The sequence below is a fragment of the Zeugodacus cucurbitae genome, chromosome 6 (genome assembly GCF_028554725.1).
Source record: "Zeugodacus cucurbitae isolate PBARC_wt_2022May chromosome 6, idZeuCucr1.2, whole genome shotgun sequence".
Taxonomy (NCBI): Eukaryota; Metazoa; Arthropoda; class Insecta; order Diptera; family Tephritidae; genus Zeugodacus; species Zeugodacus cucurbitae.
The window spans coordinates 15,749,369-15,982,550 of NC_071671.1; the positions used below are offsets into that span (position 1 = coordinate 15,749,369).

A 233,182-nucleotide genomic window follows, 5' to 3' on the forward strand; every position below is an offset into this window, starting at 1 on the left:
AAAAATATGAATTTAGTTACCGAAATACGAATATACAAATGTATTTATAACTGTAGAAACTGCAGTACTTGTTGAAAGATATACATATATGTAAGTATATCCTAGTCGAGAACGTGCCGCCGCAAAGTAAATGCAGAATAAATCATGACGCGTGCAGAAACAGAAAATGCTCGAGATCTCACTAGAAGCCAAAATCAAAAACAAACAAGTAAGGAAAGGCTAAGTTCGGATGCAACCAAACATTTTATACTCTCGCAATTTATTGATTTATTTTTATTAAGATAATACACAATTTGACCCAATTTGAAAATCCTATAATTAAGTATATGAGCTAGAGGAAGTTATGACCCGATTTTAACCCTTTCTTGTACAGAGACACACTATAAGAAGAAAAATATTTCCTCTGAATGAAATTAAGATATCTGAGAGATTTACCGAAATTTTCGCTGAAAAATTACCATGGGGCACTAAATTCTTCATATTCGATATTCGGGGCTTTGAAAAGTTATGGTCCGATTTCGCCAAGTTTTTCACAATATCATACACAGTATCATATACAGTATTTGTATAAAGTTTTATTTCGCTATATTCATAGGTTCCTTTGAAGTGAAGGAATAAGGAGTTCAAAATTGAGTTACATGAGAAGTTGTCGTGGTTGTGAACCGATTCTATCCATTTTCCACACATGTCATAAAGGTGTCAAGAAAATATTATATACCGAATTTCATTCGAAACGGCCTTGTAGTTCCTGAGATATGGTTTTTGACCCATAGGTGGGCGATGCCACGCCCATTTTCCATTTTGTAAAAAAATCTCAGCGCAGCTTCCTTCTGCAATTTCTTCTGTAAAATTTAGTGTTTCTGACGTTTTTCGTTAGAGAGATAACCCACTTTTAGTAATATTTCAAACTAACCTTTGTATGGGAGATGGGCGTGGTTATTATCCGATTTCAACTATGTTCATGGTGTGTGGTGGGGTACGTAAGAGAACCGATGGCAGAAAGTTTTGTTTATATAGCTTCATTAGTTTGCGAGATATATACAAATAACCGATTCCCCAAAAAAGTTAGATCCAAATATACCCCTTCCTAGTGCGATCCTTTGTTCCAAATTTTACTTTTCAAACTTTATTTATGGCTTAGTTATGGCTTAGTTATGGCACTTTATGTGTATTCGGTTTTCGCCATTTTGTGGGCGTGGCAGTGATCCGATTTTGCCCACAACCCTCAACGGTGGAACATGTGTTCCAAGTTTCATTAAAATATCTCAATTTTTACTGAAGTTATCCGTTGCACGGGCAGACGGACGGACGGGCAGACAGACAGACATTTGGATTTTGACTCGTCTCGTCACCCTGAACATTTTGATATACATATATAACCCTATATCTAACTCGTTTAGTTTTGGGTGTTACAAACAACCGTTGTGTGAACAAAACTATAATACTCTCTTAGCAACTTTTGTTGCTAAAGTATAAAAAATAAAAGAAAACACATGCTAAATTTGAGGTGGAAAAATAGTTTGAAATAGCATGAAAATTAAATTTTGACTGAAACAAATAGCATTAAGGCAAAACGCTATGCTCTAGCCCCGCAGCAATGCAGATCCGCATGTTGCACGTGTCTGCTGCCGCTGTTGCACTGCAACATATCCGCGCTTTTGGCTTGGCGTTGCATTGCGCGCGTTGTAACTGTAGCCTTCATAGCAACTGCTAACGGTTGGCCGTTACTTTAGCACAGCAGCCGTGATTGCCACATTTAAGTTAACTTTCTAAGTTAATAAATTTAAATACATGTAATTAAAGAAACAACAAATCTGCGCTAATGTTGTTGCAAAGCAATAAAGGATGTATATAAATTGTTTGTTGTGGGCAGTTGCTGAGCTATATTTGTATGTGAACAGAAAAGTAACTCTAGTTTTTCGTTAAGACATGTGGCTAGTTAAAAATAACGGCATATGTGAAGAATATTAGAAAAAGAACCAGTAACATTTTCGAAAACAAATCATTACAGTTAGTTACATGCTTGCCTTTCAAGGTTGACTAACCGATTGCCATTCAGTTGGAATGTAAATGAAATGTATGCATACAATATGATGTGTGTTCAAAAAATAACGGGAATTTTCGTCTTTTGAAAAAGTATTTATTTTTCATCTACATTAGTGTTATAGCCTTTAAAATAATTTCGATTCGATCTAATGTACTTATTCCAGCGCTTCTTCTCCTAAAATATACTTCTCAAACACGAATTTTGGGATAGATTTTGACTCTTTCAGCGATTTGTTGTATGCTTGTAACTTAATATAAGTATAATATACAAGAAAAAACGTTAACTTCGGCTGTACCGAAACTAATATACCCTTAACAGGTGCATTTCTTTTAGTAACTATGTGTTTAACCAAATCTAAAGACGTAAGAAAAAGTAAGTAAAAAAAGAAAACATTTTACTAATTCTTTTTGGCCGGGTTGTTTGCTAGAAACATTAAGGTTATATAGTTAACCGATCTGAACAATTTCTTTGGAGATTATATTACTACCCTTAAGCAGTAATCCATGTCAAATTTCGTGAAGGTACCACGTCAAATGCGAAAATTTTCCATACAAGCCATTGATTCCGATCGTTCGGTTTGTATGGCAGCTATATGCTATAGTGAACCGATCTGAACAATTTTTTCGGAGATTAAATTACTTCTATGAACAATAACTCACACCAAAATTTTGTGAAGATATGTAATAAAATGCGGAAGTTTTCCATACAAGCCCTTGATTCCGATCGTTCAGTTTGTATGGCAGCTAAATGATATATTGGTCCGATATCGGCAGTTCCGACAAATGAGCAGCTTCTTCAAATTTCAAAACAATCTCTTAAAAACTGAAGGACTAGTTGGTATATATACAGACAGACAGACAGGACGAACAGACAGACGGACATGGCTAAATCGACTCAGTTCAACATACTGATCATTTATATATACACTTTATAGGGCCTCCGACGCTTCCTTCTGGGTGTTACAAACTTCGTGACAAAACTTAATATACCCTGTTCAGGGTATAAATATAATGTCAGCCCTTTAAAGGGGCAATGAATACAGCAGAAAATTTTATTGTACTGGAATATTCAACGGCCATTCATATCCACATAACAAAAATTTGATAATTGGACTCTTCAAGCCCGGAAACAAGAAGGTCGCATAGAACTCAGTAACATTGCTAATATTTTACAAAAAAAAAAACTGGAGATTCAATGGCCAGGCAACTTCAAAGATGGAATATTCACAGGAAATACTCTATCCGATTACTCCATGAAACCACTTTTGAGTGATGTATCTCAGATATACTGACACAAACCCCATTTTTTCCTGAAATTTGTCTCCTGTTATTTTAAGGAGGCCAATTATTCAGAAATTTCAACGACATGTATATATATGAATACATATATCTGAGAATACTAGTATCAAGCGAAGCATTCCACTAACACAAAGAGCTATATGCTAAAACTTGCCTAGTGAACAGAACGAAAGCTTTTTAGAATCACCTAGTAGAGGTTTAACCTAGTCGTTAATTAATGAAAACTTCGAAAAATTTAGTGTCACGATGATGTGTTTGTGAAGAAATTCATAGAATCTATTTACGGTAAGACATTATAAAGAATCTTTATAATTACTTCATTGAACAGCATAACATCATAACTGCGAAACAAACTTATCTTTTTCTTGACTCAAGAATAAAAAAAAGTTTTCTACTTTGTATACTATGCTATATATATTTCTGGCCTAATAATGAAAATAGGAATATTTTTCAGCGAAAATGGTTTTATTGTTTTTCAAAATATTCTCCACAAGATTTATACACTTTTGCATGCGCTCAAATCAATTTTCGAAGCACTTTTTTTGAGCCTTTTTTTGAGCGATTGTCAAATTGTGCGGGATCCAACGAGAACAAACCAGGTGTTCATGCAATATCGAATGTATGTTGGTGGGAGAAATGCATAGGCATGCGTCTATCTGAAGGTATGTTACATGACGGTCTTGCATTGTCAGTTCACGTACGGCATCGATGTTTTCTGGCACAACGGCTGTTTTTGGACGACCTTCACGGAATTCGTCTTTTAGCGAGCATCGGCCACGATTGAATTCGTTGTACCAGTTTTTCACAGTGCTATAGGATGGTGCTTCATAGCCATACAAAGATTTTAGTTCATCGATGCACTTTTGTCGCGATAATCCACGTCGAAAGTTGTGAAAAATGATCGCACGAAAATGTTCACGAGTTAATTCCATTTTTTGGCCGAAATGAATTTTTTAATTCCCTGTAAATAAAACAATTCACGATCAAATGACAAAACGTTTTGAGTTATGTTATGCTAAAAAATGTCAAACTTTCCAATGGAAATGCCAGATTGCACCTGGCAACACTTAGTGAGTTATATATATATATATATTTGGCGTAGGAACCGCTTTAAGCGATTATAGCCGAATCCACCAGAGCGCGCCACTCATTCCTCCTTTTTGCTTTTTGGCGCCAACTGGAAACACCAAGTGAAGCCAGGTCACTTTGCACTTGGTCTTTCCACCGTAGTGGAGGTCGCGGCTTCCTCCAGCGGGTACTGCATCGAATACTTTCAGAGCTGGAGTGTTTTCTTCCATCCGTACAACATGACCTAGTCAGCGTAGCCGCTGTCTTTTTATTCGCTGAACTATGTCAATGTCGTCGTATAAATCGTACAGCTCATCGTTCCATCGTCTGCGGTATTCGCCGTTGCCAATGTTTAGAGGACCATAAATCTTGCGCAAAACCTTTCTCTCGAAAACCCCAAGAGTCGTCTCATCGGATGTTGTCATCGTCCACGCTTCAGCGCCATACATCAGGACGGGAATAATGAGCGACTTATAGAGTTTGATTTTGGTTCGTCGAGAGAGGACTTTACTTTTCAATTGCCTACTCAGTTCAAAGTAGCACCTGTTGGCAAGAGTGATTCTGCGTTGGATTTCAAGGCTGACATTGTTGGTGTTGTTAATGCTGGTTCCCAGATAAACGAAATTATCTACAACTTCAAAGTTATGACTGTCAACAGTGACATGGGAGCCAAGACGCGAGTGCGCTGACTGTTTGTTTGATGACAGGAGATATTTCGTCTTGTCCTCATTCACCACCAGACCCATACGCTTCGCTTCTTTATTTAGTCTGGAAAACGCAGAACAAACGGCGCGGTTGTTGCTTCCGATGATATCAATATCATCGGCATACGCCAGGAGCTGTATACTCTTGTAGAAGATTGTACCCTCTCTATTTAGTTCTGCAGCTCGTATTATTTTTTCCAGCAATAGATTGAAGAAGTCGCACTATAGTGAGTCACCCTGTCTGAAGCCTCGTTTGGTATCGAACGGCTCGGAGAGGTCCTTCCCGATCCTGACGGAGCTTTTGGTGTTGCTCAACGTCAGCTTACATAGCCGTATTAGTTTTGCAGGGATACCAAATTCAGACATCGCGGCATAAAGGCAGCTCCTTTTCGTGCTATCGAAGGCAGCTTTAAAATCGATAAAAAGATGGTGAGTATCGATTCTTCTCTCTCGGGTCTTTTCCAAGATATGGCGCATGGTGAATATCTGGTCCATTGTGGATTTTCCAGGTCTAAAGCCACACTGATAAGGTCCAATCAGTTCGTTGACGGTGGGCTTTAGTCTTTCACACAATACGCTCGACAAAACCTTATATGCGATATTGAGGAGACTTATACCACGGTAGTTGGCGCAGATTGTGGGGTCTCCCTTCTTATGGATTGGGCAGAGCACACTAAGATTCCAATCGTCAGGCATGCTTTCAAGCTTTTCATACTCACGCATTTCGGCCTCTTTCTTTTTACGTCTGCAAATGCGTCTCGCTTCCCTCTTCAGTTCTCGATATCTATCCCACCCCGAACGTGTTGTGGTCGATCGCAACGTTGCGAGGTAGGCAGTCTGTTTTCTCTCCACTGCGGAACGACAATTCTCATCGTACCAACTGGTTTTTTGGCGTTGCCGGAGACCAATTGTTTCGGCTGCAGCGGTATGCAATGAGTTTGAGATGCCGTTCCACAGCTCCCTTATATCGAGATGCTGATGAGTGTTCTCAGAGAGCAGGAGTGCAAGTCGAGTAGAAAATCGTTCGGCTGTCGGTTGTGATTGCAGCATTTCGACGTCGAACCTTCCTTGTGTTTGTTGACGGGCGTTCTTTGCTGCACAGAGGCGAGTGCGTATCTTTGCTGCTACTAGATAATGGTCCGAGTCAATGTTTGGTCCTCGGAGCGTACGCACGTCTAAAACACTGGAGACATGTCTTCCGTCTATCACAACGTGATCGATTTGATTGCGCGTGTTTCGATCAGGGGACAGCCACGTTGCTTGATGAATTTTTTTATGCTGGAATCTGGTACTACAGACAACCATATTTCGGGCCCCAGCGAAGTCGATCAGCCTCAGGCCGTTTGGCGATGTTTCGTCATGGAGGCTGAATTTTCCGACTGTTGTGCCAAAGACACCTTCTTTACCCACCCTGGCGTTAAAATCGCCAAGCACGATTTTGACATCGATCGGGGGCAGCGCTCATAGGTACGTTCTAGGCGCTCATAGAAAGCATCTTTGGTCACATCGTCCTTCTCTTCCGTTGGGGCGTGGGCGCAAATCAGCAATATGTTGAAGAACCTCGCTTTGATGCGGATTGTGGCAAGACGTTCATTCACCGGGGTGAATGCCAGGACTCGGCGACGTAGTCTCTCTCCCACCACAAATCCAACACCGAATTTGCGCTCCTTTATATGGCCGCTGTAGTAGATGTCACAAGGACCCACCTTCTTCCGTCCTTGTCCCGTCCATCGCACTTCTTGGACGGCGGTGATGTCAGCCTTTAGTTGTATGAGGACCTCAACCAGCTGGGCAGAGGCACCTTCCCAATTAAGAGTCCGGACATTCCAGGTGCATGCCCTCAAATCATGATCCTTTGTACGTTTGCAGGGGTCGTCATCAAAAGGGGTGTTTCTCATCCGAGGCTCGGTGTTTGTTTTCATTGGAGAGATTTTTTTATGTGGTGGGTCCCAAGCCCTACGCACAACCGCACAAGCGGGCTTCGCCTTCTCACTTTAGCTCGCCTCCAAACGGATGTCTGTTAGCTACCCAGGGGATACTTGGTCTAAAACCGGAAGTCGTGAGCTGCTTGAGTCATATGCAAAAGAATCGTTCCTGGCCACTCCCAAGTGAATGGCAATCAGAAACTTTCCTCACTTGCGTGAACTTCTACATATGACCCCATTAGTTAGAGAAATATATATAGCAGCCCTCGTAATAACTAAATGGTTAAAGAAAAATCAAGCTCGATAAAAATTTGTATTTCGATTCGCTTTCTGAACTGCAGTCTAATATTCTCTTTTAAACTAAATTATGTTCAACTAAAGCTCGTCTTCCTTCCACAGAGAGCAAAAGCAGTTATACTAAATCTTGCTTAAGGGCTTCTGTTCTAAAAAATCCTTTAAAAATCTTACCAGATAATTTAAGATTCGTATTGTTTTCCTCTCTGCAAAAAACTTTAAAAAGCCCGTACCCTGTATAACATTTAAATATTGTAAATCTTTTTTGCATAATAATCTTTCTCCCACCTGTTGCTTGTCGCTTGAAACTGTCAAAACAACTAAACATCAAACTCAGAGTAAACAAAATCATTAGAAGAGCGGTATAATGGGGGGAAACAGGTGTGCTGAATAATAATAAATAAAAATAACGCATGCGCATCATAGTGACCAATTAAACGTAAAATCGTCAAAATAGAGTAAATTTCTCTAAGCAAACAGTAGAACAGAACGCTAAACTTACACGCTGGCCACTCTCGCGATTTCACGCTCTCTATCCACGCGACATCGTAGGGCCAAAGTTCGACGTCAATCACAATCACAAACATTTGCGATAATTTGCAAACAGATTTCATTTGCGACTGTCGGTATCGCTTTCTAGTGCTTCTTAAACGCTGAAGAACGCAGTAAAGAAACGTAAAAAAGAATTAAATAATATTTTTTGTTGTATTAAACGCCGGTAAATAAATTTTTTTGATATACAAAATGAACAAAGCACTTTTGCGTTTTCGTGGTTGGTGTCTTGTGGGTCTGCTGCTGTCCGTCTACGCCACATATGTGGAGTTGCGAGCGGAAAAAGATGCGGACTACGTGGCGATGTGCGATTTGAGTCCGAAAGTCAGTTGCACCGCAGTCTTTACATCAAAGTGAGTTGAAAAAGTTAATAAATAATTTTTTTTTAATCTAAATATGGTTTAATCTTCAGCTACGGCAAGGGATTCGGGCTCACACAATACTTTACCAGCTGGAATCCGCCAAATGGTGCGCTCGGTATTGGTTTCTATATGCTGTTGCTGTTACTGAGTAAGTTTATTATTGGTAGTATATTTTACAGTTTTAATAAAATTTCTTTTATAAAATCTTTCATCATGATTTCCGCGCAGCACCACCACGTCATCGTCCACTCGCTTGGTTGCAGCTTCTTCTGTGCTTTGTCTCCAATTTACTCTCTGTTTACTTGGCATATTTGTTGTATTTCGTGCTGGAAGATTTGTGTGTGGTTTGTGTTTCGATTTATGTCGTCAACTTCTTCTGTTTGTGGGAGTCGTGGCAAATGTATAAGCAAAATTGGCGGAACGACACGAAAGCATTTTCGAAAGTACCAAATGTCTTTGATAAAAATAAATAAGTTAATAAAATAGTACTGAATTGTATTAGGTTCCAGTATTTAAATATTGGTGTTCATTAGTTTAATTTGATTTGTTATAAACTATGTATACAGTTATATTCGTAAATATATTTATTTTAGATTTTATTGGTACATCTCACTTAAAAAAATTAAAATTTTCTTAAATTTGGTCTGAGAATATGTTTAACATATTAGTTAAGGATCACAACATTACATAAGTTGTCACTAAGGAATCTCACTTACTGGAAATTCTGTTCATTGTGTTGCCAAGATATCTATATTCTTGAGTCGGAGCAGTATAGAGTCTCAAATACAAGAGCCAAGATTTCTATGAAAGATTTCTAAAAATGCATTTTTTCAAATCGGAGTCAAAAATAAGTGTTTCGACGATTGGATGAAGTGCTGGCATAAGGGCTATTTATTGCTGAGTAACTCTCAAGTTTTGAGAAGGGTGTGTTGCACTTTTGGAGAAAAGAAAAAAATATTCACAAAAGAACACTCCAATTTGACACAGGCCTAGTACAGAGCAGAATAAATTCAGTATTTATGTAAGAAATGAAAATAGCTATAACTCCTTAATAAAGCTGTAAAGTAACACAGTAGCAGAGGATCTTAGTAGAGAGGGGCATACATACCAAACTTTCCCTTTAGTATCCCATTATACATTATGAAATTGGCTGATATCGGATAATTACCACACCCACTTCTTATACAAAGGTTTTGATTGTTCCATATTGGTATAATAAATGGAAAAAGGGGGTGGCGTCACCGATTTTAGGGTCAAAATCCAAATCTCAGGAACTACTCAAACGATTTCAAAGAGATTTGATTCGTAATATAATATTTTCTTGGCATCCTGATATGGTAGTAGAAAGTGGGCTAAATCGATTCACAACCACGCCTACACCCCAAAAAACAAAATTTTTCATTTCATCTGATTAGTTCATTTTACAATATATAAATCAAGAAGCAAGATATCGGAATAAAACTTTTTACAAATACAGCATTTGAGATGTGGCATCAATCATTTAAATATTGTCGAAATCTTTTCACCCCCCAGATATCGAACGGGAAGACCTTTACCAAAATATCAATAAATCTCTCAGGTATTTTAAAGAAATTCAGAGAGAATAGTTCTCTTTTAAAATGCGTCTCTATATCAAAAATTGTTGAAATCTGGTCATAACTTTCCCCAGCTCCCATATACTCAATATTAGGGTTTTGAAACATCCGGTTTGCTTTATACCGTATATTTCTGTTGACGGGAGTTAATCACCAAACCATTTTAAACCATCTGCAAAAGGCTGGATAAAACCTTCTGGACCAAATCAACGCCTGCGACATGCTGCTGAAACGGAACGAACTCGACCCATTTTTGAAGCGAATGGTGACTGGCGTTGAAAAATAGATCACATACGACAATATCAAACGAAAACGGTCGTGATCGTCCCAGACAATGGGCAAGTCGGGATAGACGGCCAGGAAGGTTTTGCTGTGTGTTTGGTGGGATTGGAAGGAAATCATCCACTATGAGCTGCTCCCATATGGCCAGACGCTTAATTCTACCATCTACTGCGAACAACTGGACCGCTTGAAGCAGACGATCGACCAGAAGCGTCCAGAATGGGCCAACAGGAAGGGTGAAGTGTTCCACCAAGACAACGCCAGACCGCACACTTCGTTAATGACTCGGATAGGAGGTTTTATCGCATCCACCATATAGCACGGACATAGCACCAAATGATTATCACCTGTTCCTGTCCTTGGTGGTGTAAAATTGAACTCAAAAGAGGCTTGTCCGAGTTCTTCGCAAATGAGAAGGGAGCTTCTACGAGGGGGATATTTTGAAGTTGCCGTCTAGATGGAAACAGATTATCGAACGCAACGGCGCTAAATCCGTTACCTGTAACACTTTTTATAAAGCATTGAATAAAAAGCAAAAACGCGGAAGGGAGATATTTGCCAACCAATATGTGAGATATCTTATCGGTTTAGGAATTATCTCAACCTTCATCTACTATATATAATGATTATCGTTATTTTTGTGGGCTTTTTGCCGAATAAGTGGATTTATTATTTTGATAAAATTACAAAAACAATTTGCGACAGTATAAAAAATCAGTTTAACCCGAATTTAGTCCTTCCTTAATTGTTTTTTTTCAGTTAGAATTAGTTTTGCCGTTACCTTTCGACTACAGTTAAAAAGTAATTTTTATATTAATCGGAAGCCTAGATTGCAAGGAACAGTTTTCTTACACCGAAGACATAATTCCGGAAGACGTAATTTATTTCGATTAAACATTAATTAGATAAGATTTGCTTTCACTCACAATGGTTACGACAACCGAAGATATTAGCAACCATAACTTAAAATTCATTTCGAAATGCATTTAGTATTTATTGTCTCTACTCAACTATCAGTTTGCTCATCTTTCCTGACCCAACACATCCGTTAACCCACTGACCGGCATTACTGTCAAATCACAAAATAATAGAAAGTAACAGCACTAAGCTTAACGCCTCTGCTACACCATAGGATATCATCCGCGCCATATCGATATATATCGGCTGATACTTTGGTATGTTCGCTTAGCGCGTACAAACAATAAACTCCGTTTAAGTGAAACATATTAACTGCCATTGTGCACATGACGTTAATCCCCGGCTGGCGGAGGGTCAAAATGGCAAAGCCACCGACGAACGAGTCGATACGATGCCACCTACCACAACGTGCGGCGAACAGCCGAGTGTAAGTGTATGTACGTGGTAAGAGTGTTGACAAATTAACGAAATCGCTAGCGACCCTTTGGCCCCCAGCGAACAATCACTAAAACTCCATTAAAACGAAAATCAAGTAAATAAATAAAATTAACCGAAGAAAAACTATATTACGCGCATACTCAGTGCAAAATTTATATCCGTTTAAGTGCGGCGACGAGTGCAACTCGTACTAGCACCGTTATGCGGTGTACGATGAACTGAATTTCGAATCCGCAATCACGCATTCTGGGTACTTACACGCTCGTACCTGGGCACCTATGCACATACACCCCACTCGGCGACGTACACCCCACATAGCTGTAAATTGCATGAAAAATATTATGCAATTAATTTTATAGCACGTTTCGGGTTTTTTATTTTCTTGCTTGCGTTGAGCATGCGCACAGACGCGCTGCGACGGTTGCAGCATGACGGCTGAGGAGGATCTGACTGTGCTGGCGCGATACTAACTCGAGTTGGTGGTCGTGCGTGCAACAATTTTCATTGTTTATTTTGTGATTGTTGTTGTGGAGGTTGATGTCGTCAACGCCAAACACGTGTGTGGTTCTAGTATTGTTGTCTCTGCTGCTGTTGTTGTTGTAACTATGTCTTCCAGTTCACTTACAATTCTTGTGGTGCGTTGATATTTTAATCACGCTTCAGCACAATTGCAAATCTTTTTCGTTATTTGCCGTTCTATGGTGTAGTTGAATGTTGCTATAGGTGGTGGTTGGGGGCGTAGTGGAGACAGGAGGCGATTGCACTAAAAATTAATTGTTTTTGTACTTATGTGTAGTATACACATAGTTCTGCTAACTGCTTGTGACTGCATTGTCTGTTGCTATGAAAATGTTGCATATCCAAGCAGTTAAATTAAGCACTACAAGTGAAGAACGGCGGGACTTACAGTACACCAATGAAGCTCATGTTATCATTGATTGCATGCTTGGATATATATGCAAAATACTACTAAGTATATTGACGATCCAAAGTAAGAAAGTCAATGTAATAATCCCAAACATGTTGGATGGGCGCCTCAAGCAACAAAATTATTATAATCTGAATTCTTCTCAGTTCACTATCTTCAACATTCAAGTATTCCAGGAATTATTGGAAACCCTTTCAAGTGTTCTACAACACAGATAGTATCTAAGCCATATTAATGGATTGTATGCTTAAATTTGTCTAATCTGCGTCACGGTCTCCGTCAATTTTAAAATGATATTTTCAGAATTTTCGTGAAAGTCACCAAGAACTCTTTTCCACATTCTACTGTTTTCAAAGATACTTCAGCATAGGTTTCAATTTATTTGTTTAAAAAGTCAGCACGACACGACGAATTGGTAATTCATATAAAATCTATGAAATGTAAAAAAGGTCAGTCCAGTCGAAGAGTACACTTTTTTATTATAATGGCGATACTTCGGCTATGACACTTCGAAAAAGATCTGAAAATATTCTACAATACCATGCTGGGAACGAGTCGAGGCTCCGTTGTATTCTTGTGTTCTTGCACTGGATCAATGGACTTCTCACGAGCATGGCCGGCAATGGGCCAAAAATCAAGAAATTCATCTCACGATTTTTTGTCAAAATCTATACACCTGAATTTTTTTAAAGCGCATCATAATATTGTTGAAAAATTTCGCAGCAACAACGCACTTCAATTTGTTCCGGTAATTGTTCAGGATAACGAATCAAGATTATTTTTAATGGATTTTGAAGTTAAAGGTATTTATTTTAACTTGTGAAATTAATTAAGTCTAACGTGATTTGTGTTTAGTGAAATAAGTGTTTTATATCACCTATTTTTTGTACCTTTTTTGTGAGTCTTCAATTTATTTACATAAAGTTTTAATTGTTTTCCCCCGCGATTCCCATTTAATTATATTTTATGTAGTATTTAGCAGAGTCTTAAGGTAATAAAAGTGTTAAAGTTAGGTGCGGAAAGTTGCGGATGTATTTGCAATCGTCAAAGTACTAATGACCTATGAATTCACTATTTTCACGTTCAAACTGGGCTAAGAAAGCTTTGAAAGAAGGATATTTGAACTTTATTTCAATCTGTGTACTGTTTACTAAAAAGATAATTTGCTTTTTTCCTACATGATTTTTTATATGATACTATTCTTATATGTTGAATGTGTGGGGTTGGATGGCGGAAACTATAACGACAAATCATGTTCAGTTGTTTATCGCTTTCTTAATTTTTTTTTACAAAGACTTACTGAAAGTTTTGACGCTCCAACTATGACCATGAGAAGTATTTTTGTTCTATGTGAGCTACAGGTCCTAGTAGTCAGATGGGGCTAATTTTTATACTCTCGCAACAAAGCAACTAAAGTTGCTTCACATAACTGTTGTTTGTAACACCCAAAACTAAACGAGTTAGATATTGGGTTATATATACCAAAGTGATCAGGGCGACGAAGCGATTCAAAATCCGAATGTCTGTCTCTCCGTCCGTCCGTCCGTCTGTGCAAGCTGTAACTTGAGAAAAATTAAGATATCTTGATGAAGGTGGGCAAAATCGGACCACTGCGACGCCCACAAAATGATGAAAACCGAAAACACATAAAGTGCCATAACTAAATAATGCTATGGAAATAAAATTTGGTACAAAGACCTATTAAGTTTTTTGTACATATCTCGTAAACTACTTAAGCTATAGCAACGAAACTCTCAGCCCACCTCCCATACAAAGGTTGAAAACTACTAAAAATGCCTTAATTCAGTAAGGGAAAACACCAGAAACGTTAAATTTCATTATAAAAAAGGTACAGAAAGGCTCCACCCAGATTGGTATACAAAATTTACCGAAACTACTCGACCAATATCAATGAAATTTGGTTTGTAATATTTTCCTTGCATCCCAATGATATGTTGTGATAATAGGGCAAATCGATTCACAACCACGCCTACTTCCCATATACCAAAACGTTGAAGTCGACCTGAATAGTATACTTTACAATATATAAAGTAAGCACTAGTGAAGATTTCGGAACAGAACTTTGCATAAATACTGCATTTATATTGTGTCAGCCCCTTTCTAAAAATCGCCGAAATCGAACCATAAATTTTCAAGGCCCCGTATATCGAACATGAGGACCTCGGTGTTTCTTAACTAATATTAGGGTCTCCAACTTTCAATGGACTTTATGAGGACCATATATACGCCGAAAATGTGGGTCAAATTGTGTATTATATAATCTTAATAAAATTAAATAAATAAATTGCGAGAGTATAAAATGTTCCGCCGAAACCGAACTTAGCTCTTCCTAACTTGTTTCACTATATATTTAAAATATTTTTCAAGATTTTTGGTGAAAATTTCAAAGCGATATCGCAAAGGCATATATTTATGACCTCGCCTTTATACAAGCCGAACCACTGTGCAATAGTAGAGTAGAGTAGGGAGTACTCACTGGATACTGCGGAATAAGCATACATGCGATGAAGCTAGGAATTCTGCCGGGCGCAAAGTGCCTCAGTTGTTTAGAGGAAGGCGAGGTGGAAACACCAAGTCTTTTCCTCCTACACTGTCCAGCGTTCGTAAGACTGGGGTTGGAACATCTCGGAAGCTGTACTTTTGGCGTACCATGCAAACTTGTCACTAGACATTAGGCGCCTTATAAAAATTGTGATAGACTCAAAGCGCTTCGACGATACGTAAGGGTATTTTATGTGATCCCTACTTAGGAGTCTTTTGGCATCATAATGGATCGGCACCTTCAGCTGTCCTAGTGGGATCCATCTCGACACCTGTAAGGTGTCTTGAACCTTATCTAACTGCATTTAATACTTGTCTAACCCAGAACGATTCCTTAACCAAAATACACTCTCAAATAGTCCAAATAAGTATAGTGAATTTCATCTGCATGAAGCAGATGCTTAGAAGTGTTGTCAATTTAAAGTAAATGTAGTATTTCAACGGAGTCAGGGATAAAGAGATGTCCAACTTATTCCAGCGTGAGAGCGCCTCAAAATTAGCATTTTTTATAACAATTTGAATTATTATACTCTGCTCCTGATCTCTGACAAATAGAGTTAAAAATTCATACCTGGAATTATACGGATCGACTCGATTGTCATGATTTTCAGCGAATACTAAAATTGAGATTTTAGAACGTTACTTACTTCGTGATATCACTTCATTTATGAGACTGATAAGTTTACAAGGAAAAACACCTCAAGCTAAACCAACTTTGATTTCATTCCTTCCGTAGCATATTTATGTTGGATTCAAGACGCTTCCTCGATATATGAGATCTAGCTAAAGGGGTTTTCTGGCTCCACAAAGAACTGTATTTAACAGTCTAAGTGTATTCGACGAAGAACCTAACCTAACTTAATTTTTCAAAATTGTCAAACCTTTGGTCTCTCGTTCTTTTCGACAATTTCCTGTGTATCATAATGCCGCACGACTTCTTCAGCCTCCGTCTAAGAATAATTTGGTGAGCGTAAGCATTTATGCCAACAAATAACTGGCCAACTTGGAAGTTGTCAAAAATATGAAATATCTCATACATAAGCACGTGCCGTTAGTTTGCATAACATACATACATATGTGAGCAGACGTCACAAAGTGAAAGATAGTCTAGAAGTCAGCGCGCATTATGCACACATCACACATCACACTCACCTACAAGCAGATAATGATGAGGTCGTTGATGATGATCACAAGTTGGACCCCGCTTAATGTTTGAGCAACACGAGCAGCAGCAACCCATATGGGCGCTAACAAATGGCGATGGCATTGGTGTAGGACGTCGCAGCAGAAGCTGTCTGTTGTCGCGGAAAGAAGAAGAGATGCGCGCACGCGCTATCAAACCATTCACTAGACGCGCATGCGCATTGTTTTTGCACCCACATGAGCAAAATAGCATCAATTTATAGATTTCTCAACACTTTTGTTGCTCTCCGTTTTCTTTTAGTTTCTGAAGCACAGTTACTAACTATATTAATATTTTATAAAGAAAAACTGTTTTTTTTCCGCTGCGGCGTCGCTGTTTTGTCGCCTTTGCGCCACATTTTGCACTTATTATGCCATTTGGGGGCGCACAGCGTTCACTGGTCGCTTACTTTTGATTTCGTTTACTCATCCAACGTACGATTGGCGCTTTGAAGAGAATCTTTGCGCCGAGTGACGCTGACGCGAGCCCACAGCTGCCGCAGGAGAACGAAATGAAGATGAACGCCGCCGGCTGCGATTGCCGATCGCTACTACTTACAAAGTTCGTGGTTGAATGACGAGTGGCAGCAACGTCAACGGCTACACACAACTAATGCAGTGACTTAGAGGCCGCCGCTTTGTCTTAGGAGGCTGCCGCGTGTGGCGCATCTCACATCAATTGTAAACAAAAACAATCAGTGCAACCAAATCATAACTGCAAAGCGCTGTGGAAATCCTCTCGCTTTTCGAATGGCTCTTCAGAGCTTTATTATATGTATGTATTTCATTTTTGTATGTATGTGTATGCATATTTTTGGAGGCCTCCTCAACAGCCGCCTTCAAAAAGAAGTCTTCGCTTTGTGGCATATAAATATGGCAACATTTGGTACTTTGAAATCAGTCAGAATTTGGGTTTTAATCATTCGATTTGAATTTCGATAGTCAAGTCGTCCGAGTGTTACCAAAATAAAGCGTCTTATAGCAAAGCGCAGTATACGGCAGAGTGTAAGCGTGCAACAGGGACACTGGCGCACAGTAAGGACTCTTGGTCCTAACATAAATAGAACTGGTGTTTGAGATTTTCGGCGCTAATTTAAGTATTTCACTGATACTCAACTCGGCTAAAGCATACCAAAAACAAATCTAAACGAAATACGTCATAATGTCGAGAATTTGGTGTTTTGTGAGTTTTTTGTTGGTGACGACAGCAGTGTTGGCGCGGCCCGAGCCGCCAGTAAACTCTTATCTGCCACCTTCAGCTAATGGTAATGGGAATGGTGGTGGACGTCCTTCATCGCAATATGGTGCGCCCGGTCTAGGTAGTAACGGTAACGGTAATGGTAACGGCGGTGGACGTCCCTCATCACAGTACGGTGTGCCTGGACTGGGTGGTAACGGTAACGGTAATGGTAACGGAGGCGGACGTCCCTCGAGCTCATATGGAGCACCTGGTTTAGGCGGTAATGGAAATGGTAACGGAAACGGCGGTGGACGTCCCTCATCACAATATGGTGTGCCTGGACTGGGTGGTAACGGTAACGGCAACGGCAATGGTAATGGCGGAGGACGTCCTTCCAGCACATATGGCGCTCCCGGTTTAAGAGGTAATGGTAACGGCAATGGCAACGGCAACGGACGTCCCTCAAGTACATACGGCGCTCCTGGTTTAGGTGGAAATGGTAACGGTAATGGCAATGGCAACGGACGTCCCTCAAGTACATATGGCGCTCCAGGCTTAGGTGGTAATGGTAACGGTAATGGCAATGGCAACGGACGCCCCTCAAGCACTTATGGCGCACCAGGTCTTAATGGAAACGGTTTGGGTGGTGGACAGAAACCCTCCGATAGTTATGGTCCTCCAGCTTCGGGCAATGGCAATGGTTATTCGAATGGTGGTAACGGTAATGGTAATGGCGGTGGACGTCCAGGACAAGAATACTTGCCACCCGGTCGCAATGGTAACGGTAATGGAAATGGCGGCAGAGGCAATGGAAACGGTGGCGGCGCAAATGGCTATGATTACTCGCAGGGTGGCAGTGATAGCGGAGAGAGCGGCGTAAGTTGAAAGCGTTTTTACTTTACTTTGAGCTTCTTTTAAAGATTGTAAGCAACAATGGGGCACACAAGGTTGTTGGAACATGAAAACCACGCGTTGTTAAGCACAGTTAGCATTATTACCGAGAGAAGTTGAAGTACAATGAGTTACACCATGGTTTTTGGTATACAATGCAATGAAAACCATAAATTAATAACAGTTGTTACACTCGCCTAAAACACACTGCCACTTTTTGCCTACAGTTTTGCTCGGCAATTCGCGCTGAGTGTCTTTTAACGCTTACACATATTCTTACTTGTCTCCTTCCAATGCTACAAAATAACTTTGGCAATTTTACTTAGCGCTTATTTCTCACACAAACCCTTGCTTTTTCTCATGAACCGTGCAGTTATTTCAAAATTTTCCCTGCTTACCGTTATATTCTTTAGGAACCAGCACAATACGAATTTAGTTACGAAGTAGAAGATGCGCCGAGTGGTTTGTCCTTCGGACACTCAGAGATGCGCGATGGCGACTATACAACGGGTCAATACAATGTGTTGTTGCCTGATGGAAGGAAGCAAGTAAGGATAAATTATTATTTATGATATTTTTGAAGCGTGAGAAAGTTTAATCCTATGTCAAGTTGTTAGAAACAGCAAACGCAATCTAAAGCTGTACAAGGTTTGAACCTTAGTTGAACTTTTGGAACGCAAAGCTGAAAGTATATATTTAGGTGCTGATCTAATACATATTAGTTGCTAGTATTTAGTTTTTAAATTAATTTCGTTGAAGAATTTACACAACTAATTCTGCTCGTTTACATTTTTTTACGTTCTCTCTTCTCCCACACAACAAATTACTTTCTTTGAATACACTAACAACCAAATAGATCGTTGACTACGAAGCCGATCAGGGTGGCTACCGTCCACAGATACGTTATGAAGGTGAAGCTAACAATGGTGCCGGTGGACTTGGTGGCGGTGCTGGTGGCGCTAATGGCTATGATTACGAACAGAATGGTAATGGACTCGGCGGCGGCAATGGTTATTCGAATGGACAAGATTTAGGCAGCAATGGTTACTCGAGTGGACGTCCCAATGGCAATGGTAATGGTAATGGAAACGGTAATGGCAATGGCTATAGTGGACGTAACGGTAAAGGACGCAATGGCAATGGTGGCGGACAAGGACTCGGTCGCAATGGTTACTCCGATGGACGTCCGAGTGGACAAGACTTAGGCGATAATGGTTACGCAAGTGGACGTCCAGGTGGTAATGGTAATGGCAATGGCGGTAATGGTAATGGTTACTCGAACGGTAATGGCTATTCTAACGGTAATGGCAACGGTACCGGCAATGGTGGTGGTCAGTACAATGGCAATGGCAATGGTTACTCCGATGGCAGACCAGGTGGTCAAGATAATCTCGATGGACAGGGTTACTCCAGTGGACGTCCGAATGGTTTCGGACCTGGTGGCCAGAATGGTGACAATGATGGCAACGGTTATCGATATTAATTAGCTGACAATGGCAACGATTACGTGACGACCCATAGCGGACAACGAGCCCACGGATACAAACGGCGGGCGTGGAAAAATGAAACGCTCCTCATCATGCATAACTTAACATATTACATACATACAACCACATTACCCATAATCGTATTCAATCATCATAACACTAGACTATTATACAATAATGTATTTGCATATTATCTAGTTAGCATTTAGTGCGTGTATATGAAATGCATGTGGCATATAAATAAGAACTGTTGGTAAACTCAAAGTTTAATGTGAAACTACAAACCCTGAACATCCAACAACCTATCATTCTCTGCTTAAAGCTTCATGTTCTTCAACTCCATTTGGAAGTAGTCGTTCAACTTGACTGTATTTAAACTACTTATAACTCATTTCATTAAAGTCTATGCTAAGTTGTACTCCTTACGTTCTAACTACTTATTATTTGTTTATAAATATAAATACCTATATATATATACATATATATACAAGCCAAGACATGTAAATCTTAGTTTAATATTATAGCAATGAAACGGACAAGCAAATGTTACAATAAAACACAAAAATATTTGACGATTTTTATAACAAAATATTGGGATTTTTATTATAATTTCAAGTGCTTTCTTTAAAAGCTCATTTAAGCTCTCCAGCAAGCTCGCTATCCACAATGTCACCAAAGTTGGTCCAAACATAGTTGTGCAAACGAGGATCACCTCGAGGATCGTCTGGCTTGTTAGAGGCAGGTACAGCAGTCTCATTAAAGTGCTTCAGTTGATCCATGAGCGTTCTGAGTATATTTGGGTATCTGAAAGTTGCGAATAAGAAATGATATATATTTGACAATAATAATATGTGCCATCCGAGAATTTCTTAAAAATTTTACCCAAGATTGGAAGAAGAACAAAATTAAAAATAAATTTTAGGTTAAAGTGTAGATCCGACTTGGACAGCTAAAGTCAATCCTTTGTGATGCCGTAAACTCATAACAATGGATGCCCGAGACACTCTACGACAAAGCGCCTTGAGCCTATTAGGAATTTGTACAGGGACAGTTCAACTGGCTCTTGGAAGTTCATCCTCCGAAAATGTTTCAGCCACAATCTAGCAAAAGATGTACCATCAATCTTAAAATAAGCCTTTAAGGCAGTCGAAATCCAAGAGGTCTTATTTGTGAAGTTTTTTCACATTTGCGTATATGTATTTATGAAGCACGACCAAAGAGTCTATCAAATCACGACTCTGCTTTCATTAGATTGTGTTAGATCATTTTGACGAACCCAATTAAAACTATCATGCAATCGTTTCCAAAAAAGATATGAACGATATCAATGTTCGAAGAGACAACTCTGCATGAGATTGGGAATGTCATCAGTTTGGATTCTATTATAACATTAGCCTCTATTATCGAAACCCTGACTCTAAATTAGTTGGGACGGGTCAGCCAAATGAATGCAACCCCAATATCCAGTAATGATAGTACTCAACGCTAAACATAGCTTCTTTTTTCCTCGTCGAGGTAAGGAAATTTTTCTTATTGTCATAGACTCTACCAAAAATACTCAGACTATTAGAGTGTAAACCAAACATAAGAAGTCCGCATAAAGCTCATAAAATGTGGGGTTGCTCATAACTGAGACCTTAAGACATATTTTTAAGCGGATATTTGAAATATTTATATTTATGCTATTAAACTATCTCACAGTTAAGGTTTAATGATTTTAACTATCTAGTTGGGTTTAAGATTGAGGTCTTAGAAACTTACTTTTCAGCTTGATTATAATATTCACATGGATCATCTTTGACATTATATAAGCATGGCTTTTTCTCCTTATACGCGCAGATGTTTGGCGGTGTCTCCATCACACACTTAACGGTTGCTGCCGTACGCATTCGTGTCACCTCCGCCACGCTGGGTGTCATATTCAAGCTGGCTAAAGCATGACCGACCGGACAACGTTGTAGCAACTTCAAATCATACGCGCGAGCATCGCGTTCGCCCGGCGGCCCGTACCAACCATTCCACATAGTCGGATAATTAGTGCCAAGTACCAATTTCCAATCACCCACAGTGAGTCCTGCACTGCCCCAGATATCATCGATGTTATGCAGAATGGTGCGACGCGGCGATGGTTCATCACGTGTAAGCGCATTCCAAAGGTTAATGCCATCCAGCGCTGCAGTAGCGTTGCTAAGAGAATGTTGAATGAATAATCTTCAAAAGCGTCGCTCAAATGCGTGTGATTGCTACTTACTGCAACTCCACAGCTTGCCCACCAGTTGCTGCGCTCAGTAATGTCGGCAACCAATCGACGATATGCATACGCTGTTCGGCTACTCGTGGACGTTTCTGCAGTCTGGGGGACCAAAGCAATGCTGCGCCACGCACACCACCCTCCCACACTGAGTTCTTGACACCGCGCAACGGCCAATTGGAGGCGTGATTAAGATTGAATCCCTGCGGTGGACCGCCATTATCTGTGCTAAAGACAATTATGGAATCCTCCAACATTTTGCGTTTTTGCAGTTCCTGTACGATCAGTCCGACTGAGTGATCCAACTGCGTAAGCATGGCTGTGTGGCATGAAAATGGAACAATGTTAGATAATAAATAAGAAATAAAATGGTCTTTGTATTATTTCTTTTCCAACCTTACCTGCAAATCGACGTCTTCCCATATCCTCAATGTGATTCAGCTTAGCGACTGTTTCATCCGGAGCCGGCAGTGGATTATACGGATTGGCTGAATGCACCGCCGCATGTGCAACATAGAGGAAGAGCGGTTGCGCCGTCGCATTGTGCGTGGCAATCACACGTACCGCCTCATCCGTTACTATATCGGTGCTATATTTACCGTGGAATTCGTAACCAATATCCATGCCGTTCCGCAAGTCCAAGCCCCACATGCCATGCTCCACCCCGGTATGATCAAAATAGTCGTGATGTCCCGCCCAGAAGCCTACGTGTGTCTTAAAGCCCCGCTGTAGAGGCGTATAAACACTTTTGTAATGGCCCAAATGCCACTTGCCGGCAATGTGAGAGGAGTAGCTGGAATATATAATTTTCTATGAGTTCAACATTATTACAAATAAAAATAATTCGGAAAGATTAGCGTACCCTAGTTCATTAAGATATTGTGGTAAAATTTTCTCAGTCAAAGGTAGACCACGTGGTTCCGCAGCGTATAGCACCGTATGCTGCATGCCTGAAGAGAGTGAAAGAAATCCAAATCATATATAATATATATGCGATATTTTACCGTACACCTCATTTATACAAAAACAGAGTTAAAGTTCCATAGGGATGAAGAATAATCTTGTAAAAATAAGTTTATAGTAAAGTAGGGATCCCCTGGTAATTCTCACCCGTATGTATTGGATATTTTCCCGTCATTAACGCCGATCTGGAGGGTGTACATATAGGATTCACATAGTAATTATTCAATATGAGTCCGGAAAATGCTAAGGCATCAATGTTCGGTGTCGGAATTTGTGCCGACCCATGGAAGCCAACATCGTTGAAGCCCTAAAAAGTTATTTAAAAGTAATTTGAATATAATTTAGAGGAATATATAAATGATTAAAGAATATGAAAAAATAATAACTATTGTTAATGAAATAATAATTGAATTTTAAGGAAAATTATAATAGTTTACATATAATTTATAATTGAAATATACTTACCAGGTCATCAGCCAAAATAAATATAATATGTGGTCGCTTCTCTTCGAGATTCTCCGCGCTGATTTGTGACTTGCAGGCGGGTATAGTTAATAAAAATATAACGTACAATATTTGTGTAAATTTCATTTTATTTTGCTGAAAATAATATTTTTAATTTTTTATTTTTTATTGAAATTAGAAAAAAGTCACGCCCACCTCCCATACAAAGGTTACGTTGAAGAAATTGCAGAAGAATGCTGCAGTTAGATATATTTAGGAAATGGAAAATGGGCGTGGCGTCTTCCACTTATGATCAAAAACAATACCTCAGAAACTACGCAACCGATTTCAATGAAATTTGGTGCATAATATTTTCTTGATGACGCGGATGAAAAATGGGCGGTTCATAAACCCGTCTACTTCACATATAATTAAATTTTGAATTACATCTGATTCCTTCACTTTATAATATATGCATTAGGAACCAATGGAAATAGCGCAATAAAACTTTGCACAAATGCAGCATTAATCTTAAATTAATTAAAATCGAGTCAAAACTACCCCTATCTCCCATATACCTAATTATAGGTTTTTAAAAAATACGGTGGGCTTTACTCCGCATATATCGGTTAATATGTGAATTATCTGAGCCAAAATTAAGTGAGCATATAATCTTGGATATAATGTATGTTGGTGGCGGAAATGAGAGAAATCGGTTCGGAAATTACCTCAGCCCTCATATACTATATATGTATGTATTATGATTTTCGTTATTCTATTGGACTTTATGCCGAATATATGGCGCAAATTGTGTGTTATCTTAAGGGGCTACACAAGTGTGACATTTTCAAAAAATCCTTTTTTTTTGCTTATTCGTTAGTTTATACTTTCAAATATATCCTATGAAAGCGGTAAGGTCGTATCTTGAATAATTTTTAAATAGCAGCGTTCTCAAAACGACTTTTCTCAAAATTGCAGTCACCATAATCGAGAAATTGACCGATAGACTTCAAATTTAAACTGAGTATTCTTGAAAATATTTACTAAACAATGACCTAGGATATTATTGATTTGTTGAAAATTGTCAATTTGGTATTAAAAGAAACTACCTTTTTCAGAACTACAACATTTTGTTAATTTTTGATATTTTACAATAATCGTAGGTCATTGTATACGAAATACCTTCGACTTTAATAACATTTTTGATTTTTTTTCTTTCAGCTACTTATTAGGCCGGAATAATGTCAGCAGTTGGGGAAACTTTTTTTTTGACTCCGTTATTTTTCAATATTATTGTAAAAAAAATTTCAAATATAGTGAAAGATACCTTATTATGTCCAAAAGACTTCGAAACATTGGATCGAGTACTTTCTTTAAAAAAAATTCACGAAAATCCCCTAATTTTTCATAGGTTCAACTGGTATAGCCCCTTAATAAAACTATATCAATAAATTGCGAGAGTATAAAATGTTCGATGGCACCCGAATTTAACCTTTCCTTACTTGTTATATCTATAGACGTTCTAATTGACTCTACATTTTACACAATTATTCGAATTTATATGTACATATGTACATTAGGGTGGCCCTTAGTTGTATGGAGGATAAAAAAAGTTTCTGGATTCTCGATCGCACCCCCTAGAAATATGCGAATAGCCCAAAAACTAGTATATACAAAGTTTTGGGTCAATCAAAAAAGGTTTAGAGGTTGCGCAAGGAGCTTGAAATCCTGACAAATTAAGAATTTTTGCCATTTTTATGTCTCAGAGTTCCATATTTCAAAGCCACGCTATCTGGTTTCCATACCGTAATAAGATCTGCATTTCACCTTTCCAAAATTACCACAATCTTAAAAATCGGTCGATTGATGATAGAGTTATAACGGTTCTAATGTTATTCTTATTATCTTATTACGGTATGGAGAACCAGTAAGGGATAGTGTGGCTTTGAAATATGGAAGTCTGAGACATAAAAATGGCAAAAATTCTTAATTTCTCAGGATTTCAAGCTCCTTGCGCAACCTCTAAATCTTTTTTGATTGACCTAAAACTTCGTATATACTAGTTTTTTGGCTATTCTCATATTTCTAGGGGGTACGATCGAGAATAGGAATACTTTGGGAAATAAGGGCCACCCTAATGTACATATTATTTGAAATCTTCTGAATGTATCGACCTTCACTTAGCGAATGCAACTGTCTATGCTTTGACAATGACTCGTTTATCACTTGTTTATAACTGTATTTGCATACGATCTAATATCCATTATCGAAGTGATCTTCAATTTCGATATGTTTCCGGAAATGTAAATAAGTACATATCTATCTACATAGTAACAATTAGTTGAAGTGCAAATAAAATTGTTTATGATTAGTATGTGTGAAAGTTTTCTCTAGGGAAGTGTTTTTGGCAATGAAAACAATCAAGTAACCAAATATAATAGGATCTGTTGTTATAGTATAAAGCAGTGACATCAAAGAGTTTACAAATAGCTTTGGATATAGTATTTGGTTAAATAAAAATTCGGATGCATTTCATTTATTGATCAGACTATCTCCTAATCGGTAGAAGAAACTGTCTTGTACTCGGCTTGGAAATAGAGGTCTTGTTCAAGTCAATAAATTTTTAGAATCTTTGCATTAAGCTTGAAAACATTTTCACAATATATTCCATTTGATAAATCTCGGCTAAGTCTTTCCAATGCGAACTTTTCGACCCGAAAGATCACTACAAAATATGAAAGGTTATCTCTTAATAGTTGATGTAGTTCCCATATAAAACGTTTGGTTTGTATAACGCAATATTGCCTCATTAATCTATTTCAAAACAGTTATATATATTATGAATGACGCCACATTGTTAACACCTAGCCAATAAGACCCACTTTGCCTTACTACTTTGCAAGTACAAAAATCTTAAGCATTTTCCATATTTAAACAAGCAATAGACAAAATTGTTTACTTAAATAAAACGAAAGCATTGTACTTGACTGTTGACATTGATAGTGACAACTACTGTTATAAGTTAGTAATATTGCAAAAATTCTGTAAACTTTCAATATGAAATCAGCCTTCTAAATTACAATAGAGAACAATTATTATATACATAGGTATGCTGACGACTGATATGTATGTACATAATTTTATTAATTTATGGTTAATAGAGTTGAAATTTGGCTTCAATAAATTTCGTCACTTCTTTAGCAGCCCTATCCAATCCATTAGCTGTGTATAAGTGGTACAAGAACTTGACATTTTGACTTTCATTACACTGATACTACTTACTGCACGATTTTTTATTAGTGCTGTCATTTCAAACATCACGTATTTGCTTAATTAAATACAGCACGATTGCAAAACCTAATTTGTAAGGAATAGATTTATATATTTCTATTAGAAATTATGAAATTAGGAATCATTATTACATTAATTATTTAAGTGAATTTGTAGTTCATTTGTAGTTTTTTTTTTTGCTTGAATTTCTTTATAGTTTATTCATGATGTATGTACCTACAATTTTTACTTAACAGTTGTTAATTGTTTCATCTAATTAAGTGATAAGCCCACTTTTCGTATCATTACTTTATTTACTATGTAAAAATAAAAAAATAATAGAATAACTAATCAAGTATGTACAGGTTTTTCAGACAACACGCTAATTTATTCAATATATAAATATATATATATATATATATATATATATACATATCGTATATTATATGTATGTATGGAATTTTTTTATTCGATAGATTTCTCAATCGGATGCTTCTAAAGTGATTTGACAATCATATCGTTAATTAACTTTTTTTTTACTTCGGTGGACTAAATTATATTTATTCCTACGATATAGTATATTCATACCAAGTGTATTTTATAAACGATTTGAAAGTACCCTCGCACATTTCAAATTTTGTATCACGAATGAGAACAGGCATTTTCAATTGCATTTCTTCTACCAGAACCAGTTCACATCAGTTACTAATTAAAACGCTTTGCTTGAAATAAAAACTAACGAAATAAAGCACACTAAAGAGACACATCAGAGGACAATATATAGGAAACAATTTAATATTATATTGTAGTTTACACATAATTGCCTAATATCCGTTTCTAAATTAAGTCAATTAGCAACTATTCTCAATAAACTTTTTCCATAGGAGTAAATTGATCAATTAATCGGCCATTGCTCGTTTAAAGCGCTGATTTAGTTCAATTAACAATACAAAATAAAATATTATTTCACTACATTAATTCTTAATCGAATACAAAACGAGTTGAAACTGGAATACAACCGTACGGGTAGTTGTCCAAGCTGGGAATTTAGCTGTGATTATTGCTGAAATAGCAATCAGCTGAAGAAACTTACCAACTTCTTATGAACAGAAAAAAATGTTAAAAGCTAATCGTTAATCGAGTTGCTGGCTGTGCGAAACGCAAAAACTGCTTTCTCAATTATAATCTTACGGTATTAATTTAATTTAGCTGTGTGAAAATGATAACAGCTATATAAAAATGCTTTTGTTTATTGACAAAATTAAGCTATTCACTCCCGCGCCCATGTTTTTGAAGAGCATATAGTATTGAGTAATCGTTGAATAAACTCCTTTATTTCTAAATATTTATTAAAAATAAAAACCTTAATAAAACCACCAATTATGGCGAACGAAGAAAGATAATTTCAGTTACCAGAGTATTCTCAAAACTTAGCCACTATTTATCAATTATAACAGCAGAAACTAAATCAACTGTGGGTGAAGGGATATTTGGAGTGTGAGCAACTCTGTAAAACACAATTCCTTAGGGCCGGTCGGATTGTAATTTTATCTACAAGACTGACCTGACCACTCGGAGATTTAACTCGAAATAATTTGGATAATATTTTTTGTCTCTACAAATATTCTTTTCAAAATAATTTCTTTATATTTATTGAAGAATAGATAACTAAACAAAAGAATGAGAGAAGGTGAGACTTATAAGTCGTTAATCAACACATCAGTCCATCCATCAGCAATTTTAGTCAAAGTTAGGCATGGCAACGATAGGTATTCTGTGAGAGAATATTCCTTTGGACTGAAATGTGCTCTCAATGAAGAAGAGCAATAGTATAGTGGTAGAATTATTGATGTATGTTTGCTTAAAATTTTGGAAAAAATCCTTTACAATTGTCAATTGTCTTAAGTCCCTTACTTAAGCATAAAGAAGCGGGGTCTTTAAGAGCTTGGATTAATCAAGTCCAAGTGTTCGATATTTACAATTATCAACTTAATGGTTAGTATTCAATAGATAAATGTAAGCGTCTCCGTAATCCAAGGTCAAATAATATGTAACTGAACTAAGGAGATACCGGTCTCGCACTCAACTATAACTCGAAAGCGAACATATGACTCCCAGATGAATAGAAAACGGCTGAACTGAGGACTTACATATTTATTATGCATTCAATTTCATTGATTAAACATTGTTTTTGCTAATTTCTTCGCTTTTATTGATTCAATAAATTTTACTCCCTTGCTTGATAAGTCATACAGCAATTATCAAAACAAAAATGATTTCTTGTTTCTTTTTTTCACCGTTTAATACAGTATTACTTGTTTATTTACATTCGTTTAGTGCATTTCTATATTGTAGTTGTTGTTTACTTCACTAAAATTTCTTCACGTTTCGCACACCAACTTTCGACCGAAACATATACATACATACATATGTATATCTGGATGTACATCCATACAAATGTACATATGTATGTATACGCGCTTATCAGGCGAGAACGAGGCGCTACACTGCAACTAAAAAAAGGTCTCCCGTAAATACGCTTTTGACAGCGGCTCTACCTTTTAAGTACAACAAATCGTTAAATTAATTTATTTCGTTGCTCGTTTCTTGTGTTGTTGTACACTTATTGACTTGATTGTCTTTCGGAGCCACTTACTGCCGTTGGCGCGCAGCGCTAAATTCAAACTGAATTGAACGCCGACCATCGGCTAGCTTAATCCAGCACTTGCGAGCATAATGTGCTAATAGCTGCGCCGTAGACACACGCGTGACAGGTGTGGGCCGCAATTCTCGCTTCGTGTTCATTTTTGTTGACTTTTAAGTAGATTTTTTGCTTTTAATTAATATATTTGAATAGCTATTAAGGAAACTACTCTACAATCGAGCTGTTAGTACTGCTTTTTCCAGACTAGATAAGAAGTAGAAGTGAAAAGGTCCGGTGATGAATGAGGACAGGACGAAAGATCTCCTGTCATCAAGCAAATGGGATCACGTCTTGGATCCTACATCACTGTTGACAGTCATAACTTTGAAGTCGTAGATAGTTCGTCTACTTAGGAATCAACGTTAACAACACCAACAATGTCAACCTCAAAATCCAACGAAGAATCTCGCTTGCCAACAGGTGCTACTTTGGACTGAGTAGGCAATTGAAAAGTAAAGTTCTGTCTCGACAATCCAAAACTAAACTCTACAAGTCCCTCATTATTCCCGTCCTACTTTATGGTGCAGAAGCGTGGACGATGTCAACAACCGATGAGATGACACTAGGAGTTTTCGAGAGAAAGGTTTTGCGAAAGATTTATGAACCTTTGCACATTCGCAACGGCGAATATCGCAGACGATGGAACGATGAGCTGTATGTAATGTTACAATAAAAAATAGATTGGAATGCTGGAATGGAAGAAAAGTCTTTGTTAAATACAGTTTGGACTCACTAGAAAAATTAACAACCCTATTAAGTACATCTACAGCCGTTCCTTTAGACTTCTCACTTCAATTAATCAAGCGAAGTTGACTATAAATTTAGATATAATCTCACTTTTGTCACCACGAGTAAGTCCCTTATACCATCTTATTTGACGGTGTGGTATGTCATAGTATTATAATATCAAGTAGTATTTGGACACTATAGAATAAATATCATCAAAGTACAGCTGAAAGAGGTGTTTTCTTGATGAAACTGCCAAGAAATTAAGAAAGTTTCAGCTACTTTTTTTTTCTTTTAATTAATATTAAAGCTCCATTCGTTGGTTTCGTTGACACTACAGACTCACTTATCTAGATAAAAGAATTTTTTTAGTAACTCAAGGATACAGTTTCTTAAAATTTGAACGACTTGACTTCCGATAGTCTATGCCTAAGGATGCAGCGTAAAAGAAACCATATTAAAACAGAGAAATATTACTGTCAGTAATACTTCTTCTTTCAACTAGTCTCAGTCAACAATGTCAACATAATTACAAGTTCATATGTTGAGCGTTTCACATCAAACGCTTCAGACTAGAAACTGCTATAAAACCGTAGGTTAGTCTTTATTAAAAGTTGAAGGTAATATGTGTATTTTTCCGGACTTATAATATGGATTTTAATCTCAAAGGCTCCCTAATGAGAATTATGAGGGAGCACTTCAGCGCAAATCCCAAATATACCACAAAGAAACTTGAAACCAGTCAAAATGTGGTGGCCTTACTTTTCAAGCAATCCAGAAATATTAAACTCTCTTCGCTTGCTATGGAACTCAGGCTAACGAGAGGCCTTCCAATTAACAACTGTTGCAGACGATTAGCTAAGAAATTTGCATGATAAAATGCCGGCTTTTGAATCGTTCAATGGCTTAGGATATGTGTAAAGATATACAGTAAAACCTCTCTTGGACGGACATTCACCGTCGAGCGATTTTTGTCAGCCCAAGAAAGGTGTCCGCCTAAGAAAGGTGTGTAAAAAATGCTCGTTAAGAGAACTGCCCGTTAGGAGGGTTCCTCTGTCATATTTATACAGTTGAACTTCCATAACTGTCCGTTAGGAGGATTTGTCTTCCATAAATCGAACTTTTCGACCAGAGTATAATAAAAAAATTTATTTTTTATTTTTGGAAAAATGTTATGTTTTAATGAAAACTTCTATAACTCGAGTCTCTCTAACTGGAAGTTTTTTTTTTTTTATAGAATGTGATGATTCTTCGTTGGTGGCAGTGCTCGTATTAAAATCTTGTGTGTGACGTTTTGTTCGAGAAAATTGAAAATTTGGCGGAAGGGCCGCTTTAGGGAAGTTCAACTGTATTTATATGAGTAGGTGTATATATGTATGTATGTAAGTTCATGCAATTAAAAATGTAAACAAAAGCTAGCGAGAGAATAATTGTTTATATTTACAATTTAAACAAGCGCGACGGAAGCGGTGGGCGTGGCTATGCAAATTGACACGTTGGAAAGTAAAAGTGAAAAACAAAAGTGACAGCATCTCAAGCAGTTTGCAAGCAAATGCGTTTATATATTTATTATATAATATGCGCATGGGTATGTACATATGTAGTATTATTTACTTTCACACAAATAAAATGTGTCTTCATCACAGTTCATAGTAATAAAGGTGCGCGAATGAAATCGGTAGCACTAAACTCATTTGAACTCGAATGCTTTGCCAAATGAAATTGAAATGTCAAATTATGGCATTTAAAAACTGCTAACGGTTTTAATAAATGAAATATAACAACATCAATATAATTTTTTTTTTGGGTTCAAATCACCAGTGGTTTACTTTATGCGGTTCAAGAATGTCCATGTCAGGTTATATGGTCTCTAAGGCATTCACAATACGCTGATTTAGCTACAAAAACCACACAAACTGCAAAAACAAATATTTTAAAGAATGTTGTCCAGGAATCTCACTCAAATAATCCGACCATCTAGCTGATATTGAGCTAATTGGATTTAGATTAGACAGTTTATCGTCTAAATAACAGTCTCCCATGGCTTTTAACATAAACGTAATTGCAATTTTATTTTCATTATTTCTTTTCTTCCTGTATATAATAATATTGAATGAATTCGCTTTAGTTTTTAGACCAAAATAAATTAAGTTACTGCTTTATGTTAAGTATAACAGTGAAAATAATTAATAATTCAAGCATAAATAGTTAAAATTATTGTGGTTTCACAGCATGAAACTTCGATTATGTTTCTAGCGTCCAAATTGCGCGTCCATATCCATAAAAATTAGCACTCTTCGCTTATAAACAACGAAACGGTACCACAAGAACAACAACAACACATACAATTTAAACATGCATACATCTGTATGGTAGGTTTGAAATTGTCGTGTTGACGAGCCGCCATGCGTTTGCTCTCTTTACACACTAAATTTAAGTTAAATACAAGATTTATTCAGCAGTTTACAAAATCTCTAGATCACAATGTCGTATTTCGGGGAATTTTTTCTGCAAAGAAATGCGTTAATACCGTTAATAAAAATAATAAAAGGGAAATATTTGAAAATTAAACATACCCTTAGCTTCATTTCTATTCGATCGATCTCGCCGCCCATGAGGTCAACTATATTCTCGCCGTGCTTCAACAGAAACTCCTCCAGTTCTTCAACTTTTTGGAATGATTGTACTGTCTGTAGGAGTATATATTAAAGGAAAGATATTGGTATAAATAGATTAGCAAGATTTTGAGTTAAATTTAATATGAAACTAAATTGTCAACGGGTTAATAATGGAACACTCATAGAGACCAACTCCCACAGCAGCCGGTTCTACGCACCGGAGTTGACCCGGATTTTATCCGGTCAAGGGCTGCCCTTTTGGAGATCTAACCATGTTTGGATCGATTAGTTTTAAGTTTAGTTGTACGTCATTGGAGCAACGCCTTGCAGCAGGTTTGCTCCATATCCTCTTACTCCGGGCTGGCATCGAGTCCAACCCAGGGCCTGAGGTATTTTTCTGCTGCGTATGCGCTAAAAGGCTCCATCCAAATTCCACCTCGGTTAGGTGCAACACATGCAATGGATGGAGCCATCTTAAGACCTGTTCAGGCCTTAAGACCCATAGGGAGTGAACCACACGTTATGTGGCCCCTTGCTGTCAACGCAATACTACGACTGTTGCCTCTACGGCAGTGCAACCTGCACCCAGTTCGCGCAACGCGCCGCCACCCTCAGGGAGTGGCCAACTTAGGGCCCCTACGTAAAAAAAAAGGTTTTTCATTAGGGACGCTAAAAAAGTAGACCGTGCGGGACAGCAAACGACGCCATATTTTGTACAGCTCTTTTGACATTTCTCTTCAGTAAGGTTTGTCATTTCACCATGGAAAAATTTTCATCATCGAAATTATTAAAATATACTATCAAAACTCAAAGTTAATGGTCTCAACTTTAACAGCGCTACGTCCTTCGTAGCGATGAGGCTCATTCATGGATTCGTCAATAAGCATATTTTGCGTTATTGGTCAAGCAGCAATCCACACGTATTCCATCCCGAAAAAATTACGGTTTGGTGCGGTTTATGGGCCGGCGGCGTCATTCAGCCGTACTTCTTCCGTGATGATCAAGACCGGCACGTTATTGTGAATGGGAATCGCCACCGCTCAATGATAACCAAATATTTTTGGGCCCAATTGGATGATATAGACTTCGACAATATGTGGTTCAAACAGGACGGCGCCACAAGCCGGCGAATGTCACAATCGATTTATTGCAAACCAAGTTTGGTGAACGTTTTATCTCACGAAATATCCCTGTCAATTGGCCGTCTCAGTCGTTCCTGTGAGACTACGTCAAGTCTATGGTCAGCCAGCGACGATTGATTAAGGTTAGGTTAGTCTGGTAGGCCAATAAGCCACACATGGACCAGTTTTGGTCCTTTGCGATACCAGCTGGAGTGCCGTCACGTAGTCAATGAGGAGTAGTTATCCTTTATGATGCGTGCGCTTGTCACGAATTTTAGAAGGTTCTGTTAACGATACCTCTTCCAGATTCTCGTACTATGAGGACGCAAAATGCTGAAGTCTTTGCTTTGACAATGCAGGACAAGCTCACAAGAGGCGCTCCATTTTTACTCTTCTACCTTACTCGTGACATTTCCTGCAGTCATCGATCGATCCGTCAGTACTATCTTGTAGGCGTGTGCCGCCACCAGACAGTGACCGGTGAGAATTCCAGCCAAGCTCCTAAAGTTCCTTCCATTGAGCGACACTAGGAATTTTTTGTATTTCTGGACTACCGCTTTAAACAGTGCAAAGGATGGACCAATGTTGGTCTGAATGTTTTCGTATGAGAGTTGTACACCACATTTGGCCTTTCCGTCTACAATATCGTTGCTTTTAATGCCTATGTGGCCTGACACCCAGTAGAAGTGTAGCCACCTCTTTACCACTACAACAAAAACAACAAATATTCAAAGTATGTATATTTTGTACCTTCAAGAGTTCATTTAGCTCCTGTTTATCCAAATATGAGCGCGTCAGCTCACGTCCATCAAAATCCATTTCGGCCTACAGTAAAAATACAAAAACAAAAACACTTTTTAAACAAATTTTCAATAATTAAAGGGGACATTACACACACCTTGTAACGCACTAGTGAGTTGCCCATATCAATGCCTTTGACATCGTGTATGGCGCGTATCATTACATCGCTCTCCAGCTCAGCGTTTATCTTATTCAACAAATCTTCGGATATTGATCTAAAAGTAATAATGAAGCAACGTTATAACTGTACATTAAAACTATATTTTCAACAGCAACACTTACTTGCCCACCAGCGCCGTGGCATTTGTGTAGATAATAAAGGAGGCGACGGCGCCTAAAATGCCACCCACTAACAGCGAGCCTACAGCGTCGAACACTGGCAAGCCGGTTATTGAAGTGAGACCCATGCAAGTAGCTGCCACAGCGACGCTAGTCACAGCAGCAGCGTCTTCGGTTAGCACAACATTGACACAGGGATCCTTGCCACTCAAAACTTAATAAAATAAAAAATTTAAATAAAAAATATTTCATGTAATTTTATAACCCACCATAATCCTTAAAGGAGACACCACTGCACTTAGCCGCGCGCTGTAATTCGTTTAGCGCCACAATGAGTGTGGCACCCTCAGACACCAGCGAACCGCCCAGTATGAAGAAGGCCCAGAAGAAATTCTCTACCGGCTCTGGATGCATGAGACCCGTTATGCCGTGATAAACCGATAAGCCAGCGCCCACACAGAATATACCAACACCCGAGATGAGCGAAGACACATACTTCATATTGCTATAACCATATGGATGATCCGAGTCCGCCATTTGTGTGGATTTGTGTATGCCATAGGCTAAGATGAGTTGATTTATGGTGTCGGCCAGCGAGTGTATGCTCTCCGCGAACATGCTGTGCGATCCAGAGTACACCCAACCGCAGGCTTTGAAAAGGAAATTGAGGCCGTTACTGTGGTGGAAGAATTTGAGATTTATTGCCTGAAGTCTGAAAATTTATTACTACGCTACACTTACATGCCAATCGCGATCAGCACTACTTTGCCCGATTTGCCCGTCAAACCGGGCTCCGAGTCAACCACCACGGTACGTGCGCCAATTTCACGTCGATAGTCGCGCAAACGGCGCTTCACTGTGAAGAGATCTGTAAAATAAATAAAAAATATATAAAAATAAATAGATAAAAAATATATAAAACAAAATAAAAAATATATAAAAAATATATAAAAATAAATAAAAAATTTATAAAAATAAAAATAATAAAAAATATATAAAAATAAATAAATAAAAAAAAAATAAAAAATATATAAAATTAAATAAATAGAAAAAATAAAATATAAAATAATTAAAAAATCAATATTAAAAAAAAAATAATAAAAAAATAAACAAAAAAAAAATAAAAATAAAATTAATTAAAAAAATAATAATAAAAATATAAAAAAATATAAAATAATAAATATGTATAAATATAGTATAACGTTAAATGAATTTACTTTGCTGATGCTTCTTGCGTTCAACTTCGCGCTTCAGCTGCTCTTTCAACAAATTCTCACGTGAGCCCCACACACCGATCGCCTTCGCCTCGACATCTTTACGCCAATACACCGTTATGGGTGGCTCCTGTTCGTATGGCGAGCGGCGTTTTATCTTCGATAAAGATTCCAAATCGGAAGCTTTCAGCAGAAAATCGCTCATAGCACGTGCCGGCGTTATGAAATTACGCTCCAAGGAGGAGCGATTGAAATCGACCAATACGCGCTTCTTTAATTTCAAAATAATATTAAATTAGGGAGAGGAGGTCGGGATTGTTTATTGACATATTACCGGCTTCTGCACAACAACCTCGACAGTTGGCGCTTTGGCTGTCTGCGTTTGTTGCGTCTCCGCTGTTGTTGCTGTCGCTGTTGCGGTGGCAGTATCCGTAGTTGCGGACGCAATGACTTTTGGTTGTGTTGCTTTTGCTATGGCCGCCTTCGCATTGGCCGTGGCCGCTGCCATTGTCGCTGCAGTCGCTGCTGCATCGATTGTGGCTGATGTCTGCAATTGTGCAGCGGCAGCTTGCGCAGTCTCTTTTAGCACATCACTCACTGGTAATTTGGCTGGTGGTATGGTTGCGTCTGGCGCAACAGGTGGTTTGGTTTTCTCGAAAACGATATCATTGATTTTCGAGCCTTCTATGGTGGCAGTAATAGAGAGTATGCCTTTGGTTGTTTTAACTTCCAACTTTTTGGTTTCGCTGGTTTGCAAGGAGGCGGCGGCCGCCGTCGTTGCGCTGGTTGGTGTGGTTGACTTCATAATTTGCTTAGGTTCTGTAGCGGATTTTTGTGTAGTTTTAACTTTTGATGTGGCCTCATTACCAATACTGGCTGGCGAACTGGATGCACTGGTGACAGCAGCAGCTTCCACCTAAATAGAGATTTAGACACTAATATTTGATATAAGACATTAATACTACCTTCTTTGATGAGTACGTGCAACGCAGCAGCTGCGCATTTGCGTATTTCTTTGAGATTCGGCTATATGTAAAGCTAAATGCATCATTGGACATGTGTTGATTAAGCTGTAATAAACAGAATATTAAACATTTTACGAATTTTAATTTTAAAATACTAAACTCACCCTTCCAATTGACACTATATTGCTTAAACTGTTCAAGCTTCGTCGCCCAAAGAAATGCTGCCGTACGCGCAACACACGCACAATTTCAGCGGTACGGGGCAGCATTATTATATTTTGGCCGTTACAGCAGTGAGTTGTTGTAGTTAAACGCGTGCAGCACTCAAAACACTTTTTTGCACTTTTCAAGTTTCTTAGTTATAATTCAGCACGCAATTAGATGTTTATACTGCAGCGGTATGTAAATATTAAAATATAAGCAATGAATCACTACAGCGTAGCTAAAAACAAGGAATAACAAAATTTTGTAATCTGTAAAATTGCCGGTAATACTTACAAACCTGTTTTTTATTAAAGAAAAAATCAAATGTGGCCTTTGTACTAATCGGTTAATTTGTTTGCTATCGAAGTGTGTTTGTATAAAACATTCCTATGCGTTTGCTCTTCCTTTTCTGTTGTCTTCACCAGCCGCTCTTCCCAGGTGAACTACGTCATCAGCAAACAAGGTGAAGATGTTTATACAACTTGGTAGCAATAAAATTTTAGATTGTTTAAGCAGATATTTAACGTTGCAACTCTATATGTTGTACAACATTTCTATACACAAAATGTATTAATCTTCCAATTATTATTGTTTTTGATTGTTGCAAAATGCCGCAGAGATTTGTACTAACTTTTAGTTGCCTGCAGCTGTTTCTTTAAAATTATTCTTAAAATGTCATTTTTATTTTGACAACAACAGACGGTTAATTGTTTTTATACGCTTTTTGTTTTTGTCTAGCTAGAGCACAAACCAGCTGATAACATTGAAGCGTTCACAATAGAAAAATGTTTCGAAATTTTAAAGAACAATAACAATATTAATTGCTTTTATGATCATATGAAACAAATTAAAATATTATGACTCATATTCTAAATACATATAAACGTATATACAACGTTGATCAATCAAAATAAATATTTTTATTGCTTTAGTTTGCATTCGTCACCCTGTAGTGTTTACGCAATTTCCACTTCTACACTTCCAATCAGCTGATTTCATTATTTGTTTTGCTTTCATTATTCTTATATTTTAACCGGCCATTGACAGCAGCGTGTTTGTCATTGTTTTATAATCACTTTTTATAAAACTTATTAATAACATAAAACTAACAAAACTATTTATTAGACATGCTGCGCATCTTTACACGACTTGCCTCACCAACATTATTCCAAACACTCCGTATACGCGGTTTTGCCACAGCGGAGACTGGCAAGGAGATATTAGTGGAGCGACTGGATGGCGAACGTAAAGGCATCACGGTAATTAGTCTCAACAGACCGCAGGCGAAGAACTCATTCAGCCGTAGCTTGGTGGAAACCTTCGAAAACGTCATCGATGAATTGGAGCATGACAACGGTTCTAGATGTGTGATTTTACGCAGCTCGTCGCCCGGCATATTCTGTGCTGGTGCTGATCTGAAAGAACGAAAAACTATGACTCAAGATGAAGCAGCCGCATTTGTCACAAGTCTGCGTGAATTGTTAATCGCACTGGAACAGTTGCCCATGCCATCAATTGCTGCACTCGATGGTCATGCACTCGGTGGTGGCCTTGAAATGGCATTGGCTTGTGACATGCGCACAGCAGCCGATAATACAAAAATGGGTTTGGTAGAAACACGGTTGGCAATCATACCCGGTGCTGGTGGCACCCAACGTCTACCACGCATACTTTCTCCCGCATTAGCCAAAGAACTCATTTTCACATCACGTGTACTCGATGGTAAAGAGGCCAAAGATTTTGGTATTGTCAATCATGTAGTGCCACAAAATGAAGCCGGAGATGCTGCTTATCAGAAAGCTTTGAAAATTGCTGAAGAAATATTGCCAAATGGTCCAGTGGGTGTGCGTATGGCGAAATTGGCAATTGATAAGGGCATACAAGTTGACTTAAGTACTGGCTATTCCATTGAGGAAATTTGCTACTCTCAGGTAATACCAACCAAAGACCGCTTAGAGGGCTTGCAAGCGTTCGCGGAGAAACGTAAACCAGTCTATAAGGGCGAATAGAGCAAATGATGAACTGAAAATGAAAAATGATCTGCAATACATACTGTTAAAATATTTTTTGGTTGCGCGCTTTATAATTGTCAAACAAATAAAAAAAGTGATTTAAAAATAAAAAAACACCTTTGTATTGAATGATTTATTTTCACACTTTACCATCACATCAATTTGATTTGCTATTATCTTGTTGACCTATTTATGTAATGAATGTGTATTGTAAATTAGCTTAATGCGTTAAGCTTACCTAATAAACGATTTATTCGAAATGCATTTATTTTTATCTTCCTAATAACTCATGTAATTTTTTCGAAAACTTGTTAAGTATAAAGAATATATTTTAATAAATTGTTGAACTTATGCAATGAAGTTGTATTTTTTTTTTTAATTTTAACTTTACTAATATTTGCTTTAAAATGCCTTGAAGTTTAATTTCCCACCTGTAGGATTACATTGAAAGTTCAAGCGCAGTACTGTATGTACTTAATGTCTATGACACGTGAAAATCGCTGCAAAAAAGTTGTTAATCGCATAAAACACTAAAAAGACATCAGATGCCGTTAATCAATGAAGTATACATAAATAAAAATTTGCGCGCATTTCGTATAATTTAATTAACACATGTCGGAATGTTTGCACAAATAATATAGTAATTTCGTTGCAAAGTTCCTTTAAACAATGTCTCGTATTATTTTACTTAACAAGAGGAGATGTAAAAACATACTCATATATGTATGTATGAATGTGTATATCAATATAAATTTCTAAATAAATATTCAAAACGATAACTAGAACACGAAGAAAACAATCAATATTACAATCATTGACAAAAAAGTTCACACAATTCTACAAGATGTACTCAAAGAGAAACTTAAGGGCTTTCAAAGGCTAAAAAAAGGAAATTTTTAAATTTGTTAAATATATGCTCTACAGGCATGTTCTGTAAATCGTTTTCGGCCAAAATTTTTTGATTTTCCGTTTTCAAATCGTAAAACATGTTCTGAACATTTTTCCGTTTATCATTTTTCGAAAATAAACAAACCGTTTTGTAAACATGTTCAGTAAATCGAAATCGTTAAAATATTTCTGTTTTGAATTCGGGGACAAAAATGATAGGGGTATTTAATTTTTAAAGAAGTTTTATTTTTTAATAAATGCACCTTTCAACGGTTCAGCTTCTTGGGAAACAGAATAACTTAATGGTCATCTAAACATTGTCGTAATCACACTATAACTCATATAAAGAAAATGAGGAACTCAGAGACTGTAGTTAATGTCTTCGAAAATATCTTTAAATCTTTCATATTTTCTATGGAAATAACGGTTGCTTCTAAGTCGTAAAACTAAACGAGTTAGATATAGTGTTATATATATCAAAATGATCAGGGTGACGAGACGTCAATATCCAAAAAAAGTCTGTCTGTCCGTCCGTCCGTGCAACGGATAACTTGAGTAAAAATTGAGATATCTTGACGAAACTTGGTACACATGTTCCTCGGGTTGCTTTCGAAAAAATTACTTTGGGCAAAATCGGATCGAAAACATATAAAGTGTCATAACTAAGTCATAAATAAAGTTATAAAAGTAAAATTTGGTACAAAGGATCGTCCTAGTAAGGGCCAAATTTGGATGTAATTTTTTGGGGAAGTGGCCCCGCCCCCAAATAGGTTTTTTGTATATACCTCGCAAACAGATAAAGCTATATATACGTACCCTACCTCACACCACGATAGTCGAATAGTTGAAATCGGATAACAACCACGCCCACCTCCCATACAAAGGTTAGGTTGAAAATTACTGAAAGTGCGTTAACTCACTAACGAAAAACGTCAGAAACACTAAATTATACACAAGAAATAGCAGAAAGAAGCTGCACTCAGATTGTTTTACAAAATAGAAAATGGGCGTGGCATCGCCCACTTATGGGTCAAAAACCATATCTTAGGAACTACTCGACAGATTTCAATGATATTCGGTATACAATATTTTCTTGACACCGTGATGACACGTGTAGATGTAATCGGTTCGCAACCCCGACAACTTCCCATATAACTCAATTTTGTAATCCATCTTATTCCTTCACTTTATAATATATACATTAGTAACCAATAAAGATAGCGAAATAAAACTTTACACAAATCATGTTGCATCACTTGTGGAAAAATTGTCGAAATCGATCTAAAACTTTTCAAACCCCAGATATCAAATATGCAGAACTGAGTGCCTTTGGGTAATTTTTCACCGAAAATATCGGTAAATTGCTCAGATATCTTAATTTAATTCAGAGGAAATCTTTTTCTTCTAATAGTGTGTCTGTGTATCAGAAATGGTTAAAATCTGGTCATAACTTGCCCTAGCTCTCATATAGCTAATTATAGGATTTTCAAAAATACTATGGGCTTAATAGCTTATAAATGGTGCAATATATGAAATATCTTAGCAAAATTAGGTGAGCATATAATCTTGGATATAATGTATGTTGGTGGCGGAAATGAGAGAAATCGGTTCGGGAATTACCTCAGCCCTCATATACTATATATAATGATTTTCGTTATTCTATTGGAATTTATGTCGAATATATGGGTTAAATTGGGTGTAATCTTAATAAAAATACAACATTAAATTGCGAGAGTATAAAATTTTCGGGTGCACCCGAACTTAGCCTTTCCTTACTTGTTTCTACTAATAATGCCAAAATTCGGCAAAATCGGGTAATTTCTTCTCCTAGCTGCCTATACCTAATATTATGATTTTCAAACAAACGGTAAAGCCTACCATACCGCATATATTGGTTAATATGTGAGATCTTAGTAAAATTAAGGGAACGTATAACATCGGATATAGCGTAGTTTGGTGGCAAAAATAGTCGAAATCGATCCAAGTCCAGCTTCCATATAACAGATATAACAATTTTCGCTATTCTAGTGGGCCCACTCGTATATGAGTAAAATTGTGTAGTATGAAAAATATGTATACTATTGAATTAAATAAATGGATTGCGAGATAATAAGATTTTCGATTACACCTGAAATTACCCCATCTGTACTTCTAATTATTTCGTAATGTCATAAAAATGAACTAACTACATATATTTTTTTAAAATATAAGGAATAATTAATTTATCTAGTTAATCGCCAAGACAACCAGCGTTACAAATTAAATGTGATTTTACACGAGTTCTTTTGAAAATAAAAGCATCATGACTTGAGCCATGGCCGGCATGTTTTGCTCATATTACCTTTTATATCAATGTGCGCTTTGTCAAAAGATATATAGTAGTATACATCATATAAGATAGTATATGACTTCCATACATGCAACATGTAACCTGCCACAATTTTTTTAAAAATCAAATTTTCAAACTTTCATTCGAATTTAATAGAAAACGAACGAATTTACGAACACTTGAAATAAAATCGTACGAATTCTCATTTCGGAACTGAATTCAAATCGTATGAATTTCAGAACATGCCTGATAATCATATATTTTATTTAAACAATTCAGCATATCAAAGATACATATTTAAACAGTATTTTGTGAAATTTTTAAACCATCGGTATCTCATCTCCCAAGACTTGTCCAAGAAAAAGCTCTTGTCGTGGACAGCATAATTCATTATACGTTCATCTAAAATTTATAAACCAAAAATATTACGATAGTAACATATTAAAATTTGTATTTTTGTTAGACTTTTAACAAAAAAAGCACATTTTTGGTAAAATTAATGGCATATATTGGCTTGAAAAAAAAAAATAATTGTAATAAAAATATAAAAAAATCATTCGTTCATTAATAATAATAATGAATATGTTATTCCAAAGATGTGTGCAAAATTTTAACAAAATCGCTTCATAACTTTTTGAGTTATCGTGTCTACCGACTTTAAAAATTGAGTTTTGCGATAAACGCTTTTAAAGCTTAATATCCAAACTGATGTGGTCTGATGGACAGAATTCCAAAGCGAATATCTCTAAGGATTTTACTCGGATTGGTTTCATATTTTTGTATAATATTTTTAACATTTTGAACTATTTAATAAGCAAATTTTTTTTCGTATTATTTTTCTGAAAAATATAAGATTTTAAAATTTTCTCGTATATAATACATTAGAAGATGTGTATACATATGTGAGGATAAATATATAGGAATAGTATTTCAAAAAAAAGTGAATTTATTTTTAAAATGATCGGAGACCCTCCAAAAGATCGAAGAAATCAAGACAAATTCTCCAAATTATAGTCGGATGGCCGTAGAACGAAGTTGATCGAGGTAACTAAAGATCGTTATTTGTATGTATAAGAAAATCGTATTTCGAAAAAAAGATGGCTTTCTTTAAAACGATACGAAATTTTCAGCCGGCTTTGTAGGTTATAGCCTCAGCTTCAACCTAACGTCGAAAAAAATGGATTTATAAAATAGTTATACTCTCGAAGGACAATAACAAAGCCTTCAAGTATATTTCTACCAATAATTCATTAATCAAGTGTTCAGAAGATAGTGTCCGACCGATTTCTAATTTTTGGCCGATGATGTATAAACCAACAATATTGTAAAGTGTTTGAATACCGGTTGAATATAGAGATCAAAAACTTCGGTCCAAGCGGGATCGGGATTAAATATTCAGCCTCACAACCCTACTTTCTATGCTGTCTCAATTGTGTGGAGTGAATTGACAACCTGAATAACCTCGCATATTACACTTATCCGACACAGTGACTTAAGTTCGGCAATTTATTACTATTCGTTTTCAGAATATCTGTACGTCTCTACCATAAAATTATATAAGAAAAGTCCCGACGAGCGCGTAAATAAGTTCGTTTACAGCATATTAATTCGCCGCAATTGCCTTAGCATTCAAAACAACAATAAAATAAGTTTATATGGCTTACATATATGTACATATATACATAAATATTTATTAGTTCTGGCCAAAAAAAAAAACGCCGGGCAGGTCGTGAATTTGCGCTTGCGCCAGCTGTCTTCCGAGAAATATAATATTTACATTGACTAATCGGAAATTAAAATAAATTGCCGACTAAACAGAGCACGTAAACGTTTTTAGCGAGAATAAAATTAGCAAACCGAACAGACAAACAAAAACAACAGTAAAAATAAATGAAATAAAAACAAGAGAGAATTGCAAATGCGGAAATCATATTCATATTGCTTAATTATAAACGCGGTAATATATTGCAGTGGGGGTTAGATTGTTGTTGTTAATTTTTTTAGTTGCTATTTGCATAAAATAAAATTTTTATCACAGCTAATTTGAATGCGCGCGCATTTCATTGATCGTTCGCATTCGTATTCGTCTTCGCCTTCTGGCACTTGAGCCAGAGCGGCGTCGCATCTGTGTGAATTTCGCATGGATTTTGGTGATTTTGCCGCCTCGCCATCTACGCTGTCTGCATTGGAAATGAAGATTTCGGCATATTATTGCATTGAACTTTAAAATTGTGAACACTTTATTACGCATTAAAGTCGATTTTTCGGCGGTTTGTAGACACCATTTTTTTGTTCTCATTACAGAGCATGTTTATCAGCAGTTACCGGTGATTTATGATGCGCTTGCGGTGTACATTTTAAATGAGCTGGCTGAGATGAGGCTGGTTGGAAATTTAGCAGTGATGCAGATCATTAAAGTTATTAAAATTTTTGGAACAAAAAAAAAAACGTCTCTCACTTTTATGAGTATATCAAAAAAGGGGCCCGAGTTATAGCTTCGCTATCCTCATGCGGTCCATCACTAGATGAATGGTTCCGACGTCAGTTGTTCTCAGCATGGTTCAACTCTCCATAGTTATTAGATAATGTCTCCGTCCACAATTAAATAGATAAATAGGTGGAATACTATCGATAATCTCTCTTCAAGAGTTCAGCTTCCATTAGACTGAGGTTGAACTATCGTGAATTGGTGAAAATGGAGCATGAATTAGACCTGATTTTTTGTTCTTTGAATATATTTCGATTTTGACGAGTCATGACCTAAGACCCATTAATACAACGGAATATGGTGGCCTAAACGAAAAGAGAAAAGTCTAAGTGAGGAATTAAAATATCTTTTCGACTCCTTAAGATCAGAAATATACAAGTTTCCTACTAACACTGCTTACTGCTCACAGCCTAGTAGCGGCACACGCCTATAAGATGGGGCTGTCAGATCGAGAAGAATGCATGAAGTGTCAAGAGCAGGGCTCCATGGAAGGAGTGGAGCATCTCTTGTGCATTTGTCCTGCTCTAGCAAGACAACGCTTCAGGTATGTAGGGGCCCCACAGCACGATAAGTTGTTATCTGGTATCGCGAAGGACCATAACTTCTCTATGCTGTCTCACCAAACTAACCTTCGACTTCTTAAAATCCGTTTTAAACAAATTAATATATAATGATTTTCGCTTTTGTGTAGCCATTGGAGAGCTTAATTTAGAAGGATACAATTCATTTTTTGGGTATAAGGGGGATCGGCATAAATAGAGATCTATAAAAATCCTTACATAGGAACTACCATCTGCGCTACAAAGGGGCTAATGTCAAATATCCTTTTAGGAGATATGCTCCATGTCAAAGGCTTTATTGGTGGTCAGTTTTATTCCGATATTTTCATTATCTATTACAAAGGTCCTTTCCAAATTGTCAATACTCTTCAAACCGATCAGGTAGTTTGTGAGTATGATTTTTTTTTTTAATTGGGTAGTGCTAAGTCCACAAGTTTTTTTATAACCGTTGAACGGCTAGGAGGCGAAATGCGTGGTGCAGTTTTAAGGGTTACAAATCAAAAGGAGTAGGTTAATCAAAATTCTCATTCCAGTATATTTTATTTATCAGACTCAATATTTAACATTAAAGAAACTATTCTGTCTTATTTATAAACATAGACTAAATTATTTTCTATAATAAATTCTAAGTTCATTAAATCTTCTAATTTTGCCAACCGGATATTTTGCGCATTTTCCGAATGCATAGTCAAAATACATAAGTGACGCATAATTTATACAGCAAGTTGCTATAAAACAATCGCTAAACATTTAAATTTGCTAACCGCATTGTTTTCCGGTTTATGTATGTACACATGTATGTGTGTATGCGCGTGTACTATCACGTATGGGCCTATGCGATGTTAAAAACCAACTACAAACATTTAAAACAAACTCAACTAAAATGGTGACGTATTAATTACGCATCGAAAAGTTGAATGATAACGCGTTCGATGAACTTAATTGCAGGTGTTGTCATTGTTGTTATTGTTATTTTTGTTTTTGACCTATACTGTTTCACGTCACAATTAATAGCCACTTAATCGACCTTGAGAGAGTTTTGTGATGATTTAGAGTTTTGTAGCTAGTTTCAATATGAAATATTCAATATCAAGCTGAAACATGTTATTTTAATGGCAATAATTAATCAGTATTTTTTGGATTGATAGCCACTAAAACTAAGGAATATATCATATGTACTCTTATGATTAATATTATTAGCATTAAACATTCTGTTATATTTATAAAGCTAAACGTTTTTCAAATAAAAACCTATTATTCACTTTTTTTTTAAATAAAAGATACATATGTATGTCAGAGGTACATGCTTTTCACCAATTCTTCTTCTTCTTTGACACTATAACCAGGGTCAGTCTGGGCCGAGAACACAAAACTTCGCCTGCAGCCACTTTCCATTGCAAAGTCACGCCAGTTGTACATCCCAAGTGCAGAAAGGATTGGTCCTTCCATTGGGTGCGTAGGCGCCCTTACTTCCGCTGTCCACCCATGGATCTCGAATCGTAGGAACTTTTCACTGGAGCACCGTCTTCTATACCATGGACTTGACCTAACCACAGCATTCGTTAGGTTTTTAGGCGCTTAACTAAAGGGTTTTTCAAAAGTAGAGCGGCGCCACAAGCCGAAAAACGAGTATCACAAACGATTTATTGTTATCTCACGAAATGGCCCAGTCAATTGACCGCTTCTGTCGTGCGATTTGACGAGTTAGACTATTTCCTGTGGGACTATGTCAAATCTATGTTCACTGCCAACAAACCAGCGACGATTGATGAACTTCATACGAATATCGAATGGGAAATTGCAATTGTAAAGGCCGATTTAAGCTTGAAATCTGTCGAAAAGTGGGTTCAGCATGTGGACTTCTGCAAGCGTGCTCTTATTGAAAATCCCTTTATATCCATGTCGTCGTAGATCTCATACAATTCAGGGGCGAACGCAGGGGAGGGGGGGGGTTTTGGGGTGTTAAAACCCCCCCAAAGTAATTGAATTTTTAAATAATAGAATTTAATTCTACATAGTCATTTGAAAAATTGTAATTTGTTGTTTTCAAAGCAATCTTTCTGCCGACGATGTATGAATATGTAAAATAAATGAATACATTAGTCACCAACAGCATTGCCGTTTTGATACAATTGTATCTTTTTTCTAAATTTTGTGATTTGAATAGAATTTAATTTTTTGAAATTATGAAAATGTTAAACTAAAAACAAACCAATTGTATCTGGATAGTATTAAAAAGTTGTGGGAATGTAGGCCAATTAAAAAACCCAGAAAAATATAAACTGGACAGAGACATTTTTTTTAATTTGCTTCAAAGTAATGAGTTTGCCTTATAACTCTGTGGCTGCTGAACTGGATTTTTTTAGATTAAAGGGGAATTGTGAGTCGAAAATGGACTTAAAACATCGAGAGCTGCTTTCCAAAAGTGAAAACATTTTGCCAAATAAATGCATAAATCTTGACGTTATTGAGATGCAGGAGACTGTTCGTGTTTTAGAAAAGCAGTGGTCCGCTGATGTATAAGATGCCGATGATTTCGTTGCTGGATTTAGAATGTGGAAAAGGTTAAAAATCTTTTCTTCAGATTATATTTTCTAACTAAAATTTTGAATATATTTTCAGGGACTGGTTAAATCAAACAAAGAGATCCAAAACTTTTTTAGACGCGTTAAATTGTTGCGATGCAAAAATTTTCAAAACAGTGCATCGTTTTTCAAAGATTGGAGCAACAATCCCTATATCTGTCGCTTCAAGTGAACGCTCGTTTTCCTCACTACGCAGGCTTAAAACATATTTAAGAAATAAAACTGGAGAAGCACGCCTGAACGTAATGGCTCTCTTGAATATCCATAGAGATATAGACGTGACGGAGGAACAGATTTTAAATGTTATGGTCCAAAATAAAAGAAGATTAGACTTAAATTTGTGAATAAAAAAATGAAACATTGTCTTTTTACCTAAACCCCCGCCCCCCCCATTTTTTTTCCTGCGTTCGCCACTGATACAATTCCATCTTTTGCGGTATTCCTCGTACACTCGGACGGCTGCAAAGATCCTACAGAGAACCGTTCTCTCGAATACTTTACGCACCTTCTCATCTCGGGTTGTCCATGTTTCTGTGCCGTATAATAGGACGGGAATGATGAAAGACTTATAGAGCGTAATTTTTGTTCATCGATAGAGATCTGCTTCTTAATTGCCTACCAATCCCAAAGTAGCACTTGTTGGCAAGAGTTTTCTGTGCTTGATACCCAGGCTTCGAATATTGGTGGCATTTATGCTGGTTTCGAGATAAACAAAGTTCTTAACCTTTTCAAACGTTTAGCATCCAACAACTAAATCTATTTTCTTTGAAGTCTGAGTACATCAATATGTATCTGGGGGTAGAGCCAGAGAGCAACGTGGTTCCAGAAGAAATTCGAAGTTAATTAAATTTTACTATCATTTTCATTGATTTATGATACAGTCTATGTCTTCTTCTACAAATAAAGCCTATATACCTAAGTTGTGATGAAACGTCATTCGAATATCCAACAATGCAGTATAACATTTACTATCGACATAATAAGTTGACAACAACAGCTCACTTAAAGAACTTACAAAAAACGATATTTGCTCACCTTACTTTTATTGAGCTTCATAATATAATTTCTCCATTAGCCTCCAGACAAGCAGTTAAATTCATAAACAAATTACAATGATTCGCATATAAATAAAAACAAAGTATATATACCATTACATTTACTTACATAAAAATTATTTATAATTTAAGCATGTAAGCATGTGTAGTGATTGGGTGTAATAACCGCTAAAATACAAAAAAAAAGTGTAATATGTACATATGCGACCTATTTTTGGCGATTATTGTGCAAAATAATAAAGTTCAATAAAACGTAAATAAAGCGAATTTAATATTTACAGATATTTTATTGTTGTTTTTTTTTTTGTTTCTTTTGGAGAAAAGTAAACGCCGAATTACGTAATTTCGTTTTACATGCATTTTACATTATACAATAAAGAATTGCGAAAAAGAAAAAATCAAAGCATTAACTAAAATAAAAAAAAAACAGAATTTTATTTTTCGTAACTTTTATTATGAGACATTCGGGCTTAATTTTAATGGTAAACATTCAAAATGACTGGTAATGGCTTTTGTAGCCATACATTTCTTTGTAATAATTACTAAAAAGTATTGCGAGGTAGCAACTTCACGTTCGATATTCGTACAAAGTTCATCAGTGGTCGCTGGCTTGTTGACATAGATAATAGACTTAACGTAGGCCCACAGGAAATAGTCTAAAGGCTTCAAATCGCACGACCGAGGCGGCCAATTGACTGGGACATTTCGTGAGATAACACGTTCAACAAACTTGAATTTCAATAAAACGATTGTGACATTCGTGTGTGGCTTGAGGCGCCGTCCTGTTGGAAGCCCATATTGTCCAAGTCCATATCATTGAATTCGGGCCAAAAATATTTGTTTATCATTGAACGGTAGCGATTCCCAGTCGGTGCCGGTCTTGATCTTCACGGAAGAAGTATGGCCCAATGACGCCGCCGCGCCGGCCCATAAACCGCACCAAACTGTATTTTTTGCGGGATGCAATAGTGACTCATGAAGTACGTGTAGATTGCTGCCTGACCAATAACGCTTATTTTGCTTATTGACGAAGCCAGAAATGAGCCTCATCATAAATTAGACGTGGCGCTTTTAAAATTGAGGCCACTGAGGAAATGAAACTTTACTGAAGAAAAATGTCAATAGAGCGGGAAAAAAATAATATAAGATAAGAGATAAGGTATTTATAGACAGTTATTTTTATTTGTAAAGAAATTACTTCTAAATTGCGTAATCAGTACAGAATGTCACTCGTTGGAGAATTAATCTACGGCAGGTTTTTTTGGTCTTTAAGTAACCATTTGAGCATCTATTTAGCGAGAAGCGCGTTTTCGTGATTATAAAACAAAATTACTTGGGTTTTATTGATTTAAATTGAAACGAATGGCTGATGGTTCAGATATACTATTCGATGGTTGACATTGCCTACTGAAGGCCAACCGATATTAATATGTTCCTGTAATGGTAGTTACGCGATTTAATCCAAAGTCATTGATAGAGCCAATTTATCATAAAGAAATGGATATTAGAGGGATCTCTACAATTTCTTTGTGGCAGTGTGGCTAGCCCAAACAGCTGATACCTTCGGATGAAATTGAACTCAGTCTTGTAGTCTTAGTCTAAGCTACAGAAACTAATTGATGTTCATATTACCTTCCGCCGTTGATGTATTACCTTATTCCAATGTAAAAGAAAACAGATCTGCTATGTGAATTAATCTATAGTCTTGTTGAACAGTGCTTACTTGGAAAGCAGAATAAGTTAAGATTTAGACATTTTTTCGACCCCCCCTTTCAAGTAACCAAACAAAATCTTACATAATCATCTGTCAACTTTTAATATGGACTCTTTGATTTTAATGCGATGGCGCCACTTGATTAATTCGGAAGCTTCAATTGATCTCATTTGTGAAATTGCGCTTGAGAATTATTTAAGGAACAGCTGTTGTCTGACTTGCCAGCTTCCGGTTTTGCGGGAACAGCGTTTTTTTTTACATTCTGAGAATTAACACATTTCCGCAATATTTGTGTCAAAAATTTAAAAGCAAATATTTATAAATATTGATTAATTACTTTCAAAAAACTGACAACGGAAGACATTAAAATTTTATTAACTTGTTATTTGAAGCTTGAGGCTTAAAAATTTGTAACTGGCCAAAGCAAATAAAAAAGTCTGAGTAAACAGTAAAAAAATACAAAAAAAAAGCAAAATATAAAAATAAAAATTAAAACAAAAATAAAAAAAGCAACAGCAACTTAAACCGGTTTTGTTTTTACAGATTAGCAAATGTTGAATGAATTTGGCAACCTCGACACACCCCCAACTCGAAATGGTGGAGTTGCACTTCAAAATCTACATACATACATACAAATCTATACATTTATTTGTAGTTATGTATTTACTTAGTATTTTTTTAGTATTTACAATAAAAACAACAACTTGTTTGACACTGAAATGCCAGCATAAAACCATAACAAATTGTCAAAGCAAATAATGCGATTTGACTGTGAAAAAAGTAATAAAAAAGTATGTGGCATGGCAAATATAATAATTCATAAAATCCATAAAGTGTGAAGGACAGCGGTTAGCAGCAGCGTCAGACTTTTGTGAATTAATAAATGTTGTGTGAAAATTTGTGAAAAAATCACTGTGACAACCAAACAACTTTCCATTCTATTCACTTACATACTCGTATAAAGCGCGTGTAGTATTTCGGTAATGATGTTTTCCGGTATTGCAATTAACAGTGACTCACTATGTGTTAGAAAATGCATAATTCTCTTTATGCATTATACAGTTTACTGATTTGTAACATATCAGTTTATAATAAATCACGTGCAGTATGTGTAATGTTGTTGTAAAATTGTATTTGCTCTATTATCAACGTTTTTTCTTCATTTTTATGGCACTATAAATCTTTATTTAATTAATAAATACTATATATTAGACAAGTAAAACAGTGTACTAGTTTTTATATTGACACATCGCCATAAATTGACTTCCGCTCGCGACCATAATTGTTAGTTCACACGCTTTGCAGCCGCGCAACGGTCGGTGTGGCCTTTGAACTGTCAACTCTGCGTTGATAGATTGTTATTTGACAGCTCGTAGCGCCTACAATGCGTTAGTAACGTAAATGCTAAACGTTATTATTAAGTATTACTAACATAAGTCTGTGTAAATATGTTTTGATTTAGACTTTTTTCATTATATATTTCTTTTATCATGAAAAAAGGTAAACACGCCACTAATTTCACAATAAAATTTTTATTTTTTGTTAGTAAATATGTGGATGTGAACATGTTTTTAGCTTTGATGGGAATTTAAAAGCCAATAATGAGCACAATTAAGTGAAAGAATGAAAAAAAAGTAAATGAAATTGACGACAATAATTGAATTAGAAATGAAAAAGTTCAAAATAGATAAATAGTAAAAGTGAGTGAAATTGTGATTGTGTCGAATTGCAATGGAATTTATATGAAGCTTTAGTAAAAAAGTCTAAATAAACTATATGTGTATACCATTCACGGAACGATTTTTAGGTGTAATTTAGTAGACTAATTTTTGCACCGTAAAGGTTTATTCACATAAAAAAGTTTATCGTTTCTGAATCAAACGAACTGTACAAAATATCTATCCGTGAAAACTCTAAAGCACTGCATTAATGCCATAAAATACTATATAGAAATTAGATATTACACAATCTTGGAGGGCAAAAGAAATGTAAATAAATACATATGTTCGTGCGTGGTAATATATATAATCAAAATACGGCAATGGAGAGCATTATCTTACGAATTTAAGTAAAATTCAGTTCGAGGAAGATCTGTTATTCACACATTATGGTTTTTGTGAAAAAGTGTTTTTTTCTTTACCTGAACCATTCAACTGCATTAGTTACATTTCAATGTGGATGAGAGTCCATACTTAGAAGTCTTCTGGTATCACAACGGACTAGCACCGCTTACATATGAATGCAACTCAATAAAAACTGCACTGGTGAGAGTAGTTCCAGAAGATCGAATCCAACTATTCAAGTATGCGCCAAAGATCGGTTGTTATAAAAGTTGCAAAGAGAGTGTTATAATTTTGTTTACATAACGGTTGTTTGTAAGTCATAAAACTAAACGAGTAAGATATAGAATTATTTATATCAAAATGGTCAGGATGACGAAACTTGGTACACCTGTTCCTTAGAACTGTGGTTTCTATTGAAAATTGCGAAAACCGAAAATCTATAAAGTGTAATAACTAAGCCGTAAATAAAGCTATGCAAGTATTATTTGGTACAGAGGATCGCAATATGGAGAGGCATAGTTGGACGTAATTTTGAAAAAATAACTTGATTGTCTGCTGGACTCTCACACCTCTCTCTTTCTCTCCAACAAAACAAGTTACCCCAATACACACCATAAAAAGTGGTGTAATCGGATAATAAACACGTCCACCTCCAATACAAAGGTTATGTTGAAAATTAAAATTAACTATGTATATCAGAAACACTAAATTTTACAAAATAAATGCCAAAAGAAAGCTGCTCTCAGATATTTTTACAAACTAGAAAATGGGCGTGGCAGCGCCAACTTATGGGTCAAAACCATATCTCAGAAACCGATTTCAATGAAAATCTGTACTTAATATTCTATTGACATTCTAATGGCACGAATGGAAAATGGAGAAATCGGTTCACAACCACGCCTACTTCCCATTTAACTCAATTTTGAATTCCATCTGATTTCTTCACTTTATAATATGATTTTGATAATATGTATTTACATTATGAACCAATGAACATAGCGGAATGAAACTTTACACAAATACTGTATTTGAAAATATCGGTAAATTTCTCAGATATTTTAATTTGATTCAGAGGGAATCTTTTTCTTCTAATTGTGTTTCTTTATACCAAAAATGGTTAAAATTGGGTCATAAATTCCCTTATCTCCCATATACTTATTTATAGGTTTTTCAAAATTACGGTGGGCTTTATCGGATAATATGTGAGATATTTTAGCAAAATTTACTGAACTTATGGTCTTAGAAATAGTGTACCTTGGTGGTGAAAATGAGTGAAATCGATTCAGTAATTACATCATCCCTCTTATAGTTAGTTATGATGATTTTCGTTATTCTAGTGGAGTTTATGCCGAATGCATGGTCAAATTGTTTATTTTAATAAAACTACATACATCAATAAATTGCGAGAGCATAAAATATTTGGTTACGCCCGAACTTAGTTCTTCCTTATTATTAGATGATTTGATACGAAGCAATAAAAGAAAATATCACGCTGCCTAAATGAAATTTCGAGAACACCAAATTAATAATAATGCGAAGAAAATAGTATAATAATAATATTAGACAATCAGGTATTCATGAAGCTTGCGATACTATCTTAGCATTACGAAAATATTTGTTGAAAGCTTTGTGAGCAAAGAGCTTAAATTGCTCCGATCATAGCCCTTAACGAAAAAAATATCACAACTGTGTGTCTATAACACTTTTAGACGACTTAAAATGTCTAACTAAATTTCATAAAAATTAGTAATTCATTATTTCAAAGAAAATATAGTAAAAAATAATAATGTGATGTATATATTAACATTAATTCTTCTCGTTCAAGCCCGCTCATTAGACTAATCTTAATATTTTCCTGCAACAGCTAATTGCATACAGGGTATAATTAGTGTGAATGTGAAAATTAAATTTAATTGAGGCTTTAAATTACTTAAAATATAACACTTTTTGCATAGATATCCATTCAGTGAGTGAGTATACAGTTAATTGCCGGCCTCATTATTTACCACACAAAGGCATCGCCAATAAGTGGTAGGTGTGGACATTCACTCCCAGTGTGTGACGCTCACACTGAGAGCTCAGCGGTAAGTCAATGCCACCTGTCGAACATTTTTGATGAGCAGCTTAGTGTAAGTAAATATTGTAAGTATTTAGGTAATTTGTGATTCGTAACCCGTAATTTCATGCCTCACCGCACAGGTAACTTCACTGCGTAATTCTTTTTAGCAAAATTTTTTCTCAATAAAAAGGTAGTACACAAAGTAAATAAACGTGTTGAGTGAAAAGTGGAAATTGTAGCGTAGCAAATTATACACCAGCTTTTCGTTACAACAATGTATATCATTATAGATTTGCACTGTGAACTCTGGGTTATATAAAGTAAATTCATACGTACTTACGTATATCGCTATATAGATATGTAATTGCAACCAGCTGTAATTGTCTGAGAGTTCGCATAAAAATCATCCAATAATTACCAACATTTTCATTATGAATTTTTGCTTTGTTTTATTTTTTTTGTGCGTTTCAAATAAAGCTGACTTAGCATCTTAATAGTTAGCCTATTCATTCACGTTCATGATCACGAACGTGATTGCATAATAAATGCATGTAAATTTTGAAATCAAGGTTATGTAAGTAAAAACTGTTGAGAAATACGAAGTCACTGTTATATACGATATAACGGTATTTCAATTTCCGACCGCCTTCTTCTCCATTAATATGCATACTCATGCGTCATATGTAGTAAGTAAAGTTAATATTGTCAATAGGTATTTTCATTATAGAATATCTAGCAACCGCTCACCAGTAGCATTTTCTCGATGAAATATTAATTAGCCAGTCACGAGGTTAAAATTTTCTATTTATTCCCTAAAATTTTCAGAAATACTATTATTAGAGAAATTTAGACACATCCCATTTTCAATTCGCCACTTCGCTGATCACAAAATTTGAGCTTTACTCTCTTATCAAAAAAATTGGAACAACAAAATTGTCCAGATGCAGATAAAAAACAGAAGGAATATGTCTCATTAAAGTTACATATATGATATATATCTATTCTACTTCAATATACCAACTACTTTCTTTATACCAGTTGCGTGTTCGATTCGTCATTCCTCAAATACTTATTTATGTACATAAATTACCACATTTTCTCAGTACGCAACTAAAAACATCCTCACACATAATTTATTTTTCAGTTAATTCATGCTGTGGTTTATTATTCTGTGGTGGTGGGAATCCCCAATCGTCAATAATTGAAATCAAAATCGAAATGAATGCGCGTTAAAGCTATTACTTTATGACAAAACATACATATATATGTATGATATTTTATATGCTTAGGGAACCACAGAACCACTTCTGCATACAGAATAATTTCGCAAAATTATACGCTTACGAAGTACGAGTTTGAAATTAAATGACACATAATGGTTTTATTGACCATGTGGTTGACTACAAGTATTGCCACTGAATTTGTTTTCATTCATTGAAATATCCATAAAGTGTAAATATTGAATTTATCAAGAATTCGATAAATAGTTCACAACTCATTCATCGAAATAACGGAAATTGCATGTAATCAACATTGTTTATTATAAAATATATATAAATAAATTATATTAATCGCTTATGACGTCTTTTCATATGTGTGTACGTATAAATTTTTATGCAATTAAATGTATTAGTAATATGTATGGAAATATAAACATAATTAAAAGTGAATGAATATGAGTCATTGAATATCTATGTATGTAGTTTCAACAACTTTTCGTATTACATCGTGCTTAATACTGATGATTGACAATTAATTAAACTCAATATTTTAAAAAATAAAATATATAAACAAATTATGAATTCATTTTTTTTTAACTTTTGGCAGAAAAATTGCTTTTTGACATATTTAAATATAATAAAATTCTTTATAACTAGTCCGTCCATAAATCATATATTTTTAGAAATATTTTTTTTCCTCTCCAAATAATTCGTGGTCATCATTATCTCTCCCTATTTCACATTTTAATCTCAGTGCCAATTGGTAATTTTTTACCGAAAATACCGATAAATCTCTCAGATATTTAAGAGAACTTCAGTGGGAATCTTTTTCTTCTAAAAAAATGGCGAAAATTTCCAAGATCCCATACAACTAATATTAAGGCTTTCAGGTATCAGGTATATCGGCGTATATAGCGGTTAATTTGAAAACGAGAGCAAAATTGCCTAAATTGGAATTGGTATATTTCTGCATCAACCGTATTCTCCGAATATGGCACCAGCGACTTTTTCTTGTCCGCAGACTTCAACAGAATGATCTCTGGCAAATAATTTGACGTCATTAAGGGGCTATACCAGTGACACCCATGAAAAATTAGGCGATTTTCGTGAATTTTTTGAAAAGGAAGCACTCGGTTGATTGTTTCGAAGTTTTTTGCACATCAGCTCCCTTTCAAAATTTTTTCTTTACAAAACTATTGAAAAACAACGGAATTATATGCTGTCTTCGGAATTGCCAAAAAAAAGTTCCCTAACTGCTGACATGATTCCGGCCGAATGAGTTGCTGAAACAAAAAACTTCAAAAATACGATTTTTGAAAAAATTCAAAAATTGACAAAATGTAATAGTTCTGAAAAAAAAATTGTTTTTTTAGGTAAAAAAATGGTATTTCTTTTAATGCCAAATTGACATTTTTCAACCAATCCTAAAGTCATTGTATAGTAAATATATTCAAGAATAATTAGTTTAAATTTGAAGTCGATCGGTCAATGTATCATTGAGTTATGTCAGCAAAGTGAGAAATATCGTTTCGAGAAAAACGCGTTTAAAGTTTCGACTATAGCTGCATACACCAGCGACCGGTCGCTCTTTAGAACGCTGCCATTCAAAACCTATTCAAAATACGATCTTACTGCTTTCACACGATATTTTTGAAAGTATAAACTATCGAATAAGCAAAAAAATGATTTTTTGAAAATGTCACACCGGCATAGCCCTTTAAAGAGGTAAACGCCGCGATTGAGATCTCTTCTAAAGCAAAAGACCAATTGTACACCAAAAATAGCATCGGAAAGTTGCAAAATCACTTTCATCTGTTTGACGCTGTCGATGACAACGAAGCATTTTCTACAATATACATATGTATTTTTAACAATTTGTGCACTTTTCAACTGTCTATTTACACTTTACATTTATTTCATTAGTATTAGTACATACCAAACTGCAAAATTTTCCATTGCCGCGAACTGCACAAGCCCCCAAACGACTTTACATCACCAAATTTTAACATTTTGTTACAAAATGCCGATTTTTTTGGAGTTTACATCTTGTACGAAGCTAAATGCTATTAAATTTACGGTATAACTTAGCAGAGAGGAGAAAAATACCAAGCAATGTTAACAAAAAAATGAAATGCTAAAAAAACACGCTGAAGCAAAAACAAAGCAAATAGAATAACGTAAGCAGCATTGGAAAAACGTGTTAAAAAAGAATCGATCACATGTTCGCTAAGACACCTTAATTGTTCGACACATTTTTCATTTTATTTCGTTTCGATTTTTTTATTATTTTGTTTAGTGTTCATTTAATTTTTTTTTATATTTTTATTTCTTATTTTTTTCATTTTAAATTTTTTGTTTTTTTTTTTGTATTTTTTTTTTGTTTTGTGAAAAGTTTCAATAATGACCAATCGTTTATTGCCGCTACCACCGCCGGCTACTGTACGTATGCATTGTGGCGCTTCCAGAGGCAACTTATTGCTGTTGTTGCAACTTTTGAATGATTCGGTTTCATTCAAAAAATTTTCCATTGCACACCAGCGCAATACAAGTCAAATAAAATCAACAACAACAACGAAAAAACGTTTCACGTGCAGTTTAACCTGATCTGGCGGCGTATTGCCTTAAACGTTATATGCAACAAACGGACAAGTGAGGCAGCAAAGGCAGCAACAAGCAATAGCAGTGAGTGCAACTCAAACTCAAGGCACTTGAAAGTATGTATGTATGTATCAGCAACTTACATATCTGTTCGCACATCAATAATTGCCCCCTCTCTAAGTAAGTGCATGTCAATCGAATGCTGATTTCAACAATCGCGCGCTGAAACGATCAATCTTACGCTTGATTGAGGAGGCTTAAACGGTCAAACCTTTGGAACGCAGAGAAGGCTAAGTAGCGGAATAACTAAAAAAAAAATGTATTTAAAAATACAAAAATAATTTAATATACATATAAGTATATATGTACATACTTATACATATATATAAAGCTTGAAAGAAGAAACAGAAGACAAAAAACAACGCTGCTCATTAAAGGTGTTTAGCCAAAACTATTAAATTTTATGTATGAAAATACAAACAAATAAACATAAATACAGGTAAACGTTGAGATATACATACATACCAACAACAATACATACATTCATAAACACAACCATTTGTACTTAGACCCCGAAAGACGCGAATCAAGCCAGCAAAACAAAACCAATAGCTATGCAAGCGTCACCTGAACAAAAGATGTGAGTACAGCGAAAGCAAAAAAAAAAAAAACAGTAAAAACAACAACAACAAACTATTGTAATACGCAATACACTAACAACAGGTGGCAATTTTACGCTATACGAGTAAGTAAGCTTCAATGGAAAGAAGCAGCAAATTACAACAAACTCTCGTTGATAGTAAGTAGATAAATGCTAGGCAAGTAAGTAAAAGGTGAAACAACAACAATAGCAACAACACAGCTATATAGCTACCATATATGTCTGCTGTTCATATCGCTAGTCTGCGTTGCGCCAAAATGAATTTGTTTTTCTCTATTTTGAATTTCTTCTTTTGCGCGAGAAATGACAACGACCTAGTAAGACATGCCGGGATTGTGCTCTTCTTATTTTATTGTTGCTTTTTTACACTTTTGCAGGTGTTGTATATGTATGCATATGTAAAAGTGAATATATCTGTATGTATGTATAATATGTATATAAAAGCATATGTAAAAGGTAATGAGATGATGTATGCTGGTGGAGCACAGTGTTTAATATCGCAAAACATATAAAAAAATAAAAATAAAAAAATTGTAAATTAGTATATTATTTAATTTTTTTAAATAGTTTACAATCTGGAAAAAAAACAATGATAATAATATATATGCAATACAATATCTTGATTTTAAAAATCAACTATATTCCATAAACCTTTTTTATATTCGGGTGCTACCGAACATTTTATTCTCTCGCAATTTATTGATGTAATTTTATAAAGATAACACAATTTGACTCATATATTCGGCATAAAGTTTAATAGAATAACGAAAATCGTCATAAATAGTATATGGGGACTGAGGTAATTCCTGAACCGATTTCACTCATTTTCACCACCAAGATACAATATATCAAATCACTCACTTAATTTTTCTAAGATATATCGCATATTAACTGATTTATAAAGCCCATCGTATTTTTGAAAAACCTATAATTAGGTATATGGGAACTAGGAGAAGTTATGACCCAATCTCATGATACTCAAGATATTTTAACACAACTTAAGTTATCCGTTGCAACTCGTCTCGTCATCCTGATCATTTTGATATATAGAACCCTTTTTTTTGCGAAAGTATAAAAATGCAAATATTTCTCTTCAATTAATGACTTTTTGTTACAAAATTCAAAGACAACTACATATTAGCTACCATTTAAAGTATTTAATACTACACTTAATGACATATATCAATTGGTAAACTTTTTTTTTCTTAATACTCCATAAGCATACAAGTGTATGTACATATATATACTTACATCTGACATTACACTGTGCACCGGTGCGTATGAGTGACAATGAGTACGCTGATTCATAACAGTTTGGTTAATATGCTTCTCACTAATTTATGTGCGTACTTTTAAGAAACTAAGTTCTGAATATCAATGAAACATAAAATAACATAGTAGCAATAATAATAGCAACAATTTTATAGAAGCACCATTGAGTAATGTCTAATTAGAAACAGGCACAATTATTTACCTCGAAATAAAGCAAATGTACAATTCATTGATATTATGAATGACTAAAACAATTTATAGCACAGAATATGATTTTTAAAATCACGATGGAGTTAACATGAAACAGCGATTTTTCATCTCCTTAAAATACTGTGCAAGAAAACGAAAACTAAATAAAGCTTCCCAAAACGCTACACAACAACAATAACAAGCTAATAATGTAGATATGTATGCATTAAGTGACTGCTGCTGTGTCTGCCCAATACAACACTCAATCAATCTGCCGTCATCAATTCGAATACATCATACTCACTCATAAGCTACTGCAGCAGCTCACCGCACAATAAACACCATTTTCGGCCGCCTGCCGGAGTAAGTGTTTAAAGCGAATGTGCCGTAGCGCTGGCGGCACCTTTGGTGGCAGCATAAACTCACCGCCGCTTGACGCTTACAGCTGAACGCTTGAAGCTTAGCCGTTTCGCAGTCAGCTTAGAGAGCGGTAGTCATAATTTTCGCCAACACCGTTGTTGTGATATCAGTCGGAAAACGATCGCGCTACCAGAAACAACACGTCACGATAAAGCGCGCACGACCGTCGCATGCATACCATATCCAATAAGCAAACTACATAAATAACAACAAATACGAAACTGGCCAGTAAGACAAGCGCGAGTGCTCGTCGTCGTATAACAGACAGACATTACTCTACTGCTGGTAACAATAACAGCAAGAGGACGAACTCTTGTAGCAGGAGTGGCAACAACAACAAATAACCAACCTTTATTTGGTAGTGAATTGTGAATTTGTGGCAGTAAAAGACGTGTGTGCGCGAGTGTGTTAGTGAGTGCGCGATTTAAACGCATTTTAAAAAGGTAAAAAAAAAAGAAAATATTAAAAAAAATTTTAATTCATTTATAAAATTAAAAATAAATATTGAATTTATATTTAAATAATTTTATATTTATTAAAAAAAAAATATAAAAAATAATTCAAATATAAACGATTTTTGTAAAAAACTCATAATTAATTTTAAACAATTAAGGAGTAATTTTTAACAAATAAATAATAAGTGACAATATTGCAAAAAATGTATATAAGAATTTTTTATAAAATATAAAAAAGTGACAAAAATATCCATATCCGATTCTAATTATTTATTACTTTTTTCGGGTTGTTGCACCAAATAGCAACTATGATGACACTAAAAATATCAAAAACATACAAAAAATATAAAATATATCACCAGTTGCTCTATAACGTACAACAACGAAAAAAAATTACAACAAATATATACAGTTTTATGAAAGCAACAACAAATTTGCAGTGTCATTCTACAGTTCTAAGCGTTAACCGCACCCCGCGCTTAGTGTTATAGTGAAAATGTTAGATCTGTTTTTACATCATTATTAGCATTTCATAAAACGTTTTTATTGTTGTCCTTTCCGGCTTTACTGTTTGTTTAAATAAATTTGTTGTTTTGTATGCAAATCATCTACAAACATTGTAATTTAGTACAGTAATTAAGTGTGACAGCGACAATAAGAAATACCGTTACAATACAGTTAGTTTTAAAAGTTTAGAAATATATGTAAGTCCATAAAATGCTGCAAACAAAAGTTAAAACCGTTTATATAATACATATTAGCTAGCGTAACTGTTACTAAATTGTTAAAATCGCTTAAAAGGCGCAACAGAGAGCCGCTTAATTTAGTCAATTAGTGAAATGTGGACACATACACCACATTAGTGGAGAACTTATTGATAATTTGGTTGCGGAAGTCTTAATGAATCCTTTTCTATCCAATGACTTAAGTATAAATCTGAGCATTAATAATATATTTTATCCTAAACTTTAATGTCAATATGTTTGAAAAAATTAAATTTAAACTAATTGTAAAGCTATATTACTAAATTAAAACAAATTGCATCGCCTGAGATATTTCACTCTCTACTAAAATTAATTACGAAATAGTAATTTAAAAGTACTTAATTGTTTTAATAAACCTAGTTATTGCCCTAATGGCGCACACACTCATAAATAATAATCGCAAAACCATTAATAGCTAATTACGACTAGTCAATTGGTGATTAGAAAGCATTAACGAACTACTAATTATGATTATAATGATATTTTTTGAAAATAAAACTGTATTGATAAACTTTCGTTAAACTGTGTACTTCAAATGTATCGATTATTGGGTATAATTAAACAAGATAAGCGCAAATAACACTGTTGGACTATACTCAAGTTTCAAACTGGTTCAATTTAGACGCAATTTGCAACATTTCTGTGACTTCTCTCTGAAAAATAGTTGAACTTACTATTGGGACAAGCTACGAAGTGTTTGTTGTGTTACCTTCGTGTCGAAATATTATGTAGGGATTTACGAAGTGGTTCACGAAGCGTATATTGGGAACATCGACAAAACTTTTTATCACACAAATATTCCTTATTATTATATTATTTAATTATTTAAAACTGATACCAATTGCAAAATTCTATGGAAATTATTTACTACTTTGTTCATTTCTCCCTAACGTATAAATATTTCAAGCTATTATCTTGGTCACGATATAACAACCGTTATCCAATTTCTTAAAACTAATTGTGTTTCAGAAAATAGAAAGTTATTCGTGTTTTAAACTAAATCCAACGGTAAAAATACTTTGTGACAACTTTTTCCTTGCTTTGAGGTGTTAATGCCACAGTTCTGAAATAAACCATTTTTGAGATTAATTCAATATTGAAATCGAACGCAGAAGTGACTGAGTGAACTCTTCCCACGACACAACGGCACTCTTTTTTGTTTCTAATCGAATTTTATAAAGTCAGTACCCAGTCAGTGCACCAGATTACCTTGTCTGTTGTATGATATCTTCAAACGAAATCCGTCTAACTGAGGGAGGACAAAGAACACTATCACATTTATTTTAAAAGTACTATAAGCCTGCAAAATTATTAACTAAGCTCAGCGCTAGTTTTGCGATAACACCGACCTAAATACCGCTTAGAACAACGCTTATGATAATGAAATAGTTTCAGTAATTACACCCCTTCGTTATGACATACTTGATAATTTTTTAAGGTGAATACGGTAATAACAGTATTTATACAAGGGTCGCAAGGTTGATTCGATGAGGACTATGGGATTAATGCCCATTTGTATCCAAAATTCATCGAACTAAACATTCATATTTATTTCTTCTAAATATCTTTAGTACTACACAAAATGCAATCATTTTTAGGGAAAATCATCCAGGAATTCTTATTGCAGAAGAATATTTGTAATATGACGTTCTCCTACACTATTCTCATTCCATATTACGTCTGTTAAAACCGTAGAATTAAAGTGATAAGTGATAAGTGAACACGCTTCGTTTAACTTTTTTGTTTTTGTCAAACACTCATTATTTAAAGAACTGTTATAAATATTTAATAGTATGCATTTCATGGCGTAATAATATACCAAATGCACTTAGAAACATTTGCACGTGCGATAGGTAGGAAAACCCCTCGTAGATGAGAGTATCTTCGTAGACTAGACAAACAAGCATGCCTGTGCTTTTATTATATTTATCATTTTTATGGCAGTAATATTTCAAAAACTCGACATATTAAGTAAAATTCTGTGTAATTATTTGGTCATCATAAAAAGTAAACTAATAAATCAGAGAAAAAGTGACGATTATGATATTTAAGAGCGTGCAATCAACTACAATATGAGCAGTGTGATATTGTATAGCGCAGTTGCCTCGATCTGTTATTTATATGTCCATATATAACTAGAAATATTTATGTTTCTGTAATTGACGCTTAAACCTTTGTTAGATGTTTGATCGGGGATTCTAATATAGTAGAAAGTATGCGCTCCTATATTCTATACTTTAATTTTTGGTATGCGTGTTAATTTTATTACATAATAGCCTTTTCGCACAGCAAAATTAATTTAATACATTAAGATTATAATTGAGAAACCAGTTTTTGTCTTTTGCACAGCCGTCTACTCGATTAACGATTTGCTATAAATTTTTGTTTTTGCTATTCATAAGAAGTTAGTAAGTTTCATAAGCTGATTTCTATTTTATCAATAGCCTCCACAAAAATTTACAGCGTAGACAACAACCCGCATTCCAGTTCAACTCGATTTGTATGCGATTAAAAATTAATCTACTAAAATAAGATTTTTTTGTAGGGTAAATCGATATAAATCAGCGCTTTAATCGAGCAAAGTTCGGTTAATTGATCAATTAACTCCTGTGCGAAAAGGTTATAAATTGAAGTCAATTTATATATAAATTTACTAGTTGAAGGAATTAGTATTTGAAAGCTGTAGTAAAAGTGTTTTTTATTAAATATTTGTTATAAAACTGAAAACAATTCCATTAGTTTAAATAAAATATTGAAATTTTCTAATCAAGACAATCGAGTTTTGAATGTGCTTTGAGGAGGAAGCAGCTTTTGCTCTACTGTTGAACATACTAGATTATTATTGTTGGTGTCATTTACCATTCAATACACTTAATAGGGTTTCATAAGCATTATTTCATTAATTTAATATTAATGGTACAATTAGTAAATTGTTCTTTTGTATAGGAAATTTAGAACAATTAGGCGTTAATTAAAAAATACTGAAGTTCTCTTAACTCCCCAATAGGTGAACTTTTTAAACAAGCTAAGTACTTATATAAGGCAAACAGAGTCTTCCTATCTATTCAAACATTTGCAGGGAATTAGACAGAGACGAATTAGACAATTGAAATAGAATTGTAAGAGATTACATTATTTGCACAGTTAATTAACTGTCAAACATCCTATTGGAAAATTACGTGAAATGATACGCTAATTTCTATATATCGTCGCTTAATAAATAACTTTCATCTAATTAAAAAAATTGTACTCAGGTACTCCCAAAATACTCAAAGTAACATCTGCTTATTTCTATTTTTTTCTGTTATTCTATACTTATTTGTATTAATATATTCTAGAACACGTTTTATTTAAAGCAATAATAACCTTCAAATAGAGTAGACGTCGTAAGTGTTTGCATATACATATAAATATTGAGATTAATTTAAGTGAATTCATTACAGAATAGTTGAATTACATGCTGAATACACTTTGTTTAATGTTTATCACATAATTTTGTTACTATTACCAGAATTATTTGCTGAAATACGATGAAGTCTAACGTAACCAGCCAAAAACGTATTCTTGAATGACGTCATTTTACAACTTTCAAATATTTCAACGATTAAGTTTTGTTCTTAATGCAATAATTACGTGGAAATAATGAATCGATTTCGTGTTTTACGTAGTGAGGTCGTTTATATAAAAGTTTAGTTTAGTTTCTAGTTTTATATTTTAAATTTGAGCAAATTTAATTTTCGTGTAATAACTGGACTATGGCGCCACCTGTCGGACTATTTTGTTACCAAAATCGGAAGCAATACGACAAAAATTCGACTCTATCGCCACGTAGCGATCTTGTTAATATAGGGTAATACGAGTCGAATCGGTCTATAAAGATAATTTCGGCAACATTTTGAAAAAAACGAAATTAAACCGAAAATGTTTAATTGAATTATTGAATGAAGGTTCAATGGATATTTTATGACATACCCAAATCCATACATACATACATACAATATATAACGTAAATTTTTCACTTTCCTGCCATGCGATCGCGTAATTTTTACGAAACGCCCATTAGACATCGCTATGACATCGCTGCAACTGTCAACCAGTATTGACACACGATTGTCAACGCAGTGACAGCTAAAGCAATTTTCTCATATTTTATTTAACGCAAAAAATGTGCATATATAAATTGAAAAATATTTCGCAATTTTTTTTTTTTTTGTAATTCAATAAAAAATGCCGGTAAAATTTTGATTGATTGCCGCCAACTAGGTACATTCCCCAAAGAAAATGCATATTGCACGTTTGTATGTATGTATGTGTATATGCACATTATTGTACATATTCGCCTTATGCGACACTATTAACCAATTGTGCGTGCGGTGAAATTTTACTGGCATTTAGCGGTGGCTCAGCTAGTTTTACGCATGCGTAGCAATGATTTCATGCGCAAGTGAATATACATATTAAAATATATATAATATAGATGCAGAAAATCATACGATGTGCTCGAGAAGCTGTAGCAGAGACATTGTTTGACGGTAGCAGTTTTGAATGTGTTTGAAGGGTATTTAAGGGGGGGGTAAGGTTTGACAACTTTTTTTCTTCATTATTTTTTTTTATTTTTTTCCTGAACCATCAACATCTCAAGAATATTGTGTTAAAATTTTAGGTCATTAGGAGAAAAACTAACGAAGTTACAGCAGGTTGAATAACGGTACCTCCAGCTACCTGCGCTGAGTGTACAAAACTTTGAATCGATTTTCCCAAATATGTCATTTTGAAAGTCGGTGACCAGCCTACAGAAAAAACTACTGCATCAATCGTTTCGAAACTTTGAACAAATATTCTACAATTATATAGCTCTCGAATAACGTCGAGGTTTTCCAAAAATATTAATTACTAACAATTTTACAATAACAAATAGGTCGATTTTTTCGTCTAAAATCGTCATTTTGGCTTGAAAATGGTACCAAAAATTGAAAAATTGAAAGATTAAAAAAAACTCGACGTCAATTGAAAAATAAACTAATAAACTAAAGAAAGCATTTTGATTTTTTGGTTTCGGATGATCCAGTGATGCTGTAGGCTGGTCACCGCACAAACACTTTTTTCGAGGTGCCTGCAGAGATCGACGATAACTACGTTATTCCTCGCTATTTTTAGATAAAACGTTTTTTAAGTATCCTTCAAATGTTGTAATTTCATATAATAATAAGTAAAATAAACCTACAGCAATAATTTTTTCTAAAAAAATTCATGAAAAAATGTCTTTTTTCGACGAAACAAACCTTACCCCCCCTTAATTGAAAGCAGTAAATTTTGTTATTTAGCGCTTTCATAACCAAAAATTATTATTCGAATATTTGAAATTTTTGAAGCTAATTTTCAGCCTGTGAAAAATATTTTTGTTTTTGACAGAAGACGAGACCAAAAAAGGATAATTGGGATAAACCAATTTTAAGTGATATAATTTATATTATTTAAATTATTTAAACTCTAAGTGGAGTGAAACAGATCTAAAACATTTCTTTCTCACTTATTTTCAATGGCAAACAAAAAAAACATGCCAAACTTGTATTACAGCGCCATCTATTGTAAGTTCCTTCTTTGAAAAAGCAAGCACTAAAATTTTGTTTCAATCCTGTGACACCAATTAATTATTACAATACTTCGCAAAGTTAGAAATCATAGACGCCTTATCATTCTCAAAAAGAGTTCACTACAATACAGATAGATTTGTGATTGTGATTTGATACTGGCGGCATCTAGCGGGAGAATACGAATATATTCTAGAGAACATATTTTTCGAATATGAGCCAGGAACAGACATGTCCAAATCATTCAACTCATTATTGTAATCAAAGACCTCAGATATATGTACCCTTAACTAAAATATTTCTGAAAAGTAAAATATTCTGTGTACTCTTTTTCATTTTTTGCGGTATTTTCAGTAGTCTTTAAGAGTACAGAGCTCCGGAACTTCACCGACTCCATGTACTTCCTTGAAACACTTACCTCTTACCTATAAAACAACGGATATCTTACCGTTAGAACAAGTTAGGGTGAATTTTTTGATGTTTCAAACACTTTCTGCCTCTTCATTTGGTTTGAGGCGCTACATAAGACATGTTGAGCATTCACGAAATTGTTTATATAAAACTTTAATCAAGTTAACACCATACCAAAAGCACTAATAGCCTTTTCAGACAGGAGTTAATTGCTCAATTAACCGTCCTTTACTCTGCCTAAAGCGCTGATTTAGATTGATTTACCATACAAAATAAAAACTCTTATTTTACTACATTAATTCTTAATCACATACAATTCGAGTTGAAAGAGGAATGCAACTCTGTGTAATTTATGCTTTAAGCTTAATTATTAGAAGAATATTGGCAAATATGTATGTGCTATATGGGTTTTGGTCTGACGCACATTACACATTGTAATTAACTTTTATTGTGTCCATTAAAAATCAATAGCACTTATGTAGTATTACTCATGAACAAGAATATATACAAACACAAACTATACATGTATACCGCGATCACATGCCTCTTTTATGAGCCTTTAAAATAACAAATACCTTAAATTTACAACAAATTGTTGAAGATAATAAATAGCACATATTATGCTCTAAATTCTTTCGCCTGTTATTATCGTCATTATATACCCACTTAATGGTAATTACATTTTTATAAACATAATTGTGTACTTTTTTCTACTTTTCACCTGTCTATACTTGTTTATTAAAGTTAACAACTTGACATATTTAGAATCTGAAGTGCCCAAATTGCCATCGGCAAATATTAACTTAGCTACTCACAGTTGCTATATGCTCGTCACAATCTTTACGATGGCTTCGCTAAGTGTACATAGCATCTATCTATTTTAATATTTTTATACTCTCGCAACAAAAGTTGCTAAAGAGAGTATTATAGTTTTGTTCACATAACGGTTGTTTGTAACACCCAAAACTAAACGAGTTAGATATAGGGTTATATATACCAAAGTGATCAGGGTGAAGAGTGGAGTCCGTCTGTGGAAGCTGTAACTTGAGTAAAAATTAAGATATCTTGATGAAACTTGGCACACTTATTTCTTGGCACCATAGGAAGGTTGCTTTCGAAAATGAGCAAAATCGGACCTCTTCCACGCCCACAAAATGGCGAAAACCGAAAACACATAAAGCGCCATAACTAAGATATAAATCAAGCTATGGAAATAAAATTTGATATGAAGGATCACACTATGAAGGGGCATATTTGGATGTAATTTTTTTGGGAAAGTGGGCGTGGCCCCGCCCCCTACTAAGTTTTTTGTATATATCTCGCAAACCAATAGAGCTATATAAACCAAACTTTCTGCAGTCGTTTTTTAGCCACTTCCTAATACAGTCCAAAAATGAAAGAAATCGGATCATAACCACCCATACAAAAGTTAGGTTGAAAATGACTAAAAGTGGGTTAACTCACTAACGAAAAACGTCGGAAACACTAAATTTAACATAAGAAATGGCAGATGAAAGCTGCACTCAGATTTTTTTTACAAAATGGAAAATGGGCGTGGCGTCGCCCACTTATGGGTCAAAAACCATATCTCAGGAACTACTCTACCGAAACTTGGTTTGTAATAGTTTCCTTACATCCTAATGCTAAGTTGTGAAAATAGGCCAAATCGCTTCACAACCACGCCTACTTCCTATATACGAGAACTTTGAAGACGATCTGAATCGTTTACTTTACAATATATAAAGTAAGCACTAGTGAAGATATCGGTGCGGAACTTTTCATAAATACTATGTTAATAGTGTGGCAGCCCCATTCTAAAAATCGCCGAAATCGGACCATAGGTTTTTAAGGCCCCATATATCGAACACGAGGACCTCGGTGCTTCTAACCTAATATTAGGGTTTCAAACTTTCAATGGACTTAATACAATATATATGACAAATATATGTGGGTCAAATTGTGTATTATATAATATAAATAAAGTTAAATAAATAAATTGCGAGAGTATAAAATGTTCGGTTATACCCGAACTTAGCCCTTCCTTACTTGTTCGTTTTTAGTAATTACGCAAGTGTCTGACAATCAAATTTAATTTAAATTTAACCATAATAATTTTAGATATTTTTAGATTGCTATAGTTTCAGTAAGCATTAGTTTATAACTACAAAAACAGTTATATTAATTTGACAAAAATAATTCTCATTGTCATTGCCAATTCATTTAAGCATATTAAAAGTGAAAACTTATTAAAATATTAGACAAACCGGCAGAGTTTTGCTTATATATATTTACTAAGTTGTTTATATATAACAATAACAACTGCGACGATAGCAACAAAATAATACAATAAATAATTTTAAGCACCGCCAACATTATCTGTTGTAGTACTTATGGGCAAATGCAATGCTGCTATCTTTGGTGCTTATAAAATGACACAATACCACAGATAGCCAATCGAGGCCAAATCCAGCCAATCGATCAAACCTCTAGTAAAGGCTTTGTCTTTAAGTGGCTACACTTTGCAGCTTTCAATAAGTGTATTAATGCAAACACTGAGATTTCTTAATATGCGTTTAAAATATGTGGGTTAATTAGCTGTTAATTTACAGCGTATCAAGTAGGTACGAGTATGCCAACCATACGAGCGGAAGTGCACAGTAGATACTTATGTTATTGAAATTTGAAGAATACATATTAATTGTTTCAAAAGGTTTGTCCGTGATATAAGGTTGTCTGTTAATCATTTTTAATTTTTTTTGATTAAGAATTCTGAAAAATAAACAGTTATTTCGCAATATTAAAACAATACAAACAATTATAAAGCACTACATTGGAGCTCGATTTGCAGACTAATCGGTCGGATAAATATTCAAGTTCGAGAATTATTTTAGTAGTTGTTTGACTTTGGTTGATGAACTAACCGAATATAAATAATCAATAGTTCTTGAAAAAGTTTGTCCCGTTTTTTTGACCAAAATATTTCTCCTTTATTTTTTAAATCATTCTCTAATATGACCTATGGCTCCGCGAGGGAGCAAAGAGCAACAATGAGAATCCTCCATTTATTATGATTATGTGCTAGCCTCTTGATTTGACACTAACTTTTTCGGACCTTAGATATTTCGATGTCCAAATTTCTTCTCGAGGTTAGAGCTTTCTTCGGCTACCTTGTGGATTCCAGTCGATCGCATTCCGGGTTATAGTATCTCGTCTCGGAACATGTCCGAGCCAACCCCATTTTCCTTTGGAGGATTTCGGACAATAGAGGTGGTTTGTTTGTGCGTGACCGTAAGTCGGTGTTAGAGGTAGTGACGGGCCAGAAATGCGGAAAATTGGTCCGAAAGCATCGATTTGTGAAAATTTCCAGCTTTTCGATGTAGTAGGATGCGAGATTATCATGTTTCGCAACCATATAGGAGGGTAAACTGACCATTGGAATGGAATATTTATATTTTAGTACCTCGCGTAATGATGTAGGAGCTCCAGATCATATTAAGGCGCCAAAAGCTTGCGTAGTCTGGGGGATCAGGAATGAAAAAGCGAATATATAGGCTCTGCTGTCAGAATGTGCCCCCTGTTTGGTAAGCAAACGAGGCTGTGGCGACCGAGTAAATGCGGTTGCAAAAACCAAGCCGATTATTCGTCAGCAGGTCAGATAGGTAGGCTGATAACCTGTAAATCCTAAATCCATCTTAACAGCAAAACCACAATGAGGAAGTCTGTAATATATGATAAAATCACTCTCAACGGGATTAGATCAACATTTCTCGGTCAAGAACGTTGCGCAAGTAACTTTTCAGAAACGAAATGTAAAAAATGATCCTTCAATAGAAATGCCAATTTTGATTAAAATGTAATTAAAAAGAAAGCTCATATCACACAGATTTAACGCCTTTTTGAAATTCTCAAGTACTATTTCTACTGATATACTCAGTTAATGAAACAGATTTTGAACTTATGGACAATGTCACTTATCCTTGATATCTTTGTCAACAAGTGTTTCTCTAGTCATGAATTTTCTAACTTTGTAAATCAAAACTATTTACTAATTAAACCGAATCACAATTCACTTAGTGAAAATCACTCAATTCCTGTCGATATTTCTGTGGAAGACTTGACCTGTCTGACCTCATTAAAAATTATATAAGATGTACCTTCAAACAATGTAAGAATTGTCTGGATTTTCTAAAAATAGTTAAATTCTCATAATTTATGAGCTGTTATGGTATTACAGATGAAAATCCATGACCTGTATTCTTCATACTTTATAACCCCTACTTTCAAGATAACAAACTGCTTATTCTAAATAAGGAGTAGGATTGTTCATGACGCTTGATGGGTTGTTTTGAGACATAATAAACCAGTTTTCATTGCAGTTATAAAATAAAATAATCTCTGTAAAAGTGTTAAGAAAGAAAGTTAAACTAACAAAGTACTAAGCACGCATATTGTAAATTTTGTTTATGTTAAAATTGTGTACTTTGGCTGAAGAACTAGGCAAGATCACGGCCAAAAATGTGGACGACAATTTCTTGAGACCATAAACAAATAGTTGGCAATCAGCGCAATCTTATCAGGAAATGTCGGCATTAACCGGTTTTTACTAATTCTTTTTTCAAAGCTTTCACAAATTGTTATGATTTTTTGTATGTGGTTTCTGTTTCAGCAGAAGCAGTAAACGGCAATCGACTCTCTTTTTATGAAACCGTTGTAGATATGGCTATATATAGCTATGATATGGCGACGGACATTATAAATCAAGGGAATATATATATCCAGTATAATTTTTGAGTTTAATGACTATTTATTGATTATAATTTGAAGAACTGGTAATAATGAGTCAATTTGATACAGGACATTGTTAAAACGCTGTGCTTGATAAGCACAAAAATAATTCCAAATTAGTATAAGTATTGAAATCTTATGTATATAACCATCAGGTTCCCTTGAACTTTTCGTATATATTAATAGAAAGCGAGGAAGCTAACGGTTATCACGAAAATTAGAAATAACGGAAATACCAGAAAGTCTTCAATACACTACATAGAAAAAAAGCATTAATGTTTTGTTATTATTTCTAACCGAGCACCTCATCTATCAACACAAATACTCAATTATTACAGAAACATCTCCCATTCACTTTCTATGACCTTTAGCCTGATTGAGGTATAGTACCTTCGGCTTCAACATCATCAATATCAAGCTGTCGGTCGAATGTTGTATGTAATTGTTTCCGATGGAAAAATAATTGCGATGGAATCTAATACTTTGCCTACGCAGACCCTTTTCTGGAAATTATTCATGGCATCCATGTGTTCGTAAATGCGCATGTGCCCATGAAGAGAGAGCAAAAGACTGTTAAACCACGAAACGTCAGTAAATCAAGGACCTGATAAGAAAATGCACAATCTTTATTACTGATACATGCCCAAATACATGCGTACTACTTGGGAGGGATTTTGACGATTTTAAGTAGCAATTTCCAAAAAAACGCCAATTAAAATTTATGACATATATGTATTACGTATTTATTGCAAAATATATAGACGACGTGCAGACAAGCTCGCTAAGATGTGTGTGCTATAAGTTGATACGTGTTTAATGTGAACTGTAAATTAATCCAATATTTGATATACGATTACCCAAATCCAAATGGTTTAAAAATGTCAAGCGACCTTCTAATGATTTGATAAAAATATGTGCAATGAAACTTTTATTGTTTTCCAGGAAATTTAGAAATTTATTGACGAAATCAGTCTGATCAGCTTGAGCAAGAACTCTACGCCTTATGGTTTTTGAAAGGCGCACAGAATAGCCATGTGTAGCTTAATTTGATGGAGCTTCTAATGTAGGGGTTATCTTTAGGAGACCAATATTTGAGTAATATTCCATGAAAAATATTGAACCAAATTTTCTGAAGGTTCCAGGGGCCCTTTGTAGAAAAAACTTAACTATATTGCTTTGAAGTTTAGACACGCTAGATGGTACTTGAGTTATTACGATCGGAACTTGTTCATATTTGAAAAATATTTCCCGAAGATATATTCGTAATAAATTGTCCAGCTAGATGCCGCCAGTGTCGAATCACAGCTAAAAAGCGATCTGTATTATATTGAACTCTTATTAAAAATGATAGGAAGTCTATGCTTTACGAAAAATTTTAAACATTAATTAGTGTCAGTGAATTAAAACCAAAATCCGAAGCTTTGTACTAGAACAAGGAGCATAACTGAGAATCTTGGGTATAACTTGTTAGATTGGCATTTTAAAAGCAAGAAATGCTGATACCAATTATGCGTGAATTCTTCGCGCCGAGAAGTTCCGAATCTCACCGAAATTATTGATTAATAAGCTTGAAAGAATTATTATTTTTACTCATTGATTACTACAAAAATAGCACTGATAATGCAAAAAAAAAACGTTTGTAAATATGTATGGAGATAATCAAAATATTTACTTACAAGGTTGTAAACTAATGGCTTTTAAAAGAATAAAGTTAATATACTCACTTAATGAATGGTAAATATACTACATACAGTACATGTTTATTCAACACATTCTTTAAAGAACGTTGACGGAGTTGATAAAATTCCAACACTCATTGATTGGTTAGGATTGCGAAAGAATGGAGTACCGTGATAAAAGTGTTTTCGTTTTCATTTTCATTAATGTAAATAAACATAGTACTATTATTGGTTTTATTAGAATAATCTAAAGGTGGAAAGGAGTTGATAAACATAATTCACCTTGGTAATTCCATGCAGTTGCGTTTGATATCATAAGTTCTATTAAAATTCCGTTGACCCTGAAATCTAAGGCACAGTGGGAACTCTTTTCATGATCGATTATCCTCATTAGAACAATGTCTCGTATATCGCTTCAAATATTAACAATTTTTATCTGCGACAAATATCGTTATAGTGCATATCCATTTTCAGAGCATGTTCTTCAAAAGATCGATGCCTCGATAAGGTAGCTGTATATATTTTTCCTGGATATATTTAATAAATCCTGAGTTCTTATCCTGTCATACTTAAGCCATATCTGTTTTGTTATTTTGCATTTACTTATCGATTTTCATCTGTTCTAAGCTATTTGTTTAAACTGCGTGGGAATCACTCTCTTAATATTATTGATTTTGACGAGCTTCGGATTCATCTACAGAGGCTCCTTCCTGTATTTGCCTTCTGCTTTTTCGTTTTCAAAAATGATCCTGCGGGAATCCAATTTAAGGATAGAAGGAGTTTTTCTATCAGTGAGCTTAGGGCTTTCCTGCAGTTATTGACTACGCTCGAATTAATCTTTGCCGACGCCAAAGCTACCAATGCCGCTTGACTATCTGTGTATATATTTATTTTCTGTATCCTCCCATAGTTGTTCACCACAGGCCTTCTCTAGTCCCAGTACTTCCGCTTGGAATACGCTAGTTGAATTTGTCAGACGGATATAGAAAAATATCTAGATCCCTGGAGTATACCCCCACTGACCACCACATGTAAAGTATGGTCTAATGACTGCCGTGTATATACACAAGACTATATGCGATTTAAAGTCTTGGAGGTATAATAAGCCCTATAAACTTTTTTTTATTATTTTTTCAATATTAAATTTCAAGTTCAGTTTACTATCGATCTTTACCCTTAGCTATCACTTCTGTTTTACCCAAAATTACACCTAGTCCGTTGCTCGTGGCCCATAGGTGTAACCTTTGTAGATCCTGGCTTCACAAAGAACTATCTCCCATAGTCTAAGTGTGTTTCATTCTGAGGAACAGCCATACAACCGAATCTAAACTAACATAAATCTACTACTTAGACCAAGACCCTCAAGGTCATTAGGTTTTCATTCTTAATGTATCATTCTTCTTTCTTGTATGTATTTTTACGTCACAAAATATTTCATATTCTTGTACAGTATCTGGATTAAGTGGCGCCCTAACCACTACTCTATCATAACCATCAATTGATAAATTCATTGTATATAAAAGAGCGAAATAATCGAAGCAAATGTGTGAGGAATGGAAATCTCCATTAAGCTTTTGCTTGAAATATGTACTATGCACATAAGGGTATATGGCATGAGTGAGAGCCGAAATTTAGTAGCAACATATATACGATTATATGTATATATCTTTGACTTAGTATTAGTTTATTCATAAATAATATTTTTTGTTGTTGCATATATAAAATTTTACATATGTACACACTCACTCATGATATATATGAGTTTCTTACTCCTTTACCTTGCTTTATCAAAATTTATTTAGTCGCAAGCTAGTTGATAATGATAAGTTAAATTGACTACGGTAATTGATTTTAAGGGGTTTTAATTATGTTTTTGTTACTGTTGTCAATATATATACTTAACTTGTTGACTTGTTACCTAATGTACTAATTTATAATTGTTATTGTTATTTGATTATGTTGTTGTTGTTAAAATTACTTTTTTTTACAAGCGTGTGGCCGCCTTGCTAATTCATTAAACGGTTAGTTCTTGTTTTTGCTTTTAATGCTGCAAATCGTACTCATATTACGATTAATTTACGGCGAAGCAATCAGTTGGCACTGGGCAATCCGAGAGTGCGGTTTAATTTTTTTGGCAAACGCAGTGAAGGGACAGAAAGTAGTTTCTTCGAAAAAAAATTAAGAAATTCATTGCATATATTGTTAAAGGTAAAAAATTAAAAAAAATTTAATATTTTAAAAAGTTTGTGTTTTTTATTTTTAGAAATTTTTTTGTTTTATTCAACTAAAATACATATGAAAGTTTTTCGGAAATAATAACAAAATAATTTAATACAACATAAACATATTTATAAAAATACAAAAAAACAAACACAACATATTTGTGTTGTTTAATAAGTATTTAATTTTACGCGCTATAATTAAGAAAATTCGCAAAAACTACATTTCATTGATATTGCTATTTGATCAGTTCAAATAATTTGCATAGTTCAGCGTGCGCCGGCACGTGTGAAATATATTATTATCAATTTACAATTAAGAATGCATTGCGCTAAGCAATACTTGAAGAACTAGATACCATAAAGAATGTATCCACTTGCAAGCAAATATTGCTTCTTGAATTACGTGAATTCGAATATGTCTAGACTAGCATATATAATAAAAAGTGGCGCAAAAAATACGTTTTATGTGTAAAAAAAAAATAAATAAATACAAATGACGTAAATTATAACAGACGGACTACGTTCTCGAACTAAAATTGAATAAAAATCAGTTAAACAGTTATTCAGTGCTTTATTGAATAATATCTGCCTCAAGAACGAAAAAATTTTGAGCATTATATTTCTTCAAGCAGTGAGCTTAAAATATTTTGTGAAGTAGTGTCATTGGTCTTTGTAGTGTAAGCGAAACTGATCGGCAAAACCAACCGAATATTTTCTGCGTATTGGACCAAACAATATTTTTCCGATAGATTGACTCATAAGTACAAAAAGTGTATTCTCAAATTTCCGAAGATAACCTCGAAATATTTGGTTTCGAAGTTCGAAAAAACGCTTTTTTTTAATAATCATTATTAATTACAGGATATAGTTATTAAAAAATCGAAAATATGGATATAATTCACATTTTTCTCATAATTCTTAATGAAATGTTCAGCAGATGCTTGCCGAGTGCTGTACAGTGTTTCTGAAGCCCTTTATTAATATTATTCTTATTTATCCGGAATTATCCGGATTTGGCGACAATCAACGTGAGCTCACAAAGACATTAATATTCACTGATCTTACACAAAACTCATCTGAAGACAAAACATCCAAGTATTAACTACTACGGAAATCGGGGTCTAGCTTATCCATACAAACAGGACACGACGGCAAATGATCTTGAGAGCATAGTTAATACAAAGTTTTAGTTCTTCCTTTTCTACTTCACTTTGAAACAGAAGTCTAATTAGAAGGTAAAAGTCATTGTTGAAATGTCCGAAGCTCTCCACCTCTTCGGCGAGGGTATTACATTCATTTTGAATACATTCTGATGATCAAGTGGATCAAAACATAATTAAAAAGAAGATCCAGTTTTATCTAATTAAACTCATTAGAAGAGCGACCGTGAAACTCTCAGTATGTCGCTTGTTGTTATAACTTTACTGAATTATGCCAGTTTAAATGATTTATATATTTTAATTGTACGATTCCTTCGCTATATTCCAAATTTTGACTAATTGAAAAATTGTTTGTTCCCAAGAGCTTTTAACCCTAGGCAATCTAAATCAATCCGGCAGCTAAAGACTACCTAAACCATTCCTTTTTTAAATTGAATGGATGTTAATTTAGCACTAATAATGATATCTAGAAAGCCTAGAGATATCTATTGAAGCTGATATCCTGAAATTCTCCTAGTAACATTTTTACCTTTCCAATCTTGCAATCTTGCACATATTTATGACAGTTATCCTTACAAAATTGACGCAAGCAATATTTTAATCAAAATCAATGTGGCCACTGAACGATCATAAAACATTTGAAGATATGGTGTGATCTTGCTGCGTTATGAAATCATAAAACAATCTTGCCAAAAACCCAAAAAACAAACGGAACTCAGAATAATCGATATAATAAACATATAATTCAATTACGAGTGTGACTTTTTTATGAAATCATAAATAATCTGTACACGCTTTTTGCAGTCCATACTACTCGCTCAAGCCGAACATTCAGCAAGTGTTTATTCAAGTACCGTTTACTAGTTTACTGTGGAAATTTTAAATTCGACATTCGTCACTTTATTAGCCGGCATAAAATTTTACCGGTTGGCGTCTCTGCAGCTACTCAAATTCGTTTGGCGCGCTGATAACCGGCTGCTGCCGAAACCAACAATCAGAAGTGTCCAAAAGCATTGTTAAGGCATGATAAGATAAGGCTTTGTTAACAGCTTGTTAACAGTATGCTTAAATTAGTTGGTAGATTTAACGGTGATTGCAAGAAGTAAGAGTATGGATGAACATATTTATCAAAAACAAATTCAATGCCATGCAGTTATGCAGGTGGACAATGGAAACTTATTTAATGTCGAATTTATTGGTATTGACTTGGCATTTATGGTGCCGATAAAAATCTAACCGATTATGATTTGATTAGTGGATTATGTTCGCACTTAATAACAGGTTTCACAGTTGCTTTGTCATTCAGCATTTTATTCAGCTGCCATTATCTTAAATTGAATGGGCGATGAAAGCTTAAAAAAATGGTTCAAGGCTCAAATAACGGGAAATCCACTATTTTAAGGAGATTTAGTTTAAAGCGTTTTTTCAGCTATCAACTCTTCTCTAATGCTAACTAAGGCAAAAAAAAACAAAGAAAATCCACGATTGTGAGACGATTAACATTCAGTATATTAATCAGCAAACATTATCTTAAGCTGAATAATCACTTAAACAGAAAACACCGGAAAATATTCAATTTGAACATTTCATTCAACTATCTTTATCTTAAGCTGAATAAGCGCTGAAAATCAGAAAAGTTAATTACTCAATCACAAATCATAAATCTTTTCAGAAAATCCATTATTTTGAGGCTATTTGTATTCAGTAATTTATTCAGCTGACATTATCTTAAGCTGAATAATCATTGGAATCGAAAACACCGGAAAATACTAAATTTTCAGGCACTTGGTCATTGAACTTTTTATTCAACTATCTTTGTCATAAGCTGACTAAGCACTGAAAGCTAGAAAAGTCAATTACTCAATCGCAAATCATAAAACTTTTCGAAAAATTCAGTAATTTATTCAGCTGAGATTATCTTAAGCTGAATAAGCATTGGAATCGAAAACACCGGAAAATACTAAATTTTCAGGCGCTTGGATATTGAATATTTTATTCAGCTATATTTAACTTGAGCTGAATAAACACTGAAAACCAGAAAAGTCAAATATTGTATCTCAAATCATAAATATTTAAATTAAACTTATTATTTTCAGTCAAAGAGTTTGGATAATATTCATCCTTTCACCCTTTTTGTCATGATTTCGAATTAAAAAGTAATGATTATGGACTAACCAGTATTGACTCACAAAAATTGATTCCAACTCCGTTGCTTATTTGCTAATCTGCATTCTAGCTCAAAAGGCTGGGTTTTCCTTGAGTTTATACGGAACGTTTTCCAATATTTTGCTCAATTTGTGTGTTATTGGCGTTCAACTTCTCTTTCCTTCGCAGTACGGCGCCAGTTGGAGATTCCAAGTGTAACCAGGTCGCTCTCCACCTGGTCCCTCCAACGGAGCGGAGGCCTTCCCCTTCAACACTTTCAGGGCTGGAGTGTTTTCGTCCATTCGGACAACATGACCTAGCCAGCGTAGCCGCTGTCTTTTTATTCGCTGAACTATGTCAATGTCGTCGTATAACTCAATTTAGTTCCAGTTTATTGTCGTTTAATGCCTACCCAACAAAAAATCGTGTTATAAGTAAATCAATAGATGTTTCTAAATCCGAATAAAATATCAAAGAGCTCTTTGCTACCGCATCTCCAAGGAACAGTGATTGGGTTATATACCGGACCATGAGTCGTTCCACTACCCTCGAGCACACAAATAGTAATTTAATGAGAGCTTTTTGAAAAACTAAAAACTATAAAATTGTATGATAATTGATTGACAATTATGGATTGCAGGATTCAGTTTAGTAATCTTTATTCTTTTGAATTACTTAATAGTTATTACCCAACGAGCAAATCAATGGAATCAAAGCTCAAATAATTTCTTATACAAAATATACGCGCTTGTTATCAAATAATACTAATATTAAAATATCAAGAAGGTCTAACAGTTATTTGATTAAGTATTTTCTATTTGCTTACATATACCGACACATTATATCGATTATAATGAATTGGAGCGTGTGAATATCATTGCAAATGAAAGTATGTGGTTACTAAGTTTTAAAATTATCTTAAAGAGTTTCCTTCCTACCCACCCCCCACCAACAACCACGTGACCTTCATTAATAACATTCATTCAGTATCTGAAATGCCTAATATTTTAAAACCGCGTATTTAAATGTATTGTAAGTATGTAAATACTAGCATTACTTTTGATTTATAATGAATTTAACAGTGAGACTTTCATTTTGGCAAGAATGTGTAAATATTTATAATTGATTTGTTTGGCATTATTTTGTGTTAGTGCACATTATTGTACAAAATAATTAATTCAGGGAATTTGTTAAAATAGCCATTCATTAGACTAAAATACTGCTAATTCAGACTGAATGGAATGAAAAAAGAAAGTAGATTTACTGCATTATTGTCTTCGTTTGATTGTCTACGGCGTATTTTCTTTTAGAAAAACAAAAACGAATGCAGTGCTACTTGCAGTCGATTAATCTAACGGGGGTTTAATTACAATCCATAATTATTTGTATTTGAATAGCATAACTAAATGATACATTCCGTTCAAACCCACGCATTGTATATTAATAAGTGTGAAAAATAGTTGTTTGAAACTTTTTTTATTAAAAAAAATCTGAAATATTGTCTAGATTCATTACTCTCACATAATCTTCACAATAAATAAAAAAAAAAACAGTTACTATATGGACATGCTTAAATTAACATTTTTTTAGTGTGTTGAGGTCCTCTTTGTCTGAACAAATTTCATTTTAGATGTGCTAGAAACTATATTATAAAATTTTTAAACTGAACCTACTATATTGAAATTTTATTCATACAAATATAAATTCCAACTAATTTTAAAATTGAATATCGTCTCCTTCTTTTCTAGATGGCGGATTCCACCACTTCAATACCAACTTCCAAAGAGAAGTCAGCTTCAGTATTCACGCTGAATGATTTCAACTCACGGTAAGTTTATAAAAATAAGTGAAAAATATCGGGTACTCAAAAATTGAGAGCGCAATGCGAGAGAGTTACTAATTTCCCTTAGATTAACCTTTTTGTAAACTTCTCTATCTTTGTGTGAGAATTTTCGTTTGTTGACAAGCTTTTTTCACAAAATAATTCTTTCAAATAATATTATACTCTAATCAAGTAAAATTCTTTAATTTTCCAGCACCAACCTAACCGAAAAGGCACAGCTTAGCGATGTATACAACCCAGCGGACTATCGTGACCAGGAGAAGGGTCAAACGACAGGTGGCGCATTGGCACATTTGTTGAAAAGTTCATTAGGTACCGGTATTCTCGCCATGCCAATGGCTTTCTACAACGGCGGTTTAGTATTCAGTATGGTTGCCACGGTGATTGTGGGCATCCTTTGTACGCATTGTGTGCAAATATTGGTAAGAATTTTATTTAAATATTGCTTTCATTTTATTATTCAACCTAAAGCTTTAAGAGACCTACAAACATTAATCAAATTGAAACTGTCAAGTGTGGTCAAGTATGCTTTATGACACTAGTCAAGCATGATAGATATTCGGACTAAGATAGTTTTGTCCCGTTACTTGAGTGCGTTTGACAGAAAAAAATATTATGTCGTGACGTCACAAACGAAAGAGGGAGTAGACTGTCACTGCTAGTATCATGTAACTTTGACAATTTTCTTAATGTTGACTCTTTATATTTTTTCGAAGATGAAACAGTGAGTCCCAATCTTCAAAATTTATTTTCAGTGAATAATAAGAATATTAAAAGTTTCCTTATCACATCTATTCACGCTATTGACCTAATCAACATCATATTATATCCAATATATTGTGCAATAAAAACTTGTACAAATGCATAACATTTATTAAGCCAATGAACCAGCAATGTTCATATAAACAACAATATTTATATCGGTCATTTTGATTTGGTACGAACATTTATTGACTCTCGTTTAGTTGTTTCATCGCAGATATGTGATTGTACTATGAAATACTGGACACAGGAATTAATAAACTTTTTATTGATAGCGAAGCAATATTTATGGTTGCAGTGTTGATTTGCCCCCCTCAAGGAATTTTCACCATTATGAAATTTTTATCAACGCTTTATGATTTGTGGGAAAGATAATATGAAATGAGGCATTTCTTAAAAACAAAATTCAATCATAAATGCATAAAATATTTTTTAATATACAAAATATTTTTTTTGAAATTCAGCACACTTTGGTTACTAAGCAAATTTTATTGCTCTCATGTGACTCTAATTAGCTAGATATGCCAAACACACGTGATTCATTCCGTTTTAATTCAGTAACTCTGAAATAAATGTGAATATTTGGGATTTATATAATGGATTAGTTGAGAAAACCAACATACTAATTGTTTTGCTGAAGTTAAAATTTGTTTAATCCATTGTTTTGGGACAATAAGCTTTATGGAAGCTTTCACTTTTCCTTTCCTTTCTCATTCTAATGTACCAATTAAGTATGTGAAAGCTCCAGTAGTGAAAGCTTCAATAACGAATTACTTACTTTCATTAAAAAAAAACTTTCAGAAATAAAATTTTATTCTCGAGGGGGAACCTAGGCATGAAAAATAACATGCTGATTATTTTGTTGCAGGAAAAAAAATCGTTTTGGATACAATTAAACTTAATTGAAGCTTTCTACATATTCTTTAATTCCAATTCCAACTATTTGAAGGTCCTAGTTAGGGTTGATTGTTTCAAAAGCCAAATCAAAAATTCTTCTCAACCTATCGTCATATTTGAGCTGGTGAAAGTGAAAGCTCTAACAAAGCGATACTGCACGAGCTTTCAGAGTTAAACTTCGCTACTCGAGATGCCTTTATCAACCTTTACTCGTACATATATATTCACAAACAAGTCAATTTTCGAAGATTTTACGAAAAATAGCTCAACATTAGTTTTATATATTTTTCTTATGGTACTTCCCCTAATAATTTTCTTTATATTTTAATATTCCAACAATAAACATAATTATAGAATTGTGTACCATTTGCGTTCAGAATGCTTATTTTTACAACAAATTTTCATTTACATTTACAGGTTAAAACATCACAAGATATTTGCAAAGAAATCAGAGTACCTGCCTTGTCATTTGCCGAAACCGCTGAGAAGGTTTTCGAAAATGGACCAAAACCTTTGCGACCATGGTCGAATTTTGCGAAGTAAGAATTTGCTTTTATTATTTTATAACGGTATACTTTAATATCAAACAATATTCAACTCACACTCTCCCTCTCTCTCTCCGTCTCTCTAATAGGCAATTCGTTGATTACGGTCTGATGGCCACCTATTTCGCTGCCGCTTGCGTTTACATGGTGTTCATTGCTACATCATTTCACGATGTAATCAACTATGACACCGGTCTGAAATGGGATGTGCGTATTTATATTGCGATGACTGTAATACCTTGCCTATTAATCGGACAAATAAGAAATCTGAAATGGCTAGTACCATTTTCGGCTATGGCCAACGTATTTATTGTGGTCACATTCGGTATAGTGTTGTACTACTTGTTTAGCGGTTCAATGGTGTTCTCAGACAAACCATTGATTGCGAAAGCCTCACAAATACCACTCTACTTTGCGACTGTCATCTTCGCCATGGAGGGTATTGGTGTAGTTATGCCAGTTGAGAATACCATGAAGCAACCACAACAATTTCTGGGCTGCCCGGGAGTGCTTAATACCGCTATGATTGTCGTAGTGTCATTGTATGCGATCATCGGTTTCTTAGGTTATGCACGTTATGGCAGTGAGGTGCTTGGCAGCATTACGTTGAATTTAACGGAAGGCACACCGTAAGTATACATACATACCTTTATAAATATAAATATTGACAAATAAAATGTCATAACTTTCTTATTTAGTTTGGCTGATACGGCGAAATTGTTGATGGCTGTTGCTATACTCTTCACCTACGGTCTGCAGTTCTACATTCCCAATGAGATACTGTGGAAAAAAATTAGTCACAAATTCAACGAACAATATCACAATCGGACACAAATACTTTTACGTACCGGTATTATATTGATTAGTGGTGGTGTTGCTGCAGCTATACCCAATCTGGAACCATTCATCAGTCTTGTGGGCGCCATCTTCTTCTCACTGTTGGGTAAGTTGTTGGCGCATCTTTCATAAATTTTATTTACCAAATATTATTTCACATAAAATATTCATATATTTTTCATTGATCAACAGGCATCTTTGTGCCCAGCGTGTGCGAGACAGTTTACTTGTGGCCCGATCGTTTGGGCTGGTGCAAATGGAAACTGTGGAAGAACATCTTTTTGGGTGCCTTTGCGATATGCGCACTGGTGGCTGGCTCTGCAGCGAGTGTACGTGAAATCATTAAAATTTACACGGAATAAGCTTGTAGATATTTGTAATGTTAGCATAAGTTTTAAAGTTGTAGTTTTATGTGCCAAACTAAGGTCCTTTAAGCATACATTTTAAATAGGAATTTTAATGTTTGTACATACAATAATCCATTGTTTAGTACCTGTGATTTAAATGTGTGAACGTGATTCGCTTTTTAAGCAAATTTAGTGCTAAACCACAGTATTTAATTATTAACAGCTTAAATTATACTTAGCCTTGCCAAAGACTGTATTTTTTCTATATTTACTTCAATGCTGGCAGTGTGACTCGGATGTCAATAATATTAAACGCTAACAGAGTGACACACACTTATCAATTGTTAGAGTGAGTTAAAAGTTGAAAATTAAACGGAATGGTAATCGTAGGCGTAATACAGTTGGCAGTTAGAGTATGGCGAAGGCTAGAGTCGAACAGAAATTTATTTACTTATTTTTGTGAAGAATTAACTATAATTTATTAATAAACTTTGTTATATCATAATTTTAGTTTAGAATTTCGTTAACTGCTTTAAATAAAGCAATTGCGATATTAATTTTTATAAATATATTAATTCAAAATTAAATTAATAAATTATAGGTTTTGTTGACATTTATAAACGGTTTAAAAACTGAACTGTGTAAACAATAAACTAATAAACAAAATAATATAATTTGTACGCAAAAAAAAATGTTAAAAAACTTTATCATATTTCACACGATAAAATCTTAAACAACACAAAATAAAAAAAATATATAAATTAAATATAATTTGTAAAGAAATAATATAAATATTTTTTTATATATATAATTGTAAAAAAATAAATGCAACAAAATATATATATTTTTAAGTAAACATCTATATATATATATTTGTATATAATATATATGCATGAGTTATAGTAAATCTAAACCTTTCGAAAAAATATACTTCTAATACCGTCCCTGCTACAGCTGTTCAAAGTTGCTTCAGAATAACTCACCATCCAAATTTTGAAATCAAAACTCGACAAAACATCTGTTAAGGTTTAAACGCCATATTATTTTTACTGTTAATATAATTACTGTTAAATAAATATGTCTAAAATAAGAAATTTTCTATACAAACGAAAAATAATGGCAATGTTATAGCTTTAAATTTAAAAAACACAGTTGCTTGTAAGAAATAAAAATGACACTATTTACTAAATAAATAAAAATAAAAATATTAAAAAAATTGCACTTCAAACTTTTAAATATGACGCATTGCGAAAGCTACCATTGAGTTTTTGCATTTTTTACCATCGATGTCAACTATTTGAAGACCCGATTCGTTCTCACGACAGAGTCAGCCTATAGCGAAAGGGTTGTTATAGGAGTTACTTTTAGTGGTGGTTAGTAATAAAAATGAGCGGAGTTCAGTGCCTACGGAAGTGGCTGCTATTAAGGCAGCGACGGATATATTGCTTCGAAGCGCACCGACCTTTAGGGAGCTGACTATCTACTCGGATAGTAGAGCGGCGATACTAGCCATGAGTTCACTGACTATACGACTACTGACTATCTTCACTGTGGGTGGCATCGTTATACTTTTCAATTAGATTAGTCTGGGTTCCTGGGAACAGCGGAATCGCGGGAAATTGTAAGGCTGATGAGCTTAGAAGGTCAAGAACGTCAGACTCACTATTAGTAGCATGGAAACATGTAGGAGCACCGTTGTCCTATTACGGTTTGCTAATGAACAGATGGGCCTCTGCTGAGCTGGACAGGCGCTGGTAAGTCAGTAGCACTTGCGCAGTGGCAAGATCCTTCAGGTCTAAGTTAAACCGCGGGAGGTCTACCGAGCTCTTCGCCATTAGTAAAGCTTACCTCTCCTTAGTCGTAGGGGTTCTTACTGGCCATTGTCCAATCGGGTTGTAAGGTTAAAAATCTTACAGGACGTTAGCTGTAGAAGCGGCATGGAGGAGGGTTAGGTGGAATCATCTCATCACTTTCTTCTGGAATGACCCGTCTTTGCGAGATCAAGAATAATATTTCTTGGATCTTACTTTTTCAAACAAGCTCGCGAAATAGCGAATATAGAAGTTAAAAATCTCGGCAGATTTGTAGCATTCGGGGCGCTTTATCGACTCCTAATTGCTTATCTAGGGGAGATCCAGGCTTCACTATGGACTGTATTTTTAAGTCTACGTGTGTTTCCCCTTGGGAAAGAGCCTTTCAACTTAACCTAACCTAATACCTCGAGGAAGAATTTTGCATATTCCCACATAAGACTGATATACATACATATGGATATGAAATCAAGCCAACCAAGACTGTAAATTACAAAGTTGTTAGTTGATGATACATATATATAACATTTAATTGTATGAACTTCGTACAATTACAATTGCTAACAATTTAAAAGTAATACAGTAATTTTTTTTTTTAACATTAAATACAACAGAGTTATCATCGTTATCCATGATGATTCCGCAAACTTGTAACGATTGGCCTTAAAAGGGATCAGAACATCCTCTCCTTTATATTTTCCCTTGTTTATATTGGCTTCGATGACGTTATTCATCAGCTTCTTCACAAGCGTTCTATTACAAAGGCGAGGTTGAGCTACGTTGTGGCGATTCAGGCAATTGCAGTGGATTTAAAAATTCTGTGTTGTCTACGTCATCCTGGTTTGTATATGTGTTAACTGATTTGTAAGTAAACAACTCTCCTGGAAGGAAATTCGGCATTATCGCATTGAGATCATCGACATCTATGTATTTTGTCGCCAATATTGCTCGTTCACTCAGCCAATTATAGTTAATATATTGTTGTTATATGTCCAGCAAGACACGCTGAATAAGCTCCACTTTCGAGCCTTTGAAGTGACCGAAATCTATGTGACCTCACCATTTTCAATATCTATCAATTACTTCGAATAAGCAATCGCAGTTTGATCTTGTTGAAAAAACACTCGCATGTTAGTCGTTAATTGGAGATTAATTACTTGTCGCCACAAATTAGATGATTTTAAGCAATCGTGTACCTTCTCTGGACTGCAATAAACATTTCAAACACAAAATCAGCTTTACATATATATCGGTCGAGACTTTCTCGAGTTTTATCGGGATAAACGAACAGTAATTAGTTGAAAATCAATTTGTATGAGAATATAAAATTGCCGTTTTTGTTATTTCCTCACAGTTTTTTCACATTTTCGCACCGTTTAAACCTTCTTTGGACTTACACGAATATTTCAAGAATAAAATTAATTCAGTTCAGCTGTTCTCGACTTTTAGCGAGACTACCGACACAGCATATCATTTGTATATATGGATAGATAGGTATAGATATAGAAGATTACAGAATGAAAACTGTGAATGAATCTAATGAATCAAATAGCGCTAGACAGTACACTGACGCAAAAGCAAGTAATCAAATTTGTAAGTTTCATTATCAGAAACCATCATGCCTGCACAATCGCTCATTATCACTAATCGCTAATTTATTGGGTCTAGTTCTTAATATTTTAAATTGCATGAGTAATTTCTTGTAAATTAAAATACATACGTATGTAGCTCTATAAGGCGAGAAGCATCATAAATCATTACTCGAATCTACTACTTAAGTATATATCGAGGGGTATTACTGTTTGCAATTTCTAGTGCGTAAAAAAGCTTTTAATTAAAATCAATGTTGAACCAGACAATTGTCAAGAAAAATCGTCAATTGAGGAGTTTATATTTAATTAATTAGTTAGAGAGCAAACTAAAATACAGTAAAACTTCGATAAGTCGTAACCTCGATAAGCGAAAAACCTTGATATTTCATAGTATTTCTTCGGTCCCTAGAAAAATTCGCGAAAAATGCATGTATTTCGGTCCCTTTGATAACTCGTATTTTTCTTGAGACAAAAATTGAAAAATGTGTATCAAAAGCCTCTACAACTCGTATTTTTTCCTCAAAAGCCTCTACAACTCGTATTTTTTTTCACAAAAACCGTACGTGACGAAAACATAGTACGTTTTTTAACCGTTATTATTTTACAGTTACGCTTATTCATAAGTTTTGCTTTGTTTTCTACAACTAGCGTAGATTAGTATCAATTAGGACCAAGATGTCAATTTCTCGTATGTGCAAAATATTGCCAATAAAAAAAAAGAAATTATTCTTGCCGTAAAAAATGGTGAAAAACAAGTAGAAATTGCGAAAAAGTTCGGTATTGCGCCATCTACAATCACATCAATTTTGAAAAAAAGTGATCTGCATTTGGGTTTTCCTCAAACACCAAACGTAAGCGCCAAAAATTACCAGAATACCTAGAATTAGAAAAGAGAATACTCACTTGGTTTTTGCAATGCCGAGAATCTAATACTATTCCAGTTGGAGGACATTTACTAAAAGAAAAAGCAAAGGTGTATGCCGCAAAATTGGGCTTAACACAATTCGACGCAAGTAATGGCTGGTTGGACAATTTCAAGAAGAGAAATAATGTAAGTTTCAAAAAAGTTTGCGGTGAAAGCGCGGCCGTTGATGATGAAGTGTGCGTTCAATGGAGAGAAAACATTCAAAAGTTAATAGAGAATTATGAGCTCAAGAATATTTTCAACGCGGATGAAACGGGTATTTTTTACAAGTGTCTTCCTGATCGCACTTGGTCTTTAAAAGACCAAAGTTGTAATGGTAGCAAATTGAGCAAGGATCGTCTTACCCTGTTGCTTGCTGCAAATATGGATGGGTCAGAAAAATTTAAATTATTAATGATTGGTAAATCCCTATGCTTTATCGTGCAAATTCAAAGTCATGGACGACACGTAATTTATTTCTTGAATAGCTACAATTGGTGAACCAACAAATGATAAAACAAAATAGAAAGATTTTATTATTTATTGATAATTGCACCGCCCACACTGCAATGGAACCTGAATTTCTCCCACCTAACACCACTTCAGTTTTGCAACCACTCGACAAAGGCATAATCAAAAGTTTCAAAACATTGTCCCGTAAAGAAGTTGTTGTTAAACTGCTTGAAAGCATTGAGGAAAAAAAGGATTATTCCATTTCGATTTATGATACAATGAATATTGCCCATAAAGCCTGGACAAATATCAATAAATCGATTATTAAAAACTGTTTTCGAGCTTGCGGTTTTGTTAAGGATCAAAATGTAGTCGTAATCAGCGAAGATGTACTTCACATAGCAGAGTGGGCTCGTGTTCCACAAAATGCAGAAACACGTGTAAACTTTGATGACTACATTCATGTTGATGATGAGTTGGTGATTACTGGAAGCCTCAATGATGATGAAATTCTGGGTTTCGAAAACATCGACGATGAAAACGATGAAACATTTGAAATTCTCTCAGTTTCCATAAAGGTTGCGAAAGCTTCAATTGAAAATAAAATGTTGAAGACACTATTTTTAATGACATTGTAAACATTGATAATGCCATAGATAAAATACGCCAAAATAATGTCCGTCAAAAACATATTACGGATTTCTTTTAAAATTAATACTTTTCTTAATTTTTTTTGTACAATTTTTCAAAATACATACATACATATATTGATTGATTAACATATGTACTTTATATTTTAAAATTTAAATATGTACAATCATTTCTTGTTTTTTATGTAAAATTGAAAAAATAAATAAAAAAAACTCTATAATTCGTATATTCTGTATGTTGCCTCTATAAGTTGTATAACTTGAAAAACTCCATAACTCGTATTTAAATTGTGGTCCCTTGCAAATACGAGTTATCGAAGTTTCACTGTAATACTAATATAATTAATGCATTATTATAAGACACTTCAGTAGAAATTGCAGTGTAGAAGGAACTTTAAGAGGGGAAGATATATAATGAATATATGTATGTGCACTAAGGGGGTTCTCCTGTAAGTGGGCGTACTTATAAGAGATTTTTTTTATAATATTATCTCAAGTTGTTCACAATGCACGCTTATTTGCTTTGTAACACACGTTAGACGTGTGCTGAGGACTATGATACTCTAAATTAATTACGATGAAAAAACTTCCAGATACAGTGGCTAAAGACTAAATAACAAACTACGAACAGTTTAACGGTATAATTTTGTAATACTCGATAGACTTCATCGATTTGCAACTCTGCTATTCGCGACTTCCGCGCTCTGCACTCTCTTATCTAAATATTTACTTGTGAAAGCAACAATACAGTTATTCATTTGAAATCGTTATAAAAAACTATATGGAGACCTTGTCAAAGCGATACAAACCCATTCTATTCAATAGCTATTTGATTATGCCAGTCTATTTGATTTATGCGAGTTGTTTTGATTTAAACGAGCCTCCAATCTTCATCGTTTGACAGCTTTAGTGTGTTTTCAGTTATAAACCTTCAATGAGTTACAGTTATATATGGTACTTTCATATTAAACAATGAATAAATACTATTTTTTACTGTGTAAAATTTATGTTCTTTTATGGTTTATATATATGTATGTACATATGTATGCATTATCAAATCAATATGTCGCCAGTAGTCTATCATATGATAAGTTTATTTGACTTTAGTAATTGCTTTTAAAGTGTCTCATCGAAGATTTGCGGCAATCATTGGTAATACACTTGTCATTTAGTCACTTTGTCTATTTGAACGTAATCAGTCGGTGTTGGTCAAACTGCGCGTGAGGTTTACATTTTACGAAAATCGCATAAAATAAATTCGCAATATAGAGATACATACATATTAATGAATGAGAATCCTCGAATCTAGAAATAAAATATTTACATTTTTTACGAAAAAATTTAGTATTATATTTAAGTAAGGATAACTCTCACCAAATTACGGTACGTTTACGCTATATCAATTAAAATATATGGTAAAGTGCATACAATGTTTAAATTGAGGAATACAATGTTTTTATTTTTTGTCTCTAAAAAATATATATTTTTATGGGTTAACTCGCGGACAAGATCGGGTACTCGTGGAAAAGTGACGCATTTTTGTTCAGAGTTTTTGCTATATGCATACGGCAAATGAAGTGAAATAATCGGTGTACGTGGCATTTGCGCGGAAGACGCGCTAAAAGTTAACACTTATGTTTTTCAAGTGGTTTTATGGCAACCCGTTACATAACATATCTGAACTTATATAGATGATTTAATTATTTATTTGTATACTAACTCTCACAAAATACAAAGAGAGTATAATAGTTTTGATCACATAACGGTTATTTGTAACACCTAAAACTAAACGATCTATCTCGTTAGAGTTATTATAGAGTTATATATACCAAAGTGATCAGGGTGAAGAGTAGATTTGAAATCCGGATGATTGTCTGCCCGTCCATACAAGCTGTAACTTGATTAAAAATTGTGATCTTGATGAAACGTGTATCACGTGTACCAACGTGTTCCGGGGCACCATAAGAAGGTTGCTTTCGTAGATGTGCGAAATCGGACCACTGCCACGGCCACAAAATAGCGAAAACCGAAAACCTATAAAGTGTCATAACTAAGCCATAAATAAAGCTAAATTAAAAGTTGGTACAAATGATCGCACTAAAAAGTGGCATATTCGGATGTAATTATTTTGTTAAAAGGGGGCGTGGCTTCGTCTCCTACTAAGTTTGTACATATCTCGTAAACTACTAAAGCTATATCAACCAAATTCAGTGGAGTACTTTCCTTAAGCCACTTCCTTCTACAGTCTAAAAATAGAGGTAACCGGATTATAGCCTATCTCCCATACAAAGGATATGTTGAAAACTACTAAAAATGCTATAATTCAGTAAGGAAGAACACAAAAAAAACTTTAAATTTCATGGTAACGATGACACGGAAGGGCTCCAATCAAACTTGTATACGAAATTTGAAATGGGCGTGGTTCCGCCCACTTATGACTCAAAAATCATAGCTCAGAAACTACCGATTTCAACCGATTTGAAATTTAGTACATATTAGTGATGCCCTGATGTTACCGAGGTAAAATGGTACAAAATCGATTCACAACCACGACTACTTCCCATACAATATATTTGTAAGTCAAGCACCAGTAAAGATATCGGAAAAAAACTTTGCACAAATACTTTATTTCTAGTGTGACATGGCCCTTATTAAAATAAAAAAATCGGACCATAACTTTACAAGGCCCCAGATATCAAAAATATGGAGCTTGCGGCTAATTTTTTATTGAAAATACAAATAAATCTCTCAGATATTCTAATGAAATTCAAGGGAGATGTTTTTCTTCTAACAGTGAGCGTCTATGCCAAAAATGGGTAAAATCAGGCCAATATTTCTTCTAGCCCCCATATACTATATATAATGATTTCTGATTTCTAGTGGATTTTATTCCGATTATAAGGGTCAAATTGTGCGTTCTCTTAAAAAAAATAATTAAGTTAATTGCGAGCTTACAACTTCTTTACTTGTTTCAAACTGGTAAATCTCCCAAAACTATTTAAAACCTAAACTTTTCCAAAGACCTTCTCTTTGGTAGCCTTTTGAAGTTGATGTGAAATAAATACCACAGTAATTCATTTTACGGCTAAAAATATTTAGCGGCAACACTGGCTGAAGAATTTTTAACTAAGTATTCTTAAGAATATTTATTTAAATAAAACGTGAAAAAATTGTGAAATAATAACTCAGGTGAATTACCCAAATATTTAGATAACAAACAAATACAAGATTTTAATAGCCCCATATATAATACTTTCATATGTACTCAGAAGCCCATAAAAGACAATTTCTTTGTAAAGTAGCCAAACTTGATAAGCGACAATCGGTAGCATTTGGAGAACGAAATGTCGGTACTCGACACTATTTAACTGGAAATAACTGCTTTAACCTACAAATTTTCCAAAATATAATGTAAACATATACAATAGAAACTTAAAAAAAGCGTTAAGACACTTTAATACAAATACAGTTAGCAGCAATTATGACGAGATAAGCAATCTCAATGACGTATACAAAAGTCATATCTACCAAATTGTGTTAAATACTAAAGAAGCTAATCAGCAACAAGCAGCAATTATCTTATCATTGGCATATCCGCTGATAAATTTCTAATAGCGATTTTTGTAATACATATATTTTTATTGCATGTGCAATTTATTATTTCGAAGAAATTGCCCTTTCTCTCCCTATCTGATGCACTGGGTTCATTATATAATCGACATTATTAGTCAAAGAGCGGCGGAAGTCGTTGTGATATGTAACAGGAAACCATGCCTATATCTCTCACTTATTGGCCGATATACAGTAGAAGTATAATGTCAATTAGTAAGACAGCTATTCTGATTTTCAATATATTGGGGTTAGGAAAATATTAGAGGAATGGTTCTATGCTTCTCACAACACTATGCAGAGAGTTGTTGTACTCCAACACAGTGGGAGATATTCTAAATTATTACCAAACTTATTTATATTTATATTTTCAGTTTAAAAACCAAAATATCGTTGAACAATTTTATATACTCTTCATGCAATACATCACACTTCATATTTCCATTTCATTCACAGATGACAGAGCCGACTGTGTCAACAACCAAAGGCGATTCAAATTCAGTGTTGAACCTCGTTGATTTAAATTCACGGTTAGATAATAGATAATGTACCTACTATATTAACTCAGTCATCATATAACAGTTTTCAAATAATTTCAGCACAAATTTAGTTAAAATAGCGGAGGCCGAAGATGAATACAATCCAGCGGATCACAGAGACCAAGTTAAAGGCCAATCGTCAGGTGGCGCTATGGCACATTTCCTTAAAAGCTCATTGGGTAGCGGTATTTTAGCAATGCCAATGGCTTTTAAATGTGGCGGTTTGCTGTTCGGTATGATTGCCACGTTAGTGGTGGGCTTCCTGTGTGCGCATTGTGTGCATATATTGGTAGGTTTTTGGAAATTTGGCAAATCTAAATATTAGCGGATATTTAAGAAAATGTTTTCAGCTCATTGAAATGCATATTGACTCACATTTAAATTATTTAATATTTAATTAATATTGAGAATTTAATCTTATACAAAAATTTAAGCAGTTGGCAACCTTTCTTGAAAATGATTTCTTAGCTGTCTCTTAAACTTATTTAATTTGAATTTGTTTATTTTAATTTAAAAAAAGTTTAACACTTGGCAACCCATCTCTTAAACTTATTTAATTTTAATTCATTATTATTATTATATTTAAATTATTATTATTCTTTTAATTTCAAAAAAAATTTAATTTTTTTCTTGACAACCTTTCTCGAAATTACCGGTATATGTTTTTTTAGCTTTAAATTTACACAATATAATTATTTATCTTTACATTTTTTTCATATTTACAGGTCAAGACCTCACAAAGTATCTGCAAAGACCTCAGAGTGCCATCTTTGGGTTTTGCCGAAACTGCTGAAAAGGCCTTTGAAAATGGCCCCAAGCCATTACGTTCGTGGTCGAACTTTGCAAGGTGAGCTCAACTTAACTATAAAGTTAACTTTGTCGGATCTAAATTTAAATCTCTCCCACACAGAATTTTCGTCGATGGCAGTCTGATGGCAACATATTACGCTGCCGCTTGCGTTTACATGGTATTTATTGCTACATCATTTCACGATGTAATCAACTATGACACCGGTCTTGAATGGAAATTGAGCGCTTATATTGGATTCACGGTGATCGGTTGCCTCTTCATTGGTCAGATAAGAAATCTGAAATGGCTTGTGCCATTCTCTGCGATGGCAAATGTTTTTATTTTAATTACTTTCGGCATAGTGTTGTACTATTTGTTTAGCGGCACATTGGTATTCAGCGATAAGCCATTAATTGGCGAAATCAAACAGATACCGCTTTTTTTCTCTACAGTTATATTCGCCATGGAGGGTATCGGTTCGGTGATGCCCGTTGAGAATGCCATGAAGAAACCGCAGCAATTTCTCGGTTGTCCTGGTGTACTCAATATATCTATGTCCATTGTTGTTGTATTATATGCCGCTATCGGATTTTTAGGTTATGCACGTTATGGTGACGTTGTGAAAGGCAGCATTACACTGAATTTACAATATGGCGAAGTGTGAGCAGGAATACATGTGTTACTTGTATACATATTTACTTTGTAATTTTTTTTAGTTTGGCTGATACGGCAAAATTATTAATGGCCGTTGCGATACTATTCACATATGGCTTACAGTTCTACGTGCCCAATGAAATCCTGTGGAAAAAGATCTCACACAAATTCAATGAAAATAATCATAATATTGTACAGATAATCCTACGTACTGTTATAATACTGATCAGTGGTGGCATTTGTGTCGCAATACCCAATCTTGAGATTTTCATCAATCTTGTGGGCGCCATATTCTTCTCATTACTTGGTATGTCACACATAAATTTTTGAACATTAAAAGATAAATGTGAATAATATTAACTCTTCATTCCTATTTTAGGCTTATTTGTGCCCAGTGTTTGTGAAACAGTTTATTTGTGGCCAGATCGCTTCGGTTGGTGCAAATGGAAGCTATTAAAAAATATACTTTTGTGTGCATTTGCGATATTCGCGCTAGTTGCTGGTTCCTCTGCGAGTATAGAAGAAATCATTACGAAAATAATTGAAAAGAAGGACAGTTAGTTTGAAAAAAAAACTGTTAACTTGTACCTTAAAGCAATGTATATAGATTAATATTTTTTAGTAAAAAATATATATATTTTAAATTTAAAAATAAACTAAGAAATGTTTTTACACAATTATAAGGCAATAAAAACTTCTTTTATTAATTGTTAACACCCCTAATTCTTGATTTCCTTGAATATAAAACTAAATCTAATTATCCTACACATAACATTCTACTGAACTAACCATTTGCTTATCTAGCTTCTCAGCACTGCAGATTCTACATATACATATAGCGAGTCACTGCACAAATCACTTTGCCATCTCGTATAGTATCAATAGAGGTTTAATACTCTACATCAGTTGGAAACACACTACTGTAGTCCAATTTTAATTTAGAATGAATTTATTGCTATATATTCTTAGCTCCGGTTCCAAACAATGTGCATTGCCCAGGATACTACAAATAGTGCTTTCATGCTAGCATATACGAATATGTGTTTAAAAGCATATTGCTTTAGTTTTCAATATCACAAACATAATCGTTTTTATTATAAATTAATTAAAACTTTAACACTTTATTGTAAACTAATTTCACTTCATTCACTTTCATTTTATCCGCACTAAATGTCATAACGCTCGTGTTAAATCATCGTTTCAAACTGTGAGCAACCATTTCGCTGTATTTTAACGAACGAATGCATTTGTTTCCTCTTTCCAATCTTCGTGCAGCTTCATAATTCACAATAGTGTCACAATGAAAAAGTACTTAAGGGAATATCACTTTAATTTATAAACAGAACACAAAATAAAAAATTTTAAAGCTGTAGTTAGTTTGACAAAAAATTTACGCACTAAAATGCAAACATAATTAAAATATGTGCTATTTAGAATTATTTTTTAAACTTGTTATCTATTTACTGTGAGTTTCATCACTGTGAATTTTATTATATTCTCTGAGTGTTGCTGTTGTGTAAGTGACTAGTGAAGTATACTTCTAATTTATTTTATTTAATTGCTTCGTTGAGTGTTTATTTTAAATGTTTATGTAAAAAAGTTTGTTGTTGTTTACCATTACTGTTACTATCAATTTTTAATACAGTAAAAATAATTTTAAAGCAACTAAACTACAAATACGAGTTTTTTTTTTAATTTTAAACAATAACAAATTAAACCTTTATTTCGTATAACGACAAATATTTTCTATTAATTAAGCGCAATTATGTATAATACAAAATAAAATTCCTTAAACTTTTCAATCAAATTTAAATATCAGTACGAAGCAGTGCATAAAATGCTGTATTGCATGTGATCTCATTTAGTGCATGGCAGACAATAGTAATGTATGAGATAATTGTTTAAAGCTGATATTTAATTATTATGCAGCGCTGAGCACTCCTTTATCGTGTTTAACAATATAACAATATTATAAATAACAACGCAGCTATAAAATCATCATTTCTACTCGCAATATATTACAACAATGAAATAACAAAACAATAAAACACAAATTAACGTTTAATAATTCACACGCCGTTGCAAACGCCACTCCAGAACATCTACACATCTTATTGGCATATTGTACACACGAACTGCACTACAAAGCGACACCTTTGCTGGCATCTTAGAACATTATTACCTGCCACTGAGTAACTTAGCAGCTTTGCGCGTTGTCATAACTTTGCACATCATCGCTCTATCGACATCAGTCAGAAAGCGGTTGCGATATCATCAACAACAACGCGTCACAAAGAATATCTTTGAGTGATTTATAGTGAATTTAAATATAAATACATCTAAAATTATTCTCAGGACAACAGATGTGGTCCATTTTATACGAGGCACAAGAATAATTTTAGATTTGCGCGGAATTTTAAAGTGAAAAGTACGTTGATTATCAAAAAATATAAGTTAATATGTGTATATTAATTTCGTATTTTAATCCTAAGCTGTTAGTTTAATTTTTACAATTACTGTGTGAAGCACAAATCATAATAATTAACTTATGCAATATATTAATGTTGCAATAGAAATGTAAACAAATAAATGTTTGACCTTTCACCGCCCAATTGAAAACTATTAAGTTGACGACTATTATAATAGTTGCTGATTTGCATTCGATGTTAATGCGTTTTAATTTTATGTATATTTAAAATGTAAAAAAAAATTAAAAAATTTATATAAAAAACTATAAAATAAAATAAAATAAAATAAAATAAAATAAAATAAAATAAAATAAAATAAAATAAAATAAAATAAAATAAAGTAAAATAAAATAAAATAAAATAAAATAAAATAAAATAATAAATATAAAATAAAATAAAATAAAATACAATAAAATAAAATAAAATAATATAAAATAAAAAAGAAATAACATTTTTTTTACTTTTTTCCATTAATTAAAATATATTTATTATAACATTAAAGAATAATGCTTACGAGTATTTTGTATAACGTACACATAAGCACATAATATCTTACTGATATATAATTAGCACATTCATTCATTAATCGCAACCAAATGCAAAAAAGCATTTTAATCTTTTATAGACATTTAAAAGCGTTTCATTATCTTCAGTGTATAAAGGAATTTTTGTGCGTAAATACATACATACATGGACATAGATAGGAGCCATAACGTTTATAGAATAAAAATAAATTAACCCTACATCAAACAAGCTTCAATAAAAAAGGAGAAGGGAAAGCAAATAATAAATAAAATAATTTCTTTTACAACATAAAAACGACATGTGACAGTGTTAAATGAAGAATTTGTGATATTAAAAAATTAAAAAATACTAAAAAAATTCCCTTCCAGTTAGATAGTAAATGAAAGAAAAAGTTAATAAACTGAGTAAATGCCTGATGTACATCCATTTATCATGTTTATTTAGATTATGAAAGTTTGTGGGGGAGAAGTCATAAAATAGAATTGGCAAATAAAAAAATATGTAGCACGTATCTATATACTAGTTAAGCCAAGAGTAAATAAACAAATTAAACAGTCATCACAATAAACAGCAAAAACATTTCCAACAACAACAGTAAGAATCTAACAACGCGTTATTCAGATAAAAAATCGTGCAAATAGTCATTTGACAACAACAATGTGTTTTACATGATTATTTATGCAAATTTCCTAAAATTATAAGCGGATTGACGGGTTTTGTTTCTAAAGAAATTGGCGCAGCAATGAGTAATGTGTGAATTATGCAGTTTAGCATTTAAGACTGACGCAATCAAATGTTAGAAAAATGCACAGCAAAAGTTTTGAACACTGCTTTTTTGCTCCAAAATGTTATTACTAGAATTAAAAATATCTCGGAAGAAATCTGAGGGAAGCTTCAAGCACGTGGTTAATATGCCTAGGTTGTTGAAAAGATTTACAATCGGCGAGAAATTACGCTCGACGATCACATATTAATTGTCTAAGTAATTAGTGGAGTAGATAACTACACATTTTTTCCGAATGCAAATTTACAACTCTGTTGACGACTAGAAATCTTATCATATTTTATTCGACATTTTAAATATCATAATCATATATGCTAAAAGCAATTCTTATTGCACAGTGTCGCCTTATAATATTTTTTTTTTTTTAAATGCTAGAGCTAGAGGAAGTTAAAAATATTTATTAGATGCACTGAGGTTCTCATGTTCGATTTGTGGGGCCTTGAAAACTTATTATCTGATTTCGAAGAGTTTTAGAAAGGCGAACCAACACTATAAATGCAGACTCATAAGTGAACGGAGACACGCCCATTTAATATTTTGTATACAAGTTTTAGTGGAGTCCTTCTATACAATCTTTATAATAGAATTAAGTTGCTTTTCCTTACTGAATTAAAACATTTTTAGTCATTTTCACTTCCTTCGCTTGGGAAGTGGCGTGGTTACAATCCGATTTCCTCCATTTTTAGACTGTATAAGGAAAGAGGAGGCTAAAAGAAATAACTGCAGAGAGCTTGGTTAATATAGGTTTAGTAGTTTACGAGATATATAAAAAAAACTTAGTGGGGGCCACGTCCATTTTTATATATGGCTTAGTTATGGCACTTTATATGTTTTCTGTTTTCGCCAAATTGTGGGCGTGTCAGTGTTCCGATTTCGCCCATCTACGAACTTAACTTACATATGGGGCCAAGAAACCTGTGTACCAAGTTTCGTCAAGATATCTTATTTTTTACTAAATTTACACGGACGGATGGACAACATTTTTCTTCTGCCTGATCACTTTGGTATATATAACCTATATCTAACTCGTTGAGCAACTTTGTTACGAAAGTATAAAAAGATTCTCTCTGAATTTCTTAAAGATATCTGAGAAATTTACCGTATTTGACCATCAGCCTAGCTTGAATACCACAATCAAAAACTATGTTACCAAGAAAGAACTATGTTAAGAAATTATTCCCGACAGACAAGGTTAATCCTTTAACAATATTACTGATATAGAAAGTGACTCAAAAAATTCTCTCAATAAAGTTATAGGCGTAATTTGCTATCATTTGTTTGCCTCTTGAGACATAATACTAAATGCAGGCACTACTTAGACACCGCTTTTCGAAAAGGCGCTTAAACACTTAGAGAACTAATGCACTTATTTATTGATACTTAAATTAAATCAGAAAGTTTTAAATGAAGTACTAATTAGTTTATAATCCTTGACACCACGTAATACAGAAGTCAATAATAAAACAAATAAGGAAGGGCTAAGTTTGGGTGTAACCGAACATTTTATACTCTCGCAATTTATTTATTTCACTTTATTTATATTATATAATACACAATTTGACTCACATATTCGTCATATATATTGTATAAAGTCCATTGAAAGTTGGAAACCCTAATATTAGGTTAGAAGCACCGAGGTCCTCGTGTTCGATATATGGGGCCTTAAAATCCTATGGTCCGATTTCGGCGATTTTTAGAATGGGGCTGCCACACTATTAACATAGTATTTGTGCAAAGTTCTGCACCGATATCTTCACTAGTGCTTATTTTATATATTGTAAAGTAAACGATTCAGATTGTCTTCAAAGTTCTGGTATATAGGAAGTAGGCGTGGTTGTGAATCGATTTGGCCTATTTTCACAACATATCATTGGGATGTAAGGAAACTATTACAAACCAAGTTTCATTGAAATCGGTTGAGTAGTACCTGAGATATGGTTTTTGACCCATAAGTGGGCGACGCCACGCCCATTTTCCATTTTGTAAAAAAGTCTGAGTGCAGCTTTTATCTGCCATTTCTTATGTGAAATTTAGTGTTTCTGACGTTTTTCGTTAGTGAGTTAACCCACTTTTAGTAATTTTCAAACTAACTTATGGCACTTTATGTGTTTTCGGCCAAGAAATAAGTGTGCCAAGTTTCATCAAGATATCTTAATTTTTACTCAAGTTACAGCTTGCACTGACGGACGGACGGACGGACGGACAGACAGACAGACATTCGGACTTGAACTCCACTCTTCACCCTAATCTCTTTGGTATATATAACCTAATCTAACTCGTTTAGTTTTGGGTGTAACAAACAACCGTTATGTGAACAAAACTATAACACTCTCTTTAGCAACTTTTGTTGCGAGAGTATAAAAATGAGTAGTAAGAAGGAGACCAAGATTACGCTTGAAACCGCATTATCCATTTAAGAACTTATCGACTCGTACAAAAATAAGAAATCGCAAAGCATTAAAAAAAAGTGTTTGACAAAAGCGTGTTGAGTGATTTTGGAAAAATTCCCGAAAATAAGAAGCAAACTAATCGTAGGATATCTTATGTAAATATATAAATTAGGTCCCAATTTAATACATTCATATAAACCAGTACTCTATCTAAAAGAACTAGTACGTAACTTTTAGTATTACAAAAATAATATATGGTTATAAGTAAGAAGCTCCAGTCCAGTCTGTGGTTATTGACAAATATGGTATCAATATATAGTATGTTGTATATTTATCGTATTTTGTAAGAGCTTAAAACATTGTTTGCATTTCTTCTTAATCCTCACTTTCTTACAAATGTGCATATGTATTGTAATATGTTTGTGAAAATACCTGACTTCAAAAGTGCTGAATTAAAATATTTGTTATTATTGAATTTACAAACGTCTGTTCTTTCAAGAGTGTTGAAAAATAAAGTCATCGCCTTCAGTTTAAACTGAACTGAACGAGTCGAAAGTGAGATATTTAGTATTTAGAACACAGCTAAGCGAACAAGTGATGAAGCGTTAAACATTAAAATTGTGTTAGAATTTTAAAAAATTTAAATATATTTCATATACAATATACCGAGGTATATATATTACACAGTGGTTTCACTAACAAAGTATTTCAAATGTCAAAAGCTGCTTGTGAAAGAAGCTGAAAAAAGATGCAGAAGCAACTTACAAATTATAGATTTTTAATGAGCCGTTCGTTTGAGAGTCGAATAATAATTTAAAAAAATAAAATTTTTAATAAAGAAACCAAATTAACGTGACGACGTAGTCCCCGAGTAGTAGTAATGTCTTAGTATACCTAACCAGGACAGCAGATCCCTGTACCAACTCCGTTCTACAGATCGAGCCATCCGTATACACATGTAGTATAGATTTATAGGTGGCGCTGAACCCTTTCCATTGGCTTCCGATATGTTGATTAACGTCTGCCTACATGCATATAGAGCATTGCTAGCCTTCTATTCTCTTTCCTCCACATTATGCTTCCAGTTGTTCACCAACAATGCCCATAAAATTGTAGATTGGAATGTTATATATCAGTAAACGTCTTACGCTTCAGATGATCTCTAAATTTTTCATAAATACTATAACCTTATGTAGAATTTAAATATAACCCACATTTGTATCTTTTATCTATAGATGACGGATACTGTAATTTCTACACCCTCGCCAAATGGGAAGACCACTTCTATATTGACGCTGAATAACTGCAGTTCGAGGTAAACGCTCAAAAGTACATACATTATGAATATCGTCTTAAATCTCTGAAACATTTTTCTATGTATTTCAGCACGTATCTAACCTCGAAGACACAACTTGGCGATGAATACAATCCAGGGGATCATCGCGACCAAGTTAAAGGTCAATCTTCAGTTGGCGCTTTTGTGCATTTACTCAAAGGTTCATTAGGTTTTGGTATACTGTCCATGCCGATGGCGTTCTACAATGGTGGTTTGCTATTCAGTATGATTGCCACGCTGATAGTGGGCTTCCTTTGTACGCATTGTGTACACATTTTGGTAAGTGGGGTTTTTTAAATCTTTAATCTATTTCTAATATGAAAAAATTAAAATCAAAATCATAGCATTAACCTCAATATTCGAATTTAATACTGGAAAAAAAATATTTGGTCAATTTAGATTATTTTCCTGAAAAGCGCTAACATTATTATTTACTTCTATTTATTTTATTTAATCTTTCTCTTATTGACAGGTCAAAACCTCACAAGAAATGTGCCGAAACAATCGAGTCCCTGCGTTAAGTTTTGCAGAAACCACCGAGAAGGTCTTCGAAAGCGGTCCGAAATGTCTGCGTTCTTGGTCAGTCTTTGCGAAGTGAGTGCTCCTTGTACAATAACAACAAATACTATATTAATTACACTTTATAAAATTCCCTTTCCCACACACAGACGTTTCGTTGATGGCGGGCTGATGGCCACCTATTTTGCTGCCGCTTGTGTTTACATGGTGTTTATTGCTACATCATTCCACGATGTGATCAACTATGACACCGGTCTGAAATGGGATGTGCGCATTTATATTGCATTCACCGTGATACCCTGCCTATTAATTGGACAAATAAGAAATCTGAAATGGCTAGTGCCGTTCTCAGCCATAGCGAATATATTTATTGCCATCACTTTTGCCATAGTGTTGTACTATCTGTTTCGGGAGCCTTTGGTATTCTCAGACAAACCTTTGATGGCGAGAAGCGAACAGTTACCACTCTACTTTGCCACCGCCATCTTTGCCATGGAGGGTATTGGTTCAGTTATGCCGATCGAGAATTCCATGAAGAAGCCGCAACAGTTCCTCGGCTGCCCTGGTGTGCTCAATACCGCTATGATCATTGTGGTGATATTTTATACGGCCATCGGTTTCCTGGGTTATGCGCGTTTCGGTAGTGAAGTGCGCGGCAGCATTACATTAAATTTATTGGAGGGTACGCCGTAAGTGCGCAATTACATACTTTCACGTTATTCACTTATAAATATGATATGTTTTTCAATTATTTTCTCCTCAGTTTGGCTGACACTGCGAAACTGCTGATCGCTGTCGCATCGCTCTTCGCTTATGGTTTAGTGTTCTACATACCGATCGATACGCTTTGGAAAAATATTAGCCATAAAATCAGCGAAAAGAATCACAACATCGCACAGATACTTATACGCACGGGCATTATACTGATCAGCGGTGTCGTTGCCACAGTCATACCCAATCTGGAGCCATTCATCAGTCTCGTGGGCGCCATCTTTCTCTCATTACTTGGTATGCTCTTTTTTTTGAAGTGTTTAAACAATTATTTATTTATTTTCTATTAAATCTTTGCAGGCTTTTTGGTGCCAAGCGTTTGTGAGACAGTTTATTTGTGGCCCGATCGCTTGGGTTTCTGGCGCTGGAAGCTGTACAAGAACATACTCTTAAGTACCTTTGCGTTATGCGCTTTAGTTGCTGGCTCAGTGGCGAGCATAAATGAAATTATTAAAATATACCAGTGATGTATACTGTTAAGGCTCTTTTTAGATTTAAATTATGTACATATAGCATATGATAGTTATGATAGAAAGTCTATAAAACTAGAAACTAGCCAAGCAGCAGCATTTCTTAAAACTGTTTATTTGTTGTATGTTGTTGTTACAATAAACCAATTTTAATACCTGTGATTATAAAATTTTGAAAGCAATTTTCTTTTGTATAAATATTTTAAATAAAAATATAAGTTTTCTTGGAAGTATAGAAACTTGTGCGGAAATGAAATATCAAATGCTGACTCTCTCACACAGTTTACTACTGAATATACCGAATATAACTATGTTAGTTACATTGGTGTTAGGAGAGAGCCTAAACTGGCTTCATGTAATTTAACCAAAAAAAACTCCACAAAAATTTTACTTAATTTTATTAAGATATCTCACGCAATAATCGATATATCGGCAAACAAATGTTCAGAATAAAAAAAAAATAGATTAGTAAATTAACTAGATTTCGCAGAACCCTCGAAATGTAAATAGAACGAATCACACGTGACTCCTCAAAATGGAAGAAAGTCTTACCTCCCGTTACCTCTAAAAAAGGTAAACGAAGTTAACCCCAAGTAACCTCTCCAAGTACCAAAAAAAACTTGAATTCTAACCCTTCAAAATATAAACTAACATGACTTCGCTTAAAATGTGAACAAAGGTCACAGATTGTCACGTGATGTCATGTTTATTTACATTTTATGCGAGGTCAACGACCTCTGGCAGGGATTTATTTACATGTCTGTCGAGTTAAATGATCTTTGACAAGAGTTTGTTTACATTTTAGCCGAGTGACCTTTGGTAGGGGTTTGTTTACATTTTATGTGAGGTCAGTGACCTTTCTCCAGGTTTTTGTTTACATATCGACCGAGGTCAATGATCTTTAGAGTTTATTTACATTTACGCTCAGTTCAATGACCTTTGGTCGGGGTTTTTTTTGCATTTTGGCCGAGTCAATGTCCTTTGACAAGAGTTTGTTTATATTTTGACCTCGTATTAAACTTTTGGCAGGGGTTTGTTAACATTTTAATGGAGATCAATGACTTTTGGCAAGAGTTTTTAACATTTTGGGCGGAGTCACATGAACAGGTTTGTTTATGTTTTTAAGAGTCGCGTGGATCAGGTCGGCCTATATTTTCTGAGGTCAGCTGTGGGCAGGTTTGATAATTTACGAATTAATATGATGGGATGAGATCCACTAAACTTTTGGTTCCTTCCGTGTTTGATATATCAATCTTCACAGTTTGGTCGAGGTCAAGTATGATATAGTATGATTGACAGACACATTAAATTATTTAATACTAGACAAGGCTCGATGAAGGGTATCAGTTTTATATTAAAATGCTACAAAGGAATTCAATATTCGTTAGTTAACTTGACCTATTTACTATAGACTTACTTACTTTCAAGAGGTTGTAAAGAAGATAATATATACCACTTTTGATTAAAAATTATCAAGTTGTTCTTGAGTTATGGTTTTTGATGGAAATGTGGGAGAAGCCCATTTTAAATATACTAGCCACCCTTCTGTACCATCATCTCGATAGATAAAATCTAAACACGTTCAATTTTAGATGTTACAAATATCCGTTAAGTGAATATGTTGCTTGGTTCCAAGAAAACGATAGGATATGGACACTGTTCAAACAAAGGGGTAAACAAAAATTTATCTAAAGTATTTCTAATCAAAGATAGACGGGAAATTTGCTAAGGTTTGTACCATAAGTGCTGCCCATTTATTTCAATATTTCTTATAGCTTGTTCGATTGTCTTCTCTTCAACGCTTAGTGAAAACAACAATTAATATTTTTTTGTTATTATACCTATATTTATTCACTTATTAAAATTATTAATCATTTGTGAATAATCGATTTACATACTGATTAAAGAAAGTATTACTTAGGTATAATTGTATATATTAATAAATATATTTAAGTAATCAGTATCAAACTCTTTATGCTATCTTTGTTATTTTATATTGTGTATAAAACCGAAACCCCCAACGAATTAGATTAGAGCCATAAACAAAAAGTTTATACACCAACCATTAGCCAATCGATCAATAAATATTTTATGCTTATCAGCTGACCAATTTTTCTAAAGTGCAATGCTAACTAATTTTCAGCTGATCACAAATGGGTTTTTCTATTTTCATAATTTGCAATTAGTAAGTACAAATATATAATAAGAATCAGAAAAAGGTAAAAAACAGAAAAGAAAATATTAAAAAATATAAATATATTTTATATTGATTCATCAAAGTAATTAAGCTTTCACAGGAATAATTCATGCTTTCACAGAAGAATGAAGAAGTTGAAGGTATTGCTAAAACGAAAAGGATTTTGAAAAGAATCTGTTATCTTTTCAATGGTAGGCTCCAATATTGTTCACATAGCAAAAAGGTGTGCACCACTCACATGAGCGATTAGTATCAAGTTATTGTTATTAAAATAATATAAATATGTACTCATAGTATTTTAACAATTTCATTCTTCGTTACTAACCACATTTTATCAATGCTCAATTGTTTTGTATTATCGGTGCGATCAAAGCAATATATTCAACTAAAATATTGCCGCCAGCGACTGAACTTATTAGGATAAACAAAATAATAGAGAGCTTTATATTAAAAATACATTATTCGCATATTAATTGAATATATATATAAATATATCATTTATTTGACTGAAATCCCATAACAATAACTTGAGACGTCTTCATACCAGTTACTATCAATAAATCAGGGAATGTTCGTAAGCACTCAAAATTGTATAGGCACCAAATTGAAAACAAAACACTTAAAATAAATGAAAGTAAAAATTACCATCATTCAACTCGAAAAAAATAATCAAATAAAAAGTATAATCGATTAACGTCATTGGAAATGCATATTTCCATTACATAAATATTTTTTTGGGGCTTTAATTTTTTTTAGTCATCCAGGTCCTTTGCCTTTATATCTTCAAAAAATAACGATTTTTTTTGGTAAAACAACTTAATAAATATTTAAATTGAAACTGTATGAAATTTTATCTTCGTTCGAATATTTTTGAAAAGAGTTGCCATCAGATCAAAAAATAAAATGTTATAAAATCGATAAAATACAAATGATTACAATATTTTTTTTTAGTTTTAGTTTAGAGTTTGAGAACTCTTTAGAATAATGTAAATATGTAAATTAATTAAGGGGTTTTCAATTGGAACGCTACAAAAGTAGACATCAAATGACGCCATATTTTTCCCCATTATTTTTTCCCATCATCATGGACAATCCAACGAATCGAAATTATTAAAATTTTCTATCGTAATTCAGAGTAAGTGGCCACAACTTTAAGAGCGCTACGTCCTACGTAGCGATGATGCTCATTTCTGGCTGAATGGGTTCATCAATAAGCAAAATATGCGTTATTGGTCAAGCAGCAATCCACACCTACTCCATGAGTCACCATTGTTTGTGACGAGCCTTCATAGGCAGCTTTTTGGCTAGCTCGCACAATTAAAAATATTACTCATACGACATGTATTCCAAGTTTAAAAGAGAGAGAGATCAGTAGAACACAACAAACAATTAAACAACTGGCCTTGGTTCAACAACACCGAGACAAAATGCTCTATTTTCGAAAAACTTTGAAATCGTACGCTCCCTATTTTTTTATGAAATCTGATTATAACAACACTTACTTTAAATCACTAAGGAAAAACACAGAAACTCTAAATGGAAATCGGGCTGGCGCCGCCCATTTTTGAGTCAAACACTATATCTCAGAAACTACTCGACCAATTTCAAAGAAATTCGGTTCATAACATTTTTTGACGTCTCTATGGTATAGTTTGAAAATGGTACAAATCGGTTAACAACCACGCCTACTTTCCTTATACCACAATATTGAAGTCAATCTGATTCGTACACTTTACAATATATGTATCAATCAAGCACCATTGTAGATATCGGAATAAGACTTAGCAGTAATATTGTATTTCGTATGTGAAATCGGACCATAACTTTTCAAGACCCTAGATATCGAACAAAAGGACCTCAATGCTTTTGCCTATTTTTTATGGAAAATATCGGTAATTCTCTCAGATATTCTAAAGAAATTCAAAGGAGATGTTTCCCTATAGTAGTGTGCACCCTATGCCAAAATCAGGCCAATATTTCATGTAGCCCGCATATACCTTATATACGGATTTTCATACTTTCGGTGGATTTTATATCACATTAATATGTGAGATATTTTAGCAAAATTAATTGAACCTTAAATCTTAATGATATAATGTAGCTTGGTGCCAAAAATAGTTTAAATCTATCCAGGAATTATTCCAGTCCCCATATACTATTACAGTATACTCTCGAAAAGTAAATTCTCAGAAAGTAAATAATCGCGGAAAAGTTAATCACCTTTAAGATTACACATGCACCTCGAAAAACTAAATTTTTTAATTTATTTTTCAGAGAGTGTGACATAAAATTCGAAACGAAGCAAGCAGCGTTTTTTACGATGTTGCAAAAACACTTACTCTCTTGTTTATCGCGTCTTTTTAGTAAATAAACTCTCCTACTTGATCCACTGGATTAAAAATGAAAACGATGCAAATCAGGTGTCAGACTTTTTGAATTGTCGTACAAAAATGGTCAGAAAATATATTGCAAAAGAAAAAAAACAAAAGAGTATTCAAGATTTTTTCTCTTCATAGTAAATACATATGTATGTATGTAAATTTATATTTGTTTTTCATGTAAATCCATATGTTTTATTGAAGCAAATAAATGAATGAATTTTTTAAGTTTAAAAATGCATTTAATATTATAAAAAAAAGATAATTTATGTATATATTTGGAAAAGTAAATTATTCGAAAAAGTAAATTACCCAAAAAAAATTTAAATTTCTCTCTAAATATAATATTATAAAATTCAATATTATATATATTACTATTATAAAGAGGAAAGATTTGTATGTATGCTTGTAATGAATAAACTCAAAAACTACTGTGCCGATTTCTTTCACCATTGGAAAGCTACGTTCACCCTGAGTAACATAGGCTATATTTATTGCTCGAATCTTAACTTTCTGGAAATAGTTCCCAGGTGAGGATATCAAAAAGACTCCGTGATGGAGAATCTTAATCTGAAATTGAAAATCGCTTGCAAGTCATTCTCTTCGCATCGCAAATCCGTGAGAAGCTGGAGCGGTCTGTTAGTTAATTTATAAAATCAGGCAATAAAAATATTCACTTTCACACCATTTTGAATATCATTGTTTTAAATTGTCTTCCCTTAAAATTTTCGAATTCGTTCAATAACTACGGTTGATTTTATACCCTATATAAGTACCAATATTCGAAATATCACAATAATAAAAAAAATATAGAATTGTCCAATCGATTCACTTTTCGAGAGTATACTGTATACTGAATTTCGTTCTTCTAGTGGACTTTATGATGAATATACGAGACGAATTGTGTGTTATCTTAATAAAATTGTATAATTTAACTTAGATCTTTCCTTGTTCCTCTTGTTTAATTTACATTCGAAGTAGATACCCGATATTTGACAGTTGTGAGAAAGTAAATTTTACACTTTAATAAATCATTCAACCCGGAAAGTGTATAAAATGGAGCTGAAATATCAATTATTTTTACAAATAACTTAATGAGGTTCTGAGCATATTAAACCGAAATTTGTGATTGTTGTTGCATCACATTAAATGTACATAATAGTTACTATACTATGTATATATTTGCATATATAGATACATAGATATATCATAGCGAAATTGTATTCCATAAGCCTTTATAAGTATGTTCCTTGTCAGTCAATAAATCACGTATATGTATGTATGTATGCGCGTAGATGTGTTTGCGATTATATTAAACACTTATATTTAAATGGTCTGCCTAATTTGTGATTAAATTTATCGAATTATGTTGTCGTTGCACGTACTAGCCGTTTTGTATTGTTTTTGTGTTTGCTATTTTTGTTCGATTTTGTTTTTTCATTTCATTTGCGATTTTGTGATATGATATATTAAAGTGATTTGATTTTAGTGAATGACTTGAGAAGTGCTCATTTGTTGCTATCATTGTTAATTGAAATTTGTGTATTTGTTAATTCCAAGTTTGATCATCTCGCCGATTAACTTCAATTAGTTATTGTTTTTGTTTTTTGTTTTGTTATTTTGACTATGCTGTTGCAAATTTGAACTAATTTAATAACTTACTGGTGGCACAGTAAACAGTTGAAATCGGACACTTCGTGGATGCAGTTGGATTTTGGGAAAACGTCAAAAAATACAAAAAGTCGTAAAAGCACTAGCACTTTAAAGAAAATATATTGACTGACTAGTTTAACATAATTAATTGTTTAAAATTAGTAATAATTTTAAGTGAAGGTAAAATATATAATATTTGGAACTTAATCTCAAAATTTGTTTTTTTATTTTTTAACGCTAAAATAAAAATTTAATAATTCTGAAATTATAACAACAGTTCTAGTGCTAATATACTCGTTGACGAAATTTTATGATTAATAATACCGTGAAAGGTCCTTTGAACGAAATACTGAAATGGTCTTATCGAGAGATGGCGCCACTAATAAAAAATATGTTTTTTTATCTTTTAACGCTAAAATAAAAATTCCATAATTCTGAAATTATAACAAAAGTTCTAGTGCTAATATACTCGTTGAAGAAATTGTATGATTAATAATACCGTGAAAGGTCCTTTGAACGAAATACTGAAATGGTCTTATCGAGAGATCGCGCCACTAATATTATGATCCTTATGATATTACAATGGAACAAGATAGAAAACATAGTTAAAATCCGGAAGATTGTGCTTTGAACCCATAAAATTGAGTGATTTATTTAATATCATTGGTATCGTGTTTTTGATTTATACGAAAACACTCCGGCTAATTAAGCTTGTGATTTGACAAGTATTCAAAAAATTTCGTTATAAACTAGTACCTCACCTATCGTGTTAGCCAAATTTATTTTTTTCGAGACTCATAAAGTGATTCTTTACAAATAAACTTCAGACTATTGAACCGGTATCGAACCAAAGAATAACTCTATATTTTCAATCAAGAAAGGTTCTTCCAGAGATATTCAGAAAAAAACATGAACCTCTCAGTCCATGTAGTATATTGTCTAATAAAGGGTTTTCCAATAAGAGCGCTACAAATAAAAAGTTTAAATAAAACAAAAATGAAATTCGTTATTCCTGTGAAAGTACATCAATGCCATTATGTATGGAACTCGATTTATTTTGCACAGGCACGCTTGCATATGTCCAGACACTGTACCCAATTATCTAGGTTTTCAAGCAAAAATCGGCCGATACTGCTGCAATTTCACGTTCGATATTCGTACGAAGTTCATCAATCTTCGCTGACTTGTTGGCATAGACCATAGACTTGACGTAGCCCCACATGAAATAGTCTAACGGCGCAAGATCTTTTCGCAAAATTCGCCACAACGACGTCACAGAGATGCCCAACACTTCAGAGCTACGTGTGAGATAGTGATGTGGATCTTCCTCAATTGTTGCACTAGCGGCAACAACTTTCTCTACACTACGGACTCTGCTTTATCTCATTGGCATGGGAACATTTTGTAATGTGATCTGTGTAATGCGATCTGACAAGACGATTATGACGATCATAAATTGGATTGGCCAAAAGAGTGGGCAAAATTATGGCGTCGTTTGCTGTCGGTTTACTTCTGTAGCACCCCTTTTGAAAACCCCTTTATAAATCGGCGCCAAATTTGTGGTTTTGTACAGTTCGAAGGATCCAAAATTCAAACTACAATTCCACTGCCTTGTTATAAAAAATTAAAAAAAAAAGAAGAATTCAATTGGTTTTCTTACTATAAGTACTTTTTAAACTAAACTGAACTCTCTATTTCGCCTTTCCAGATGGCGGATTCCAACAATTCAACAGCGAAGTCTAAAGAGACATTAGGCTCAGTATTTACGTTGAACGATTTCAACTCACGGTGAGTTTCCCAAAATAGTCTACATATGTATGTAAATAATATATTTTTCAATTATTGAATACAACAAATTCCAGCACACAATTAACCGACAAAGCACAACTGGATGATGTATACAACACGGCAGACTATAGAGACCAAGTTAAGGGTCAAACCTCAATTGGCGCATTTATGCATTTTCTGAAGGGTTCATTGGGCACTGGTATTCTGGCAATGCCGATGGCTTTTAAAAATGCCGGCTTGATGTTCGGTCTAATTGCTACGATGGTGCTGGGCTTTCTCTGTACGCATTGTGTGCATATATTGGTGAGTTAAATTTAAATTTTGAATATCAATGTTTTAAATTGCCTTCCCAAAAATTTTCGAATTCGTTCAATAACTACGGTTGATTTTATACCCTATATAAGTACCAATATTCGAAATATCACAATAATGAAAAAAATATAGAATTGTTCCATATCTTCCCCTGAGTCCCATATGTATACTGAATAAATTGATTGAAGTGGCCCTACTCGACTATACGTCATATTTAACGGTCAGTTTATGAGTTATCTGGAGGTTATAGATATTAAATTAATATAATTAGATTTTGGTACATGGAATGTATAACATCTCGGTTTACATCTTTATAATAAAATTTTATATATATATTTTTTTTTAATTTTGAAATTTATCACACGTCCGAATTTGGTATTTACTTGTTTACTTTTTTATAATAATAGTTAGATTAAATCTTATCAATTGCTTTTTAATCACTTAGAAGTAAACAAAACACACATCTCATTCACAACTGATCACTTATTAGCTTTATCTCGCGAACGTCAATCGGACCATAAAATCATATTCAAATATAGAGAATTGTTGAGAGGTGAATTAAAAATTACAGGTAAAACATAGAGTTTTTCGATAAGAAATTTAAATTTTTTTAATCTAATTCACTTACTTCCTCTATAACAGTACTTTCACATGACGTGCACAACAAAAGCAAAAGTCAATCATTTAACGTCAAATCTACAAGTGCTTCTTTCCTTCATTATCGATTCTTTTGCTATTACTTGCCTTGAAACCGACACTTGGCACGTGCTTTATATGTACATATATTAATACTTTAATTGTCCCATAATTGAAGATAAAAACTTGTAATCATTTTGAATTGTTTTTTTAAAGAAAGCGTACATTATTATCATCGTAGTTTTATCAATAACAGTATGTAATAATTAAATCTTGAATGGCTATATCGCTTTTCATGGCAAGCGTAAGCATTTTGCCGCAGCTCTGAACCTATTTTTACCTTTGGCAGTAAATCACACAATATCTTAAATAATTTAATTAACAGAAAAACTGTATAATAATAAGAATATAGGAGCTAATGTGATGACCGATCTAATCTCTCACGCTTACTCCAGATAAAATATCTCAGAATATCTTATCTTAAAGTATATCACATACTTACCGATATAAACGGTATAAATCTCGGTACTGGATGGTCGAGAAATACAATATGAAGTGGGGATAGAGAAAGGAGTAGAGTCTGTTAATTTTGACATTGCCATATTCGCCACATGGAGCCAGAAAAAGCTTTTGAAAGAGTTTGTGGAAAGTAGGCGTATCTGTTTGAGATCAAATTTTACACATTTCTTAACTGATATTAGTCCCCCACCAGTCAGTCTGCGCTAATTATCGCCACATCTACCTTCTTAACATTATTATGTGGAAGACTTAAGCCCATTGTAAACAAACTGACTGAATAAACTAACCTTATCAGTGTGGCTTTAGACCTGGCAAATCCCACATAGACCATACGTAAAGACCTGGAAAAATCCCCGACAAACAGATCGACACCAATCACCCTTTTGTCGACTTCAAAGCCGCTTTCGATAGCATTGTCAGAAGCTGCCTATTCGACGTAGTCATGTCTACATTTGGTATCCCTGCAAATACTGTTATGTAGAATGAAGTGGAGCACAAGCCGAGCCGTTCGATACCAGAAGAGATTTTAGACAGGGGGATTTCTGGCGTGCGTTTTCTTCAAGTATCTCAACCGAAGTGGGTATATCTATTCAAAAGAACAATACTTCTGGGATATGCGGATGACATTGATATATAGGCCTTACCAATATTGCCGTCAGCGCAAATTTTTTTACCCTAGAAAGAGAAACGAAAGAGATTGCTCTTGTGGTGAACGAGGGTAAGACAAAATACCTGGAGATCACACACAAAGATTCCTCGCGTCTTTGGAACCAGCATAAATGCCACCAACCATCTAAGCCTAGAGATCAAGCGCAGAACAACTCTTACTAACGGGTGCTACTTTGGTATCGTTAGGCAATTGAGAAGCAGATCGCTCTCTCGGCGAACAAAAATTACGCTCTATAAGTCTGTAGTCATTCCCGTCCTATTACTTGGAGCATTCTAGTGAACTGCTCTCCACAAAACCTTTTCTTGAAGCCTTCCCCGTGAGAGAGGAGTACCAAAAAAGATAGAACCAAGAACTGCATAAGATCTGCGACGACATGGATGTAGTTAAGCACTTAAATATGCAACGAATGCGCTGGTTATACCATGTCAATATGGTGTTAACACTACAACAAGATATACATGTATATATAAAATATTCGTGGTGGTATAATCGGTTAATAACATAGATTCCGCTATTTTTATCTATTCATAGCTTATCTGCAAAATAAACTTAACTATTTATAGATTATAACTGTTAGATTAAATATTGTTGCTATAACACTTTAAAAACCACACAGACACATAATAACCATCAATATTATCTAACAGTTATACGCGCTCAACTAAATGTCAAATTTGACGATTTAATTAGTTATTGACAGTTGTGTGACAATGTGGGCTATTAATTGCAATGATATTGAAATGAAAATGAGTAATTGTACAACAACTTCAGCACTGTGGTAAAAAAATACTAATTTTTCGAAAATTACAAAATGCAAAACTAACCTCATTAACTAACAAAATTCGAAGTACAACTTATGTTGCGTATAATATGTATATCTTATAAGTAATTGAATTTTCATTTCTCCATTTAAAGGCAAAAACGTCACAGGATATCTGCAAGGACATCAGAGTACCGGCGTTGGGCTTCTCTGAAACCGCTGAAAAAGTATTCGAAAATGGACCAAAACGTTTGCGCTCATGGTCAGCATTTACAAAGTATGTTACTTTAATTTTAAGTTGGTGTGTCATTAATTTTCTTTAATTCCTTTGTCCTTTATTCTTTCGCCGCTCAGACTTTTCGTCGATTACGGTCTCATGGCAACATATTACGCAACCGCTTGTGTTTACATTGTGTTTATTGCCACATCGTTTCATGACGTCCTCAACTATGACACTGGTCTGAATTGGGATATACGCATTTATATTGCGATGACTGTAATACCTTGCCTATTCATTGGGCAGATAAGGAATTTGAAATTGCTTACACCGTTATCGGTGTTGGCGAACTGCTGCATTGTGGTCACATTCATAATAGTTATATATTATCTATTTAGTGGACCGTTAGTTTTCGCCGATAAACCATTGATTGCGAGTGCGACACAGATTCCACTTTACTTTGCCACCGTCATCTTTGCCATGGAGGGTATTGGTACTGTTATGCCAATCGAAAATTCGATGAAGAAGCCACAACAGTTTTTGGGTTGCCCTAGTGTGTTGAACTTAGCTATGATTATTGTTGTTTCGTTATATGCCATAATCGGCTTCTTTGGATATGCGCGTTATGGTGAGGGTGTACGTGGCAGCATTACATTGAATTTAGTGGAGGGCACAATGTAAGTGTATATATAAACAATTTAATTGCAAAATTAATTAATTTCCACTTTCTTTTCTTTTTAGCGCCGGCGATGCTGCAAAATTGTTGATGGCCATGGCCATTCTGTTGACATATGGCCTAGTCTTATACATACCTAATGACATACTTTGGCGTAAGATCAGCCACAAATTCGATAAAGCAAATCATAATATAATACAAATAACTTTACGCACCGCCATTGTGCTGATAAGTGGCAGTATTGCTGCAGCTATACCTAATCTGGAACCTTTCATCAGTCTCGTGGGCGCAATCTTCTTCTCTTTACTAGGTATTGCAAAGGTCTTATCTAACTATTAAATGAAGCGCTAATTTTGTACTTTTTTCTTTAATTGCAGGTATCTTTGTGCCTAGCGCCTGTGAGACAGTGTATTTATGGCCCGATCGCTTGGGCTTTTGCAAGTGGAAACTGTGCAAAAATATATTTTTAAGTGCATTTGCCGTATGCGCACTAGTTGCAGGCGCTACAGCGAGTATAAACGAAATAATTAAAATATATGTATAATAAAAATTAGTGTATAAAAACTATAAACGAGCTAAGCTGTAAATATGTACTTCAATAAGATTCAAGCAAAATACAATATTTGTATTCAAGTTTCAGCACACTTACGTTGTTATGTACCTGTAATATTTAAAATAATTTGAATTAATAGAAATAAATACTTTTAAAATGGATTTAATATGTTATTTTGATATAAGCACCTTGAAATTTATTTGGAAGTCTACGAACAGCCTACGGGGCTTCAATGTTGCTCGGTATACACATAGCACACATTTGAATTCATGCACATTATTTATATGTAAACGTAAACACAATATTTCTCATAAAATTTACAAAATATAACACTTGAAGCATTTAACAACTCTTTAATGTAAGTATAATTTGGTAATATGCATATAAACTCTATGGGCTTGCATCTTTACACATTTATACAGTCTTTTGTTCCTATTATTAACAGTGTGTCATATTTGATTATTAAAATTTTGAAACACAAATAGTAACAAATTGCACACAGAACATATTAGCGATGAATAATTTAAAGCGCAAAAACTAGCTTGTTAACTGCCAACTGACATTTCCAAATCCGTAATTATTTCCTCATCTGACATTTCCGTTTTTGTTCCTTTCACTATTCATAATTCACAATAGACAATAATAATATTCACATAACGCGCTCACTTAATATGATGAAACTTTACCCAAACACCAACATTAAATTACATATATAATGTAATAAAATAATTATAATTTTATAATAATTTTTATAACAACGGAATCTTCATACATATTTCCTTTTAATTTTTACTGTGTGAATGCTATTGTGAACACATTTTAATTTATTATTAAAGTGCATTGTGTAAGTGACAATTTAATTTGTTGTCGTTAATATTCAATTTGAGTTTTATAAAATATTAGTTATTAAATAGTATTACGAAGTTAAGTTTCTCAATATATTAATATTTATATCATCAATTGAGATTAGGAAATGATATTACTTTGGATATAAACATAACACAGAAGCATAAGTGACATTATCGCTGGAGAGACCTAATTTAAGGTACTTACATAAAATCAAACAGTTTCTATGAAAGTCCATCCGATTTCTAACAACATGCTAACTACCTACATATGTATATAATGCATTCATTGTGTTATTATTACTAATTTAGCAGAAAATATTAATATATTAACCGCTAATATAAAACTATTTCTGGTTGACAAATCCGACAATATACACACAAACAATTTAACGTTAATATGTAAATGGGTTTGCATATACAAACAGTCAATCATTTCAACGGTATATTTTGGTCATAGGTTAACCCACACACGTTAATCATGCTGACTTTTTGGGAAACCACGATTTGTGCACAAAAGTATTTTTTTTTTATTGTGTCGGCGCTGTAAAATTAATACATTCATGCTATCAATTAACTAAATAAAAATGCATGAGTCCGATATATACCAAATTTTAATTGTACAATTTTTATTCATTAATTTATTGGCAAAAATTAACACTACCTCAATCAGTTGTTATAAACTAACAATTCCTTATAAAATATAACCACTTCTGTTTACAATAATTTTTATATTTCGGTTATACATGCTTTGGACCATAGAATATAATTTATTGGAAGCTTGAATAGTTAAAAATTCCTGCAAATTTTTCGTATAATAGTGCTGTGCTTCTCTTGCTAGTGCAATTAAAAAGTGTTCAAATGAAGACTGTCTTAAATATAATTAACTAAAGAGTGTACTCGTACCGCAAATACGCTTTTATATTATTACAAACTACAATAGTACTTAGGTATCCGTGAGTGTAGCTAACAATATTGCATTGGAATGAAGAGCAATTATCGATATAAAGGAATTAATAATATGATTTACAGTCTCGAGAAAATTTGCTTCAATTATCCAACAGTGCTGACCACTCTTCTACGCACAACAGATGACATTTGAACTGCTACTTTGCACTGGGTTGTTGCAGACAACGACGTTGCTTCAAATTCTTGCACTGTTTACTGCTTGTAGAAATGTTCGGCAAATGCCAACTGCCACTCATTGTTTTTCCAGCGATTTATGCGCTACATAATATTCTCGCTTAACTTTAACGTGTACAACTATTGCGCTTAAATTGAAAAACCTATAGAGATTTAGTTGATTAGTTGTTGGTTTACATATACAACAACATTACCAACATTGCTCTCTATTTTATTGTGTTGTTGTTTATCAGTTTTTAATGGAGAATATTTGCGCCAATTTAACGACTTGATTCTTTAAATACGCATACCCGACTTTACCAGCCATTTTAATGGTTTCCGTTTTATTCACTGTCGCTTGTTGTATTTGGTTTGTACCAACAGTAGACACTGTTTCGCTGGCATTGGCATTCGTTGCACCGGCAGTAGCATGCGCTGCAGCTGAAGTATTGGGGAACATGTGACGCAGTACATAATTGAAGCCACTTGCCGCTTTATTGCAATTGGATTTAAAACGTTCAATGCCAAATGCGCGTATGGCACGTGAAAATCCAAATACTTGTGAACTAATGTATGCACGTCTTACAGCCAATGTGCGCCCATCTTTTTGCTCGCTGTATTCCACGATTTCATCGACTTTCTGCAAATAGAAAAATCATTAGATATTTTTTACATAACAACGCAATTAGTGTGGTGGCGTAAAAAAGAGATGACAAAAATAACGTAAATGTTTGACATAAGAAAATAGTTATGTAAGAAATCATTCGATAATAATAAACAAATGAACCATTGTGAGATATAAATTTAAATTTATTTTTTTTTACTTGCAAACAGCTATTACTATTGTTAAAATTAATACGTTTAATAACAAATATATGCATTGTTTTCGAGTAATCATAAACAATTTAAATGGCATTATAATTTTAGTTGAATAACTTGATTTTCCAAGCAACTGCTAGCCTATATGTATTCATATAAATCAATACAACAACAGTTGCATTAAGCACACACACAAAATTAATATGTTCAATGTCAAACGCAAGAAAATCTTTTAAAGGGCAGTACATACATAGCTACACTCAAATAAAATATACATTAGAATAGTATAGCATACAAAAAAAATTAAAAAATCTCACAAACTTATGCGAGCCTATTAGTAGAGGCCTAAAAACCGGTTCATATGAAATAAACAAATAATAACAAAATGTGCAAAGCAAAAATATTTTGTGTGGACTTTGCGCCCGCACTGCTGGTGGTTGCTAACAATGATAACAAATAAGTCAGCTACTAATACATTGTATGTATCTATTGCACTCACCATGATCTTTTTGAAACCAATATTTCGCGTGAATGTGACTAGGGTTTTCTTTTTCGGATCCAAAACCGAATCTTCAACAATTCTCACCGGCGCATTATTATAAAAACGTTTACCCCATTTTGGCACTGGATTTGTTTTGGACAGCAAGCGGCGTGAATATAATTTACCATCACGTACCTCACGTTGTATTGTGTCTTCCGTAAGCACATGTGTGCTTTAATATTAAAATGCTAATTAGTATATTTATATAAATGTATATGTGTATGCACGTTTGACTAACCTTGAGGGGTTGGGATAGCGGTTCCAGTAGGCTTGTACGACCTGCTTCCAACTGTAATCAAAAACTGTCTCAGTTGTACATTGCGACGCAGTAACCATGTTTTAAAATTTGCAAACAAACGCGAGAGTTAAAATTTATTTCACTTTTGTAGATGGCAGCTATTATAATTTTTACACCGACTTTATCACAGTAATACTTCGGGAGATTTATTTATCAACTCATTCATTTAATTATATGAATTTTAATAGCTTATCAGTAGGCTTCAATGGACATGTATGAGTATACTTTTTATTGGTTACTACTACGCGTTGATTTCTTTACTAAGCTCTTTGGTTGTCGCCACAATTGGTGTATGCTATCAAATGCAATGTTTCAGCAGCTGCCTTCTTCTTTAAATTATCAAATATATTGCTGTTTTTCAAATTGAAAGTAAAAGTGCAGTGGTGTGCTATGTGATGGTATTCTGTCGCCGGCAAATAAGTGGGCGTGTGCACGCACGTTTTGATGTTTTCACACACAACCCTGAGCTAAAAACAATTTTGTAAATTTTACTTTTTTGTACTCGTGCTTTGTTTGCTACAGAGAAGTTAAATATAGAACGCCGCACTGTTAAAAGACAAATAGAAAGAAACATTAGTACTAATTGAATATGTAATTAGCGGAATGCAGTTGTAGCAATTGTATCACGCTGCTGTTTTATCTCTGCTGCTGTTACCTACCATTTATACCAATTTCAGCAGCGAATTATAGATCACGCGTTGCAAAATGTTATCTATGGAATCACTGCTTCATTTGCCAATGCACGTTTTACAAGTAGCTCTTACACAATATTTGACCCACTGTACGACAAACAATTGTTCGAATTTTTTCTCGATCAAATTTTTATATGTTTGTTTGCCAAATTTTTTTATTCCTTTATTACAACAACGATAATTAATGCCAATTATTAAAAATTCCCTGTCTTTTACTTGTTTATTTTTTTGTCACTTCTTCATTCCCTTTATCCTTTGTTTGCACTTTTGTCCTTTTCCTTTCACGAATCCAACCGACGGCCGCTACTGATTCCGTACGCTGGTTTACTATTTCCAATCAGAATGAGAACGTGCAGCTACACACATCGTACACTATTTTCAACAGCCAGCAAATGAATGGAACGCAAGTAGCATATATAAAATTGTATTTATGCGCTCAGGCGGTAGAGTGAATGCGACAACTATCTATTCAATAAATTAGCATGAAACAAAATATTCAATGTTGCCATATTACAAATAAGTTGTCTGGATTTTATTTATTTATATTTTAAATTATTAATAATTTAAAAATTGTAATACATTGTTTTAAAATTGTGTTAATTAAATTTATAATTGATGCTGATTATACTTAATTTTACTTTACCTTACTCCGCAGTATTTGTTCCGCGGTGTTTTAAGTATTTAATTTTTTTTTTTTTTTTTTTTTTGTTATAAATATATATATTATTGTTTAAAATTGCTGAAAATAATCCATAATAATTCAAAGAATTGTGCTTTGCATTACATATTTTTATTTACCAAGCAATAATTGTGTAAAGATTACAGTGCCATCTGTTGTCAAATAGCTTGTAGTTGGCGTGAAATGTCAGGTAAACAATTGAAAATTTGACTTTTGTGCGAAAAATTATTAAAATAAAAAAACCAAAAAATTGTTACAATTTGCAAAGTATAATTGAAATTATTAATTAATATATAAATTTATTTATAATAAGATTATTAGTGGAATTGTGTTTCTGTTTTCTGGCTGTTTATTTCATTAAGCCTCCAAGGCTGCAAAAATGTAATTAAAAACATATTGCGATAAACAATAATAGGTAATTTAATGAAGTTTAATATAAATAAGTTGTCTGCGGCTCTTAAGTACGTTTTCACACGAATTTAACTAGTTTGGATTAAAACATAACTTGCATTGAACTGCAGCAGAAATGATGTACGCTCATTTCATTTAAATGTAATTCATACGCCATGGTGGCTATTTGTTTATTTACAATTAATATAAAATAAAGCCAAATCAGCTGTTCTGCGACAGCAATACAAAATTATGATTTTTAATTTATTGTATTTGCTGCTTCATCGCGCTTGTGAAATCAACAGATGTTTCAACTGGGACAAGCCAACAATAGAACAAACATCGATTTTCTTGTTATTTATGAATTTCTACTTTCTTTCTTTCCAAGTGCAAGTTATCGACTGTCTATTGCTTTGCAGAAGCAAGTCGCTGCTTTTCTTGATGAATTGTTAGAGACCGCCGTACATACTTAAACATTACACTATACATGCATACATACATATATACTTATGAATGTACATACATATGTATGCTTATAATCTCTGAGCTGTCCCTCTGCATAGTGTTGAAAGGGCAAGGGCTTGACTTATCGCACCGCTTTTTAAGTGCTCAACCGGCAAACACAAAAGCGTGTCCTCAGCAATTATTTAATTATTTACATATTTTTGTTTTGTACACTTTCTCTTTGAATGCTCACTAAACACATTTGTGACATTGTGTTCTACTTTCTTGTTTGGTTTTATTTCATTTCATGACTACCAACCTAATTGGTAAAGGGCGATTTTCATTGCATTCAGTTGATGAGTGGCTTTTTCCGAGCTTTGTTTACAGAAAATTTGTTTGTTCCCCTATTGTGAGTTATAATTTTACGATGAAGTGCGTATATACATATATATTTTTTAAAAAGTTAATATAATAGCATTAAAATAGTTAGCGTAAGTGACATGAAAAATACAAAAGAAAATCTAAAAATATTTTTTTTTACATACTTATATTTATTCATTATTGCGTGCGTTAAAATTAAATTGAATTAACGAAATCAATTTTGTTTTTTAATTCTATCCTTGCTTAATTAAAATTAAATCAAATTATAAATCAAAGCAAATTAAATTTGTAAACACTTGCCTTTTGAACAAAATTCCTAACAATAATATATAACAACAAATCACACCAGCTGGAGGATTAAATAACAACAATGTACAATGTCAATGAAGACCGTTAAGTGCCTCTTTAAAATTACATACATACATATCTCAACATTTACCTCGAATTAGTTTGCACGTTTGTGTGCGCGTTGAACTATAATATGCTTTCAAGGTCGATGCAGTGAAGTGATTTTGCCTTAAAGTCTGTTAAACAGGTGCTTTTATAATGGCATTGCTTAAATAATCCAAAAAAAACTCGGCTTAATGTTAATTTTGCTTGTCAATGCAAGTCCTATTGAAACGCCTAAAAATATACTACTTTTACGCAGAAAGACTATCGAATCGAAATATTTCCAAATAAATAAATCGCTGCTCCAGAACTAGTGATAGTTCTTTAAAAGATCCAGCCACATATGTAAAACTGGCGTTCAGCTATTATTTCGGATGAAAAAGTTTTAATTTAGATGGATCCAGAAGCTTTCAATACTATTTTAATGACTTACGCAAATACAAGTGTTTTTAAGCCTTAGAAAGTTTACGAAGAAGGAAAGCAATACGAAGATAAAAAAACATTAATTGCAGCTATTATACTTGCTTGTAGCGATATTTCGCTGAATTATATAGACCCTTCTATCAGTCAATGACGGACCGGTTATATGAAGTTATATTAAAACAAGTAAGGAAGGGCTAAGTTCGGGTGTAACCGAACATTTTATACTCTCGCAATTTATTTATTTTGACCCACATATATATGGTATAAAGTCCATTGAAGGTTTGAAAACCCTAATTTTGGTATATGGGAGTTAGGTGAAGGTATGACCCGATTTCACGTATTTTAGGTACGGAGACATATTATTAAAAGAAAGATATTCCCTACGAATTTCTTTAAAATATCAGAGAGACTTACCTATATTTTCGGTAAAAAAATTAGAAGCACTGAGGTCTTATGTTCGATATATGGGACCTTGAAAATGTATGGTTTTTTTTAGAAGGGCTATGCAACACTATAAATGTAGTATTTGCGCAAAGTTCTGTTACGATATCTTCACTAATGCTTACTTTATATATTGTACTCGTAAAGTAAACTATTCAGATTGTCTTCAAAGTTCTGGTATATAGGAAGTAAGCGTGGTTGTGAACCGATTTGGACTATTTTCACAACATATCATTGGCATACAAGGAAAATATTACAAACCGAATTTCATTGAAATTGGTCGAGATATGGTTTTTGACCCATAAGTGGGCGATGCCACGCCCATTTTCCATTTTGTAAAAAAATCTGAGTGCAGCCATTTCTTGTGTGAAGTTTAGTGTTTCTGAAGCTTTTTCGTTAGTGAGTTAACCCACTTTTAGTAATTTTCAACCTAACCTTTGTATGGGAGGTGGGCGTGGTTATTATCCGATTTCTTTAATTTTTGGTATATATAAGGAAATGCCTGAAAAAAACGACTCCCGAGAGTTTCATTGATACAACTTTAATAGTTTACGGGAATTCTAAAATTTTAAATTGTTCAAAAGTTCAATTGTAAATACAATACAATTTTCAGCTTTAACTTGGCGATATTTGTTTTTTAAAAGCTTACACTTTGTTGCTTGTTTATGAATTCTTGACCAAACACAATACTGTAACGATGCCCAAACCTTCATATTCGCCAGACATGGTTTAGTATGACTTTTTTCTATTTGCAAAAATTAAGATAATCTTAAATGGTCGTCGTCGTCGACAATAATACAAGAAATTGCTGAAAGAGCCAAAGGATATAACAAAAATTTAGTTTGAGAAGTGTTTTGAAGAATATTGGAAGAAGAACATAATATCGAATAGGGACTATTTTGAAGGCGACAACACCCCAAAATTTGTTGTATGTGCTTTCTCTTCTTCCTGATTTTCTAATCCCTGCTACCATAACAAGTTTGGTCCATTGCACGCGATTTCATGCACTAGTTTCTTCTGTTTCTTCGCACGGATTTTATTTTTCTTTTTATTCCATTTTATTTGAGACATTTTGGAAAAATTATTATATTTTTATTCGGATAGATTCGGTCGTTTAGCTCTACTATGATTAAGTCTCTTTCCTTTATATTTTCTAGGGTAGTAATCTCACGTGTTCGCCTACTCCTGTATGTCACTTGACAACTCTCCCGCCTTCCCTTACATTCAGCTTAATATTATTATTGTATTATTAATATTTATAGTAATTATTTTTTTAAAGCTAGACTCATTTATATAACGGTCGTTTCTAATATTATATAATATTGATAAAATTTTAGTAATCAATATGTATAGTCTCAAAGCATTTAATTTCCTTAGCATAAGAATAATTATTATGCTCTAGCGATACTGGTTATAAAAACATAAACGCGTGTTGCCACACAAATTCGCAAATTTGAAGCAAATGAGAGCGCAAACAACTGACACGCCGAGAGCCAAAAAGTCACACGCACACACACACGCAAATTGAGTACACAAAGAGCCAAGAGAAATGACAGGATACACAAGTTGGCAAATTGTTTGTCAGCCACGGCGGCAGTCACTCGTTGCAACTTAAGCAGTAGACTAGATAGCATTATTCCAGTTTTATTGGTGCAGCACCCAAAAAACTGTAGCGCATACCGCATACCGCCGACTGCAAAGAAACTACCATAGCATAGCATGTAAAATCACTGTGAAAAAGAGTGGCTTCCGTTCAAGCTCGAATCTGTGTGTGAAGTGATTTTTTTCTTTTTTTTTCAATCGAAAGTTGTGATTTCTCGTTGTGTTTTTGTGCTGTGATAAAGCGCGTTAGTAATTAAGTGCGAGTAAATGAAATTGCATTCGCGTAGTAAAACCGTAGATATAGAAAATAAATAAATAAGCAGAGGAGCAAATATCGATTATAAGCAGAAAATATGACATTCGTGCAACGGTTTGTGTGCGACAGGCATGGCCGGTAGCAAGCATACAGCAACAACAACAATAATTCAACACAACTGGTGATTATAAGGTGTGAGAGAATGAAAATTTAAAAAAAACCAAAAAAATAATTGGAAAAACGAAAATAACACAAGTACTACTAAGTAAAAATATGTTTAAATAAATATAAATTTGCAAATATTTGTATAAAATAAAATACAAACATAATATATATATTTTTGTGTCTCTAAAATCAATATTATTTAAAAACAAAAAATTTACGCTAATATTATGTGTGTGCACACATGTTTATGTGCATTCATATATACATATATATAAATATATAAATCACTTTCTGTCATCAACAAAAGCACAGAATGCCACCATAGCTGAAAACAGAATAGCACCGTTTGTGGTACATGGCCCAGACAGACCTAAACACCCAACATACATACATACACATACATAAGTATGTATGTACATTCTTTGAGTATATTTATGTATAGTAAATGCAGTATTATTATATCGGAGCAATATACGGCATATTGCTATGGACATTTTTGATAGATTACCTCAGTTAATACAATTAGTATTTTATTTAGATGTAGCATGCATTAAATTGTGAAGAGATACCTCCTATAATTAAGCAAAGTGAACGATAACAGACATACAAATATGCATATAACATGTATGTATATGTATATATATATATATATCCCCACAAGTATTTATAAATAGATGTATGAAAGGTATATACATATAGGAAGCTATGCTGGCGGCCTAATACTGAATTCAGAGTATTGATGGTTACCTTATATTTTTGCAAAGAAGCGATCTGCAAGAAGTGGGACCTCTCACTAAAAGTGGTGGTCAGTTTTTACGAAACCGTGGTTAAAGCCGATATTTCGCTAAGAAGTTGAAACGAGTGCAAAGAGCGGCTCTCATTAGCATCTGTGCGGCACTACAGACTACACCGACAATGGCCCTCGACGACATTCTACCGTATAGCCCTCATTGACATAGTGTGTAGATTAGAGCTCTTGGTATTCGACTAATCGACTAACCGAATTAACCGAATAGGGAATTATTCGACTAATAATATTCGGTTTGCACTATTCGGATAATCGTCAGTCATCGACTATTCCATTAACCGCTAATTTTCGACTATTCGGTTAACCGTTCGTTGTCGACTATTCGAATAGTGAAAGTTCATTAAATTTCTATGTTTATTGAAAAATATGAAACTCATGAAAAATGCGAACAATTGACATTTTCACAAATAAAAACAAACAAAAATCAAAGGCTGCTTGGATTTCAAACAATTTTCATTTATTCAAATGCTCTCAGCGGAGCAACTATTCGAATAATGACAGCAGAACCACTATTCGAATAATCGTTCTACTACGGTTATTCGAATAGCCGTAACATTGCGACTAATCGAATAGTACTAACCGGTTAATATTCGTACGAACGGTTATAAACCGGATATTCGAATAATCGGTTTTCAGGTTAATCGAATAATTTTAAAAGCCCTAATGTAGATGTATTGCTGCGAAGGTGTCTATCAGACTCAAAGAGGCTGGGTATATAAATGGTCCCAAAGTGGGAGACTCCGAAATTCTTGAGGCTGAAATATCTCTGCCGCTTTTCGGCGAACCAGATCAATTGGCTCATTTAGTTATCAACCACCTTAACAAACTTTATTTAAGTACAAATCGTTTTGTCGCCGCTTGAAGGTCTGTGATATCCATATTTAGGTGTTCACAGCATCACAAGGATTGTTACTGTCTAAGTGGGATCCATTGGACCAATCAATTACTATACATAACTTAAAGATCAACGTTCAAAACGTCACAAAATTATCATAACTCTAGAGACCTCATAACGGAAGAGAGAAGAGACATTGTTGATCACTTACAGGCAATCGGCCGACGGGTCTTAAGCTACGCCGCCTTAAAATTGCCTCATTAAGCTGATAGGATGCAATTGATGAAGCTACAAATTCGTTAAAATATTGCATACCGCACAATTACTGGATGCCTTCTTAAGAGTATTACTCAGCAGCACTCCAAACTTCTTAGAAGCATAGCGAACTTCTCTCCAGTTTTATTTGCTTGAAACGGAACAAGCACGCAGCAATATCAAGAAGTCATTCCTTCAATACGTCGACGACGTATAACAACTAACCAGTCAGATTTCTGAAGCGACTATATTTCAACTGAGGTTAAACACGATTTAAACTAGACTATTCAGGCTTGTCTTTGACAAAGTTAAAATATGTACTGCATGTAAAAAGTCGCCTCACACTCCAAATCACCTCTTTGAAAGTTGAACCAAGCCTATTCATCCACTATGACTTTCCCTACGGTTCGACTCGTTTCCTGTGTCTTCATTTAATTAACTTCGATGACGTTTTAGCCTATGTTTGCTATTAAGATACCTGCTACAACAACAATACGAGTAATTATTGCGGAAGATCATTTTTTTAACAGGACTATACATATATAACTACTCACAAAATTGACGCTTTCACTTTTTCAGTTTGTTGACCGATACTCTTCCCCTACGTATCCTCTAGATTAGGGCTCTTAAAATTATTCGATTAACCTGAAAACCGATTATTCGAATATCCGGTTTGTAACCGTTCATACGAATATTAACCGGTTAGTACTATTCGAATAGTCGCAATGTTACGACTATTCGAATAGACGTTCTTCTACGATTATTCGAATAGTTGTTCTGCTGTCATTATTCGAATAGTTGCTCCGCTGCGAGCATTTGAATAATTGAAAAATGTTGGAAATCCAAGCAGCCTTTGATTTTTGTTTGTGTCATGAGTCTCACATTTTTCAATAAACATAGAAATTTAATGAACTTTCACTCTTCGAATAGTCGACAACGAACGGTTAACCGAATAGTGCAAACCGAATATTATTATTCGAATAATGCCCTATTCGGTTAATTCGGTTAGTCGATTAGTCGAATATCAAGAGCTCTACTCTAGATTCACTTGTCTACTGTATTTATAATGTTTATAGAGATAAAAATTTATGCCAAAAGTTGTACTCTTTGTGTTTATTACTTTATTAAGCGTAGCTTTAAATTATGTATTACAATATTACTTTATTGTATCCCCTTTGTGGAGCTTTACTCCCACGCGATGCTATAGGATACAATATATATATATATGTTTATATATCCCCTTATCAGGCTACCAATTATCTCTAGGTGTTTTGGCAAATAACAGTATTTTCACAAATGGCAAATTGCCAAGTGACATAAACACAATATGTAGATAATGCTGTAATAAAGCTGTTCAATGAAAATTGCTATAATCGCACTTGTTTGTATTAATTCCACACAACTGAGCACGTTTAGCTGCAGAGGCTGTTCAAAAAATGGCAAAGATGCAAAAAAGAGATATATATATATAAAATATAGATATTTAAAAAATATTAATTTATCCATGATTATTATTAGAGAAATAAAATTAAAGTTTTTTAATAATTCATGCAGAAAATTTATGAATAAAATCCCCAACCATTTTCTATAAATAAATTTAATAATCATCGATATTCCATGTCTCCATTTAATAGTTTTCTATTATCCCCCTCCAACTCGCGCTTCGCTAAATATTTATTTAATTATAGAAAGTACTTCGAGCCACCGTGGCGTATGAGTAATGTATGATTACACAGTAATATCATCCGTACACCACTTTTATGCATTATTTATAGATGTGGCATCCTCGTGGTTGTAACTATTTTATCGCGTAAAACCAACACACAAATACACGCATATATATAAATATAAATATACTTCTATACATTTTAATCAAATGACAGGGGTGGCATACACACGTGTGTGTGTGTGTGTGTAATATTTACATTTTTGTCTTAATTTCCTATGACGGAAACGCTTTTATTTTTATTATTAGCAGGCATTTCCATATACTCACAGACCATTTGGCGCCAAAGTATTGCACAGAAGTGGGTTGGTTTTAAGAAATAAAAATATGCAAGAAAGGAAGGATTAAGTTTCATTTTCACCATCAAGCTACACTATGGTATATCCAATACTTTACACCCACTTAATAAGTAAAATATCTCATATGTATGTATGTATGTGATTGGCGTTGAACCGTTTAGCCGGTTATAGCCGAATCGACGATAGTGCGCCATTTCTCTCTCTCCTTCGCAGTTCGGCGCCAGTTGGAGATCCCAAGTGTACCCAGGTCGCTCTCCACCTGGTCCCTCCAACGGAGTGGAGGTCTTCCCCTTCCTCGGCTTCCTCCGGCGGGTACTGGATCGAACACTATCAGAGCTGGACTGTTTTCGTCCATTCGGACAACATGACCTAGCCAGCGTAGCCGCTGTCTTTTTATTCGCTGAACTATGTCAATGTCGTCGTATAACTCGTACAGCTCATCGTTCCATCGTCTGCGGTATTCGTCGTTGCCAATGTTCTGAGGACCATAAATCTTGCGCAAAATTTTCCTCTCGAAAACTCCTAGTGTCGTCTCATCTGATGTTGACATCGTCCAAGCTTCTGCACCATAAAGCAGGACCGGAATGATAAGCGACTTGTAGAGTTTGATTTTGGTTCATCGAGAGAGGACTTTACTTTTCAATTGAATACTCAGTCCATAGTAGCGCCTGTTGGTAAGAGTGATTCTGCGCTGGATTTCGAGGCTGACATTGTTAGTGTTGTTGATGCTAATTCCCAGGTATACGAAATTATCAACGACTTCGAAGTTATGACTGTCAACAGTGACGTGGGAGCCAAGACGCGAATGCGCTGACTGTTTGTTTGATGACAGGAGATATTTCGTCTTGTCCTCATTCACCTCCAGACCCATTCCCTTTGCTTCCTTATCCAGGTGGGAAAGAGCAGAACTAACGGCGCGGTTGTTGCTTCCGATGATATCAATATCATCGGCATACGCCAGCAGCTGTACACTCTTATAGAAGAATGTACCTTCTCTATTTAGCTCTGCAGTTCGTATTATTTTTTCCAGCATCAAGTTAAAGACACGATAGTGAGTCAACTTGTCTGAAACCTCGTTTGGTATCGAACGGCTCGGTGAGGTCCTTCCCAATCATGACGGAGCTTTTGGTGTTGCTCAACGTCAGCTTACACAGCCGTATTAGTTTTGCGGGGATACCAAATTCAGACATCGCGGCATAAAAGCAGCTCCTTTTCGTGCTGTAGAAAGCAGCCTTAAAATCGACAAAAAGGTGGTGTGTGTCGATCCTCTTTTCATGGGTCTTCTCCAAGATTTGGCGCATGGTGAATATCTGGTCAGTTGTTGATTTCCCAGGTCTAAAGCCACACTATTAAGGTCCAATCAGTTTGTTGACGGTGGGCTTTAGTCTTTCACACAGTACGCTCGATAAAACCTTATAGGAGATATTTAGGAGGCTTATCCCACGGTAGTTGGCGCAGATTGTCTCCCTTTTTGTGGATTGGGCAGAGTACACTGAGATTCCAATCGTCGGGCATGCTTTCTTCCGACCATATTCTGCAAAGAAGCTGATGCATGCACCTTATCAGTTCTTCGCCGCCGTATTTGAATAGCTCGGCCGGTATTCTAACGGCCCCCGCTGCTTTGTTGTTCTTTAAGAGGGTAATTGCTATCCGAATTTCCTCTTGGTCGTAATGAAACATCTGTTCTATCGTCATCGATTGGGAAATCGGGTTCGCCATCTCCTGGTGTTGTACTTTCACTGCCATTCAGCAGGTCGTTAAGTCGCTTCACTTTTTAATAAAATTTTAAAGCATTACCTCTGTCTGCCAGCTTCTCAAGCTCTTCATACTCACGCATTTCGGCCTCTTTCTTTTTTTGTCTGCAAATGCGTCTCGCTTCCCTCTTCAGCTATTAACCGATATATACGACATAAAGCAAATCGGATGTTTGAAACCCTTAATATTAGGCACATTTTTTGGCACAGATACACTTTATTAGAAGAATAAGATTTCTCTCCGAATTTCTTTAAAATATCTGAGCGATTTACCGTTATTGTTGGTATTAAGATCTTCATTTTTGATATCTGGTGATTTGAAAATTTATAAACCTATTTCGACAATTTTTAAATGAGTGATGCCACACGTCAAATGCAAAGTTGATTGATTTTGAAAAATCGAAAATGTTGACATAAAAAAGCTTTTCAGCTAAAGTTTTTAAAGGGTATCAGACTGTCTCTGTTACACTCAATATGATGTGTAACAAGTTCGCAGATCTGTTACTAGCCGGAATTGGGTCATTTCGTGCTTTCGATACTTTGGTCTGGTCTTAAAAGTTTTAGAGGTTGCCTTGAGAACCGAAATTTAAACAAAAATGCATTAAGAGTATGAAGCTCTCGAAAGCTGGCAGGCTCAGTTTCTTCTTTGTGGGAAATGAAGGAATGATGTTGTTTGCTAGATAATTTTCCGTTATTCGAATATTAAACTTAACAGTCAAATGTGGACGGGACAGCACTTATTGTGTTATGAGTCAAACTCGGTTTCCAAATTCTTGGCTTTCTTCTATTCTTTAACCCAAATATATAGTTTTTGGCATTGTAAAAACTATCATTATTGCGCATTGTAATATTTTCAGATCATTCCACAAGCAATCTACAAATATACTTTCATAAAAATGTCTAAGTTTTTTGTAAAGAACACAACAAAATTTTTCAATAATCAATATAATAATATTATATAATAACAATAATAGTAAATAACATTTTTGGCAGCAAGAAAAAGATTGCACTCAATTAACTACTATGAACACGTTTTTACATTTTCAGTTAATAGACTGTGACTGACGACAGTTAAATATCAAACCAACCAAGCAACCCAGACATAGTCTCTATTAAAATAAAAATAAACAAAAATCGTCCATTTTCACAACACACACGCCATTATGGATTGGAGCTGGGCCATTGCGGGTGTCAACGATGATATACCACGTACAGCCGGTCCGGAATGTATCAACTACATGACGAATCGACGCCGCTGGATTGAATCCACCATTTTAAGCGCGATCTTCATCTATCTAATCTGCTGGGCTGCAAAGCGCATGGAACCGATTACATTGCCGCCATTGAAGGAAATCAATAAGCCACACTCTGCTGTCAGACTCATGCTAATGCTATTGATGACTTTCGTATTTGGTGTGGAAATGGGTTTTAAATTTGCGAATAAAAATATGATATATGTTTTGAATCCATGTCACATACAAACTTTGGTGCAGGTAAACTTATTTTTTTTTTATATTTGTAAAAAAATATTGATTAATGATGGTCTCTTTACAGATCTATCTTTTAGCAGCCAAGCCCAGTAAGACGACCATAGCATTATTTCGCATACAAATGAATAATTTGAATGGTCCCTTTTTGGCGTTTCTATTTCCGGAAGTCGAATGTCGTACGCTACATTTTGAACAGGCAACTTATTGGATACAGCATGCGTTATTATATATAATACCGGCATATATATTAAGAACTGGTGAGTGATGATAAAGAACTGATTTGAGGGGAAAGAGTAAAAGTTACTTTAATTAAATTAAAAATCGTGGTTCTGACATGGGGGGGTCTTACTATGTAAACCTTACGTTTTTTGTGGTCGCTGAAACCGAAGTCAATTTAACCCTAATTATAAGCCTAATTATTTTTTAAATATTTTGTTCCTAAGTAATTAGGACTAAGTAAATTTGACACTAGTTTAAAAAAAAGTAAAATTATTTACTCTATTTAGTAGTTCTTTCATTCGTTTTCGAAATATAAACAACTATTTTTAGGTTATTTAATTTAAATTAAACATATATTAAATAACGGGTGATCCAAGTAGAGGTACTATTTTCAAGCCATCACATTTTTGACAGATCATGCGTGAGTCGTGTCAAGATTAGACTTGTCAAGCGACATCACTTTGCTCTAAGGGCTCTTGAAACGTTCCAAAAAGATCCGGCGTTTTCGTGCCAAATTCTGTTCAGCGATGAGGCTCATTTCTGGCTCAATGATTATGTAAACAAGCAAAATTGCCCCATTTGGGACGGAGAGCAACCTGATGAGGTTCCAGAACTGCCATTTTATCCAAAAAAACAACGATTTGGTGTTATAGGGGGCCGTTGAAATCATCGGTCCATATTTCTTCAAAAAGGATGGCGGTGAGAACGTAACCGTCAATGGCGACCGTTATCGCGACATAATAGCCTGAAATTGAAGCTCGTGATCTCGGCGACATTTGAATTCAAGAAGATGACACTACTTCAATGGATTTATTGAGAGAACACGTCGGTGAGCAGATCATTTTTACGTTTTGGGCCGGTCGATTAGCCACCAAGGTCTTATGATATAACTCCGTTAGCCTTTTCCCTATGGGGATATGTAAAGTATAAAACCTATGCGAACAATCAGACCTTCGATTCAGACCTTGTAGCAAAACATCCAGCGTGTCATGCGCCAGTTATCAGTCGAAAGCCTCGAACGGAGTCATCGAAAATTGGACACAACGGATGGATCATCTGATACGTAGCACCTGCCAACATTTGAAAGAGATAATCTTTAAAAAATAAATGCCAAAGACTGTTCTTTTGAATGATAATAAATATTCCCCATTCCCCATAGCAAACTAGTGTTATTCGTTTACAAATATTTCAATACACTTATGATCAATCCACTCTAAAACACTTCTAGGCGCTTATCAAATTGAGGACTTACACGACTACAATTGGACTACTATCGGCACTGCTACAATGTTGCTCTATCATTTTGCCTTTCTAAGCACTATGTCGATGGTAAGTTAAAATTAGAATTTGCAGTAAAAAAAATCTCTCAATAATTTGACTTTCGACCACAGTTTACCGGCATAAATCTCAGTCATATGCTATGCGCCGCACTATCGGATCCATTTCAAGGGCAAAATTATCGCATCGCCGCTACGATACATGAAATCTTTCTCTGTCCCATATTGAATAAAACAACGGTACTAATGTTCAGCAAACCCACGCCAGTGTCCACTGTCAAGAAACTGAGACCCAAATTCGAATTACCACTCAATAGTAGCGCCAAAAACGATAGACGTCTCTCAAGCGATAATCCATTGCTCACCACAAAGGTCTGCCAACGGCACGGGCAACTATCAAAATCAGTACCAACGACACCTACCACCAACATAGCACCAAACATCAACAACAGCTCACCAATAAGTGAAATCTCATTAGTGGCCGAAATGGCGGCCGCAGTGGCTGGTGGTAGTGGACCGATCACAGTGATGCGCCGCATGAAACGTAATTCCATTAATTCAGTCACAAACAATGCCGATGAACTGGTGAATGGTGAATGCACGTGCGCCACAAACGCTGCCACAGTTGGTGCATATGCAAAGCGTGCAACCAAACTAGACTAGTATATAACGTTGGTTGCTGATAGTACTTTGTGGATACAGCTAATTAACATTTCAGGCTCGTAGTGCTGGTATAGTGTTGATATTGGGGGAAAAGCAATATAAAAAGTGCGATTAATTTGGCAGGTCAATTGTATTTGAGACTAAACGGCTAGAAAATCAAGCGGTCATGCTTTAATGTACCTGAGTATTCCGTATGCTGAAGATGACAGAAAATTCAAATTCAGAGAGGAAATTAAAATTCAAAATTATGGTGGCAATAAATCTTACACTCTTTTTACATACATACATACATAAGCGGCTGTAAGTTGTATAAATATGGCGAATGTGCGCAGTTGAGGGACTGTAAATACATTAATAGAAAACTGTAACTTCGTAAATTTTCAGAATATTGTAGTTGTATGCATACACATACATACAAGCATAGCAGTTAATTTTACTTATAATTTTAAATGTAAACTAAGTAACTTACACACTTCATTAATTATTACACGGCATCTAATAGTAACTTAAAATAAAAATAAAATAAAATTCTCATGCAAACTACGAAATTGCATAAGCATACATTAACAAATTTTTATAAACAATTAGGGTTGTTAGCAAAGTTAATGTAAAACGCTAACTAAAGCAACCAATTATTGTAGTCGATAAATGCTCATCAAAAATTATACTTAATAAACGTCACTAAGTTGTTAAGCGATTCAGCTTTATAACAGCAAAAAAATATGTACATATATATGTATAATTTTTTAGAAATCTTGTATCAATTTTTCTTGCCAATTAATGAAAATGTTAACTATGCATGTAGTATTTAACTAGTGTCCAATCAAAGCATAATAATGCTTAATATTTAGAATTTGTCTTAATTTTCAAAGCAAAATGAAATGATTTCAAAAATTTATTTCTGTATGCATAAAAGTTGTGATTTCTCAATTAATAATATGATTTTAAAATATAAACGGTAAAGTCGGAGATACATTATGGATAAGTTTAGCTTACCGTAAATTAAAAAAAATCGTATAGTGTATAAAAAAAGTTAGTTATACCAAACTGATACTCAAAATGACTGTAAACTGTTTCCAAAGACATATACATATATAACTATATAATAATATTATTACTTAATAAAATTCATATAATAAAAACATATTTTAAAAACTTAACAGTCGTTATTTTTATATTATTACGTTTTATTTAATTAAATAATAGATAATTTTCCAATGTGGTTGACTTTTTGTGGAACGTGGATACTAAATCGGTGACGGATGGTAATGCTATACAAAAGTTAAAAAAAAAAACATTTAGTAAAATTGGTACTAATTGTTTTAAATTAGAAAAGAAAAAACGCTACAAATAAACGCGTTAATTCGGTCAAATAATTTAAACTCTGGCTCACATTAAAACCGCTGCCACTAATTCGTTTAAATTATTTAAAAACTTTTTCAAAAAATGCATTTATAAATTATTTCTCTGCTCAAAAATGCCTCTGTGCTGTCATTAATATTTTTCAAAGTCTGGCAACACTGCAGTATATTTGACAGTACTAAAAACCGCAGCTGTTTCCTAGCACAGCAAGTTTGCATGAATTGTTGTGAATTCTAGTTAGAATAGCGCTACCATTTCAATAAATAAAACCAATATATAAGTAATTATTCGCTTTTACACACAAATAGCAAAATAGTAATTTTTATTAAAAAAATTGCAACATTATTTCGTTTCGTTGACACTTCGAATATTTGTTTATGTTTACACTAGTTTTTATGTCATTTGCGGCGGTTATTACATCTGGCAAGCGTGTGTTTCTTGTTCTGTCCAATTTTGCACGGAACTTGTTCTCGTTAGAATGTTTTCTATATAACGCGCATGAAAAACTGCAATTTTATATTATTTGGATGTTTTCGTTTCGTGGTTATTTATAACTAAATAGTTTTATTCATAATGACGGTATAGGTTAAAATCCAAAGGTTTGATACTAATGTGTTGTGTGTGAATTTTGTTAAAAATTTGCAAAGCAGATGGTGATTAATTGGTTGTCAACGAGTGTCAGTTCTGTGTGAAAAACAAAAAGGATCGCCAAAAATAGTGAAAGGCGATATAAAGTGAATTCGTGCACATTCCGGTAAAAGCAGTGTTTAATAATATAAAACAACGTGTTCTCTAATTGTAGTTCCGGTTAATATTTAATTTAATTATTGAGTGCTATTACTAAAGCTAAAAAAATAAACCGGGTAACAGCTGTGCATTTTGTATAAATAGTAATTTTGAAATAAATGAAACAAAATTGCAATTGTAGAGTGGACAAACGTCATTTAATACCACGTATTTGTCTTCGTTTTTTCCATTATCTCCCTAGCGATTTCTTGTATTCGTATCTTCCTTTTTGACTACACTACCACCCCTTATAAATACATATGTACATACGTATAAAATAAGCCATCTGTGTAATGCAGACCACATTCTTGAGTGGCATCGAAAATGTTTGATCAAGCAGGTGGGGTAGGCGGTTGATATGGGAGCGACACTAGCATTAGTAAAGAATGAAGCGAAACCATACATTTAACAATGCTTGCAAATGACTCGTACAATAACAACGTTCTGCAGCATAGTTCAGCTGCCGCTGATTACGGCGGCCGGCAAAGTGATTTGAATTGATAATTTAAAAATAAAGTCGTGCAGTGAATTTTGCTTTTGCTTACATGCTTATTCGTGATAATTTGATAACAATGGCACGAAATGTAATTGTAAATAAGTTGTATGCAAATGAAATTGAAAGCTGAAAAGAAATAACAAAATGTAGTAAGAAGTGAATTTATATCTTATAAGTGTAAAAATCCAATTGGAAATTGGAATTAACAGATATCAATTTACACGTGAATATACATACCTATCTAAACAAACAAACATGTTATGTTGAAAGTAAATAAGTAAATAATTTTATTGTTTACAAATAATGAAGAATATGTGTTTGACACTTAACAAATATTTACAGGTTCTGACTTTTTATACTTTTCAACATTTGCTTAAAACTATGAAAGAAATTGCGTAATTATGTTGGAAGAGCATATATAAATCGAAATATTGTGGCCAACGCATTGTTAGTATAAAAAAATGAAATTACTAAAAGTAATGGAAACGCTTTTAGGAAATTTACAAAAAAGTGCGTAATTAAATAAGTATTTATTCTTCTGAATAAATACCAATTCTGTGAAAAACCGACTGAGTCGCGTGTGTGTCAACCGCATGCTGAAGTGTATATACTTCTTTAAATATAAATAAATATATAAAGATCACTGCGACAGAACACTAAAATTCTGTGGCTATTGCTTATATTTAAATTCGTCTACCCTCACACTTTGCAAAGCTATCCACATGCAAGCGATTGTGCTTGCAATGTGAATACGCATGCTGATACAGTGCCGGTAGACGAGCGAAACCCATATGCAAAGCTGAAGAACACACGAATATGCCAGCTGTTGATTCTTCCAAAGTATTTGGTAATTCGAGTTCATACGAATACAATAAAACAACAATAGCAACAATGACCACAACATCCGGTGGAGCTGCTAGTTTGGGCAATATTGGCGCAAATTCGGCCCAAAAACGCGCTTCAACCTCTGAAACGTCCGGTCTTCCCGATGCTGTTTCGCATTTCTACTATAAACATGGTCTCTTCCTCTCCAGCTATCCAACATGTGCCACTAGCATTGCTATTATGGCAATATTACTGTCGTGGTAAGTAAATACAATTGTACATATTTGTATTGATAATTAGTTATTCTTTAGCATAGTCATATTTTTTTATTTGGGGTATTCACAAGTGTCATAAAGTGTCGTAAAATCATAAAGTTTTGAACTTTTACATTGGTTAAAAAAAATTGTTGTTGTATTGCATAGAAAATCAATTTACACAATTACGTCTCAGTGTGCTATATATTCTGTTCGTTGTAACTGACTTTGATTATTTACTTTTCATTTGTGCTTTGATCGATTAGTATTATTGGATAACATTATATAGGTAATATGAAAATTAAATTAAATAATAATAATATTAATAATTAATGTACATATATCCAGGCAAAGTAAAAGCGGGTACGTTCCAAACCAAATGAGTAATATTGATAAAAATAAATATATTTCGCCCTTTTGTAATTTTGTAAATTTTAATCTGTAACTAGAAAATGGTTATTAGATGAAGAAAAGGTGTTGATTGAATTTTTTTTATGCAAAATAGGGATTTTGAGTCTCTTAATTTAAAATAAGTGCATTACCATGAAATATGCAGTAAAACTAAAAAAGAAAATGTGTTATATCTATTCTTCTATTAGACAACTTCCACACACTAATAATATGTTTGTAGTGCCGATATGTGCTTTAATAATATATTTTTAATATGTAATTGGTTTACACTGTACCTGTGAATTACAGATATTATAAATGAAAACTATAATTATGTGTATTAACGTAAATTTGTACGCACACATTCATATGCATACATATCTACACGTATTTTGTTTCAAGCACAAGTGCATATCTATCATGCAACAAGTTGTTTAAAAACATTCTCGTAGACGTGCCGGTGCCATAGCTGATATTAATGAATGAAATTTATACAACATAAACACTTGCTCTCATTTTAGCTGCAAATCAATGAGCAATATTATTGATAAAAATAAATATATTTCGCCCTTTTGTAATTTTTTTAAGTTTTAATCTGTAATTTGTATTTCAATATATTTTAAAAATGAAATTTCATTCTTATAATAAGAGTATTACGTTCCAAATTATTATTGGTAGAGTTTTCTTCCTCGTCATACGCTATTTTTGGCATACATGTTATAATCTAAACTTGATAAAGAAAATATCATATATTATGTGTACATTTAAAACTTTTAATAACTTTACTTGTGATATCGCTGATAGTGCGTCGTTAAAAACCACACCAGGCAAAGTTCATGAATCACACCGGGTTATAGGTATTAAAAAGTGAATGTAATTTAGCTATGGGATGCGGTAGAAATTCTATAGCCGCGTGCATTAGTTTCTGAAGAGTATTTTGCATTTGTTAGGGTCCACGTTTAAAAATCACTTTTGTGCATTGGCATTTTTTTATCGGGCTTTTCATAACACTCGAATATAATGTATGTATTTGGCATGATTCAATTATAAAAGGTTTGATAAGTAGTGATAGTTATGATTTGACACTGCCTTACAAAAGGTTGTATTTGCGAAGAAATAAGGGAAACAATTATTCGCTTTTTTGTGAACGTAGTTAAAAATATATTTTAAGTAGTGTAAAATATACTACTATTCTCGATCCAAAATTAATAAGTAGGATGAAAATATGTCCGATTTTCTTCTAATAATGGTTTGCATTTTTATTTTTTGTATATGTAAGTCATGTCCAGTGCAGAGAGTTAATATCTATTTAATATTAAGTCATAGAGAATAGAATATTTAAAATTGTTCTCCATGAAAGAAACATTTAATTTTTTTTTGGAAATTAGTATTAAAACTTTAAATAAATCATCAGACACTTACGAACAGATTAGTCTGGCAAAAGTTGACATACACATTATGCTTTCGCTTCTATTGAAGTGCTAGGAAGATACTAACAATGGATAAATAACGTTGATTGATTACATAATCTTTCATCGAGAAAGTTACAAAAAGAGCCAGAGTTTAGGTTATAGTCCCAACTTCCTTCTGTGAAATAAACAATTGTGAAAACAAAGAAGTACGATTGGAAAGTCAGTAGTTAAATAGCAAACATTAAGATTGATTTGGGCCTATTTAACTATATTATCTCTTACAAACAATATTTTTAAACACGTTCTTGCTATAATATACCCTTTTAACTTTCTTATAATTGTATTTATCAGTTTTCTGGCTTCTATTTGAAATTAACTCGTACATTGGTCTTTGTCACAGTCCATCCTGGACCATCGACTGGAATTTCTTTGGACTATAGATTAGTTTTACTATAATCTTACATGTTTTAAATTCATTAAGTCAAATAAAGTTATGAGCATCTCGATATATGCAATTGAATAAGAATAATACCGAAGCGGTTAAAAGATTTTTTACTAAAACATTTCATTTTATCAAAAAAAATTTCCGTTTACTAAATGTATAAATCAAATGTCAATAAAAAAATTCGAAAAAAACAGATAAAAATGAAACAGTATTGCCTACCCCTTGTATTGGTAAAATCTGCTACTAAATAAAAGATTTTGAACAATTTTTTGAAGATATTTCGAAAAAAACATTATTGTTTTGCTAACGCAGAAGGGTTGTCAAAAAAGAGTGAGAAACCTTTTATAATTGAATCATGTGTATTTGGCAAAACATAACAAAATTTAATTAGTATTGAAAAAAATGATAGTTGCCGAATGGCAGCAGATCTTTTTTATACCAAGATTTTCATTTCGGGTAGTAAAATAAACTTTAAGTATCCTATTAACATTTGACACTAAAGTTAATACACTTAGTGACAAAGGTATTGGTACAGTATAGGAATATTTTTGTTATTCCTACAATGGACGATAGTGTCTGAAGTTGGGTTCCATTAGCAGTTAATCCACCTTTTTTTCGAATTAACATTTTTTTATGTAAATAATTAAAAATATTAGAGCGGATAAGAAATGGAATTAACTTATGCACTTCCGTTTATAAATACATGTGCATGTACATATGTATATGTTTGAAATTTATGTAAATGAGTATATACATATTTAAATTTTTTTTCCAGAAACTAAGTATATAAGCGACAAAAGTTAGTCGCTAAATCACCATATATGGTTTTGTACGATAGAACATCCTCTAAGCTCTTTTCAGATTATATTCACTATGAAAAATACTAATAATAACAGTTAATTATAAATTTTGCATATCAAATTCATTTATATTAAACGTGTATAGTATTTTTTATTATTATTATTTTTATTATATTTCGTTAAACAGATAGCAACATTTCCCGAAAATATTTTCAGCTGTAAAACTCTTAATATTTTTATATTAACATTTTATGGAATTAGTTTTATAGAAGTGTGGCAACTCTTTTCAAAAAAAATATTGTATATTCTACAATTTCCTTTTTAATTAAAATTATTCAGCAGCTGTTACCTTTATAGAAAAACAAGTAAGGAAGGGCTAAGTTCGGGTGTAACCGAACATTTTATACTCTCGCAATTTATTTATTTAACTTTATTAATATTATATAATACACAATTTGACCCACATATTCGTCATATATATTGTATAAACTTGGAAATCCTAATATTAGGTTAGAAGTACCGGGTCCTCATGTTCGATATATGGGGCCTTGACAACCTATAGTCCGATTTCGGTGATTTTTTGGAATGGGGCTGCCACACTATAAACGTAGTATTTGTGCAAAGTTCTCCATCGATATCTTTACTAGTGCTTACTTTATATATTGTAATGTAAACGATTCAGGTCGTCTTAAAATTCTGGTATATAGGAAATAGACGTGGTTGTGAAGCGATTTGGCCTATTTTCACAACATATCATTGGGATGTAAAGAAACTATTACAAACCAAGTTTCATTGAAATCGGTCGAGTAGTTCCTGAGATATGGTTTTTGACCCATAAGTGGGCGATGCCACGCCCATTTTCCATTTTGTAAAAAAATCTGAGTGCAGCTTCCATCTGCCATTTCTTATGTGAAATTTAGTGTTTCTGGCGTTTTCCGTTATTGATTTAACCGTTATTGAACAATCCGATTTCCTCCATTTTTGGACTGTATAAGGTAGTAGCTAAATGAAACGACTCTAGAAAGTTTCCTTGATATACCTTTAGTAGTTTGCGAGATACGTACAAAAAACTTAGTTGGGGAGGGGCCACGCCCACTGGCACTTTAAGTGTTTTCGGTTTTCGCCATTTTATGGGCGTAGCAGTGGTCCGATTAAGCCCATTTTCGAACTTAACCTTCTTATGGTGCCAAGGAACACGTGTTCCAAGTTTCATTATTATATCTCAATTTTTACTCAAGTTACAGCTTGCGCAGACGGACGGACGGACATTCGGATTTGAACTTTTCTCGTCACCCTGATCATTTTGATATATATAACCCTATATCTAACTCGTTTAGTTTTAGGACTTACAACCAACCGTTATGTGGACAAAACTATAATACTCTCGTAGCAACTTTGTTGCGAGAGTATAAAAATATCTAAAACAATCCGAGTATTACGCCCAACAGAGGAAAAAATATATATATACCCAAATTATTTAAATTTGTTTTTCCTCTTAAAGACACCTTATACTTGCTTTGTCATATAATTATAATTCATTAATTAATTAAAAATCAAATTCTTGAAATATCTTCTTACTCTCAAAATCACTTTGTTGTTGCTTTTTGAAATAATTTTGTGTAATTGAGTTGACAATCTTTATGTGAATATATACCCGTTTTGTTCAGGGTACGTAGTCGCCACTATCATGCAACAGATTATCAATTATTTAAAACTAGCCGCCTTAACATTATTTGACGTCACATTTCGCTAATGCATTTTTTGTTGCTGGCATTACGGCGTATCGAAAGGTCAATAGCTATTATTTTTATTTCTAAATAAACGCAATAAAATGAGCAAAGTTCCTGTAAATAATGAAAAAAAAAAACTAAACGATAGCGGAATTGATTTTCACCGTACGTGTAGGGAACTGCATACGTAGGCCTACCCACGTACATATACTGTATGTTTAAATATAAATATGTAAATATGTTTTTATAACAGAACCCTAAAGTCAATTGAACTAGTTATAGATTACTTTACAACTAGTATAAACCGCATGCGCAACTAGTCACAAACAACTCTTTTTGAAGAACTCAAAGGTCGTTTAAATAAATATGCAAACAAAGTCTGGTCGATAATTCTTAGACACATTTTCTGTCTAGTAGGATTTCAGACAAGAATTACTAGTTGTAGTTTGATAAATTTACTGACCCGTTTGTCACCTCACTGCAGGGTGCAAGCCAGTATTTATCTATGTAAGTAGCCGCATTTTACATATTCATTAAAATTTTATTAGAAATTCAATGCATACGTTTGTATTAGACATAAGTGACAATAGTAAATGATAATGTTTCGAGTTAAAGCACCTTGAATTAATATTTAAATATTACTGCGCCACATTAAAAAATCGTATTGTAACGGATGTAACGGTGGGGAGGCGAAAGGTGACCGTGTGCGGCGCACGTTTGGAGTTGTCACTTAAATTACATTGTACGTTTGTTGGTACCTATAAATGTACACCGATCGTTCATTTCTTTTCTTGCATTACTTTAACTTATATTTGCTTTAATGCTAATGAGATTGTTATTTAATCTCAATTAAAAATATTTGTATTTTTTTCTTCGATTAGCCACTGCTTCTTGCTCTCTGCTTGCTAAGTTTGAGCTCTGCTCACTTATGTCATATAATTAAATTGATACACACATGTGTTTGTAGTTGAATATTTATTTTTATATATTTTTTATATATATTTTTATACTCTCGCAACAAAAGTTGCTAAGAGTGTATTATAGTTTTGTTCACATAACGGTTGTTTGTAAGTCATAAAACTAAACGAGTTAGATATAGGGTTATATATATCAAAATGATCAGGGTAACGAGACGAGTCAAAATCCGAATGTATGTCTGTCCGTCCGTCCGTCCGTGCAACGGATAACTTGAGTACAAATTGAGATATCTTGATGAAACTTGGAACACACGTTCCTTGGGACCGTGAGAGGGTTGAGAAGTGTCATAACTAAGCCATAAATAAAGTTATAAAAGTAAAATTTGGAATATTTGGATGAATTTTGGAATTTTTTTAGGAAAGTGGGCGTGGCCCCGCCCCTAAATCGGTTATTTGAATATATCTCGTAAACCAATAAAGCTATATAAACCAAACTTTCTGCAGTCAGTTCTCTTACGTACCCCACCACACACCATAAAATTAGTTGAAATCGGATAATAACCACGCCCACCTCCCATACAAAGGTTGGGTTGAAAATTACTAAAAGTGAGTTAACTCAGTAACGAAAAACGCCAGAAACACTAAATTTCACATAAGAAATGGCAGATGGAAGCTGCACTCAGATTTTTTTACAAAATGGAAAATGGGCGTGGCATCGCCCACTTATGGGTCAAAAACCATATCTCAGAAACTACTCGACCGATTTCAATGAAACTTGGTTTGTAATAGTTTCCTTACATCCCAATGATATGTTGTAAAAATAGGCCATATCGCTTCACAACCACGCCTACTACCTATATACCAGAACTATGAAGACGATCTGAATCGTTAACTTTACAATATATAAAGTAAGCACTAGTGAAGATATCGATGCAGAACTTTGCACAAATACCACCTTTATAGTGTGGCAGCCGCATTCTAAAAATCGCCGAAATCGGACCATAGGTTTTCAAGGCCCCATTAATCGAACATGAGGACCTCGGTGCTTCTAACCTAATATTATGGTTTCCAACTTTCAACGGACTTTATACAATATATATGACGAATATGTGGGTCAAATTGTGTATTATATAATATAAATAAAGTTAAATAAATAAATTGCGAGAGTATAAAATGTTCGGTTACACCCGAACTTAGCCCTTCCTTACTTGTTATGACTTCCTTTTGGTCAAACTTGGAGTCACTTTTTCCAGAAATGCACCGAATGTTTATATGAAATTGCTTTACAACTGCTGGTCTCACAAAAAGTAGTCCAACGAAGGCATGAGAGATCCATTGATTCGGTTACCAGAAGTTCGTCACAAAAAATGAGAGCTACCAATAGTGATTTCAACGTGCAAACCTCGCCAGTAAATAATTTTTTCTTAATATATGACAACTTAGAAATACCTTTAAAATCGCTGGCAATGTTATATACAAAAAGTTCATTTGCTTAAAATTTGATGGTACCACACAAATATCTATGAGGTAAGAAATAGTTTTCCCTCTAATAAGAAATTGCATAGCGCCTGATAAATGTTTCTTAATTAGTACCATTTTCTATATAAATGTTTAAATAAATAAGTAAATCAATAAACACTCACTTAAAAATCGGTTCCACACCACTAAGATATATAGCGTACGGAGAGTATAATAATTTTGTTCATCTAACGGTTGTTGGTTACGCATTAAAGTACTCGGGACGAATAGGTTCATAAACACACATGAGGGTGTCAAGTCAATATTATGTATCAAATTTCGAGTAGTGCTTGGATTTTGAGCAAAATGTGAGCGTCGCCACGCCCATTTTCCACTTTTTTATACCAACCCTTCTGTACAATCACTTTCATATAATTATGTGTTTGTGCCGTTTTTCGTTAGTGAGTTAACTCACTTTAATAGGTTTTCAACATTACCTTTATATATAGGGGGTTAGCGAGGTTATTATCCAGTTTCACCCAGTTTCAATACTAAAAGGTCTAATAAGTTGGGTTTATCTAGTTTTAGTAAATTGCGAGGTCCAAATGTGACCCTCCGTTGTATGATCCTCTGTACTAAATTTATGGCTTAGTTACAGCTCTTTATATCCTTTCGTTTATCGCCACTTTGCAGGCGTGGTAATGGTCCAATTTCGCCCATATAAAGGGTGATTTTTTAAGAGCTTGATAACTTTTTAAAAAAAAAAAAACGCATAAAATTTGCAAAATCTCATCGGTTCTTTATTTGAAACGTTAGATTGGTTCATGACATTTACTTTTTGAAGATAATTTCATTTAAATGTTGACCGCGGCTGCGTCTTAGGTGGTCCATTCGGAAAGTCCAATTTTGGGCAACTTTTTCGAGCATTTCGGCCGGAATAGCCCGAATTTCTTCGGAAATGTTGTCTTCCAAAGCTGGAATAGTTGCTGGCTTATTTCTGTAGACTTTAGACTTGACGTAGCCCCACAAAAAATAGTCTAAAGGCGTTAAATCGCATGATCTTGGTGGCCAACTTACGGGTCCATTTCTTGAGATGAATTGTTCTCCGAAGTTTTCCCTCAAAATGGCCATAGAATCGCGAGCTGTGTGGCATGTAGCGCCATCTTGTTGAAACCACATGTCAACCAAGTTCAGTTCTTCCATTTTTGGCAACAAAAAGTTTGTTAGCATCGAACGATAGCGATCGCCATTCACCGTAACGTTGCGTCCAACAGCATCTTTGAAAAAATACGGTCCAATGATTCCACCAGCGTACAAACCACACCAAACAGTGCATTTTTCGGGATGCATGGGCAGTTCTTGAACGGCTTCTGGTTGCTCTTCACCCCAAATGCGGCAATTTTGCTTATTTACGTAGCCATTCAACCAGAAATGAGCCTCATCGCTGAACAAAATTTGTCGATAAAAAAGCGGATTTCACATTTCGAACCGAACACTGATTTTGGTAATAAAATTCAATGATTTGCAAGCGTTGCTCGTTAGTAAGTCTATTCATGATGAAATGTCAAAGCATACTGAGCATCTTTCTCTTTGACACCATGTCTGAAATCCCACGTGATCTGTCAAATACTAATGCATGAAAATCCTAACCTCAAAAAAATCACCCGTTACAATAGCAAACCGTCTTATGGTGCCAAAGAATACATGTACCAAGTCTTATCAAGATACATCTTAATTTGTAAGATGTATGTATCTTAATTTTTTACTCAAGTTATCGATTGCTCGGACCGACGGATGGACAGAAAGACATCCGGATTTTAAATCGTCGATAACCGTATATATCTAACTAATTTAGTTTTATGACTTCCAAACAACCTTTATGTAAACAAAACTTTTGTACTATCCTACAACATATTGCGAGAGTATAATGATTTTGTTCACTTTACGGTTGTTTGTTACACATTAAAGTATTTGAGATGAATTGGTTCATAAACACAAAACGTGTTATAACTTTATGAGCAATTAGGCTGTGACACACATACTCTTTGCACGAGAGAGCAGGAAGGAGAATTCGTATGAGCACGCTCTTCAAGAAATTTATTGAAGGTATCTAATGAACATCTAGAACTGGGCATGCTCAGACACCCAAAACTATAGCGAACTAGTCTGAGCCAAAAATGAGGCGATTTTCGTGTTTTTTTTTTTGTAAAGAAAGTACTCAATCGAATGTTTCGCAATTTTTTGGACATAATAAGGTATATTTTAAGATTTCTCTCTTATAAAATTGAAAATTGAAAAGTAATGGAATTATGTGCTGTTTTCGGAGGTGCCAAAAAAAAAGTTCCTCAACTGCTGACATGATTCCGGCCGAATGAGTAGCTAAAACAAAAAAATTCAAAAAGGTTATTAGAGTAATAGATATTACATATGTTTTTTGAAAAATCTCAAAAATTAAAAAAAGTGTCGTTTTTTTTAGGTAAAAAAATGGTCGCTTTTTAATTCCAAATTGAAAAACTTCAACCAATCAAAAATCTTGTAAGACATTGTATATTAAATATATTCAACTCAGTTTGAATTTGAAGTCGATCGGTCAATTTCTCGTGAGTTATGATGTCAGCAGGTGTGAAAAATGTCGTTTTGAAAAAAAAAAAAACGCATTTAAAGTTGCAATTATACCGGTTTATACCTGATCGTGATCGCTCTTTAGAACGCTGTCATTCAAAAACTATTCAAGATACGACCTTGTTGATTTCACGGGATATTTTTGAAAGTGTAAACTATCGAATAAAAATAGATTTTTTGTTTTAGTATCACACTGGTATAGCACCTTAATGTCACATTGTTTGTATTCGATTTATTTATAAAACCTACCATTATCTACTCGTCCATTCCGTAAAACCTTGCAGTTGTGTCTGCTCAACACATCAACGATTCAAATGCAAACAAACTTTGATCCACCCCTGTTGAATTAATCGTCAATTTATATGCATATTTGATTTTATTTTTATCTGATTACCGATTAAGGTCTATATCTATAATATACCTCTACGTGGAGTTATGGGTGGGAGATACTATTAACAGCTTTTCTGTGTATGAAATGTTCATAAGTATTTAGTGTATACAGTGGAACTTCCATAACTCGAACTTTTGAATTGGTAATAGCGTTTGGAAATCAAATTTCATACAAATTTGCTTCTATAACTCGAAGTTCTCCATAACTCGAACTCTTAAATTGGCAATAGATATGGAATTTCATACAAATTTCCTTCCATAAATCGAACTCTTCGACCAGGACATAATACAGAATTTATAATTTTACTCTAATGAATTTCATATATCGTGTAACAAAGACATGGGATACAGACGTCAAGAGCCAAGCAATAGCAAAATGCAACAAACAAAATTACAGAATACAAGTTTTAGTGTATTCAAATAAAACTTTTTTCAAAGTAAATAACTAAAAAATCTATATTTTAAATCTTTTTGAAAAATATATGTTTTAATGTAAATTTCTGTAACTCGAAGTTTTTTTTGTGGATTATGGCGATTCGAGTTAGAGAAGTTCCACTGTATTTATATATGTAGATAAATACAAATAATTTAAGTGCATTTAATATTATTACTCATTTGCAATTCTTAGCTTTTTTATTGAAATCATTTACACTGTCATAAATAATTAAGGAACAAGTAAGGAAGGGCTAAGTTCGGGTGTAACCGAACATTTTATACTCTCGCAATTTATTTAACTTTATAGTATGTATGTGATTGGCGTTGCAACCGTTTAGCCGGTTATAGCCGAATCGACGATAGTGCGCCACCTCTCTCTCTCCTTCGCAGTTCGGCGCCAGTTGGAGATCCCAAGTGTACCCAGGTCGCTCTCCACCTGGTCCCTCCAACGGAGTGGAGGCCTTCCCCTTCCTCGGCTTCCTCCGGCGGGTACTGCATCGAACACTTTCAGGGCTGGAGTGTTTTCGTCCATTCGGACAACATGACCTAGCCAGCGTAGCCGCTGTCTTTTTATTCGCTGAACTATGTCAATGTCGTCGTATAACTCGTACAGCTCATCGTTCCATCGTCTGCGGTATTCGCCGTTGCCAATGTTCTGAGGACCATAAATCTTGCGCAAAATTTTCTTCTTGAAAACTCCTAGTGTCGTCTCAAGTCAAACTCATCTGAGTTTAACTTTATTAGTAATATATAATACACAATTTGACACACATATTCGTCATATATATTGTATAAAGTTGAAAACCCTAATATTAGGTTAGAAGCACCGAGGTCCTCGTGTTCGATGTATGGGGCCTTGAAAACCTATGGTCCGATTTCGGCGATTTTTAGGATGGGGCTGCCACACTATAAACGTAGTATCTGTGCAAAGTTCTGCAACGATATCTTCACTAGTGCTTACTTTATATATTGTAAAGTAAACGATTCAGATCGTCTTCAAAGTTCTGGTATATAGGAAGTAGGCGTGGTTGTGAACCGATTATTTGCACAACATATCATTGGGATGTAAGGAAACTATTACAAACCAAGTTTCATTGAAATCGGTCGAGTAGTTCCTGAGATATGGTTATTGACCCATAAGTGGGCGATGCCACGCCCATTTTCCATTTTGTAAAAAAATCGGAGTGCAGCTTCTATCTGCCATTTCTTATGTGAAATTTAGTGTTTCTGGCGTTTTTCGTTATTAAGTTAACCCACTTTTAGTATTTTTCAACATAACCTTTGTATGGGAGGTGGGCGTGGTTACAATCCGATTTCCTCCATTTTTGGACTGTATAAGGTAGTACCTAAAAGAAACGAATCTAGAAAGTTTCCTTGATATACCTTTAGTAGTTTGCGAGATATGTACAAAAAACTTAGTAGGGGGAGGGGCCACGCTCACTTCCCCAAAAAAATTACATCCACATATGCCCCTTCCTAGTGCGATCCTTCATACCAAATTTTACTTCCATAGCTTTATTTATAGCTTAGTTATGGCACTTTAAGTGTTTTCGGTTTTCGCCATTTTGTGGGCGTGGCAGTGGCCCGATTACGCCCATTTTCGAACTTAACCAAGGAACACGTGTTCCAAGTTCCATTAAGATATCTCAATTTTTACGCAAGTTACAGCTTGCACGGACGGACGGACAGACAGACATCCGGATTTGAACTTTTCTCGTCACCCTGATCATTTTGATATATATAACCCTAATCTAACTCGTTTAGTTTTAGGACTTACAACCAACTGTTTTGTGGACAAAATTATAATACTCTCGTAGCAACTTTGTTGCGAGAGTATAAAAACAAGAAAGAAATGGCTAAATTCGGTTGTACCCAAACTTTTTATTTATTGATGTAATTTTATTATGAGAACACACAATTCGTCCCGTCTATTCGACATAAAGTCCAATAGAATAACGAAAATCAACATAAATAATATATTAGGGCTGAGTTAATTTCTGTACCCATTTCATTTCAAACATTTTCATTACGAAGCGATATACCAATGAAGACGGTATAAAGCCCACCGTATGTTTGAAACATCTAATATTAGGTATATGGGTGCTAGGAGAAGTTATTTTTGGCACAGAGACACATTATTAGAAAACAAAGATTGCCTCTGATTTACATTAAAATAGCTGAGAGATGTATAAAAGATGGAAAATGGCTCCAAATATCGAACGTGAAGGACCTCAGTATCAATAGATAATTTTCAACCGAAAATTCGTGTTACGAATGGGTTAACAAAAAATTTGAAAACCAATGTATACTATACCAATTACTATTAGTTGTTCAATGGGTCAAATTTTAACGAATGGCGTATCAAACAAACAATTGGTATAAATACAATGTAATAGTGGTTATATGATTTTAATTTGGCGTTCACATTTCATTTAAATCGATATACCGATATACGTAGCTTTTTTTGCAAATAAAGCAGAGTTCAAGCATGGTTAACACATTTTTTTTGAATATTTGTGCGAGTATTTTCATACTTCTTCTCGCGCACATTCTGTAATGTAATGTGAATCAACTCGTATTTTTATGCGTTTCCCCCGTCTAGTTGCTGATTACGTACGTAAACTTTGCCCTGCTTTTTTATATTGTCATTTTGTTTTCTTGAATATTTTTAGTAAAACTAACAGACACGCATAAGGCACACTTCACTCGTTAGTTGGCATCAAGCATGAAAAATTGTTTTTTTTTTTTGCAAATGAAAGTGCTGAGATAATTGAAAGATGCCTACTTTCGAATGCAGCACTTGAGTTAAACGACTTACAAGTGGAAAAAATATATATGTATATTTGTATTGAATAAGCAAATAAAGACATTGTAAAGGTGCTTAGAAGATTTTTGAGATTACAAATAACTGCAGTTGTTAAATGTTTGAGACATTTAAACAGCACTCATGAAATTACAATGTATCTCTATCTAACTAAAAATAATTTTATATACTATGTGTGTGTATGTCAGAAATAAATCTGTCTTTGTATTCATGGAATAACACCCTGAACATTTAAAATGTAGCAAATTGTTATTCACTTAACTGATTTTATTGGCCAATAATTTTTCGGCGCCTTAGTAGGCTGATAGGATCTAGCTTTGAAGCCTGTTTAGCTATATACAAATGTAAAGAGCTTAAAAACATAACAAATTAGATTCTAGTTTGTGTAGTTCACATTTGGTGTGGAAAATCCCTAATCACAATAAATCGAAAAATTTTCCAATCACACTCAGTATCATAACTCAAAATCGCTTACTGCCAAAAACAATCAAAATCTACTGTGTTACACTTACACACTGTGTGTACAGTGGCGTAACCAATATTTAATTAAAGGGATATTATATATGTACTTTAATGTTAAAACAGCACATTGGACAGCTGATTTACTTTACCGATTTGAATAATGTTTTTAAGACCTTAAAGTGGACTTTAAGCCAAACTCAATATAAGAAACGGCCGGCCGGTCATAAACTACACCGCCCCTATATGGTCGCCTGAATTCAGTAGGACACAGCTGAAGGACCTACAGACGCAGGTTGCCTCTTAATATCTCCGGTCGAGCACCTTCACAACGAGGCCCGTATGCTATCTGCTAAGGAACATATTGTAATACTCTCCAAGCAGTTTTTGTTTGGATGTTTCCGCATACACCATCCCTGCAATCACTTGCTGGAAGCCGAGCTGCTTCCCAGAGCCATCAGAGTACATTCCTGAAATATATCGACGATTTACATAACTATACCGACTAGACTTCGGACGCGACAAGCTTCCAGCAAGCAATGAACGCCATTCACTTATCAGCCATTAAAACTTTCCTTGATTCCCTTTCCATGAATGGCGTACTTGGAGTCAAATCACTACCAATTGGAGTCACCGAACCCGAGTTGCCTCGAGCACTTTCGTTCATGATACTGTAGTAGATTGAACTCCTACCTGTCCAGACTGAACCTCGGCATTCCCAATATATGTCCTGCATCGAAGAGCCTTGCACGACTTTGACCACCTCTTTGCATACCCAATTAACGACTCTCATCTAAAGTCCCCTTTCCCTTTGGTCCGTCCCTGACGAAGCAGCTCGTCTCCTGGGCCTCACGTTAGATGAGTTCGATGACAATTGACTTGTGCTTACCGGTTCAGAAAGGTTTGAGTAATCGTTACAACAACAACAACGAAGATAATTTTATTGTTTGAATGAAATTAGGGTAACTCATGGACCGAATTTTTAAAGCCAGATCACATTATGTCTAAAATTTAGAAAAATGTTTAAAAATAAACTTACTCATTTGCAATTCTTAGCTTTTTTATTGAAATCATTTACACTGTCATAAATAATTAAGGAACAAGTAAGGAAGGGCTAAGTTCGGGTGTAACCGAACATTTTATACTCTCGCAATTTATTTAACTTTATAGTATGTATGTGATTGGCGTTGCAACCGTTTAGCCGGTTATAGCCGAATCGACGATAGTGCGCCACCTCTCTCTCTCCTTCGCAGTTCGGCGCCAGTTGGAGATCCCAAGTGTACCCAGGTCGCTCTCCACCTGGTCCCTCCAACGGAGTGGAGGCCTTCCCCTTCCTCGGCTTCCTCCGGCGGGTACTGCATCGAACACTTTCAGGGCTGGAGTGTTTTCGTCCATTCGGACAACATGACCTAGCCAGCGTAGCCGCTGTCTTTTTATTCGCTGAACTATGTCAATGTCGTCGTATAACTCGTACAGCTCATCGTTCCATCGTCTGCGGTATTCGCCGTTGCCAATGTTCTGAGGACCATAAATCTTGCGCAAAATTTTCTTCTTGAAAACTCCTAGTGTCGTCTCAAGTCAAACTCATCTGAGTTTAACTTTATTAGTAATATATAATACACAATTTGACACACATATTCGTCATATATATTGTATAAAGTTGAAAACCCTAATATTAGGTTAGAAGCACCGAGGTCCTCGTGTTCGATGTATGGGGCCTTGAAAACCTATGGTCCGATTTCGGCGATTTTTAGGATGGGGCTGCCACACTATAAACGTAGTATCTGTGCAAAGTTCTGCAACGATATCTTCACTAGTGCTTACTTTATATATTGTAAAGTAAACGATTCAGATCGTCTTCAAAGTTCTGGTATATAGGAAGTAGGCGTGGTTGTGAACCGATTATTTGCACAACATATCATTGGGATGTAAGGAAACTATTACAAACCAAGTTTCATTGAAATCGGTCGAGTAGTTCCTGAGATATGGTTATTGACCCATAAGTGGGCGATGCCACGCCCATTTTCCATTTTGTAAAAAAATCGGAGTGCAGCTTCTATCTGCCATTTCTTATGTGAAATTTAGTGTTTCTGGCGTTTTTCGTTATTAAGTTAACCCACTTTTAGTATTTTTCAACATAACCTTTGTATGGGAGGTGGGCGTGGTTACAATCCGATTTCCTCCATTTTTGGACTGTATAAGGTAGTACCTAAAAGAAACGAATCTAGAAAGTTTCCTTGATATACCTTTAGTAGTTTGCGAGATATGTACAAAAAACTTAGTAGGGGGAGGGGCCACGCTCACTTCCCCAAAAAAATTACATCCACATATGCCCCTTCCTAGTGCGATCCTTCATACCAAATTTTACTTCCATAGCTTTATTTATAGCTTAGTTATGGCACTTTAAGTGTTTTCGGTTTTCGCCATTTTGTGGGCGTGGCAGTGGCCCGATTACGCCCATTTTCGAACTTAACCAAGGAACACGTGTTCCAAGTTCCATTAAGATATCTCAATTTTTACGCAAGTTACAGCTTGCACGGACGGACGGACAGACAGACATCCGGATTTGAACTTTTCTCGTCACCCTGATCATTTTGATATATATAACCCTAATCTAACTCGTTTAGTTTTAGGACTTACAACCAACTGTTTTGTGGACAAAATTATAATACTCTCGTAGCAACTTTGTTGCGAGAGTATAAAAACAAGAAAGAAATGGCTAAATTCGGTTGTACCCAAACTTTTTATTTATTGATGTAATTTTATTATGAGAACACACAATTCGTCCCGTCTATTCGACATAAAGTCCAATAGAATAACGAAAATCAACATAAATAATATATTAGGGCTGAGTTAATTTCTGTACCCATTTCATTTCAAACATTTTCATTACGAAGCGATATACCAATGAAGACGGTATAAAGCCCACCGTATGTTTGAAACATCTAATATTAGGTATATGGGTGCTAGGAGAAGTTATTTTTGGCACAGAGACACATTATTAGAAAACAAAGATTGCCTCTGATTTACATTAAAATAGCTGAGAGATGTATAAAAGATGGAAAATGGCTCCAAATATCGAACGTGAAGGACCTCAGTATCAATAGATAATTTTCAACCGAAAATTCGTGTTACGAATGGGTTAACAAAAAATTTGAAAACCAATGTATACTATACCAATTACTATTAGTTGTTCAATGGGTCAAATTTTAACGAATGGCGTATCAAACAAACAATTGGTATAAATACAATGTAATAGTGGTTATATGATTTTAATTTGGCGTTCACATTTCATTTAAATCGATATACCGATATACGTAGCTTTTTTTGCAAATAAAGCAGAGTTCAAGCATGGTTAACACATTTTTTTTGAATATTTGTGCGAGTATTTTCATACTTCTTCTCGCGCACATTCTGTAATGTAATGTGAATCAACTCGTATTTTTATGCGTTTCCCCCGTCTAGTTGCTGATTACGTACGTAAACTTTGCCCTGCTTTTTTATATTGTCATTTTGTTTTCTTGAATATTTTTAGTAAAACTAACAGACACGCATAAGGCACACTTCACTCGTTAGTTGGCATCAAGCATGAAAAATTGTTTTTTTTTTTTGCAAATGAAAGTGCTGAGATAATTGAAAGATGCCTACTTTCGAATGCAGCACTTGAGTTAAACGACTTACAAGTGGAAAAAATATATATGTATATTTGTATTGAATAAGCAAATAAAGACATTGTAAAGGTGCTTAGAAGATTTTTGAGATTACAAATAACTGCAGTTGTTAAATGTTTGAGACATTTAAACAGCACTCATGAAATTACAATGTATCTCTATCTAACTAAAAATAATTTTATATACTATGTGTGTGTATGTCAGAAATAAATCTGTCTTTGTATTCATGGAATAACACCCTGAACATTTAAAATGTAGCAAATTGTTATTCACTTAACTGATTTTATTGGCCAATAATTTTTCGGCGCCTTAGTAGGCTGATAGGATCTAGCTTTGAAGCCTGTTTAGCTATATACAAATGTAAAGAGCTTAAAAACATAACAAATTAGATTCTAGTTTGTGTAGTTCACATTTGGTGTGGAAAATCCCTAATCACAATAAATCGAAAAATTTTCCAATCACACTCAGTATCATAACTCAAAATCGCTTACTGCCAAAAACAATCAAAATCTACTGTGTTACACTTACACACTGTGTGTACAGTGGCGTAACCAATATTTAATTAAAGGGATATTATATATGTACTTTAATGTTAAAACAGCACATTGGACAGCTGATTTACTTTACCGATTTGAATAATGTTTTTAAGACCTTAAAGTGGACTTTAAGCCAAACTCAATATAAGAAACGGCCGGCCGGTCATAAACTACACCGCCCCTATATGGTCGCCTGAATTCAGTAGGACACAGCTGAAGGACCTACAGACGCAGGTTGCCTCTTAATATCTCCGGTCGAGCACCTTCACAACGAGGCCCGTATGCTATCTGCTAAGGAACATATTGTAATACTCTCCAAGCAGTTTTTGTTTGGATGTTTCCGCATACACCATCCCTGCAATCACTTGCTGGAAGCCGAGCTGCTTCCCAGAGCCATCAGAGTACATTCCTGAAATATATCGACGATTTACATAACTATACCGACTAGACTTCGGACGCGACAAGCTTCCAGCAAGCAATGAACGCCATTCACTTATCAGCCATTAAAACTTTCCTTGATTCCCTTTCCATGAATGGCGTACTTGGAGTCAAATCACTACCAATTGGAGTCACCGAACCCGAGTTGCCTCGAGCACTTTCGTTCATGATACTGTAGTAGATTGAACTCCTACCTGTCCAGACTGAACCTCGGCATTCCCAATATATGTCCTGCATCGAAGAGCCTTGCACGACTTTGACCACCTCTTTGCATACCCAATTAACGACTCTCATCTAAAGTCCCCTTTCCCTTTGGTCCGTCCCTGACGAAGCAGCTCGTCTCCTGGGCCTCACGTTAGATGAGTTCGATGACAATTGACTTGTGCTTACCGGTTCAGAAAGGTTTGAGTAATCGTTACAACAACAACAACGAAGATAATTTTATTGTTTGAATGAAATTAGGGTAACTCATGGACCGAATTTTTAAAGCCAGATCACATTATGTCTAAAATTTAGAAAAATGTTTAAAAATAAACTTTCCGAAATCCATTTGAAATAAATCAAAGAAAAACTATATCACTTATATATTACCTACGCCCCTGCGTTTAGCTCGGAAACTTATCACTCGCGTCTGCCATGCCACGCGCTATGTACATACATACATATATATATTCATTTATATGTATAAGAAGTCAACGTGTTCACAGAGTCATAATTTTAGCGCTTATCAAGCATAGAAACATTGAGAATAGAAAATACCAGCGAGTCTCCAAGGCGGTCAAAAATATTTCAATATTTTCGTACGCTATGCATACATACATATAAATATGTACATACTTGTATATATGTATGTTCATTGTTTATTTTTGTGCTAATCTTTCTTTTTACTTTACTCACTTTCTGTTTTTATTTTACTATTCTGCTTCTTTTTAATATTATTATGGCCTTGCCGTGAAGTTCAAATACACTAAATGTCGCAAATAATCTGAATTGATAATAGATTTTCTATATTTGACTGTTGCAAAATTGTATTTACTCGCTTCAGATGTATGTATGTATGTACGCAAGTATTTGTAAATAATATATTTGCACAATATTAAATATTTCATAGTAGTTTTGCGATCTGTTAAATTAATAAGTGTAGCGCCGAGGTCTTATCATTTGAAACCGTATTATTGATTTGACGCTGTTTTCTATATTACTTATTCTTCATCGCAACGAGATCTGCGATTAATCCAGAGAAAAAGTGCACAATATTATCAATTTAAAACAGTTTTATTGTTCTGAAGAAATTAAAAAACAATACATCACTGTTTTAGAACTTTTGCAGGCACAATAAGTATAAATAAGTTATATGGAATTTGATAAGCGTCTATTTGCAGTTTAAACTTTAGGTTCAAGATTTTATTGGTCTAAGGTTATGGATTGCTGAAACAGCTGCATTGGCATACAAAATTAAATATTAATCGCGCATATAAGGTAAATATGTATGTTTCCTATAAGCTTCGACCAATTTTAATATTTTTTACAAAGTGTATCTGCTTTAAGCAAAAGAAAAGTATTGTTTGAAAATTGTACTAGCTTAACCCATTGAGTACTATGCGTTGTAGTAAAAGATCTGTGTTGGGACGAGGAAAGTTCTCCACTCGAATAATATTGCTGCTTTCTAATGAGATTCTGTCCACGAGTTTAAGTAAAACGAAAAAGCTGCTTCAGGCCACTCTGTAATCGAGTTTTAATGTAGATCATTTCCCATTTTTCAACAAGAGAATGTTTTGAATATAGCACTGGTTATCTAATGCAAATAATTAAAAGTTATTTAAGGATTTGAGACTGTTTTGATCGGTTATAGTTAAACGAGGATGAGATTAATGTTCTATAAAATTCTTCTTCTTCTTCTTGACTTGCGTAGACACCGCTTACGCGGTTATAGCCGAGTCCAAAACAGCGCGACACGTATCCCTCCTTCTGGCAGTTTGGCGCCAATTGGTTATATCAAGCGAAGCCAGGTCCCTCTTCACCTGGTCCTTCCATCGGAGTGGAGGTCTCCCTCTTCCTCGGCTTCCACCAACGGGTACTGCATCGAATACTTTCAGAGCTGGAGCACTTTCATCCATTCGAACAACATGATCTAGCCAGCGTAGCTCCTTGGCTAGGGAGCCAAGACGCGAATGCGCTGACTGTTTGTTTGATGACAGGAGATATTTCGACTTGCCCTCGTTCACCACCAGACCCATAAGCTTTGCTTCCTTATCCAGTCTGGAAAAGCAGAACTAACGGCACGGGTGTTGTTTCCAATGATATCGATATCATCGGCGTACGCCAGTAGCTGTACACTCTTATAGAAGATTGTACCTTCTCTATTTAGCTCTGCAGCTCGTATTATTTTCTCCATCATCAGGTTAAAGAAATCACAAGAGAGTGAGTCACCTTGTCTGAAACCTCGTCTGGTATAGAACGGCTCGGAGAGGTCCTTCCCGATCCTGACGGAGCTTTTGGTGTTTCTCAACGTCAGCTTACACAGCCGTATTAGTTTTGCGGGAATACCAAATTCAGACATCGCGGCATAAAGGCAGCTCCTTTTCGTGCTGTCGAAAGCAGCTTTAAAGTCGAAAAAGAGATGGTGTGTGTCGATCCTATTTTCACGGGTCTTCTCCAAAATTTGGCGCATGGTGAATATCTGGTCTGTTGTTGATTTTCCAGGTCTAAAGCCACACTGATAAGGTCCAATCAGTTTGTTGACGGTGGGCTTTAGTCTTTCACACAATACGCTCGACAGAACCTAATACGCGATGTTGAGAAGGCTTATCCCACGGAATTTGGCGCAAATTGTAGAGTCCCTTTTTGTGTATAGGGCAGAGTACACTGAGATTCCAATCGTCAGGCATGCTTTCTTCCGACCATATTCTGCAAAGAAGCTGATGCATGCACCTTATCAGCACTTCGTATTTGAATAGCTCGGCCGGTATTCTATCGGCCCCCCCTGCTTTGTTGTTCTTCAAGCGGGTAATTGCTATTCGAATTTCCTCTTGGTCGTAATGAAACATCTGTTCTATCGTCGTCGATTGGGGAATCGGGTTCGCCATCTCCTGGTGTTGTACTTTCACTGCCATTCAGCAGGCTGGAGAAGTGTTCCCTCCACAAACTCAGTATACTCTGGTCATCAATAACTAGATCATCTCTGGGGGTCCTACAGGAGTGTGTCTTGAAACCTTCAGTTAGTTGCCTGATCTTTTCGTAAAATTTTCGAGCAGTACCCCTGTCGGCCAGCTTGTCAAGCTCTTCATACTCACGCATTTCGGCCTCTTTCTTTTTTTGTCTGCAAATGCGTCTCGCTTCCCTCTTCAGCTCTATACTACTATACTATAAAATAGTTTATAATAAATCTGAACATGGTTGAAATGTAAGAAAAATCCAAATTCAGTTTTCAAGAATGAATTGGAAGAATAGAATTTTATTTTCTATGTTATTTAAGGTTGATAGTTTTTATGAAATTTAAAACAAAGTCACGTTCGGTACTGCCGTCATTGAAGGCCATGGTGAAAAAAGAAATATATGTAATAATAGATATCCCTACATTTATCTATAAAAAATACTAACATTTTCAAGTCAATCAGTGAAGAACTGAGCGTGTCGAAAGAAGTTGTTGTGAGAGAAACACGTTCAATTTTTTATAGCTGCTCCGAGTGAACAGCACATGGCCCCAGTCGTGATTGAAATATAAGCATTTTCTCTTGTTATAAATATTGTTGCATCTTATGTTATGTAAATACAGTAGAACTGTAACTCGAATCACCATAATCCACAAAAAAAATTCGAGTTAGAGAGACTTCGAGTTATAGAATTTTCATTAAAACAGAAAAAGATTTAAAATATAGATTTATTCACAGTTTTTTTATTGTGAAGTAAATAAAACATAAATTCTATAATTTTGTTTGTTGCACTTTGCTATTGTTTGGCTCTTGACGTCTATGTCCCATGCTTTTGTTAGATGATTTATGCAATCAATTTGTGTAATATTATATTTTTTGTTTGCCTCCGTACAATATTGAGGGACTCTTTTAAAATTCTGCCTCGAAAGTAAAATTTTAAATTTGGTATTATCCCTTGGTCGAAATATTTGATTTATGGAAGGATATTTGTATGAAATTTGACTTCTATTGCCAATTCAAGAGTTCAAGTTATGGAGAACTTCGAGTTATGGAAGGAAATTGTATGAAATTTGAGATCTAAACGCTATTGCCAATTCAAGAGTTCAAGTTATGGAGATCTTCAATTTAGAGAAGTTCGAGTTATGGAAGTTCCACTGTACATACATATATACAGTTTTAAGCGGAAATTTTTAACAATTCTATTTTGGTTATTGGTGTTTCCTCTTATCCATCCATAGTAAAATTATCATATCAATTATAAAGTGTGATCCATTTCGAAGTTCCCCACTTTTGTAAGGAAAAAAACACGGAAAATTCAATTTCAAAATTTAGTGCGGAATGTTTATTATCATTCGAAAGAACATTATTTCGCATTTATTTTTTAAAGTTTATCTATTTTAAATGTTAGCCGGAGCCATCTGTTAGATGGTCTATCCGTTGAGTCCAATTTTCGATGACTCGTTCGAGCATTTCAACTGATAACTGGCGAATGACACGCGTGATTTTTTGCTCCAAGGTCTGAATTGAAGCGGGAGTATCGGCATAGACTCGTCTTACAGAAAAAATTCTAATGGTGTGATATCACACGACCTCGGTGGCCAATCGATCGGTCCAAAACGTGAAATTATGTGCTCACCGAAGTGTTCTCTCAATAAATCCGTCTTGTTGAAACCAAATGTTGCTGAGATCACGAGCTGAAATTGAAGCTTCGAATAGTCGATTACGTTCTCACCGACCTCATTTTTGAAGAAAGTTTACTCGAATATTCTTGGAACTTTTCAAGGGCCCAGAGAGGAAATTTGCGCAAAAGTCGTTCTATACGTCAGTCCGAGATGTTGCGAACGGCGTCAAATCAACTCTCCATGGTCTTCGTGTACACTTTCAGCTACAAGACTGCTATATTTTCTACACTGCATGCTGGACGGGGTCCATTCAGTCGAATATTATCCAATAATGAATGTTGGGCCTCAAAATGGGTGATGGGGTTGCGATAGTACATTCAATAGGTCGATTATTATAGTTGAGCAAAGCGGACGAAACTAATAATACTCCACAAAAATAACATGACAGCTTGACACGACTCACGCGTGAACTGTCAAAAAAAAGGTTATTGACAAAAGTACCTCTACTTGGATCACCCGTTACTATCAACGAAATTTATTAATCATGAATGGTTGCCAACTAATATTTCCATATTATGTGTATCGCTAAAGGTAATGAACGCCGAAGCTTTCAGAACTATTTCAGGCTATGGTTTAGTTAATTTTTTTTTTCCAAACCTCAATTTCTCTACCAACTTTTAACTATATAATATTTCTATATAAACATATACATATTTAAATAACATTTAACACATATAAACTATTATATAGAACTTCCGACAAATGTATTAAATATTTACGCAATTTCATTTCCGTTTCTTTTCGCCACCACAGTTACCCGCTCATCAATGTGCCATTGCCCGGCACCATACCCACGAAAATAATGCTACCGTTCGACGGTCGTTACTCACTTTTCGCAGAACAACCACAACAGAATGTCTCATTGGTGCGGAATTTCTTCAGTCCCCCTACCAGCAGTAATTTCAGCTATGATCCACCATTTCCATGGGCAAAGAGTTCACCTGTATTCTACGTACAACAGATAATGCTACGCACTAGCGTGCTACCCTGGACCGAAGACATGCAGCTAATGGACGCCTATCGTGCGCCGCTCTACGAAGTTTTTAAATTGCTGGAAATCGTGCGCAATCATGAAAGCGCCGACAAGTGAGTAGCCATGTAGGCTATACCTATGCATAACATACATAAATACAATTAAATTTATTTATGTACATTCATTTATATTTACTACATATATAGCGAATGCATTTACAATCTTATTTGCATGTCTCATTTTCATTGATAAGCTAATTTGAATGAAATTAAAAGTATTTATTGTTTTGCTTTTCCATTAGTAAACGCACCTTGGATCAATCTTGCTGGCATGTGGATAATGTGAAGCGTTCGCGCGATGAAAAAGTATTATTCCCCGAATACAATTGCTTGGTATTGTCGCCGGCGAATTTATGGTCTCAAGATGTGCAAAATTTTACGAATGACTCAAATCTCTTGAACAGCATTTTTCAATATCATGTAAGTATAGCGCTGTTTATTTTATTAGGTTATAACTTCCGCCGTTTTCCAATAGATGTCTCTAGGGTCAAGCACTGGTCGATTAAATCGTTTTATATCGATCTTGGACATTTGTATCAACATTAACCCAACAAAATATTTGTAGAGATCTGTTTGCATCCCAAACTTATTCTCAAAACTGAAAAGGTCATTTTATGAGCCAAATTCTCGACATTTGCACTGAATACGCATACTGCCAGAAAGATGGTCAAAAGTAGTAGCTAGCGACGGCCAGTATTTTGAATAACATTTTTGTGACCGTTTTTTATACAAAAAAACCTTAAATTTACAAAAAAAAAAAATACAAAAAGCAAAGTTGTAGACCTAAAAGTATTAAATTATTTTTATATGAGGGCTGAGATAGGATAGGTACATTAGGTACATTATATCCAAACTTTGTTGTTCACCAAATTTGCTAAGATATCTCACATATTAACCGATATATACGGTATTAATCTACCGGTTGTTTGAAACTAATATTAGGTACATATGTGGGGAAGGTACATATGCTAGGGGAAGTTATGACCTGATTTTACCCTTTTTTGGAACAGAGACACATTATAAAAGAAAAATATTCCCTCTGAATTTTTAAAAAATAAGTGAGAGATTTTCGGGTTTTTCGTTAAAAAAAATACCCATTGCCACTGAGGGTTCCATGTACGATATTTGGGACCTTTAAAAAATATGCTCCAATTTCGACTATTTCAAATGAGTGATGCCACACCTCAAATGCAGTCTTTGTGTAAAGTTTAATTCCGGTAAGACCCGATCTTGATGTACTATATAGTGGAGAAGTCACCGTAGAAATCATCCAAGCGCACTTCATTCCATTGCGGGATTTCTCTCTAAAACCGAGAATCGAATCATCAACGAATATTCCTCTATTTTCATTTTCTAAACACTCTGCATTTACTGATAGTAAATATCTCTTGCTATAATGACGTCATTGAGGTTAAGTACGTATTGAAACGCCCCTCTTTAAACGCCCCGAACTTAGCTCTTCCTTGTTGCTTCCTTGTTTGTTTTCTTCAATTTGTCAATTACGTCGTATTTATTTGAAGACATGAATGTTCTCAGCCACTTACCACATTCTTGCCTAGTTAACTAATCGTTGATAAATATGACTGAACTGACATACATACATACTTATTTTCGATTTTCGCTATAAATGGAGGTGTGTACGTACATTTTTTATCAATTTCAATTTTTTTTTTTCGCACACACCTGTAAAAGTGCTTAACACACATTTAACAAGGTGAGTCAACGCCGGCAATTAGTTGGCTATTTCGTTGACGTTTATTTAGCGTCATCTTGAATATCTTCTGTTTACTTCTATGAGCAAATATTGCATTAGACACTCACTCACACGATATTTGTTGACTTTTTTTATACCCAATGCATGTATTTGTAATGTATTTGTTGTTGTAGTTATTTTGTTGAATTTACAAATTCTCGATAAACTGCAATGAAACTTTGAATTACTGTTAAATTAGTCAGTAGTTAATTATCCAATTCCAGTTAAATAAAATCCATTAGGTATTTTAATGTAAATGGTCTTCAGTCCCTAAACTACAAAAAAATCGTATATGAAAAGTTCAAAATAATATTTTTATATATACAAAAATATTAATATTTTATTCTTAAAACAAACCACTCTTGACTTACAGTCATCTCATTTGATTATTAAAATTCTTGTTTACGGAACACCCTAATATATGTACATACTAATTGAATACTGACATTATTGACATTAATCAATATCAGGGGTGCTCAAGCAATTTAATTTATGAAGTGCGTGATGCGCTTGTGATCGATAGCATGCCTTGAATGGATTTCCAGCTTAGCTTAATAAACGAACCGTGTGGAATTCAGTTTCTTTCATTGGTTGTACAGGTTATTACGAACATTGGTCCCTAAAGATACTCTTATTACCCCAAGGGCGAACTGATTATCTCTAATCATGCTTTAACCCGCATTATGCGCAATAACCGGAAGTGCTGTTCGAACAAGTACTCAATCGATATTAGGAACCAATTTATTTGGACTAATTTTTGACGTATACCTAGGAACCAGCATCAACACCGATAATAATGTCAGCCTTGAAATCCAACGCAGAATCACTCTTGCCAACAGGTGCTACTATGGACTGAGTAGGCAATTGAAAAGTAAAGTCCTCTCTCGACGAACAAAAACTAAACTCTACAAGTCCCTCATCATTCCCGTCCTAATTTATGGTGCAGAAGCGTGGACGGTGTCAACATCCGATGAGACGGCACTAGGAGTTTTCGAGAGAAAGGTTTTGCGGAAGATTTATGGTCCCTTAAACATTGGCAACGGCGAATTCCGCAGACGATGGAACGATGAGCTGTATGTGTTGTTCGACGACATAGACATAGTCCAGCGAATAAAAAGACAGCGGCTGCGCTGGCTGGGTCATGTTGTTCGAATGGACGAAAGTGCCTCAGCTCTGAAAGTTTTCGATGCAGCGCCCGCTGGTGGAAGCCGAGGAAGAGGGAGACCTCCACTCCAATGGAAGGACCAAGTGGAGAAGGCCCTGTTTTCACTTGGTATTACCAATTGGCGCTAAACTGCCAAAAGGTGAGATGCGTGGCGCGCTGTTGTGGACTCGGCTATAACCGCGTAAGCGGTTTCTACGCCAGTCAAGAAGAAGAGAATTTTTGAATTAGCAACCATGTTTTTATTGGCCTCAGAATATTTCAGCACGATGATTTAATATCGTTCGGTCCGAGGGTTGCAAAAACACTCCTCAAGAAAAAGTCAAAAGGCTAAGATCTGGGAATTTGGGTGACCGGTCAAAGTCACATATTTTTAACTTCAAACGGCATTTTGCTAGAAAACTTTGTGAATGCTATATTCGCTGCTCAACATTTTCTTCCTAATTCAAAAACTATTTTCAGTATAATCGTCACTATTTCGACACTGTGTTTAGCTCTTATGAGTTTAGGTTTCCAAATGTCAAAGTTATTCAATGCTTACATGCCGACTCAAAGAAAGAGCACCCTGTAATTTGAAAGTAAGCCAACGGCACACCGATTTAGCCCTTCCTTACTCGTCTTAAATTTAAATTAGCTAACACTGACTAGACACTAGACTGCGTGACTGAAAAAAATATGTATTTTTTATAGGCGCAGCTGCATAGCATCAATAATATTTGTTTACACACTTGTGGACTAAAGTGCTTTAAAATATTTTCAAACAAAAAGTACGTAAAAAGTATAATTGTTTTTTTTTTTGTATTTGCTTATTTGCTCACGATTATATTTGCTGAAAGAACGGCACTACCTTATCTACTTAAGTTTTTTTCATTTCAACAATATAATTGAAGTGGTTGAACCACCATAACTGGCAAACTGAAAAATATGTTCGTACGGTAATTGGTAAGCGTTTCGAACTCCAATTCACACATGTTCCAGTCGTTTTCATTGATTCACACGCAGAATTGGGCGATTGTGAGTTCGTGCGTCACCAGCTTACAGAACCTTCGTATGTTCACGTTAAGTTAATATCTTTAGAAAGGCTGTTATCACGACTAACCTAAGTTTAATGATATCCAAAATCATTTTGTGAATGTTTCTTTACCGACTAACCTAATCTTAAGGCTGATGAACTTGCAAGGATAGGTACGTCTTTGTACGGATGCTAGCTGTAAAATCTGCCTGGAGGATGACGAGGTGGAATCATCTCATCACTTTCTTATGAAATGTTTCGCCTTTAAGAGATCAAGACAAAGATTTCTCCTGGGGAACAGCCATACAACTTAACCTAACCTAACCTCATTTTAAGTTTACCCTAAATCATGGTTGTGGATATTTTGAATCAACCCTTCAAATCAATAAAAATTAATACCTGACTGAGTGACCAAAACAGACTGTCACCAAAACAAAAGTACTTGGTTAGATAATATCCGCATCAATTCCGAAAATGGGAAAATGTGGCGTGAAAATTGTATATATTGTAATCAACGAATATCTGTCTAGTCTCCCTCCCTAGGCTTCGAATCGATCAGTTATCAATCCTATCATTAACAGTCTCCCTATACAATGGAAATACCCTTGCCCATCCAAATCATTTTTCATCAAGTATACTCCTTCAAATTTTTTGAAAGCGGGCGCGATCTAGGCCTGTAAAAGCTTTAAAATATCCAAGTTATCTCTAAAAGTTGTGGGAGTTTAACATACATAACCTCATTTTTACTAAAAAGTTCTTGAAACCCACAGATCAAATATCTTGATAGCCGTCTATTCTGGTCACTTGGAATTAAATAATTCGGATAGTAAGCGATACAATTTATAAGATGGACATTAGGTATTTACATACTATTTATTATTATTGGGGTTCTTCTAGTAAGGAATATCCAAAAGCTATATGTTTGATGCTCAGTTGCTATAGATGTTTTGAAACATTTCACCCATCCTTAAATTTTGGAAATTTGTGAGATTACATAATGTTATTTTCCGCCCGAGTTATACTTATTGATAAATTAAAGAAATGGCGAGACTACGGCCCGGCAAGTGCCCAAAATTAATCCCATATCTACTTCTATCTATCTTTTATTATACAATCATTAATCTTGTGGTCTATTTTATGCATTTACAGAATCTCCAAAAAACCAAAGTCTCCATTGCCGAAATGCTCTTCGGCGTACCAATGCAAGATAGCGGCTTCAAGCGTTATCCGCTTCGTTCGCGTTCGCGCATAATACAATATGCCATCACATTGATACTGAAGCAAAATGATCAGGAGTACTTGAGTACGCTAAAGCACAAACTCTTCCAATACTATCCACCGCTGCAACTGAATCCTACAACAACAACAACTAGTGAGCACTCAACAGCAAGTGAACAACCAATAACAAAAGTCGAAGATGAGAAATCTGCAATCACTTACATTTTCTATCCAGATGAATTTAAGCTGTGGGAATTTATGCCGTTAGCCATTGCCTTTGTGTTGTTGTTCTTTTATATGTATTTTTCGGTGCGTAAAATCGAAATAATACGTTCACGGCTGTTACTCGCCATTTGCGCTGTTATAACAGTGCTGGGCAGTCTGACCATGTCGCTGGGCGTTTGCTCATTCTTCGGCCTCACCATTAGTTTGCAATCGAAGGATGTATTCCCCTATTTGGTTATACTTGTAGGTCTGGAGAATTGTCTCGTCATAACGAAGAGCGTCGTTTATACGCAAGAGACGTTCGATGTGAAGATACGCGTTGCCAAAGCGCTCAGCAAGGAGGGTTGGCATATCTCCAAGACGCTGCTGACCGAGATCACCATACTCACCATTGGCTGCATCACAATGGTGCCGGTCATTCAGAAATTCAGCATCTTCGCCATTATCGGTTTGCTCTCCGATTTCATGCTGCAAATGTTGCTCTTCCCCACCATACTCGCAATGAATATCAAATTGCCGGAATACACGACCGAAGCGAAGCATTTGCCGAAAATGATGTTAAGATGCACGATGACTAACAACACGGCCACACCACCGCCCGGTGGTTTCGGTATGCTGCCGAATGGACGTAATGATTATCGTTTCTACGATAAAAGCCAATCGTATGTGTCGCTGGCGGGCGATGTGTCGACCACACCACACCAACCGTTGAGTAATGGGGGCTTCGGCATGTTCCATCGTTCACAATCGCACCCCAAACTCACATTTGCAGATCTCAATACACACCCGGCCGACTTGACCGCGAAGACGGGCATACAACCGAATAAAGATGGACGCATACCGAAGCGGCTGCGCATCGTGAATTTCTGGGCGCGTACACGCTTCTTTCAGCGCGCCTTCATGATTTGGATGAGCGTTTGGATTTGCACGATCGTCTACAATTCGGGCTGTTTGGAGAATCTGTTCGCCATGGACGGCAATCGTACAGCGTACGGTAACGACGGAACGCAACGATTTGTCAAAACACACGAACAAAGCGCCGTTTCGAGCTTCTTCACGAATATGCAGCATGTCATAAATGGCGCCGCAACAGCTGGACAGGACGGGGATGGTAAGAGCGGTGAAGTGAAAGGACAACGCAGTGGCCGTTTGTCAAAGGGTGAGAAGTCTGGCTCAGATGGCAAAAAGAAAGGTAATTAAGCGAATTATTAGATTTTATTTACTGATCACGCATTACCGCATTGCTTAGGCTCGACCGACGATGGCGCCATTAATGACACGGACGCCGATCTTCGTCGTCTGCTCTATCCCGACTACGAAATGAACTATTTTCTCTCGAATTTTCACTGGTGCGCCATCATGAAACAATACAATATTTCACTAAGTGGACGTTACGTAACCTTACTACCCACCATCAAGCTATCGCATCCGATTAGCGCCGAAGCGGCGGTACTCATACGCAACCCCAAAGAGAAGGTGGCGCAAAACTTCCAATGGAAAGCGCTGGCCGCTGCACTCGACCCCATTGATTTCAACGACGATGAACGTCGCGAATCGCCCATGGTGTTTCCAGGCGGTACACCACTCTACCCCAAAAGTCCAATGGAATTTTTTTTTGTAATTTCCATGTGTTTGATCAGCATTTTTGTGCTCAGCTACACAATGGTCGTCTTCTATCGTTGCATTTGCACGCGCAACTATGCCGAGTGGCGTTCCAGTTGGTATGAGTCGTCGGAAATACAGCAGAAAACCGAACACATACTCGAGGGTGTGCCAACGAAAATTGCTGGACACAAGCATACGGTCGAATGTTTAATAACCGATGGTTCGCATATCATCAGCTGTTGCCTGCGTGGCCAAGTGAAGGTGTGGGACTCACGTAGCGGTGAGAATTTGACGGCAATTCATCGTGAACATATGCAAATTGCAACGAAACGTGAAGACGAACAGGTGACACTTGAACGTTTGCCCTACTCGCCGATCTGGTGCATGAATGCGTTTGATAACCTCGTTGCGGTGGGCTGTGCCAATGGACGCATTGAGTTGTGGGAAACACCAGATGGTGTCCTGAAGGTGTGTACTCAATTAATTTGAAATTGTTTTTGCTTTTTCGCTACGAAATCTAATTGTTGTAACATTTTTGTTTTTGCATGTAGTGCATTTCACCTGGAGAGGTGAAGTCTAATCAAGGCATAACTCATATCTATATAAATGGTGATCGGGTCATTGTGGCGCGTTTATGTGGGCGTATAGAGTTCTTCCGACTGGAAACCTATTGCAAAGGTCAACAAATCGATTGGAATTTCACGTCGGCATACAGAAGAAGTAAGTGTAAATGGAAATCGTTGATAAGCGTTACTTTTTCGGAATCATTTCGGAATAATGTCATGTCTGGCAAATCATTTGCTAAATTAACAATTGGGTTTATGGCATTTTTAAACTCCCACAAAAAAGTTTTTAAGAGAGTATTATATTTCACATAACGGTTGTTCGTAAGTCATAAAACTAAACGAGTTAGATATGGGGTTATATATGTACAGCAAACCGATCAGGTTGACGAGACGAGTTGAATCCGAATGCCTGTCTGACCGTCCGTCCGTCCGTGCAGAAAGAAACGGCACTCCGATTTTTTTTACAAAATGGAAAATGGGTGTGGCATCGCCCACTTATGGGTTAAAAACCATATCTGAGGAACTAATCGGCCGATTTCAATGAAATTCGGTATATAATATTTTCTTAACGCCCTGATGACACGGATGGTCGAAATCGGTTAACAACCACGTCTATTTCCTATATAACTAAATTTTGAATTCCATTTGATTCCTTCACCGAAAATATCGGTAAATCTCTCAGATATTTTAATGTAATTCAGATGAAATCGTTTTCTTCTAATAATGTCTCTCTGCACCAAAAATGAATAAAATCGGTCATAATTTTCCGTAGCTCCAATATATCTAATTATAAGTTTTTAAAAAATATGGTGGCTATAGAACCTTATAAATCGGTTAATATTTGAAAAATCTTAGCCAAATTAAGTGAACATAAAATCTTGGATATTATATAGCTTGATATCAAAAATAGTCGAAATCGGTCGAGGATTTATCCCAGCATATTATCCATATGCAATAAGTAATGATTTTCACTATTCTTGAGCATTTTATGCCGAATATGTGGGTCGAATTATGGGTTATCATAAAATAATAAAATAAATAAATTGCGAGAGTGTAAAATGTTTGGTTATACTCGAACTTAGCTCTTCCTTACTTGTTATACATTTACTTTATACTCTAAATCTTCCAACATCCTTCTTTCATTCGCCACAGCGCACACCCGCACCAGTTCAGCTGGCAGCATTGGTCTCATGCATCATACACAACAACAACGCACCTATTTTACCGGCCAATCGCCGCCGCCCTCCAACAAAGAGGAAATGAAAATTAGCCTAGAAGCAGTACGTTTCGCGCATCAACAGCCCATTACCTGCATGGAGGTATCCAATGGCATGGTCTTCACCGGCAGTCAGGATCACACACTTAAAGTAAGCAATTAAACAAGTTGTTGATTGATTTTTTTTTTAATTGTGACTCTTTTTTTCGCGCACTAGGTGTACAGTCTAACGAACGCTAACATCGAATACACACTACACGGTCATTGTGGGCCGATAACGTGCCTTTTCGTCGACCACTGGCAACCGGGCACTGGTGGCTCTGGTTCCCAAGATGGTATGTTATGCGTGTGGGATTTGTTCACCGGCGCTTGCATGTACAATATACAAGCACATGATGGCGCCGTCACCGCGTTGGTGTGCGCACCCACATATGTCATATCGCTGGGCGTGGATGAGCGTATTTGTGTGTGGGAACGTTTTCAAGGCAACCTATTAACGACGATCAATATATTGAACGCATATTCGAGTTTGCTGATGTTGACGCCATCATTGTTGGTCACTTGCAAAATGGGTGTGTATTTGTTGTTTTATATTAATACTATAAGAATTACTTACTATACTATAAGAAGAATTTTAATTTATTTTTTTAACTTTTATTTTAATTATTTGTGATTATTACTCATTGTTATTACTCTATACTCTCTTACAGGTTCCCTCATCGTGTGGGATGTGCGCACGGGTGAGCCAGCGCGTGAAGTTAAACTTGATCGCGCGAATTCTCTACTCTGTCCAAAAAAATTAATGCTCACCGGTGATGCTGTTGTGTGCGACTATGGAAATGAGTTGCGTGTGGTGCGTTTTCCTATCGTTTCCGATAAATACAGTTGAACGCGCTACGCACAGGTCGAACCACTAACTAATAATAATAATAATCAAAAGTGCGTCCACACACAGTTTTGATGGCAAAATTTCAAAAATATTGTCTATCTCAACCACTATGTACGTCCATACCACACACACACCCACACTCACACACAAATCACCAGATTGCCTGTTAACCTAGAGGCTGTGGCTGTAGCCTTGTGGCGTTTATTGGAGTAGATGAATGCATTGACAACAAATATTATGCAGAATAATTCATTAAAATGTAACTCAACTTCTCAGAGAAGTTAGTTTATTATATATTAATGTAGCTGCGCATACTAATTGACATTGCGTTGGCATTAAACTACACTGTCCTATATAAAATAAGCACACACATATTTATACAGTTAGTTATTGTGTAATGAAACTTATCATTGCTTTAAGAGAATTTGCATAACTAAAACTAGTTTTTATTCCTACATTAGCGTTCATATTTTTTTACAATTTTTTATTATCTCTAACTTAACTTTTCGCTTGCAATAATCTATGTTTTCCAAGTTATGATGCTGATATCGTACTTTCTGCGCTTAAAAGTATGCTACAAATATCTGCAAGCCTGTTTTAGCACACTTTTTAATTTGGACTACTTTATTGTGCCTTTTGTGAACTGAACTGACTTTCATGTTTCATTATAAGTTCCATTAAACTCTCAACCAGTTCATTTAATATTTTAAAAATCCTATATTTAAGCATAGCTAAGCTATTTAAGCATATACACAGATGTATGTGTATACATTTTAAGGCCACTAATAGGCATTTTAGCTTTTTATTTCTAATTTTTATATTTAGCCTTAGGTTTAATTTGGATATTGTAACAAGGAAGAAACCCCGTATGAGACATTTGTATATTTTTAATAGTTATAGTTTTACGATTTTATTTGAAATAAAATGATTTCAAGAAACAATAAAATATGATACAAAATTAAAAGCATTTATTTTAATATATCTTTATAGGAAACGGTTACACTTAATTTTTTATAGTTTATTAATATCAATATACAGTGCAAAAATTTATTTAATTTTCCTTTTCACTATTTTACGTTTAATTACAAAAAAAATTAACTCAATATAAACAAATGCATTGTTAAATTAATTCTGAAACTTTTTTGAGTAGTGTTTATAAATTTGTTCAGGCTTCTAAAGAAACAAAAACTCTGCTTTCTATAAAAATATCATATGGCAGCAGCCAAACGTTCCAAGTTATCTTCAAGCAGCTTGCTAAACTACATATTTACTTATGTGTTTATATATTGCCTTCAATTCACATCTTATTTCTTCAATTTCACGAATTGCGACGAGAATTCATATACACCAACTGACTCTTTATTCTTCTGATCATATTCAACCCAATCATCTTCGGATAGATCCACATCTTCGAACGTTTGTCCATTCTCTGCAGAATGCACTATCCAACCACTGCGCGGTGAAAAGTCAATGGGTTCCACACCACGACAATCGAAAATGACAATTGTTTTGTACTTGCCCGCATCTTCATGTGTGTAGGACGCTGTAAGCAAGCATGTAAATAAAACCACATATTTAAATCATTTATAAATCGCAACTCATTACAATTCGTTTTCTCCACTATATCAATGCTGTTCTCCCGGCCGCACATTTTACATTTCATATAGAAGTTGAAACCTTCAGGATTGCGTGTATCGGCGCCGCCTTGCATATGCTCCGATTCTGTTATATCGTGCCATTTGTCCGACGGTTCACCACAATTAGAGCATTTGATTTTCACAAAAAACGCATAATCCGGATGATTTGTTTCCAGGCTTTCGATATTCTCTAAAGTAGCTGAGATTTGCAAACCAATGCGAACCATGTTTTTATTTATTTTTGCGCGTATTTTACTTATAAAAAGTATATAGCAAAACAAATAATTTACCGATATTTGTTGAAATTTTCTAGAATTTTGACACGCACACAGCTGTTAGCAAACTGTCAAACTACCGGTTGCTATTTGTAAAAACCCTATTCATAAAAACACAAACCGACAAAATGTTATGCAAACGAAATAATATTAATTGTGCAATAAACATAATAAGTGTTTGATTTATTTTAATTAATTAGCTATTTTCTGTGTTTTGATAGGTCATTGAACCTGTATTCTCAAATGCTTAGAAGCACTAAAGCTGTTATCTCTTATAAAAAAATATTCTATTATTGGCATAAGCTGGTAGCACTGTTAACAATACATGAAACAGCTGATTATAATTATTTGGCATTTTCTTATCGCCAATAAATTCATTGTTTGATATTTGTGCGGAAATCGTTTTATTTGCAAAAAGTTAAGTTTACAAAAACATTTTGTAAGGCACAAGTTAAATATTTACCAGTAAAACGGATCCTGTATTGCGCGAGATGAAGCCAACACCGGCTGCCGATGAAATGTTCAGCACAGATATGGAAGAGGTAAGTGTATTGTTGCAGATGAGGCATGGTCAAGTAAACAATTTCCACAGCCTTATTTAATATACTAGTAATATCCATATATCAATTTTTATACACATCCATGCCTTCTCATTGCAGTCGGGTAGCTCATCCGGTCTACTCATCGATTTGCCAACTAATGAGAAGCAGGTGCATGCCGACTTCTACAACGATTTCGATGATTTATTTGATGATGATGATGATATGCCAGCAAACACTAGTGGATAAATGTGCATTTTCGCAAACATGTTAAATATAAGTAATATTTTAATTAATAAAACCACGTTCATTTGAATTTTTAATGTGATTTTATATTTTCTTATATTTACATATACATTTTCGCTTAACTTATCCGTTATCTTTGAGAGTAAAATAATATAAATGACCGATTTGATTCACTACTTACAATATTTGTAAAATAGGCATACAATCTTAAAGTAAACTTAAAATAAATTAAAGTTATATTTACAATTGTTCAACTAATAACTAAACGAGAGAAGATGGACTAGCTGTGCAACTTATGAAATTGACCAACAGTGAAGAAATGTATTAAAGGTGATTCTGTGCCACATAGCTTATAAAGCGTATTTTTCAAGTGTTACGTGTGTGTATTTTTCTTCGAATTACACAAATTGTGACTCATTAAAATTAAAGCACATTTTCTATGCATCAAAATATGTGTATAATAACCTACTGAATCTCACGTTACAAATATTGCACACGGGTTAACACAATTTTCTTGTTTGCTTGCTAACAAACTTTTAAATTGATGCCCACTTTAGCTTAAGCAAGCACAAGTAACTAAACACTTTATACTTTTCCCACACTTCACTGTCTGGAGTTTTTGAAGAGACGTTGCTATAAGTGTAAACTTTGAATCTATTTTTTGTCAATAAACTAAAACACTTGCGATTAAAAACTATTAATTGTTTAATTAAGAAAGTTATTTGCTCAAAAATTGGAAGCTAAACTGAATCTATAGAATTTGAGTGCGTAAGAAAACTTTACTGTACTTCATTTGTTTGCTTAGTTAGAAAAATTAAGTATAAAAGTTATGCTATTAAAATCATTGCCTCTTTTTTGGATGAAAACGTGTATCCTTTACATATAGTATTTATGCTTTTCTAATTATTTTACCATACTGTCTGTAGAAAAAAAGGAAATGAAAATTTCAACCATCTAACGGCGGTCCTAAATACACCATCGATACCTCCGTGTTGCCATATACCGCGGACACTGTTGGATACAGCTTCTTATCTGGCAAACCTGTAATATGTACATATATATTTTATTGGAAATTATTTATAAATATATTTAATCAGCTATTTGATGAGTATTTATTTATTAACTTACCCTTAAATGCTACACCTAGAAATTCACTGTTCTTTTCGAAAGATAACGTATTATCATCGCAATCAAGTATGACGCGTATCCGTTCGCCGACCTGCGTTGCATTAACAAATAAAAAAATTAGAAAAATAAGTTTATACAAAATTAATGTAAGCTACCTGATATTTTGGTGGATTATTTAACAAGGGATAATTGCCTTGCGCATCACCATTATGCAGCAACGTATTTTCCACCAAATTCCAACCCCAGCTCTGATCGTCTGAACCCAATAAAGCCACGTAACCGTGACACTGTAGAGCTGCCTCTTTTGTGGATATACCAATTACGGCGACCGTGCCAAGTGGTCCCTCCCATATGACCTCCCATGAATGACGTCCTTGCCGAAAACCAATTTTACCACGTGCTGCGTCTGTGCTCTGCGCCACAGGATTGCTATAAAGAATTTACATTAATGTTTTTAATACATTTATTTATGGTTTATAATGCATTTGTACGTACCGATGCAAGGTAAAACCATTTGGTTTTATATAAACATTACGTGAGCAATCATTGGGGTTCCAGGCATGGTAATAAGCGCGTAATCTTTTCTTATACGTAGTAACTGAAGATAACAAATCTGATTTGATAGCCTCTTGTGGTAATTTCCGTAGGCAATGCATACGCCATACTTCTGAGCTTTCATCGTTCAGAAAGTGATACCAATTCCAGCAAACCAATGCACAATTTCGCAAATCACGTAAATCCAAATAAGAGAATATTACCTCTAAAACATTGTAATTAGTCGCCAGTATTGGATCAACCATTTTGTGGTTTGAAGTATGACGGTATGTAGATTAGTTTTGAAATAAATCTCTTTTTAGACCGCAGCGGTTTAAAGTTGGTATCAAATAATGAGGAAAATAAAAAGGTGGTTATACACTGCTTGCCTATATTTGTTATTAATAGTTAAAGTATCTCGAAGTAATGTGTTAGCAGTAATTAGAATTGCAGCACCTAGTTTGTCATCCTACACACTTTCAAACGCACTTATCTTCTTTTATTTGTTTTATGTAGTTTATGCATTTTCGGTACTTTACACACTTTTGTAAATTATTATTTATAATAATATTATAGCACTTCACTTAATTTATTGCATAGCAATTAATTTTTACAAATCTTTAACAAAACCGAAGTTACAACGCTTTTTTGACGTTTCTCTTCCAACATAATTCGTTTCAATTTTACACAATGACGTCAATTTTTGTGTCTTGGCTAAATGGATGGTTCAGAAATTGCTGATTGTAATAAACATTGGATTGAGTGCTACCATATAGTAGAAGCAATTTTCATAAATTTCTTTTTCCTTAGCTTGGTAGCACTATTACTTTTTATTTGTTATAAAACTGTCAAAATATAGAGATTGTCATACGATTTAATTCGCGGATTAAAGTGTTGTTTTTTATACAATTGTGTTGGGAGACTAAAGTCTGAAAAGGTTTTTATTTGTTAAAAGACAGATTAGCTAATTCCAGTTAGTAGTGTAAACATAACTATTGCAAACACTTAACTATTAATAAACAATTCCCTATAGCAGATCAAAGTCAATCGATAAAATCAACTTCTACGAATACATTAAAGAATTGGAACAAAGTTCAAACACATTGTACATAGTGAAAACGAAGGAATAAAAGAAAATAATGGTTGATAACGTTGGCAATACAAATAATTTCCGATCTCCTATATTGATGGAATCAAATTTAATACCACCAGCAAGTATTTCAACTGGCGGAGGGATACGTACCGTGGGAAATAACAGTGATTCACAACTACACACACCTTTCGCTGGGAATGTGCGTGCTTTACCACCACCGCTGCCACAAGCTCCTTATGGTACCAACACCGGCTATAGTAGCAACAACACTTTCGGTGCATACGGAGGTTATACAGGTTATAATAATTTTGGCAACAGTTTTGGCTCATACGGTGGTTATGGTAACAGTTACGGCGGTTTCGGTTCATTTGGTGGCTATGGCAGTGGTTTTGGTGGTGGCTACAATCGTTTTGGCATGGGTGGCATTAATCCGATGGATCCTGAAATGCGTTTCATACAAATGGCTGAAGCGAGCGCTAGACCTGCGTTTCAAAGTATTGAATCACTTGTTTCAGCTATAGGAAATATAGCGGCAATGTTGGATTCCACATTTTTTGCACTGACTAGTTCATTTCGTGCTATACTGGGTGTGGCATCAAATTTTGGACGATTACGTGGAGTATTTGCACAATTTTGGCAAACGTTCGCCATACTGCGTGGACTAACATGGATTTATAAAAAGTAAGTTTATATTATATTATTATATAGATTTATATTATTTTTTACAAAAATTATGAATAATTTTATTTACAGAATGTTGTACTGGCTTCGTTTATCCAATATTGATCCCTCAAGCGAGACTTTCAAACAAGCTTTTGCCGAAGCAGTTAATGATTCTGCACAACAGTCGGGTGCACCTAAGTTACCGCATAAAGGTCAATCCCCATGGCCTGTGCTGGCATTTATAAGCTTTATATTTACAGCACCATATCTTATCATGAAACTCTTGGGTACTGTTACAAATACAGCGCAGGAAGAAGGTATGTATCTTATATGTGGACTATATACATATACATTTGAATCTAATATAACCAGATAAGATCTGCTTATATCTTATCGTCATTCCTGTTTCTTATTTACAAATCAGTTCGCAATCAAATCGCACATATTTAAGATTAGATAATGTGTTGAGAATAAGCAATTTACTTATTTCATTGTGTCTATTTACAGCACGTAATCCAAAGAAGTGGATTAATCCAATCGAAACTATTGCAATGTATGATTTTCAAGCCAGAAACCCTACTGAATTGAGTATGCAAAGCAATCAACCTTTGCTCATTGCACCGAAAGAAATACAGAATACTCTTGGCATGTTGAATACCGGCTGGGCAATAGCCTGTACTGTGGACCGTCAACAAGTTGGTATTCTACCGATAAATTATGTCAAAAGTCCGCAACAATTGCGTGAAGAACAACAAAAACAACAACAACCGTTAATGCCTGAGTTGACAGAGACGAACATAAACAAAGAACCACAACCAGCGTTGATGGACTTATCAGCAACATCTTTCCCTGCACCTCCCACAATGCAGCAACAAAATGTTGGTACTGGCGCGCTGCCTGATTTCGATATCGCACCACAACCACTTGGGACACCTGATAATGCAACGCTATTAGCCACTAGTGGCAGCGATGAAATGTAATGAGTGCATTATTATAAGTGTGGAATTGTGTGTTTAAATTGCTGTAACTTTAAGTTATTTTATATATTTATGCGTAATACGTCGAGAATTCCTGTTGCTCAAGTGAATTAGTTAAAAGTTATATACTGTGAATTTTGTTAATTTCATTTTGTTGCATATTTTTTGCATTTTCCATTTCCTGTTTTTTTTTTTCATTTAAATAGGTGTATAGTAAATTTAAAATTTTTAAATATATGCACGTAGGTTTAAAGTTGTAGCTTTATATATATTATAACTATTTTTGTGCACTGATTTATTTGTAAGCTTCACTGAAAAACTGTTAGGCTTCAATAGCGGTAATTCTTATTTTTGGCAAATAAAATTTATGTATTAAAATTACTATAATTTATGTCTTGTGGTACTCAGTTGTTGAAATTAGAATGTGCTAGATATATGCACATGCTATTGTAATAAATGTACTGTAGAAAATCGTATTCCTCGGTAAATTTTTATTTTTTACTTTATTCACTTTGTTTTATGCCATATTTCTAAAATTCAGTACAAAACAATATTATGAAAGATACAATGGTACCAAATTAATCTGTACATTCCCCATAGCAATATTTAGTTGTCTAGAAAAATCATTTTTTATAACACAAATATAACGGAACTCTGTATCGAAATTCAAATACAATATATGCTAACTCAAGATAAGTTTAATATTAATTGTTTGCAATTTGTTGAATTTATGCCTTAAAAATTAAGTTACTACAATAAATAAATAAGTTTTACGGTTATTTCATAAAACAGTGCTGCCATAAAATATTTCACTTACTACCAAACAGTGGTTAATAAAAAGCGTTTATCTACGTAAATAAATAAAAAAGAAAAACAACGTATTTTTTCTGATTTTTATAAATTTAATTCAGTATAAGTAGTACACTTTATTTTACTAACTCATTCTATGTAGAATCATCAGTTCAGTGTCATTGTCCCGTACAAAGTCTGCAATTGTGATTTGCATAATGTCTCCACACATTACATAGTGTTTACAGCGTTTTGTTAGTCTAAACATTTAATAATAATATTTTCAATAATAAATATTGAATTATAACTACTTATATGCGTTTCTTATGCAATATACAGCTATTTTATATACTCGCTTTACATACTGCACATATTAAATGTGAATTTGAGTTAAAAATGTTTTTTTTTTCTTTTGTTTTTATAAGATATTTGCACACAAATTCTGGCAATTTGATCAGTTGATCGGCTTACATTAATATTTGTATGCATACCAAATTTATGTATTAAATTGTATGTATTATTTTTTAAATACCGCAGTATTTATGCTCCACTTTTTGTGCACTTTCCCCAATAAATAAATAAAAGAAATCAAAATTTCATTTTCATTTCATTTGTATTGACTTTTTAACCATAAAAGTGGTCATGATTTCAGAACATGCCGATTTGCTCAAGACTTTTGTTTGGAAGTATTGGACGTAATCATTTTAAAAACCTTTCCGCAAAGCGTGCACGCCATATTTAGACTCTATGCTTGCAATACAAGCCTATTTTTGAATTAAAAAAAAAATATATATATTTCCAACTACAAAACATTTCTGCATTTATTGAGGTTTCGTTTTTCTTATATTATACAAACCATTTAATATATTATTTTTTTGTTATCAAATATGTTTTTATTTCTTGATATTTTGTTATTTATTTGCTCCTATACTTCATGCTCACACTTCGATTTTAGTTTGTAAATTAAGTAAAACTACATATATATAAATAATAGAGCGCTTCTCAACCAATTTTTAATAAAAGTTTAGGCTTTCAATTTTCTAGTACTTGTTTCATACAGCTAATGATTTATTGTTTTTTTTTGTATTTTTTAATAATAATTTAGCGTAAAAATTTAATAAAACTAGGTTGTTGAACTCTTTATACTAACATATTTTATATGTTAAAAAGTATACAATAAATTTAGAAAAAAAACAACTACTTATACAAAAGGTATTGCCTTGCAGTTTTTGGGGTGTGATGAAATACAAAAATATTATACTTTTTTTAATAATTACAAAAAGAAATTTCGTGTAAATGATACAAATCATATTAAAATTTTGGTTTACAGTTATAACACAATTTGAAGAATTTAAATTGATATTTTAATGTTTTATACCAACAAGGGCTGGCTATAGCAGCATTCCCGCAGTTATAATAAACATTTCATTTATTTAATTAAAATGCAGACCAATTTCTGTTTACATTTTGTGATTATGCGCCTAAAGGTATGCTTCAGCACATATTAAATGTTAAAAATATTATATTTAACATCCGCGCCATTGAAAAAGGATTTCAAGGAAATGTTGCATTTGCAATTTATTTATAAATTTTAACTGTAACTTTCCAAAATAATTTTGGTGAATACGCAACATTTGTTAATTTTTGAATATGTTCAAGACACTTTCGAAAAATTTCAACAAGCGTTTAAAGCACTTGCTTAAATTTAATTAAAGTATACTCCGCAAAATACTAGAAATTTACAGTGCAAGCTGCTTAAATTATCAAAGAAAAAAATTATTGTTTTTCTTTGCATCAGCGCTAAAATATTTAATTTGCTATTATACTAAACATTTTGAATATAATTTGTTTGTGTAAATATTCATTTATATAATCGAATTCATGCACAACTTTCACAAATCATCACAATTTAGATCACACCCCTTTGCTGATAAAGTCTTATTATGCACATTAAAAATCCAATACAAATTTGCAAATCGTAATGCAAAAACAAAAAAAAAACTACGTTAAGCCTAACAAATTCTCGACAAGGAGAAATTTAAATAGTAAAATTGAATAGCAAAAGTCTATTAAATGGTTAAAAGGCTTTGCCTCACTTTCCTTTTTGCAGAGAGTACGGCAACATACACATACAAATACATTCAAACTACGTTAGTCGTGTAATATACAGCTCACACTCCCATCGTTCAAAGTGCACCAGCACGCTCTGCACGACGCAAGTGTGCGTGTAATCATAAACAAATTGACAGCTAAATAAACAATTTTTGGTGTGAAGAAAATGCACACACTTGCCGCACTTTGCTCCTCCGCCGCGCTCTAATGCAAACCTAATAAGGCCGAAATGAATGAGAAACTGAAGGAGTCTTCTGTTGCATGTACGCTAGCATCGCTAATTGTTGCGCCTACACCACCATTGGATGTAGTGGTTGTGCGGCTGGCTGGTGGTGGTTGTGGTATTGTTGTTTGTTGCTCCATTTCGGCAAAGTTGCTGCCACCAGCGACCACTGAGACTCCTTCATTTGTTGTTGTTGTTTTGTTATGTAAATATATATTATTGTTATTGTTGCTGTTGCTGTTGCTGCTGCAGCTGTTTATTTTGTAGTTGTATGTATTGTTGCTGTTATTGTACGCAACCATGAATTCGCCTCAATCAATATCGCTATTTTCCAAGAAATCTTCATCATCATCATCATCATCGCGTAAGCCACCAGTTTTAGCACAACCACCCCCACCACCACCACGACCATTACCGCGTGAATAGCCATGCGATGAGGAATCATTCGTAAGTTCTGCATAGCCGGTCATGGTGTCGTCATCCGAGTCACAGGCTAAGCCTTTACCATTGCCATACGCTGAAAAAGAGATGATGAATCATTAAATTAACAAATTAAACGAAATTTTATAATTTTTTACAGATTAGAGTTTTAGTAGTTGTTGTTGTTGTAACGGTTATCCAAACCTAATAACCTAAATTAATTGTCAGCGAAGTCATGTAACGGAAACGAGCTGTTTCGACAGGGTCGAACAAAAGGGGAAAGGAGTGTTAGATGAGTGGGGTTTCGGAAGCTTACAAATAAGTGGTTAGTGTAATGCGGCGACTCTTTGCAAGGAGGACATATAATGAGTATTTCGGGATTTAGTCTGGATACATAAGAGTTTAAGCTGCTACAATATCCAGAACGAAATTGCGCGAGGTCACTCTAGTTTCGCGAGACCACTCGAACTCTGTATCTACTTTTGTGGTGTTTTATCTCCAAGTACGCCATTCACAAGTAGGGAGTCGGTATAGTTCTGTAAGTCTACGACATACATATTTCAGGAAAGTACTTATGATGGCTCAGAGAGGCGGGTCGACTTCCAATAGGTGATTTCTACGAAAGCATCCCAACAGAAACTGTCTGAAGAGTATTTCATTATGCTACTTATGTACAGGTATCATACGGGTGTAGGTGCTCAACCGGAGGCATCAAGAGGCTGCCTGTCCGGAGAGCGGTATTCTGACAAGTCTGTAGCTTCCCCAGCTGCGTCCTACTGCATCCAGACGACCAAATAGGGGCTGCGTAGTTAATGACCGATTGAGGGATAGCCTGGTAAGTTGCCAACAACATTTCTTTGTCTTTACCCCATCTGCTGCCGGCTAGGTTGCGGCTCTGTACCTTGGTAACAATCGCAGTCGTATGGGGAGTGAAAGAGAAAATCATTCAGTAGTAGTTTCTTATACCTTCTATATATTTCTCGAAATTCGGTGGCACCAAAGTTTTGGCTCGTTCGATATCCTCGTGTGAGCATTCGCCTTTGTCCAAACCTTTGAAAACAAATGATAAAATTAGTAAATAAAAGAGATGCTTAGAAACACATATATGTAGGTACGTATAGTGGATGTCAGATGACAAAAAAAACTTACCACCAAGTAGACCCATACGTTTCAGTACTTGAGCGTCATCGTGCATCTCGAATTGATCATCAAATTTGAAAATATACTCGGATCTGGCGAATTTTATAAATTGTTACTAAATTCCTTGAATTGTTGTTTTAATAAAACTCACTTGTCATTCGTAACGCTGCAATTGATTTTTGTTGATTTGTGCGTATTGACTATAATGAAGGGTAGTTGTATGGATGAATTGGGTGTTGGTACGTTGCCTTGTCGTTCCGCTTCCTTGTTGCGTTCGATTAAGCTCTTGAAAGCAACTTGATGCAGCAACAACTCATTCAATTGTTGATGCTTCTGTTGTATGCGTTGACGACACTCTTCGTTTTGTCTTTCCAGATCAGAGCATTGCTATAATAATAATTTATAATTTTTAATAATAAAATCAACAATAAATTAATACAATAAACTTATACCTCAGCTGAATTTGATGGCAAGCCTATCCAACGTATTTCCTTTTTGTCTTTTGATATTATTTCCATGGCCATAAGCACGTTCAGCGCATCATATACACGCCGGCGTATATTCTTTTGATCACAGTTTGCTGAATCTATGGAATTCATATGTAGTTCTTCGGCGACCAATTCATCGGCCACTTCATTATAGGTCGTGACACCCTTCTCCTTGACCTTTTCACAAACCTTGAGTGCAAAATGTCGCAAGCCTTTACCCGCTTTTTCGGGCTTGCGTTGCCTTCGTGCCGAATTCGAATGTGGACTACTAGTACTGTGGCTGTGTTAAAGCAATAGAAAAATATTTTAATTATTTTAGGCATATTAAAATAATTTTTAAAGTGGTCTTACAGTTTTGATTTCATTTTTATATTATTATTTGGTGTGTATTTTGTGTAACGCTCCTCCGTTTTGATGGTAACCTAAAATTGGTGAGCAAATTTTTTTTTTGTGTTTTTTTTATTAGTATTTGTGCGCTTACCGTGTCAGGCGTTTCGTACTTAATCGCTGTGAATGTCGGTTGGTGGCTGCCGACACTACTTTGAGTTGATATTACTGTGTATGTGTTGTTACCTAACGATAAGAAATAATTAATTATGATTCTATATTAATTATTAACAATAATTATGCTTACTATCGCCACTTTGTAAATTATAACGGCTCAAATACTGTTGTTGACTTGACGTAGCCTAGGGTGAAGCATAAAAGAAATTAAATTCAAATTAATAATCCGAAAAGTTTTTTGTATTAGTTTATCTTAAAGGAAAAATTTAATTGTAATAAAGTATTTTTAATCAATATTAGTAATATTAGCTAATAAATAATTAATAATTTTAGTACATGAATACAAACAAAAAAAATGTCCCTTTACTTTAAAGCTTATTTATCTATATATATACAGTTGAACTTCTATAACTCGAAGTTCTCCATAGCTCGAACACAACAAATTACCTTCCATAACTCGGAAGTCTCTCTAACTCGAAGTTTTTTGCAGGATTATGGTGATTCGAATTAGGGAAGTTCAACTGTATATTTTATACTAAAATAAATGTTTTATGTAGTGCAATATTCACATACTTCTGTATAGGTTCATATATATATAGAATTTAAATTATATTTTTTTACGCTCTACAAAGCATTTTCAAGCCATACGCCAAACCATAATATCAAATTTTTAATGCATATGCCAATATTAACAAACATACATATATACATATGCTCGTCTTCACATTTGCATACATCTTTGAAAACAAAAAAAAAATATATATTAAGTATATTTGACCAGCTGATTATAACCAAAATAATAAATTTGACGTTAAGCGTAACGTAACAGCATTGCGCATGCTTATATTAGGCGGTCTGGCACAATTACCACAGAAGGCAGTGCGCCAATTTAGTAAACAGCCGCACAAAACTCACTTTACAACAACAAAACTCACATACATACATACATACATATGTATATAAGAACTGAAATGTGCCATTAACTTTAGCCTGTCAATTCGCACGCATTTGGTATTTTTTTTCCTCCCTACATTTATTACTTACCAACTGTGTGTAGGAGCCCGCACTGGAGTTATGGGAACTGCCACTTGCGTTACCAAGTGTTTCCTGCTTTATATCCTTTGGATTCAGTATCTTGACAAGCTTGCCTGCAAACAGAATAACGAAACTTTTATGTGATCATACGTACACATAGTTACACAAATACACGTATGCTGTATGTAAGTGTATGAATGTATGTGCAATACAACTAACGAATGCGGTAGCGAAAACAAAAAAGCATTTGTAAATGGTAGGCAATAGATTTAGGTATGTATGGTAAGAACCATCGTGGCATCTAACGCAATGACATTAGCGTTGAAAGAAATTGAGTAAAGGTAAAGATAGCAGACTATGACACTCAATTTTACACTATGATATTTTGTGTTATTACAACTTAAATTATTTAATTATGTAAAATAATATTCTATGGCGGCGCCAATTGTACCTTCCCACTCCTCTCATATCAAATTTTACTTACGCAGCACACGTTTACAACCAGCAAATGGCGCTTAACATACATTATGCGCTGCTCCAAGTTACATATGCGTTATTTCCGATATACTATATTATAATTGTTTTGATGCATTTACAAGTCTATAGTCTTTAGCTTTAAAAGGTTAGCATTTATAATATACGCCCATATACTATGTATGTAGTTCGTCTTAGTCAAAATGCGGTAGATGTGATATGTCAGCGCGCCTTTAAAACCCAGCGTCAATGGTTGGAGCCAGTCAATAACAGAAAGCAACCAAAACACACGAGTAATAAATGCGGCGAACTGGCAAACATAAATTTTGATGCCTACGTTTTTTAGCTTCTAGTAGTTTAATTAGGGTGGCAGTGTAAGAAATTTTAAACCACCATACGAAAGTATACTGCATATAATTTGAGTGTTTAAAATGAAATAATATCAAATTGAGGCAAATATGAGGCTCTCCACATGAAAAATGTGGAATCCTAATTAGTGCCTGTGACATTTCAGAACTTAAAATTTTGTTTTAATTTGATAGCAATTAGCAACAGTTTGTTGACAAAAATATATACAATATCGCCGTTATCTTTATCGTTGGATTGTTATTATAATTGTTTAGTTCGATCGCAATTTTGTTATTAACAATCCATATACCCTACCAGAGTCAAGTTCAAGTTTTCATGTTAAAAATTTATGCTTCGTGTATTCAAAAATGTTGTACAACTCACAATACCACTATTTTCATGAGAAAAATAATCTTAAAAAGCAACGCTGAATTCTGCACTGCAGGCGGGTTTAACACGTAAAACTAGGAAATCTCGGTACACATATCGTATCTAAATCAACAGCTAAAATATTAGAACAATCGGTTTTCTATAAGTCCATTGACATGCGATTTTAATTTTCTACACTGAAAACTAGTCTCCTACAGTCCAAAAATTAGTATAAAGCTTTAGATATTTAGAATGTTTAACTAAAACAATTTTGACGAGGTGATCGAAATTCTGCATAACATGATATGAATGAAATGATATCACAGATAGCTGCATGGAGTGAATATTTTTGGTATATAATATGTTCAATATAATACCTAGGACAAACGCTAATTATTAGACGATATCTATAGTAGCAGTGCAGTTGTTAGAAATGCGTGGAACCAGTCCACAGGACCTCATCCAATCCCGACCAATATACCTATATTTATTCCTTTATCACGGCACGCTCGGGAGCAACTCAGAGCTACTTTTTCATGGATGCAATATTAAGACTTTTATGTGAAGAGACTATGAAATTCAATGCAATGCTTTTCAAGTAATCATAATTTTTACACTTAGAACCACTCTATACGCTTTTGTCACCTGAATACTGCATATATTTGTTGTCATCAATTTGCTACATTTCCTTTTCCGCTTTGTGTTTTCAATATTTCTCCCATTTCTATTATTTCTCACATTGTATAGAGAAGTAGAGAAACTATCAGCTGATAAAACGTAAACAATCCACAGCTGAGAGAGGTTCATGGAGAACTGTCAAGTAGTCCTCGGGGGTAGGTTTCTTTGGGCGTCCAAGATGGCCGACTTTTTACCGGAAAATGGTTGCATTGTAGAATTTTTGCGAAATTTAATGAAAAGTTGTAAAAAAAATACAGATTACTTGAAAGCATTCAATATTTTATCGATATAAAAAGGGTTCCTCTTTACACTGAATATTACAGTAGTCGTTTTTACTTCCAAGTTTAAGAATAATGAAAGCATTTATTTGGGCTTCATTTTATCGAATGTGGTGACATAATTATTCACCACAGAAATATGGTAGCAAGAATTGAGCAACCATGTAAGTTATTTGACAGTTTCTCTAGTTGTTGTTTTTGCTTTTCATAATTAAAGCTTTATTGGAATAGGGTAGCAAAAGAATAAAACGAACAAGTTATAAAAAGGCAGTACATCCGTATTAATTATGGAAAAGGGCACAATGAACAGAATTTAAATTAATATAGGTAATATATAATGTATTGTACTCATTTGTAAATATAGTGTAAATTTTTTTGATTTATATGATTTAGCGTTAGCTGTTTAAAAGGGACAAATATTTACACAATTTGAAAAAAAACCTTAACTTCGTATATAGGTCTAATGTATTGTCTAATACCTGAGACAGACATGTAGTGTACATTGTAGTGTGCTTCAGAAACCATATGTGTATCACCGGTTTTCCGAATTTTGTTTGAAAGCAAATGGTGTTCCGTACTACAATAGAGTTCTAGAAACCATTGAAATTTTGTGGTGTTGTGAAATGTACTACAATGGATTGCATTGAACACACCGAAAGCTTTAAGCTCTTCTGCCACAATCATATGTTTTTTGACATTTTGACATGTAGAAAATAAATTAAATTCAAAATTAATTGATATCAAAAAACAAAATTTGAAAAAAAATGTGAAAAATATGTAATATGTTTGTAATAATATGTAATATGTAATAATTATATTGAACAATAATATTTTAAGATTGCTTGAAGTTATAACTAAGTCAGGATAAATTTTCCTGCCTGTTATTCATAATTACAATTTGCTTGAATTTATTTGTATCAGCTGATGAATGTAAACTTAGTACAATATACTACATGTGTGTTACTATGCTGGTTCAAGGTTTCTAGAGCTTTTATTGTAGTACATGTAATAGTATGAAAACCATATGTCTGTCTTAGGTATAAATATAGACAAATACATAAAATTGATAATGTAACAAATTTATATCATTATTATAAGAAGTGTTATTTTAATAACTGCATGATCTCTCTCATGTTTATTCCTTGCTGATAGCGCATAAAATCGATTTGTATTTACAATAAAAATATACACATGCATATTTACTTATGTATAAATTGTATTTTCCATTCCCAATTTTGTCTATAAATACTTTAAAATAATTAAATTAAAATACTATTTAAATTACTGCCAACTTTTCGTACCATACCGCATTACAAACAATTATGTTGGGTATTCATCCCTATCAGAATTAATATAATTTAATTTCGTAATACTAAATAACAACATAATACTACCAAAAATTCGAAAGGTAATAAACAATAATACACAAATTTTTGATTATGTGAAACCCTATTTGGGGAATATGAATTAGCTCAACATAGGCGGCCATCTTGGCTTAAATGTCAAAAGTAGTTTCTGGAGGTGGGTTTTTGGAGTTTCTCTACTTCTCTATACAATGATTTCTCATTTTCTTTTACCTTGTGCGGCATATGCACGTCTTTTCTGATTTAAGCGCTTCTCACCCTCTTCTTTTCCGCACTTCATTTCCCATTCACATTTTATTCATACATATGTGTGCCGCCCAGCGCGATCTACACAATAATATCAAAAATGAACACACGACATGTACAAATAACAACAGCAATGCGACCTCAACTGCCAACACGAGCAGTGAAGCCAAGGTAACTATTTTGACTTCGTTGCATCGCCGATAACCACCAACTGTCGTTTCGACAAAACTCAATTGTATCCCCCCGTATCCGTAAAGGATTATCAAAAATAGTAAAGTAATCCTCTAACTCACCATTTACATCCTGGATTATACAGTTGATTTCACTTGTCGCCGATGCGGCAGCGGCTGAAGTTGTTGCTGTGACTATAGTCGCTGTTGAATGCGCCATTTTTGTTTCGTTTTATCGTTGTCTTTCCTTCGTCTTTTGCTTTTTTATCAGTTCAATTTCTACTCCACCGTCCAGACACCTACGCACCGTAAAAAGCCAAGACTACAGACTATAAGAATTGCGTGTAATCACGCCCCAATGCTCAAAGGTTATTATTGTCGTCTCCTAGGATTTTCTTTACCACTGAGCTCCTTTAGTGGCTTCTTAGTTCTTCTGTACGCTTATTGTTTATTATCGATATCTTCCCGCCTCAAACTCACCTACAAGCAGATGCAGTAGATTATCTCACGATAATCCGCGAAAAAGAGTACAAGTGCGGATGCCTATAAGGCGAAACTTCACACCTTTTTGGCGCTGTCCACTTATTCAAATGTCTTCAACTATTGGAAGACCACAATATATAGGCTTCTATTTTCAGAATCTCCTTTTTGGTCTATGCCTTTTTGTCGTATTGGAGGCAGAAAAATTTTATTCGACTCAAAATGGCGAGAGCAGCAGCAGCGGCAATTCGAATTCCCCACCACAGCAGCGCGTTTTTTTCCACCCGCACACACACCACACACCGAAAAATACGAATTTTTCCAGCCAATTTTCACACACTTACCCGGCCCGGATTTTTATCAGCTTACTTGCAAAAAATTCACAAAATTCTAAATTTTACAAATTCAATATTTCCAAACTATTCACTTAACGTTAACTTTATGAAATCTTTGCACAAATTTTGCCTTAAAAAATTCGTGTGTGGAAAACGCGACTTGCGATACTTTCGACGTGCTGCAGAAAGAGTAAGCAAATGGGCATGATAGAGGCGGAAAGCGCTCAGCTGATTGTAGCGCGCCAAAGCGACCAAATCACGCATCTGGCAATGTTGTTTCTTTACTGCTTACAAAAGGGATATTTCTTATTCAATTTAGAAGGACTTAAATAATTTCAATCCAACTTTTAATTAATCACACCGGTCTGTTTTTGACAATAGGTTAGCTAGTGGGTGTATTTAAAAAAATCAGCGTTACCACAAATTTATCCCTTGATTTTAAGAAAACAATGATGAATTTGTAACAATTCTTATCTCGTGCTGCCCTTATATGGGTAGTACTTCAGGTGCACAAACAATAAAAAAAAATAAAAAATTTAGTATTTTTACTACAATCAAAAATTTATTAAAAACGTATTACATAATTTGAATAGGAATTTTACCCTTAAACTTATAAATATTTTATCATTTTATCTACATTAGAAATCAGTAACGCTATCTAAATAGCGTTCCTTAAAAAATCGACAGGGCTTACGTTGCACATCACCGTTTTTTGTTGCACCTTTGAAGAACTTTGTTAATTTGGGCCCAGCATATTTAGGTTTCTGATCGTCTGGTTCATCAAACTCCATTTCAAGCACCTTATTAGCAAGAGCATTCTCCGCAGTTGACCAGCTGAAACGCACAATACGTGGAAACCCGAAGACCATATCTAAATTCTCACTGAGAAAACGTTTAGTGACTGGATCTCCTGGATATCCACTACCAAATTTTACCGAACTCAGTTCGGTACTCTCACGAAATTTCCACACTTTTAAAGCAGTGTCACGGGTCACCTTGGCACAAATACTAGCAGCAGAGACAATTGGATAAGTAGAATCAGCCTTTTTAGCGACTGTAATTTTAAATTGTGGAAATATTCCTTTCAACTTTTCTTGATACTTTTCTGGAGGTCCAACCGTATCCACATATACCTCTGCAATATTAACTCCTTCCTCGATAGCACGTTTAATAAGTTCAATGGCTGATGTCATAGAAACTTCATTAAGTGAACATTTTGTGCGTCGTAACATACTAGTGCTAATAGTGTTAGGTGAAATCAATTCTACAGCCCAGCCAACGCAATTCCGTGGTGTCTCTGACGTATTCATTTCGTTAAATATAAACTCGCGCTTTTCTTCGGTTAGTTGTTTGGAGTCGGCACATCCTAAATCTATCAATACTTGTTTACTGCTTAATGGACAAAATGCTATGCCATAAACCATTGGACCGAGTACTGGACCACGACCAGCTTCATCTACACCCAGCATACATGGTTCAGTCTTGCAAATATCGGGCAGGTCCTGGAAATAAACCGTGTTTTGCGAATTGTCACGTGCAGCAATATACGGCCCCAAAGTTTTAAGTGAATCAATTTTATCCACGGCTACATCTGAATCTGTGGCAGTATCATCACACTCGCTCTTTACCTCCTCCTTGGTAGGAGAAATTTCCTGTTTAACTTCCGCTTCCTCTAGTTCATTTTCCTTTTTGATATTTACAACTTTTGATTTTATTTCAATTTCATTTGGTTCTGTCTTGATAATTTTCTTGGCTGGTTCCTCTTGTTCAAAATCCATAATTGTATTCCAGAAGATGCACTCTTCATGTGATTTTACTTTAGTTCGGTTCTACTGCTGCTTTTTTCGCGCCTTTTGTGTTTGTTTACATTTTTTGTTTATGGTTGCCAATTTGGTTCTGCTAAATTTAAATGTCTTATTGTGTTAAGTTTCTTAGCTGTGATTCGTTTTTAAAGGGAAAATAACGATATTATATTTTGCTTAGGTCTTAATTTAATATTATTATATACTTTACTGTTTAAAATACAATAAGAAAACTAGCAAAAATAAATATTGAATTAATTCTCCGGTCTGGCTGTCGTTGGGCAGCGCTAATAAACAGCTGTTTCTACGGCGGCGAAAATTGACAAGTGGTTACAACCCACTTGTTTTCCAATTATAGAAATACTTTTTACTTATCAGATAACAAATGAAAATTAAACATAATTAATATAAGAAAATTTAAAAAAAATTTACCTTAGTAAAATTTACATTCCCCTTAGAATATCTTATTTCAACCTAACAAGCACATTTAATTCCAATTGGTTAAAAATTCCTCAATTTCTAATCTGAAGTACGGCAGCGTCGCAGTTCAGCTGATTTGTTTACCGCTTACTTGTTGTTTGTGTTTTTATGTTGACATATGATTACAAGGCGAAAACAGAATAAAACAAATAAACAAATACAAATTTTTACAAGTGATTATAATAAAAAATTGTGAAAGTAAATACGTAATTACTCATCTTTCGATGAACTCAAAAGAACTTTATTCTATACGAGAATGGGCACCTTTAACAGATATAATGGAGAAAATACCATTGCGTATGATACGCGCACTTGGCATATTTCCAGCAGATTTAAATATCACTTGTGTCGATGCAATTTCCGAATTTATAGCATTGGGTAGTGATGCTGGCATTGTATTTTGGTATGACCGGTACACCGGCGAATTGCAGAAGCTGCGCACAGAGGTAAAGCTATTATTTTTATATTAAAAAATATAATTCCAATGTCTAAATATACCCCACCTCCAGTCATAAATGACTCATACACCGCAAGGATACACCCATATTTGATCTTAGATTATGTCTATTTTGCGTGTCTAAAGTATATTTACTTTCTAACTAATCAATTTTCTTCCGTGTTTACCGTTAACATAGTTTCCAGCGCGCATCACATGCGTGAAAATTGTCAATTCGGTGGAGTATATGATAGCCGCGGGAAATGGTAGTGGTCAAGTTAGCGTCTTTCAAATACAAAAACAATTGCCGCCAGATTTGAATTTAGTTGCGCCATGTGCGCGAGCGAAGCCCATTGAAAGATACAATATACGTGATTTGCATAGCTGCGCCATAAGCTGTGTGGAATGGTCCAAGAATGGCATGAAACTCTATTCAGGCGATCGACAAGGCGTTGTAGTATTAACGGAATTTGACTTTCAAGCAGTAAGTTGCTTATGTAAAATGTTGAAGATAGTAAATATATTTTCTTAAATCTAATTTGCAGCACATCAGCAAGGCGACCGAAATACTCAGCGAAGCGTATGAAATTGTACAGCTTAGTGTTTGTCAGAGTTATTTACTAGTATCCACACTTTATCGTTCCATTGTATGCCAATTCACCACCGCCACCGGTCAATGGCAGGTTACACAAGTTGGAAAGAAAGATCGGAAAGTATTGTCTGATTGTGGTGGCATATTCCTCAAACAACAAAACAGTCGGCCATTCTTGATTTGTGGGCGTCCAGGTTTACGGTTTTGGATCGCCGATGCCGAAGGTAATGTGGAAAAAACATTACTCTTTCGCGAAGCTGTGGCACGTAGTCCTACCTGGGAAATACCAATACTTAACCCCAAATCAATGGGCGGTGAACGAAGTACAACTTCCTATACAAATGTGGCCGATAGCGATGAAATTAACCGAAGTTTTGGTGCAATACGTTTGTACAAGGGTGACGAGAAACTGATTGTCACACACGATGAGTCCACATTGTACTTATTGAACTTGGATCGACTGCGTGTCGAAGCTGTGGCACGAGGTTTTCGTAAAATTCTTGATTTTTGTGTTTGCGATAAGGAGATTTTTGTTTTGGAAGGTTCACGTTCTCTGCTACGTCTAGCGCCGAAGCCGGAGAAGCCGAGTAAAACTGGTAGTTAAAAGTATACATACAAACTGTTTACAATTAGAATTTTAACAATATCTTCCATGTAGCCAAAGTAATTTTCAATCCGTCAATGCCGCCACCAGTTCCTTTGCTAGGTGCTGCAATCGCTGGTTCGTTGGACTCACCCGCTGAGTCTTTTGAACCACCCGAACAGCCAGTGGGTAAAGCGGAAGAATGTTTTGAATTGCCGCCTGTTGAGTTACTCAATTTAAATGTGCCAATCGAATTGGCTGTAGAATCGCCACGTGCCGAACAAAATCGTCGTTTGGAGATTTTTAATCAAATTTCTGAAATGGATTTCGATCAATCCATATTACATCATAGTGGCATATCACAGAGTGGTGGTGGTCGAAAAAAACGTACAAGACACAGTCGTGAACGAGAGCTTGCTGCTAAGTGCAGTAACGAAGTTGCGGCACCAACAAAGTCACAGGGCATTGTAGAAATTGGTCGTGTTGTGGAGCCAGAAACAGACTTGGAAACAGCAATTAAAACCTTGACTGCTGTTGAAGTTGTGGAGGTTAAACCCCATGTAAAGCAAACCACTACAACTAAACCAACACTAATGAATAGCAGTTTTTGCGCAATTACGATGACGAAAAATACCGAAAGTGATAAAGTGAGGTAAGTATACGCATGTTATTTATGTCCACGTATTGAGTCGTTTTTATAGTCTTGTAACATTCAGGATCAACTTTTATTTTCTTTTCATTATTTTCACTCATTTTATTCAATAATTTTATGGGAGGTCCTTTTATTAATTGGGCAAATTGCTTTATTGGTTCTTCAATCAGCTGTTGCTACAATTAATCATACATATTCGCTGTTTTAAATAATCTATACTCTAGTGAAGTAAACTAATGTCAACACACTCAAATCATTCCAAAGTGTAAAATAAATTATCTTAAATTAAATCGTCACACAGTGGAAAAGTAAATTATCTTTCGGACATCTTCATATGAACATCACAACAATTATTTTCATTATCATTCTAATTCAGGAAATACTAAACTGATAAAAGTAGTTGTAGTTAATTTTATTTATCATAAATTGTTTTCTTTACATGTCTAGAATACTGTAATAAAGTGATTTTTAGAAATTCGAAGTTGTTTTAAGGAGTTAGGTGTAGTCAGAGACAAGAAAAAATTATAATTTTCAGTATTTCTTTTTGTATTAAATCATATTATTTTACAAAAGAAATAATATGGTATTATTACACAACGTTTTGACTTGAAGTCGCGAAAATTAAAAAAGAAATTGTAATTTCCCAAATTATAGCTGTTTGTGGTGACCCAGTTCATAAAAAAGGTCCTTGCGGTGACAATCATAAGCCTAATCTGCTAAAATCAATCGGTTAAGAAAAAATAGTTTTATAAAAGTAAAAATCGAAATTAAAAACAAGTAAGGAAGGACTAAGTTCGGGTGTAACCGAAAACCTATATAGGAACTAGGAGAAGTTATGACCCAATTTCACTTATTTTTAGCACGGAGACATATTATTGGAAGAAAAAAATGTCCTTTGAATTTCTCTAAAATATATGAGAGACTTACCTATATTTTCGGTAAAAAATTTATTAGAAGCACTGAGGTCCTCATGTTCGATATATGGGGCCTTGAAAACCTATGGTCCGATTTCGTCGATTTTTAGAAGGTCGATGCCACACTATAAATGCAGTATTTATGCAAAGTAATCTTCTTAGTGGTTACTTTATATATTGCAAAGTAAACGATTCAGATCGACTTCAAAGTTCTGGTATATCGGAAGTAGGGGTGCTGGTGATCTGATTTGGCCTATTACATACCGAATTTCATTGAAATTGGTCGAGTAGTTTCGGAGATATGGTTTTTGACCCATAAGTGGGTGGAACCACGCCCATTTAAAATTTTGTATACCATTTTGAGTGCAATATTTCTGTATCATCTTTATAATGAAATTTAAGGCTTTTGGTGTTTTTCCTTATTGAATTAAAGTATTTTTAGTCGTTTTCGACATAACCTCTGTATGGGAGGTGGGCGTGCTTATAATCTGATTTCCTCCGTTTTTGGAATGTATAAGCTAGTACCTAAAAGAAACGACTCTGGAAAGTTTGGTTGATATAGCTTTTACGAGTTTACGAGATATGTACAAAAAACTTAGTAGTGGGCGGGGTTACGTACACTTCCACAAAAAATTACATATTTGATATGACCCTTCATAGTACGATTCTTACCAAATTTTACTTTCAAAACTATATTTATGGCTAAGTTATGGCACTTTATGTGTTTTCGGTTTTCGCCATTTTGTGGGCGTGGCACTGGTCCGATTTCGCCTTTCGAGAAATGTATAAGCAGCTCTAAAAAAAGATAATAAAGACAAAGCAATTATAGTAACCCAATACCATCTAACAATTCTATTTAATAAACAAATGTCACATAATAAAATAAATGAAGGAGGAGCTGCTATACATATTACTAGAAACCTTAAACATGATCAGCGATAATGTATATGTACATATTATTATACAGAATTATTGTATTTCTGTTGAATTTTAAACGAAATATATTACGACTTTTGAATTAGTCTTGATTTTTCAACTCCACATCTTTGTACACGCAATTTGCACTATCCCTTGGTCGTATAGCCATGTGTACATATTTTAACGAATAATCGTAGCCGTGCCATGAATGCCAGTTTATGCCTCTCGCATGTTTTGTTTTAGTGCCAATATAATACTCGCCATTTAGGTTACTAAAGTTGGCAATAATAATTAGGTGTAACACTTTACAAAACTAGCGAATTGAATTTTACCTCTTGTGGCAGTTGTTGTACCACCAGCCACCTTTGTAACTATCCGCACAATTCCCCACTGAATCATCGTTATCCCGATCGAATGTAGTGAACTTTTGGCCATCGTGAGTGCCGAGCATGGAATCGCCTGCACTCCCAGAATATCATCCCAAAATATTCAATGTATATTTTTCGCTCTCATTGCCTACAGCAAAACTATCGTAGTGGGCGTACTTAGCAGTATCGTTGAAATCAAGCAATTCGATGTGTAGTTCATTAAGTTGCATTTGTGTGAGTGCATGCAGTTTGTCCAGACCAATGAAAAAATTTGTGTTCAAATTTCCGAAGCCAATTTTGTAAAAATACCAGTTGCGATGGAAGTTAACATGTTTGTCCTGTCTACGTTGCACCAACATCCAGGGGTCACCACCGTTGTCATCGAGTAAACAGTAAACGTAGAAGGGTCGATTTGTCCAACCATCTAACGGTAAGCGTATTTGATTGATGCCACTTTGGGCCTTTGTACCCGCCAAGCACACTGCCTCAACACAGTTAGAAGCTAGAGCCGTATTGGACTCCTTGTTCAATATATTCGTCGAGGCGATGCTCAGGAAGAGCACCACAAGCACAGCGTTCACCAACATTTGTATATATGGACTGTCCAATTCGAACGCTATTTTGTACTAATCAGTCGAAAATAAACACATATTTATTTATAATCGAACTCTCGCAAAACTATCGCATATCCGCTTGCCTCTTCCATCAAGTAAATGATTCACGCAAGTAAATACTTGTAAGTTGTTGGGATATATACCTATAAGCAACGTACTCTGTTTTGTTTTTGTTATGGGTTAATTATGTTAAATATAAACAAGTAAGGATGGTCTAGATTCGGGTGCAATCAGACATTTTATACTATCGCAATTTTCTAGAATGAAAGTCCGGAAAATATTTGAGAATGTTAGCAAAACTGTGTCGGAATAGTGAATTGATATTCACCAATCAAGGTCTGCTTGTTTTTTGATTTTAAAACATGTTATGGTCTAGATAATATTTGTACTCTCGCAACATGTTGCACAGAGTATAATACCTTTGTTCACCTAAGGGTTGGTTCTATGTCATAAAACTACACGAGTTAGATATGGAGTTATATATACCAAAATGATCAAGATCCGGATGTCTGTCCGTCCGTCCGCGCAAGAGATAACTTGAGTAAAAATTTAGATATATTGATGAAACTTGGTAAACATGTACCAAATCGGGCGAAATCGTACCACTGCCACGCCCAAAAAATGGCGAAAACCGAAAACATATAAAGTGCCCTATTCAATTTGTGTACAAAGGATCGCACTATGAAGGGGCATATATGAATGTAGTTTGTTTAGGAAAGTGGGCGTAGCCACGCCACTACTAAGTTTTTTGTACATATCTCGGAAACTACTAAAGCTATATCCAAACTCTCAAGCGTCATTACCTTTAGCTACTTCCTTATACAGTCTATAAGAAGGAAATCGGATTGTAATCACGCCCACCTCTCAAACATTCTAAATAAATTCAAAGGAGATGTTTTCGTTCCAATAGTCTGTGCCAAAAATTAACAAAATCAAGCATATATAGCCCCCATACTTCTAGTGGATTTTATACCGTATATATAGGTTGAGATGTGAGATATCTTAGCAAAATTAAGCAAACGTAAAATCTTGGATATAATGGAGCTTGGTGGCAAAAAAAAAATCGGTACAGGAATTACCCCAGTCCCTACTATATATATGGGCATTTCCGCCATGTCGAACGGGACAATCGTACGCCTTTCAACTAAAAAAAATATGAACTAAAATGTTTTTTAATTTTGACAGTAGGATTTTTTAATAGCCCTTCATTAGCTCTACATTTAGTGTTAAGGTTGATTTTGGAACGGTTTTCATTTTCAAGAAGGCATTCGCACGGGACAAAAAATGGAAGTCGTTTTTGCGGACAACGATTCAAACGGCGATTTCAGCGAATTGTGAGGCAATATTCAAATGTTTTTGATTGTAAAATGTTGCGCATTGATGACCTTTAAAGATGGTATGAATTTCATCCAAAAATAATTTATAGATTTTTTTAAATTAATTATTAACCACATTCGCACGGGACATTTTTTTCCATCATAATATTTATGTTGATTTTGTTGATATAATACGGAATTATTTAATAACAAGTCCAATAAAATGGCTTAAAAAAGTAATAAATGTATTTATTTATATATTTTAACTAATATCCAACGAGAAACACAACAAAAATTCTATAGTATGAAATGAAAATAGTATTATGAATGTAAAATACAGTTTTTTTTCAGAAAATGCTGTCCTCGGGTATACAAATTTTTGGATTTCGTTATCTGCTGGGCTTTCCTTTTGATAACTGCTCCCAGTCCATCGGTTCCTTGCAAAAAAAATTATATTCTAATGAAGACTATTTTAATTATTTTATAAAATCAACCAGGCTTGATAATATAAATTTGATTTTAAACTGAGAGCAGTTACCTTAAAAAAATATAAATATTTTAGAAAAGCAACTAAAGGATTTCTTAATTTTGGTTAAGAGATTTATCAGGAAAATAATATGTCATACGTTAACTTGTCACTTTTAAAAGCAAACGATTTTCTCCTGACAACCTTGTTAAAATGAGCACTCTTATTTTGATTTGTAAGCCTATAATTTTCGGCAAAATCTATATATTGAATAGCTATTTCAGTGGAATTTAAAGTGCGGTTTTTGCTTATATGTAATTAATTAATGTAAATGTATCTATTTACACGCTTAAGTCAAATTTATAAGACAAAAAATAGTTTTAAATTTTTTAATTCCGTACCTACGATGTCGCACCTGACCAATTTTAAGTAGTTACCAAAACCACAATTCTTCTGATTTTTGAACAAGGTTTTTTTATTTTAATTGTATTAAAATTTACTGTTTATACCCAAAATTTGGCGAACTTGCTGCTTATATTTGCGATGCAGTGGGAACAAGTGTTGTCTTTTGATGTCGCACGAGACATTAAAATATAGGATAATAAGAGAGCAAAAACTTACAGTTATTTGCAATCGCATGCTTTCTTATGCATTTTATTTTGCTCTTTGTACCCTTATAAAGGTTTTACACAAAGCAAAAATTAATACATGATATGTTTCTTTAACAATTTTGACTGCAAATGCAGTAGAAAAATCGAAATGAGAAAAGTAGCTCCTATTCGACTGGGCTTTGGTATATCTCGTAATTGGTTATGAATTAATTTAAAAATAATTTAATATAAATAAATTTAAATATTTTCCTATGAAAATATGCAAAAACTTTGTTATTCTAAAAATGTTTAATATTTTGTCTGTGGTAGACCTTCTGGCGGAAATGCCCATATGTATATGTATGATTTTTGTTTTCTAGTGGACTTTATTCCGATAATTTAATTTTTTTTTCAAACAAACAAATTATTGTTTTTTATAAGCTATACAAGTAAATATATTTCTTTATATTTCATAGCAAATCAAATGAAACAACATTGAAAAACAAACCAAAATGTGGTTCCATCTCGACACCATTATCGCCTGCCTCACCTGAAGCGGCCAAACAAAAACTCCCCATAAAACCTAAAAGTCTTGCTGAAGAATTAAATTTAGCTGGTATTGCTTTTGGCCCGAAACAATCTAGTCTAGAATGTGCAACACCATCTCCAATACACTCACCGCCCGCTGCGCCAGCGTCAACACCCACGCCAATGCCACTTAAAGAGCTCGCACAAGCATATCCCAAACAAACTACAGTTGAAGATGCTGGCGTGCAGACAACGCCACGCAAAAAGCTCTACTACATGGAGGAAGACGCAGACGATGCTAATATTTACTCAGACTACAGTGCTGGCCAACCAATTGATGAGATGTGTCATGCAGCTTTGCGTGCTGCAACACTAGTTGAGGAATATGAAGAAGAGAAAGAGTGCGCTGAAGCGCGCATTCAGCCTGCGCAGCCAGTCTCCCCAATACATTTACAATTCGTTCGTACACAGCCATTAAATGAGGAGATTAAGAGTTTCCTACCAGATTTTCGACGTGCATGTGATCCGTGTGCTGTGCCGCCAGCAGTGCAACAAAAGACACCGCCACCTTCAGCCGAGTCTAATGGCAGTTCTAGCGAATGGGAGTTTTTGGATAATTGAATTGATAACTTTGGCTCTGATAAAATATCATTCCGTGACATTACACATCACAAAGTTCCAAAACAGTATGCTTTTTGAAAGTGCTGCCGAACTTATATAATTATCAATATTAATCTTATGTAAAACATATTGGCGCTTTTGCACATTGGCTTCTAAAATCCAAATCAATTTTAAATAACCAATTTATGTATTATATAATATTATGGTAATATTGTATTATCTAAACATTTTAGCCACATTTAGTATTTTGTTTAATATTTTAGCATTTTTAATTACTTTTTTGTTGTTTGCTAATTTTTAGCCTAGGCACTATCGCTTACACGTCTATATGTATCTGTATGTTAGAAGAGCAACTCAATTTTGCATTTATTTGCAATTTGCATATGTCTGTATGTATGTATGTAAAAAATCTATACCAAATAAAATTTATATATATGTATTTGCTTCATTATGAACTTGTGTATAATTACTATAATATGTATGTATAAAGGAAAGCAATTGTTTATCGTTCACAGTTTTATAAGTGATCAAATAAAAATATTTCAACTTATTGATATTAGCATGAATTACTCGGCGCTCATACATATCCGCAGCAGATTAAGCGTCGTCTCATATCGGCCTTGAACTTCAGAAAACGGAAGTGCATTTATATAAGTCTGCAATTTTCAGATTTCGAATATCAGCTTTTACGTTTTATAATAAACCCGCTAATCAAAAATACCCACGCGAATTCTCTTATGGTGATATCTGCATATATTTATATATGAATGTATGTAGTGAAAATAACGTTGTTTATAAATAAAATGGATACGGTTGACGTTTATAATATGTACTCGTATATCGTTTACGGTCTGAAGACATTTAGAATTTTCTCATTGGCACGTGGAAATACCTATTCATTTTTTACCATTTTTCTTTTTAAGATTCTTTTTTATCAAATTCTTGTAATGGTCTTTTTTTTAGGACCTTACTATTTTTTATGAGCTCATCTGTAACGGCATAAAGCATTGCCCGAATGATTTTGAGGAACGTTGCTGCGTTGACTGTACTTGACTTGATAAAAAACTGGGTCTCATTCAGTTATATAGATCCGATTGTTATGAGAGTCTTATAGTGAATTTATAAGTTCCATTTTTATTTAGAAACATTACGGTCTCTTAAGAATTCAGGTAACTTGTTTCTTCCTCGAATGATTTTGAGGATCGTTGCCGAGTTGCACTTCTTGACCTGCTAAAAAATCAGGATATCATCCGAAAATGTAGATCCTGTTGTTATGAGCATCTTATAGTGGATTTTTGAGTTCCCTTTATATTTGCAATCTCTTCGCTTTCACGAAAATTCAGGTAACTTGTTTCTTCCTCAATGAAGAATTATTGAACGAATTGGACTGGTAATATTCCCACAATAGGAATGAAAGCAAGATACATATACATACATATATAGATATATAAAAGATGCCATCCACCGACCGTTTGGTAATTTCTTTAACTGGAGAGAGTCAACTGATTTTATGCCTTTAATGGCGATAGATGACAGTAGTTCGAGCTCTGAAGAAATCGGAAATATCATGTCGATTTTCTTTTGTAACTGAGAATTTCGGTTGTAGGTTCGGGGTAGTTAGATTTCACCCAAATTTGAAAACCCCAGTAATTTCCTGTTAATAATTTATTATTATTATAATGTAGTTATTCTTGCGACACTGAGTGTATATAATCATTAATAAGAAAATACGGATGTCTCAAAGTGCACGTGATCGCGGATTAATCGCTTGAGAGTCCAATTCTTGACTGCAGATATGCATATAGTGCAATTCTACATATTAATATCCAATACTCACTTATCACGTTGTGAAAATATGTATTCACTAATGAAATAAATATTTATATATGAAATATGGAATGGATAATAATAATAATAATAATAATAATAATAATAATATATAAATAAATACAAAAAAAAAAATTAATTAAATAATGATAGTAATAAAACTTTTATTTTTGACGTAGAAATGAGGATTGTCTTTTTAAAAGGGGATATTTACGTTTTTATTTTTGTTTTTAACTATGTAAGTATGCAGTTTCGTCACTTGTATTATGATCTGAATGAGATAGTTTCCAAGAAAAAAAGTTTTTAATGATTTTTTTTATATAAAATTGGACATTTATTTATTGGGTCCCCATAATCGAAGCAAGTGATTATCCATACCGCTTCAAATAACATTCCATATAATGGAAACATATATAAATATGCAATTACCAAACATGTGTTATAGATATGGAATTGCACAACTTAGGCTTAAAATTACACTCTTTATATAATCTTTGAAATATAGACGAGAAACAGTATTAAATAAATAATGGAAATTTTTACTTCATTTTGAAATTTCTCTAGCCAAGTGGTCTGCCGTTGCATATGTGCACAATAATTTCCGTCATTTAGTGCGATCGTAAAATTATAACTTTTCTTCAAACATTCACTTTCTATATTCCATTATTTGACACTTGAGAACACCCTACAAAATTTGAAATTAAGCAAGAAAACTGAATTCGCCAACCTTTAGCAGTATATTTAGAGTTTTTAGAGTAATACTTGACTCTTATACTACTTATTTCGTTTCACCGTACAAATCGAGAGAGAAGTCACTATAAAGATCTCTAAATATCCAAAAAAAAGGAAATAAATAATTTGTAAACTTCACTTCGCAACTAACAATCAATATAACGTTATTATGCCGTCTGTAGAGTGCCTGCGCTTGGCCAGCAACAGAATGACATTCAACTCAGTTGGTGGAAAATTTTACTAAATTACTCCTTTTTTGTTTTCAATTTCCATTACTACTTTAATTAATATAAATATATACATACACATATTCCAATAAAGTTGCGCAATAATAATTGCATGGAAAAATAACAATTTACTTCGAATTGCGACAATGCCCTACAAAATGTCTAGATTTTCTAGACTTTTACAAGCAAACGCATTCATGCATACACACTACGAATGTGGTATGCATTTTTTTATCATTTTTAAACTTAAATCGTTTAAGGAAATAAATGCATTTGCAGGTTGTTGCCCAGGCTTAAAAGCTTCTATTGTTTATAAAAAAACGAAATAAGCGCCAGGGACAAGCAATAACTGCGCTACTGATAGTCTCAGTTCACTAGAAACCCTAGTAACAGGAATTGTGGACATTTTTATGAGCGATAGATAAGCATGTTATATAAAAGTCTCAACTTTTTCACCTTCATAGGGCTGCTTTCATTTCATTCTTTCATTTTGGCCATCGTTAGAAAGCGCCGTATATAAACATGTACTTAGTTTAGGAATGTTTTCTTTCGCTACAACATTTTCTAATATGTTTTTTTTTTATACAATTCTTGTAATGTCCTTTTTATCTTCGATTTTATGGAACGCTGTAGCGTTGACAATCCTTGACCTGATAACAATCTGGGTCACATCCGGTATGTATGTATATCTGATTGTTATGAGAATCTTCTGGTGTATTTTTGAGTTCCCTGTTTATTTGAAACCCGGTCTCACGAGAATTCAACTCTCTTCTGTCTTCTACAATGAAAAATTCTGCAAATTGGACTAGTAATATTCTCGTTTTTGCCTAGTGAGAGTCATGTATACCAGTGAGAGTCAAGAAACCAGATGTAACATAGTTGGATCTCCTGTTGATACTATTATAATGCAATTATTGTTGCGAAACTGAGTGTATATAGACATCAATAAGAAAATATGGAACAATAAAAAAATCATTACTGAATCTCCATAAAAATACTAATTAGGAATGATCTTCCTGACAAAGCATTTTTTAGAGTGATCTTGAGTGAATACCGAGTACAGAGGTATACTATTATCAGGGCGTAAATGAGACCTGGGTTGAGAAACTTGGATATGATATCTTTAGATATCCAGATGGGCTAAGTTGAAATAAAGCGCCGTTCAGATATGACATCTAAATACAGCAGCCATATCTTCTTCTTTACTGGTGTAGACACCACTTAGCCGAGTTAACAACAATGCGCCATTCGTTTTTACTTTTCGTCAATTAATGATACCATATGCAGCCAAGCCCTTCTTCACCTGGCCTTTCCGAATAGTTCTCTGCGTCCCCCGGCGGATACTTCATCGTATACTCTCAGAGCTGGAGTGTTCTCATCTATCCGGACCATATGATCTATCTAGCGTAGCCGTTGTGTCTTGATTCGCTGAACTCGATCAACATTGCCGTATATCTCGTAAGTTGAGCTTATCGTTCCATCGAATGCGGTATTGGTCATCGCCAAAAACCATAAATCTTCCGCAAAACGTTCCACTCGACAACTCTTAACGAGGACTCATCTGTTGTTGTTATTGTCTACGGCTATGTTTGGTCTGTGTTCGTCGAGAGAGGACAACACACATAACTAACCTCAACTAATCTTTTTCTCTTTTGATGGAAACTCTTAGTTTGGAAAATAAACTCCAGCGAGATATAAATACATACATACATATATTTGCCTCTATTTAGGTGTAAGACCCTGAAAATGTTATTATGTTTTATTCAAAACAAATCATTTTATAAGTCATGACATTTATGTGACAAGTTATAAGCAATCAGTATATTGAATTTTAAAGATCTTCTTGCATTTAATTAATGAAACACCATTCGTCAAATTGCCTCCATACTAATATCATGTGAATAACTTATAGGACAGCGGAAGAAATATCTAGAACAAACCAGCGTACGCGCGAAAAAGACATCGAGACGCGATAGTTGTATGCCTGAAACTGGCTATAGCTGACTTGGCGGATAGGTGGTGACAACTTCACGGTGCTTCGAAGAGGCTCCCACTATTGCATATCGCAACCTTCTTGTTTTGCTCCAGCCATCAATTGACTGCTCATTCATGATGCATACTCTTACATATTTACATACGTATATAACACGTATATGCGTGTCATGTTAATGCTCTTCTATGTTTTTTGCACAATTCTCCAAGTACACAGTTTGTTTGCTTACACACAAAATATTAAATAGCAAAAAATTAAATAATATTATTCGCTGTAAATTTCCATATGCACTCACCACTGTAGATCAATTGAGTTGGGCTTGTGGAATTTTACCAGCCACCAGGCGCAGCTAGAAATTAATGAAACAGACCGTCTTATACCCACATAGGCGAATAAATATGTATGTCCACATGTGAACTAAGGCAGATACGCGTGCATTTGTACTCCGTTCCATAAGTGTTCGAGTACATGAATATGTGTCTACACATTTCTTTTTCTATATGCTGCTGCTGGAATCGCACAATGGAAACGCATCGCATCAACTGGCGCGGTGGCTAGCCACCCGGTCATTGTCAATTCCAGCCGGTTGCGAAACGCATTTCTAGAAGAATCCTTAATGGCGGGGCAACCGGACGAGAATCTACAAGCATGAATATCAGACCCACTAAAAAAAAAATAAGAATAAAATAATACAAACAACAAAGCATTTGTTGTCGAAAAATGAGAACAAAACAAAGCGCATAAAAGTACGAGCAGACATAAATTACTAATGGAGTTGTATGCGGAAGAAAAGATGGGCATGCAGAAATATCCATATGCTACATGCCAATGATACTTCACATGGTGTACATATTGGCTGAAGAGTGCAGACAAAAATATACATACATATTTGTATCCGTATTGTATGCATACATGCGTACTTATGTGCATCAAGCGGTAGAATTCTGTCTGTATGTACATATTTACATCTTTGTATTTGACATTTTGTCTTTCATTCTTCCGCATCCGACTTTGGTAATGCTCAGCGCCCTTGAAAATGCCGCGAAAGCTCAGCGTCCTTGAAAATGCCACAAAAGCTCTGGAGAAACCTTTAGCACAAGCTTATTAACGATGCTCCCAAAAGGTTTTCAGCACTCCTCCACAGGAAGAGCTTTTTGTGACGTTTTCTTATGTGTATGTATGTATGAAAAACAGTAGAGAGCGCCAAAGAGAGATTTTATTAAGCCGAAAGTGGAGTCCAAGGCCTCAGCTTTAGGCCCGCGATTTAATGTTTTTACATCATTATCATGGAAAGATTTCTAGAAAAAAGTGAGTTAACGCACCATCAATTTTTTATTTCTGCAATTTGGCGCCAATTGGGAATACCCACCCGGTATTTCTAACGGAGTGGAGGATTTACTCTTCCTCTACTTCGTTTATGGATTTCACTCAATTCTTAGAGTTAAAAGATGTGAGATATGAAGGAAAAGTATATTCAGAAAGATCTACATATATAATATCTCTTTGAAGATAGGTTCGTTCCTTTACATATGTATATATATACTGTATTCATATATAGTAAGGTACCAAGAGAAATTCTAGAAGATGCCTTATAAAAATCCATAATTTATTTCAAACAAAAACTTGTGGAACTCACTATTTCAAGATCTATGTTATTTCCCTTAGAAATAAAAATAAAAACAACAGTCGTATTGAAATTGATTAATAATTTGGCAAAATAAGCGTTGTTTATTTATCTTTTTCTCTTCCTCGGCACGAAAAAAAATCAGTGAGCGCAATGAGTTGTTATTCGCCTGAGAATATTTGGAATCACATTAAGTAAGCGATCTAATTTTCGTGCGGAACCAAAAATTATCAACAGAAAATACGTTTCAGAGAGATTATTTGGTATAATAATATCAAATTTTTGGTATAATAAGAGGTTTTACATTCCGTATTTTCGTTATACACGTTGTTTTTATCAGAGACTCGATGGATGCAGCCAGTTTTAAAGTACCTCCATACAGCTAAGAGCTTTTTATTACCTTTCGGACATCCACTATTGGACAAAAATCATTTCATTCTTGTTAAATCTAAGATGAAACCCAAATTCTGAGTTTATACAGAGTCTGGTTAGAATAAATAAGCAATTTAAACTCTTATTAGAATATAGAATAGACTAAATTCTAGGTGATTTATAATAACAATCAGCTAATACATATGTTAGCCTTATTAAGCAACTACTGGGAAATTTTAAGCGAATTGCGCATTATTTTGTTATTTCTTTATAAAAAACGGCCCAAATATGACACCACTTTTACAATTCTCGGGTTTCTTTCCATATGCTGATCATAATTTGAGGAACTCTTTGACATTATCTGTTAAATATATTATAACTTTTTGATTTTTTTTGCGCTCTGGCATAAAAACTACGCACACAAATATACATATATACATATGTATTTACGAAAACAACAATTTTTTTTTGCAATAAAGCAAGACGAGCAAATGCAAAACCGGCAAAGCGCTGCCACGAGCCAGTAGTGCGGCCGATATCGTAGCCGGTACCAAATGTTTAGCGTTTCGCTCAAAAATCAAGCAACATACAAACTTATACTCGTATGTAGGTACTATGCCAGAACTCATTTCATTTCATTTCATTGTGGGCACAAATACACATCTCGACTTACAAATATACTCGTATGTACATACATACATATGTTGCCTGTATGAATTAGCGCTCGAATGTGTACGCGTGTGTACGAACTTGCAAGCCACGCGATATCCAAATTTATTGGCGGGGGTGTACATATGGCCCCCCGCGAGTTGTCGGCAGTTCTATCGATACACACCACTACACGTGCAATGCTCCGTTGGTGGCTGTCAGCTTTGGAGAACAAGCAAACGCCGGCTGGGCCGTCAACATAAATAGGAGCGCATGGTGTCGTGAGAGTTCATTGGTTGAAAAACTGCCAAACTGAGCTGAACTGTGAGTCAAAAGTAAATATCGCAACGCAACCGCAACAATAAAATCAAAAAAAAAAATAATTAGAAAATTTTCCAAAGGAAGACACATACATAGATATACATACATTTATATGTATATGAAAACTACAGCTTAAAAGGAGCCAAGTGAAGACGTGTATTCTATAAAACAGTTTCGGCAAATATTCAATTAAGGATATTTTCAATTTCCAAAGACTGTAAAACCACCGCAAGAATTTTAGAGCATTGTTTTTGTGATTTCTGTACTTTTATTGACATTACGACATTTGTGTGACAACACATCGAGCAATTAGACACTATATTCAAAAAGAATATAGCAAAAACATAAAAGTAATATAAGCGAAATTTATTAATTGCAATAATCCGATAAAAATCAATAACACATTTACAATATGAAAGTGGACACTGCTACTTTGGAAGTCATTTCGCCAAAAGTGCAAATCAGCGAGAACTACATTGAGACCGACTACGAGTATCAGACGTCGCATGTCAAACGTAGCGCCAATGGCAAGATTCAGGTGAGTGACATACAAAAAATAGAGTTGTGCGAAAAATGTTGGAATCGGAAAGAATTGAAATGCATGAAAATATGAAAAAAAAATATATATTTATGAAAAAAAGCAATATTGTCATTATCAGTTAATTAACTATTGCATTAACGGCAAAAACTGTGCTGTTGTATTTACATGTATAACACGAATTAGTCACATTTGTTCTTAAATTCACTACTCAAACGAATATTGTATATAGTATTTACTTTCTGATTCTCTATGTACACATCGCTGGCTGGCCGGTTATTGATTTTTCTATGCCTTTATGCATGTGCTTATGTATACAAAATATTAATGATGTGCCAGTGAAATTGTTACACATCAGTAATATTTTGCTTCTAGAACTTTTCAATGTGGTATAAGAAAATTCATATGTTCTTCATTTGTTTTGATTTCGGCGAAATTTGTTTATTTTCTTAAAATATTTTCTATGAATTTTGGTATAAAAATTTAATAAAATAAATTATATAAATTTTGAATTCTAAATATTTTTTATATTTAACTATGTAGCTCAACCGGTGAACTTTGTACCATCCAAAATATTTGAAATAATTCCTTTTTATTTTCATTTTCATTTCGATACGAATATTTTCTATGTATTTGGAAATATTTGTATATTTTTTTTTGTTGAGAGGATTAATGATGGCTTTCTTCGTTCAATAACTAGATATTTTTATTTCAAACATGTGTGCAAAATTTAAATAAAATCGCTGCATAACTTTTCGAAAAATCGTGTCCACCGACTTAAAAAATTTAGTTTTGAGATTAACGAGTTTAATATTTTAAATTGAAACTGACGTGGCCTGGTGGTTAGAAATTCCAAAGATCTTATCTCTTAAAATTTTTTCGGCTTGATTGAAATTTTTCGAGATATTTCAAACATATTTTACTTTTTAATAAGACAAAAACATTTTTTTTTTCAAATCTAAAAATTTTTAACCCATCTAACTCCTTAAGGAGTTAGAGTTCTCAAAAGTGTAATTTTGACAAATTTTCTGAGAGTAGAACGAATTTCCCTTCACTCAAGCTTTATTAAACATATATTTTAGTATTAGAGAATATTATTTTTAATACAAAAAAATCTTCGGAATCACCTTTTCTAGAAGGTCATAGTGATTTCAGTAACTCGTACTATCGAAAACAAAATTCCTATACAGGCTTTATTTTTTATGATTTTTTTTTATAATTCTATCAATTGGCTAATGTTTTCGGACCCTAATGTATATTTTAATGAAAAAGGGTTCAATTTTGGGAAAATACTAAACTCTACTAACTCTTTTCTTGAAACTTTCCGATATTTTCATAGTTATTTCGCTATTCTTAGCGGAGTCCAATTCAATGATATGTTCTTGAATTTTAAATGGTGTAATTAATATTTACTCAAATCTTTGATAAAATTATAAATTCGTTCAAATTGAGTTTAGGTCTGCAGGTAATTTGAAAAAATAATACAATTAATAAATAAATTAATATTTTATAATTTATTTATTTAAAAAATATTTTATAATTTATTAAAGTTATTCGCTTCATAATTCTTATTCTAAAAAACATATTTAATTAAATTTCATGATTCCAAATATTTAATTTTATTTTTGGGAGAGAGTTCACTTTGTTTTTTTTTTGGTCTAACTTTTACTTAAAAAAAAATTTCGTGATAAAGCGTTCAGAAATATAGAAATCATATATAGAAATATGCAATGCTTACTTACTTAAAAAAATTCATCAAATAATTTATAAAATAGAATATAATAAAATATAACCACACATAAAATAAAACAATTTAGAAATCAATCAAATTTAGCCATAATAAATATTATACAACTATTTCGTGCCAAATGCGACTCAGTTATTATCATTATAAAAATTACATACATGCAATCATATAAGAATTTCTTATATAATATAAGTATATGGGCAAAATAACTAAGAAACAACAATTCTATGGAACTGCACTGCGTAGGAAAAGCTATAAATAGCCTGCAGTAATGTGAGCAGTGGCATTGCGTCTCCTACTATCCCTTACTTTGCCGCCACAAATTCCAGTCGACTTAGAAATGTGCACAGCTCAGCTGATGCATGTGGGAATGTTGTGACCGCAAATACACTTACAGCACTATATAAGTAAACAATCTGTATGTAAATAATATTATGAACGCCCTGACGCCACTCAAACAACCCACAATTTATCGCGCATGCGTTTGAATAAAAGTGAAAAGTGCAACTGGAAGAGTGCACTACTTGTCTATGTAGTAGTAATAGTCTCATACGCTAGTGGTAGTTTGTGCATAGCGTGCTTGCTGAGCTGATCAGCTGTTGCTTTGTTGCATGCCACCACTTGAGTTGTTTCTCTTTCCAACATCTAGTGTTGACGAGTTCACGTTCAAGGTCGATGGATATGCGTGTTTGGGTGAGAGCGAAAAGTCAATAATACACCTGTTGGCTCTCCTACGTCTCAACGGGCGTTTTTATTTTATTTTTCCTAACGAAAAGTATGTCAGTTATGCAATTGAAATCAAGCATAAAAATGTTATAAATAGCGGAAGTGTTTGGAGATGGGTTACAATTATAGTTAATCTATATATAAATAAATTTATTTTGAAGGAAAGTTGCAAATCTTTTCAGTTTCTTTCGACAGTTTTTTTTTTTGACAAATTGTTTGATACTGTGGTGACAGTTGTTGATCTGTTATAAATCAATTTTCGTTCTCATTACATAGAACTGACTGTCGCCAGTATGCAAGCCTAAACTGAAACTTAAAACTGAACATTGGCCTGTCTAATTTGGAATCTACAATTTCTCTTTCTATGTAGACATGTATTTATTTATGCAAATACTAAAATTTTAATTCCTATCTGATAAGTTAATGTATTTTTCAATTCTTTCTAATTATGATTAAATATTATTAAAATATAGTCTGTAAAGTTTAATGCCACTAATTCTTCTATAAATTTACTGATGAAAGATTATGATATTTGCTATACATACATATGTATGTACACATTTACAAAATTATGGAAGCTATCATAAATATGGTCAGTCAGTTTGTTGACACGGAAATTAATTGCTTTGGTGATTAATTGTTGTCATTTTGAATTTATGAGATCAATGATTAAAGGACGCAAGTTGATATTTAATATTTATGTTCGCATATTAATTATTGTAGGTGCACCTTAATCAAGTCTTGAAGAGTGGCAAAGCGAACAAACAAATGGTATAAATATAATATAATGCCATAATCAATTATTCGGCTTTAAGAGGTTAGTTGGCTTTCAGAGGTTGAAAGAAAGGATGTTTTTATAATATATTTAATATATACAATTATATATTTCATTTAGACAATTCAGCATACCATTGATACATATTTAAACAGTATTTTGTGAAATTTTTATTTAAAAATTCTGAAAACTCACCCGTTGGTATTGCATTTTCCTTGACGTCTCGAAAAAAAGGTCTTGCCATGAAGACGATATAACTCATTATTGGTTCAAATAAAATCAATAAACTAAAAATATTTCGATAGTACATGGATAAATCTCATTATTGACCAAAGAAGGAAATATTAAAATTTTAATTTTTGTAAACTTTGAACAAAAACATATTTTTTATCAAATTATCGCCACATATCAGCTCGAAAAAATTATTTGTAATAAAAGTAAATAAAAAATTCTTCATTCAATAATTAGATAATTTTATTTTAAAGATGTGTGCAAAATTGTAATAAAATTGTATAACTTTTGGAGGAACAGTGTCCATCGCCTTAAAAAATTGTGTGTTTGAGATAAATACATTTAAAGTTTTAAATTACAACTGACATAGCCTGATGGACGAAAACTTCAAAGGATCTACATATGTCTTAGCATTTTACTCGAATCTATTTTTGGAGAATATTTTTTACATATTGTTCTATTTAATAAGACCACATTATTTTTTCAAATTTTGAAACCCACCTAACGCCTTAATAATATAACCATAGACTATTTGGGTACTCTTTGATTTTTATCTGATAAAATAAAGAGCTCCTATAAGCTAAATAGACTTTATGAAAAACTTTATCATATAAGAAATACTAATACTAATTCCAGAGTTCTTGATAATTTGCTATGGTCAAGATTTCTATATACTCACTCAAAATTTGTCATTTTTCAAGTTCCTTATATCTTTAGTGGAAGAGAAAACGTCAAGTTGAATGTAAACCCATAAGCATCTAAGATATAATTGAATTACAGTCAAATTTAAGAAAATCACGCTAAAGAAAATATTAAAAAGTCACGCCACTTGCGAAAACAACACGTGTGCTGGTAAAAGTATGCAACAAAAGGCCGATTAGAAATTTAAATAATTTAATATCTATGTGTATCTACATGTGTCACTACGTAAATAATAATTATACAACAGGCAACATCTAGTTCTTCGAAACTGTATAAAACAACTACGTGTGTAAATGCCGGCCGGTCCCCATACATCCTCATTAGCAATCAGGCGATAATTTTGTGGCGCTATTTTATAGTTTAATTTGCAAAGTCTTATCTATGTATGTGTTCTTTTTTTATTGCTAGAAGCATTTAATAGATAAATATCTGTTTTTACCAAATTTGTTATCTGCTGTTTGCAAGTTAGGGATGTTCTAAACAACTTGGAAGTTAAAAACTAGCTATAAGATTATTATTTTTTAATGAACCGTGTGTTCACCGTGTTTTTGTTTCTAATACTCTATAATTTTTGGAAGTCAGTAGATTGATTTTCCTTTAAGAATCGTTAAGATTATTATATTTATATATTTATGCCACAATTTTTTGTACAGTTACATTTATTGTCCGTAGAGTCATACATAATACAAATTTTCCGTTCTGAAAAAAAAAAAAAAATGAATTTATATTTTATTTAATTATTCTTGTTTAGTAGTTAATTTAATATTAAGTATTTTATTTAATATCATTTAAGAGGAGTTCACATATTTTGTACGACCCTAATGATTTTTTTTTAAATTCGTGCACATGCCGTCTTTTTGCAAATCATTCAAACGTGAATTTGTATATACATACGAGTACTTGACACACCCCTTTAAACTACATACATACATATATTTTTGCCTGTTTTTATTATTTATCGCGGGTGTATATTATATGCACAAACACACATATGTTTATGCTGAACCCAACACCTATTTAATATTCATACATAAGCGTTTCACAAATATCTGATTATACTCATATTCAGACCTCTTGTAGTGACTCTTAATGGTATACTTGTATAAATGGCACACCGAATTCACATGCATATTTATACATACTATATATTGCACATATATATTGAAGTTTTCTTGTTTACTACCGCCAGCGGATTGGTACACGTCGTTGTTGAGAATTTGTTAAAAGAAAGAATGAAAATAAAAATAAAACTACTTTTTGGGCTAAGAGGTTCTAAGTAAGGTACAACATTAGTATGTTTTGCACATGTGCCGTTATGTAGTTTATGCCTTTTCGAGTTGGCATATTAAACAGATTAACACGATGTATCGCGTGATTTTTGGATACTAAACAAGTAAATGGGTTTGTGCTCACTGCCTTTAATGTAGTGTGCAGTGGATTAAAATTTGATAAGTATTATCAATTTAACCTAAAATTTGATCACCTGATTTTCTGACGTCACAATAGCGAATATTTGAAATACATTTGGACTTCCATAACTCGAACTCTTGAATTAGCAATATAACTGAAATTTCATACAAATTATCTTCCATAACTCGAAGTCTCTCTAATTCGAAGTTGTTTTGTGGATTATGGTGATTTGAGTTAGGGAAGTTCAACTGTAGTTGGTTTCCTCAAGATCTATCTATCTAGAACTGTGTAATATATTCTACCGTCATCATTTACAAAAGAGGCTTGTCCTCATAAGTTTATTGACCTTTCAATATGTATGCTTCACAGTTAAGTTTTTTAGATTATAGAGTAGATAGTCACTTATGCGTTGGGTATAAATAGTTAATTCTCAAACATAAATTTTTCCGATTCTTTAAAATATTTGTATAACAGAAGTGTGATATGTGTACGAATTTGTGGACTTTGATCGCTGGCATTGATATACACACATATATATATGTACAGTTATGTATGTTTTAAGATGTGTGTGTGCAAAGAAAGAAAGAAGATTAAATATTTCTCTCGAATCTGTACATATGTATGTATGTATCACTGTCTTCTTTGGTTTCGTATTAAGATTTATTTGTGTAATCGATCTTCATACTTCTACTAGTAAAGAAATGATATTATGATTCAAATATTTTCCACAATTAAATTCTACCTTCAACTCATTACAGGTTCACCCGGAGACAGCCGCGCTCAAAATACGCACCGATCGTCGTGTACCCAAATTGGGTTTAATGCTTGTCGGCTGGGGTGGCAACAATGGTTCCACACTGACAGCCGCCTTAGAGGCTAATCGTCGCCAATTGCAATGGCGTAAACGTACCGGTGTACAAAAGGCCAATTGGTTCGGTTCCATTACGCAAGCATCGACCGTACTGATTGGTTCCGATGAAGATGGCAAGGATGTGCATATACCAATGAAAGATCTCGTACCCATGGTCGATCCCGATGATATTGTCGTTGACGGTTGGGACATTAGTGCGGCGAATATCGGCGATGCCATGCAACGCGCACAAGTATTGGATGTCGAGTTGCAAGATCAATTGTACAAGCATTTATCGACGCTCCAGCCGCGTCCTTCAATTTACGATCCCGATTTTATTGCGGCCAATCAATCCGAACGCGCCGATAATCTGATTAAGGGCACCAAGTTTGAGCAGTACGAACAGTTGCGTCGTGATATACGTGATTTCAAGCAGAAGTCCGGTGTGGATACGGTGCTCGTATTATGGACGGCGAATACGGAACGTTTCTGTGATGTAAAAGAGGGACTGAATACCAGCATGGCTGAGTTGGAGGCATCGTTGAAGGCGAACAAAGCAGAGATATCGCCATCGACTATTTTCGCAATGGCCAGCATTGACGAGGGTGTAAGTAGTGGGAATTCACATTTGGTGGAAGGATATTTTATTAATTTTTTGTATGCCTTTACAGTGCACCTATATCAATGGCTCGCCGCAAAATACTTTTGTACCTGGTCTAGTTGAATTAGCCGAACATAAGGGAATTTTCATTGCCGGCGACGATTTCAAATCGGGACAAACCAAGCTAAAGTCAGTGTTGGTTGACTTTTTGGTGGGCGCTGGCATTAAGCCAGTCTCCATTGTGAGCTACAATCATTTGGGTAACAATGATGGCAAGAACTTGTCGGCGCCGCAGCAGTTCCGCTCTAAGGAGGTGGGTGTAGTGCTACAGATGCTTTTTTTATTTCACTAAAATATATAATTATTATTTATTTACTAACCTCCTTTGCATTTTCGTTATAGATTTCCAAGAGCAATGTTGTCGACGATATGGTCGAATCGAACGATGTACTCTACAAACCCAACGAGCATCCCGATCATGTGGTGGTCATCAAATACGTACCCTATGTTGGCGACAGCAAGCGTGCCATGGATGAGTACACCTCGGAAATTATGATGGGCGGTCACAACACGCTCGTCATACACAACACCTGTGAGGATTCACTACTTGCCTCACCACTAATACTAGACTTGGTCATACTCGGCGAATTATGCTCACGCATACAGATCAAGAGTAATGAACGCGCCGACGCACCTTGGGTCTCCTTCAAACCGGTGCTCTCGCTGCTCAGCTACCTATGCAAGGCCCCATTGGTGCCACGTGGCACACAAGTTGTGAATTCACTCTTCCGTCAACGTTCCGCCATTGAGAATATTTTACGCGGCTGTATTGGTCTGCCACCCAATTCACACATGATGTTGGAACAACGTTTCAACTTTGCGTCGATCACCAATGAGCCCCCCACAAAGAAATTGAAGAGCGTGTCGAATGGTTGTGAATTGAATACCAAATGCGCCAATGGTCATGTTGCCAAAGCATCTAATGGTCATTATGCCAATGGCAATGCGAATGGCCACACGAATGGTCTCACTCATTAGAAGCTCATTTGTTGCGGCGCTCAAGCATCTTTTTGGATGAAGTCGAAATAATGTGACACTATTGTTGGTGGTTGGGGCATAGGAGAACTATTTAGTTAATAGTAAATATAAGATCAGTGTGAGACATTCCCTACACGTTATCCCACCCTTGACGCATATTTATTTTGTAAGCTTCACTCCGGCTCATTTTACGAGTAGATGGCGCATTAGTAACAATTTACAAAATAAATAATTTAGTTCTATGTAGTTTATAGCGCACCTTTAATATTGTACTTGCAAACATATATAAGTATATAACTGTAAAATATATATACAATAACAAATACATGTTAGACAAAGTTGGGTTAAACCAAATAAATAAGAAAAAAGAAATAAATACAACAACAAAAGCAAATTCCTAATGGCCAATAATATTTGACATGGCCATTGTATAACGAAATTTTTCCATTAAAAGGAATAATTAAAATAATTATTGTTTTATTATTGTATTGAAAAGTAAACAAATTATGAGAGAATAAATTGATTTGATATAGTTTTATATTTTTTAAATAAATATTTTTGCAACACATTTACTGATTTTAATTTACTCTGTTAAAAATGAAAGCATTTAAAAAAAAAATATTTTTATAAATAAATAACGGAAAAAAGTAAAATTTTGTGTATGATTTTAATTGATGTGAATTCTGGAGAATTAATTTCGTGTAAAGAGGTTCTTAAACTAATTAAGTAATATGTTGTACAGAGATTGCTCTAAAAGAGAACGTGAAATATGGTTGGTTGTAAAAAAAATAATTATACAATACAAATTATTTAAAATTACAAATGTTACTAGGTGTTTGAAAAGTTCACTGTTAACCTTTTTTAAAAGGTTTAACGGAAAATATTGCATTTAGAATTTAAAAAAAAAAATATTTTTTTTTCTAATTTATCGTAAAAGCACTGGTTTAATATAATTTGGTGACTATTATTTTATTTTTCGATTTTTTTATTAAAATAATGTTAAAACAAAATTATATGTTTTTAAATTTTTTTTTAAATATACATATGTATTTTTGTAATATAACCTATGAAAGAATTTATAATACCAAATGAATAATAATTATATATATTTTAATTAAAAAATTATAAAAATCAGCAAACAATTTTGAATAAAAATAAAGCTATGAAAATTTTCCTAAAGGATTTGCATTGGATTTTATTTTTTTTTTAACAAAACTGTAAAAAAGGTTCATTTGTAATATTATAATACAAAATAATTTAATAAAATTTAAATATTTGCCCACTTAGCTATATTAAACGTTTAATAATTTTTTTTTTTATTTAAAATATCTACAAATGTATATATTATGTATAAAAATGAACATATTTTATAAATAAAAACGATTTTGGATGTTTTTATTTGAAATAAAATACTTTTATGTATGTGTGTAATTGGTGTGGAAACCGTTTTACCCTGTTATTGCCGAATCGTTAGTAGCGCGCCATTCTTTTCTTTCCCTCGCAATTCGGCGCCAGTTGGCAATCCCAAGTGGAACCAGTTCACTTTACACTTGGTCTTTCCAACGGAGTGGTTCTGCTTCCACCGGCTGGTACTGCATCGAACACATTCAAAGCTGGAATGTTTTCGTCCATGCGGACAACTTGACCTAGACAGCGTAGCCGCTGTCTTTTTATTCGCTGAACTTTGTCTATGTCGTCGTATAACTCGTACAGCTCATCATTCCATCGTCTGCGGTATTCGCCGTTGTCAATGTCCTGAGCACCATAAATCTTTCTCAAAATTTTTTTCTTGAAAACTCCTAGTGTCGTCTCATCGGATGTTGACATCGTTCCCGCTAATATTTATATTTGAAACTGCAACGGACCTTCAGATAAAAGAATATATAATTAAGTTAAAAAAATTAAGCCTTCAATTTCGAACACATTTGCCTCAGCATAATTTACGAGGCTTAAGAACATGTGAAATATTACGAGCTTTTGCAACAATTCCACTCTATTATTTGTGTTACACATTTCAAATCTTCATCGATATTTACGACATAAAGTAATTCAGAAGAACCGGAAGATGAACTGATTTCGATTATTCTGGATTAGTGTTATCATAGGTCATAGATTAAAGCCCACCGTCAACAAACTGATTGGACCTTATCAGTGTGGCTTTAGACCTGGAAAATCAACAACTGACCAGATATTCACCATGCGCCAAATCTTGGAAAAGACCCGTGAAAAGAGGATCGATACACCCCACCTCTTTGTCGATTTTAAAGCTGCTTTCGGTAGCACGAAAAAGACCTGCCTTTATGCCACGATGTCGGAATTTGGTATCCCCGCTAAACTAATACGGCTGTGTAAGCTGACGTTGAGCAATACCAAAAGCTCCGTCAGGATCGGTAAGGACCTCTCCTAGACGTTCGATACCAAACGAGGTTTCAGACAAGGTGACTCGCTATCGTGTGATTTCTTTAACCTGATGCTGGTAAAAATTGTACGAGCCGCAAAGCTAAATATAGAAGATACAATTTTCTATAAGAGTGTACAGCTACTGGCGTACGCCGATGATATCGATATCATTGAAAACAACACCCGCGTCGTTAGTTCTGCTTTTTCCCGCCTGGATAAGAAAGCCAAGCGAATGGGTCTGGTGGTGAACGAAGACAAGACGAAATATCTCTTGTCATCAAACAAACAGTCAGCGCATTCGCTTCTTGGCTCCCACTTCACTGTTGACAGTCATAACTTTGATCAGATGCATGATTTTGTGTGGTTTTATTTTGCATCTATATTTGATTTTAAAATAGATAGGTCGTTATATAGAAAGTAAGTGGGTCTACAACCACTTGTTATTTGTAAGCAAATATTTCTGGGAGAGCATTGGGATAATAATGTGTACAGAATTCAAATCGGCAGATCAGATTTTTTGGGCTATGAACTAAGTAGTCAATGCCTTGCATTTGATGGTCACAAATAAAATTAAAATACAACCGTTATAAAATATAAAAATTTGCAAAGTTTTTTCTGATACCGTCTGTCCTGTTGCTTAACCAGCGATTGTATCTTCAAAATGAAACTATTGATAAATTTATTCAGTCTGTGTAACTAACTTGAAAAATAGCCTTTTCGAATAATTTCAAGAAAGTGCCTATAACTAGAACAGTTCTTATGAATTACTCAAGCTATAAAATTCGAAAATAAAACTGTCAAATGATCACAAATTGACCGGATATGAGATCAACGCTCTGGCGATAAATTTTTGTTTGACTTAAATTTCAGCCTAAAAGTATACTTTAAATAAAACCGGAAACTCACAGCAGGTTTGCTACTTCCTAAATTACAGTTACAATTATGTGTATTAGATAATTCCAAATGCAAATATGATATGGAAAATAAACGAAAATAATTAAATTTGAATATAGAGTTGTCCAATCAAAGAAAGAATTTTCAATAAATTTATTTATCCTCCATTATAATAATTCGTAATGAGTGCAATTTAAACGACTCGGACTGTTGACTTCACACTATATATCTATTTCTATACGGTCTATCTGCTTGATATTTTACACTTTACAATACATCATTTGTAACAAATTTGTTCAATGTCGAGTCATATCTTTCCCTGTATCCATATAATGAATAATTCTTACAAACTGTGAGGGAGAATAATCTTTCGCGACCGCAACAACCACTTCCTTACTTGCTCGTGAATAAAAGCGCAAGCCCAAAATTATGAATAATACAGTTAAATCATATGCTGTTTGGAATATAAATCCATATAAAAAGTTATTGGTTATCTGAAAAAAAAATGATTGATAGAACACACACCTCTTACTGATTGTTTGAGTACAAAATATGACGTATTTTAATTGAAGTGGGAGCATGTCAACTGGTTGATCAGATGTTTATGATTCAGAAATAAATGATTCATAATCAGTTTTTGTTAACGGACATTTAATAATGAAACCAATTTGATCAACAATAAGGAGGAACCAATTACAGATAAAAGATAACAGAAATCATTAAAATTGAATCAAAGAAAAAAGTAATATTTTTCATATTAATTTATTTAGATAGACACTTATCTTATTTTTTCATATGATTTGTTTCATATCATATTGTTTGGCGCATACGACCCTAAAGTTTAAGTAAACCGCCAGTGTTCGACCAGTCTAGAGCTCTCATAATGAACTAAATATTACAATTTACTCTAGTATCCAAACTCTAAATTTTTATAATTTCGCAACATATTGCTTAGAGTTTAATGGTTTTGTTCACATAACGGCTGTTTCTATGTCCTAAAACTAAACGAGATAGATATAGGGTTATATATATCAAAGTGATCTGGGTAACGAGTAGATTTGAAATCCGGATTTACTCGACATTCTAATGTTACAAATGTAAAACAGGCAAAATCGATTAACAACCACTTACTTTCCTTCTTTCTTTATACCACAATTTTGAAGTCCGCCTGATTCGTATCTCATCTAAAGAAATTCAAAAGATATATATTTCTTATAATATTGTGAGATTCTGTGTCGAAAATGGGCAAAATCGGGTTTATACTTCCTCTAGCCCTCATATACCTGATATAATGATTTTCAAACTTCCCGACATTATACCGTATATATCGTTTAATATATGAGATAACTTAGCAAAATTTGGGAAACGTAAAATCTTAGCTATAATGTAGCTTGGTGGCAAAAATAGTTGAAATTGATCCAGGAATTACCCCAGATTCAATATGGTTACTATGTGTGTTATTTTAATATTTTAATAAAAGTAAATAAAACAAGTAAAGACAGGCTAAGTTCGGGTGCAACTGAACATTTCATAATCTCGCAATTTATGGAAGAAATTTTATTAAGATAAAATACAAATTTACTCATAAATTCGGCATAAAGTATCGTCATATATAGTATATCATATACATATAATCAACATTCTCCTCAGGGCTGAGCCAATTCCTAAATCGATTTCATTCATTTTCATATGCTCACACAATTTTGCTAAGATATCTCACATATTAACTAATAGATATATGCGGAATAAAGCCCGCCGTATTTTTGAAAAACCTATAATTAGGTATATGGGAGCTAGGAGAAGTTACTTTTGCCTACAATGAGGTATATGGAGATGTTATGACCCGATTTTAATAATTTTTGGAACAGAGACACACTATTAGAAGAAAACACTTTAATTTGAATTACATCAAATTATCTGAGAGATTTACGCATATTTTCGGTGAATAAATACCCTTAGGCACTGAGTTCTTCATATTCGATATCCGGTGCTTTGAAAGTTATAGTCCGATTTCGACAATTTCTCCACAAGTGAAGCCATAGATTGCAATTTTGTGGGCGTGGCTGTGGACTGATTTTGCCCATTTTCGAAAGCAAGAAATATTTGTTCCAAGTTTCATTAAGATATCTTAAGTTTTACTCAAGTTATCGCTTGCATGGACAGACGGACAGACATTCTGATTTCAACTCCACTCGTCATCATATCATTCTATTAATATCATTTTTATATAACCACATATCTAACTCTTTTATTTCTTGGTGACACAAACAACTGTTATGTGAACAAAACTATAATACTCTGTGCAACATGTTGCGAGAGTATAAAATTCTAGGTTACACCCGATCTTGCCCCTTCCTTACTTGTTTACCCTAAAATAGTAAACCGATGTTTTGTTAATATATTAAAATTTACTAAATTTTTAAGATTTTTTTGCCATCTCAGGGAGGTCTAACTATAATTGTCCAAGTTATATTTATCGATTGGAAATTTGTCTTAAAATATAACCTAACCTATAAATAACTTTGAATAAAAGTTCTTCGTTACAAAATTATTTCATTGATATCACCGAATAAGTTCATTATGGATCTGTGTTATAGGTACAGTCAAAAAAAAAACATTCATAAGTGTTCGACCTCACCCTAAAGAGATGTGCAGATCTAATTACATGTACCGTATAGGCTAAATAATGTACTCAGTTGTTTTTGATACGAAAATCGTGTAAACTTATGTAATTAGTACGCGGTTGACCAAAAAATAATTAATATTGTACTTGCATATATAATTTACGGTAAATATTCGCTGCGGTTATTAACTGTAATTATAATATTTTTTTCAAAAACAAAAAAAAAAAATAATAATAATAATATTTCATTGTTAAACAAATGAGGCTTTGCTAATAAAAAAAAAATACATAAGTACTTATTGTACTATATAAAGTACATACAAACATATATATAAATATGGGTATTATAAAACCATCAATAATTTCCAATGACAGCAAAATTACTGTGTCAGCCGACGACCAATAAAACCAATCAACTAACTTAATGATAGAGTAACCAGCCCACAACAACAACAAAAGAAATTAGTAGCAAACCACTGGATATCGATTCGCCAACTGACCTTATCCTATCAGTAGCATTGCAACTACACGCACCCAATTCGTATTTGCTGCACAAACACAGCCATATACATGTCTGCACATATACATACATACAAATGTATATGTATAGGCTATCAGTCGTTGTCATTTGTAGTGTGTTTACTTTTGTGTTATGATTAATTTTCGATGTCACAAACGAGTTGTATTGGCGTTAAACACATCCTTCCTACATACACATTTACATACATATATAATGCATAAAGCCATACATACACACATATACTAACTTTAAATGCAAGTAAAGGATTCTAAATGTCTGCATGCACACTTGCTGCTGGTCTCTCTCTCTTTCTCTAGACACTGCGACTTTCACCGTTGCACTACGGATATTGTCACCGAGACTGTGTAGCGTTTCACTGTTCATGTGTATACACGTTGTCGGTACAACTTAATTGCTACAATTAACTCTGCCAATACTTGATCGATAGTTATTATTTCGTTGATTTTTGTTTTTGTATTGTTTTTGCATTTAATTTACGAGAGGTTAATGTGTGTGTGCTTTTAATGTCAGCTAATAAATTGTGTTTAAGTAATGTCTATGCAAATACAAACACCACATATCATTAAACTCATAATTGTATGGTAAAAAGCACGTGGCGGCAAAAAAGAGTGAAAAAAGATCGAAAAAAAGTTAAACAACATTTGTTTTTGTTTTGATATTAAATGCAAATGAAAGATAAGCAAAGAACTGAGGAACATTTTACTTATGGTTGCTTTAACAATTACCGTTAAACCATTTTCAATATCACACATGCCAGAATGCAGCCGACTGATTTTTTAGTCACTAATTGTCACTAGTTGGACCGAAACCTACTTCTAAGTTACGTCTATAATTGTCATAGTTGTCGGACCAAGGTTGTGGTATTTTGAAAAATAAAATGGATCAGTGGGAATTATAACCTATTTTAAGTGTAAAAGACAATTATTTTTAAACAAATTTACTACAAAAATAGCATCGAAAAGTCTGAATATCGCTATAAACGGTGTAGCAGCCTCAAAACCGAGTACCATCGTCACACGATTTGAAAAATGCAGTTTCGAGAAAAATATGTTTGAAACTTTGGAATCTGAATCTGATTGTGCCGAATGCTTAGACTTTGTAGCAAAACCTCCGCATCCATCTCTCTTTCTTTTCCTCTATATTTATTACTGGGTACTAATTTTCGCAAATTATTGTATATCAATTTAAACCAAAGTTCCATATTATACTAATTCTTTAAGTTCCTTCATTATACACTCGCAACATGTTGCACATATGGGCGAAATTGAACCATTGCCTGGAAAGAGTTCCACTCAGATTTTTATAAAAATGAAAGATGAACGTCGCGTCGCTCACTGTTGGGTCGAAAATCATATTTCAGGAACTACTCGACAAATTTCAATGAAATTCGGTGTATAATATTTTCTTGACATCCTGGTATTAGCGATGGAAAATGAGCGTACTCGGTTAGCAACCACGCCTACTTCCCATCTAAGACAGCTTTGAATTCCATCAGAATCGTTCACTTCACAATATATAGATCAAGAGCCAATGAGGATATCGGAACAAAACTTTTCAAAAAACACTACAATGGAGATTTGACATCACTCATTTAAAAATTGTCAAAATCGCACGATACATTTTCAAGACCCCAGATATCGAACATGATTCAGAGGGAAGCTTTTTCTTCTAATAATGTATTCTGTGTCAAAAATGGTTGAAATCGGGTTATAACTTCCGCTAGCTACCATATATCTAATACTAGGGTTTTCCAATATCCGGTGAGCTTTATATCGTATATGTCGGTTAATACGTGAGAAATCTAAGAAAAATTAAGTGAACGTATAGTCCTGAATATGATGTAGCTTGGTGGTGAAATTGAGTGAATTCGGTTCAGGAATTATCTCAGCCCTCATATGCTATATATAATGATTTTACTTATTCTAGTCGACTTAATGACGAATATATGGGTCAAATTGTGCGTTTTCTTAATAACCTTAAATAAATAAATTACGCGAGTATAAAATGTTCGGTTGCACCGGTTCCGATTTTTAAGCTACCCAAACCCGTTAAGTGCAAGCGGAAAATATTTTTTCCTAATTACCCCTAAATATTATGATATTAAATTCTTCTACTTCAAAAATTACAACTTTATGAATTAAGCACAAGAAATGAGCAACGGAAAAGCTAATTAATTCTAAGGAAACACCCATATCGAAGGTGTGTCGAATACATACATAATTCTATAGCTACATACTCGTATATATACGTGAAATACAATACTTGGTCATCAGCACGTGCTGCCTTCGAAGTGAGTGTGTGTGCATATGTAAATGAAGAGTTTAATTTATGATATCGCTGTGGAAAAGTAGCCGTCAGATGACAAGTAGACACGCGCCTAACAACAGCCACACTGAAGACAACTTTTCTTTGATAAAGATATTCTTTTTTTTGCAGATGGACATGTGTACCGCAGAAGACAAGTGGTAAGCACGAAGTCACCAGTCATGCCTTAAGTACTTAAAATGTTTAATTAATGATAAGGAAGTTTATAATATCGCTTTAAAGTAGAACAGTTAGATTGTATACGGAAATCGGAAAGTCTCGCCAATTGATAATTTCCGAAGTTTATAAGAATTATATAAAATAACTCGAATGTTAAGTTAGTGTCGTGCCATTCCTTTTTGAAAATTGCTGATGTCTTGAGGTCAGACTCGTTTGAGTGACCTTTTGATCTCAGAAACTCTGAGCGATATAACAGCAACGAGAAATGCCAGGGGACTAAGATATGGAATTATTATTTCATATAATACTATAGAAGATAAATAAAACTCACTAACGCAGGTTGACAAATATTCGATCCGTTTAACAAAACTTTGTCGATCCATTGTAGAGTTCGACGAAGCTCTGAAACAGAATATCATTTTTGAAAAAATGCCATAAAACCAAAATATAATTTTGAGTCACATGCAATTCGACTTTGCTTGCGTATCTTTCGATGGTGTGTGTGGCACTTTTGACATTTTAGCGTGGGTGGTTGTGGTGTTTGCGTGTTTGATGTTGACAAAAAAAATGCCGCATTGGCATAAGTTTGCTTGTCAAAGCGGCTACCGGCAACTTTGTTATCATTCTATTTACATTCTACGCTTGTTTATAGTTGTTGTTGCTGTGTTTTCTTAATTTACTTAAAATTTTTAATTTCGTTAATAGCTTTTGATTTATATATGTATGTATGCATTTGAGCGGTACATAGTGGTTTGGTAAATGATATGAACTGACGAGTGTCACGAAAATATTTTAAATTTTCTGATTTCTTGAAATGTCGTTGGATTGGTTTTATGACAAAATCATATTTATTAATATGATCAAGATATGTATATCAGATGTGCTAAAAATTACTCAATGCAGAAAAATTAAACATTATTTCCCAACACAATTCAATAACCATACCTACTTCAAATATTAATAACCCTTTGTTTTATGGTAAAGATGGTACAAAAAAATAGGCGTGACACCACCCATTTATGTGTCAAACATCATATCTCAGGAACTACTCGACCAATTGCAACGAAATTCGCTTCATAACATTTCTTTGGCATCCTGAAATAATTTGAAAATGAACTAAATCGGTTCACAACCACGTCTACTTTTCTTATAACACAATTTTTAACTCCATCGGAATCGTTTACTTTACAATCTATAAAATAAGTATTAGTGATGATATCGGCAGAGAACTTTACACAAATACTGCATTTCCAGTGTCACAGCGCCTGTATAAAAATCGTTCTATAACTTTTCAGGACCCCAGATATCGAACACGAGGACCTCAATGCTTGTGACCAATTTTTTACCAAAAAGTATGCGTAAATCTGTCCGATAGTATACTCGTAAAGAAATTTAAAGATGTGCTTCTTATAATAGTGTGTCTCTCTGTCGAAAATGGACAAAATCAGGTCAATACTTCCTCTAGCTCCATACACCTCATATACGTATTTTCAAAGTTCCGTTGGACTATATACCGTATATATCGGTTAATATTATCTCACATATACATAAATTAGCAAAATTGGAGAACGTAGAACATTGGATATAGTGCAGCTTGATGGCGAAAATGGTTGGAATCAGGAACCAGGAATTAACCCATATATCAATATAATGAATATACGGGCGAATTGTGTGTGTAATAATATTAAATAAATAAATTGCGAATGTACAAAATGTTCGTTCACAACCGAGGTTAGCCCTTTCTTACTTGTTTTATAAAAAAGTAATCTAAAAATGCCACGGCGATTAGGATTTTGGTGAAAGCATTCGAACTTAATCTCATTGTTATACTCTCGCAATAAATGTTGCTAAAGGGAGTATTATAGTTTTGTTCACATAACATATATACCAAAGTGATCAGGGTGAAGAGTGGAGTTCAAATCCGAATGTCTGTCTGTGCAAGCTGTAACTTGAGTAAAAATTAAGATATCTTGATGAAACTTGGCACACTTATTTCTTGGCATAAGGTTGGAAGGTTGCTTTCGAAAATGAGCAAAATCGGACCACTGCCACGCCCACAAAATGGCGAAAACCGAAAACACATAAAGTGCCATTCTAAGCCATAAATAAAGCTATGGAAATAAAATTTGGAATATAGGATCACATTAGGGAGGGACACATTTGGATGTAATTGTTTTTGAAAAGTGGGCGTGGCCCCGCCCCTACTAAGTTTTTTGTACATATCTCGCAAACCAATAGAGCTATATAAACCAAACTTTCTGCAGTCGTTTTTTTAGCCATTTCCTAATACAGTCTAAAAATGAAAGAAATGGGATAATAACCACGCCCACCTCCCATACAAAACTTAGGTTGAAAATTACTAAAAGTGGGTTAACTCACTAACGAAAAACGTCAGAAACACTAAATTTCACACAAGAAATGGCAGATGAAAGCTGCACTCAGATTTTTTTACAAAATGGAAAATGGGCGTGGCATCGCCCACTTATGGGTCAAAAACCATATCTCAGGAACTACTCGACCGATTTGAATGAAACTTGGTTTGTAATAGTTTCCTTACATCCCAATGATATGTTGTGAAAATAGGCCAAATCGCTTCACAAACATGCCTACTTCCTAAGTATATAGCAAAACTTTGAAGATGATCTGACTTTACAATATATAAAGAAAGCACTAGTGAAGATATCGGTGCAGAACTTTGCACAAATACTATGTTAATAGTGTGGCAGCCCCATTCTAAAAATCGCCGAAATCGGACCATAGGGTTTTAAGGCCCCATATATCGAACACGAGGACCTCGGTGCTTCTAACCTAATATTATGGTTTCCAACTTTCAATGGACTTTATACAATATATATGACGAATATGTGGGTCAAATTGTGTATTATATAATATAAATAAAGTTAAATAAATAAATTGCGTGAGTATAAAATGTTCAGTTACACCCGAACTTAGCCCTTCCTTACTTGTTTTTATTTTTAAATTAATTAATTTTTATTTTTAGTTTCTATTAATAGATTATCCCTATAATCTTATAAGCGAGCGATAAAAGAATACTCGCAAAATTAGTATCAATAGGTTAACACATTTTTATGCACACATTATTTCTTTAATATCATGTCTAGATGTTCCGTTAAAAATTCCAGAAATTCAAGAATCTATAATTTATTTCCCATTAATATGTGCATTTTTGCTTTTTGACTTGATAATACATGTGATTTTATAATATCTTCAGGCATTTGCATATCATACATGCACTCGTATATATGTATGTACATATATATATATGTACATAAAGGAATATATTTATGTATAAGTACTGGTTCCGCCGTCAGGTATGTACTGTCATGCCCAATAAGCCGGCTCCACACCATTTATGTATAACACCAACTGGCAAATGCAAAATAGAATAAATTAAGAATATAAA

General features: G+C 34.3%; 21 protein-coding genes, 2 long non-coding RNA genes and 1 pseudogene across 48 annotated transcripts; 15 read left to right on the plus strand and 9 right to left on the minus strand.

Moving 5' to 3' along the window:
* Positions 1 to 7,658: 7,658 nt before the first annotated feature.
* On the plus strand, positions 7,659 to 8,849 carry LOC105213198 (vitamin K epoxide reductase complex subunit 1). The gene is made up of 3 exons (XM_011185850.3): positions 7,659 to 8,241; positions 8,301 to 8,398; positions 8,479 to 8,849. The coding sequence occupies exons 1-3, from the start codon at positions 8,081 to 8,083 to the stop codon at positions 8,721 to 8,723; spliced, it is 504 nt and encodes a 167-aa protein (XP_011184152.2). The 5' UTR covers positions 7,659 to 8,080; the 3' UTR covers positions 8,724 to 8,849.
* Positions 8,850 to 17,043: 8,194 nt separating this feature from the next.
* LOC105213199 (pro-resilin) lies at positions 17,044 to 19,827 on the plus strand. 2 transcript variants are annotated; one of them, XM_011185851.3, is made up of 3 exons: positions 17,044 to 18,211; positions 18,640 to 18,774; positions 19,083 to 19,827. In XM_011185851.3, exons 1-3 carry the CDS (start codon positions 17,318 to 17,320, stop codon positions 19,707 to 19,709), a joined length of 1,656 nt encoding a protein of 551 aa, XP_011184153.2. In that variant the 5' UTR covers positions 17,044 to 17,317; the 3' UTR covers positions 19,710 to 19,827. The 2 variants fall into 2 exon arrangements, with proteins under 2 accessions (XP_011184153.2, XP_011184157.2); XM_011185855.3 differs by lacking the exon at positions 18,640 to 18,774.
* A 26-nt stretch (positions 19,828 to 19,853) lies between these two features.
* On the minus strand, positions 19,854 to 29,349 carry LOC105213276 (arylsulfatase B). 3 transcript variants are annotated; one of them, XM_054233813.1, is made up of 8 exons: positions 29,200 to 29,349; positions 23,393 to 23,527; positions 23,075 to 23,234; positions 22,827 to 22,914; positions 22,366 to 22,757; positions 21,965 to 22,283; positions 21,475 to 21,900; positions 19,854 to 20,517 (listed from the first exon to the last, which is right to left on the minus strand). In XM_054233813.1, exons 2-8 carry the CDS (start codon positions 23,516 to 23,518, stop codon positions 20,346 to 20,348), a joined length of 1,683 nt encoding a protein of 560 aa, XP_054089788.1. In that variant the 5' UTR covers positions 23,519 to 23,527; positions 29,200 to 29,349; the 3' UTR covers positions 19,854 to 20,345. The 3 variants fall into 3 exon arrangements, with proteins under 3 accessions (XP_054089788.1, XP_054089789.1, XP_054089787.1); XM_054233814.1 differs by lacking the exon at positions 29,200 to 29,349 and adding an exon at positions 28,969 to 28,987; XM_054233812.1 differs by lacking the exon at positions 29,200 to 29,349 and adding an exon at positions 28,792 to 28,923.
* A 2,936-nt stretch (positions 29,350 to 32,285) lies between these two features.
* LOC105213201 (proton-coupled zinc antiporter SLC30A9, mitochondrial) lies at positions 32,286 to 37,975 on the minus strand. 4 transcript variants are annotated; one of them, XM_029040993.2, is made up of 12 exons: positions 37,572 to 37,975; positions 37,234 to 37,459; positions 37,070 to 37,174; positions 36,439 to 37,020; positions 36,108 to 36,375; positions 35,632 to 35,758; positions 35,160 to 35,566; positions 34,894 to 35,104; positions 34,709 to 34,826; positions 34,561 to 34,635; positions 32,648 to 32,761; positions 32,286 to 32,579 (listed from the first exon to the last, which is right to left on the minus strand). In XM_029040993.2, exons 2-12 carry the CDS (start codon positions 37,336 to 37,338, stop codon positions 32,535 to 32,537), a joined length of 2,157 nt encoding a protein of 718 aa, XP_028896826.1. In that variant the 5' UTR covers positions 37,339 to 37,459; positions 37,572 to 37,975; the 3' UTR covers positions 32,286 to 32,534. The 4 variants fall into 4 exon arrangements, with proteins under 4 accessions (XP_028896826.1, XP_011184163.1, XP_011184162.1 ...); XM_011185861.3 differs by having other exon boundaries at positions 37,234 to 37,511; XM_011185860.3 differs by having other exon boundaries at positions 37,568 to 37,975.
* A 311-nt stretch (positions 37,976 to 38,286) lies between these two features.
* Positions 38,287 to 39,549, plus strand: LOC105213202 (methylglutaconyl-CoA hydratase, mitochondrial). The gene has a single exon (XM_011185862.3). The coding sequence runs from the start codon at positions 38,401 to 38,403 to the stop codon at positions 39,280 to 39,282; it is 882 nt and encodes a 293-aa protein (XP_011184164.2). The 5' UTR covers positions 38,287 to 38,400; the 3' UTR covers positions 39,283 to 39,549.
* An 18,641-nt stretch (positions 39,550 to 58,190) lies between these two features.
* Positions 58,191 to 60,630, plus strand: LOC128922575 (uncharacterized). The gene is made up of 3 exons (XR_008471763.1): positions 58,191 to 58,968; positions 59,026 to 59,343; positions 59,414 to 60,630. It is a non-coding gene; the product is annotated as an uncharacterized LOC128922575 (long non-coding RNA).
* An 803-nt stretch (positions 60,631 to 61,433) lies between these two features.
* Positions 61,434 to 87,050, plus strand: LOC105213206 (proton-coupled amino acid transporter-like protein pathetic). 2 transcript variants are annotated; one of them, XM_054233551.1, is made up of 7 exons: positions 61,434 to 61,829; positions 82,347 to 82,426; positions 82,635 to 82,863; positions 84,518 to 84,639; positions 84,735 to 85,274; positions 85,344 to 85,588; positions 85,675 to 87,050. In XM_054233551.1, the coding sequence occupies exons 2-7, from the start codon at positions 82,347 to 82,349 to the stop codon at positions 85,842 to 85,844; spliced, it is 1,386 nt and encodes a 461-aa protein (XP_054089526.1). In that variant the 5' UTR covers positions 61,434 to 61,829; the 3' UTR covers positions 85,845 to 87,050. The 2 variants fall into 2 exon arrangements, with proteins under 2 accessions (XP_054089526.1, XP_011184172.2); XM_011185870.3 differs by lacking the exon at positions 61,434 to 61,829 and adding an exon at positions 77,125 to 77,279.
* A 3,655-nt stretch (positions 87,051 to 90,705) lies between these two features.
* LOC128922896 (tigger transposable element-derived protein 6-like) lies at positions 90,706 to 91,227 on the plus strand. The gene has a single exon (XM_054235288.1). The coding sequence runs from the start codon at positions 90,706 to 90,708 to the stop codon at positions 91,225 to 91,227; it is 522 nt and encodes a 173-aa protein (XP_054091263.1).
* Positions 91,228 to 92,390: 1,163 nt separating this feature from the next.
* LOC105213205 (proton-coupled amino acid transporter-like protein CG1139) lies at positions 92,391 to 97,508 on the plus strand. Of its 3 annotated transcripts, none has more exons than XM_054233670.1 (7): positions 92,391 to 92,632; positions 95,304 to 95,378; positions 95,448 to 95,676; positions 96,113 to 96,234; positions 96,298 to 96,837; positions 96,894 to 97,138; positions 97,211 to 97,508. In XM_054233670.1, exons 2-7 carry the CDS (start codon positions 95,305 to 95,307, stop codon positions 97,390 to 97,392), a joined length of 1,392 nt encoding a protein of 463 aa, XP_054089645.1. In that variant the 5' UTR covers positions 92,391 to 92,632; position 95,304; the 3' UTR covers positions 97,393 to 97,508. The 3 variants fall into 3 exon arrangements, with proteins under 3 accessions (XP_054089645.1, XP_011184171.2, XP_054089644.1); XM_011185869.3 differs by having other exon boundaries at positions 92,391 to 92,622; positions 95,305 to 95,378; XM_054233669.1 differs by lacking the exon at positions 92,391 to 92,632 and adding an exon at positions 92,784 to 92,807 and having other exon boundaries at positions 95,305 to 95,378.
* Positions 97,509 to 99,080: 1,572 nt separating this feature from the next.
* Positions 99,081 to 106,310, plus strand: LOC105213203 (proton-coupled amino acid transporter-like protein pathetic). 3 transcript variants are annotated; one of them, XM_011185864.3, is made up of 7 exons: positions 99,081 to 99,259; positions 104,234 to 104,313; positions 104,385 to 104,613; positions 104,807 to 104,928; positions 105,003 to 105,542; positions 105,617 to 105,861; positions 105,925 to 106,308. In XM_011185864.3, exons 2-7 carry the CDS (start codon positions 104,234 to 104,236, stop codon positions 106,089 to 106,091), a joined length of 1,383 nt encoding a protein of 460 aa, XP_011184166.2. In that variant the 5' UTR covers positions 99,081 to 99,259; the 3' UTR covers positions 106,092 to 106,308. The 3 variants fall into 3 exon arrangements, with proteins under 3 accessions (XP_011184166.2, XP_011184167.2, XP_054089646.1); XM_011185865.3 differs by lacking the exon at positions 99,081 to 99,259 and adding an exon at positions 103,435 to 103,553 and having other exon boundaries at positions 105,925 to 106,310; XM_054233671.1 differs by lacking the exon at positions 99,081 to 99,259 and adding an exon at positions 103,522 to 103,668 and having other exon boundaries at positions 105,925 to 106,310.
* Positions 106,311 to 112,360: 6,050 nt separating this feature from the next.
* Positions 112,361 to 118,580, plus strand: LOC105213204 (proton-coupled amino acid transporter-like protein CG1139). Its single transcript, XM_011185867.3, has 7 exons — positions 112,361 to 112,502; positions 114,031 to 114,110; positions 114,185 to 114,413; positions 117,163 to 117,284; positions 117,362 to 117,901; positions 117,966 to 118,210; positions 118,278 to 118,580. Exons 2-7 carry the CDS (start codon positions 114,031 to 114,033, stop codon positions 118,442 to 118,444), a joined length of 1,383 nt encoding a protein of 460 aa, XP_011184169.2. The 5' UTR covers positions 112,361 to 112,502; the 3' UTR covers positions 118,445 to 118,580.
* Positions 118,581 to 119,361: 781 nt separating this feature from the next.
* Positions 119,362 to 138,427, plus strand: Tmem164_4 (transmembrane protein 164). 6 transcript variants are annotated; one of them, XM_054233287.1, is made up of 5 exons: positions 119,362 to 119,498; positions 134,666 to 135,111; positions 135,173 to 135,365; positions 136,556 to 136,656; positions 136,719 to 138,427. In XM_054233287.1, the coding sequence occupies exons 2-5, from the start codon at positions 134,782 to 134,784 to the stop codon at positions 137,265 to 137,267; spliced, it is 1,173 nt and encodes a 390-aa protein (XP_054089262.1). In that variant the 5' UTR covers positions 119,362 to 119,498; positions 134,666 to 134,781; the 3' UTR covers positions 137,268 to 138,427. The 6 variants fall into 6 exon arrangements, with proteins under 6 accessions (XP_054089262.1, XP_054089260.1, XP_011184174.2 ...); XM_054233285.1 differs by lacking the exon at positions 119,362 to 119,498 and adding an exon at positions 123,713 to 123,864; XM_011185872.3 differs by lacking the exon at positions 119,362 to 119,498 and adding an exon at positions 124,591 to 124,715.
* LOC105213209 (protein preli-like) lies at positions 119,895 to 123,162 on the minus strand. 3 transcript variants are annotated; one of them, XM_029041012.2, is made up of 5 exons: positions 122,738 to 123,162; positions 122,019 to 122,624; positions 121,739 to 121,952; positions 120,640 to 121,060; positions 119,895 to 120,584 (listed from the first exon to the last, which is right to left on the minus strand). In XM_029041012.2, exons 2-4 carry the CDS (start codon positions 122,114 to 122,116, stop codon positions 120,671 to 120,673), a joined length of 702 nt encoding a protein of 233 aa, XP_028896845.2. In that variant the 5' UTR covers positions 122,117 to 122,624; positions 122,738 to 123,162; the 3' UTR covers positions 119,895 to 120,584; positions 120,640 to 120,670. The 3 variants fall into 3 exon arrangements, with proteins under 3 accessions (XP_028896845.2, XP_028896844.2, XP_011184180.2); XM_029041011.2 differs by having other exon boundaries at positions 120,636 to 121,060; XM_011185878.3 differs by having other exon boundaries at positions 119,895 to 121,060.
* A 409-nt stretch (positions 138,428 to 138,836) lies between the features above and the next one.
* Positions 138,837 to 175,484, plus strand: LOC105213210 (sterol regulatory element-binding protein cleavage-activating protein). Of its 4 annotated transcripts, none has more exons than XM_054234779.1 (10): positions 138,837 to 138,909; positions 140,254 to 140,996; positions 165,105 to 165,437; positions 165,626 to 165,803; positions 170,460 to 171,945; positions 172,003 to 172,826; positions 172,910 to 173,078; positions 174,077 to 174,291; positions 174,358 to 174,712; positions 174,851 to 175,484. In XM_054234779.1, the coding sequence occupies exons 2-10, from the start codon at positions 140,728 to 140,730 to the stop codon at positions 175,027 to 175,029; spliced, it is 4,008 nt and encodes a 1,335-aa protein (XP_054090754.1). In that variant the 5' UTR covers positions 138,837 to 138,909; positions 140,254 to 140,727; the 3' UTR covers positions 175,030 to 175,484. The 4 variants fall into 4 exon arrangements, with proteins under 4 accessions (XP_054090754.1, XP_028896805.2, XP_054090752.1 ...); XM_029040972.2 differs by lacking the exon at positions 138,837 to 138,909 and adding an exon at positions 138,920 to 139,383; XM_054234777.1 differs by lacking the exon at positions 138,837 to 138,909 and adding an exon at positions 138,920 to 139,228.
* Positions 175,485 to 175,975: 491 nt separating this feature from the next.
* LOC105213211 (UPF0587 protein GA18326) lies at positions 175,976 to 177,020 on the minus strand. Its single transcript, XM_011185883.3, has 2 exons — positions 176,635 to 177,020; positions 175,976 to 176,572 (listed from the first exon to the last, which is right to left on the minus strand). The coding sequence occupies exons 1-2, from the start codon at positions 176,891 to 176,893 to the stop codon at positions 176,334 to 176,336; spliced, it is 498 nt and encodes a 165-aa protein (XP_011184185.1). The 5' UTR covers positions 176,894 to 177,020; the 3' UTR covers positions 175,976 to 176,333.
* Positions 177,021 to 177,295: 275 nt separating this feature from the next.
* Positions 177,296 to 180,065, minus strand: LOC105213213 (F-box/SPRY domain-containing protein 1). Its single transcript, XM_011185885.3, has 4 exons — positions 179,350 to 180,065; positions 179,010 to 179,283; positions 178,855 to 178,945; positions 177,296 to 178,767 (listed from the first exon to the last, which is right to left on the minus strand). Exons 1-4 carry the CDS (start codon positions 179,652 to 179,654, stop codon positions 178,673 to 178,675), a joined length of 765 nt encoding a protein of 254 aa, XP_011184187.1. The 5' UTR covers positions 179,655 to 180,065; the 3' UTR covers positions 177,296 to 178,672.
* On the plus strand, positions 177,308 to 177,803 carry LOC105213212 (COP9 signalosome complex subunit 9 homolog). The gene is made up of 2 exons (XM_011185884.3): positions 177,308 to 177,483; positions 177,601 to 177,803. Exons 1-2 carry the CDS (start codon positions 177,433 to 177,435, stop codon positions 177,727 to 177,729), a joined length of 180 nt encoding a protein of 59 aa, XP_011184186.1. The 5' UTR covers positions 177,308 to 177,432; the 3' UTR covers positions 177,730 to 177,803.
* A 153-nt stretch (positions 180,066 to 180,218) lies between the features above and the next one.
* On the plus strand, positions 180,219 to 182,508 carry LOC105213218 (peroxisomal membrane protein PEX13). Of its 4 annotated transcripts, none has more exons than XM_011185893.3 (4): positions 180,219 to 180,361; positions 180,422 to 181,162; positions 181,235 to 181,461; positions 181,652 to 182,508. In XM_011185893.3, the coding sequence occupies exons 2-4, from the start codon at positions 180,528 to 180,530 to the stop codon at positions 182,122 to 182,124; spliced, it is 1,335 nt and encodes a 444-aa protein (XP_011184195.1). In that variant the 5' UTR covers positions 180,219 to 180,361; positions 180,422 to 180,527; the 3' UTR covers positions 182,125 to 182,508. The 4 variants fall into 4 exon arrangements, with proteins under 4 accessions (XP_011184195.1, XP_011184196.1, XP_028896842.1 ...); XM_011185894.3 differs by having other exon boundaries at positions 180,223 to 180,325; XM_029041009.2 differs by having other exon boundaries at positions 180,227 to 180,361; positions 180,425 to 181,162.
* A 1,193-nt stretch (positions 182,509 to 183,701) lies between these two features.
* On the minus strand, positions 183,702 to 193,782 carry Dp_0 (transcription factor Dp). 2 transcript variants are annotated; one of them, XM_011185891.3, is made up of 11 exons: positions 193,584 to 193,782; positions 192,883 to 193,239; positions 188,842 to 188,945; positions 187,928 to 187,982; positions 187,775 to 187,866; positions 187,645 to 187,715; positions 187,258 to 187,573; positions 186,957 to 187,192; positions 186,815 to 186,897; positions 186,632 to 186,715; positions 183,702 to 185,762 (listed from the first exon to the last, which is right to left on the minus strand). In XM_011185891.3, exons 2-11 carry the CDS (start codon positions 192,977 to 192,979, stop codon positions 185,557 to 185,559), a joined length of 1,344 nt encoding a protein of 447 aa, XP_011184193.2. In that variant the 5' UTR covers positions 192,980 to 193,239; positions 193,584 to 193,782; the 3' UTR covers positions 183,702 to 185,556. The 2 variants fall into 2 exon arrangements, with proteins under 2 accessions (XP_011184193.2, XP_011184191.2); XM_011185889.3 differs by having other exon boundaries at positions 193,324 to 193,782.
* A 327-nt stretch (positions 193,783 to 194,109) lies between these two features.
* On the minus strand, positions 194,110 to 195,639 carry LOC105213215 (ribonuclease H2 subunit A). The gene has a single exon (XM_011185887.3). It carries the CDS (start codon positions 195,350 to 195,352, stop codon positions 194,213 to 194,215), a length of 1,140 nt encoding a protein of 379 aa, XP_011184189.2. The 5' UTR covers positions 195,353 to 195,639; the 3' UTR covers positions 194,110 to 194,212.
* Positions 195,640 to 195,954: 315 nt separating this feature from the next.
* On the plus strand, positions 195,955 to 204,905 carry LOC105213214 (WD repeat-containing protein CG11141). Its single transcript, XM_011185886.3, has 5 exons — positions 195,955 to 196,302; positions 196,492 to 196,776; positions 196,838 to 197,480; positions 197,543 to 198,119; positions 203,782 to 204,905. Exons 1-5 carry the CDS (start codon positions 196,081 to 196,083, stop codon positions 204,452 to 204,454), a joined length of 2,400 nt encoding a protein of 799 aa, XP_011184188.2. The 5' UTR covers positions 195,955 to 196,080; the 3' UTR covers positions 204,455 to 204,905.
* On the minus strand, positions 198,152 to 201,247 carry LOC128922810 (ryncolin-1-like; annotated as a pseudogene).
* Positions 204,906 to 208,933: 4,028 nt separating the features above from the next.
* On the minus strand, positions 208,934 to 209,876 carry LOC128922724 (uncharacterized). Its single transcript, XR_008471913.1, has 2 exons — positions 209,529 to 209,876; positions 208,934 to 209,457 (listed from the first exon to the last, which is right to left on the minus strand). It is a non-coding gene; the product is annotated as an uncharacterized LOC128922724 (long non-coding RNA).
* Positions 209,877 to 212,165: 2,289 nt separating this feature from the next.
* On the plus strand, positions 212,166 to 221,384 carry Inos_0 (inositol-3-phosphate synthase). The gene is made up of 4 exons (XM_011185896.3): positions 212,166 to 212,736; positions 219,086 to 219,784; positions 219,849 to 220,091; positions 220,181 to 221,384. Exons 1-4 carry the CDS (start codon positions 212,611 to 212,613, stop codon positions 220,814 to 220,816), a joined length of 1,704 nt encoding a protein of 567 aa, XP_011184198.2. The 5' UTR covers positions 212,166 to 212,610; the 3' UTR covers positions 220,817 to 221,384.
* The last annotated feature ends 11,798 nt before the right edge of the window (positions 221,385 to 233,182 follow it).

Coding starts and splice junctions, on each gene's coding strand:
- LOC105213198 (XM_011185850.3), top strand. CDS start 8,081: ATGAACAAAGCACTTTTGCGTTTTCGTGGTTGGTGTCTTGTGGGTCTG. Junction 8,242..8,300: donor ACCGCAGTCTTTACATCAAA/GTGAGTTGAAAA, acceptor TTTAATCTTCAG/CTACGGCAAGGGATTCGGGC. Junction 8,399..8,478: donor TATGCTGTTGCTGTTACTGA/GTAAGTTTATTA, acceptor ATTTCCGCGCAG/CACCACCACGTCATCGTCCA.
- LOC105213199 (XM_011185851.3), top strand. CDS start 17,318: ATGTCGAGAATTTGGTGTTTTGTGAGTTTTTTGTTGGTGACGACAGCA. Junction 18,212..18,639: donor GTGATAGCGGAGAGAGCGGC/GTAAGTTGAAAG, acceptor TATATTCTTTAG/GAACCAGCACAATACGAATT. Junction 18,775..19,082: donor TGCCTGATGGAAGGAAGCAA/GTAAGGATAAAT, acceptor ACAACCAAATAG/ATCGTTGACTACGAAGCCGA.
- LOC105213276 (XM_054233812.1), bottom strand. Junction 22,758..22,826: donor CAATATCTTAATGAACTAGG/GTACGCTAATCT, acceptor TATATATTCCAG/CTACTCCTCTCACATTGCCG. Junction 21,901..21,964: donor GGGCAAGCTGTGGAGTTGCA/GTAAGTAGCAAT, acceptor ACATTCTCTTAG/CAACGCTACTGCAGCGCTGG.
- LOC105213201 (XM_029040993.2), bottom strand. CDS start 37,338: ATGCTGCCCCGTACCGCTGAAATTGTGCGTGTGTTGCGCGTACGGCAG. Junction 35,105..35,159: donor TGTCTCCTTTAAGGATTATG/GTGGGTTATAAA, acceptor TATTTTATTAAG/TTTTGAGTGGCAAGGATCCC. Junction 32,580..32,647: donor GAATAGAAATGAAGCTAAGG/GTATGTTTAATT, acceptor ATTTCTTTGCAG/AAAAAATTCCCCGAAATACG.
- LOC105213202 (XM_011185862.3), top strand. CDS start 38,401: ATGCTGCGCATCTTTACACGACTTGCCTCACCAACATTATTCCAAACA.
- LOC105213206 (XM_054233551.1), top strand. CDS start 82,347: ATGGCGGATTCCACCACTTCAATACCAACTTCCAAAGAGAAGTCAGCT. Junction 85,275..85,343: donor AATTTAACGGAAGGCACACC/GTAAGTATACAT, acceptor TTTCTTATTTAG/TTTGGCTGATACGGCGAAAT. Junction 85,589..85,674: donor CATCTTCTTCTCACTGTTGG/GTAAGTTGTTGG, acceptor ATTGATCAACAG/GCATCTTTGTGCCCAGCGTG.
- LOC128922896 (XM_054235288.1), top strand. CDS start 90,706: ATGGAACCTGAATTTCTCCCACCTAACACCACTTCAGTTTTGCAACCA.
- LOC105213205 (XM_054233669.1), top strand. Junction 95,379..95,447: donor CTCGTTGATTTAAATTCACG/GTTAGATAATAG, acceptor AAATAATTTCAG/CACAAATTTAGTTAAAATAG. Junction 96,235..96,297: donor TCGTGGTCGAACTTTGCAAG/GTGAGCTCAACT, acceptor TCTCCCACACAG/AATTTTCGTCGATGGCAGTC.
- LOC105213203 (XM_011185864.3), top strand. CDS start 104,234: ATGACGGATACTGTAATTTCTACACCCTCGCCAAATGGGAAGACCACT. Junction 104,314..104,384: donor CTGAATAACTGCAGTTCGAG/GTAAACGCTCAA, acceptor TATGTATTTCAG/CACGTATCTAACCTCGAAGA. Junction 105,862..105,924: donor CATCTTTCTCTCATTACTTG/GTATGCTCTTTT, acceptor AAATCTTTGCAG/GCTTTTTGGTGCCAAGCGTT.
- LOC105213204 (XM_011185867.3), top strand. CDS start 114,031: ATGGCGGATTCCAACAATTCAACAGCGAAGTCTAAAGAGACATTAGGC. Junction 114,414..117,162: donor CGCATTGTGTGCATATATTG/GTGAGTTAAATT, acceptor CTCCATTTAAAG/GCAAAAACGTCACAGGATAT. Junction 117,285..117,361: donor TCATGGTCAGCATTTACAAA/GTATGTTACTTT, acceptor TTCGCCGCTCAG/ACTTTTCGTCGATTACGGTC.
- LOC105213209 (XM_029041012.2), bottom strand. CDS start 122,116: ATGGTTACTGCGTCGCAATGTACAACTGAGACAGTTTTTGATTACAGT. Junction 121,953..122,018: donor CGCTATCCCAACCCCTCAAG/GTTAGTCAAACG, acceptor TTAATATTAAAG/CACACATGTGCTTACGGAAG. Junction 121,061..121,738: donor TTGGTTTCAAAAAGATCATG/GTGAGTGCAATA, acceptor TTCTATTTGCAG/AAAGTCGATGAAATCGTGGA.
- Tmem164_4 (XM_054233287.1), top strand. CDS start 134,782: ATGGATTGGAGCTGGGCCATTGCGGGTGTCAACGATGATATACCACGT. Junction 135,366..136,555: donor GGCATATATATTAAGAACTG/GTGAGTGATGAT, acceptor AAACACTTCTAG/GCGCTTATCAAATTGAGGAC. Junction 136,657..136,718: donor TTCTAAGCACTATGTCGATG/GTAAGTTAAAAT, acceptor TTTCGACCACAG/TTTACCGGCATAAATCTCAG.
- LOC105213210 (XM_054234779.1), top strand. CDS start 140,728: ATGCCAGCTGTTGATTCTTCCAAAGTATTTGGTAATTCGAGTTCATAC. Junction 171,946..172,002: donor CTCAGATGGCAAAAAGAAAG/GTAATTAAGCGA, acceptor CGCATTGCTTAG/GCTCGACCGACGATGGCGCC. Junction 174,292..174,357: donor GTCAGGATCACACACTTAAA/GTAAGCAATTAA, acceptor TTCGCGCACTAG/GTGTACAGTCTAACGAACGC.
- LOC105213211 (XM_011185883.3), bottom strand. CDS start 176,893: ATGGTTCGCATTGGTTTGCAAATCTCAGCTACTTTAGAGAATATCGAA. Junction 176,573..176,634: donor TATAGTGGAGAAAACGAATT/GTAATGAGTTGC, acceptor GCTTGCTTACAG/CGTCCTACACACATGAAGAT.
- LOC105213212 (XM_011185884.3), top strand. CDS start 177,433: ATGAAGCCAACACCGGCTGCCGATGAAATGTTCAGCACAGATATGGAA. Junction 177,484..177,600: donor TCAGCACAGATATGGAAGAG/GTAAGTGTATTG, acceptor TTCTCATTGCAG/TCGGGTAGCTCATCCGGTCT.
- LOC105213213 (XM_011185885.3), bottom strand. CDS start 179,654: ATGGTTGATCCAATACTGGCGACTAATTACAATGTTTTAGAGGTAATA. Junction 179,284..179,349: donor AATGGTTTTACCTTGCATCG/GTACGTACAAAT, acceptor AATTCTTTATAG/CAATCCTGTGGCGCAGAGCA. Junction 178,768..178,854: donor TCTAGGTGTAGCATTTAAGG/GTAAGTTAATAA, acceptor TACATATTACAG/GTTTGCCAGATAAGAAGCTG.
- LOC105213218 (XM_011185893.3), top strand. CDS start 180,528: ATGGTTGATAACGTTGGCAATACAAATAATTTCCGATCTCCTATATTG. Junction 181,163..181,234: donor CTAACATGGATTTATAAAAA/GTAAGTTTATAT, acceptor TTTTATTTACAG/AATGTTGTACTGGCTTCGTT. Junction 181,462..181,651: donor AAATACAGCGCAGGAAGAAG/GTATGTATCTTA, acceptor GTCTATTTACAG/CACGTAATCCAAAGAAGTGG.
- Dp_0 (XM_011185891.3), bottom strand. CDS start 192,979: ATGGCGCATTCAACAGCGACTATAGTCACAGCAACAACTTCAGCCGCT. Junction 187,867..187,927: donor TAATTTACAAAGTGGCGATA/GTAAGCATAATT, acceptor TCTTATCGTTAG/GTAACAACACATACACAGTA. Junction 187,716..187,774: donor AGTACGAAACGCCTGACACG/GTAAGCGCACAA, acceptor CACCAATTTTAG/GTTACCATCAAAACGGAGGA.
- LOC105213215 (XM_011185887.3), bottom strand. CDS start 195,352: ATGGATTTTGAACAAGAGGAACCAGCCAAGAAAATTATCAAGACAGAA.
- LOC105213214 (XM_011185886.3), top strand. CDS start 196,081: ATGAACTCAAAAGAACTTTATTCTATACGAGAATGGGCACCTTTAACA. Junction 196,303..196,491: donor TGCAGAAGCTGCGCACAGAG/GTAAAGCTATTA, acceptor CCGTTAACATAG/TTTCCAGCGCGCATCACATG. Junction 197,481..197,542: donor GGAGAAGCCGAGTAAAACTG/GTAGTTAAAAGT, acceptor TCTTCCATGTAG/CCAAAGTAATTTTCAATCCG.
- Inos_0 (XM_011185896.3), top strand. CDS start 212,611: ATGAAAGTGGACACTGCTACTTTGGAAGTCATTTCGCCAAAAGTGCAA. Junction 212,737..219,085: donor GCGCCAATGGCAAGATTCAG/GTGAGTGACATA, acceptor AACTCATTACAG/GTTCACCCGGAGACAGCCGC. Junction 219,785..219,848: donor TGGCCAGCATTGACGAGGGT/GTAAGTAGTGGG, acceptor ATGCCTTTACAG/TGCACCTATATCAATGGCTC.